Source organism: Tachyglossus aculeatus, chromosome 14 (assembly GCF_015852505.1).
Source record: "Tachyglossus aculeatus isolate mTacAcu1 chromosome 14, mTacAcu1.pri, whole genome shotgun sequence".
NCBI lineage: Eukaryota > Metazoa > Chordata > Mammalia > Monotremata > Tachyglossidae > Tachyglossus > Tachyglossus aculeatus.
This window is the reverse complement of record NC_052079.1, coordinates 20,048,671-20,312,276: the sequence shown is the minus strand read 5'-3', so window position 1 is coordinate 20,312,276 and position 263,606 is coordinate 20,048,671. Positions and strand designations below refer to the sequence as shown.

The 263,606-nt window shown below is 43.2% G+C and overlaps 1 protein-coding gene and 1 non-coding gene across 8 annotated transcripts; one reads left to right on the top strand and one right to left on the bottom strand.

Moving 5' to 3' along the window:
• The first annotated feature begins 41,138 nt into the window (after positions 1-41,138).
• TSPAN8 (tetraspanin 8) lies at positions 41,139-260,570 on the top strand. 7 transcript variants are annotated; one of them, XM_038756600.1, is made up of 10 exons: positions 173,517-173,606; positions 178,760-179,053; positions 186,862-187,025; positions 200,999-201,061; positions 203,675-203,812; positions 205,937-206,011; positions 206,095-206,202; positions 208,292-208,429; positions 212,321-212,404; positions 220,088-220,368. In XM_038756600.1, the coding sequence occupies exons 2-10, from the start codon at positions 179,050-179,052 to the stop codon at positions 220,139-220,141; spliced, it is 828 nt and encodes a 275-aa protein (XP_038612528.1). In that variant the 5' UTR covers positions 173,517-173,606; positions 178,760-179,049; the 3' UTR covers positions 220,142-220,368. The 7 variants fall into 7 exon arrangements, with proteins under 7 accessions (XP_038612527.1, XP_038612526.1, XP_038612532.1 ...); XM_038756599.1 differs by lacking the exons at positions 173,517-173,606; positions 178,760-179,053; positions 220,088-220,368 and adding exons at positions 41,139-41,323; positions 260,176-260,570; XM_038756598.1 differs by lacking the exons at positions 173,517-173,606; positions 178,760-179,053 and adding an exon at positions 41,139-41,323.
• On the bottom strand, positions 82,343-82,479 carry LOC119937355. Its single transcript, XR_005454031.1, has one exon. It is a non-coding gene; the product is annotated as a small nucleolar RNA SNORA7 (small nucleolar RNA).
• Positions 260,571-263,606: the final 3,036 nt, after the last annotated feature.

The following is a 263,606-nucleotide window of genomic DNA, read 5'->3' as shown; positions in this document are numbered from 1 at the left end:
TTCTACAAATGTCGGTAAGCCTTTCATTGTGACTGGTGTTCTTCAGGTAACCTGGTTAAGAGCTTCTGAATGGCTCCTATAACCTCAATGTTCTGGTGATGTCTGTCTTTGCCGAGTGTTTTGCCTTCATATATTAAATCCCTCTTCCTGCGTCCATGGCCAAATTCCCTGACCCCTTTATGATCGCAACACCTCTGTGGACCAGGGACCATATCTCACATTAACAATAATGATGGCATTTGTTAAGCGCTTACTATGTGCAAAGCACTGTTCTAATCGCTGGGCGGGGGGATACAAGGTGATCAGGTTGTCCCACGTGGGGCTCACGGTCTTAATCCCCATTTTCCAGATGAGGTAACTGAGGCTCAGAGAAGTTAAAGTGACTTGCCCAAGGTCACACGGCAGACATGTGGTGGAGCCGGGATTATTCGTCTCCAACACTTCATAAAGGGCTTGGCACACAGTCAGTGCTCAATAAATTCCATCGAATAAATGAACGTAGGTGAAAAGTTAAAAGAAAGAAAATAGAAGCAATCTGTGGCTAGAAGAAATATCTGCAATTAATGAAAGAAGCGTAGGAAAGAAGAGAAGCTGGAGATCTGACCTCTGACGTAGTCCTTTATTCATCTACATCTTTTCTTTCTGATAAAGCCAAGGCATTGCATAGGCTCTTGACTCAATACCAAGAGGTGTAAGAGTCCTTCTGGGGTCAGCAACAGTCCAAGCGACCTAAGGAAAAATAGCAAGGCCTTTAAAAGCCAAGAGTATCGATTTCTTTTTCAAATTCTTTTGCCTATGTGGTGTTCTAGTCACACCTACATACTTTCAAAGTCTAATAGGATATGGCCAGCTTCCGTTTAAAGAGCAGAAAATAACTTCGGGGACCAGGAACTTTCTGTAAACTGATATACAAGATAACATGAACAAGGGGGAAAAGAAACCCCAAATTCATTAAACAGCAGGAAAGTTGTACTTGTAGTTTTGGGCATAACAGCTAACAAAAGAAAGTGATACTAGGAACCAATGTTATAGAAACAAAAAAAAGGTAACAACACAAATACTTCCCTGGTGTAACAAAATCTCTAGTTCTGCTCTTATCTCTCAACTACACGTGTTTGAATATTTAAGGTGGAAGGGGGGCGGGGGGAAGGGAAACTACTGAAACTAGTACAAGTAGCAAGAATATTAATAATAATAGTAATAATAATTGTGGTATTTGTTAAGTGCTTACTCTGTCAAGTACTATACTAAGTGCTGGGGTAAATAGGAGATAATCAGGTCCCACATGGGGCTCACAGTCTAAGTAGGAGGGAGAACAGGGTTTGAGTCCCCATTTTTCCATTGAGGGAACTGAGGCACAGAGAAGTCAAGTGACTTGGCCAAGGTCATACAGTAATCAAGTGGGGGAGCTGGGCTTAGAACCCAGTTCTGTGCTCTTTCCACTAGGCCAGGCTGCTCCACTAGTATCATTCATTCATTCAATCACATTTATTGAGCGCTTACTGTGTGCAGAGCACTGTACTAAGCGCTTGGGAAGTAAAAGTTGGCAACCTATAGAGACAGTCCCTACCCAACAACGGGCTCACAGCCTAGAAATAGGAGTAGTATTTACTAAGCATGTACAGTGTGCAAAGCACTGTACTAAGCCCTGAGAAAGAGCACATGGGTTGAGAGTTGTCATGGTTCCTTGGCCCTTAAGTGGCTTGCAATCTGAGAACAAAAGTGGGGGAGGTGATACACAACAACAACAACAACAGCCTAAGAAAGGACAAATACACACGAAGTAAAAGCAAAATAAAAGCAGAAGGGAATTATGGCCAGAGTATTTAACTGGCGTGCCGGAGTGGATCTTAGGGTCTTTTGAGAGCACAAACTTACACAGCGTGTTCCTTTTGGGCCTCCAGCCCGACTTACATTGTTCACATTTACCCATATGATAGGCTGTGGAAAGGCTGGCCCCAGATTCCTGGATGGATGAATAGCTCTTGGTTCAAATGCCCACTAAAAGCTAATGGAAGGGGCTGAACTTCAGAAAAAATGGCACATGGCCTGAAAATGTACTGTTTCCACACAAAGTTAATGCTTTATCCTCTCAAAAGAGCAATCCTGGGGGACCCTGAAACCAATTCTCCAATTGCCCTTTGGTGATTTTGTTTTGATTACACAGCCTCGCAGTTCATGATTTCTAGGCTGTGAGCCCGCTGTTGGGTAGGGACCGTCTCTATATGTTGCCAACTTGTACTTCCCAAGCGCTTAGTACAGTGCTCTGCACACAGTAAGCGCTCAATAAATATGATTGAATGCATGAATGATCCTCCAATGGTAACCCAGCCCATGAACTACCGTGAGCAGAATCTCACTTCTACGTCAGCTCCCTATTTTTTTTGGATTAACAGTGCTCTCAGATGAGTCCAAGAGATGTACGCAGATCCCACCATTACCATTCCTGCTTTCTCTTTCATTACCCTTTACAAATAACATGAAAGCATTGGATTGCTAATTACTTTTATCCAACACATAGGAAAATTAGTTTATCTTCCTGATCAAAGGAAATGAGACAGATCATGACTGATTAGAACGCAACAGTAAAATCTCTGTACTTTCCTTTCCACCCCCTTTTCTCTCTTAAACGGGGTCTGTGTCAAAACTGTAGGTGTTTCCCACGGCCAGACTCCACTCCGTTTCCAACAGGGGCTGCGACTGGGACAATGGTTCTCACATAGACACTAGAGTTCTTTAGTTCAGTCATTGTGCAAGAAAACAACTGGTAACCCCTTAGCTAGCATTTGATGAAACATCTAGATTTACATATTTTCTTAATTGCATTTTTTGAATGTGAGTGAGATTTATCTGACTAGAGTTAAATAAATGCCTCCTTTATTCCGCTACCCAAGGCAAAATACAACCCTACACTCTGAGGGGGAAAAAAAGAGAAAGAAACAAAGAAAGAACAGAGTGTAGAACATCTTCTTCTAGTTTTGATCCAAGCCAATTTTAAGTTTTGAATAAAGTGGAAGGAGGGTCCTCTTCCTGGTGTATATATACCTTTACCTTTCAAAGTGTAAATGGTCATTTCTAAAGAAGGACTGGCCTAATTGTTTCAATGGGGTCAGTTTTTAAGAAATCATGAATGCCTTCCCTTATGGCTAAAACTCTTTCATCAGCAGTTTGGGTGACAAACAAAAAACCTGCAAAAATGACTTGTTTTTATCATTAAGGTTTCCCTTAAAATGTGTGTCCTGTGGCTCTGAAAGAGTTGAAAGCTCAGCTCTTATTCTTTATTTATAATCAACTACTCTAAATTAACAGTAAATCTTACATTTAGCTCCATTTAAACATCACTATGCAGCTGCCCATTTGAAAATAAAATGGTTGCCTTCTTTCAGTTCAATGGGCACAATACAAAACATTCATTGAGTTTTCCTTTATCGCAGCTGCCAATACCCAGCCGACTTTAACAAACCAACCAAGCGGAATAACAATGCAGCTGCAACATTTTATGGTATTTCTGTTAGTTCTCTTGTGAGACCGAAGGCGTTAATTAGGAATCAAAGAACCCAACCCTGCCAGCTTTCTTTCTTAAACTATACACAGCCCGCTGCAGTTTTCAGAAGAAAAATAAATCTAATAAAGGGATCAAAATGTTGTTTGTCACACCAGCAAAGTGTATTTAAAAGTCTTTGATCAAGAGCTGTTGTCAGACAGGCTGGAAATATTTTTATTTTCTTCCTTCTCTTCTTTTCCTGAATGCCGAATCTAAGGATCTCCTAAAAGGCATAAAGAAGTAGAATCGTTGAAAACTGGTCAGTGTGTTTTGGTTAAGTATGAAAGTGTTAATGAAGAGCTTTGTACATTAAGTCTCTAAAATGATAATGCTCTCCAGGAGTTTCGACCGGGTAATAGTATTCCAATTCAGAGGTTTACATTCATTCATTAAATTGTATTTATTGAGCGCTTATTGTGTGCAGAGCACTGCACTAAGCACTTGTTTACATGCTCTCTATGCCTTTTTTATGCGGTCAGTGTACAAAGAGCAAGCTTGTTTAGCGTTTTGTGAGATTATTTTTCCAATCAACTGAACAAACCAGGCTCCTGAATACATATATGAAAACCTCTATGCATAAAGAAATACACTAGGGGATATTCATCAGACATATGCATCGGTATACCCCGATATACACTTTTGAAGAAAATGTCAGTTATTCATGTTTATCTTTTGGTGTAGCTTTTAATATGGTTAGGAAGCATAACAATTGGAGGGATTTCATGGAGTCGTTAATTCTGACCTTCGGTTTAAGTTATAAGCTTAAAGTCCGTTTATGAAGTTGGCATTGATGGGAATTAGTTAAGCTTGCTAGCTTTCTCAGCAAGAGACCTTGCTGCTAGATGCAGGAATCAAGCCAAAATCCATTAATCCTCCCAGACAGAGGCAAAAAGAAGCTCTGGTTGTTGATTTAATGTTGATGAATTGAATGGGTTCCAGAGGTTATCTACAAAGTCTTCTCAACTATAAAACAAAGCCACTTTAGGATACAAAGCAAGGAAAGTCAGCAATAATACTCATTTTGCTATCCTTTAAGTGGGGCAAATTCCACACTTTCTATAATCCTTTACGTCGACATTATACAGTTACCTCATGGACATATGACAACCGTGCTTATTAAGATGACAGCTAATTAATTGATTGGAAGAGTAGATCCTTTAGGCATGGTCATTTCATAAACGGTGATTGTATTCAGTTCCCACAACAAAGATAATAATCATTATGGTATTTGTTATGTGCTTACTGTGTCCCAGGCACTAACTACTATTTAATTTTCATTACATGCCCAGGGAGCAAGAATGGCATGCTTATACATCATATTATATATTCTGTTAGTGCTCAAAAAGTCGACATAACAAAAAAAAGTATTATAATTTAGTGCTAGTAGACACATGAGTTTATTAGCCCTTTTAATTGTTACAAAACAGAGGAATGGAAGCGGCATGACCTAGTGGATGGAGCACGGGACTGGGTGTCAGAAGGACCTGGGTTCTCATCCCCCGCTCTGTCGTTTGTCTGCCGTGTGACCTTGGGAAAGTCGCTTAACTTCTCTGTGCCACAGTTACCTCATCTGTAAAATGGGGACTAAGACTGTGAGTTCCTTGTGGGACAGGGACTGTGTCCAACCTGATCAGCTTGTATCCGCCCCAGTGCTTAGAACACTGCCTGACACACAGTAAGCACTTAAAATCTTCTTTGCTCAAGGATGCAATGAGAAATCTGTAAAATGGAATCACAATATATTTTCAATCCACTGGGAAACCCTCCCAGCTCAGCAGGTTAAGAACATCAGGAGTCTTTAAGACTGTGGATCAGGACCTGCTATATGCAGATGAATGTGCTCTAGGGGCAAATACCAAGAACCCACAAATAGGACTTTTTTTAAAAAAAAATGTTACTGTGTGCCAGACACTGTACTAAAGCTGGTGTAGAAACAAGCTAATCAGGTTGGACAGAATTCATGTCCCACCTGGACTCCCAGTCTTAATCCCCATTTTACAGGTAACAGAGGCACTGAGAGTGAAGTGACTTGCCCAGGGTCACACAGCAGACAAGTGGTGATGGTGGGATTAGAACCCAAATCCTCGGACTCCTAGGTCTGTGCTCTATCCCCTGGGCGATGCTACTTCTCAGCTTTGGTCTTATAACAAACCTAAAGAAAACCATAGTCATGTACCAGCCTACATCTGGGATATCCAACACTCAACCAAGATTTCCATCAGCAACACAGAACTCAAAGCAGGCAAAACATTCTGCTACTTTGGCAGTACCCTAGCCCATGATCAAAAGATAGAAAAAAGTATAAAAAAGGACCACATGCCCTTTTGAGGATTGAAGATTTGGAAAACTCATAGATTGTGAGACTCTCAAGGAACAGGATCTGTGTCCAGTTCCCACCTGAATAGTACAGTGTTCTGTCCCCAGCAAGCACTTAATGCTGTGATGATAATGATTACTACGATTACTACTACTATTGGAAAACATATTGTGGCGGTAACAGAGCATCAGGCTTCTTACCAAGTTGAGGGTCTATAAGAATGTTGTCATATCTAACCTTCTTTCTATATGGCTAAGGTCAAGACTTACTACAGAATACACATCCAGTTCCTGGAACGCTTTCATTATCAACCGCGAACCATATTCAACATCAAACAGCAGGACAAGATTGCCAACAATGAGACCCCCTCTACCCAGCCAATTCACTAGGATCAAAGGAATGATCACAGCGACACCACTCCCCTTTGTGGCACATGTCAGTCAATCAATCATTTATTGAGTACTTACTGTGTGCAGGGCACTGTACTAAGTGCTTGGAAGAGTACAACACATCAATATAGCAGACACATTCCCTCCCCACGACGAGCTTACAGTCTAGATGGGAAGACGGACATTTAGATAAACAAGTATGGATGTGTACATAAGTGCTGTGGGGATGAAGGCAAGGGTGGTAATAAAGGGAGAAAGTCAGGGTGGTGCAGAAGGGAGTGGGAAAAGAGAAAATGAGGGCTTACATACGGAGAATGGATGATAGCAGGGTATCCAAACAGCTGAGGGCCCACACATGCCCACAGTGGAGATTCAACTTTATGGGCTTTTTAATAATTACATTGCTAATCACTTACTATCTACCCAGCATTGTGGTAAATGCCGGGCTAGATACAAAATAATCACACTGGCCACAGTCCCTGTCCCACAAGAGGCTCACAGTCTAAGTGGAAAGGAGAACAAGGTTTGAATCCCCATTTTACAGATGAGAGAACTGAGGTACTAGGTCGCACAGCAGAACAGTGGCAAACCCACGTTTAGAACCAAGGTCCTCTAACTTCCAGGCCTGTGCTCTTTCCCCTAGACATCATGTAAGCACCCTCTAGACTGTAAGCTTGTTGTGGGCCTGGAATGTTCCACCAACTCTTATAATGTAATCACCGAAGACACAGTAAGCACTCAGTAAAAACGACTGATTGGGTGAGGGAAGAAAAAACACTTTACAAACATGGTGAAGCAGACTCTCAAATAATGTGATATAGCATTATTCAACCACTACAGCAGACAGATAAGCCTGATGAGAGGAAATCAAGGGAGGACTGGCTCTTCTAGAGCAACTGGGACATCTGGAGGAGAATTCGAAAAGAGAGCCAGGCCAGACTCACAAGGGCAACAAGCACCTTTCTTTACATGTAAATAACAGGGGAAAGGTGTTGATTCTGCACAGACCAAATGCTTGGAACTGTGCTTTGCATGCAATCCGTCTCTATATGTTGCCGACTTGTACTTCCCAAGCGCTTAGTACAGTGCTCTGCACACAGTAAGTGCTCAATAAGTACAACTGAATGAATGAATGAATAAGCGCTCAGTAAATACCATTGATCGATAGGTCTTTCCAGATAAATTTGCACTCATGGGTACAGCCTCAACATCTTGGAATATGAATAGCTTTCGCTCTCCACACACATCTCAGCATGGGACAACTGAGGATTTTAAAAATTAATGCTCACCCAAAGCTCACTTGCTCACATGTGTGCTTTAAAAAAAGTCTCACACCTTGAAAGGTAGAAGATGTTTCTTTTCCCAAGTATAGAGCTAAAAAAATACAATTGAATTTTAGTTTCAGCAATTTAAGGCCAGACTTAAATAACAAGAAATTCCTAAGAGTCAAATTCTACTGTAAGGTGCTTGCTTTGGACTTTAAACTGATTTTAGTTGGAAGTCTCACACGTTTCCATAAAGGGGCAGAATTTGGCCTTAGTTTTGCACTCCGCGAAGGGTACAAACGAAAATCATGTTAAAAGCCTGGAAGAACACTGAAGGCATCGATTCATTTCCCAGCCTTCAGGCAGGCCCATACCTGACCATCACAAACAGATGCTAATTTATCCAGCTCCAGAAAAGCATATTCTATAACCAACTTCACATTTCACAGTCCTTCCTGGTGCTGATTTTTTTCTTTGTTTCTATCTTACTGCCTTCATACTGTGGCATAAAGTGATTTCCTCCAGAAGATAGACAAAGGCTACAGAACTGAGCTCATTTTTTCTTTTTTACTATGCTGGAAGAGGTTATTGCATTCTGAGGGGTCATTATCCTTATCATAATAGTGATAAAAGTATTTCACTGTAAAGATATGAGAACTTAGTGTGTCTGAAAGTTGGCAGGTGCTTTCTAGGTTATGCAACATACAAAGAGGGTAGTCTGTTTTCCATACGGCTTTAGGAAATAACATTAGTCAGAGGCATGTAGGAATGTAATAGGATTAGCCATTACACAGGTTTTTACTGCAGTTAAGAAAATCAAAGAGTTAGATAGTTATCTCATTTGGGATACGGGCTGTTTGCACCAGGATTCATTCATTCTTTCTATCATATTTATTGAGCGCTTACCGTGTGCAGAGTACTGTACTCAGTGTCTACCCTGGTTCTTATTACAGTGCTTGGCACATAGTATGCACTTAACGCATACCATGATTACTATTATCATTTAGTTAGGCCTGAATTTATTTTGCTTCACTGCCAAATATTGTTATTGAAATGCCTCAAGATACAATCACGCATTTTAAGACCAATGTCATAGGTTAGTTTTTGAGGAAGAATGACCTTAGGGAATTATGGACAGTTTAAAATTATTCCTTTTCGAAACTGAATGATTTCATATTGTTAAAAACGAAAAGTGACTGTCAAAACACATTTATTGAGTTCCTAGAGGCACTCTTCTTTTAGTGATCATGCAGTTTCTTTCTTCAATCAGTTTTCTGTCTAATGAGAGGAAGGGAAGAAACGGGGGAATCAGTGTGGCCTGAGAGTCAGGGGACATGGGTTCTGATCCCGGCTCCGCCGCTTGCCCATCGTGTGACCTTGGGCAAGTCACTTCACTTCTCTGGGCCTCAGTTACCTCATCAGTAAAATGGGGATTAAGACTCTGAGCCTCATGTGGGACAGGGACTGTATCCGACCTGATTATCTCGTAACTACCCCAGCACTTAAAAAGTGCTTGGCATATATTAAGTGCTCAAAAAAAAATACCACAATTATTATTATTATTATTATTATTATTATTATTAGACTCTCTCATAAGTCTATTGGCTATTTTAAATGTGTTAGGAAATGTCTTTGGGAAGGTTTCCTGGAGAAGGTAGACCTTGATATGTGATTAATGGAAGGAGAAAGTTGTTGGATACACGCTGGAGAGCTTGGGAGGTGGGTATGAGTTTTGAATTGAGCAATATTAAAACACTATATTCTGAGGTATTTATAATGCTGTGGACTGTCAGTAAGTCTGAAAAACCCCCCTGAATTTCCAGCTTTTACCTGGTGAACCCTACAGCCTAAGTTTTCATCCTCTAAACAGTTTTATGCCGTTGTCGATTTCTGCTATGTAGGTAGCATGTGCACTAGCCAAAGATGCACTGATAGACAAAGAAACAGAAAATGGAATTTTAAAACCCAACGTGGCTTCTGGAAGATAAGGCAGACTACAGAACAATGGGGTATCAAGCAGCAGAGTTAGTTAAAGGGCTGTTAAAGGGGATGTGGTGTCCAACCTTCTCTAAAGGTGAGAGATCTGGATTTCCTACTGAAGACTCATTCAGTTCCTTGAACAGGTTCACCATCATCATTCATTCATTCATTCATTCATTCAATCGTATTTATTGAGTGCTTACTGTGTGCAGAGCACTGCACTAAGCGCTTGGGAAGTACAAGTTGGCAACATATAGAGACAGTCCCTACCCAACAAGGGGCTCACGGTCTAGAAGGGGGAGATGGACAACAAAACCAAACATGTGGACAGGTGTCAAGTTGTCAGAACAAATAGAATTAAAGCTAACTGCACATCATTAACAAAATAAATAGAATAGTAAATATGTACAAGTAAAATAAATAGAATAATAAATCTGTACAAACATATATACAGGTGCTGTGGGGAGGGGAAGGAAGTAGGGTGGGGGGGATGGGGAGGAGGAGAGGAAAAAGGGGGCATATATGAACACCACGACAACATCAGATAGTAGGAGCCCAGACAGCTCCCAGAATTCAAGCAACGTTCACAGCAACACAGCGCTGCTGGTTGGGACATACGAGGAGAATAGACAAAACCACTACATCCAAGCAGCTGATGAATGATGAGCTGAAATGGGATGTAATAATAATAATAATGATGGTATTTGCTAAGCGTTTATTATGTGCCAAGCACTGTTGTAGATACAAGATAATCAGGTTGTCACGGGTTTGGGAGTCAGAGGTCATGGGTTCAAATCCCAGCTCCGCCAATTGTCAGCTGTGTGACTTTGGACAAATCACCTAACTTCTCAGTGCCTCAGTTACCTCATCTGTAACATGGGGATTAAGACTGTGAACACCACGTGGGGCAACCTGATAACCTTGTATCCTCCCCAGAGCTTAGAACAGTGCTTTGCACATAGTAAGCGCTTAACAAATGCCATTATTATTATTATTATTATTTTTATTATTATTGTCCCACAAGGGGCTCACAGTCTTAATCCTCATTTTACAGATGAGATCACTGAGCCACAGAGAAGTCATAAACCCAAAGTCACACGGCTGAGAAGTAGCGGAGCCGGGATTAGAACCCACGGCCTCTGGCTCGCCTCTTCTCTGTACCTAACATAAAGTAAGTCCTTAGCACATGCTATTATTATTGTCATCATTAAAAAAAGAATTTAATGACCTAGTACAACAGTGGCTCAAACACTGCAACCTGATTATCTTGTATTTATCCCAGTGTTCAGTTCAGTGCTTGGCCCATAGTAAGCGCTTAACAAATACCACAATTATTACTATCATCAGCAGCAGCATCATAGTAGTAGATTCTTGAGAAACCTGCCTGACTGAATGAAACCAAGCTGGTATTATTAGTATTATGGTATTTGTTAAGCGCTAACTATGTGCCAAGCACTGTTCTAAGCACTGGGGTAGATACAAGGTAATCAGGTTGTCCCACTTGGGGCTCACAGTTTTAATCCCCATTTTACAGATGAGGGAACTGAGGCACAGAGAAGTGAAATGACTTGCCCAAAGTCACACAGAAGACAAATGACAGTGCCTTCTGAGACCTGTGCTTTGTCCACTAGGCTATTATGCTACTTGCACTTACTGTGTGCAGAGCACTGTGCTAAATGCTTGGGAGAGTACAACATAACAATAAAGCAGACACATTCCCTTCCCCCAGTGAGATTACAGGCTATCAACCGTAATGGGAGGATGGGTGGGTGGATGGGTGTTGGTGGGGGGGTAGGGGGGTAAAGAGATATTTGTCATTTACTCTGCTTTAATATGAAGAACCACTCCAATTGTTAGGAGCCTAGCCCTTAGATCCAGGGACTAAATTTCTGTTTGATTATCTGACCACTGATAATCCAAAGGATCTGACAATTGATTGAAGAATTAGACAGCTGAGTTAATCAGACTGTTTTCATGGTAACATCTCCTGGGGTTTGGGGGAGCTACCCATCATTGGAACAGAATTAAGGTTGGAGGGGGCTTGTAAGCTGCTTGAGGGCAGGAGTCAAATATTCTCCCAAGCACTTACAATAATGCTCTGCACACAGTAATCGCTCCATAAATGTATTGTTTGGAGCAGTGGTGGACAATGACAGACATTATTAGCTAAAGAGAGTGTCTCAGTCCTTGAGTCATTTAACTGTACAGATAAAACTACATATTTATCATCCATCCCTCGGAGCCACTTGTCATATGAAGTTTCTACTACACACAAATGACAGACAACATCAGCTCTGGCCTTTTCCCTAGACTCCCCCCCCCTCCCCACAGCATGAGGCATGCCGCTGTGTGGATCGTCGTCTTCTCCCTCCATCCACACCTCTCCTGTTTGCTGGCTGATTCTCAGGCTCTTCACATGAAGCAAAAACTTCTCACAATCGGCTTCAAGGTTTTCTGCCATTTGATCCCACCTAACCTATCCGCTTTCTTCACTTGCATCCCCCAACTCGCTGTTCCAGTTCTTCCAAAGGCAACCATCTGGCTGTGCTTCCCTTGACTCTCCCAGTTCCATCCCCAGAAGGGGACAAGTAATGAATACACGACACACACAGGGGATGGTTGTATAGGAACTGCTAATCGGAAAGTAATACAAGGTAGAGCGCTCCTTTGGCTTGGTATTCCCTCCCTCCCCCCATCCGACAGACCCAAGCACTCTCCACATTCAATGCTCTTCTAAAATTCCACTTTCTCCAACAAACTTTCCCCAGTTCATTTCCCAGCCCCCTGAGCCATATCATCCCTTAAGTCAACTTTAGCACCTATGAGCTTGTCCACACTCTCTTGTAACATTCATGTACAGATATCTGCTTCATTTATTTATCTGGACCACTTGAGTTGCGTATCTTTTTAGGTTGGCGCTCTTGTTAGCATATAAGGTCCTGTGGGCAGGAAGTGGGCCATTTTGTTATTCTGTACTTCTCAAGTGTCTAGCATAGCACTCTTCACCAAGTGGGCACTCAATACATGCTACCAGCACTGCAGAGAAGTGGACTCATTCTATTATGGGATTGCCAAATGGCCACTCCCTCCTCCCTATTTTTCCCCCTGCCTTGTAGGACAAATCCAACAGTCCTTTCTGCTTATTAAAACAGATGGTTCAAGCACTTTTAGAGCTTCAATTTTAACGTGCTCATGCCCTCGAAGTAGCTGATGTGACAAGCTAGAGAAGCAGCGTGGCTCAGGGGAAAGAGCCCGGGCTTGGGAGTCAGAGGTCATGGGTTCGAATCCCTGCTCCGCCACTTGTCAGCTGTGTGACCTTGGGCAAGCCACTTAAGTTCTCTGTGCCTCAGTTACCTCAGATTTAAAATGGGGATTAAGACTGTGAGCCCCACGTGGGACAACCTGATCACCTTTTACCCTCCCCAGCGCTTAGAACAGTGCTTGGCACATAGTAAGCGCTTAACAAATGCCATCATTATTATTACTATTATTACAAGCAAATTGGTTTCAACACAATCCCTATCCCGCATGGGGCTCATAGCCTCAATCCCCATTTTACAGATGAGGTAACTGAGGCACAGAGAAGTAAAGTGACTTGCCCAAGGTCACATTGTAGACAAGTGGTGGAGCAAGGATTAGAACCCATGACCCTCTGATTTCCAGGCCCATGCTCTACCCACTAAGCCATGCTGCTTAGCACATTGCTTCTAGACTGTACGCTCCTTGTGAGCGGGGAACGTGCCTACCAAACTTTATTATATTGTACTCTCTGAAGCACTGATATTGTAAACTTTTTGAGGGCAAAGATCATGTCTTCTAACTCTAATGAACCCTCACAGCACTTACTCTTGGGTGTTCCACATAACAGGCACTCAATAAATACTAGTGATTATTTGATATCAGTTATCTTATTTGCCCACTTCTGCCTATACCTTCTCAAGAGCAGGGATTATGTTTTATCTCTTTTGTACATTACCCAAGTATCACACATAATGCTCTGCATACTGTAACGATCAGTTAATACTGATTGTTTATGTAGGACAATATTTTTTTTTAAACATTCTCACCCAACGTGCCCTTATTCCTGCTACCTGGAGTGAACCCCGGGAATTGTGAGGGAAGGAGAGAGAGAGAGAGACCAGCCTCTACTACCGCTCAGGTAGTAGGATATGAGGGTTGGGAGAAGGACAGACAATGAGAAAAGGAGACCTTGAGGAGATTGACTGCTAAAAGGATCCTTCTTCTCATCCTTCCCCACATCCTTGGTGTTACCCATTTTTGCTCCCTTGGTGTAGACAGATACAATGGGAATGCAGTTCTTACCCATCCTTTCTTCATTCCCCTGGCTGCCCCTTCACTCTCTCAATCATGGAACTGGGAATGACCCTTCTTTGTGGCACTAGAATGTACGTGGAAAATAGGGGAATACGTGATCATTTTAACTTCTCCCACACGGTTATAGTCTCACAAGAGTTCCCGATTCTATCTTAATGTGCTTGGCAGGGATATTGACCCACATACTTGGCTTCCAAACAGATCAATTGATACAGAAGATTAGAAAATAGAATCTGGGTTGTCGTTGCGTTTTTTGGCTGGGAGATGTGGAGTCAGGCAAAAATAAACATTTCAGAGTAACTATATATAGAGCTACTACCTTCAATGGAAACTACTGCTCCTATGAAAATATAAGCCTTTACAAATTACCAAGTGTTTCCCTGCTTAAACACTGAAACAACTCCTTCCAATCAGAGCAAAATCCTACCAAAAAAGGCTTTCAGAAATGCATCCATATCCTGAAGAGACTAAACACTATTTAGTGTTTGGTTCAATGAACCAATAAGCTAATTAAAATAGTCTATAAACCTGCCCACAACCTAAAGATTCAATTTAGCCCTCTTTAACCAAGTCGCTTTAAAATAATATCTGCACTATGCACTAAGGTTATGAATTCAGCACATTTTTTGTGTGTTTTTCCATTTGAGGTCAAGTGTGGTTTTTCATTTTCTTGAGAAGGAGAGGTAGACTTCTGTGGCTTTCAGTTCAAAAGGCTACTGGCAAACAGAAACCAACTTCTTTTGTAGAGGTCTCTGCCCTATCTTATCTACAGTCATAAACAGTGTGTGGAAAGAGCATTGATTTGATAGTCAAATATCATAAAAACGCTTAAGCTTTATATTAAGTGTAGAAGTTGGAAAAGGAAGGCAGGAATCCAAAGAAAGTTTTCAAAAGCCAAAAAAAAAAAAAAAGGAATTTGGCTCCAGCATGAGATGATCATTTGAAGTGCTGAGCTCTCACTTGTGAAAGATGAGCAGTCCGGAGGAGAAAAAAAAGTTGTATTAACAAGAGAGAGCTGAAAGAAAGCTTAATTTCAACTGGCGTGTTCACTGAGAGGTCAGCTCAGTGGACTTATTCCCCGCTGGATTGAGAGGGACTCCTTCTGTCAGGAAGCTTGCCTTCTCCTCTTCAACTACTAAACCAAACTGGAGGTCTCTGCAGTCTGTCAAATCCTTAAAATCTCTCAGCTAAGGAGTTGGCTCCTCTGCCCTGACAAGGATTAGTTCAATTTACACTGCAAGTGCCCCGAATAAAGCCTTTGGTATGTGGAAGCTCCATCTTTTTGTCCTGACTAAAATGTGAAAATAAAGTACAGGTATACGATTTGACATTGCCTTAGGTGGCGGGAAGGATGAGGACAGGAGTCATTATTTACCTTTAGGCTTTTGGGCACAGTAACTAGAAAAAGTTGCTGAGTAGCAGGTATTTCAGAAGAAAGCTTTCCTCCATCTGAGTTATCTGGCTAATTGGTTTATTTCTCTGTTTCTCCTTGGTGGAAGTGAAGAGCTGGTATAACGCATGCCAAATGTGTTGCATGATATTTACACAGAAGGAATTGTGAATATCTGAAATGTTGTTTTGTAAATGCTCATTTAATGTGGGACAATAATGCCACTGAAGCATGAAATCAGAACAGGCAAGACAGTTCTCCAGTTATTCTTCACAAGAATATCTCAAAATTCAAGTTTTCAAGAAGGTCAGCTGAGAAAAATCTTTGTACCCTTAAACTCTGTGATGATGACAAAAAGCTAGATACTTTGCTAGATCCATGCCCACTCATAGGTCTGGATATCCTAAAAAAGAAAGCTTGGTTTTTGTCCACAAAATTACAGGGCTACTGATCACTCCCCATGACAATCCCACAGTTCTAACCATTTATCTTCAAGTGAGATTAAAATCTTTACATGATGCAACAGATAGAAAAAGAGGAGACACATGTACCACCTCAACCTCAAATCTTGGAAAAATATGCATTCATCCTAGAATTCACAAAACCAACGTTTCTGGAGAGTGATTCAATTCAGTCTGATCAATCGGTTTCCTGAAATGTTACTTTTCATTCATTCATTCAATTGTATTTATTGAGCGTTTACTGTGTGCAGAGCACTGTACTAAGCGCTTGGGAAGTACCAATCGCCAACATATAGAGACGGTCCCTACCCAACAACGGAGCCATCAGATGTGGCTGCAGCATTATGTCACAAAGCAACAACTTTAGAAACCATGATCTCACACTGGAAAATATTGTGAATAACTGTAGTATTTGTTAAGCGCTTACTATGGGTCAAGCGCTATTCTAAGAGCTGGGGGACATGCCAGATAAACAGGTCAGACTGCTTCAGTCTCACACAGGGCTCACAGCCTAAGGAACCAAGGAGAACAGGTATTGCATCTCCATTTTAAAGATAAGGTATATATGTTTGTACATATTTTTTACTCTATTTATTTTATTTGTACATATCTATTCTATTTATTTTATTTTGTTAGTATGTTTGGTTTTTGTTCTCTGTCTCCCCCTTTTAGACTGTGAGCCCACTGTTGGGTAGGGACTGTCTCTATATGTTGCCAATTTGTACTTCCCAAGCGCTTAGTACAGTGCTCCGCACATAGTAAGCGCTCAATAAATACGATTGATGATGATGATGATGATGTACGTGAGGCACAAAGAATAATAATACTAACAATAATGGCATTTATTAAGCGCTTACTATGTGCAAAGCACTGTTGAGGTTACAAGGTGATCAGGTTGTCCCACAGGGGGCTCACAGTCTTAGTCTCCATTTTACAGATGAGGTAACTGAGGCCCAGAGAAGTTAAGTGACTTGCCCAAAGTCACACAGCTGACAATTGGCGGAGCTGGGATTTGAACCAACGACCTCTGACGCCAAAGCCCATGCTCTTTCCATCGAGCCACACTGCTTTTTGCCCAAGATCACACAGCAGGAACGTGGCAGAGATGGGATTAGCACCCAAGTCCTCTAACTACCAGGAGTGTGCTCTTTCCACTAGGCCCCGCTGCTGCTACTGACAGCATGTTTCAATCTGAAATTTCACCAGTTTTATATCTCCGAGGCCTACCTCCATTCACCTCTCCACCCCCAACTCAAGCTATTTTTAGCTTCATGAATTTCAGCAGTCAAGTCAGACCAAATTCGAAGGCAGCAGTCAGACACTGTATTGTTCGAGCTCACTAGAATGTTGATTCCCCTTTCTGACAGTTGAGAAAGTGGGTATTCATTCTGGCCTGACCCAGAAAAGGGGGCTCCAGGGGAAACAGGGGCTTCAGGGGAAATTATCACATGAAAAATGACATATCCTAGTGGACTGAGCACGGGTTTGGGAGTCAGAAGGATCTGGGTTCTAATCCCAGGTCTGCCACTTAATAATAATAATGTTGGTATTTGTTAAGTGCTTCCCTCCTTAAACACTGAAACAACTCCTTCCAATCAGAGCAAAATCCTACCAAAAAAGGCTTTCAGAAATGCATCCATATCGTGAAGAGACTAAACACTATTCAGTGTTTGGTTCAATGAACCAATAAGCTAATTAAAATAGCAGTCTATAAACCTGCCCACAACCTAAAGATTCAATTTAGCCCTCTTTAACCAAGTCGCTTTAAAATAATATCTGCACTATGCACTAAGGTTATGAATTCAGCACATTTTTTGTGCTGAACAGTGCTTGGCACATAGTAAGCACTGAGGTAGATACAAGGTAATTAGGTTGTCCCACATAGGGCTCACAGTCTTCACCCCCATTTTACAGATGAGGTACCTGAGGCACAGAGGAGTTAAGTGACTTGCCCAAAATCACACAGCTGACAGGAGGCAGAGCCGGGATTAGAACCCATGACCTCTGACACCCAAGCCTGGGCTCTTTCCACTGAGCCACACTGCTGTCACTTGTCTGCTGTGTGACCTTGGGCAAGTCTTAACTTCTCTGTGCCTCGGTTATCTCATCTGTAAAACAGGGATTGTAAGCCCCATGTGGGACCTGATCTCTGCCCAACCTGATTAGCTATCTACCCCAGTGCTTAGTACAGTGCCTGGCGCACAGTAAGTGCTTAACAAATACCATTAAAACACATACACACACACACCAAAAAACAAAAAAACCCCATCCAAAACCAAAAACAAGCCAATTTCAAATTTTTGGCTCAGCTTTTCTAGGCAAATGTGTCATTCCCCCCATCAACAAATTAGGCCAAAAAAGAATTGCTTTCAATGAATGTGTCAGACATTAATTTAATGTCTGAGAAAGCCCAGTCCACCGGTTTTTTCCCCTTCTTAATGTAAGATTTCCTGAAGATGAAACCATTCTTTAGAGAATATTACTTAAAGTGACTAAAGTTAATCCTTAGTAGTCATTAAGGCATTTGGGAAGGTGCATTAACTCTTCCGGTTCACTAAAGGTTTAGTTCAATGCTGCAGCTTCACTCTATGTCGTTTCTATACCTATGGAGACCATGTAAGATTTTTTTTCCCCAGCTACAATTACACCTGGGGATAAACTTCAGACAATAGCAGCATGGTCTTCAGCTATGTAAAATATATATTTTAGTGTAGACACAGTAATACACTAAATGGTTTCTCACGTCACCTGAAAGAGCTGGGACGGCAGCATGGTCTGGTGGAAAGAACGTGGGATTGGGAATCGGAAGATTTCGATTTGAATCCTAGCTCCTCCACTGGTCTGCTGAGCAAGACACTTGAACCTCATTGGTTTCCTCATGGATAAAATGGGGATAAAATAGATTGTGAATCCCCTAGGGGATAGGGACCGTATCGATTCTCATCCACTTGTATCTGCCCCGGCACACAGTAAGCACTTAATAATTTCCCTTTAAGAACAAAAAGGAGTTAGTCTTCCTCCTACATGCCTATCAAGGAGAAACTTTAGAGACTACAGGAAGCATTAGCTCTTTCAGCTTGGAATTAGAGCTCTAGGTCAGGTTGTATAAGTTTAATTTAATGAAATGATATTAACGTGAACTGCCTTCTAATATTCCATTTACAATCTTAGCATTCCATAAAATGACAGGCACAAGAGACCCTCAAAGTCAGAATAATTTCCAAATGAATTCTAGAATGGCTTAATTGTCCCTCTAGAAATATATTCAATCTCTTAAATGAACAAAGAAATAATAATAATAAAAAAACCCCCATAAATCACACTCCTGGAAAAATTCAGGTTAGATATGAACCCAAATATTTTTAAAGCCACTCTGCTATTTGACAAATCTTAGAGCTAGATTTCAAGGGTATTGGTTTTAGAAGTTAAACCATATATATATCATTGATTACTTAAATTGCTTTCTAAACTTTCAATCAGTCAATCAATCAATTGTATTTATTGAGCGCTTACTGTGTGCAGAGCACTGTACTAAGCGCTTGGGAAGTGTAACCTCCCCAGTGCTTAGAACAGTGCTTTGCACATAGTAAGCACTTAATAAATGCCATAAAAAAAGATGACCAAGAAAATATATCTTTAAAAGTATACTAAAGTAAACCTTTTAAAGAAGATATTGCTTTCTGGTCTTGAAATTGTAATCTAGATGCCACAAAACCCTGCATGTGGTTTGTATTTTCTTCTACAGCATGAAGGAATTATTTCTTACATCAGGAAGAATTTCTAACATTTATTTTATGTATTCAGAATACACCCTTAGTACAAAAAATGGAGAGAAGCAGTGGGGCTTGGAAGGAGCATGGGCTTGGGAGTCAGGTGATGTGAGTTCTAATTCCAACTCTGCCACTTGTCTCCTGTGTGACCTTGGGCAAGTCACTTAGCTTCTCTGTGCCTCAGTTACCTCATCTGTAAAATGGAGATTAAAAGTGTGAACCCCATGTAGGACAACATGATTACCTTGTATCTACACCAGCACTTTGAACAGTGCTTGGCACATAGTAAGCGCTTAACAAAAACCACAATTATTATTACTATTATTTTGAAAATTTGCAAAAAGGAAATAATAACAGAGGTATAAAACAATTTAAATGGATGCATAAACATGTTTAAATAATTTACAATGAGTTTTATAAGGTCTAAGTAAAAAAAAAAATTTTTGCCACAAAAGAATGAAAAAAGAGCACCTTGCTGTTTTCAAAGTCTTATCCCTGTCCTACGGTGTTTTCTGAGTACTTCCTATTGAAGGTGAAAGTTTTCTTTGTGAATACAGGATTTGAATACTTTAGAGCAGAAAAAAGGCTATGATTATTTTTATATATGAAGTATATGTTAAGAGAGAAAACAGAAAACCTTTTTTCCACAATCTCCTTAACTGGCTTATCTGAACAGAATCCACTAGCTCAACAATCTCTAAAGTACAGCCTCAAAAATTTAAGTCAAATACACTTCATTTTTTGATCTCACAGACCTTTGCTTCTGCTTTCCCACAAAGTTTTTCTCTCTATATATAAGTATATATATATATATATATTATACACATACACACACACACCAGTGGCGGAGAATAGTCCTTTAGTTCAAAGGCAAAACAGCTGATGGGGAGATTTTATCCATGGTTGTGAGTGTCTTCAACAATCTTACACGGTGCTCATGAAATTACAGGTGTACATCCTTTCTGACTCCTTGCTGTTTGGGGTGAGTCTTGTTCAGACACCAGTGATTGAATGGAAAGATGTGTTTTCATTCATTCAATCATATTTATTGAGCGCTTACTGTATGCAGAGCACTGTACTAAGCGCTTGGGAAGTACAAGTCGGCAACATATAGAGACAGTCCCTACCCAACAACGGGCTCACAATCTAGAAGGGGGAGACAGACAACAAAACAAAACATGTAAATTAGGTGTCAAAATCGTCAGAACAAATGGAATTAAAGCCATGTGCACATCATTAACAAAATAAATAGAATAGTAAACATGTATAAGTAAAATAGAGTAATAAACTATATGTACAAGTGCTGTGGGAAGGGGAAGGAGGTAGGGCGGGGGGGGGGGGATAGGGAGGAGGAGAGGAAAAAGGTGTTTTATGGCCAAACTTATCTCTTGGTGGTAGACAGTAAGAGTGGAAAAAAATGTTCAGCATTTTAATCAATAATGCAGTCAGTGGAACTACTTAGACTTGAAATTCAATGGGAAGGAAATTCACTAGGAACATGGGATTGTATTGAGGATTTACTTTTATTCTAAGAAGAGCTAATCTCAAATATATGTAAATACATGATATATGTATTCATGTACATATATCACATAAATAATGCTCTCTGCTTGTGAAATTATTTTGGGTGTTGTAATTAAACTATAGCTTAACTGACCGGCTACAGACATAGGTAAATATATCTTACAAAGATGCACTTCTGGGAACTTGACACTGTTTTAACCACATGCAGAAAACACCATGCAGGTTCTTTTCAGAAAACCTAAGACATACAGTGCTTAATCAAATAAATGGTGGCAATCTAATGCAAAAAATAAAAGATAGTAATGCTGGCCATACACTCACACGCATCTTCGCACACTTCTTACCTTACAACGAATAGTAAAGCAATGCAGTGCTAGATCATGGAAAATTGCTTATGATATTCTTTTTCATAAGGGAGGTTATGCCGCTCATTTTTTTCCTCACGTTCATCAGTTTTTTGTTTTTTAAATCTGATTTATTTGGGGGGCCTTTAGCAGAATACGACATAAACCCTGGAAAAAATCAAAGCAATACTAGGTGGAACCAGAAGAGGGCATATTCTTCGCTTCATCTCTGAAACAGAAAAAACACGTGGGAAAAGGGCGATTCGTGATCACAGTAAGTATCTTTTCTCCAAGGGGACCAGGTATTTCCATGATGTATCATTTAATCAATTAGTCATTATTATTTTTAGAAGCAACAGTGTCCTAAAGCAGACTTCCTTACTTAACTTGTGGACCAGGGCAAAGTTCCGGGGGGTTTTGGCCTGGTTTTTAAATAGTCACCCATTCCCACAGGAAAAAAATCTATCTATCTATCTATCTATCTATCTATCTATCTATCTATCATCTATCTACATATCAGTTAACTTTGAAAATTGTCAGCACAATAAGTAAAGGTAGAAAAGGAGTCACAAAATGACCATTTAATTTAAAGAAGTCTTTAGTACTGCAATGAGAAAAAGTCACACCCCAGTCGACACGTCTTGTCTGTAAATTCACTCATATTACAGTGAGAAAAAATTAAACTCTAGCTAGCAAAATGATGATTCACAAAGCTTTTTGATATTTACTTTTAAGGGAGAATTTTATACAGACACAGGACCAATGATAATCAGCTACAATTGATTTTTTTTCTTTCAAGCAGAATGAAATAACTACCTTTGTCATTTTTATCAACATTCAGTCACTAATTTTTCCGTGTGGCATATTTAGTCCCTTTTAACTTCTTTGTTTTATAATCAGATTCATTATCTAATTAGATCTAGAACCTTGTTTGTATCGCAAATTTCAACTACAGCTTTGGAGTTGGTCAGTTTTAAATTCTCAAAAACCCAATTTAACTTATCTGGGGAGATGGAGAAGATGACCTAGGTTTATTTAGCAGTGAAGTGGGGTGTTTTTTTGGAGCGGGGTGGGAGGGGAGGAGACGGTTTTTAAATATTTGAGTTTATGTGGCTCTCATTAGGAAGCTGGCTAAATGAGTGAAAATGTTTCATTTTTGTAGTTGGGAGTTATTCAAGCCAATTGTAGCTTTTACCTACCCCAGTTCTTAGAACACTGCTTGACACGGAGTAAGCACCAAACGAATAAAAAATACTACTACTACTAATAACAATAATAATAATGAAATAATCGTAAAGGAAAGATCAGATTCGATACTGAAAAAATGCTATGCTCACTTGCAATAAGGTACATGGGAAGATTAGATAATAATAATGATAGCATTTGTTAAGCGCTTACTATGTGCAAAGCACTGTTCTAAGCACTGGGGAGGTTACAAGGTGATCAGGTTGTCCCACGTGGGGCTCACAGTCTTCATCCCCATTTTAAAGATGAGGGAAGTGAGGCCCAGAGAAGTTAAGTGACTTGCCCAAAGTCACACAGCTGACAATTGGCGGAGTCAGGATTTGAACCCATGACCTCTGACTCCAAAGCCCGGGCTCTTTTCCACTGAGCCACGCTGCTTCTCATAGTTTCTTAAGCACATGGGGGATGAAAACATCCAGTTATTATCTGAATTTGTAGGGGCCACGTCCATGGGGTTATGAGGGTATCGGCCCCCACTGGTTTTCAGCTGGGAGGGAATCGAAGCCTTTGCTTTCACTTCCACACCTGCAGGCCCGGTCTAGTACAGTGGGCCCATCTAGTACAGTGCTTTGCACGCACCAAGCGCTCAATAAATACTGTCGATGGATCGATTGACCCGGCAGCTTCTGAGCCGGCCCGGAGAGTCCTAAATTAGTTCTTTCTGCAATTTCTCCTTGGAAACCTGCTCGCCTCCCACTCCCAAGCCTAGCCCCCCGTCTACCCTTTGGGGGTTGAAGAGGAGGCATCTCTTGAGGAGCTCAAAAGGCCTCGCACCTGCCGTCCCGACTCCAAAACCAAGCGGTCCATGGAGCTCCACCTTCTGATCCTTCTGCAGCAGGGGACCTGGGAAGCTCAGGTCCGGGGTCCAGCCGGCCCCTCCATCAGGGATTGAGTTGGGGGGCGGGGAGAGGGAGCAGAGGAGCGGGGGAGCCCTGGTCCAGGGCCCAGCAGGTTGCTCCATCACAGACTAGGAGTTGGGGAGGGAAGCAAGGGACCAGGGGAGCTGAGGTCCAGGGCCCTATGGGTCCCTCGATCACGGACTGGGTTGGGGGGTCGGGAAGAAGGATCAGAGGGCTGGGGGAGCTCTGGTCCAGGGTCTGGCGGGCCCCTCCATCAGGGATTGGGTTGCGGAGCGGGGAGAGGGAGCAGAGGAGCAGGGGAGCTCAGGCCCAGGGTCCGGCAGGTTTCTCCATCACAGATTTGGAGTTGAGGGAAGCAAGGGAGCAGGGGAGCTCAGGTTCAGGGCCCCGTGGGTCCCTCCATCACAGACTGGGTTTATGGGTCGGGAAGAAGGATCAGAGGACTGGGCGAGCTCAGGCCCAAGGTCCAGCCGGTCCCTCCATCAGGGATTAGGTTGGGGGGCAGAGAGAGGGAGCAGAGGAGCGGGGGAGCTGTGGTCCAGGGTCCGGCAGGTTCCTCCATCACAGATTTGGAGTTGGGAGTTGGGGGAGAGAAGCAAGGGAGCAGGGGAGCTCAGATCCAGGGCCCGGTGGGTTCCTCTATCAGGGACTGGGTTGGGGGGTCGGGAAGAAGGATCAGAGGACTGGGCGAGCTCAGGCCCAAGGTCCAGCCAGTCCCTCCATCAGGGATTGGGTTGGGGGGCAGAGAGAGGGAGCAGAGGAGCGGGGGGGGCTCTGGTCCAGGGTCCGGCAGGTTCCTCCATCACAGATTTGGAGTTGGGGAGGGAAGCAAGGGAGCAGGGGAGCTCAGGTCCAGGGCCCGGTGGGTTCCTCTATCTGGGACTGGGTTGGGGGGTCGGGAAGAAGGATCAGAGGACTGGGCGAGCTCAGGCCCAAGGTCCAGCCGGCCCCTCCATCAGGGATTGGGTTGGGGGGCGGAGAGAGGGAGCAGAGGAGCTGGGGAGCTCTGGTCCAGGGCCCGGCAGATCCCTCCATCATAGACCCAGGAGTTGGGAGTTGGGGGAGAGAAGCAAGGGAGCAGGGGAGCTCAGATCCAGGGCCCGGTGGGTTCCTCTATCAGGGACTGGGTTGGGGGGTCGGGAAGAAGGATCAGAGGACTGGGGGAGCTCAGGCCCAGGGTCCGGCGGGCCCCTCCGTCTGGGATTGGGTTGGGGGTTGGAGAGAGGGGGCAGAGGAGCGGGGGAGCTCTGGTCCAGGGCCCGGCAGGTTCCTCCATCAAAGACTTGGAGTTGGGGAGGGAAGCAAGGGAGAAGGGGAGCTCAGGTCCAGGGCCCGGTGGGTCCCTCCATCGAGGACTGGGTTGGAGGGTCGGGAAGAGGGATCAGAGGACTGGGGGAGCTCTGGTCCAGGGTCCGGCGGGCCCCGCCATCAGGATCTGGGATTTGGGGGCCCGGGGGATGGGGGCAGAGTCCCAAGGGCACTGGTTTTCATCCATTCATTCATTCAATCGTATTTATTGAGCGCTTACTGTGTGCAGAGTACTGTACTAAGCGCTTGGGAAGTACAAGTTGGCAACATATAGAGACGGGCCCTACCCAACAGTGGGCTCACAGTCTATCCCTCTGCACCCAATGCTGCAGTTCGGGCCGGCAGCCTCGGGGACAGGCGGGTGGCCCCTCCGCCGCCAAGGAGGCCGGGTGCGGGCTGCGGCAGGGGACTGCCCCAATTGGCGCTTGGGTCCCACCAATAAGAGTACAGGCATTTGTTAAGCGCTTACTATGTGCCGAGCACTGTTCTAAGCGCTGGAGTAGACACAAGGTAATCAAGTTGTCCCATGTGGGGCTCACGGTCTTCATCTCTGAGAAGCAGCGTGGCTGAGTGGCAACAGCCCGGGCTTGGGAGTCAGAGGTCGTGGGTTCGAATCCAGACTCCACCCCTGTCAGCTGTGTGACTTTGGGCAAGTCACTTGACTTCTCTGGGCCTTAGGGCCCTCATCCGTAAAATGGGGATGAAGACTGGGGGGCCCCACGTGGACAACCTGATTTGTAGAACGGTGCTTGGCACATAGTAAGCGCCTAACAAATACCAGCACCATCATTATTATTGTTATTATTGATCCCCATTTTACAGATGGGGTAACTGAGGCCCAGAGAAGCAAAGTCACACGGCTGACAAGTGGCGGAGGCGGGATTCGATTTTGACACCTGTCTCCCCCCTTCTAGACCGTGAGCCCGTTGTGGGGTAGGGACCGTCTCTAGATGTTGCCAACTTGTAATAATAATAAAAATAATGATGGCATTTATTAAGCGCTTACTATGTGCAAAGTACTGTTCTAAGCGCTGGGGAGGTTACAAGGTGATCAGGTTGTCTCACGGGGGTCTCATCGTCTTCATCCCCATTTGACAGATGAGGTAACTGAGGCCCAGAGAAGAAGTGTGGCTCAGTGGAAAGAGCAAGGGCTTGGGAGTCAGAGGTCATGGGTTCGAATCCCAGCTCCGCCAATTAACTTCTCTGTGCCTCAGTTACTTCACCTTATATCCTCCCCAGCGCTTAGAACAGTGCTTTGAACATAGTAAGCACTAAACAAATGCCATCATGGAGAAGCAGCATGGCTCGGGCTTGGGAGTCAGAGGTCATGGGTTCTAATCCCGACCCTGCCACTTATCGGCTGTGTGACTTTGGGCGAGTCATTTCACTTCTCTGTGCCTCAGTTCCCTCATCTGTAAAATGGGGACTAAGACTGTGAGCCCCACGTGGGGCAACCTGATCATCTTATATCCTCCCCAGCGCTTAGAACAGTGCTTTGAACATAGCAAGCGCTTAACAAATGCCATCATAGAGAAGCAGCATGGCTCAGTGAAAAGAGCCCGGGCTTGGGAGTTAGAACAGTGCTTGGCACATAGTAAGCGCGTAATAAATACCATCATTATTAAGTGACTTGTCCAAAGTCACCCATATGACAAGTGGCCTGCTGTTGGGTAGGGACCGTCTCTATATGTTGCAAACTTGTACTTCCCAAGCGCTCTGCACACAGTAAGCGCTCAATAAATACGATTGAATGAATGAATGAAGATTGTAGCCTCCCCAGCGCTTAGAACGGTGCTTTGCACATAGTAAGCGCTTAACAAATGCCATTATTATTATTAATAATAATAATAAATACGAATAAATGAATGAAGCTTGTAGCTGCCCCAGCGCTTAGAACGGTGCTTTGCACATAGTAAGCACGACAACCTGATCACCTTGTAGCCTCCCCAGCGCTTAGAACAGTGCTTTGCACATTGTAAGCGCTTAACAAATGCCATCATCATCAGTATTGTCATTATTATTAATAAGTACGACTGAATGAATGAATGAACCTTGTAGCCTCCCCAGTGCTTAGAACGGTGCTTTGTACATAGTAAGCGCGACAACCTGATCACCTTGTAGCCTCCCCAGCGCTTAAAACAGTGCTCTGCACATAGTAAGCGCGACAACCTGATCACCTTGTAGCCTCCCCAGCGCTTACAACGGTCTTTTGCACATAGTAAGCGCTTAACAAATGCTATTATTATTATTATTATTATTATTAATAAATACGATTGAATGAATAAATGAACCTTGTAGCCTTCCCAGCGCTTAGAACGGTGCTTTGCACAGGAAGCTAACAAATGCCATCCTCGTTGTTATTATTATTATTAATAATAATAATAAATACGAATGAAAGAATGAACCTTGTAGCCTCCCCAGCGCTTAGAACGGAGCTTTGCACATAGTAAGCGCGACAACCTGATCGCCTTGTAGCCTCCCCAGCGCTTAGAACAGTGCTCTGCACATAGTAAGCGCTTAACAAATGCCATTATTATTATTATTATTATTATTATTATTATTATGAATAAATACGATTGAATGAATGAACCTTGTAGCCTCCCCAGCGCTTAGAACGGTGCTTTGCACATAGTAAGCGCGACAACCTGATCAATCAATCAATCAATCGTATTTATTGAGCGCTTACTGTGCGCAGAGCACTGTACTAAGCGCTTGGGAAGTACAAGTTGGCAACATATAGAGATAGTCTCTACCCAACAGTGGGCTCACAGTCTAAACCTTGTAGCCTCCCCAGCGCTTAGAATGGTGCTTTGCACATAGTAAGCGCTTAACAAATGCCATCCTCATCATTATTATCATCAATAAATACGATTGAATGAATAAATGAATGAACCCTGTAGCCTCCCCAGCTCTTAGAACGGTGCTTTGCACATAGTAAGCGCGACAACCTGATCACCTTGTAGCCTCCCCAGCGCTTAGAACGGTGCTTTGCACATAGTAAGCGCTTAACAAATGCCATCCTCATCATTACTATTATTAATAAATACGATTGAATGAATAAATGAACCTTGTAGCCTCCCCAGCGCTTAGAACGGTGCTTTGCACATAGTAAGCGCGACAACCTGATCCCCTTGTAGCCTCCCCAGACCTTAGAACGGTTGCTTTGCACATAGTAAGCGCTTAACAAATGCCATCCTCATCATTATTATTATTAATAATAAATACGAATGAATGAATGAACCTTGTAGCCTCCCCAGCTTAGAACGGTGCTTTGCACATAGTAAGCGTGACAACCTGATCACCTTGTAGCCTCCCCAGCGCTTAGAACAGTGCTCTGCACATAGTAAGCGCTTAACAAATGCCATCCTCCTCCTCATTATTATTATTATTATTAATAATACGAATGAATGAATGAATCTTGTAGCCTCCCCAGCGCTTAGAACAGTGACCTGCACACAGTAAGCGCGACAACCTGATCACCTTGTAGCCTCCCCAGCGCTTAGAACGGTGCTCTGCACATAGTAAGCGCTTAACAAATGCCATCCTCCTCCTCCTCATTATTATTATTAATAAATACGAATGAATGAATGAACCTTGTAGCCTCCCCAGCGCTTAGGACGGTGCTTTGCACATAGTAAGCGCAACAACCTGATCACCTTGTAGCCTCCCCAGCGCTTAGAACGGTGCTTTGCACACAGTAAGCGCTTAACAAATGCCATCATCATCATCATTATTTTTATTATTATGAATAAATACGATTGAATGAGTGAATGAACCTTGTAGCCTCCCCAGCGCTTAGAACGGTGCTTTGCACATAGTAAGCGCTTAACAAATGCCATCCTCATTATTATTATTATCATTATTATTATTATTAATAAATACGATTGAGTGAATGAATGAAGCTTGCAGCCTCCCCAGCGCTTAGAACGGTGCTTTGCACATAGTAAGCGCTTAACAAATGCCATCCTCATTATTATTATTATTATCATTATTAATAAATACGATTGAATGAATGAATGAATGAACCTTGTAGCCTCCCCAGCACTTAGAACGGTGCTCTGCGCATAGTAAGCGCTTAACAAATGCCATCATCGTTGTTATTATTCTTTTTATTATTATTAATAAGTACAATTGAATGAATAAATGAACCTTGTAGCCTCCCCAGCGCTTAGAACGGTGCTTTGCACATACTAAGCGCGACAACCTGATCACCTTGTAGCCTCCCCAGCGCTTAGAACGGTGCTCTGCACATAGTAAGCGCTTAACAAATGCCATCCTCATCATCACCATCATTATTATTATTGATAAATACGAATGAATGAATGAACCTTCATTCATTCATTCATTCAACCTTCATTCAACCCGATCACCTTGTAGCCTCCCCAGCGCTTAGAACGGTGCTCTGCACATAGTAAGCGCTTAACAAATGCCATCATCATCATCATCATCATCATCATATTATGATTATTATTATTAATGAATCCGGTTGAATGAATGAATGAACTTTGAAGCCTCCCCAGCGCTTAGGACGGTGCTTTGCACATAGTAAGCGCGACAACCTGATCACCTTGTAGCCTCCCCAGCGCTTAGAACGGTGCTCTGCACATAGTAAGTGCTTAACAAATGCCACCATCATCATCATCATCATTATTATTATTATTAATAAATATGATTGAATGAATGAATGAACTTTGTAGCCTCCCCAGCGCTTAGGACGGTGCTTTGCACATAGTAAGCATGACAACCTGATCACCTTGTAGCCTCCCCAGCGCTTAGAACGGTGCTTTGCATATAGTAAGCGCTTAACAAATGCCATCCTCATTATTATTAATTATTAATAAATACGATTGAATGAAAGAACCTTGTAGCCTCCCCAGCACTTAGGACGGTGCTTTGCACATAGTAAGCGCGACAACCTGATCACCTTGTAGCCTCCCCAGCGCTTAGAACGGTGCTCTGCACATAGTAAGCGCTTAACAAATGCTATTATTATTATTATTATTATTATTATTATTAATAAATACGATTGAATGAATGAAAGAACCTTGTAGCCTCCCCAGCACTTAGGACGGTGCTTTGCACATAGTAAGCGCGACAACCTGATCACCTTGTAGCCTCCCCAGCGCTTAGAACGGTGCTCTGCACATAGTAAGCGCTTAACAAATGCCATTATTATTATTATTATTATTATTAATAATAATAATAAATACGATTGAATGAATGAAAGAACCTTGTAGCCTCCCCAGCTCTTAGGACGGTGCTTTGCACATAGTAAGCGCGACAACCTGATCACCTTGTAGCCTCCCCAGCGCTTAGAACGGTCCTTTGCACATAGTAAGCGCTTAACAAATGCCATTGTTATTATTATTATTATTATTATTATTCTTAATAATAAATACGATTGAATGAATGAAAGAACCTTGTAGCCTCCCCAGCTCTTAGGATGATGCTTTGCACATAGTAAGCGCGACAACCTGATCACCTTGTAGCCTCCCCAGCGATTAGAACGGTCCTTTGCACATAGTAAGCGCTTAACAAATGCCATTATTATTATTATTATGATTATTATTAATAATAATAATAATAAATACGATTGAATGAATGAAAGAACCTTGTAGCCTCCCCAGCACTTAGAACGGTGCTCTGCGCATAGTAAGTGCTTAACAAATGCCATCATCCTCACTATTATTATTATTATTATTAATAAATACGATTGAATGAATGAATGAATGAAACTTGTAGCCTCCCCAGCGCTTAGAACAGTGCTCTGCGTATAGTAAGCGCTTAACAAATGCCATCCTCCTCCTCCTCCTCCTCATTATTATTATGAATAAATAAGAATGAATGAATGAACCTTGTAGCCTCCCCAGCGCTTAGAATGGTGCTTTGCACACAGTAAGTGCGACAACCTGATCAATCAATCAATCAATCGTATTTATTGAGCGCTTACTGTGTGCAGAGCACTGTACTAAGCGCTTGGGAAGTCCAAACTGGCAACATATAGAGACAGTCCCTACCCAACAGTGGGCTCACAGTCTAGAAGAACCTGATCACCTTGTAGCCATCACCATTGTTATCATTATTATTAATAAATACGAATGAATGGCAGCGTGGCTCAGTGGAAAGAGCCCGGGCTCTGGAGTCAGAGGTCATGGGTTCAAATCCCGGCTCCGCCAACTGTCAGCTGTGTGACTTTGGGCGAGGCACTTGACTTTTCTGGGCCTCCGTTCCCTCATCTGTCAAATGGGGATTAAGACTGTGAGCCCCCCGCCGTGGGCTCCCCCCTTGTAACCTCCCCGGCGCTTAGAACAGTGCTTCGCACATAGTAAGCGCTTAATAAATGCCATTATTATCATTATTATTATCCTTTTAGACTGTGAGCCCACCGTTGGGTAGGGACTGTCTCTATATGTTGCCAACTTGTGCATCCCAAGCGCTTAGTCCAGTGCTCTGCACACAGTAAGCGCTCAATAAACACGATTGATTGATTATTATTATCACTTCTATTATTACTATTATTATTATTATTACTCCTCCTCCAGGAGGCCTTCCCAGACTGAGCCCCTTCCTTCCTCTCCCCCTCGTCCCCCTCTCCATCCCCATCTTACCTCCTTCCCTTCCCCACAGCACCTGTATATATGTATATCAATCATCAATCGTATTTAATGAGCGCTTACTATGTGCAGAGCACTGTACTAAGCGCTTATATATGTCTCTATGTTTGTACATATTTATTACTCTATTATTTATTTCATTTGTACCTATCCTATTTATTTTATTTTGCCAGTCCATTCCCCCATCTTACCTCCTTCCCTTCCCCACAGCACCTGTAGATATGCATAGCATCAATCATCAATCGCATTTATTGAGCGCTCACTATGTGCAGAGCACTGTACTAAGCGCATATATATGTATATATGCTTGTACATATTTATTACTCCATTTATTTCACTTGTCCCTATCTATTCTATTTATTTTATTTTGTCAGTATGTTTCGTTTTCTGTCTCCCCCTCCTAGACCGTGAGCCCACTGTTGGGTAGGGACCGTCTCTATATGTTGCCAATTTGGACTTCCCAAGCGCTTAGTCCAGTGCTCTGCACACAGTAAGCGCTCAATAAATACGATCGATTGATTAATTATTATTATTACTTCTATTATTACTATTATTATTATTATTATTATTACAGGAGGCCTTCCCAGACTGAGCCCCTTCCTTCCTCTCCCCCTCGCCCCCCTCTGCATCCCCCCCATCGTACCTCCTTCCCTTCCCCACAGCACCTGTAGATATGCATAGCATCAATCATCAATCGCATTTATTGAGCGCTCACTATGTGCAGAGCACTGTACTAAGCGCTTATCTACGTATAGATGCTTGTACATATTTATCACTCTATTTATTTCACTTGTCCCTATCTATTCTATTTATTTTATTTTGTCGGTATGTTTGGTTCTCTGTCTCCCCCTCCCAGACTGTGAGCCCACTGTTGGATAGGGACCGTTGCCAATCTGGACTTCCCAAGCGCTCAGTACAGTGCAGGAAGCGCTCAATAAATGCGATTGCTGACGATGACTCGCCCAGCGCTTAGCCCAGCGCTCCGCGCGCGGTAAGCGCCGCAGAGAGACGACTGCGGGCAGGAATCGGGAGGACGGGAGGGGGCTCGGGGCCTCCCCCCCGGGACCCCCCCCCCCCCCAAGGACCCCCCCCCCCGGACTCACAGGTAGGCGGTGCGCGGGCTGAGCCGGTGGGGCGGCGCGCTGAGCCCCAGGTCGGAGCAGTCGAGCCGGACCCGCAGCCGCCCTTGGCGCTGGCCGCGGCACGACGCGGGCCCGGACCGCGGGAACAAACCCCCGACGCCGCTCCCCCCCGGGCTCGGGCCGCTCCCCCCCGGGCCCCCGCCGCGCACCGGCTGCAGCAGCAGCAGCAGGAGCAGGAGGAGGAGGAGGAGCGGCCGCATCGGCGGGGAGCCGCCGCCGTCCATGGGGCCGGGCCGCGGGGGGCTTCCCGTCCGGGCGGCGCGGCGGGCGCTGTGCGGGGGCACCCCCGCGCGCCCGCCGCTTTTCTACAGCGCTCCTCCAGCGCGAATCCCGCGCCCGCTGACGTCGGCGCCGCCAGGCTTCCCCCGCACCGCCCCCCGGACCCGCCCCTCTCCCTTTCCTCCCCCCTCTGCCTCCTTCCCCCATCATCTCCTCCTCCCCCTTCTGCCTCCTTCGCCCCTCTCCTCCTCCCCTTTCTGCCTTCTTTCCCTTCTAGACCGTGAGCCCGCTGTTGGGTGGGGACCGTCTCTATAGGTTGCCAACTTGGACTTCCCAAGCGCTTAGTACAGCGCCCCCCCGACCCGCCCCAACGCCCCCCTCCCGCCCCTCACCCTTTCCTCCCCCTTCTGCCTCCTTCGCCCCTCTCCTCCTCCCCCTTCTGCCTTCTTTCCCTTCTAGACTGTGAGCCCGCTGTTGGGTAGGGACTGTCTCTATAGGTTGCCAACCTGGACTTCCCAAGCGCTTAGTACAGCGCCCCCCGCCCCGCCCCAACGCCCCCCTCCCGCCCCTCACCCTTTCCTCCCCCCTCTGCCTCCTTCCCCCATCATCTCCTCCTCCTCTTTCTGCCTCCTTCGCCCCTCTCCTCCTCCCCTTTCTTCTGCCTTCTCCCTCTTCTAGCCTGTGAGCCCTCTGTTGGGTAGGGACAGTCTCTCTAGGTTGCCAACTTGGACTTCCCAAGCGCTTAGTCCAGTGCTCTGCACACAGTAAGCGCTCAATAAATGCGATTGATTGATTGATTTCCCTCCCTTTCTGCCTCCTTCCCCCATCATCTCCCCACCCCCCCTTCTGCCTCCTTCCCCCTCTCCTCCTCCCCCTTCTGCCTCCTTCCCCCATCATCTCCTCCTCCCCTTTCCGCCTTCTTTCCCTTCTAGCCTGTGAGCCCGCTGTTGGGCAGGGACCATCTCTATAGGTTGCCAACTTGGACTTCCCAAGCGCATAGTCCAGTGCTCTGCACACAGTAAGCGCTCAATAAATACGATTGATTGATTGATTGATTCCCCCATCATCTCCCCACCGCCCCCCCTTCTGCCTCCTTCCCCCTCTCCTCCTCCCCTTTCTACCTCCTTCGCCCCTCTCCTCCTCCCCTTTCTGCCTTCTTTCCCTTCTAGACCGTGAGCCCGCTGTTGGGTGGGGACCGTCTCTATAGGTTGCCAACTTGGACTTCCCAAGCGCTTAGTACAGCGCCCCCCGACCCGCCCCAACGCCCCCCTCCCGCCCCTCACCCTTTCCTCCCCCTTCTGCCTCCTTCGCCCCTCTCCTCCTCCCCCTTCTGCCTTCTTTCCCTTCTAGACTGTGAGCCCGCTGTTGGGTAGGGACTGTCTCTATAGGTTGCCAACCTGGACTTCCCAAGCGCTTAGTACAGCGCCCCCCGCCCCGCCCCAACGCCCCCCTCCCGCCCCTCACCCTTTCCTCCCCCCTCTGCCTCCTTCCCCCATCATCTCCTCCTCCTCTTTCTGCCTCCTTCGCCCCTCTCCTCCTCCCCTTTCTTCTGCCTTCTCCCCCTTCTAGCCTGTGAGCCCGCTGTTGGGTAGGGACCGTCTCTCTAGGTTGCCAACTTGGACTTCCCAAGCGCTTAGTCCAGTGCTCTGCACACAGTAAGCGCTCAATAAATGCGATTGATTGATTGATTGATTCCCCTCCCTTTCTGCCTCCTTCCCCCATCATCTCCCCACCCCCCCTTCTGCCTCCTTTCCCCTCTCCTTCTCCCCCTTCTGCCCCCTTCGCCCCTCTCCTCCTCCCCTTTCTGCCTTCTTTCCCTTTTAGACTGTGAGCCCGCTGTTGGGTGGGGACCGTCTCTATAGGTTGCCAACTTGAACTTACCAAGCGCTTAGTCCAGTGCTCTGCACACAGTAAGCGCTCAATAAATACGATTGATTGATTCCCCCATCATCTCCCCACCCCCCTTCTGCCTCCTTCCCCCTCTCCCCCTCCCCTTTCTGCCCCCTTCCCCCCATCATCTCCCCCTCCCCTTTCTGCCTTCTTTCCCTTCTAGACTGTGAGCCCGCTGCTGGGTAGGGACCGTCTCTATAGGTTGCCAACTTGGACTTCCCAAGCGCTTAGTCCAGTGCTCTGCACACAGTAAGCGCTCAATTAATACGATTGATTGATTCCCCCATCATGTCCCCACCCCGCCTTCTGCCTCCTTCCCCCTCTCCTCCCCCCCTTCTGCCTCCTTCGCCCATCTCCCCCTCCCCTTTCTGCCTTCTTTCCCATTTAGACTGTGAGCCCACTGTTGGGTAGGGACTGTCTCTATATGTTGCCAACTTGTACTTCCCAAGCGCTTAGTACAGTGCTCTGCACACAGTAAGCGCTCAATAAATGCGATTGATTGATTGATTTTCCTCTCCCCCTCCCTTTCTGCCTCCTTCCCCCATCATCTCCCCACCCCCCTTCTGCCTCCTTCCCCCTCTCCCCCTCCCCTTTCTGCCCCCTTCCCCCCATCATCTCCCCCTCCCCTTTCTGCCTTCTTTCCCTTCTAGACTGTGAGCCCGCTGTTGGGTAGGGCCTGTCTCTATATGCTGCCAACTTGTACTTCCCAAGCACTTAGTACAGTGCTCTGCACACAGTAAGCGCTCAATAAATACGATTGATTGATTGATTTCCCTGTCCCCCTCCCTTTCTGCCTCCTTCCCCCATCATCTCCCCCTCCCCTTTCTGCCTTCTTATAATAATAATAATAATGATGGCATTTATTAAGCGCTTACTATGTGCCAAGCACTGTTCTAAGCGCTGGTGGATGGGGCTACAAGGTGATCGAAGTTGTCCCATGGGGGGCTCACAGTCTTCATCCGCATTTTACAGACAGGGAACTGAAGCCCAGAGAAGTGAAGTGACTTGTCCAAGGTCACACAGCTGATATCTCCCCCTGCCCTTTCTGCCTCCTTCCCCCATCATCTCCCCCTGCCCTTTCTGCCTCTCTTTCCCCCATCTCCTCCTCCCCTTTCTGCCTCCTTCTCCCCGTCCCCCTCCCCTTTCTTCCTCTTTCTTCCTCTCTCCCCCTCCCCTCACTTTCTCCTTCCCCCTTCTTCCTCCTTCCCTCCTCTCCCCTTCCCCTTCTGCCTCATTCCTTCCTTCCTTCATTCAGTTGTATTTATTGAGCGCCTACTGTGTGCAGAGCGCTTGGAAAGCCCAATACAGCAATAAAGAGACAGTCCCTGCCCCTCCAGGCCTCACGATCTAGAGGAGGGGGGAGACGGACATCAATACAGGTAAACACCCATCGATATAAAGAAGTGGAATTACAGGTCTAGACATAAGTGCCGTGGGACGGGGAGAGGGGGGAGAAGAGCAAAGGGAGCGAGTGGAGGTGACAGGGAAGGGAGGGGAGCTAAGGAAATAATAATAATAATAATAATAATAATAATAATAATAATAATGTTGGTTTATTGTTAAGCACTTATTATGTGCCAAGCGCTGGAAAGGGCGGGGGGCTTAGTCTGGGAAGGCCTCTTGGAGGAGGTGCGTCTTCAGGAGGCTCCTTCATCCCTCTCCCCCTTTCCCCTTTCTGCCTCCTACCCTCTCAGCTCGGGGTCCACTCCGGGCACCTCCCAGGGATGATGGGCGACGGCCAATCCATCCATCAATCAATCAATCAATCATATTTATTGAGCGCTTACTGTGTGCTGAGCACTGTACTAAGCGCTTGGGAAATACAAGTTGGCAACATATAGAGACAGTCCCTACCCAACAGTGGACTCACAGTCTAGAAGAGAGGAGAGGGCAGTGCCAGGCGCCAGAATCCGTGCCCTGCAGGGACCCGAACTCGCCCTCCCTCCCGTAGACCGCATCTCACCCTGCCTCTCTAAGGGTCCGCCTCCCTCCGACCACCGAGGGAGCCCCTTCACCCCAAAATAAAACCCGGCTCCGTGGAGATGGCCACCAATCAATCAATCAATCGTATTTATTGAGCGCTTACTGTGTGCAGAGCACTGTGCTAAGCCCTTGAGAAGTACAAGTTGGCAACATATAGAGACAGTCCCTACCCAACAGGGGGCTCACAGTCTAGAAGGGGGAACTCCAGCTCTGGGGGAAGTGGGGCCCGATTGCTCCTTTATAAAATGCCTTGAGATCCCCCTAGAATCATCCTTTAGACTGGGAGCCCATTGTGGGCAGGCTCTATTTGTTGCCGAAGTCTACTTTCCAAGCGCTTAGTGCAGTGCTCTGCACACAGTGTGCGCTCAGTAAATACGATTGAGTGGATGACTCCTCTGGCCAAGGCAGGCCCATCGCTGTTTTCGGGGTGGCTGAAAGGCCCAGCCCGATTCCCCTTGGCCCCTTGATTCCTATTCAAATAGGAATACCGCTGAGCTTTCCATGCATGGTCCTTGAGGATGTGGAGAAGCTGCCTTTAGTCCCCGACTGAGCAGCACAAGATCAGGATAACCTTAGCACAACTGCAATAGGTTTCAATCTGCTTGCAGTCTTCAAAATGAGGCTGGAAATCAGCTTGGACTGATAAACAGAGTGATCCATTCAGTTCCTTTTTTTTTTAATTTTCCTTTCTCTGTCATGCCCTTCACCTCACTGGTTAATCATTTGTGCAACAACAATGGCCAGTGCATATAGACAAAATAATAGCACACCTAGGAACACTGGTAGTGCACATAACAACTTCAAAAGGTGCCTTCCAGGTTGGCAATGTTCCTGCAGAGTGAGGGGAAAAAAAAAAAACCCAACAATCTCAGGATTTAAGCTTTCATCTGAAAAGCAGCTCCCAGCCAAGTCGTGGACCTCCAGGTGCCTGTTTTCCATGAAGGAAGTGTTCCAGTGGCGCTTTCTAGATCTGGAATCATTTTAGAAGGGAGGGCGAGGAAGGAAGTGTTCAAATAGCCCTTTCTAGATCTGGAATCGTTTTAGAAGGGAGGGCAAATGAGCGTCCGTCCATCCACGCGGTCTTCTTTCCCAAACCGCTGGGGTAACTCTTCGAAGGTTTCCGCACTGCTCCGGATTTTGGCCAAAATTAAAGAGAAAAAGTATCTGTGGGAAAGAAGCATAATCCAATTTAATAATAATTATTAAGAATTATGGTATTTGTTAAGGGCTTACCATGTGCCACAGAAACATAATCCAATTTAATAATAATTATTAAAAATTATGGTCTTTGTTAAGGGCTTACCATGTGCCAAGCACCGTTCTAAGCGCTGGGATGGGTACAAGGAAATCAGGTTGTCCCCCGTGGGGCTCACACTCTTCATCCCCGTTTTACAGATGAGGTAACTGAGGCACAGAGAAGCTAAGTGGCTCGCCCAAGGTCACACAGCCGACAAGTGGCGGAGTCAGGATTAGACTCCCAAGCCCGTGCTCCTGCCACTAAGCCACGCTGCTTTGGAGACAGCCATTTGAATCGGAGATATTCTATCGGGGAAGGGGAGGGAATGAATCCAACCCCTGAAACAAGTCCTGTATCCTAAGTGAGTATAGAAAAAGACACAGAAAGGAAATACGTTTTGGTCCGGGGCGAAAGAAGCTCCCCAGTGGAGTGTAAGTTCCTTGTGGGCAGGGAACATGTCTACCAACTCTGTTATGTTGTACTCTCCCAAATGTTCAGCACGGTGCTCTGCACATGATAAGTGCTCAATAAATACCATTGACTGATTGATTGATTGACTGAATGACTGACAGCATTCAATCTCAGTTTCCAAATAGAGGAATCCACAGTCCTCTGAAGTCTGGGAAAACAAAAGAACAGGCCCTTCCCAATCATTGCTCTTCACATGGTAAGTGCTCAATAAATACCATTGACTGATTGATTGATTGATTGAATGACTGACAGCATTCAATCTCAGGTTCCAAATAGAGGAATCCACAGTCCTCTGAAGTCTGGGAAAACAAAAGAACAGGCCCTTCCCAGTCATTGCTCTTCACTGGGGGGCATAGCTTTTCCCACTAGAAGCACAGGTTCTCTAGTGTGCTACTGAAAACATTTGTTTTCATATATTATTCATATGTGCCCCAAACACTATTGAGCTCTCAAGTGGTCTCGTGTCAACGTCCTCTAGGAATGATGATGATGATGATGGCATTTGTTAAGCGCTTACTACGTGCCAAGCACTGTTCTAAGTGCTGGGGGAGATACAAGGTGATCAGGTTGTCCCACGTGGGGCTCACAGTCTTAATCTCCTTTTTACAGATGAGGTCACCGAGGCACAGAGAAGTGAAGTGACTTGCCCAAAGTCACACAGCTAAGTGGCGGAGTCAGGATTAGAACCCACGACCTCTGATTCCCAAGCCCGGGCTTTTGCCACTGAGCAAACTGGAGGTGCTGGGGAGGGGGACCTGACAAGCCCTCAGGTCTTTTTAAACAAAGCGTGAAGAGATGGTAACAGGACCACCAGAGATGATTTGCAGAGGGAGGTGGGGATGGAGGCAAGAGGGAAAGTAAACCCCTGGGAAGCGGCGTGGCCTAGTGGAAAGGGCACGAGCTTGGGAGTCAGAGGACCTGGGTTCCAATCCTGCCTCTGCCACCTGCCTGCTTGGGTAAGTCACTTACCCTTTCTGTGCCTCAGTTACTTCATCTGTAAAATGGAGATTACATATCTGTTTTTCCTCCTACTTGGTCTCTGAGTCCCAGTGGGGGACTATGTCCATCCTAATTATCTTGTTCAGTGCTCGGGCAAATAGACCGTTCTTAGCAAATACCATCACTATTGTCAGGGAACTGGATATGGACCCCGTTTCTGCTTTCGGCACCTTGTCCACACCTCAGAATATTTTTGAGGAGGAGGCGAGGAGAAGCAGCGTGGCTCAGTGGAAAGAGCCCAGGCTTGGAGGTCAGAGGTCATGAGTTCTAATCCAGGCTCCGCCACTTGTCAGCTGTGTGACTTTGGGCAAGTCAGTTAACTTCTCTGTGCCTCAGTTACCTCGACTTTAAAAATGGGGATTAAGACGGTGAGCTCCATGTGGGACAACCTGATTACCTTGTATCCCCCCAGTGCTTAGAACAGTGCTTTGCACATAGTAAGCGCTTAACAAATGCCATTATTATTATTATTCATTCATTCATTCATTCAATTGTATTTCTTGAGCACTTACTGTGTGCAGAGCACTGTACTAAGCGCTTGGAAAGTACAAGTCGGCAACATATAGAGACGGTCCCTACCCAACAACGGGCTCACAGTCTAGAAGGGGGAGACAGACAACAAAACAAAACATGGAGACAGGTGTCAAAATCGTCAGAACAAATAGAATTATAGCTATATGCACATCATTAACAAAATAAATAGAATAGTAAATATGTACAAGTAAAAAATAGAGTAATAAATCTGTACAGATATATACAAGTGCTGTGGGGAGGGGAAGGAGGTAGGGCGGGGGGAATGGGAAGGAGGAGAGGAAAAAAGTGGGGGGCTCAGTCTGGGAAGGCCTCCTGGAGGAGGTGAACTCTCAGTAGGGCTTTGAAGTGAGAAAGAGAGGTAGCTTGGCAGATGTGTGGAGGGAGGGCATTCCAGGACAGGGGAAGGACGTGTGCCGGGGATCGACGGCGAGATGGGTGAGAACGAGGCACGGTGAGGACGTTAGCTACTGAGGAGCGGAGGGTGCGGGCTGGGCTGGAAAAGGAGAAAAGGGAGACAGGGATCGTGTCTATCAACACCAAAAATAATAACAACAATAATGATAATAAACCATGATAAGAACTGATAATAAGGCACAGGGAAGCATCATGGCCTAATGGAAAGAGCACAGGCCTGGGGGTCAGAAAGATCTGAGCTCTCATCAATCAATCAATCATGTTCCTTGAGTGTTTACTGTGTGCAGAGCACTGTACTAAGCGGTTGGGAAATACGACACAACAATTAACCCAGCTCCACCACTTGTCTGCTGTGTGACCTTGGACAAGTCACTTAACTCCTTTGTGCCTCAGTTTCCTCATCTGTAAAATAAGGGTTAAGACTGTGCACCTTTAACAGGACATGGACTATGTCCAACCTGATTAGCTAGGACCTACTCCAGAGCTTAGTACAGTGCTCTGCACGCAGTGTGCATTTAAGAAATATCATTAAAAAAACACCATAGTACTCTCCAAAGCATTTAATACAGAGCTCTGCACATAATAAGCGTTACATAAATATTACTGATCAAGTGATCAGCGCCTCGGAGATAGAAATGGAGAGAAGCGTTCATTCATTCGTTCATTCAATTGTATTTATTGAGCGCATACTGTGTGCAGAGCACTGTACTAAGCGCTTGGAAAGTACGATTCAGCAACAAATAGAGAGAATCCCTACCCAAGCTTTCACTGAGGGAGGTCGTACGTCCCAGGCAGAGTCACCGAATATAAGCAGGGCTCTTTTCCAGTCTTCACGAGTGCCAGAGGAATGACAGCTCCCGGACAGCATAACAGCTGGAGTACAAAATTGCACGCACATGGTATCTCTCTCCTCTCAGGTCCATGTGTCCCGGCATCACAAGGAGACTGTCACGGCATGGAAGCCGAATGCGCCTGTTGGACTCCGATACACCATTTCTCAGGAGAGGGCCGACACTCCTGGATTTACACTGGGAATTTTGGCTCAAGACAAAGAGAAGTCACAGAGATTCAACTAGTCTTGAAGCTGGGTGAGAAAAATTCTTACTTATCCTTTTGGAAACAGTTCAGTGGAGGTGAGGAAAGGTCCGGTGGAAGGTATCATGAGGTGAAAGAAGACTGAAATGTAGAATTTGACTACACATTAGCCTAATTTCTACAATGATCCTATTAGAGTGGAATCAAATCCTTTCTGCACTACTTTCCCGATTTGAGAAATTGATATTTCCCTAATTTTAAAATCTGTGGTGAAAGTGTGCTACGAAAAACCCATATGAGTTTCTCATGCACGATTAAGGTGCTCAGCTGAAGAGTGCCAGGATCACTTTGGTTAACAGGTAAGCAAGTATTCTTTTACAGGTAGAGTGAAACGGTGTTTACTCAACTGGCGGGCTTATTCAGCTTGCTTGGAAGAGTTCATTGTTTACCCTGATCATTTTACATTCATGATATAATCAGTCTGATGCTAAATTTCTTAACTTCCTGAAGATAAACCAGATTTAATTGAGGAAGGAAGAAAGAGAATTTAGGAATAAAGCCCTATTTTATTTTCTATTTTTTGTGAGGAAAACAGCAATTCATTTAATTTATTACACTGAAATCATTTACTCTGAAAAATCAATTAAATCTGCATTTGATCCTAATCACTGTAATAATGTGAACTTACAAATAGATCCAGATGTTTATAATTGCCTAAATAGGCATGAAAGTGAACAGTATGTATCTGTCCTTTCACTTGGGCAATTTCACCAGCTCATTTTCAAATATAGTGAATATGAGTCTCATTCTTCTTATGCAGATAACTTGCTGGCCGAAGAATATATTCAAGGACTGAACAGTAATTGTTCTGGCTGCAAATAAAATTAAATGTATAATTTCTAAACTATCAGAATGCCTTATTTCTAAGTCTAAAATGATATGAGAAAAGAAAACTGAGGAAATGAATAATAAAATGCCCTAAATGAATGCTTTCCCAGCTTTTCAACAAACTTAATTCTTTCTTGCTAAACAGTGGCTGAGACCCAGAATCCAGATACCTGGAGCCACTGTTTTTTTGTTTTCTTCAGCCTCGTTTTATTTTTCCTTTAGATCAGCAATTCAAGCTCAAATTCCCGAAATTCATAGATATAGGAGGCTCACTTGGGCTCAGAAGGGAGCTGAGGGTGAGTAAAGAGAGTGATGCGTAGGGAGTGAGACTGATTTTAGGGAGTGCACAAGATCGAATCAGAGTGAAAGGATCCTGTCCTTTAATATTCCTTGTTTGGAGCACAATTAGTAGAGGAAGTAGTAGTAATTGTTGGTATTGTAGTTGTAGTGGTAGTAGCAATAATAGAAGTAATAGTAGAAGTAATAATAATAATAGTAATGATGGCATTTGTTAAGCATTTACTACATGCAAAGCACTGTTCTAAGCACTGGGAAGGATACAGGGTGATCAGGTTGTCCCAGGTGGGGCTCACAGTCTTAATCCCCATTTTACAGGTGAGGTAATTGAGGCACAGAGAAGTTAAATGACTTGCCCAAAGTCACACAGCTGACAATCAGTGGAGCCAGAGTTTGAACCCATGACCTCTGACTTCCAAGCCCCTGCTTTTTCCACTGAGCCACGCTGAAGTAGTGGTAATAGTTGTCATAGAAACAACTATGCCGAGCCCACAGCTAGCTGCCTTATTAGTGACTGTTTGTGATCCTGTGAACAAGAGAGAGACTTTGCTGAGGCACTGATCTACCTGAGACAGGTGATTGCAGGCCTATGGGAGTGAAGCGTGGAGGGAGGTGGGCTTTTCTCTCCCTGTTCTACCTGAACCAGTCAGTGACTGCTATGTAGAGGCACAGCTGCTTGTGTAAGGAAGATAAAAGGCACTCATTTTGAATAGCATCGGGGCATCTGTGAGTATACACAGAGAAACAAGCATGCTAACAGCAGTACTTGGAAGCAGAAAGAAGAAGCATTGGTAGGATGGGCCCCTTTGACCACAGACTGCTGTTGGACTCTTGGTGGAGTGAGTGAGTGTGTATATGTGTCACTCTTGCATGCTGATAAAACTAAGTAAAAAACTTTCCACATTAACCTTAGTGAGGAGAGGTGTGGTCTCTCTTCTAGAGAGCAAGTCAGGGTGATGCAGGAGGGAGAAGAGAAAAGGGGGGCTTAGTCTGTGCCTCTTGGAGAAGATACACCCTCAGTAAGGTTTTGAAGGAGGGGAGAGTAATTGTCTGTCAGATTTGAGGAAGGAGGGCATTCCAGGCCAGAAGCAGGACGTGTGCTAGGGGTCTGAGGAAACATAGGTAAGATCAAGGTACAGTGAGAAGGTTAGCATTCATTAGGCACTCAGCCAAATGCATACCCACAAAACACTTTTTTGTTTCTTCCTTGCAAACAAATCTCTTTTTTAAAGTGTTTAATAATGATGGTATTTATTAAGCACTTACTATTTGCCAAGCACTGTTCCAAGTGCTGGGGTAAGTATGAGGTAATCAGGTTGTCCCATGTGGGGCTCACAGTCTTAATCCCCATTTTGCAGATGAGGTATCTGAGGCACAGAGAAGTGAAGTGACTTGCTCGAGGTTACACAGCGGACTAGTTGCAGAGGTGGGTTTAGAACCCACGACCTCTGACTCCCAAGCCTGGGCTCTTTCCACTAAACCACGCTGCCCAATCACCTAGCAAATGACACACCCACCCACCCTTCAAATGTGAAGAAAATGCATTGACAGTGTAATTCACCTATGAATTTATATGTGATTGAAAAGGTCAGCAGTGGGACCCCAAATCCCAGACACAATATGTTCATAAAAAGATTGTCTGTTATTTTAGTTCCACTTTAGAGGTTTGCAGAGCCTGATGTTTTATCTTTAGCCTCCTTATCTCTTGGTCTTATGAAGCTTCTGTTAAAAAAGAGCACTCCCTTTTTGGAATTTATTCCAAGTTTTCCTGAATGCAGCCCTGTCTGAGACTTTGTTCAAATGTTGGAAATTTAGTTTCAGCTCATCCTATGGCAGATGGTCGGACATCTTGAGGTCATTCATTTTCTTAGTAAATCTATGTTGAGGTGAGTATAGTTTCAGTGCTAGTAGACTAAACTAGTTGCTCTAGACTGTAAGCTTCGCGAGCACTTAGAACAGTGCTCTGAATATGGCAAACACTCATTAAATGACATTGATCAAGTGATTTCATTCCCAAGCTTCATTGCTTGTGATGTTGTCTTGTCAGCTGATGCTGAGTATAGCCAGAAAACGATGCAGATGAGTTGCTTACAGGGCTGGATGTGGGGATTGTGTTGGATCCATGTCGCACAGACAGAGAGAGAGTTCAGCAGCACTAAAACTATGAAGACCTTTAGTTTTATCAGGAGCTTTGATGATGATGATGGCGTTTATTAAGCGCTTACTATGTGCAAAGCACTGTTCTAAGCGCTGGGGAGGTTACAAGGGGATCAGGTTGTCCCACGGGGGGCTCACAGTCTTAATCCCCATTTTACAGATGAGGTAACTGAGGCCCAGAGAAGTAAAGTGACTTGCCCAAGGTCACACAGCAGACATGTGGTGGAGTCGGGATTCGAACCCCTGACCTCTGGCTCCAAAGCCCGGGCTCTTTCCACTGAGCCACGCTGCTTTGATACCATGCTGCCACCACAGTCTGTTTGACAGTTTCTCAGAGGATGTGCTGGTCTTCTTGAGATTGCTTTCTACTTGTCTATTGTTGAATCAGTGGCCAAGGTGCTGCCTAGGTAACAGAATTCTGTGACAATATAGACTTTTAGACAATATAGACTCTGTGTTGCCAATATAGACTTTTGGCTGAGTATGATTTCCCTGGTACAGGTTGATACATCTCCTTCGTTTTCTTTAGATTTATTGTCAGCCCATAATACTGGCCTATTTGGTGGAATACTGGCCTTTTTGTTGCATCTTCCAGCATGACTGCATGGAATAAATTGAACAGGATCGGGTCACTAGGCATCCCTCTCTTGCTCCCTTGACAATGGGGAATGGATCAGACAGAACTCCTTTTTTTTCTCTGACCCTACCAGCCATGCTGTCATGAAATAATCTCAGAACCATGATCAGCTTTTCTGGGCAACCCAAATCACTAAGTCATTTCCAGAGCCCAGAATTTTTGGTGGTAGCAAATGCTTTCCAATGCTACTAGGGTATTTCAATTAAGGTACTTAATGCTGTTCCCTGAACTTTTCTTGCCTCTGATGCACAATATTACTGCAAACAATGAAGATATCTCAGCAGCCTATCATCTGTTATGGGAGTCATATATTAGTAAACAGTGGACATATTGTTTCTCCCCGTTTCTTGGAAAGGATCATTTAATAGAAAAGTTTTTTTAAAATAAAACAAAACATAAAACAAGTGAATTAAGTAGGAGCAGTGGAAAATAAATTAAAGAGTAAGGAATTGCAAATTATCTGGAGAAAAGATGGATTTTTTTTAAGACCTGTAAGAATTAAAAGAACTTCAGCAAAATATACTGAAAACATTATTTCATGACCTTTTTATTAAGAATTGTATCTTAGTCATTTAGTATAACATTTCAGTACAATCACAATTACATAGAGTGCACCAAAATATAACATATTAGCAGAGTAAGTGCATAATTGATCCATTAAGATTCATTTAATTGTGCTATAATAATGATGGTACTTTTTTAATGATGGCATTTATCTTTACTCCAGTTCTTTGTCATTAAATTTTCCAGAAACCTTTTACAGTTATTTGTTTGATTTGTGGACAGTAAAAAAATGAGACTTTTTTGTTTTAATCTTTTTTTTTTTTACATGTTGTAAAATCTTGTAGACTTGGTTCCTTATTCATGTAATTTCTGGGCCTGCAATTATTTACAGGAGAAAATCAGAGTAAAGATTTTGGTGCTTCATAAGGCCCCATGCTTTCATTTGCTTATTCCGAGCTCTCTCTCCAATGGATGCCTCCTTGTTACCTGCATTTCAACAGAGGGTGTGGGAAACAGGATGGATAGAAGAGATGATAAAGTATAGTACGAACTTTTAAAACTCCCCTTGTTGACTTTTCCCCTGAAATAAACGAGGGCAAACTTCACCGGAGTGGTATTTACCCATCTCTTTTTTTAATGGTATTTAAGTGCTTACTATATGCCAGACTCTGTACTAAACACTGGGGATAACCCAAGCTAATCAGGTTGGACACAGTCCATGTCTCACATGGGGCTCACAGTCTTAATCCCCATTTTGCAAATGAGGTAACTGAGGCACAGAGAAGTTAAGTAACTTGCCCAAGGTCACACAGCACACACGTGGCAGAGCTGGGATTAGAACGCAGGTCCTTTTGGCGCCAAGGCTCTATCAGGCCAGGCTACTTAGGCCAGCCCCCCCCCCCCACACACACACACGTACGCACCAAGGGTCACCTCCTATTTCTGTCCCAGAGAAGGTGGTTTGCCCCCGGTGCTTGCCCCCACTATCTCTGCATTTTGGGTCCCTTTAGGCCTCTGGAGTTAAAAACTACAATTCCAAGAATGGACAGTTTGTGTGAGGGGACAGGGAGCATGAAGAGGGCCATGTGTATTTTTGAGTATAGACAAAATATGAATTATTCATAGATATTTTAATAGAAACAATTAGGGCCTTTTTGAAGGAAGGGATTTAAAATGATGATATATGGGATTGGCAGAGTTTCCTTCTGCATTTCCTCTTGCTTTCAAGACATGCCTACTTGGAATTTCTCCTGTCACCACAAACTTAATATGTCTAAAGCATAACTCCTTATCTTCCCACCCAAACCCCTTTCTGTCATCCTTTCTCCCTTTATTCATCCCCCCCAAACCCAGCCCCACAGCATTTTTGTAAATATCTGTAATTTATTTATTTACATTAATGTCTTCCTCCCCCTCTACACTGTAAATCACTGTGGTCAGGAAATGTATCTGTTATATTGTACTCTCCCAAGTGCTTAGTACAGAGCTCTGCCCACAGTAAGCACTCAATGGATACGATTCACTGGCTGACTGACAAGCCCGTAATCTTGGTGTTTTCCTTGACTTCTCTGTCTCATTCAACCCACCATAATCTATCACTAAATCCTGTCAGTTCAACCTCCACAATATTGCTAAAATCCTCGCTTTCCTCTCCATCCAAACAGCTACCATGTTAATTCGAGTACTTATCCCATCCCACCGTGATTACTGCATCAATCACCTTGCTGACCTTCCCTCATCCTGCCTCTCGCCACTCCAATCCATACTTCACTTGCCTGCCCGGATCATTTTTCTACAGAAAGGTTCATAATTTTTCCCACTCTCCCAAGTGCTTAGCGCAGTAAGGATTGATTGATTCTGAGAAGCTCAGGATGTTTCACATGTATTCTCCTTTTACTCTTCTAGATTCTATATTGGAAAATATTTCTGCAAAAGAATGCAAATACATAAAACCACTTAAAATATATCCTTCCACCTATCTGTCTGTCTATATAGATCTTTAGCTTCTTCAGACCAAGGATTTTGTCTATTGACTATTGTATACTCTCAAGTACTTCAGTGCTCTGCACAGGAGGGCTTAAAATATACCACTGACTGATATAGATATGTCTTTGCATAAGTGGAATAAATAAATGGCAGCAGGACAGACAGAAGCAAACTGCAATAATAATAATAATTGTGGCATTTATTTAGCACTTACTATATGCCAAGCACAGTTCTAAGCTCTGGGGAAGATAGAAGGTCATCAGGTTGGACACAGTCCCTGTCCCATATGGAGTTCGCAGTCTTGATCCCTGTTTTACAGAAAAGGTAACTGAGGCACAGAGAATTGAAGTGGCTTGCCCAAGGTCACACAGCAGACACATGGCAGAGCTGGGATTAGAACCCTGAGCATTCGTGACCTCCCTCCCTGCCTGCCACAGATGGGAGAAGTCTGGCCTCTCCCAGATGTAAGTGGGGATAAAGGAATTGAACTGCGAAAAACCAACGACAGCACCTACAATGTGGGGAACGTTTGGACTTTTGGGACAGTCCCCGTGGCTTGTGGAAAGCTAAACATCTGCTATTTTAACACTGTTGTAATGATAACACTGTAAAAATCAGGGTATTTGTTAAGCACTCACTATGTGATAAGCACTTTGCCAAGAGCCAGCGTGGATTACAAAGTATCAGTGGCATTCATTGGGTACTTACTATGGAGAGCTCTGTGCTAAACGCTTGGGAGGGTACAATACAAGAGGGTAGGTAGACATGATTCTTGTCATTCATTCATTCAGTCGTATTTATTGAGCACTTACTGTGTGCAGAGCACTGTACTAAGCACTTGGGAAGTACAAGTTGTCTTCAAGAAGCCTATAGACAAAATAAATAGATCAGATGCAATCCCTGTCTTCTATGGGGCTTCTGGGCTAAAATAGTCGGAGTCTTTTGTTCTTATTGTTGCTGTTAATGTTGAGTTTATTGTTTTTGATTTAATATGTTTTTTCTTTCCTTCTGTGTCCAACTCCAGTCTCCACCTTGGCCCCTCTAAGACTTTGAGCCAGCTGTGGGCCAGGGCCCTGTCTGAATGGGCCTCTGGATTTTTCCCAAGTGCTTAGTGCTCTACTGTGCAAACAGTGCAAAGGCAATAAATAATAATTTCATATTTCATTTCATACTTCGATTCCATTGATCTAGATTTCTAAAAACATATCAAACTTCAAACAGGAATGACAAGGAAGAGAGGTTTCCCTAGGATTCTGTTTTTCCTGCCCCCAACTTTTTTTTCCTCCCACTGCTCGATGGTTTGAGACGTGTTTTGGTCTTAATAATAATAATAATGACGGCATTTATTAAGCGCTTACTATGTGCAGAGCACTCTTCTAAGCGCTGGAGAGGTTACAAGGTAATCAGGTTGTCCCACGGGGGGCTCACAGTCAATCTCCATTTTACAGATGAGGTAACTGAGGCGCAGAAGTTAAGTGACTTGCCCAAAGTCACACAGCTGACAATTGGCGGAGCCAGGATTTGAGCCCATAACCACTGACTCCAAAGCCCGGGCTCTTTCCACTGAGCCACACTGCTTCCCTATCTTGCCATTTCCCTCAACTTCTATGTTGAACAAAGTCATCCATGTTTGTCTCTGGTAATTTCATTATCTCTAAATTGTAAGCTCATCTCTAGACTGTAAATGTATCCCTAGACAGTAGCTCACTGTGGGCAGGGAATGTGTCTACCAACTCTTGTATTCTACTCTCCAAAGTGGTCAGTACAGTGCTCTGCACACAGTAAGTGTTCAATAAATGCCACTGATTAAAGTGTCAAATACCTCATTTACTCTGCTTCCTTCATGTCCTTCAGACTTGGAATTTTTTTCCTGGGATTCATCTGCATATAGTTTTTAGGTCTGGGCACCTAAAATGTTCTCTCTTCCCTCTGTGTATGAAAGCTTTTTTGCTGTTACCTCTTCTTGGGCATGGCCACTTCCCAAATACATATTCTTTTCTTTTTCAGTATTGGGAAAATGATGCTTTTAACGCCCCCCCACCCCCACCCCGCCCGCCACAAGCTGGACTCACTATCTAATGTGCTGTGAACACATTGGCCTAATTAGCCAAAAGGCAATGAAACCCAGCCCTAACAAAAATACACCTATGCATTTTGGCAGTAGTTGGAAATAATATGAGAGCTGAATTAAAAATTGATTTCTAAGCCATCCTCTGATACACAGTAGCCTCTGCATGGCACAAGGCTTTTAGTTCTAGTTTTCTTCTTCAGTTTCTTTTTCCATCTGCGCTCTTCACCTTCCCTCTGATAATATTCTTATGATTTTTTTTGGTTATTCTACCACTTTCACTCTTTTCAAGCTCCATCTTTTCCTTCCTCACTCTAGTTCCTCCCCACTGATTTTCTTTTTTTTTTATGTGACTTGCTCCCAATAGCTCTGCATGTTTATCAGAGATTTGGAATCAGTTCTTTCTTTTTTATATGCAAACCTGAGGCCTGGGTGGTCCTACTTGCCCCTCATATTTCTGATTTTTACAATCCTCATTTGTTGTATTAGCATGTTTGGTGTGCCAGAACCTGTCTCAATGAGATTGGTCAAAACTGTTCAGGTTGTGGCAGATTTTCTCTTTAAGCTATAGTCCTTTTTTCTTATTCCTCTTGGAATACTAATTGTTGTATTTGAGTGCTTACTATGTCAAGCACTGTACTAAGTGTTAGGGTAGATACAAGATAATCAGGTCCCATATAAGGCTCAGTAACTGAGTAGGAGGAATAGCAGGTATTGAATCCCCATTTTGCAGATGAGGGAACTGAGACCCCGAAAAGTTAAGTGACTTGCCCAAGATCACATAGCTGACAACTGGTGGAGCCAGGATTTGAACCCAGGTCCTCTGAATCCCAAGCCTGTGTTCTTTCCACTAGGCCATGCTGCAGCTTCTCCTGTAGCCTTAATCTCCCCTCTATATTATTATTCTCTGTTCATTATTAGAATGCTAAACACATTTGCACGAAACATTCTGAAATATATTGCACCAACTTGGATTGCATCATTTAAAACACAAAATCATGCCTTACCTTGACTCCGGCTTTTTGGGTAGGCCAGTCATTTACCCCACGTTCCCTGTTTCTTCAAGGTGAGTCCTTTCTAGAATACAACTTTGCTCTACATCTATCCTTCTTTTACCTCCTATTGCTAGTGTTTGCGATACAATTCCTGTGAGTCCTTTAGTCACAGTTTCTATCAATCAGTAATATTTGTTGAGTTCTGACTGTGCAAAACCCTGAACTAACCCCTTGGGAGAGTGGAGTACAGTAAAGTTGGTAGGCACGATGGCAATATTATTAAGGGCTTTAAATACCCAATGTTCTCATCCTATTTCTTAAGTCAGTCAGTAGACCAAGGGTCTTTGAAAACCACTGCCGAATGTTTCCTTAAGCAGTTGGTGAATTCTTTCAGAACTTCCCAGCGGAGCAAGTTTCTTCCAGAAGCATTCCTACTTCACAAGGATTTTCCTGTTTACCTTCCTTTCAAGCCTTCAAATTTTTCCCTCTAAATTCTCACTTTCTCATCTTCCCAGAGATTCGAAGGGGAACCCGCCAAATCACCACATCTCTTGTCAAATGAATGGGAGAGTTTTCTTGAAGTTTTTGCAGAGAAGGGCAGTGCTCTGAACCTCAATAATGCTGTAGATGATGGATTAAGTAACTTTTCTCTTTGTCTAACCTGGATGTACTCATTCTAATTTTTCAGAACCACAGCGAATTTTTCTGCCCTTCTAGACTGTTCCCCTCTCTTCCCCTCTAGACTGTAAACTCGTTGTAGGCAGGGAATGTGTCCGCTTATTATGTTGTATTCTCGCAAGTGCCAAGTACAGTGCTCTGCACAAAGTAAGTGCTCAGTAAATGCAATTGAATAAATAAATTCCCTTGGCTTTGAACACTTTAGTACATACCCAGGCAAAACTTTATGTGCCTATTTTTCCCCTTCCTCCCACATAATCTCTTCTCTTTTCATAGTGTAAATACTTTCCTCATTTCTGTTTTACTCATGCTGCTTGTGTGTTTTTCCCCTTCTCCCTTGTTCATCTGCCAATATTTTCTTGAAAATACCTATTTTGTTTCTGAAGAAAGCAATGAAGAGGAGGAACAATATAAGGTGATTTAGAGAATACAATCCTAATCATTCATATCTTATATCTTAACTGGATATCTCCCAACCTTCCGATGAATTCTGAAGAGAGACCAGAAAAACACACTGGTTTTACTGTTATCTGTTTTAGCAATACCTTTGTCTCTTCTTGTTCTAAATGAAATTTCTTCAGGCTCCATATCCCTTCCCTGAACTACCTTTCCAAAGGAATGGTCCAAAGTACAGACTTCCATCTCATTTTATTGCAGGACACATGCTGTTAGAAGATTTTATGTATTCTGCTTGACTTCTCTCCCTTAAAAGTTCATTCAGTTATTAGGAGGCTGTTGTGAGATTGATGTTCTTCATTCCTGTCTCCTTATATAAAATATCCAAATGCATTACTTCATATTTCTTTTTTTTTAATTGCCCTGCCCTTGTTTATTGCACAATTACAGCCTCCTCCAACACTGCTCTAATTGTAATGTGTAGGAAAGAAGCTAACTCTTCAACGATTTTTTTTTTCTTCTGTTTGGCGTAGCTTAAGTATTATTATCTTCCACTGTGGTTGATCATGGTACCCCTGTTTCTCTTCAGCCAACTGGTGACCCACCTCTGGGCAGAACAACTGGCCATCGAAACAAGGGCTAAATCACATTGAATTTTGTCTCTCCCCTTTGCTCCCCCCTCTAGACTGTAAGCTTCTTATAGGTAGGGAACATTTCTACCAACTCTGTTGTATTTTATTCTCCCAAGCAATTAGTACAGTACTGTGCATTACAAAATCACTCAATAAATACCAATTGGTTGAAGGAACAAAACCTGCCAGTCATCGAGGTCCCATTGTCTCAATTCAATGTCACATTTTCTTTTCTCACCCGGAAATGAAATAGCTTTCTTGGTTATGTTATGATGGGGCATGCTATAGTACTTTTGAATATCCTCCGTCACTCCTTTTTCATTCCAAAGTATAATAAAATATATTGAGACTTTATCTTAGGCACAACAGTATCTTTGAAAATTCCATGAAGCAAATCTCTGTTCCCTTTTTTGTGTACTTATAGCAAAATCCATCATTGTCCTATCCCTGAAACAGACATTACATTGTTTTATGTCTGGGATTTGGCAGCAAAGACATTCCTGGTCATCATTCCCATTATGTTTCCACACATAATCCCGGGATTGACATTTTCTTTTTTGCATCTGTGCTCAGGAGATTGTCCCAGATTTCAATGATGAATCGCCTTTTCAATGGTTCAGTGATGCTTGTCTTTTCTCTGAGACCTTGCAATCCTTACTATCTCTTGTTCCCGTCTTCCTCTTCTCTTACATTAGCCTTTAAAAAGGAAGCAACAAGAGCATTACATTGGTACCAGAAATATCTCCTCCCGGAGTCTTTTCTTCCTCTTTGTTGTGGCACATTCCTTCTTTCTCTTTTCTGCAGCATTTTCTCCATCTCCTCAGGGGAGGAGTCCATTTGTTTTGTTTCCTTTGCTAGATTGTTTAATTTTGGGAAAGGTATCAAGTTCCAAGCTCATTTCCTCTTTCATTCTTTTATATGAATATGCATGTACATCTTGTATCTACCCTAGTGCTTAGTACAATACTTGGCATATAGTAAGCACTTAACAAACCCCCAGTTGTTTATTTTTAGTATTAGTCATATAAAAACATGGATGGAGGATACCATTGTAAATGTTGGATCACGCATGGCCCAGGCATAAAGGTTTAGAACTAAATGCTTGTGTTAAGGAATTGCAGCATAGCCTAATGGAAGAAGCACAAATGGGTGACCTTGGCCAAGTTATTTCATTTCTCTGATGAAGTTTTTTCACCTGTAAAATGGGGATTCAATACCTGTTCTCCCTCCTACCAAGACTGTGAGTCCCATGTGGGAGAGGGACTGTGTGTCCGACCTGATTAATTTAGAAGAGTGTAGGACACATGGAAAGGGCTTAACAAAGACTGTGAGTAATAAAATAAAACTAAGTTTCTTACTGAGAGAACTGCCTCTCCAGGAAAAATTGAGTAAAACTGTATATTTCAACTTTAGAAAACTGGGTAACTTTTCATAGAAAGTTTGGGTAATTATCCACTAATTTGGATAAGTCTAGATAACCAATCCAGATATTCAGGCAAAGACAGTTTGTTTTTTGTCCTACATTTTTGTTTTTCATTTTCATTTGTCTTGGTCCATTTTATTTGAGGTTAATCAGTCAAGGATATTTATTGAGTGTTTACTGTTTGAAAAGCACTGTAATAATAATAATAATGATGGCATTTATTAAGCACTTACTACATGCAAAGCACTGTTCTAAGCTCTGGGGAGGTTACAAGGGGATCACAGGTTGTCCCATGGGGGACTCACAGTCTTAATCCCCATTTTACAGATGAGGTAACTGAGGCCCAGAGAAGTTAAGTGACTTGCCCGAAGTCACACAGCTGGCAATTGGCGGAGCTGGGATTTGAACCCATGACCTCTAACTCCAAAGCCCGTGCTCTTTCCACTGAGCCATGCTACTTTTCTGCGCTTGGGCGAGTACAATAGGACTGTTTCCTTGGAGAAAATCTTCATTCATTTGGTGGATTGAGATTTTAATTTTGTACTTCTACTATCTCCTTCTGTCCCTTTTTGTCTGTCCTACCCACCACTGCATTTCCAAAGTTCCAATTTCTACATACCTACACAAAAGAAGCATACATCATCATCATCATCACCTTCATTGATGGTATTTTCTGAGCGCTTACTATGTACACTAAGCATTTGGGAGAATACATTCCAACAGAGTTAGCAGACATGTTCCCCGCCCACAGTGAACTTAGTCTAGAGGGGGAGAAAAACATGTAAATAGGATAGTATGGAGCATTTAATCTTCAAGGAAATGGGTCTCAAATTAACAGCCATTATTTATTTTTCATTGTAGACCAAAACTTGCCATTATTTGGATGTTTTCTTTCATATTTCTCGAACCCTGTTCATTTATTACCAGATTCTGGTGACAAACGATTGCCTATTGCAGATGGCCCTTTCAGAAATTAAATACTTCAAAACCTAAGAACAGAATCAGGCCCCCAAAGCAATTCCCCAAATTAAAAAGGTTACCCTAGCCTTATGAATCACTTTGGTGGCATTACATATTTGATTCTTCTCCAAAAATGATAACAACACTGGAAATATTTTATTGGATGCCCTAAGGAGTTTTTGCCTATGAGATCAGACTTCAAAATAATTGGCTAAGAAACAAGCTTAAAGCAATTTGAGTCTTGAAAAATATTTACTGTGTTTTTATAGGCAGCGTATTTGGCACACCAGTTGCTTCAAATAACAAGGACAAAAAGATTTTCAGTGAAGCTGTTGAATTTTTCACCAACATACACTCAGGAGAAGTTGAGCAGATATTTTTATCCATCGAACTACTTATCTATCAATCTATTATGAGAAGGAGCATGACCTAGTGGATAGAACACTGCTCTGGGAGTCAGAAGGACGTGGGTGATAATCCTGGCTCGGCCACTTTATTCCTTTGGTTGTATTTATTGAGCACTTACTTTGTGCAGAGAACTGTACTAAGTACTTGGGAAAGTGCAATGCAACAAAGAAAGTGACATTCCCTGCCCCTAGCGAGCTCCCAGCCTAGAGTGTGAGCTCTAGACTGTGTGCTGTGTATTCACTTGTGTCTATGCTGTGTCCACTTGTGTGCTGTGTGACCTTGGGCAAGTCACTTCACTTCTCTGGGCCTCAGTTACCTCATCTGTGAAATGGGGATTAAGATTGTGAGCCCCATGTGGAACAGGGATTATGTCCAACCCGGTTTGCTTGTATCCACCCAAGCTCTTAGTACAGTGCCTGGCACATAGCAAGTGCTTAACATAACATAATTATTATAATCTCCCTATCTTCATTCTCAAGGATAAAAGTAAGACCTGTGATTTTTAAGAAGTTGAAAAAATGGGTGATTAATTATGGTATTTGTTAAGCGCCTGCTATGCTCCAGGCACCATTCTAAGTGCTGACTGTATATCCATGAATCTCTTCCATACATAAAGGATAGATAAAGAAGAAACAGCTCCAGAGAGCATGTTTGTAGCTTACAGTTGAGTTTCCTCCTCCAGAAGTTCATTCATTCATTGAGCGCTTACTGTGTGCAGAGCACTGTACTAAGCACTTGGGCAAGTACGATACAGAATTAGAGAGACATTCCCTGCCCAAGTAGAGAGTCAACAGCAGCTTTAAGGAATTATTTGGGATCAGCCTCACCAATTAATGATCTATGTGCCCTCAATAAACTGACCTAGCATGACAATTCAGCATGGCCCTGAGGAAAGAGCACAGGATTAGCAATCAGGAGACCTAAATTCTCATCGCAGCTCCGCCACTTGTCTGCTGTGTGACAATGTATTTGCTCCTCAGTTTTCTCAACCGTAGATGAGGATTAAATGCTGTGAGCCCCATGGGGTGCAGGGGCTGTGTCTGACCTGATTATATTGCATCTACCCAGCGTTTAACACAGTGCTAGTGCAGAGTAAGAGCTCAATAAATAGCGCAATTAGCATTATAATGACTTTCCCGATTGCTGGGCTGGGGGGTTTCTTTTTTCAAACACGCTCTTAGAGCAGGTCAGCCATCGTATCTCACTGAGTTTTCTACTCCTGATCACTCCATGTCTCCACTTTGATGCTCAGCTTCATTGCCTCCATGTTTCAGACTGTGCTTTGGTGCCTCTAAAGGATTCCCATGGCCGCCTAGTAGCTGATTGTCTTCCCTCTCTTTGCCTTGTGGAACATTTGGGCGTATTCAGTCTCACACCAAATCCTGTTCATTCTTCCTCCACAACATTTCCAGATTGTGTCCCTCCCTCTATATCCTAACCTACTAAGCAGGTCCAGGATTTTGTCACTCCCTATTTGACTACTGGATCCACCTTCTTCACTGATCTCCTGGTTTTCAGGCTCTCCACTCAGGAGCTTGTACTTCACAGCAATGCCTGCATCATTTTTAATAAGACAGCATTCTGTGTAAACACTCCTCAGAAACCTCTAAATGCTTGTACAATCCTTTCTGTATTAAACAGAATGTCCTGATCATGTTTATTAAAGCATTCTATCGGCCTCTCCTTCCTACTTATCCATTCTCTTCTCCCACTCTACCCCAGGTGATAGTCTTCGTTCTTCTCAAGGTAACCTGTTCATTGTACCCCGTTCTCACCTCTTCCAACATTGAACATTTACCTGTACCCTGCCCCCCTCTAAATCTGCAGCCATCTCCCATTCTCAAATTTGACAGATTACACTTCTCCTCATTAGGAAGCCCTTCTGAAATTGCGCATCCTCCAACAGAACTGACCTGATTAATCTCTAATCTCTGCTGTTTATATTCCTTTCTTCTTCCCGTCCAGCACTTCTGCTTCACGGAAGCACTAAAGTAATCAAAACCTCCTGTGACCTATTTACAAACCTTATTACTCAAACACTAACTGAGAATACATATCCTTCCTTCTATTTGAAATTTATTTTAGTGTCTGCTTCTCTCACTTGATTCTAAGTTCCTTGAGGGAAGGGATCATTTTAACTAATTCTACTGGACTCTCTCAAGGGCTACTACTGTGTTCTGAACACATTGGGTGTCCAATAAATACAACTGTTCATTGACAGATGAACAATGGTTCTGTGGCTTGAATGTTCACAAAGTGATTTTAGACCAATGCTTTAGTCCTGGAAAATTCTGAATCTATAAGTGTAAGAGTACAGATTTTAGGTGATATCAGAAAATGTAAAATTAGCAAAAATAAAATATATATGCAGATATATTTGTATGTATCATATATAGAACACACTTTTAAAACATGGCATTTGGTAAGTGCTTACTATGTGCCAAGCATTGTCCTAAGCACTGGGATAGATACGAGCTAATCAGGTTGGACAAACCCCATGTCCCACATGGGGCTCACAGTCCCATTCCATTCTACAGATGAGGTAACTGAAGTATAAAGAAGTTAAATGATTTGCCCTAGGTCACACAGCGACAGCAGACATGTGGCAGAGCTGGGATTAGAACCTAGGTTCTTTAATTCCCAGGCCCATGCGGCTTCTCGTGTGTGTGTGTGTGTGTGTGTGTACTTGTATATATTAGCAAAAATAGAATATATGTATATATGTAATACAAGTAAATTTGTGTAGATATAATATATAAGTATATATACAACTATATCTATGCACATGTGGGGAAGCAGTGTGGCTTAGCGGAAAGAAAGCAGGCTTGGGACTCAAAGGTCGTGGGTTCTATTCCTGGCTCTGCCACTTGCCAGCTGTGTGACTTTGGGCAAGTCATTTCTCTTCTCTGTGCCTCAGTTATCTCATCTGTAAAATGGGAATTAAGACTGTGAGCCCCACGTGGGACAACCTGATTAGCTTGTATCTACCCCAGTGCTTAGAACAGTGCTTGACACGTAGTAAACACTTAACAAATACCATTAATATTATATATACTTTTTTTTTACTAATTCTCTATCTCACTGTCTCTCTGAAAATAGCTAGAGGGTTGGTACTGATGGTGATATTTTAGTTTAATCCAGGCATGTAAGTGAGGCTGAAAATACCGATGCATGATTGATCATTTCTTCCCCATCATGAGCATTTAAAGAATGCTCTTTGCTTCATCTCCCTCTTGGTGTCCTGATTTTCCAAAAGCTTCTATTTTAAGACTGTCATGTCATTTCTAATCACTGTGTGAGGGCTGATTTGTCTTCTGCTGCTGGCACCCAACTGTTAACAGCTACTTCACATTATCTGAGGGTTTTACTTCATTGTGTCTTTAGTAATAGGAGTAATAGTAGTAATGACACTTATTAAGTGCTTACAATGTGTTTAAGCACTATACTAAGTGCTGGAGAAATCACAGTCACTGTGGGGCTCACAATCTTGACTGAGTTAAGGACAAGCATACAGAAAAAAATAGCAATAGCTTTTTTAAATCAAAGACAACAATTACACAAAAGCAAGAGAAGAGCAGTCCATCACTGCTGAGGAAAAAAATATAGTCTTCAGTTTCCTCATGATCTCAGAAAGGCTGTTTCTCGACTGCTTTCATCACTGTGGATCTCCAGCTTCTCTTTGGACGGCTATCAGATCTTATGTTTGCCACCTTGGAGCTCTCTTCATTCGCCTCTTGCCTCTCAGACTGCTTCTTTCTCTGTCTCTCTCACTAGTTATCTTGTCATCACTCACCCTACAGTCACAGGAGTCTTGCACATCTCTGGGTTGCATCCTTTGCATTTGTACCCCTCTCTTGAGGAACTCTTGTGCTTGCATGACTCAAAAATCCTCCTCTCTAGGTTTGACCTCTCTGAATTTGAATCCTGTATCTTTGCTTTCAGGATATCTCCACTTTTGGTTTTTGTTCTGTATTCACTAAATGTTTATTATAGGCCAGGCACTGTACTAAACTCTGGCGTAGATGCTAGCTAATAAAATTAGACATAATCCAAGCAGGCGTGTCCCTGATTGCCAAACCAGGACTAAGTAGACACTCTATAAATACCTTGGGTTGATTGATTCACTAACAAGAACATTTAAGGGTGACCCTCTTCAGGTTTGTAAATTTAGCTTTGTAGTTCTGGAGTTTTTGTTTTATTGTTAGTAAGGCTGAAGAGATTGAACTGGGATGGTAAGAAATGATCTCACATGCAGTATTCATTTTTCCGTGGTCAGTAGAGTTTAATCCCCTCTTACTTGGTCAAAGGAAACTACGTCAGCCCTATACAATAGAATAAGCCCTGGCCATTCTCATCTACTTTTTCATTAATTATAGCTTTCTTGTTCATTGCTGAAAATCGTCTTCCTCAAACTTGTTTTTCCTGTTGCAACAGTACACAGGAGTAATTAATGTTATTTTATTGAAAACCTCTGGGAGAGAAAAATAGGTGTCTTGATTTCTACTTTAAATTCTCATAATTGTAGTTCCAAATAACTGGTTGGGAAAGATCTGTTATTTTACTGCAGTTCAAAATAAGGCAGGGGAAAGGCAGTGTAGAGGAAACATTAAACAGTCGTTAGCTATATACGGCAATTTTATGGGGATTCATTCCAAGGAGTTCTTATCTCGGTGGGTTTTACTTGTAACTCTAATAACTAATTATCGGGGGCTCTAATTGTCTATGTAATAATAATAATAATGGCATTTTTTAAGTGCTTAGTATGTGCAAAGCACTGTTCTAAGTGCTGGGGAGGTTACAGAGCGATCAGGTTGTCCCACAGGGGGCTCAAAATCTTAATCCCCATTTTCCAGATGAGAGAACTGAGGCACAGAGAAGTCAAGTGCCTGCAAAGGGACTAGAAAACAGATTTAGTTGAGCACAGTTTAAAATTTGAAGTAACTCCTCATACTTTTCCAATAAATGTATTGTTTGATATTTGAAGTCTTTAAAACTTAGGAGCCCCTGGACAAGCTATAATAAGCTTAATAAAAAATAAACTTATAATAAGCTTAATAAACAATTTGTTAAGGGCTTACTATGTGCCAAGCACTGTTCTAAGCGCTGGGGGGATACAAGGTAATCAGGTTGTCACAGGTCGGGCTCACAGTCTTCATCCCCATTTTACAGATGAGGGGACTGAGGCACAGAGAAATCAAGTGACTTGCCCAAAGTCACACAGCTGACAAGTGGCGGAGTAGGGATTAGAACCCAGGACCTCGGAATCCCAAGCCCGGGCTCTTGCCACTGAGCCATGCTGCTTCTCTTCATTTAATCCATTTAGAACTGAATTCAAGTGAATTTCAAACACCCAAACAATATGCTTAAATACTGCTCCATATTGTCCTTTCGACATTGAGTAATGTTCTATCAACTTTTTGAATTTGAAGTCTTTCTAAATGCTACTAGAGGCATAACCGGGGATCAAGCCATGTTGTTATAATAATAATAATGGTAAGTGCTTACTATGTGTCAAGCCCTGTTCTAAGCACAAGGTAATCAGGTTGTCCCACGTGGGGCTCACAGTCTTAATCCCATTTGACAGATGAGGTCACTGAGGCACAGAGTAGTCAAGTGACTTGCCCAAAGTCACATAGCTGACGATGATGATGATGGCTTTAGTTAGGTGCTTACTAAGTGCCGAACACTGTACTAAGCGCTTGGGAAGTACAAGTTGGCAACTTATAGAGACGGTCCCTACCCAACAGTGGGCTCACAGTCTAGAAGTGGGAGACAGAGAACAAAACAAAACATATTAACAAAATAAAATACATAGAATAAATATGCACAAATAAAATCAATCAATCAATGATATTTGTTTTGCACTTACTGTGTGCAGATCATTGTGCTAAGCTCTTGGGAGAAGTACAGTAAAAGCTGGTGGACATGTTCCCTGGGTGAGGCAGACAATAATAATAATGATAATAATAATAATAATATTTGGTAGGCACTTATAGGGCCAGCCCAGTATTATGCACTAGGTAGATACAGGATAATTAGGTGGGACCCAGTTTCTACTCCATGTGGGGAAGGGAGAAAGTATTTCATCTCAATCAATCAGTGACTGGTATTTATTGAGCACTTAATGTGTGCAAAGCACTGTACTAAGCACTCAAGGAAGTACGATGCAACAGAGTTGGTTGACACCTTCCCTGCCCATTTAATGTTCTTACATTAAAAGCCTCTATTTTTCAGCACTTGATTTTAAATCTCACATTACCCCTTGGATTCTAGGAAAGGAATAGGAAAGACCAGCAACTGGGGGAATTATGCAGTAGTGATCTGTTTAAACAGGGTGAAAGGGCAGATAGAAAAGGCATTTATTCTCCTGTTCTGTTTCTTTGAATGCTGAGAAGAGAAGAGAAGCCATAAGGAAGAGAGGAAATGTGTCGAACCAAAGGTTTCCAGGCTATTTTGCTGAACTTTTGAAATAAATCTCTATCTTAATGGAATAGGTTGGGGCTGAGGTGGTTAAAAATCATCATTTTAGCTCCATCTATTGGCAGCACATACTGCTTTAAGCATACCTCAGATGAATTCCGAACGGCTTGGAAAGTAATGCAGTTTTGAAAGGTAGAGTTTAGGAAATGGCAAAAGGAGGAAAAATAATCAGTGCTGTTACCCTACTAGGGAAGAGAAGGTTGTGCCCTTCTGGACGATCATAAGCACTTAGTACAGTGCTTTGCACACAGTAAGCGCTCAATAAGTACGATTGAATGAACATGTTTCAGAGAACAATGGAAAATCCCAAAGTCCCTCTTAATAGTTTGCCACATTCTGTAAATTCTTTCTCCTTAGTCTTTGTAGAATGAGCTTTTTCAGTGTCATTCCTATAGCTGCTTCTTTGTTTCGTTTATGAAATGGTTTTCTCTTTCTAGCTACCCTCTGGGCCTTTCTCCCTATCAGCCAGTGCTGAGAAAATGATCTTTCACATTAGTCATTGTGACCACATTGTCAAACTCATTCAGTGCACTTTCTGTTTACTAGCCCCAGGATCACTCGCAAATAAGAGAGAAAAATAATTTCCTTGACAATCTTTTAGTGGATTATTTAGCCAACTCCGGATCCTTCAGAGTCTGATTATTCAAGGCCTTTTGATTTCTCACTTTTGCTTTCTGCATTCAGGCATTTTACTGCTTTTTCAGCTTACTCATTGAAAGGTAGTCAGGACACATAGGGAATTGCCAATCCTATCCCCTTTGGTTACTGAATCAGCCTTCTCCCTGGCCTCTCCACCATCAGCTTCTCCCTGCTCCAGTCCAATTGTTACCGTGCTGCCCAAATCGTTTTCATAAGCAATGTTCTACGCATCTCCCCACTTCTCCTCCAAATCCTTCAAATGTGATTCATTCCTGTCGGTATCAAGAAGAATCTTCAACTCATTTGCTTCAAGGCACTCCTCCAGCTCCCTCCTCCTTCTTTACCCACTCTCCTCTTCCATTTTATTTTATTTCACAGACTTTGTTCCTTCAAACCTAGCCTTCTCATTGTGCCTTAACCTTGATTCCCCAACTGCCGATGGCTTGCTCCATGCTTTTTTCTCCCATCTAATAGGCCCTCTTCCTTCAAATACACCTGACCATGGCTCTCCCCATCTTCAAAGCCCTCCTGAATCACCACTTCCTCCAGGAGGCTTTCCTGATTAATTTTTTTTCTCCTTAGGTTATTCCTCACTGCTACCACATCACAACACCTCTAGAATCCACCTCCAATGATTGCCCATCCATAACCACATCAAGCAGAAACTCCTTAGTGTTGGCTTTAAGGCACTCAATCAACTCTCTCCTATTTTACCTTACTGACTTCCTAATAACAATATTAATTGTGGTATTTCATTCATTCAATTGTATTAAACACTTAATGTGTGCACAGCACTGTACTAAGTGCTTGGAAAGTACACTTCAGCAACAGAGACAATCCCTACCTGACAATGGGCTCACGGTCTAGAAACGGGCTCACACTAGGTGCTTACTAATGTGCCAAAAACTCTCCTAAATACTGGGGTAGATACAAGGTAATCAGTTTGGACACGGTCCCAGTCCCACATGGGGCTCACAGTCTTCATTCTCATTTTACATAAGAGGTAACTGAGGCCCAGAGAAGTTGAGCGACTTGCCCAAGGTCACACAGCAGACATGTAGCAGGGCCGGGATTAGAATCCACATCTTCTGATTCGTAGGCCCGTGCTCTTTCCACTAGGCCACACCGCTTCACTGCAACCTAGCCCCCACACTTTGCTTTTCTAATGCCAACCTACTCACTGTTCCTCACTTTTGTCGTTCTCACTGCCAACCCCTTCCGACATCCTCCCTCTGGCCTGGAACTGTCTTCCTTCATATCGGACAGACTACCACTCACCCCACTTTCAAAGCTCTCCCCAGATCACATTTTCCCCAAGAGGATCTTCCCAAATCAACCCTCATTTCTGCCACTCACTTTCCCTTCTGCATTGCCTGTGCACTTAAGTCTGTACCCTTTAAGCACTTTGCTACTTAACCTATCCCCAGCCCGACAGCATGTATGTATATATCCTAAAATTCTGTAATTTTCCTATTTTAGTACACAACTCCCTGTCTAGCCTGTAATCTCCTCGTGGACAGGGATCATGCCTACTAATTCTATTGTATTGTACTCTATCAAATGCTTAGAACAGTAATCTTTGTTCAGAAAGCTCTCAATAAATTCTATTATTGTACTGATTGATGGATGCTACCTCATCACTTAAGTACCCAGCCACCTATATCATTTCTTCTTAGGTCAACTTTCATACTGGATTATTTAAGCTCTTATTCATTGACTAATCCATCTTTATATTTTGTTCTTCCTTCTTTCTATAAACCTTTGAGTCTGTCTCCTCACAGTTGATTGTAAAGTTAGTTTGGGGGCATGGATCATTTCTTGTCTTGTCTTATGCCACTGAGTCGTCTCCAACCCATAGCGACGCCGTGGCCACATCTCTCCCAGGACGCCCCACCTCCATCTGCAATCATTCTGGTAGTGGATCTTTAGAGTTTTCTTGGTCAAAATACGGAAGTGGCTCACCATTGCCTTTTTCCACGCAGTAAACTAGAGTCTCCACCCTCGACTCTCTCCCGTACTGCTGCTGCTGCCCAGCGTGGGTGAGTTTTCACTTGTAACTGTACCGTGCTGCCCAAATTGTTTTCATAGAACAATATTCTACGCGTCTCCCCACTTCTCCTCCAAATCCCTCAAATGTGATTCATTCTTGTCTGTATCAAGAAGAATCTTCAACTCATTTGCTTTCCTTCCTTCCTTGCCTTCCACTCGCTAGCCACTGCCCAAGCTTGGGATGGAATGGGTAGGCCTCTGCTTGACTCTCCCTCCCGTAGTCGGGACTGGTAGAGTACTGGAAACTCTTCAGGTGTGACCCTGAGAGGAGGATGGATCATTTCTGTCTCTGTTTTATTCTCCCAAGAATAGGTACAGAGAAGCAGTGTGGCTCAGTGGAAAGAGCCCGGGCTTGGGAGTCAGAGGTCATGGGTTCTAATCCCAGCTCCGCCACATGTCTGCTGTGTGATCTTGGGCAAGTCACAACTTCTCTGAGCCTCAGTTACCTCATCTGTAAAATAGGGATTAAAACTGTGAGCCCCACGTGGACAACCTGATCACCTTGTATCCCCCCAGCATTTAGAACAGTGCTTTGCACATAGTAAACACTTAATAAATGCCATTATTATTATTATTACTTAATACAGTTGGCTGATTGAATGATTGATACTATTTGCTATTTCTAGCTGCTCTAGGAAAATGTTTATTCAAAGAGATTCAGATTCAGTGGCTTTCTCTACACCGTATGCTCACTGTGGGCTTGCAACATGCCTACTAACTCAGTTGCATTGTAATAATAATAGCATTTGTTAAGCACTTAATATATGCCAAGCACTAAGTACTGTACTCTCCCAAAAGCTTAATACAGTGGTATGCACACAGTAAGTGCTCAATGAATGCCATTGCTTAACTGATTTTATTCTCCCTCTCTCATTATCTCAGAAAATCAAGAGGTAGTAATAATTGGGCAATGGTTTTCTTCTGATAATAATAATGATAATAATGGTAATGTGATAACAGTAATAATGATAATATATGTTAAATGCTTACTTTGTGCCAAGAACTGTATTAAAGCACTGGGGTAGATAAAAGCTGATCAGATGCAGTCCATTCATTCATTCATTCAATCGTATTTATTTAGCGCTTACTGTGTGCAGAGCACTGTACTAAGTGCTTGGGAAGTACAAGTTGGCAACATATAGAGACGGTCCCTACCCAACAGTGGGCTCACAGTCTAGAAGTGGGCTCACAGTCTAGAAATGTCCCACGTGGTGTTCACAGTCTGAGAGGAAGAACAGGCATTGAATCCCCATTTTACAGATGAGGAAACTGAGGCAAGGATTAGTTAAGTGACTTGCCTGAGGTCACACAGCAGGCAAGTAGCGAAGCTGGAATTAGACCCCAGATCCTCTGACTCCGAGGCCTGTGTTCTTTCCACTAGGCTATGCTGCTCTTCAAGTCCTGAAGGCTTTTCCTTCAGGGCATGACTCACTGATCACTTCAATTTATAGATGAAACTTCAATACCCTGAACCCTTTTTTTATTCTCCCGAGGATTGGTCCACCGATCCTTGAGAACACAGCTTCCGCTGGCATTTTTCAGAGCTTCCAGGTGGTCTGCCACTTCTCCAAATCCAGAAATCAGAGGGAGGCAATGTTGACTGTCACAGGCGACCTACCAGTCAAGGAGGAATCCAGGAGGGCCGCAGTCATCATCATCAATCGTATTTATTGAGCGCTTACTATGTGCAGAGCACTGTACTAAGTGCTTGGGAAGTACAAATTGGCAACATATAGAGACAGTCCCTACCCACGCAGTCATGTGATCAAGGAGTCACATTTCCTCGTCTCAAACCCCATTCCTGCTCTGAAATACATCTCTGAATTATATGTCCTAAGCACAAAAATGGAATAAGGGAAATCTAACTGAAAAAGTTATGTGGTCCCTTAGAAACTGTAACATCTTTAGAGCTAAGTCAATTAAATTCACTCTTGGGAAACTGGAAGCTATGAAATAATTCCAACCTTCTAATGTGAACAGGATGGTAATCAAATAGTCTATATATATATATATATATCTTTATTTTCTTTTTTTTTACACACAAGCTATTTGGAATCCAAACACAAGAGGCCAGATCAAGCTTGGTTCTCTTCATTAAAGAAAATGCCAAGAATGCTATGGTTTGCAGCTTGTTGGTAACTCAGAAAAACCAATTCCTGTTAGAAATGCCACAGTCCAGCTTTGTGGCTAGGTCTGTAGGGGACCATTTGCTCGTTTGGAGTATCTTTTGTCTTTTGCAAAGCTTTTCTCTGAGAAACACAGGTGAACGCCACAACCCAAGTGGGATGTATTATTTAAAAATGTGGTTGTATTGTGACTAGCTGGCATCATGGGCTACTTTTTTCCACAGACTTATGTGCTATTTGGTAGACTCCATCCCAGAACCAGCTCCGTTCAGTTTGATTGGCAGTGGTTTGACAGGAACACTGATAGACTCTGTGCAAAATAAGGATTATGAATTTCTGAGTTTAGCCTTCTGAATCCTTTTCTACCACCAAAAAAATTTGAAAATCCACCCCCACCAAAAATAAAACCAGCTCAAATCAAAGCTCATGCATCTATCAAGTGGATTAAGTCCTTACTAGTGAAAATTAATTACAAGCACTTAGAGGAAGTGTTACTTTGAGGGCAATCCCATATTTCTTTTCTTTTGATTGAACCAGTTGATTGCTATGAGGTAGTCTAGAGAGAAGAGGAAGAGGAGTTTGATAGACACCTAGGATCAGAGTGTGTTTCAAAAGTAGCTAGGGGCTGGCTATCTTTGAACAAGATAGGAAAAGGTTGAGGATCATGTTTATATAAGATCCCTTATACTATCTTTTTATGGTATTGGTTAAGTGCTTACTGTGTCAAGTACTGTTTTGTGCTCTGGGGTAAATACAAGCTAATCAAGCCAGATACAGTCCCTGTCCCACATGGAACTCACAAGCCAAGTAGGAGGAAGTACAGGTATTGAATCCCCATTTTGCATTTGAGGGAACTGAAGCATGGAAAAGTTAAGTGACTTGTCCAAGTTCACAAGGAGGCAGGATTAGAACCCAGGTCTTCTGACTCCCAGGGTTGTGCTTTATCCGTTATGTCCCATTGCTTCCTGGGAAGAAACTTAAATTGTGGCTTAGGTGATGGATGGACTATCCACCCAGAAAATTGAAACTATCAGGTGTGATCTCCCTAAAATATCTCTTGCTCCTCTCCAGTCCCTCCCTCCCTCCTGTCCCTTCTTCAACTCTCCCAACTTTCCCAACAGTATCTCTAGAGGAGATCTTCTTTAAAAAACCACCCCCTCCATTTGTGCATCCAACCCCATCCCTTCACACCTTATCAAAGCACTTCCCCCTCCCTTCTTTCCTCACTGACTGCCATCTTCAACTGTTGACTTGCCATTGGCTTCTACCCCACTGCTTTCAAACATACTCATGTCTCCTCTGTCCTAAAAAAAAAACGCTCCCTTGATCCCACAGCTCCCTTCAGTTATCACCCCTTCTCCCTCCTACCATTACTCTCCAAACACCTTGAGCAAGTTGTCTACACCTGCTATTTCAAGTTCCCCTCCTCAGATTCTCTCCTTGATCCCTCCAATCTGGCTTCCGTCCCCTTCACTCAACTGAAACCACTTTCTCAAGGGTTACAAATGATCTCCTTCTTGCCAAATCCAATGATATGATGATGGTATTTGTTAAGCACTTACTACATGCCAGGCAGTATACTGAGCGGTGGGGTGGATACAAGCAAATCGGGTTGGACGCAGTCCCTGCCGTATGTTGGGCTCACAGTCTCAATCCCCATTTTACAGATGAGGTAGCTGAGGCACAGAGATGTGAAGTGACTTGCCCAAGGTCTCACAGCAGATAAGTGATGGAGCCAGGATTAGAACCCATGATCTTCTGACTTTCAGTCCCATGGTCTATCCACTATGCCATGCTGCTTCTCTATGCTTCTCCTTATCTTCCCACCCATCTTCCCACCCAAACCCTGCCCTCCCTCTGACTTTCCCATCCTTCCTCTCTCCCCATCTCCATATTTATTCTGTATTCAAACCTGTTGATTCTTCCTCCAAAACACTTCCAGAATCTGCCTCTTCCTCTCCATCCGCACTTGACATAGTAGCCAAGCTAGGGTATTACAACATCCTCACTGAACTCCCTGCCTCCAGACTCTTCCCTCCAATCCATACTTCCCTTTGCTTCTTAAATCATTTTTTCGAAATTGTCACTCTGTACACCTTCTCCCACTCTTAAACCTCAAATGTTTGCCCATTCTGCTCCACATCCAGTAGAAATTCCTGACCATTGGCTTTAAGGCACTCAACCCCTCTCTTTTTCCACTACATCAATCAATCAGTCTGTGGTATTTATTGAACACATGGTGTGTCGAACACTACATAAAGTACAATGTAATATAATTTGTAGACATGATCGCCACATCTGAGGCTTCATTCTTCTCAGGATAAACTGCTCAGGATGCCTTGTTCTTGTGTCTTCCACTGCCATTCTGCCCCCTGCTCTCATTCACTCATTGTCATATTTATCGAGCACTCTACTAAGCGCTTGGGAGAGTGCAATATAAAAATAGACACATTCCTGCCCACAACAGACTTAGAGGCTACAGGGAGACAGATATTAATATAAATAAATCAATTACAGCTCTGTACATAAGTTCTGTGGGGCCTGGAAGGGGGACGAACAAAGGGAACAATTCGGGACGACAGAGAAAGGAGAGGGGGGAGAGAAAAGGGGGGCTTAGTCAGGGAAGGCTTCCTGGAGGAGATGTGCCTTCAATAAGGCTTCGAAGTCACCACTCCCCGCCACACTGCTTAGTTTCCTCCCCCCTCATACCCGATAGACTGCTTTTCTTTCCATCTTCAAAGCCCTTCTGAAATCACATCTCCTCCAGGAGGCCTCCTCTGATTAATTTCCAATATCCTCATTTTATATTCCTCCAATTGCCCCTTCAGCACTTCTGCATCACTAAAGCATTTAAGAGCTCCAAACCTCCCAGCTCCCAGCACTTATGGGCATATCTTACACTCTTTATCACTTCCTCCTATCTATAATAAACATTTTGTGGAGAGGGATAACGTCTACTAAGTCTACCGAACTCTTCCAAGTGTTTAATACAGTGCACTGCATAAGAGTAGGCACTCATTAAACACTATAGATCGATTGAGTGATAATGTGAAGTTAGAATGAGTAAAATGAATAAGGTGAGCACAATTTTTTCTTCAAAATTTAAAGAAATGAAATGTTATAAAAATCCCAGGCACAGGAATTTCTAGCATGCTTACTGTTTAAATGTCTGCAAAGAGATTAGTGAAGGAATATGTACACTTGAATGTGTATATCTAAAGTCTATTTACATTTATTTAAATTTTCTAAAGGGTAAATTATTGAAATTTAGTTTGAAGTACCCGGACGACTCTGGCAACGGTTCAGTAAAAAGTTTGTGGAATTTCTTAAGTAGAAAATTTATATTGAAAATAAAGAGAAACACACTAGTTTTGAGTTATTCATAAAGTACTTGGTTCTTTTTTTCTTTTATACTAACGTTGTTAAAATCCCACCTGGTGTTTGTGAAGTCGTTTAGTATCCCCTTCTGGGCCAGGAAGACATTGCTTTGCATGCCTGTGGATTCCCAACATGATTTTAAAAACATCTAATAGATCGGTACTAACTGTAGCAGACTACAGATCACGTTTTCATTTCAATGCCTTCAGAAATGGAGACCGTGTCATGGGGTCACAAAAGATCCATCACTTTCACACCGTGTGACATTTTTGGGATGACAGCAAATGATTTGTGTTTCCAAATGCTGCTTAGAGTTCAATGTTATGTTATGTTATGTTAAAGGGTACTTATGAATTTGGATTTAGCTGATCGCCCTTGGTTTTTCCATGGCATTCATTTTAGGACCTGTTAAGCAGTCTTGGAGGGATGGGAGTTGCAGTGAACCGGTGATTTACCCATTTCTCTTTTCTGACATCTACCTGCTAATCATGATCCTTTGCTTCACTTTCCCTTAATGTGCGCTCTACTCAGATTTGTTTTTCTTGGATCCATTTTTATACAGTGCTCTTTATATCTTTAGTTAAATCGGCTTGGCTTTTTAGTTATGCATTGAAGTCTTTTGATTTGGTTGTAGTCCGTCCGCGTAGCTTTAGATTGTTTCAGTTTGGTGCCTCTGTCTCTGTCTCTGTCTCTCTCTCTCTCTGTCTCTCCCTCTCTCCTGTTTGTCACATATGTCACTCAATTAGATTTCCACATCACAATCTAGGCTTCTATAGGACTTTCCTATGTTCAGAACATGAAAGATCAAAGGATTGTTGGTACTTTTTTATGATGTTTGTTAAGTCCTCACTATGTCCTTTCCTCCTCATATCAGGCAGATAATTACTCTCCCCCACTTCAAAGCCTTTTTGAAGGCACATCTCCTCCAAGAAGCCTCCCCTGAGCCCTCCTCTACTCTTCTCCCATTCCCTTTTACTTGCTCCTTCATTCATCCTCCCTCCCATCCCTACAGCATATACATATATATCTGTAATTTATTTATTTATATTAGTGTCTGCCTCCCCCTCTAAACTTAGCTCCTCTTGAGTGGGAACGTGTCTGTTATTGGATTGTACTCTCCCAGGCACTTAATACAGTGCTTTGCACACAGTAAGCACTCAATAAACACAGTTGAATGAATGAATATGTACTAAGAGCTGGGGTAAATCCAAGTTAATCAGGTTGGAAACAGTCCCTGTCCCACAAAGGGCTCACAGTCTTAATCCCCATTTTACAGATGAGGTGAATGAGAAGTCAAGTGACTTGGTCAAGGTCACAAAGCAGACAAGTGGCGGTGTGGGGATTTGAACCCAGGTCCTTCTGACTTCCAGGATCACGCTCTATCCACTAGGCCATGATTTTTTTTCTTTTTTGCTTTTCTCCAAGTAGTCATTCAATCTCCTAGTCATTTTCCTTGATCCAGTCACCATAGCACTGACTAGCCATGACTAATGGTATTCAATTGAGATAGAATTTATTGAGAGCTTACTGAGTATACAACACCATGCTAAGCACTTGGAAGAGTAGAATAGAGTTAGCACACAGGAACCCCAACCCCAAGGACCCCAATCTACTACAAGAGACAGACACTCATTAGAGGTAGGGAGAAGTAACAGAGTTTAAAGATAGGAGCATCAGTGCTATTGGGGGAAAAGGAAAGGTGAAAACTCAAGTGCATAGGTAATACAGAACCTTTAAAGTGGGAGTAGGGGGAAAATAGAGTGAAACACTTAGAGATTTGACAGAGAAGAACTCCTGGAGGAGATGTGACTTAGAAGGGCTTTGAAGATGGGCTGCCAGAAATAGAAGGGGAGGGAATTCCATTCGGAAACTCCTCCACACCTGATTCAAAGCACTCAATCAGCATTTTACCCCTTCTTTATCCTTGCTCTTCTCCCACCACACACTTTGCTCCTTTTATACCAGCCTACTCACCATTCCTTGCTCTCCTTCCCCCCCCGCCTCCCCCTAAACGCTTTAGTCCCCCCCTCATCCTCACCCCCACCTCCATAAATTTAGGTACAAAACCTTATATTTAGTCACTTCCCCTAACTACAATTTTTTTAAATGTCTGTCTCTCTCATTAGAGTGCAAGCTTCCTGTGGGCTCTGCACACAGTAAGTGCTCAATAAATACCACTGGTTGATTGATTGGCCTGAGAAAGAGGTCGATGGTAAGAGGATGAACACAAAGCATAGTAAGGTGGTGTTAGAAGAGCAAAATGTGCAGGCTGTTAGTTTCTTTGTTTTATTCAATTTAACCACATACTATGTGTCTAACTTCTTTGAGCAGAAATGCCCTGGGTACGTTACTCCCCTCCTCAAAAATCTCCAGTGGCTACCAATCAACCTACGCATCAGGCAAAAACTCCTCACCCTCGGCTTCAAGGCTGTCCATCACCTCGCCCCCTCCTACCTCACCTCCCTTCTCTCCTTCTACAGCCCAGCCCAGACCCTCCACTCCTCTGCCACTAATCTCCTCACTGTGCCTCATTCTCGCCTGTCCCACCGTCGACCCCCAGCCCACGTCATCCCGCTGGCCCAGAATGCCTTCCCTCCACACATCTGCCAAGCTAGCTCTCTTCCTCCCTTCAAAGCCCTACTGAGAGCTCACCTCTTCCAGGAGGCCTTCCCAGACTGAGCCCCCTCCTTCCTTTCCCCCTCCCAACAGCACCTGTATGTATGTATATATGTTTGTACGTATTTATTACTCTATTTTATTTGTACATATTTATTCTATTTTATGTTGTTAATATGTTTTGTTGTCTGTCTCCCCCTTCTAGACTGAGAGCCCGCTGTTGGGTAGGGACCGTCTGTATATGTTGCCAACTTGTACTTCCCAAGCGCTTAGTACAGTGCTGTGCACACAGTAAGCGCTCAGTAAATACGATTGAATGAATGAATCCCCATTTTACAGATGAGGGAACTGAGGCCCAGAGAAGTGAAGTGACTTGCCCAAAGTCACACAGCTGACAATTGGTGGAGGCGGGACTTGAACCCATGACCTCTGACTCTAAAGCCCGTGCTTTTTCCACTGAGCCATGTAATGTCTAACTCCCCTCCTAGGCTGTAAACTCCTTGCGAACAGGGAATGTCACTACCAACCCTGTTGTATTGTTCTCTCTCAGCATTTAGGACAGTGCTCAGCACACAGTAAGTGCTCAGTAAGTACTATTGATATCTGGTTGCATTCAGGTTATCTTTCATTTGTGGGTGGAATATAGTCTTAGTGATCATGAGAATCTTTGTCCACAGTCATTACTGCTTAGTTGCTCAGTCTGTTATGGATAAATGACTTTTTCTATGATTGTCCCTGTCACCAACCCAAGCATTGAAATTTCCCCCGCATAGGTTTCTTTAATGACAAGTAAATAACTCTGTGATGGTTGACCCTGGCAGCATTTTTCCATCACTGGTAATGCTGTTCTGAGATTCCTTATAATTCTAGTAGACGAAGATTGACATTTTTGTGCAGTACTATCTTTTGGAGGAACATCTGTTCCGTATATGGTTAGGATGAAAGGTTCTTTTTTTAATGGTATTTGCTAAGTGCAAACTATACTAAGCACTGGGGTAGATACAGAGTTAATCAGTTTGGATGCAGTCCGTGTCCCACATGGGCTCACGGTTTTAATCGCTATATTACAGATGAGATAAATGAAGCACAGAGAAGTTAAGTGATTTGCCCAAGGTCACACAGCAGACAATCGTCGAAGCTGGGATTACAGCCCAGGTCCTTCTAACTCCCTGGACTGTGCTCTATCCACTATGTAATGCTGCTTCCCCAGTAAGTGCTTAATACATTTTATTATTATTATTATTATTGTCTAAAAAAAAGGTTCTTTAGTGTTATTAGATTTTTCAATTTTTCACTTCAGGTTGGAGCTGAGGAATTTCCTGGGTGACATATTGTAGAGAAAAGTGGGCAGGTATTCTTCTTCATTGGAAATTTTAGCAGACTTTCGATCAGATCCAATCAATCCAACACTCAGTGGTACTCATGGAGTGTTTTATTGTTTGCAGAGCATTGTACATATGCGCTTGGGAAAGTGCAATACAACAGAGGTGGTAGACCCAATCCCTGCCCACAAGGAACTTGCAATCTACAGTGTTTTGACCATTTCCTTTCACTACTCTGACTGAATCACTGATTTGTTGGAAATTTGGGGAGTGAAATCATTTCACAGCAAGTCACTGAACTTTCTACATTATATAGATAATCATCTATGGTAGTGGAAAGTAGTGAAGGAAATTATTGAAGTATTGCAACAGTCTCTATAGATTTCTCTGTCATTATTTTATAACAGGAAAGATTCAGGAGGAGAACAGGGAGTTACATAAATACCTCTACAATGAATCTGTCGATATTTTTAAAAGATACTATTACATGGCTTGGGACTCTGGCAGCTACAAAATGCCTTTGGTTGCCAATAGAAGATTATTAAGATTACATAAAAACACACAGACACAGGGAAAACAAACTCTTGTTCATTCAGATACCACTAAAATGGAATTTGAGATCATTTATATATCTCCCTATACACCTCTATTGCTGCCAAAGGAATAATATAGGGTTGTGGTCTAAATTAAGAAACTTCTGATCTTCAGTTGGGTTTACAAAGCCTCAATTAGCCTTCCTTAGGCAAGAAAATATGCAGAGGCAGCAAGATCTGGGTGGGGATGAAACAAAGAACACTTTCTGTGATCCCATCTCTGCTCCAGACAGATTCAAAGAAACTGCCAGGAAAAGAAACAAATCAAGAAAGACACCTGTGCAAACAGGCAAGCCTCCTAAAGATGATTAGTGAAACTGAGATGAAATATTAACCAAATCGGCTCAACAAGAAAGACTCACCTACGTTATACAGGAAAAGAAATATGAAGGCAGGCAGCTTTGTTTGCCAGCAAAGGAAGCCTTTACTCAGTCTCACTATCAGTCAATCAGTCAGTCAATCAGTGGCATAGACTAAAGGCCCAGTGAATTTGTGAAAACGCCGGAGTCCGTATTGGGCATGATGTCACTACATCATGAAGTGTATGATGTCATAGAGCAGTGACAGCAGAATGAGAAAGGAGGGAGAGAGATAGAGACTGAAAGAGGGTGAGTAATAATAATAATAATGATAATTGTGGTATTTGTGAAGCACTTACTATGTGCCAGGCACTGTTCTAAATGTTAGGGTGGATACAAACTAATTGGGTTGGATATAGTCCCTGTCCCACATGAGGCTCACAGTCTTAATCCCCATTTTACAGATGAGGTAACTGAGGCCCAGAGAAGTGAAGTGACTTATACAAGGTGACACAGCTGTCATGTGGCTGAGGCGGGATTAGAACCCAGATCCTTCTGACTCCCAAGCCTGTGCTCTATCCACTATGCCTTGGATAGGAGCAGCCAATGTGAGAGCATGCTTGTCTCTTTTCCCCAAGTATGCCATTCCTTCCTCATCCCATCACCTGAACCTATCCATCCACCCTCTCCTTCCCATCCAACCCTATTAGCTTGTACCCATCCCAGCACTTAGAACAGTGCCTGACACATAGTCAGTGCTTTCCCTGCCCCCATCTTCTCACCGAAGCAGGGGCTACTCTCTCTGCCAATCACGTCCTGGAGTTGTCCCTGTCAACAAGCCAGAGCTGGAGGAAGGAGAGAGAGGGAATATTCCTCAGCACAGGCAGAAACTGAGGAGGAAACCCACGTCATCCTAAAATTTCCCCTGTTCCTCTCCAGTCCCTTCCTCCTCCTTACTCTTAATAATAGTAACAGTAATAATAATGGCATTTATTAAGCGCTTACTGTGTGCAAAGCACTGTTCTAAGCGCTGGGGAGGTTACAAGGCAATCAGGTTGTCCCACAGGGGGCTCACAGTCTTCATCCCCATTTTACGGATGAGGGAACTGAGGCCCAGAGAAGTGAAGTGACTTGCTCAAAGTCACACAGCTGACAATTGGCAGAGCCGGGATTTGAACCCATGACCTCTGACTCCAAAGCCCGTGCTCTTTCCACTGAGCCATGCTGCTTCTCTTCTTTGACTGCCCTTCCTTTACCAGCAGTATTTCAATCAATTAATCAATCCTATTTATTGAACACTTGCTGTGTGCAGAGCACGGTAGTAAGTGCTTTGGAAAATATAACAGACTGGGTAGACACATTCCCTGCCCACAGCGAGCTTCAGTCTCAAAAGGAGATCTATCTCCTCTCTAAATTTACCCTCTCTACCTGTGCCTCTGATCCCAAACCTTCTGCACCTTCTCAAAACACTCCCCACTCCTCGAGAACCTCCAGTGGTAACTCATCTATCTGCTCCTGGAAAAGAAACCCTTTGCCATCTGCTTTAAAGCATTCAATAATCTCACCTCCTTTTACCTTCCGTCACTGATTCCCTACTTCAATCCGGACCACACGTTTCACTCCTCTAACACCAATGTACTCACTGTGCCTCAATCTCATCTGTCTCACCACCAAACCCTTGCCAGTGTTCTCACTCTGGCTTGGAACTCCCTCCCGCCTTCATATACGTCACACGACCATTCTCCCCATATTCAAAGCCTTAATAAAAACACATCTCTTCCAAGAGGTCTTCCCCAGCTAACCCGTCATTTTCCCCTACTCGCTTTCCCTTCTTGTATCACCCTTGCAGTTGGATCTGTACCCTTTAAGCACTAGCTATTCACCCCATCCTCAGCTCCACAACACTTATGTACGTTGTAGTAATTTATTCATTCAATTGTATTTATTGAGTGCTTACTGTGGGCAGAGCGCTGTACTAAGCACTTGGAAAGTACAATTCGGGCAACAGATAGAGACAATCCCTACCCCACAACGGGCTCACAGTCTAGAAGGGGGAAACAGGCACCACGACAAGTAGATGGGCATCAGTAGCATCATTATAGATAAATAGAATTGTCGATATATACACATATTTAATAAAGTAGAGTAATAAATATGTACAAATATACACAAGTGCTGTGGGGCGGGGAAGGGGGTAGAGCAGAGCGAGGGAGTAGGGGTGATGGGGAGGAGGAGCAGAGGAAAAGGGGGGCTCAGGCTGGGAAGGCCTCCTGGAAGAGGTGAGCTCTCAGAAGGGCTTTGAAGGGAGGAAGAGAGCTAGTTTGACAGATGTGAGGAGGGAGGGCATTCCAGATCAGAGATAGGACGTGGGCCAGGGGTCGATGGCGGGACAGGCGAGAACAAGGCCAATGAAGACGTTAGCGGCAGAGGAGCAGAGTGTACGGCCTGGGCTGAAGAAGGAGAGATGGGAGGTGAGGTAGGAGGGGGCGAGGTGATGGAGAGCTTTGAAGCCAAACCACTTTATTTTACTGTTTGCCTTCCCCTCTAGACTGTATGCTCCTTGTGGACAGGAACCATGTCTACCAATGATGTTATATTTTACTCTCCCAAGTGCTTAATTCCATGCTCTGCACACAGCAAGCACTCAGTAAATACCATTGATTGATTGAAACAATCATCCGGCTGCGCTTGAGGGCAGCTTTGTGGGGGACAGGGGCTACAGTAGAAGTGAATACTTGGTCAGCTTGGGATGCTCACTGTGTAGTATTTGGGGTCCCTGGGCCCCCAGCCCTGTAAACCCTTTGAGGGATTGCCACAGTCAAAGGATGGGTGGTAGAGGAAGAGCCAACAATTAGTGTTGGATTTTCTTCATCAATATTGCCTGCCTCTATTATAAATCTTCAGTGGACTTATGCTGTTAGGCACTTAATAAGTGTTACTTGACATTGATAATAATTATGGCTATGCTGACTATTGGATAGTGACCTTATCCTGCTGAATTCCATTCTAAATCCTGATATTACATAGTGACCAGCATGGCCTAGTAGAAAGAACAGGAATCTGGGATTTAGAGGACCTGGGTTCTAATTCCAGCTCTGCCATGTGGGAACTTCTCTATGCCTCATTGAACTCACTTGTAAAATAAGGATTAAATCCTACTCCCTTCTACTTGGGATGGGGATTGTGTCAACCTGATGAATTTCTATCTACTCCAGAGCTTAGAACAGTGTTTGGTGCATAGTAAGCACTTAACAAGTACCATAATTATTAGTTGCTTGCATGATGCATAGGCAGAGAAGGAAAAGTATGAGTTATGGGATTAGATTGATGTGAGACAGATATATTATTATTATTATGTCTATTAGCTATTTGTGGTTTAAACTTCACCACCACAAAACTAGGGCTATGGATTGTGGCTAGAGAAGTGAATATGAAACTTATCCAAGTGATTTGTGATTTGGGCAACTCAAAAGACAATGGAATGTAGCTGTTCACAAGGCAAGTGGGGCATTTTAGGATTATGGCCGAACACATGTTGTTTAAAAACTGTAGCCTCCAGCTATTATTTAGTAAAGTCCATTCTTCATCCCATTTTTTCATCTTTGCCTTTTTTGTCTTTTTGTCTTGGCTCCTCTAGTTTGGTGCACGTCCCTTGAAATTATCTCTAAGCTGTAGCAATTTCAGTACACAATAGGTTGACTCATAAACAATGAGGGACAGAGTTAAATGTAGTGGCTACGGCCCTTTAGATAATGTTTACTGGGCAAAGGACCAACAAGCTATATTAGGAGCAACAATGGTTCCTTAATTTTTGACTATTTTATAGTGAAGGGCCCCTTTACACAGACATACCAACTCTGCTACGGAACAATTTTAAACATATTTGGTCTTGTAACAAAATTAAGCCCATTATGTATTTTTTTTTTTTTTTTACATCTTTTAGTCAAAAAGCTTAAAGAAACACTCGATCTGGAGACAGGATTCTTGCATTCTCGTCTCAGTTCTGTCATCATATAACCAGAGACTAGTCACTTAACTGTACTTTGATACAATTCCCTATCCATTCATTCATTCAGTCATATTTATTGAGCGCTTACGTGTGCAGAGCACTGTGTTAAGCGCTTGGGAAGTACGAAATGGAGATAAAAATACCATCCCCTTCCTACTTACTGGAGATACAAAAATGAGATAATGGATGTGATTGTGCTTCGAGTTGATAAGAAAGATGTTATTATTATTATCAAATGCCGTCGAGTTGTTTCCGATTCACAGCAACTCTATGGATATAGTTTCTCGAGAACGTCATATCTTTTTCCATAATCTATAGCCTTGCTAAAGGTTCTCTGTTACCATTGTTATGGTTTCTATCCATCTAGCTTCTGGTCTGCCTCTTTCACATTTTCCCTGGACTTTTCCTAGCACTGGTGTCTTCTCCAGAGAATTAGCCCTCCTGATGATGTGTCCAAAATATGCTAATCTAAGTCGAGTCGTTTGGCCTTCCAAAGACACATTGGCTTAATTTGCTCCAAAACCAACAGTCTTCTCCAGCACCACATTTCAAAAGAAATGATGCTCTTTCTATCCTGTTTTTTTACTATCCAGCTTTCAGATCCGCACGTTGTTACTGGAAACACCATAGACTTGACAATTTGTATTTTTGCGGTAGTTTTTACATCAGCACACTTCATGATTTTTTCCAGGCTCTTCGTAGCAAGTCTTCCTAACATTAATCTTCAGTAGATGGAAAGAAGGTTGAATTAGCTGGCAATTTTTCTCTACTGGGAACAGTAAAGGAAGATAAGCAGTAATATAGTTATCTTTAATATTTTCAGTAATTTTCCATTTGTTTTCATCCTTTAGAATTTCTGGGTCATGTTCTTTTCCCCAAAATATTTTCTGCCAATAATAATTGGAAGAGAGATATATGAAAATTTAATGTTTTATATTGAATTAAATATGATCTCTGACCTTGATAAATTGCTGTTTACAGAATCCCTGAATATCGTAGCTCCAACATCTTAGCAACATTCACAAAGCATCTGAGTACTATTATTATAGTATTAATCATGTTGCATTCAACTGTGTCCAAAAACGTGGCTTTTATTCTTACCGTATTCTCCGAAGCACATAGTAAAGAACATTCAGTCAATACTACTGAATAAATAAATTTGACATCTTTTCTGATTTTGGAAGTTTCCATTTATCCCCATTTTAGAAAAAATATTCTGAAAATAATTTTTAAATTTTTGGGTAGAAGATCAGTTGACTCTCCCTACTTCAGTAAATGAATTGGGCCTTGAGAAAATATTGTTTCATGCTTAAAACTACTTCAGTGCTGTGGACTATCTGCACAAAATAAGCACCCGATAAATACCATTGATTTAAAAAGGCAGCTTGGCCTGTGGCATGTTTCTAATGCCCATTAAGCCAATCAAAATACTTACTACAAGAGATTTAATAGACATGATCCCTCAGTCTTCTTCCTCAATAATCAGTTAATGAATCACACTTAGGCAGAACACTGTACTACTAAGGGTGCTAAAATCTGCCCTTTCCTCTCCATTCAAACTGCTACCACGTTAATACAAACACTCATCCCATCCCCCCCCCACCCGGATTACTGCATTAGCCGCCTTGCTGGCCTCCCGCCTCTCCCCCCACTCCAGTCCAAACTTCACTCCGCTGCCTAGATAATTTTTGTACAAAAAAGTTCAGGATGTGTTTCCTGACTCCTCAAGAAACTCTAGTGGTTGCCCACCCACCTCCGCATCAAACAAAAACTCCTCAACGTTGGTTTTATAGCATTCAGTCAATCACCTTGCCCATTCCTACCTAATCTCGCTACTCTCCTACTATGCCAGCACACTTCTCTAAATGCCATCATTATTAATGCTAACCTTCTCACCATACTTCGATCTCACCTATGTCGCCACCGACCACTCGCCCATGTCCAGCCTCTGGCCTGGAATGCCCTCCCTCCTCAAATCCGACAGACAATTACTCTTCCCCTCTTCAAACCGTATTGAAAGCACATCTGTTCCAAGAGGCCCACTCCCTTCTGCATCACCCTGACTTGCTCCCTTTGTTCATCCCCCACCTCCCAGCCCCACAGCACTTATGTACGTATCTGTAATTTCTTTGATAATGTATTTGTTAAGCACTTACTATGTGCCAAGCACTGTTCTAAGTGCTGGGGGGGATATAAGGTAATTGGGTTGTCCTACGTGGGGCTCACAGTCTTAATCCCCATTTTACAGTTGAGATAACTGAGGTACAGAGAAGTTAAGTGGCCTGCCCAAAGTCACACAGCTGACAAGTGGCAGAGCCGGGATTAGAACCCATGACCTCTGACTCCCAAGCCTGGGCTCTTTCCACTGAACCAAGCTGCTTCTCTATATTGTCTGCCTCCCCCTCTCTAGACTGTAAGCTCGTTATGGACAGGGAATGTGTCTGTTTATTATTGCATTGTACTCTCCCAAGTGCTTTGTACAGTGCTCTGCACTAAGGAAGTGCTCAATAAATACGATTGACTAAATGAATGAATGCTTGGGAGAGTACAGAGTTTGTAGAAAAGTTCCCTGCCCACAGTGAGCTTTGAGTCTACATAGGGAGACAGACATTAATATAAATAAATTACAGAGAAGTACGTAAGTGCTGCGGGGCTGAGGGAAGGGTGAATAATAGAAGCAAATCCAAGTGCAAGTGATGCAGAAGTGAGTGGGGAAAAGAGGAAATGAGGGCTTATTCAGGGAAGGCCTCTTGAAGGAGAGGTTTTGAGGCGGGAAGAATGGTCTGTCAGATATGAAGAAGAGGGGAGTTCTGGAGGCAGGACGTAAATGAGAGATTGGCAGCTTTAAAGATGAGGACAAAGTGCAGTGAGTAGGTTGGTGTTAGAAGAGTCAAGTGTGCAGGCTAAGTTGCAGTAAGAGAGCAGAGAGGTAAGGTAGGAGGGGGCAACGTGACCTAATGAGTGCTTAAAGCCAATGGTAAGGCATTTCCATTTAATGCAGAGGTAGATAGGCAACCACTGGAGTTTCTTGAAGATTGGCTCAAAACAAGAGCATACAAAAACTCAATATTCTTTAAGGTCCTTCCATTAAATTACCTTTTGTCTTCATCTTGTCCAGAAAGTATGATATAAAAGAGGGAGAAAAATATAGTCATGTTTTTAGTTTGATCCCTGAGAAGACACTGAAGATAGAGCAGAGAGATGAGCAACAGTTTTAGCCCGGAGGAAACTGACTTCATTTTTTAATTATCTGAAGAAGAAGATGCTCTTTCGGACTGTAGCTGCATCTGGCTCACCCTCACCTTGACTTGTCTTAGGCTGTTGAGTCACCTCTGACCCATAGCAAAGCCATGGACACATCTCTCCCAGAACGTCCCACCTCCATCTGCAATCGTTCTGGTAGGGTGTCCATAGAGTTTTCCTGGTAAAAATACAGAAGCGGTTTTTCCATCGCCTCTTTCCACGCAGTAAACTTGAGTCTCCGCCCTCAACTCTCTCCATTGCTACTGCTGCCCAGCACAGGTGATTTTTGACTTGTAGCAGATGGCCTTCCACCCACTAGCCACTGTCCAAACTAGGAATGGAATGGGTAGGCCTCTGCTTGACTCTCCCTCTCATCGTCAAGACTGGTAGACTACTGGAAACTCTCAGGTGCGACCCTGAGAGGTGTACCTCACCTTTAGAGTTCTTTTAAACTCAATTCATTCTTCGCAAAACTGAATTACAATGAGAGGGAACTCCTAAATGTCACTGAGCTAAAGCCTAATTAAAATGTCTGTCATTTTTCTAACATAACTAGTATAAACTTTCTAATATAGCGTAGCGCACATTTTCAAGATAACATGTGTTCATCTGTATTTTGTTTGTCCGTTAAGGGATAACAACCAGTTAGTCATTTAGAGACAAAAGAGAAATAACTGAATAGTAATCGTATTAGTAATAGCATGCCAATCATGTTGTTCATCTCCAAGGCATTTTGTACCCCTGGGTTAAGTAATGAATATTAACAGTTGAGCAAGGTTTTCCTTAGTTTTCCACAAGGTTATCCAAAGTGTGAGGAGTTTTCAAAACACCGTTTAAAATATCAGCCAGGCTGGGTTTAGGCTGTTAGATCAAGACAACACCACACGGAATCTATCTTCTGTCATGATTACAGGTGAACTTTGTAACATCTATAAATCTGAGACTCTGAAAATCTTATTTGGAGACCTCATTGAATGACTAAAATGTCTCACGTCTTGTCCTCTAGAGGTCACAAATGCAACAGAATCTGGTTCTTCTGAAGCATGACTTTTAGACAGACCACTAAACCTCTCTGGTTCTGATGAATGTGTGTGCATTGTAATTCTTGGGATCACAGGTTCAGACCAAAGGACTGCATTGAAAAACTGGTTTGCTGAAAATTCCAAGTCTTGAATTTAACAAACAAACATTAGCAGGGTGCTCATGGTCACTAAGTAATTCCTTAGAGAATGGGAAGAAGCAATAGAAAGATAATCCTTGCAATCCATGCAAATCGTTGGTTAAAGAGAAAGTGATCCCTCATTTTTCTGGTCTGGTGTTCATTATCAAATTTGAACTAGACATTAATATACTCTGTCTCACAATTTTCCCATGCATCCAAGCTGTCTTTAAATTTGTATGCAGAAGTTGATTTGGAAAAAGACACGTAACTTACACACATACAACCAAGTCTGTTTATTTTCTATGATAAAGAGCGATTGAAGGCTGTAAGGAATTTTTAAATGCCACATATTGATTTTCGCTTAATAAGGGATTTAACTGGGGTGTTTAGGATCCTCTGTCAAATTCAGTTTTTTCCTCACTCATTCCTGAAAATGAAGAGTAAGAATTTGAAGAATTCCTCTCCATGCAGACGTTCACTACAGATAATTTCTCCTCTCCTCTCCTTGGCTATCAAACCTCAAATCACCTCTGATTTTCATGCCTCCCCCTCTCCATTTTCCTACTCTGATTTTACAGTACAAGACTTCTGAGACCACTTTTCCCAGCACCTCTTTGACTCCAATATCTGCCCTCTGCTTGGGGCATATTAAATACCTTATATTTTAGAATCGACTATTCCCATGATATCTGCCCCCCTAGGTGTGAGTGATGAAGGGAGAGGGCTTGAAGCATGGCTCTGAGGTAGAAACCAATGTTTCTCAAAATGTTTTAGTATACAAGAAAGATGAGAAATTACAAAAAATTGCTAAGAATGGCAAGGTGAGTAGTTTCAATTTTGTCCACTAAGTTGAATTAGTTAAGTCTTAAGTTTACCTATAGTTGAATATGTAAGAAATATCAGTACTGAGTGGTTAGTAATAGGAGGAGTAATATAATTTATTGAGCTACCATTTTTTAATAGCATTTATTAAGCACTTACTATGTGCAAAGCACTGTTCTAAGCTCTGGGAAGGTTACAAGGTGATCAGGTTGTCCCACGGGGGGCTCACAGTCTTCATCCCCATTTGACAGATGAGGTAACTGAGGCCCAGAGAAGTTAAGTGCCTTGCCCAAAGTCACACAGCTGGCAATTGGTGGAGCCGGGGTTTGAACCCATAACCTCTGACTCCAAAGCCCGGGCTCTTTCCACTGAGCCACACTGCTTCCCATTGAATTCAGTGCTCTCTGCTAAGTGTTCGGGAAAGTTAAAACAGAGCACAAGATATGTTCCCTGTCTAGAAGAAGCCTCCATACTAATGAGGAAGGTGGACAAAAAATATTTACAAATAATGGAATCAATCAGAGAAGCAGCATGGCCTAGGGGATAACGCGCCAGCCTGGGAGTCAGAAGGATCTGGGTTCTAATCCTGGCTCTGCTACATGTCTCTTATGTGACCTTGGGCAAGTTACTTCACTTCTCTATGCCTCAGTTACCTCATCTGTAAAATGAGGAAAAAGACTGTGAGCTCAATGTGAGATGTTCAGTGCTTAGTACAGTGCCTGGCACATAGTAAGAGCTTAACAAATACCATCATTATCAAAATGAGTAATTGAATAATTAATCGAATATACATCGAAGAAGCAGTGCTTTGGGTATAAGAGAAATAATGGAATTGGGTAGCAGGGAAGAGGTAACAACATAGAGGTGTTTTTTGTAGAGACAGCAACATTTAAATGACTCTTGAAGATATATATATATAATAATGATAATAATTAGGGTATTTAGGTGCTCACTATGTGAAAGTGACAGAGATATACAGTTGTCTTTTATATTTAAAGGAGACATCATTTATTCCTTCAGTCTTATTTATTGAGTGCTTACTGTGTGCAGATCACTGTACTAAGTGCTTATAATTATAATAGTATTTGTTAAGCGCTTACTATGAGCCAGGCACTGTTCTAAGCACTGGGGTCGATACAAGATAATTGGATTTGACACAGTCCCTGTCCCACATAATAATAATAATAATGATGGCATTTAAGCGCTTACTATGTGCCAAGGGCTGTTCTAAGTGCTGGTAGAGCTCACAGTCTTAATCCCCATTTTACAGATGAGGGAACTGAGGCACAGAGAAGTTAAGTGAATTGCCCAAGGTCACATAGCAGGCAAGTGGTGGAACTGGGATTACGGTTTATGACCTTCAAACTCCCAGCCTCGTGTTCTGTCCACTAGGCCATGCTGCTTTTAAGTTCACCTAATGAGTCAGTATGTGACAGTACCCTCATTGGGCATACGAAAAGATCGTCTTCTTGTGTTGTAATAGTTGATGCTCTTAATGCCTGGGTCAGTTTTCTCTCTTTTCTCCTTGCTTCTCATTCAATATGAACCTTATGATCGAAGAGAGCCATTCCCTGTTGATAGCAATGTGTCCTGTAGAACTTTACTCAGCGACTGACTCCCACTTTTTGGCTGATTTGCAGCATTTTCTGTGGCTTGGTTTTACCATGTCCTTCAAATGCTTCCTCTTCCCTCCTTACTTTCAGTATCCCTGTTTCAGCTCTCCTCACAGCAGCTGTTTGGGGATCTTGCGGTCGCTCATTCTCTTCAAATGTTCCACCCTGCGTAGCTGTGTGGAAGTGAGTTGTTTCGATGCAAAGAGATGCTGGGAAAGAGCAAGGGCCTGGAGATCAGAGGACCTGGAGTCTAATATCAGTTCTGCCATTTGCATGCTGTGTGACCTTAGGTGAATCACTTAACTTCTCTGTGCCTAAACTTCCTTATGTGTATAGTAGGATTCAATGCTCATCCTACTAACTTAGATTGTGAGCCCACTGTGGGACAGGGACTGTGTCCAACCTGATTAATTTTTATCTACCCCTTCACTTAGAACAGTGCTTGTCACATAGTTAGAGTTTAACAAATATAATAATGAAGCTGCAGGGCCTAGTGGATAGAGCACTGACCTGGAGTCAGAAGAACCTGTATTCTAATCCCAGCTCTGCCACTTGTCTGCTGTGTGGCCTGGGGCGAGTTACTTAACTGCTCTGTGCTTGTTACCTCATCTGTAAAATCAGGATTGAGTCTGTGGGCCTCAACTGGGATAGGGACTGCATCCAACCAGATTAAGTTGTATCTTAGTCTCAGCGCTTAGTACAGTGCCTGGCACATAGTAAGCATTTAACAAATACCAAATAATATTAATATTAATAATAATAATAAGAGATTTATTATGTTCCAGAACTTCCTTGTTCATGTTCATTTGCTATTGGACACAGTGGATAGAGCACAGACATCAGAAGGTCTTGAGTTCTAATCCACCACACTTCAATAGTATTTATTGAGCATTTACTGTGTGCAGAGCACTGTACTAAGCGTTTGGGAAAGTAAGTACTAAGTGATTTGGACAGTACAGAATAAGTGTTGGTAGACACATTACCTGCCCATAGTGGTAGAAGTTTGGGTAGAGAAAAGAGGACATATTTTAGAGGTGTTACAAACATAGACTCAACAGGATTTGATGACATCTTGAAAATGTGGATTGAATGAGGGAGATGAGTTGAGGATAATGCCCAGGTGACCGATTTGTGAGACAGGGAGGATAGTGGTATTGTGTATAGTGATAGGAAAGTCTTGGGGAGGACAGGATTTCAGTGGGAAAATGTGGAGTTCTGTTTTGGACATGTTAAGTTTGAGGTATCAGTGGGACAGACGAGGAAAGATGTTCAAAGGGCCGGAGGAAATATGAGATTGCAGAGAAGGGTCAGCCAGAGAGATAGGAGGAGAAACAGGAGTGGACAGGTCACTGAAGCCAAGGTTAGACAATGTTTCCAGGAGAAGGGGGTGGTCCACAGTGTCCAAGACAGCTCAGAGGTAGAGGAGGTTTAGGGTGGAATAGAGGCCATGGGATTTAGCAATCTTAGAGAACGTGGTTTCCGTGGACTGTAGTGGGATGGAAGCTGGGTTGCAGAGAGTGGAGGACAGAAGCAGGCAAGAAGTGGAGACAGTGGGTGAGACAACTCATTCAAGTGGTTTGAAGAAGAATGTAAGGAAGGAGATGGAATGGTATTGGAAGGAGCTAAGCGCTCAAGGGTGGGTTTTTTTTAGGAAAAGGGAATTCATGGACACGTTTGAAAGTAGTAGGGAAGGAGCCATTGGAAAGTGAACAGTTGAAGATTGTCAGAGAGAGAGGGCAAGTGATTTTATAAGTTATGAAGGGGATGGGTAGGAGGCCCAGGCAAGATTTTCCCCATGAGACTGTTGGGAAAGATGGGAGAGTCAACAGTGAGCAGGAGCAAGGTGAGGCTGGAGAGGACTAGGGAGATTTTAACTATATCATGTCTGATGGTTTCACTTTTCTAAATGAAGTATGTGGCCAGGTCACTAGGGGCAAGATGGGGAAGGGGTAATGCAGGTGATTTGAGGAGGGAGTTAAACATCTGAAACAGCTGTTGCAAACAGAGACCACGGGAGTCATTATGGATGGAGAAGTATTGTTGTCAGGCGGAGAAAAGGGGAGGGTTAAAGAGGTAGAGATGAGCTAGAGGTGGTGAAGTTTGATAGGATGTTTTGATTTCCACCCTGTAGTTGGTGCACAGGTGTGGAGGAAACATACTGTGGAGTTTGCCGGCTAGTGGTATGATATCAACAGAAGGACAGTGGAAAGAAGGAGTTGAGCTTAGGGGAAAGAACAATGCTGAGGCGTCAAGAGAAGGAAAATTGGGTATTGGGACCAAATGGGGCATGATCACTTTGGCCAACTGGAGGGGGTCAAGAGATTGGAAGTCTCTTTGAGGGAACCGGACTGAATTTTGGGGAGGGGGGGTGTTTGGGAGAGAAGATAAGTGAGAATGTGGTAGAGAGTGGAATTTCAGAGTTGGTGAGGGTAGAAATTGTACAGTGACTAGAGGTAATGAGATTGAGCGTGTGTCGAACTGGTGAATGGGTGAGGTGCAGTGGAGCAGGAGGTCGATGGAGTTGAGGCGTGAGAGGAAGGAGGTAGGGGAAAGGTCATCGGAGACATCCATTTGGCTATTGACTCCACATCTTTGTCGAAAAAGCATGGGTCTGGGTGTCGGAGGAACTGGGTTCTAAACCTGACTCTGACAAATGCTTGCTGAGTGTTTGCAAGTCACTTCACTTCTCTGCCTCCGTTTTCTCCACTGAAAAATGGCAATTAAATACTTGTTCACTTATTTCATTTTTTAGAAGTGTTTGTTGAGCTCTTACTATGTAAGAGGCACCATACTCAGTGTTGGGTAGATACAAGCTAGTGAGCTTGGACACGGGGTTCACAGTCTTAACTCCCTTTTTAAACACTGCTACTTAGATTGTAAGCCCCAGGTGGAACAGGGACTGTAACTTGTATCTACCCCAGTACGTAGAACATTTCTTGATACATACTAAACACTTTACAGATATCCTGTCTTCTCACCCAAAACTTGCCTTCCCTCTGAATTTCCCATCACTGTAGACAACACCACTCACCCTCCCTGTCTCATAAGCCCCAAACCTTGGCATTATCCCCTACTCATCTTTCTCATTCAACGCACACATTCAATCTGTCACCAAATCCCGTCGGTTCCACCTTAACATTACTAAAATTCCCTTCCCTCTCCATCTGAACTGCTCCTACACCGATCCAAGCACTTATCCTATCCCACCTTGACTACTGCATTTGTCTCCCTGCTGACCTCTCTGCCATCTTTCTCTCCCCGCTCCACTGGATACTTCGCTTGGCTCTTGGATCATTTTTCTAAAAAAAAAAAAAAACACTCAGGCCACATCTTCCAACTCCTCAGGAACCTCCAGAGGTTGTCCATGCACCTCCACATCAAACAGAAACTCTTTTCCATTGGCCTTAAAGAACTCAAGCAGCTTGCCCCCTCCCACATTACCTCATTACTTACCTAATCTAATACTACAGTCCAATCCTTACACTTGGCTCCTCTCTCTCTAACTCTCCATTGAAGACTTTCCCACGTCCTCCCTCTGGTCTGGCATATATGGAGGGGGAGGAAGTTCCAGAACACCACTCTCCTCAGTTTCAAAGCCTTACTTAATTCATAGCTCCTCCAAGAGGCTGTGTCCAATTAAGCCTTCTTTTCCTCAACTTTCTCTCCCTTCTGCATCATCTATGCACTTGAATCTGTACCCTTGGATGCTTGATATTCACCCCCTCCCTCACAGCAATTTTGTACTTATCTGTAACATCTATTTACATTAATGTCCATCTCCTCCTCTGTGTCCCTCTCTAGACTGTAAGTTTGCTGTGGGTAAGGAACGTATTTTCCAAATCTGTTGGGTTGTCCTCTCCCAAGTGCTTTGTACAGTGCTCTGAAAACAGTAAGCACTCAATAAATACCGTTGATTTCTTGATTATTAATAATTGCCCCTAATTTGGTGGCAAGAGTGTGGCCTAGTGGAAAGAACACAGGCCCAGGATTCAGAGGACCTGGATTCCAATCTGGACTCTGCCACTTGTCTGCTGTGTGACCTTGGGCAAGTTACGCTTCTCTGTACCTCAATGACCTCATCTATAAAATTGGAATTAAAGCTGTGAGCCCCTTGTGAGACAAGGACTGTGCCCAATCTGATTATCTTGTATCTACCCCAGCGCTTAGTGGAGTATCTGGCAGATAGTAAGCACTTAAATACCATGAAAACCCCCCAAACAAACAAAAAAAACCCTCTCTCTTTAGCAGTAGACCTTCTCTTAACTTTGAGTCCTAGACCAGTTCCTCAAATGGCAACTGTATGCCATACTTAACATCAAATGACAAAATAGAATAACAAATAATAAAGTCCTGGGCCACACACAATCCATCAGCATCACAGCAATACTTCGAAGATCACATCTTCGCTGGGAGAGGCAAGTGAGGAGATGGGCTCACAACAGGATACCCGAACAGCTGCTCTTTGTGGCATTCAGATGGGGAAACCAGAAACAGATTGAACAGAAGAAATATTTTAAAGATCTTTTGAAGAGAAATTTTAAATAATGTAGCAGAGCCAAGGATAGTTGGAAGGCAGAAGCAAAGAACTTCTCAGCTGGCATTCAGGCATTAGAAAAGGGGTAGCTCTCAGAACAGTGGCTTTGAGAAGATGGGACCACACAAAAATGGTGAAACTACAATGGCGTCAAGCACTGTGGGAAGCAGAGCGTCAATTCAGAAAGGAAGCTTAATACAGTGCTTAATACAGATACCACCCCCAAAATACCAATTATTGGTAGGACATGGGTTTAATCAGTCATACATGCCCTCCTTGACAATTTCAGTCAGCAGCCCCACCTTTAAATCCAAAGGACTCAAAATGTGTACACATACACTTTCCCAAAACACCCACACTAATACACACATCAAATTAAGTAAGACTTTATAGAGAGCTCTTCTGTAGCTATTTATATTTTAAGAAGTTCTTTTTTCTGTGATAGGTTCCTCTCCGCAGCCTAAGAAAGTTTGGACAATTTTCCCTCCTTTTTTTTTTTTTCCCTCACAATAAGACATTGAGGAAGGTTACTAACCGACACTTCAAATCTGGCTAATTCTTTGAGTCATAAAAAGAATTATTGTTGAAATTTAGTATTGTTGGGGAAAAAATTTTCTATTAATGCTTGCCACTTTTTTCTTCCTTGTCTTTCTTCATTCTAAACATAAACAATTTTTCATCCTCATATTCTCACTGCATTATGCAAGTAGTAGTTTTGTTTGCCAAACTAATTATTTATAGTGCATCAAAATCTAATAGTCAAGCCAAATTCATTAGAGCATTTCCATTGCCAAACTTTTGCTTTTTATTTTTTCCACACGACTGAAGAATTCATATAAACTGTTTAATGACCTGGAACCACTTAGTTGGCCATATGCAGTATATCCCACTGGTCTTATTTACTGTTTCAAAGGCAAGAAAAAGCCAAATACTCCAATGGGGAAGATAATGATTACTTACACTTTGGGCAAGATTTACTTTAAGATTTATAAGCCTACGCCTAACACCTAGAAGGATAAAATACGGCTAAAAGAAATGAGTGGGATTAGAGTGTTTGTTATAAGTGGCAAGAAAACTTTCAGTGCCCCTGTCCTTGACTCGAACAATCATGCTAATCAGATCTCATCAGTAATAGAACAAAAATGGGAAAACAATAGCTATCAACCGAAATGAAGATTTTTTTAGTTCGTGCATGGGATTACCAAACTATTACATAATTTTACTTAATATAGAAGTGATAAGATGGAGTTTCTATTTTATTCATTTGTTTCATTTATCTGGTGGGCACCAAGCCTAACTGATATCTGATAATAAGTTCATTCATTTCTTTTTAGCTTTTAAATACACTGTATTTAACGATAAGCAGTTATCGTTCTGTTTTTCCCATGCTGGAAGCAAAAAAGATAGAGAAATATGCTGTATACAGAAGTTTCTAATTTGCACGTCTCCCGAAAAAAGAGATTTTTCTATATAAAGGCAGCGTAAAGAAGAAAGGAGGAAGGGAAAGGGCAGAGATAAGGATAAGGAGAGGAAGGGAAAGAGAAGGAAGAAAAGAGGGAAAATGAGAGGAGGAAAAGGATCACTGTTGGAGAATCTTTTATTTATTCATTCAGTCAGTCATATTTATTGAACACTTACTATGTGCAGAGCATTGTACTAAGTGCTTGGGAAAGTACAATACAACAATAAACAGGCACATTTCCTGCCCACAGTGAACGTAGAGGGGTAGACAGACATTAATATAAATAAATAAATTACAGATATGTACATAAGTGCTGTGGGGCTGGAAGGGGGCATGAATGAAGGGAGAAAGGGTGATGCAGAAGGGAAAGGGAGAAGAGGAAAGATGTGCTTTGTTAGGGAAGGCCTCTTGGAGGAGATTGTTCCTTCAGTAAGGTTTTGAAGGAGGGGAAAGTAATCGTCCATTGGATTTGAAGAGGGAAGGCATTCCAGGACAGAGGTAGGATGTGGGTGAGAGGTCAGCGGCGATGTAGACGAGATCTAGGTAGGAGAGGAGAAGAGAATCTGCCCATCTCTGCCTGCCATCACTATTCCCTGCTATTCTTTAACCACCCTCTTCCTCCCCAGCTCCAGACACTCCCCAATATAAGCCAAGTGTCAATGACCTGTGGTGACAGTCAGGCATCTCCCAGGATGGGAATAGTTACTCCAACTGAACAATGATATTTTTCCAGTTGAACTGGAAACTCGGCTGAATGAAAATTGCATCATAAAAGACAGTTCAGCCTGGGGGCAATGGTGCTGATCCTATTATCATAACTGTACCATTGTAATAAAAACTGCTGCAGCGTGCTTTTGGATCCCTTCACCATGGCTGAGCAAAACATCCGCCATAACTGCCACTTTCCCTTCTGCCACCAAAGTCTGGGCTGCCAGCATTCATTCAGTCGTATTTATTGAGCGCTTACTGTGTGCAGAGCACTGTACTAAGCGCTTGGGAAGTACAAGTTGGCAATATATAGAGACGGTCCCTGCCCAACAACAGGCTCACAGTCTGGAAGGGGGAGACAGACAACAAAACAAAACATGTGGAGAGGTGTCAGGTCATCAGAATAAATAGAAATAATGCTAGATGCACATCATTAACAAAATAAATAGAATAGTAAATATGTACAAGTAAAATAGAGTACTAAATCTGTACAAACATATATACAGGTGCTGTGGGGAGGGGAAGGAGGTAGGGTGGGGGGGATGGGGAGGAGGAGAGAAAAAAGGGGGCTCAGTCTGGGCCTGCGGGGACAGGGATAAGACAGCTTCTGTGTGCTCTTAGACCCCTCCATCATCACTGAGAAAAGCACTGTGCTGTCTTTTTTTTTTTTTTCCTCCATGTTGAATGCTCATGGGCTGGGCTGGGGAGAAAAGCTACTGCTACTCACTGTAGGCAGCCCCCACACCAGATAGCCAGTCCCATTTCTCCCTGGGAACAGACACTAGCTCTCCCCTGCACTATCGAGGAGATGACTCCATCCTGTCTTGCCTTCCACCACCTTGAAGGAAAAGCAAAAAATATCCACAGCATAAGACCTCCAAAAAACTTGGGGGAATCTGCCACCGCAGCTGTGGCTGGGCCTTGAACTCTGAGACAAGGAGTCTGATATTCCCTTTCTCTAGCCACTGTACCCTGCTGGTTTTTGGGTTTTTTTCCATGTATTTGTCTTTTAGGTTTTAATATTTCATCATTCCTGTTATGTCTGTTTCTGGTCCTTTCTCCCCAATTATATTCTTAGATTATACTCTCCTGCCCAAAAGGAGCTTACAGCCTATAAGGATCATTTTCTTGCAGTCTCACTTGGCGTATTTCTCTCCATTCCTCAAACACTTCCAATAACCATCCATCTCCCTCCATATCAATCCTTACCCTTGGCGTTGAGGCTCTTCACCCTTTCTCGGTATTTTAATATTGGCTGTCTTTATGTGGTATGTCCAGTTTACTGTCTTCACTCCTCCAAAGTTCACCTTCTGTCTCACTCTCAACTCTCTGTATCCTCACTCGAGTTATTCCCCCAGCCTGAAACTCCCTTCTCTCCTCAAATTCACTAGATGCCAACTCTCTCCATATTCAAAACCCTCCTAAAATCCCATTTCCTCCAAGAAATTTCCAAGTTTAAATCGCAACACCCCAGTCATATCAACCCCACACTTGCCCTTTACACCTAAGTTATTTCTATTCTCAGCACTCTTGTACATATGCGTATGATGATTATTATGGTATTTAAGTGCCCAATACTTGCTAAGCACTGTACTAAGCATTGGGGAAGAGTCAAGCTAATCAGTTCAGACCTTGTCCCACATGGGGATCAAGGTCTAAGTAGGAGGGAGAAAGAGAACTGAATTACCATTTTACAGATGAGAAACTGAGGCACTGAGAAGTTGTGACTTGACCAAGGTCACGCAGCAAGCAAGCAGTGGGTCTCATATTAGAACCCAGGGCCTCTGATGCCCAGCCCCGTACACTTTCCACTGGCAACCTTGCTTATGTTTTTATTTTATTTACATATTTATACATTCAATTATTCTTCCAGCTGTTTTGTCCTGATGTGTTTCTGTGTTTCTTGATATATTCTTGTTCTTCCTCCTGGTTTCACTATCTGCAAATCTCTTTTTTTGTTATTTTTGTCTCTTTTCCCCATTAACTCATAAGTTTCTTGAAGGGACTGCACACCTTTCTACTGTTGTATTCTCCAAGTGCTTAGTACAGTGCATAGCACTTAGGCACAACAAATACCATGAATTGATTGAATAAAATTTATTACAGTTTACTGTTTCCTTTGTAATGAAGGTATATAGGTAAAGTTTTGCTTACACCAGTCTATAAACATTTAGTTGTCTTTTTATATTGTCCCCTAGGCTGAATATTGAAACTAGTATTCATCCAATCATATTTATTAAGCTCCTACTATATGCAAATAACTGAACTGAAGTCTTGGGGGAAAATACAAAGATGAAAATTATACATGGTGCCTGGATGCCAAGAGGTTCACAGTCTTAAGAATAAGGTAGGAAAGAGGAGATTTAGGGCCTGCACATAAGGAAAGATGAAACAATAAAAAGAAAAAAATAACATAAACAATAGGAATAGAAATAAATACAATAAGAGCAATAGAGTGTTGTGGCCTCAGGAGCAGAGTTTCAGGCCCCTCGTGGCTCAGACTCCAAAACAAACAATAGCCACAATTCATTCATTAGAGAAGCAGCATGGCTCAGTGGAAAGAGCATGGGCTTTGGAGTCAGAGGTCATGGGTTCAAATCCCGGCTCTGGCAATTGTCAGCTGTGTGATTTTGGACAAGTCACTTAACTTCTTTGTGCTTGTTACCTCATCTGTAAAATGGGGATTAAGACTGTGAGCTCCCCATGGGACAACCTTACCACCTTGTAACTTCCCCAGCGCTTAGAACAGTGCTTTGCATAGTAAGCGCTTAATAAAGGCCATTATTATTATTATTATTATTATTCATTCAGTTGTATTTATTGAGCACTTACTGTGTGCAGAGCACTGTACTAAGCGCTTGGAAAGTACAATTCGGCAACAGATAGAGACAATCCCTACCCAACAACGGGCTCACAGTCTAGAAGGAGGAGACAGACACGAAAACAAAACACCAGAGTCATAGCCAGCCCAACACTCTAAAGTTAAGAAGGCCTCTGGCTGCTGCTCTCTTGTCACCGTTGTGGGCTGGAGGAGACGTTGATGGTAGTTTTGATGGCCTTGAGACTGTGCAGCCTGGCTCCTGGGCAAAATAGTGTCAAGCTGTCCAGTTGTAAAGGATCTGCCCGAGGCCTCAATACTGCAATTGTCTCTTCACTCTGGCTGGAGAAGGGGCTGAGGGGAGGTGACACTATTTCTGATGATTAAATGTCTTGGTAGTAATGATCATCTAACACAACCTTGGAGATAGCACTTGCTTATATTAAAGACAGTAACTGTGGTATTTGTTAAGTGCTTACTATGTGCCATTCATTCATTCAATCGTATTTATTGGGAGCTTACTGTGTGCAGAGCACTGTACTAAGCACTTGAGAAGTACAAGTCGGCAACATATAGAGACGGTCCCTACCCAACAACGGGCTCACAGTCTAGAAGGGGGAGGCAGACAACAAAACAAAACATGGAGACAGGTGCCAAAATCGTCAGAACAAATAGAATTATAGCTAGGTGCACATTATTAACAAAATAAATAGAATAGTAAATATGTACAAGTAAAATAGAGTTATAAATCTGTACAAATATAGATACAGGTGCTGTGGGGAGAGGAAGGAGGTAGGGCGGGGGGATGGGGAGGAGGAGAGGAAAAAGGGGTCTCAGTCTGGGAAGACCTCCTGGAGGAGGTGAGCTCTCAGTGGGGCTGTGAAGGGAGGAAGAGAGCTAGCTTGGTGGACGTGCGGAGGGAGTGCATTCATCATCATCATCATCAATTGTATTTATTGAGCGCTTACTATGTGCAGAGCACTACTAAGCGCTTGGGAAGTACAACTTGGCAACATATAGAGACAGTCCCTACCCAACAGTGGGCTCACAGTCTAAAAGGGGCCAGGGGAAGGACGTGGGCCAGGCGTCAACGGCGGGACAGGTGAGAACGACGTAACAGTGAGGAGGTTAGCGGCAGAGGAGCGGAGGGTGCGGGCTGGGCTGGAGAAGGAGAGAAGTGCCAAGTACTGTACTAAGCTTCCTAATCTTTCTAAAGTCTCTCCCACTTGCTGCTCACTAGCGTGGTTGCCTCCCTCCTACAGTTTTACCCTGGAAGCCACTACTATATCATTTAAGGCCTTATCTTGTTTGAGATCCTTGTTTCACACTGCCTTCAAAATGTTTGTTCTGTCCTCCATACGTGTTTGTGCCCATTTCAATTAATTTACTGCATAGCAGATGTTTAGGTGTGCTGTTATCATCAACCAAATAATCATTCAACAGCACTGTTGGAGTATCTGCAGTGAGCAGAGAACTCTTCTATGCACTTAGGAGTGTACACACATTAATAGAATTTATTGAGGGTTTACTATGTGCAGAACACTTTACTGAGCTCAGGGAATTAGGCACCAACTCTATCTCTCGAAAGGGTCACAGTCTATACTGTCAGCTGTGTGACTTTGGGCAAGTCACTTAACTTCTCTGTGCCTCAGTTACCTCATCTGTAAAATAGGGATTAAAACTGTGAGCCCCCCGTGGGACAACTTGATCACTTTGTAATCTCCCCAGTGCTTAGAACAGTGTTTTGCACTTAGCAAATACCATTATTATTGTGAATAGTATTAGTCCACATAATGTGTATATTAGGCAGCATTAGTAGACACAATCCCTGTACTGAAAGAACTTACAGTCTTGGGAGCAGATACTTTAGTGTATTACAGATAAGAGGGAGTGAATAAGTGCTTAGGTGAGGACGAAGTACTGAAGTGGAGCAGTGTGGCTCAGTAGAAAGAGCACCGGCTTTGGAGTCAGAGGTCATGGGTTTAAATCCCGACTCCGCCAATTGTCAGCTGTGTGACTTTGGACAAGTCACGTAACTTCTCTGCACCTCAGTTACCTCATCTGTAAAATGGGCATTGACTGTGAGGCCCCCCGCGGGACAACCTGATCACCTTGTAACCTCCCCAGTGCTTAGAACAGTGCTTTGCACATAGTAAGCACTTAATAAATGCCCTCATTATTATTCTTATTATTAAGTAGCAGCTGGGGACTTTTCCCCCTACACTGCATCTTCATACAATCCAATTTTAGAAGGCTTTCATGGTTTCAGTTATTTCATCCACTATTCTTTTTCATTCTGGTTTAGAACTAGTATTCCTTGCTGAGTATATTGTTGGCAAAAAAAAAATTCCACCACCGCCTCAAAGAAGAGAATGTGTTTTTGGTCTCTGACCACTTTGCTCAACAAAATTTAAAGCACAAAGGAGAATTTCCTTGGGTAAAAAGCAAGTAGAACAGTGCCAGTGTGTACTTAGTTATATATGGAAGACAATACTAAAGTTAATAAGGTGACCATATGGGATAGTTTGATTCAACCCATAAATTCAAATGATCTTTCAAAACACAAAATATATTTAGTCTTGCCAAGGACAAATGGTTGGCACTAAAATTCCTTTGTTCACTTAAGTCACTGATATGTTAAAAAGAAAAAAAAGGAAAATTCTCTGGCAGAAAATGGGGAAAGTTCCAGATGGTTTCTATCTGTTTTCTCATTGATTGTGTAATTAAAGTTCCCCTTTGTCATTAGAAAATTGAAATAGACTATGGTTAACAAAGAATATTTTTAAAACTGCTTCACTTAGTAGAAGATTTATTAATAGTGGAAAGTTGGCAATTATTTGGTGAATTCAAATTGTGAAGGCAGCAACCCATTGCTCCAGTTCACCAGATAAAAATTGCTCAACTTTCAGTATTACTTTGGCTTTGTAGGGCTGGCATAATCAAACCTATTTGAAATTAGCCTGAACTTCCAGCTTCCCCTTTCCAAAATGAATCAGCTTTCCCAAAGTCTGAACAAAACTGACAAATTTGTACATATGAGGGCTAGTTATTAAGGAAAATATCAATAACCCAACAGCATATTATTACTGTACTTCCTGGCTTGGGTAAAGTGGTGAATGGAAAGATTGAATCTGGGGATCCTGTTTGAATTATAATGTAAATCATTCTGTAAAAATGATTTACTACTTAACATGTCCTATTTGAATTATGTCCATGTGTTTTCCTCCTCATTTCTGACAGTACCCAGCAACCATTAGAGCACTGTACTAAGGGCTTGGGAGAATACAATAGAGTTGGTGGACACATTCCCTGCCCACAACAATCTTACAGTCTAAAGGTTAAGATAAGGCCAGGAGAGAACTCCACATTTTTGGAATAAGTCAGCGGGTCGGAGTTCATCAGGACTGTGGACTTTGCTTTTTTGTGTTGCTGGCTGTTTCTCAGATCACTCAGCCAAGTTCATTTTCTCACATTATGACACATATTAATAATGGATGGTTTGCCACGATCACTGAGGTGTTATCTTTGATAAACCTCTCTCCTGATAGCAATGAGAATGATAACTCTGATTTATAATAATAATAATAATAATAATGGTATTTGTTAAGTGCTTACTGTATGCCAGGCACTGTTCTAAGCACTGGGCTGGGTACAAGCAAATCAGGTTGGACACAGTCCCTGTCCCACATTGGGCTAACAGTCTTAATTCCCATTTACAGATGAGATAACTGAGGCACAGAGAAGTTCATTCATTCATTCAATCGTGTTTATTGAGCGCTTACTGTGTGCTAAGTGCTTGGGAAGTACAAGTTGGCAACATATAGAGACGGTCCCTACCCAACAGCGGGCTCACAGTCTAGAAAGTGAAGTGAAGTGACATGCCCAAGGTCATCCATCAGACAAGTGGCCAAGTAGGGATTAGAACCCATGACCTTCTGACATCCAAGCCCATGTTCTCTCTACTATGCCATGCTGCTTCCTCTATTGTAAGTGCTTACTATAATAATAATAATAATAATAATAATAATAATAATAATAATATAATGCATTTATTAAGCGCTTATTATGTGCAAAGCACTGGGGAGGTTACAAGGTGATCAGCTTGTACCACGGGGGGCTCACAGTCTTAATCCTCATTTTACAGATGAGGGAACTGAGGCACAGAGAAGTGAAGTGACTTGCCCAAAGTCACACAGCTGACAATTGGCAGGGCCGGGATTTGAACCCCTGACCTCTGACTCCAAAGCCCTGTATTAAGCTCCAGGGTAAATACAGCACAATCGGATCAGATGCTGGCTCACTGTCGAAAACAAATAGAGAGTAAGTATCTTATCCCCATTTTAACAGAAGAGGACACTGAGGCACAGAGAAGTTAGGTGGTTTATCCAAGGTCTCACAGCAGACAAGTGGCAGAGCGGAATTAGAACCCAGGTCTCCTGACTTCCAATTTTGTGCTCTTTCCACTAGTCCTTGCTGCTTCTCAATTAATGGATTTCTCCTCATTCTTCAATAATCTTGAAGGGCTGTTTCTCAGCCCTTTTCAATCACTTTTCAATCAAAGTCTTCAGCCTAACGGGGAGATTAGGCTGAGTATCAAAGGGCCCAGATATTGGAGGCTTATCAGGGAATGTGTCTACCAACTCTGTTACATTGTTCTCCTCCAAGTGCTTAGAACAGTGCTATGCACACGGTAAGTGCTCAATAAACATGATTGATTGATTCTGAGTTCCCTCCCAAATAATGCTGTGTACATTACCAGGAAATGAGCAATACAATAATCCAGTACCTTCACATATCAACTCAAGAGAAGCAGTGTGATGTAATGCAGCGTGGTTCAGTGGAAAGAGCCCAGGCTTTGGAGTCAGAGGTCAGGGGTTCAAGTCCCGGCTCCGCCAGCTGTCACTTGGGTGACTTTGGGCAAGTCACTTCACTTCTCTGGGCTTCAGTTCCCTCATCTGTAAAATGGGGATTAAGACTGTGAGCCCCACGTGGGATAACCTGATTACCTTGTAGCCTCCCCAGCGCTTAGAACGGTGCTTTGCACATAGTAAGCACTTAATAAATGCCATTATTATTATTGTTATTATTACTATTATTATTATTATTATTATTCTCTGGGCCTCAGTTCCCTCATCTGTAAAATGGGGATGAAGACTGTGAGCCTCCCCTGAGGGACAACCTGATCACCTTGTAACCTCCCCAGCGCTTAGAACAGTGCTTTGCACATAGTAAGCGCTTAACAAATCCCATCATTATCATTATTATCATTATTATTAATGGAAAGCCCATGAGCCTGGGAGTCAGAGGACTTGGGTTCCAACCTCAGCTCCACCATGAACCAGCTGTGTGACCTTGGGCAAGTCACAATTTCTCTGCACCTCGGTTCCCTCATCTGCAAAACAGATTCAGTGGCTGTTCTGTTATTAGCTCCTGTTGCCCGCATATTCTCCTTTTTATGTTTGACTTGAGTTGACAGTAAATGCATTATTTAGGACACTATCTATGTAGAAGCGGTCAAATGATCTTCAGTTGCTTTCTTTTGAGAATTTATCTCTCATAACTCGATGAAATATATCACTGCTGCTGGCAGGCTCCCATGTATGGTATTTCCAAGCATACTCTACAGTAATGGAGCATAGGCAAGAAATCAAGAAATCAAGAAAATCAAATCAAGAAATCAATCACTTTTAGTAATGCCCTGAATGGTCAAGGGACTCCTTACTCCTTTTCCCAGAAAACCATTTCAGAAACAAAATATTTTCTCCTGGGTTGAAATGAAAAACAGATACAACGAAGGCTTTAAATTGAGAAATAATAGATTCACTGGCAACAGGTTCTAAAGGAATTGCACATTATTTAGACTTTACAAAAATTGGCTATATTTATTTGTTATGGTCCAGTGTTTCTCTGGAAATTATTGTTCCATTAAATGATAAAACTACTAAGCAGTTTATTATTGTCAAACTCGGTCAAAATGGATATCCTTGATCGGAGGGTAACTCTCTTTTGGGAGTTATCTGTGGCAAAAGTGCATTGGAGAGTCTCACTGTTGATCATCTCAATAAATCAAGTTTACACTGGAAACTGAGGTTCCCATGGAATTTTCCATTAATTTCTGCTTCCTTAAGCTTTTTTTTCAGAGTGCTAGTAACACTTTTAGTTCTGATGCTAAGTGCTTTATATTTATGCATATTTACAGTGCTCTGCACACAGTAAGTACTCAATAAATACAATTGAATGAATAAATTAATTTACATTTAGAAAATTCATTTCTAGAGAATTATTAAAGATCTCTTACCTGATAAAATCTGTTTTCCTTCTAGATGAATTATCTTGGTATTCTGCCAATTGATAGTGCTCTTATGATAGTTTTAGATCTAGGTGCGTTTTCCTCTTCATCTGTGATGAGAAAATTCTGTCCACTCTGTAGCGGTGCCATGGTGGTGAGAGAACAATCTTAGTTAGCTGAATCTCTTATTTGGTGCTTAGGATCTCTGAATCCCATTCCAAGTGTTTGCAGTTTGCGATCTATTTTGTTATGATCAAAAATGGTAAAACAAGACTGGTGGCAATCAGGAATTTAGGGTGGGCGACACAGGAGGGACTGTTGCTTCTGAAACTGCTTGTTTCAGTGTATCGGCTGCACAACGTTTTTCTTTTTTTATGGTACTTATTGCATGCTAGGCATCGTACTGGGCGGGCACAAGGTAATCAGGTTGAACACAGTCCCCGTCCCACATGGGGCTCAGGGTCTAAATCATAGGAAGGAGGATTTAATCCCTGTCTTACAGATGAAGTGACTGAGGTACCGAGAAGTGAAGTGGCTCGCCCAAGGCTGCAGACGAGTGCCAGAACCAGGATTAGAACCCAGGTCCTATGATTCCCAGGCCCATGTTCTTTCCATTGGGCAATACTGCGCCCCCTTCTCTGACGAAGGAGCCTGTTGGCTTTAAAGGCATTTTCACAGACAGAGATTCTTCCTAGGATTTTAGGGTTTGAGCTCTCCCAGAGCTTTAGCCTATCTGGTCATCTCAGAATAATTTATGTCTTGAGATTAATGACACGTAGCATCTGAGTCTTCGAGATTTACAAACAGGGTTGGATTCTGGAGGTTTCCGGTCAGGAGAGTGACAAAAGGAAAAAGTCACTTCCATTCTTAGGCATCTCTGCTGATGACAGGGAGGTTGTATAATCCTATTCAGGAGAGCTCAGAGAAAGGAAAGGCCATCATCTGTCCTGCATGAGTAAGGCAGTGATCTATTTGCAGGGAAGAAGACTGGGCTATATGACTTTTCCAGATCTCTCTGAAATATCTGATTCCCAAGCCTGTAAACGAGCCATGAACAGTATTGTGAAATAAGAGCGAAACTTTGATTTGACCATAGTGACATACTGCAGACCCTGGCAATGCAGCAGATGAAACATTTTTGAAAAACAAACACCCGATAATTGAATTTAGGATGACGACGGCACCATTTAAGTGGCATACCCAAACGGCCAGCCAGAGATCATTTTGTGAGTCTCTGAACACAGCTTACCTAAAGCAATGCATTAGGCAGCAGATCTCTTCCAATGCAAGCCTCCTGAACTTGTCCTGGGGAAAGATCTTATAGATAAGGTACTGAAAGGGGCAGGAAGGGAATGAGGCTTGTATAGCAAAGAAAGCAGAAGAGATGACACTGATAAATTGTTAGAATAAAGCATTGGCGATGGAAAATAGTTTCCTAAGGCCTCAGGTTTTTTTAAACCTATCTGGAAGGCTGAGTGAATGAAATCTTTCACCGGAGAGTTAGGAGGAGAACCAGGAAAGGACAGTCACTGAAGCCGAGGTTGGATAGTGTTTCCAGGAGAAGGGGGATGGTCTACAGTTTCGAAGGCAGCTGAGAGATTGAGGAGGATTAGGATGGAGTAGAAGCTGTTGAATCTGGCAAGGAGATCATCTGTGACCTTTGAAAGGGCGGTTTCTGAGGAGTGAAGGGGACAGAAACAAGATTGGAGGGTGTCAAGGAGAAAACTGGAGGACAGGAACTTTAGACAGCAGTATAGACACTTTGCTCAAGGAGTTTGGAGAGGAATGGTAGGAGGGAGATAGAGTGGTAGCTGGAGGATGCATTGGGGTCAAGGGAGGGTTTCTTTAAAATGGGGAAACATGAGCATGTTTGAAATCAGTGGGGAAAAAGCCAATGGAGAGTGAATTGGAGAGGAGCAGGAGAGATTTCTCTCTCTCTCTCTCTCTCTCTCTCTCTCTGTTTCTCTCTCCCTCCCTGTCTTCCCAGCCCTTTTATCCCTTACCCTCCAATTCTGAAGCGCCCCAGGAAAGACTGGAAGTTTGTGGCCAGAATTCACCGATGTGTTCACAGATTCCTGAACTCTTGAAACACGCTAAGAACCTCTGACTGTGCTACTACTTGATAGCTTTCATCAGACCCTGCTTCATCTAAATTCCACCTTGTCCTGTTTCTGGGCACAAAGATTCTGAGCGCTGCATGGAAGGCAGTGTTGGAGTAACAGGGCTAAGGAATCAAATACATCTTCGTTGGTTGGAGAGTTACCATCAGGACAGCAATTTGGTGGTCCTCCTTTCCTTTTGAGCTAGCTCAACTTTCTCCCATGTACATAAACCCAAGCCTCACCCCCTTTCCCACTTCATGTCATCTGGGGCAGGAAGTCCTAGTACATACTCTCAGGAAGTCCTGCTGGGCTTCTATGATTTATACACTACTCACAGCTGGAAATTGAAATTGGGGTTGGTAAATCTGGAGTGCAACCCATCTCAGAGAATCAGCCTTCATAAGCCGTTGGGCTTAATTTCCCTCCGGCAGCTTCTGGGACAACTGAGTCACCGATGAACACTTACAAATAAAATCTGCAGATTGGTCAGGAAACATTATTATTTAGCATTTAGAGAAGGCCAAGATGCTTACAGGAGACTAAAAAAAGAGCAGAGCAAATGTTACATTTCACCGATCTCAGCAATAGCTTGCAGACCTCAGACTTGTATTCACACCCAAAGATCGCTCCAGCAGACAAAGGAAAAACCAGTTTGAAAAGAAACTCCTGGAAGACGTTATTTGTAAAAACAGTTTTCACTTGAATGCACTGTACAGCTCTCAGCGGGCAAAGGAAAGACAGCAAGTCAACCCATGAGCCTTTCAGCATTGGGGGTCTGGATTCGTGACTTAGTCTTATTTTTTCTCTGAGGAAAATTAATTGAGTCTTTCAGAATTTATCTCATTTAGCCTCATTGGAAAACTTCCATATAGTTTATCAGGGTCTAGTATCACAGGCAGGGCCTGTTAAAAAGAAGTCCAGAGGGGTATTGAAGTGTCTTTGAAGATTCTCACCAGCCACTTGCTTCTACTATAGAGGGTCTGGGCTGCAATTACACCTCCCAATCAATCGATCAATCAGTGGTATTTATTGAACACTCCCAGCCTGAAATTGCTTTGGGTTATTTGGTCAATCAATCATATTTATTAAGCATTTATTGTGTCCAGAGTACTGTACTAAGTGCTTGGGTTAGTACACTGGAACAGAGTTGGTAGATATGCTCCCTGCCACAGTGAACTTAAGGTCTAGAGGGAGCTTACATGGATTTCATTATCACATATCTACCCCAGAACTTAGTTCAGTGCTCGGCACGTAGTAAGCGCTTAACGAATACCATCATTGTTATAAAACCCATAAAGTTAACGCTCCCTGATTTGAAATCCATGAAGGAATAAAAAAAAAAACATAGTTTAATGAAACCATTGGAACCCATAAACAAATCCAGTTGCCTCCAAACGGAAAGGAAACCCATTCTGGATTTCCACTGTTAGGATCTGCAGAAGACCAGAGGATTGGTTTAGTCTTAAATTTATCCTGATTTCAGGAGTTTCCCAGAGAGGAAGCAGAAATGAGAACTAGTAGAGTTGATGTTTGTAAATAATTATAATAATTGGGGTATTCAGTAAGCAGTAACTATTTGCCATGGACTGCACTGAACACTGTGGTAGATATAAGACAGTCAGTCTAGACCCAATCTCTGGCTGATGTAGGGTCTAGGGTGTCTAGGGTGGAGGGAACATGTTAGTGAACCATTCCACAAAGGGCACATTGCAAACTGTCCCCTGCAGAAACCATTCTATTTAATGCCATGTAGCCAAGAGAACTTGGGCTTGAGAAATGAAGAGACAGCTCAAAAACCTCTTGGGCAATACAAAACAGTTTAATTGGAAGTGCGCAATCTACAGAACAATTTGAAACTCATTCAAGTGAAAAGTTGTCTATGACCATTTCTCACTTTTTACTGAAAAATAGAGAGGAAAAGTTGTTTTGAGTTGGTAACTTTGAATGTGAGGGCAAATTTGGGCCATTCTTTCTCTTGGTTACTGGGGGGCAGTTCCGGGGCAGGGGGTGGTGAAGGAAAAATCCACCTGTGTGAGCACACCCAGGAATAGCATCCAGTTATATGGGGAGGGCTGTACTAACGTCTTGGGAGAGTATAAAATAATTAGTAGATATAATGATTACCCTTAAGGAACTTACAATCTAAAATGCTAATAATAATTATGGTATTTGTTGAGCACTTACTATGTGCCAGGCACTCTACTAAGCACTGGGGTGGATATCAAGTTGGACACAGTCCCTGTCCCACATGGGGCCCACAGTCTCAATCCCCATTTTACAGATGAGGTAACTGAGGCACAGAAAAGCGAGGTGACTTGCCCAATGTCACACAGCAGACAAGTGGTGGAGGTAGGATTAGAAGACAAGACCCGTGCTCTAACCACTACACCGGGCTGCTTCTCCTTTTTATCACTGAAACATAGCACAAACCTATGTAGTGTCAATTAATAAAGTTATGAGTATTGCTAATCAAAGCAAACATAAATTATAGCTGGCACACTATAAGCTTTTTTACAGTGGCTGCATGGTATGACCATATTGGACTTCTAATATACTAGTTCTGTAATTAGCACAAGGGGTTCAATAGTTTACCCTGATGAGAAACCTTAATTATTCAGGCCAACGGTCCCTGAAATCCATTACTTTCCTAAAATTCCTATGCCTGAATGATTCGTTGTTCGTATATTCTTTCCACTGCCATTATCCATAAAGCCAACATCCTGTGTAAGAATGGAAGGTATCGATCGGGGAGAACTTTAAGAATGAGGAATTTTTCTCTCCATTTTTCTAACAGAGAAACTTCAGCTGACAGAGGTTATCTCTTGCTAAGGGTCAGGTGAGTCGGAAACAGAATTGAGAACGGAACCAAGGACCCCAGAACTCCAGTTCAAAGAATATCTCCATGAATGTAGATGCCTAAATTCAGATTAGTTCTTAACAAATGCAAACAGCATTTTGCTGGCAAAAAAATGACCATTGCCCGATAAGGCTGCATTTGTTGCTTGATTAAAAATACCTAAAGATTGTTTTACTAATCATCAGGTTGCCTTTCAGTTTGCCTTTTCCCAAATATGAAATGACTAGATTAGCGAAGATTTAAATCTAGCAAATATCCTGTTCCTGTTTTTTCCTGAATTGAAGTTTTACAGGAGACATGGCCAGAGAAAACAAAAATGCAGTATAAATAACAATGTGGATTCTTATCAGTCCACCGTAAATAGATCCAGTTAACTCATTTAGAATTGGTACGTGAGTTTAAAACAAAACATTTTTTCAGGGGGTCATGCTACTGCATGAGTCCTTATGGTGAGTCCAGCGATTCTTTTTAACCCTTGAGCTTAGGTTTGTGTGGACAAAGAGTCCCTGTTGGGTCGTGGGGTGAGGTGCACTAGATGAACTAAAATCTAGTCAATTAAGAAATTAGGTAAGAGTACAAATCAACCAATTATTTATCAGTGCCTCCCCTACATGCAGGTATTTTGTATCACTATCATCTTCAATGATCTTTATTGAGCGCTTACCGTGTGCAGAGCACTGGACTAAGTGCTTGGGAGAGTACAGTACAATAGAGTTGTATTGCACCATCCCAGAGACCAAGCCAGAATTCTCTGAGTGGGTGGTCTTTTGATTGAAGATGTGGAAATTGGCTGCATCCACAGGTAGCCACTGGAGCTCTGAGATCATGGGTCATAGGTCATGGACAGGGTCAAAGATCTTCTTCTTCCTCCCGCCATCACTTCAGAGAAAACTGGTCCCATTTCCAACTCTTTGACGAGTGGGAAAGTTCAGGCTGTTTGGATCTTACGTGGGACAGTGAGAAGCCTGAGGACTGTGAATTGAGGCATTGAGGTGCTCAATATCCTGTCTTCCCACCTACCTATTCTTGCTCCTCTCCCGCTGAAACTCCTGCAGCTGTCCCTCCTGCTCCGTATCCTATAGACCAGCACTCTCCCCATATCCAAAGCTTTACTAAAATCACATCTTCTCCATGAAGCCTTCCCGGACTTACCTCTCATCATCATCAATCGTATTGAGATCATCAATCTCATCTCTCTCCCTTCTGTGTTCCCCATACACTTAGATCTGTACCCCTGAAGGACTTGATATTTACCCCCACCCTCAGCCCCACAGCACTTATTTACATATCCATAAACTCTGCCACTTTTTCTACCTGTGATGTATTTTAATGTCTGTCTCTCCGGCTACATCCTAAGCTCTCTGGGTGCAGAGATCACATCTACTTACTCTATCGTACTCTTCCAAGCACTTAATACCATTCTCTGGACATCATACATGCCCAATAAATACCATGGATTTATTCGCTTGTTGCTTTTTGGTGTATTTGCCCATTTATGTCTTAGTCTGTGGTGTTTATTGAGTCCTTACTTTATGTGGAGCACCGTACTAAGCTCTTGGGAGAGAAAAATCCAGTCGCCCAGTTGGGCTCCCTCGAACCCCTGTCTGAATGATCACCTCCTTGCTCTTTTACCCAGCCTTTAGGACAGCTGTTGGCATGCAGTATGTACTGTACGTAAGAAATGACAGAACTAATGACGATGACGTTGAAGACGGTAATGGCGTTCTGTTGGCTGGAGATGATCAGCGGTTCTCCTCCGGCTAGTCCCTCTTTCTTCTCCCCTAGCTCATATCACCCCAATTCTGCACTTCTAAGTCTCAGGGCTCGCAGATGTTTCCATTTCCAATTAGTCATGCCTGCGTGTTTGCTTTGAAACGTTAAGGACCACAGTGTCCACACCCTGCCCTCCTGTTTAGCCAGAGTCAGTTTAGAACAGTTCCAATTGGGTTCCCCACACAAAACAAAATAATTGGAGCAATGGTTAGAATATTGCTCTCCACCCCCTAGAGATCGGCCACGCCAAAACCGGCTTCAAAATTCCATGGAAAAATATTACATAAGCCAGTCCAGAATTAGTTTGTAAATTGCACATCCTTTTTACCCTAAACTGAAGTGGGTGTGAAACTGAGAGTACCATCCCGAAGGGGAAATTTTCCTCCCTTAATACCCATATCAAGTTGGCTATCGACATTCATACTGATGGATCCAAAATATAATTGTGCTCATTCACAAGTCTGGATGCCTCCATTAGGGCAGAAGCCAAGTGAATATGGATTTAATCCCAGCCTCCAAGGTAACAAATGTCATCTGACTTCAGGAATTCCCTTTAAGTTTAAATGCAGTTCTTGCTTTTCATATTACTTTGGTGCCTAATAAATACTGTCAGATAGTGACGACAGTGAAACCACTAAGCTTCTTTCAACTCCATTTCAAATGTTTTGTACTTTTCAGTGCAAACTAATGAACAAATACCTCCAGGATTTGAACTTCTCTTCATTTTGGCTATGAGTCCGGTGGTTTTATCTGCAGTACTATTGCCATGGAGGAGGAAGAGCAGGATAGTTTATCTCCGGTCTAGTTTTTCTTTTCTTTGAGTTTTTTGTTAACTGATTTGGTTCCAGTGGGAGAGGAACCATGAGGGAAAAGCATAGGCCATTTTGGAATGGGTACAACCCTGAAGCAAACAGTAATGGATAGTTCTGGGACTGTAGATTCATTTTTCACTAACTCATCGATGGAGTATTGAGAAATCAGGACTCAGGCAGTAGGAAAGGAAAAATAATCACCATCAACAAGCGTTTATTGAGTGTTCTTTATTTTCTAAGAAGAATAACATAAGACAGAAAAGGCTCATTTTTTTTCATTAACCCAGCTCTTTAAAGGGATGGGACTTGGGGAGATCTAGGCTTTTGAGTCCCTTTAAACTCTCCCCGTTCATTCCTGCTCTGGCCCCCAGCTGTCCTTGCAATGTAAATATGAACTCACCCAATAGCTTGATGACATTTTGTTGGACCAGAAAGAAATTGTTGCTCGCAGATTTGTGATCTGCAGGTTTTCCATCTGTGCCAGTTATTGGAGATTAGGCCATTAGTTAGGATTCAAAATGGCCAGCTCATTCTATTTATTTACCTGCTTCAGTAAGAACAAAAGAATCTGAAACGACAGTTTGGGTAAAGATTTATGAAGTCTTGACAGCTGATTATTCACCCCAGTGGCATGTGTGGAGCAACAAGATTCTTGGTTTTGCAAACATTCGGACTAGAGGTCCATTACTACATTCACCTTTGATGCTTTTTTTTTTCTTAAATCGAGCAGTGGTATTTATTGAGTGCTTACTGTGTGCAAAGCACTTGGGAGACTACAATATAACAGCACTGGTACACACATTCCCTGGATGTTGACTCACAGATATTATGGGACAGTGCTTGGCACATAGTAAGCGCTTAACAAATCTTATTATTATTATCGGAATCTAGTACTAACAGGATCTGTGATGTGGCTAATTTGAGTTATATGGACTGGAATACATTTAAAGCAATTCCCTTCTGGTCAAAACCCACAACACAAAGCCCGCAAACCCCCTGTAGTAAAGTATTACACACTGCCCTGAGTTGATACTTAACGTTTTTATAAATGCAGCGGCACCAGGGGAAGGAATGGGGGCCACGGGGAGAGGTGAAACACATGTTGTTGGTTTAATCTTGGGAAACCAGTTACGAATATGGAGTTGGCCGCTGTTGTCATGTCCACTTATGTGTCAAAGCTTTTGACATTCTTTTTCATACACTGACCCTACGTTGAAACCATTGCTTTACTTTTCTGGCAGCCTTCCTAACCTAATTAGGAACTAACGCAGACTGGTGCATTTCTTGTAAACACATCAGTGGAGGACGATGGTCTGGCTAGGGAGAAAGCATGATTGCGTCTTGATTGAGGGGTTTATCTCTTCTCCTCCTCTTTCCTGCAGCGCACTTATGGATCTGGATTACATTCGACGGAATTCACCCACCCCACCCCCTCTTTAGTTCAGCTCAACTGCTTTAAATTGATTGTGACGTATTTATGCTTTTCTCTTTTAACTCCTGTTCTTGTCCCCTCTTTCCCTTTTGACAGTTCTGACTTTCTTTCCGGTTCCAGCATTTTCAGAGGGCCTGTATGCTGGTTTGTGGAGGAACCCCGGGATGCTGCAGAAAACAGTTCAATTACTCTCTCGGAATTAAATCATCTTTCTTTATTAGCTACATTGATTCCCCTTCTGGTACTACTAATGATAATTATGGTATTTGTTAAGTGTTTACTTTGTGCCAGGCACTGTATTAAGTGCCAGGGTACGAATGAGCAAATTGGGTTGGACACAGTCCCAGTTGGGGCTCACAGTCTCAACTCCACTTTACGGTTGAGGTCACCGAGGCACAGGGAAGTGAAGTGACTTGCCCAGGGTCACACAGCAGTCAAGTGGCAGAGCCATGCCATTTTTCAGTGGCCCCTCTGGTCTTCCCAAATGATTCCTTTTGCCTCTTTCTACAGAAGAGCCCAAATTGCATTAGCAGACCTCAGTGGCCACAACAAATTGTGGTATCTGTTATGCTCTTGACTCTATACCAAGCACTGTACTGAGCCATCTGGTAGATACAAGATAATCAGGTTGGACACAGTCCCAATCCCACACGAGGCTCACATCAAAGTGGGAGAGAGAACAGACGCTCAAACCCCATTTTAAAGAAGGGAAAACTGAAACACCGCGAAGTTAGGGGACTTGTTCAAAGTCACACAGCAGGCAAGCGACAGGTTCCTGAATAGCAGGGGGAGAGGAGAGCCTTCAGTAGTGTTTTCCCTGCCCCTAACTTGACAGACATTTTCTGCTGCCACTCCCACGAATGCCATCACGCCCGGGGGACCAGCTTCTCTCTTGGGGTCAGTTACAGGACAAGGGAGCTGCATTCCCTGTTTTAAATCTGCCAATCTAATCCACCATTAGATTTTTCAACTCTGAGGTTATGGTTCATGCTGATCACTCAGGTTCTTTCTTCCACATCGCTCACCCCGAGTTCACAAATTCGACCTGCCCAATTGTCAGCGGTGAGTAAAATATGTCGGCGAGAAGTCTTCTCTTCTGCAGCTCTTGATCCTGACTTTGACTGCTGGAAAGAAACAAGTTAGTGATAGAGCTGGGATTAAAAAAGACAGGCCCTGAGCATGTAGTCTTGCAGCTGGAGAACTAACACATTTTCAGGCCTTGCAGCAGAAGGACATGTGCAGAGAAGTTGGACTGAAGCAGTCCGTGGTGTAGAGTTGTAAATAGGCTTTTTAAAGTTTAGGAATCTCTAGTATCCCGTAAGTCCTGGGAGAAATTCAGACATCAGTGGGGAGGAGTCATTTTTAAATTCTCTTTGCTCTTCTCTTCCTTTGTTCAGAAGAAGAAAGGAAAAAAGAAGAATAGAAAACTTAATTCCCAGAAATTCAGAGTACAGCCAGTGCGTTCACGAGTTGGAGTGGTTAGTAGTTAAACAGATGGAACAGGCTTCAAAACGCCAGAGACGAAGCAAACTTGAATTATAAAAGAAGGAACGGGACCTAGTTTCCCCCAGTTTTCCCAATTCTGGGGCGAATTTGTAAAGGTTTAAGACAGTATGGCCCAGGCTAGAGAATATTACAGCAACCTTTCTCCAAAGGGCAACTGGGTCAAATAATCTGTTATATGTTTCTGGCTCTTTATGGTGTAATGGATTTTGTTTCATAAGTGTCCCAAGCCTGGAATTTTCTTGCAATGTTATTAGTCTGGTGAATTAAACCTAGGCATATATTTTAACCCCATCTGAGAAGTACAGCTGGTAGTATCATAAATTACCTTCAGGAAACTCGTAATATTAAAATGCTTTGACGTTTGAGCCTAAACCTCTGGTCAGCTCTTGAGTATTTAAGGGTAACAGGAGGGTTGAATAACCAGGTAAGACAAAACCATAGATAATGCAGAGCACATGAAAAACAGGACATTTGAACTTCTATTAATACATATCTGCCTTAGGAGACCCCAGAATATTTACAGGTTTCTAAGGTTCTTCGTCTGAGAGCAAAGGGGAAGAAGGAATTTCAGAACTGGTTAGTTTTCCACCACATGATGCATTTATTTGAAATCTGACATTTGATTGTATTTTGAGGAATTCCAAATTATGTCATTTCTGGGTTTGGGAAGAGCCCATTGAGCTTGATTTGTGCGGATGTAAATTTCTTTTTACTTGTAATTTATTTTAGTACCTGTCTCCTCTTTTAAATTGTTAAGTTCCTGTAGGTTCGAAATAGGGTTGGTTAATAGTACTGTCCTCTCCTAAGAGTTCAGTACAGTGATCTGAACAGAGTATACACTTGATAAATATAATAACAATAATAATAATAATAATAATAATAATAATAATAATAATACTGCCAAGAACTGTACTAAGCACTGGGTTAGATGTATGATAGTCAGGTTGGGCATAGTTCTTGTCCCACATAGGCCTCACAGTCTAAGTAAGAGGGAGAATAGGTATTGAATCTCCAGATGAGGAAACTGAGGCTCAGAAAACTTAAGTGATTTGCCCAAGCTCTCACAGCAGGTAAATGGCAGGATCAGGATTAGAACCCAGAGCCTCTGACTCATGACCTGTCCTCTTTCCACTGGTCCCGCTGGTAGATTTCAGTCAACTTCTGGACATTGCAGCTGGTGAGATTTCATTCTCTGAGATCCCACAAAGCAGTACTATTTCCCTACGGATGATTTAGGTAAAGTCTGGTTGGCAAATGACCTCTTAAGAGCCCGTTGAGTCCTAGATTCTGTAGCTCTGTGCCATTAGTCATCTGCTATCACATTAATGCAATCACTCATCCTATCCTGTCTGGATTACTGCATCAGCCTCCTTGCTGACCTCCCAGCCTCATGTCTCACCCCACTCCAGTCCATATTTCACACTGCTGCCCAGATCTACAAATACGTTCAGAACATGTCCCCTCACTCCTCAAAAAACTCCAGTGGTTGCCTACCCACCACTGCAACAGAGAAAAACTCCTCACCATTGGCTTTAAAGTAGTGAATCACCTTGCCCCCTCCTACCTCGCCTCTCCACTCTCCCACTAAAACCCATCCAGAATATTTTGTTTCTCTAATGCTAACCTCACTGTGAGTTGATCTCACCTGCCTCACCTCTGACCTCTGCCCATGTTCTGCCTCTGGCCTGAAATGCCCTCCCTCCTCACCCCTAACAACAATTACTCTCTGCTCCTTCAAAGCCTTATTGAAGACTCATCTTCCCCAGGAGGTGTTCCCTGACTAAGCATCCTTACCCCCCGCCACCAGAAAAACCCCTCTTTCCTCTTCTCCCACTCCCTTCTGCCTCACCTTGACTTGCTCCCTTTGTTCTTCCTCCCTCTCAGCCCCATAATGCATATGTACATATCTGTAATTTATTTATTTATATTAATGTCTGTCTCCCCCCAACCAAGACTGTAGGCTCATTATGGTCAGGGAATGTGTCTGTTCATGGTTGAACTCTCCCAGTCGTTTAGTACAGTGCTCTGCACACAGTGAGCATTCAATAAGTATGACTGAATAAATGAATGAGTGAATAATCACGATCGCATTTTTCATGGATAATATTTCTCTTCCACATAATGGAGCCATCTGGGCCAGACCTGGGATATTTCTCTATGTGATCTTGATCTATAAGGAACAATTTCCACATCAAGCACAGATTGAACAGTTGAGAATTGAACCTACTCAGGTCCCTTGGGTCAGAATGTTAGTGCTTAGTACAGTATTCTGCACACAGTAAATGCTTAATAAATACGATTGAATGAATGAATGTTAGTTTACCCATTGGTTGGTGTCAGTATAAATCAACTCCAACTTTCTCTCTCCCCCTTTGGCTGTCTTTCTCACATTCTCTATCGCTTCCCTCTCCTTCTGAAACTATTCAATCAAGCAATCAATTCAATCAATGAGTTTTTTGAGCACTTATAAGCAGCGTGGCTCAGTGGAAAGAGCCCGGGCTTTGGAGTCAGAGGTCATGGGTTCAAATCCCGGCTCCGCCACTTGTCAGCTGTGTGACTTTGGGCAAGTCACTTCACTTCTCTGTGCCTCAGTTACCTCATCTGTAAAATAGGGATTAAGACTGTGAGCCCCCCGTGGGGCAACCTGATCACCTTGTAACCTCCCCAGCGCTTAGAACAGTGCTTTGCACATAGTAAGTGCTTAATAAATGCCATTATTATTATTATTCAGAGCACTGTACTAAGTGCTCAGGAAAGTACAGTATAAGAGAGTCAGTAGACACATTCCCTGCCAACAATAAGCATACAGTTTAGAAAGGGAGACAAACATTAAAATAAATCATGGATATGTACCTAAGTGTTGGGCAGAGGAGAGTGGGGTGAATATCAAGCGCTTAAAGGGTACAGACCTAATTGCGTATTCCTCTTTTTTTTTTCCTTTATCCATATTTCTCTTTGTCTTTCTTTAGTACTGGTAATGATAGTGTTTATTGAGGGTCCGATGGGGGCATGTTCTATAATTTATTTATTTATATTAATGTCTGTCTCCCCCTGTAGACTGTAAGCTCATTGTGGGCAGGAAAGGTGTCTGCCAACTCTATTAAACTGTTCTCTCCCAGACACTTAATACAGTGCTTTGCACACAGTACACACTCAATAAATATGATTGATTAATTGAGTGTAAAAATACAACAGAACCACAAGATATGTTCCCATCCCACAAAGAGCTTATATTCTCTAACAGGGGAGGCATGCCTAAAAATCAAAAGGTAGATTCAGAATAGATAGTTGAATATACGATTGAATATACAGATACCCATGGTGTATCTGTATAGTAATATTCCAGGCAAAAAGGCGGGGAAGCTCAATGCCATTAAATTGGAAAAAAAAAGAGGAGGATGAGGCTGATAATGGCTCACTTGGGGCCAGAGGGAAGCAGATGGAAGGGAGGATAAGTTAGAGAAGCTAAGGTGAATTTTCTTGGGACTAGACTGTGCGGAAAATTAAAGCGAAACATGGAGAATATAAAACTCACCTAAGCAGCAGCATCTGAGGAAAGAAGATGGCTCGTACTGGGGAGCCATCTTACTATGTTCCAGTACTCTAGATTTGGGTGGGCAGACAGGAAAATAAGATCAGTTCTGTTTATTTTAGAATATTTTTGCCTCTAGTCTCCGTCATAAGATACGAAGCTCTTCCAGAGAAGGGCTCACATCTTTTATTTCTTCAGTCCGTCCTCCAAATAGCTGGTGTCATATTAAAGTCTCAATCTCCTGTCTCTCCTCACTCCAGGTCATACTGCACTCTGCTGCACGAATCATTTTTCTATGAAAACGTTCAGTCCATGATTCCCCACTGCTCAAGAACCTTCGGTGGTTGCCCATCCACCTCTGCGTCAAACAGAAACTCCTTAGCATCGGTTTTAAAGCACTCAATCACCTTGTCCCCTCCTACCTCACCTCGCTGCTCTCCTGCTAAAATCCAGCTTGCACAGCTCACAATAATAATAATAATAATGATGGCATTTATTAAGCGCTTACTATGTGCAAAGCACTGTTCTAAGCGCTGGGGTAGTTACAAGGAGATCAGATTGTCCCACGTGGGGCTCACAGTCTTAATCCCCATTTTACAGGTGAGGGAACTGAGGCACAGAGAAGTTAAGTGACAGGAAAATAAGATCAATTCTGTATATATTAGAATATTTTTGCCTCTAGTCTCTCATAAATCATCTAGTCTCTCACTGTATCTCATCTATCTCACTTGCCAACCTCTCGCCCACATCCTGCCTCTGGCCTGGTACATTCTCCTTCTTCCTATCCAATAGACAGTTACTCTTCTCACCTTCAGATCCTTATTGAAGACACATCTCCTTCAAAAGACCTTCCCTGATTATGCCCTCATTTCCTCTTTTCCCACTCCCTTCTGTGTCACCCTGATTTGCTCCCTTTATTCACCCCTCCCGCAGCCCCACTTGTACATATCTGTAATTTATTTGTTTATACTAATGTCTACCTTGCCCTCTGGACTGTGAGTGAGTTGTCAGCAGGGAATGTGTCTGTCATATTGTTGTATTGTATCAATCAATCAATCAATCGTATTTATTGAGCGCTTACTATGTGCAGAGCACTGTACTAAGCGCTTGGGAAGTACAAGTTGGCATCACATAGAGACAGTCCCTACCCAACAGTGGGCTCACAGTCTAAAAGGGGGGTACTCTCCCCAAGTGTTTAGTACAGTGCTCTGCATGCAGTAAGCACTCAGTAAATATGATAGATTGACTGATGAACAGGGAACAGGAATAAACAGCCAGGAAAAATGACAGAAAAATCTATTCTATTTATTTTATTTTGTTAGTATGTTTGGTTTTGTTCTGTCTCCCCCTTTTAGACTGTGAGCCCAATGTTGGGTAGGGACTGTCTCTATATGTTGCCAATTTGTACTTCCCAAGCACTTAGTACAGTGCTCTGCACATAGTAAGTGCTCAATAAATGCGATTGATTGATGATGACAGAGTGCTGCCTGAAAAGAGAAGGATAATCCCTTATGCAGGCTGAAGTAAAAGAGAAGTGGAAAGTGGTCCAGGAAGCTGTAGATAAGGAGCCATCTTGGCTCCATCGTCTACTCCCCACACCTTGGACTCCCAAATCGTCAGTACCATATTGGCCGCTGCAAGTTGATCACTGAGTGAGTACAGAATCCAGGAAGGGTGAAACTCTGTGATGTTTTCCCTTCCTCTTTTCCTTCTTCCTCCTTGCCTTCCACCTTCCCAAATGCAGCCCTGGGTTTTGAGTCAGTTGGTGAGCCACTAGGACTTTGGTTGCCTGTTTTTTTTTGCTGGAGAAGCAGCATGGCTTATCGGTAGACCATGGGCCTGGGAATCAGAAGGACCTGGGTTCTAGTCCTGGCTCTGCCACGTGTCTGTTGTATGACCTTGGGCAAGTCATTTCACTTCTCTGGGCCTCAGTTACCTCATCTGTAAAATGGGGATTAAGAGGGTGAGTCCCATGTGGGACAGGGCTATGTCCAACCTGATTAACTTGTAGGTAGTCCAGCACTTAGTGCTTGGTACATAGTAAGTGCTTAACAAGTACTATTATTATTATATTATTATTTTCTATTTGGTGAGCTGAGACCAAGTCCCGGGAGCTAGTTGTAGATTTAAGACCTGATTGTTCCTGGGTCTCAGGAATGTAGGGAAACTAAAAAAAACTAAAAAAAGAGGGAAATGGGGAAGCATCAGTCAATCAATCAATAGTACTAGAGAAGCGGGGAAGCTAAATGGAAAGAGCAGAACACCTGGGTTTTAATTCCAACTCTGCCACTTCTCCCCCTTCTAGACTGTGAGCCCGCTGTTGGGTAGGGACCGTCTCTATATATTGCCAACTTGTACTTCTCAAGCGCTTAGTACAGTGCTCTGCACACAGTAAGCACTCAATAAATACGATTGAACGAATGAATGAATGAATGCCACTTGCCTGCTGTGTGTCACCTTGGGCAAGTCATTAACTTCTCCTTGCTTTGGCTTCCTTATCTGTAAAGTAGGGATTAAATACCTGCTCTCCCTCCCTCTTAGACTACTCTAAGGACAGGGACTGTGTGACCTGATTATCAGTGCTCAGCATACAGTAAGCACTTAACAAATACCACAATTATTATCATCATCATCTATTTACCGAGTGTCTATTGTGTGAATAAGACTGAATGATAGAATTAATATATGTGATTCCTCTCCTCAAGGAGCTTACACTCTAGTAAGCAAATGGTAAAGATAAATTAAAAAAAAAGCAAGAAATGTAGCAAAAGAATAAATTCAGACAGCACTGGGCAAGGGAAAAAAAATAAACAAAATTGAAAGAGAAATTCCTGCAAGAAATGCTGGAAAAGAGGAAAGGGGCTTGTGTTGAGAAAAAGGAGGCCCTATATTACTCATTTAAAATGATTCTTTTTGCCAGTGTCACATCAAAATGGCCAAGCATTTCAAACCAGGAAGGGCTGAGCAGAATCACCAGGGGCCCAGCCGAAATGCCCGACTATTATCCCCCCAGTCTGCTGTAAGCTCCTTGTGGACTGGGATCAAGCGCTTAGTACAGTGTCAAGCGCTTAGTACAGTGCTCTGCACACAGTAAGCGCTCAATAAATACGATTGATTGATTGATTGATCACATATATTATATTGTGTTTCAATCAATCAATCAATCGCATTTATTGAGCGCTTACTGTGTGCAGAGCACTGTACTAAGCGCTTGGGAAGTACAAGTTGGCAACATATAGAGACAGTCCCTACCCAACAGTGGGCTCACAGTCTAAAAGGGAAAGAAGGCAGAAAGGGGAGGAGGAGAGGGGGAAGGAGGCAGAAGTGGGGGAGGAGAGGGGGAAGGAGGCAGAAGGGGGGGTGGGGAGATGATGGGGGAATCAATCAATCGTATTTATTGAGCGCTTACTGTGTGCAGAGCACTGGACTAAGCGCTTGGGAAGTCCACGTTGGCAACCTACAGTACTCAGCACACAGTAAGTGCCCAGTAAATTCCATTTATTAATTGATTTGTAGAAAATTCCTGGTGGGAGGGATTGCCATCAGGGATTATCCTGAGTTTCCCAAGCCAAATAATTCCATGTCCTTTCCTTTCCCAGCTGCGAACCCAAGCTCCTTGCTACTATCTGTTCACCTTCAGACCACAGGATGGCGCTCTCTCTATCTGCAATGAATCTGCTTGTGCCAAATCCGGGGAAGACCCAGCCTTTTTCGAGATTCCTTCTGTCTCTAGATTTGGGTGCATTTGTCCGCTGTGTGACTTCGGCCAAGTCACTTAACTTCTCTGTGCCTCAGTGACCTCAACTGTAAAATGGGGATAAAGACTGTGAGCCCCCACTGGGACAACCTGATCACCTTGTAACCTCCTCAGCGCTTAGAACAGTGCTTTGCACATAGTAAGCGCGTAATAAATGCCATTATTATTATCATCATCATCGTCTGTACTTCCCAAGCACTTAGTACAGCGCTCTGCACACAGTAAGCGCTCAATAAATACAATTGAATGAATGAATCATCTAGAATATGAAGGGGTCAGGGGTCAGGAACATAGCTTGGAGGCAGAAATTGCAAGTCCTACTGGGCTTGATTGTTGGGGATTGTGAAGTGAGGGTTGTGATTTGCGCGAGAGGTGTTCGGGTGGCTGACAAATTGGTCTACATGGCCTATCAGTGCTACTAATTATTGTAAAAAAGGGTCGAACTACAATCGGATGCGGCGGCATCCGCCATCTACCAATCCGACGCCGGCCTGGATCCCACCCCCCGGCACACATCCACGCAGCCACGGTGGACCTGAGACCTGGGTTCTAATCCTGACTCTACCACTCTTCTGCTGTGTGACCCTGGGTGAGTTGTTTAACATCTCTGTGCCTCAGTTACCTCATCTGTAAAACGGGGCTTAAGACTACGGGCCCTATGTCGGACAGGGACTGTGTCCAACCCGATGAACTTTTATCTACCCCAGTGCTTAGTACAGTGCCTGACACGTAGTAATCTCTTAACAAACACCATATAAATACATAAATAAAATGGACTCACGGGTATGGGCTCAGGGCAGACATCAGGCTGGGTGCCAGTAATAATAATAATGATGGTATTTGTTAAGCGCTTACTATGTGTGAAGCACTGTTCTAAGCTCTGGGGGGGGATACAAGGTGGTCAGGTTGTCCCACGTGGGGCTCACAGTCTTAATCCCTGTTTTACAGATGAGGTAACTGAGGCACAGAGAAGTTAAGTGGCTTGCCCAAGGTCACACAGCTAACAAGTGGCGGAGCAGGGATTCGAACCCATGACCTCTGACTCCCAAGCCTGTGCTCTTTCCACTGAGCCGCGCTGCTTCTCTACCAGTGGGCCTTGGTACTCTGCACATGGTAATGATAATAAGTAATAATAATTATGGTACTTGTTAAGCGCTTACTATGTGCCAAGCGCTGTTCTAAGTACTGGGGTAGATAGACGTTAATCAGGTTGGACACAGTCCCTGTCCCACATGGGGCTCACCCTCTTATCCCCATTTCTACAGATGAGGGAACTGAGGCCCGGAGAAGTGAAGTGACTTACCCAAGGTCACACAGCAAACGAGTGGCAGAGCCGGCATTAGAACTCAGGTCCTTCTTACTCCCAGGCCAGTGGTCTGTCCACTAAGCCACGCTGCAGGAATAATAATAATAATAATAACAATGGCATTTATTAAGTGCTTACTATGTGCAAAGCACTGTTCTAAGCACTGGGGAGGTTACAAAGTGATCAGATTGTCCCAAGGGGAGCTCACAGTCTTAATCCCCATTTTACAGATGAGATAACTGAGGCACGGAGAAGTTAAGTGACTTGCCCAAAGACACACGGCTGGCAATTGGCAGAGCTGGGATATGAACCCATGACCTCTGACTCCAAAGCCCGGTCTCCAATTGAGAGTCAGTGTAGATCGAACACTCTATCAAGCACTGGGAAGCAGCGTGGCTTAGTGGAAAGAGACCGGGCTTGGGAGTCAGAGGACGTGGTTTCTAATCCCGGCTCCTCCACTTGTCTGCTGCGTGACCTTGGGCAAGCCACTTGACTTCTCTGGGCCTTAATAACCTCATCCGTAAAATGGGGATGAAGACTGTGAGCCCCACGTGAGACAACCAGATTACCTTGTATCCCCCCCAGTGCTTAGAACAGTGCTTGGCACTTAGTAAGTGCTTCACAAATACCATTATGATTATTATTATTATTATTGAGAGAGGTAGATGATACAGAACAAATTCTTTCAGCATGCCCACAGTCAGAGGGTGACACTTCCACTGAGTGGAACTGAGGTAGGAGAACCAGATTTGCACAGATCCCAGCTCTCCTCCTTTATATCCCTCTATTTTAGGGTGTGAGAAAGGAGCATGCCACTTTGTTTTGTGGACTTTAAGCTCGTTGTGGGCAGGGAATGTGTCTGCTGTACAGTTATATGGTACTGTCCTAAGAGCTTAGTACAGTGCTCTGCACACGGTAAGCGCTCAATAAATACAATTGACGACTGACCTTCTAGTCTGTGAGCCCACTGTTGGCTAGGGACCGTCCGTATATGTTGCCAACTTGGACTTCCCAAGCGCTTAGCGCGGTGCTCTGCACACAGTAAGCGCTCAATAAATACGATTGAATGAATGAATGAATGACGTGGGTGCATGGTAGAATGCGATGAATCCAGTTACTGCTCAATAAATACTTCTACTATTTATTGATTGATCTCTCCTGCAAAAGTGCAAAGCAGTTGGGGATAGAATTAGGCTGATCACTGTCACCTTGAATGCAGAGCAGAAAATTTCTACCTGGACCTAAAAAAGGCATGACTAAGTAATGTATTAATAATGATGATGATAATAATAATAAAAAAGTTCTTACTATGTGCCAAGCACTGTACTATATATTGGAGTAGTTGCAAGATGATCAAGTTGGACACAATCCCTGTTCCATATGAAGCTTAAACGCCAAGTAGGAGGGAGAACAAATATTGAATCCCCATTTGACGAATGAGGAAACTGAGGCCCAGAGAAGCTAAGTGACTAGGCCAAGATCTACTAACCCAAGATCTCACAGCAGGAAAATGGCAGAGCAGGGATTAGAACCCAGGTCTTTTGACTCTCAGGCTCATGCTCTCTTCATTAGGCCAACCTCCAATTCTACCTAAAGCTGATAGAGGAGGAAAATGGTTACTGTACTGAAGATTGTGTAGAAGAGAGAAGAATAAACGAACAATAACTTGGAAAAACATCAATTGCAGTTGTGCTTGGTGAAGGCCCGGGAGGTGGGCCTGATGTTGGGGGAAAAAAGGTATTATTCTGAGGTTTCATGGTTAAGGGGTAAAGTGAAAGTTCCAGGAGAGGCACCGAGCTGCGGAGGAAGGAGGTCTAAAACCAGACTAATATGTTTACTACGCACTGGCCTGATCTTGGGAAAAACAGTATCATTCTGAGGTTTCATAATTGCGGGGTGAATTCAAAGAAGGTGCCAGGAGAGGCACTGAGATGGGGAAGAAGGAAGTCTCCAGCCAGGTTAATAGATTCACCACTAACAAGTTTTAGTTATAGACTCTCAGAAACCCCTGGGCTGCCGAGAAGCAGTGTAGCCTAGTGGATAGAGCACGGGCCTGGGAATCAGATGGGCCTGGGTTCTAATCCCAGCTCCGCCACTTGTCTGGTGTGTGACCTTGGGTAAGTCATTCCACTTCTCTGTGCCTGTTACCTCATCTGTAAAATGGGGATGAAGACTGTGAACCCCATGAGGGATAGGAACTGTGTCCAATCTGATTTGCTTGTATCCACCCCAGAGCTTAGTACAGTGCCTAGTACATAGTAAACTCTACCCACAGCAAGCACCCAATAAATAAGATTGGTTTAAGCACTTAATAAATGCCGCAATGATTATTTTTTTCCCATTGGGCTTAGTGTCCCCTTTTTTGGGCTGAGCTCTCTGATCCACTTGACTGATTGCTCTACTGAATAATTCTTACCAACTTTATTGTACTGTATCCTCTCAAGTGCTTAGTACAGTGTTTTTCCCCTAGAAAGCACTCAGTAAATATCATTGATTGATTGGTTTCTGACCCTCTAAGTTTCAAGTTTGGGCTTGTCAACGTCTTGGGAGGTGCTTCGGTGCCTGGGAATGATACAACTTGGAATTGTTTTCTGGGTGATGGCCAGGAGATTAGCCAATTAAATTTCAGGGTGGGAAAGAGCGGGAGAGGGAAAGTAGGAGACGGAGGATCTGGGAGAAAAAAGAATTGATGTTTGAGAAAGAGGAAGAAAGGAAATGGAATCATAAAGCAGAGGAGAAAAAAACCCTGTTCCCAGTTTTAACATCTGTGAGTTGCTCTAGGGTCCAAAGAGGAGAAAAGGAAGTCAAGCAAATGGAAAACATGACTCAGACAGAATGGTTGGAAGCAAACAGACAGATCCCTGAATCAATCAATTCTATTTATATATCTATAATTCTATTTTTTAATATTGTTGCTAGTGATGCCTGTTTACTTGTTTTGATGTCTGTCTCCCCCGTTCTCGACTGTGAGCCCGTTACTGGGCAGGGATTGTCTCTATTTGTTGTTGAATTGTACTTTCCAAGCACTTAGTACGGTGCTCTGCACACTGTAAGTGCTTAATAAATACAACTGAATGAGTGAATGAATGAATCAGTCGTATTTATTGAGGACTTAACTATGTGCAGAACATTGTACTAAGCCCTTGGAAGAAACCAATGCAATAGAGTTGGTAGACACATTCCCTGTCTGCCAGGAGCGTGTGGTCTGAGCTACTTCTTGTTTTCTTAAGCTGCAGGAGGAGGTCAGAAAACACCTGAGAAGTTGATGGCAATATAGACAGAGTACCCATTCTGAAAGCGACTGGGAAATGATGCTTCTGTAGATGCCAGGATGGTATGATAGGATATAAGCTTCATGAAAGCTGCAACACCTGAGGAAATAGCTAGAAAAAAAAATGAAAATTTCTGGCTTGATTTTGCTGCAACACGGCAAACACAGGCTCAGGATAAAAGCAATGAAAGTGTCCTTCAGAACTGAAGTAGGCTGTGTCTATTCAAGGAACAGAGTAGCAGAAATATATATATAATTTCAGAAGCAGTGTGTCCTAATTATAAGAACACAGGACTGAGAATCAGAAGACCTGGTCTCTGATTCCAGCTCCGCCACTTACCTGTTGTGGGATATTGGGCAACTCAGTTAACTTTTCTGTGCCTCAGTGTCCTCCTCTGAAAATGGGGATAAAATACCTGTTCTCCTCCCACTGAATTGAGGGCCATGTCCAACAGCTCTTTGATAGTCTTCCAAGGGGTGCATAAAGTAACTGCTCAGTAAATACCATTGGTTGACAGGAAACAGCAGATTGACAGTAAATACCAGTGTGGAACAGGGACTCAACAGGTCTGATAGTAATAATAATATTTGTTAAGCACTTACTATGTACCAAATGCTGTACTAAGTGATGCAATCCCTGTCCCACATGGAGCTCACAGAGTTAAGGGGAAGAAAACAGGTATTTCATCCCCATTTCACAGGTAGCAAAACCGAGGCATAGAGAACTTAAGTGACTTGCCCAGTGTCACACCGCAGGCCTGTGGCAGAACGGGGATTAGAATCCAAGTCCTTTGACTTCCAGACTCACGCTGGACTCCAGACTCCAGACATGGGAGAAAAATACACAGATGAAAATTGACTATTGCCCCTGAACTGCCTAACACCACTAAACGGAGAGAGATTTCCAGGTCATCCATTTAGATTACTCACATGAAAATGATTAAAACTGGAAGGGATTTGGACCGATATGCCTTTGGTTAGGGTTGAGGCCCCTGAATTTCCCAACCCCTGAGTCGCTGAGCTGATGATGTGCTAATTGGGAAACCAAAGGGACTCCCCTGCATTTCTAACACTCCCTTCTGGCTCTCAGCAGAGCAGGGAGTTAGAAGAATAAATGGCAAAGGTCAGCCACCCAACCTGGTCTCTATCTATTATTTCAATTCTCAGAAGGGCTAGGAAATCGTGAGAACAGCCTGGGCTGTTCTTTCCAAGGAAGTTCTGGTATGAGAGGAAGGTGGCATCCGGCAGAGGGGACAGGAAGGGAACAAGAGATGAAAGCACTCCGGAGCCGGGAGAGGGGACCGATAGAGGGAAAGCATATTCCAAAGAAGTAGTGAAAGAAAGCAATGGGGAACTCTCAGAATGAGGATGTGGTTCTTCAAAGGATGGAAGGAATGAGATGGGGAAAATGAAGCCAAGTAGGAAAAAGAAATGATGGAAGGGTGGAGAAATGAGAAGATGAGACGCTGAGAAGGTGCAGATTTAATTAGAGGACCTTCTGTTCGCGTTTTTAATGGGTGTGTTTTCAGTGGTCATGTTGAAATTGATCCCCACTCTCCAGCTTTTGTAATAAAAAAAATATGATTTAAGGAATTAGACATGAGGAATGGAAAAAAAAAATGTCCAAGTTTCCAAGCCAAACCCAAACCAACCTCTTTCACTTCTAGGTTTTCTGTTGTTGGCTACCACTCACTTTATTTTTCACCAGCTGCTAGTGCCCCGACAACTATCAAACTTCAGGTAAATAACTGCGGGGGAACGGTTCTAACAGAGGAAGGTCGAGAGTGGATTGCAGAATTTGTCACCGATTAATCGTGTAGCTATAACCTTCCTTAATTTTATAATCTGCACTCTTATTCTCCCAACTCAAGACAGTCTTTATATTTTTGTAGGGCTCAATGTTTCAGCCATAGGAAAATTTAAAACAACTAAAATGTATAAGGAAAAAAAAGAGAAAATAAGTCCATCCCCTCAAGTCTTTGGAAAAACAGTCATAACTTTCACATAGGGATTTTTTTTCATACATATTTGGCTGGTTAGAAGGCACACAGGTTCTTACCCTCTTTCAAACTCTACTTTCCATTCTTTCTCTAGGAGCTTGTAAACAACAGAAATATTCAGAAAGCAACCTTCGTATTCAAGTTCCCTATAACTTAGTCACAAAAAATTTATTTCCACTCAAGCATTTGGGGAATTAGAAAGTAAATGCTATCCATTTCCATATATTTAAAGTTCTCAGCCAAAATCTTTAAATAATTTAACTTTAGAACTCACAAGAAAAATATACTTGAAAATGAAAAATGCATTTCACAATGAATCTGCCCCTGATACAAGCGTATAGTTAAATGGGCCATGCAAGGGAGGAAGAAAGATTTGCTCCTGGGATGATGCCAGTGATATCCTCTGACGCGTCCAGAGTCTCATGTGTTACTGATCAAACAGGCCAGAGTGTTAGAAATCCCAAGCCAGAAAGGTGGAAAACAGAATAGATCTTACTTTCAATTAGGAAAAAAAATAGAGCAATCCAATATTTGGGTTTCAAATGTTGCACACCAAATTACAGCATAAAATTGCATTCCTTCCAAAGAAATCACTTCTGCCCATTTGATGATATGGAACTTCCTAATGGCATTTCAAATTTGAACCTGGAGGGGTTTTGTTTCCATATAGGAAAGGGAACTCAGAATTTTACCTTTTTAAATGTTCCCCAGAATATTTCTTGACCGAAATGACATTTAAATTTTGTTACATGTTGTTTCTGCCAAATCAGATGCTTATATTTTTGTCATCTCTTAAGGCAGAATTGCATTTAGGGGACTACATCCTGAGCATGGAGATTATGCATTTTGCCTGGTTCTGATAAATCCTATATAACACAGAACTCTTCCAAGCTTCTATTGCAGCCAACCAAAGATCGGGCCCAATAAATCAAGCTATTTTTTATTTGGTTAGAAAGATCACTCAAAAACGATTGATTGAAAACAAAGTTATATTGGAGTAGGTAAAAATACAAAGTGTTCCCTTTCTTCGGATGAATTCTCTGCTGTTCCCCTATTCCTCTTTTCAATGCTCCATTACCATCCTCAGATATGCCTATACAACCTGCATTCCTGTCTTCCCATAAAATGTTAATCCCAAGAGCAAGTTTTAACTGCAGGTCACAGTTGATGGTTCTTGGTTTTAAAAGCATCATGTAGTCTTTATGTATTCAAAATTCCATCTTTGAGCCACCCCACTCTGTGTATACCTACCCAAAGTCTTTCTTATGTGGCAGACTGATATAAATACTTGTGTTTCTTCCCAGTTGTTTCTTGGGAAATCATTCCCGGGATTGACCGACCTCCACTGTCCACCCTGTTACACTGTAAACTCCTTGAGGGCAGGGATCATGTCTACTAACTTTATTAGATTTAATCTTCCAAGTGCTTAACATAGTGCTTGGCACAGAGTTTCCAACCAATTTTTCAGGCCTCTGTTTCTCACTCAAATGGGATTTATTCAGATGCGAAATGTTTCTTTGGTTCCTCAACGGAGTGGCCTTTCCAACTGGATCTGATATCTCTTGGAGAATGAAACACAAAGCTCAGCAAAGTGATGAGCATTCAACTGTGGCCCAAACAGTTAGTCTGAATAGGGAACAACGGATCATGTGCAATTTTCAAGCCCAGAAACACTGTCCCCTGATGCCTGAAGTCTAAAATGTGTTTTTTTCAGGTCAGCTTTGCCCCGAATTTCTGATGCACCATTAAACCTGACCTGTGGCTACATTGTTCCCAAGCTGTTGTTCTGGAAAAATAAAAGGACCTCCATGCTTTAAGGACAGGGAAGTGAGCAGCCTCTTTGGACCCTAAACTTATTTTCTTAAGAACCTGCTTGGTGGGAATCTTGCCTAGATGAAGACTATTAAAATAATCCAATGTTTTGGAAATATCCAGCTGCAGTATGAAGTTGAAAGACATGATTTATTCATGATGAACCAGAAAAAAAATCTGGATGCTTGGAAATAGTGGTTTTTGGCATTTAAAAAATGTCTTTCCAGTCTATTTGTTCATTAATCCTTATCGTACCACTGAGTGCTAGCAACGTTCGTATAATTATTTAATTAATTTTGGCATTTGTGAAGTGCTTACTGTGTGCCAAGCACTTTTCTAAGCACTGGGGAAGATGCAAGTTAATCTAGTGGGGCAGAGTCATTGCCCCACTTGGGTCTCACGGTCTAAGTAGGAGGGAGAACAGGTATTGAATCCCCATTTTACAGATGAGGAAACTGAGGCATGGAGAATCGCAGGATGTTACTGTGGGGAAGGACTTCAAGAGATCTCTTTAATCAGTCCTCTGCCCAGCAGAGTCTAATGGGCTGAGGAAAAAAAAACCCACGACTTAGTTTCTGTCTCATTTTTGCCACTGGCCTGCTGTGTGACTTTGGGCAAGTCGCTTAATCAATCAATCAATCATATTTATTGAGTGCTTACTGTGTGCAGAGCACTGTACTAGGTGCTTGGGAAGTACAGGTTGACTACATATAGAGACAGTCCCTACCCAACAGCTTAACCACTCTGTGCCTTAATTCCCTCATCCTTTAAATGGGCATAAAATACCAGCTTCCTTTATTTATTAGATTGTGAGCCCCATATGGAACAGGGATTGTATCTAACCTGCTTATTTTCTGTGTTCCCCAACACTTAGCATAATACTAGAAGGTCTTAGAAACACCATAGTTATGTATTGTTTTCTTGAAAATCTCCAGGGTCAGAAACTCAACAACTTCCCTTGGGAGTTTTTTTTTGCGTTCCATCATTGATAAATCAGAGTTCTCTCCTTGTGGCCAAGTGAAATTTTTCCTTTTTCAATTTAAGTCCATTTCTTGCTCAGTTCTCAGCAGCACTCAGGGATCACCTGGCCAGAATCTTCTCCTCATCTGTGTTTCATAAACTCGAAGAGACCTATCACATTACCCTTCATCCCCCGCCATCCAGGCTAAACTTCCCAAGCCCTTTAACCTTTCTTCATCCGACTTCATTCTGTTATTATTGCTGTTATCATTGTTCTTCTTGCTATTACTGTTCATAATAATAACTATGATGATGATGGTGATGGTTAAACATTTAGAGACAATCACTATGCTGAGGTCAAATAAAATCAGCTAATCCATTTGGACACAGTCTTATGATCCAAGGGTCTCACAGACCAAAATGTGAGGAGAACAGGTATTGTATCTGTATTTTACAGATGAAGAAACTGAGGCACAGAGTGGTTAAGTGACTTTCTCCACGCCCCACAGCAAGTGAGTAGACACCCGGCATTCAATCACAGATCTCTTGGCTCCCAGTTCTGTGCTCTATCCACGATTGTTTTATTGCTATTATATTTGCTATTATTATTATTTTTGTTATTTTTACCACATTCCCAGGGGATCATCTGAAATGCACGGCATAAGTCAGTAGAGAAGAGGGAATAGAATATAGAAGGGGAGTAGAAGGGATAGAAACTCAAATGGAATCTCCATTTCAGTCCAGGATTCATCCAGTGGAGGGGCAGACCTATAAAATACATTCGCTAATTCCCCAGGAAGGCATGCTCAGTAATAATGATTGTGGTATTTGTTGAGTGCTTCCTATGTTCCACGTGTCCAAGCACTGTACTGAACATTTTCTCAACATTTTCCTCAGCTCATCATGCCCCGCTTAACCTCCATACCCAAACCACTCTCCCTTGATGACCAAATAGACGCTCTCAATCCCACCCCCTCTTCTGAACTCAACTCACTCGCTCCCCTATCCCTTCACCAAACTTGTCCCTCTAGCCCACAGCCCTAGCTCTCCTGCATATTCCTCCTCTTTCACTCTTCTGCTTGAGTCGTAGAACACTTCTGGCCAAATCTAAATATCAGGCTGACTTTGTCCACTTCAAGTTTGTCCTTGCATGCTTAAACTCTGCCCTCTCCTCTGCCTGGCAAAATTACTTCTCCACACTTACTGACACCCTTGCCCATCATCCTCGCCGGTTGTTCCAGACATTTAACTCCTTCCTCAGTCCCACTATCCCCCTGCCTTCCCCATTCCTTGCCCTCAGTGAGCTGGTCACCTATTTTAAGAAAATTGACACTATCAGAGGTGAGCTCCCTAAAATTGCCCCTGCCCCTCTTCAGTTCCTCTCCCTTCCGGCCTCCTCTTCAACTCTCCCATCCTTCCCAGCAGTATCTCTAGAGGAGATCTCCTGCCCTCTCTCAAAATCCACTCCCTCCACCTTTGCATCCGACCCCATTCCTTCGCACCTTATCAAAACTCTTGCCCCCTCCTCTCCTCCCTAACAGTCATCTTCCACAGTTTGCTCTCCAATGGCTTCTTACCCACGGCTTTCAATCATGCCTATCTTAAAAAAGCCTTCCCTTGAACCCTCCAATTATCACCCATCTCCTTCCTACCATTACTCTCTAAACTCCTTGAGCAAGTTGTCTACATCTGCTGTTTCAAGTTCCTCTCCTCAAATTCTCTCTTTGACCCCTTCCAGTTGGCTTCTGTCCCTTTCACTCAACTGAAATCACCTTCTCAAGGGTCACAAATGGTCTCCTTCTTGCCAAATCCAATGGCCTCTACTCCATCTTAATCCTCCATCAACCACCCCCTTCTTCTGGAAATATCATCTATCCTCGGCTTCACTGACATTGTCCTCTCCAGGTTCTCCTACTATCTCTTTAGCCATTCATTCTCAATCCCCTTTATGGACTTCTTCTCTACCTCCAACTCCCTTACTGTGGGAGTCCCTCTAGGTTCAGTTCTGGGTTCCCTTCTATTCTCCATCTACACCCCCTCTCTTGGAGAACTCATTTGCTCCCGTGGCTTCAACTATCACCTCTATGCAGATGGTTTTCAAATCTACAACTCCAGCCCTGATTTCTCTCCCTCTCTGCAGTCTCATATTTCCTCCTGCCTTTAAGGCATCTCTACTTGGATGGACAGCCATCACCTCAAACTTAACATGTCCAAAACTTAACATGTCAAACCCTGTCCTCCGCTGGACTGTCCCTTCACTGTAGACAGCACTACCATCACCTCAAACACTCCTCACCTTTGGCTTTAAAGCACTCCATCGCCTTGCCCTCTCCTACCTTACCTCAGAGCCAGCATTAGAACCCAAGTCCTCTGACTCCAGGCCTCTTCTCTTTCCACTAGGCCATGTTGCCTCTCTGTGATTGATTGACTGACTGATTAAAAACTGTCATTGGCATACAAAAAAATCTCAGCCTGTGTCCATTCCCACACGGGTCCAGAGTACTTTCTTTTATTCTCTCGGGACAAACAGGATTCTGCCAGGAGCAGAGAAGAAACCAAACGGGAAATGAGCACAATAAGCACAGAGTCAGCAGAGATAGGAACAGGCAGGCAGCTGACATGTTCTTACACTCTCAGCTGACTGGTGGGGGTGAAATTTCCAAACTGCCAATGACCTCAGAGACCCTCAGCACCAGTTAGACTTACTCCATCCTCCCCAATCACCACCTGGAGCCCACTGCGGTTTAGAAAAGAAAAATCCTTCTCAATAAAATTCTTCACCGAATGATTGATGTGTGGGGTTTGTCAGTTGCTGCTGACACACCCCCTGTATATCTTGGAACTGTTATCTTAGGATTTGATATTGGAAGTTTCCATTTCTGACACTATCTACTTCTCATGGGAACAGAAATGACTCCTTCAGGATAAAGTGGACCGAGTTTTTTGCCAGTAGCATTTTTAAACCAAATCTGGCAGAACTTGTTCCCTTAAGGAATGCATCTTTGTTTGTTTTTTAAATGGTGTTTGTTACGAGCTTATATGTGCCAGGCACTGTACTAAGCGCTGGGGTAGATACAAGCTAATCAGTTTGGACACGGTTCATGTCCTATGTGGGATTCGTGACCTTAATCCCTATTTTACAGGTGGGGTAACTGAGGCACAGAGAAGCAAAATTACTTGCCCAAGGTGACCCAGCAGACAAGCTGTGAAGCTGGGATTATAACCCAGGTCCTCTGACTCCCAAGCCCTTACTCTTTCCACTTTCCAAAACTGTCCAACTGTCTTCCCAGGATAAAATAGTAAAACTCAGACTATATTTTCCATTGTTCTTTTTTCTGTAGGGCTGATTTTTCCCACTGGAAAAACAATAATAAAAGAAAGGGAATTGGAAACTATCTCCATGCATTTGTAGTAAAGAGAATAATAATAATAACAATTGTGGTATTTATTAAGCACTTACTATATATCAGGCAACAAACCAATCAGGCTGAACACAGTCCCTGACCCACATAATAATGATAATAATGATGGTATTTGTTAAGCACTTACTATGTGCAAGGCACTGTTCTAAGCGCTGGGGGGATACAGGGTGATCAGGTTGTCCCATGTGGGGCTCACAGTCTTAATCCCCATTTTACAGATGAGGGAACTGAGGCCCAGAGAAGTGAAGTGACTTGCCCAAAGTCACCCAGCTGACAATTGGCAGAGCTGGGATTTGAACCCCTGACCTCTGACTCCAAAGCCTGGGCTCTTTCCATTGAGCCACGCTGCTTCTCTTGGAGCTCACAGTCTAAATCTCCATTTTTCAGATGAGGTAACTGAGGCCCAGAGAGGTGAAGTGACTTGCCCAGGGTCACACAGTAGACAAGTGGTGGAGCTGGGGTTGGAACCCATGACCTTCTGACTTCAAAGCCCATGCTCTTTCCACTAGGCCATGCTGCTTCTCATAATAATAATAAGAATCATGGCATTTGTTAAGTTCTTACTATGTGCTAAGCACTGGGATAGATAGTAGGTAATTAGGGTGGACACAGCTCACAAGGGGCTCACAGTCTTAATTCCCATTTTACAGATGAGGTAACTGAGGCACAGAGAATAATAATATCAATAATAATAATAATGGCATTTATTAAACACTTACTATGTGCAAAGCACTGTTCTAAGTGCTGGGGTGGTTACCAGGTGATCAGGTTGTCCCACAGGGGGCTCACAGTCTTAATCCCCGTTTTACAGGTGAGGGAACTGAGGCCCAGAGAAGTTAAGTGACTTGCCCAAAGTCACACAGCTGACAATTGGCAAAATGACTTGTCCAAGGTCACACAGCAGACAAGTGGCGGAGCCAGGATTAGAACCCAGGTCCTCTGATTCCCAAGCCCGTGCTCTTGTCACTAGGCCATGCTGCTGTTTTACAAGCCAACATTCCCCTTAAGGTAAAGGATTATGTGATTACCTGATTAGGAAAAAAAAACCCTTTGCTAGAATTATTCAAATAATCATGATCATTTATGGAACGCACTTTTTCACATATTTAAAATGGAATTTAAGTTATAATGGAGTCTATCAGTCTGATTTCTTTGCAGGCATCGTTTTTGAATGCTAATTGAAGTGGATTTAAGGGACATGCATGTGTTCTTTCTCTGGAGTGGATGTCGGTCTTGTTTATTGAGCACATATTGTGTGCAGAGCCCTATACTAAGCACTTGGGAGAGTACAATACAACAATAAACAATGAGCCCCTTCCTTCCTCTCCCCCTCGTCCCCTTCTCCATCCCCCCATCTTACCTCCTTCCCTTCCCCACAGCACCTGTATTTATGTGTATATGTTTGTACATATTTATTACTCTATTTATTTATTTTACTTGTACATATCTATTCTATTTATTTTATTTTGTTAGTATGTTTGGTTTTGTCTTCCCCTTTTAGACTGTGAGCCCATTGTTGGGTAGGGACTGTCTCTATATGTTGCCAATTTGTACTTCCCAAGCGCTTAGTACAGTGCTCTGCACACAGTAAGCGCTCAATAAATACGATTGATGATAAACAGACACTTTCCCTGCCCATATGAGCTTACAGTCTAGAGCGAGAGACAGACATTAATATAAAGAAATAAATTACAGATATGTACATAAGTGCTGTGGGGCTGGGAGGGGGGATGAATGCAGGGAGCGAGTCGGGGCGACACAGAAAGGAGAGGGAGAAGAGGAAAAGAGAGCTTAGTCAGGGAAAGCCTCTTGGAAGAGATGTGCCTTCAATAAGACTTTGAAGCGGGGAGAGTCATTGTCTCTCAGATATGAAAAGGGAGGGTATTCCAGGCCAGAGGCAGGATGTGGGCGAGAGATCAGTGGCAAGGTAGATGAAATCGAGATACAGTGAGAAGGTTAATATTAGAGGAGTGATGTGTACATGCTGGGAAAGTAGCGAGGTGAGGTAGGAGAGGGCAAAGTGATTGTTTTAAAGCCAATGGTGAGGAGTTTATTTTTAATGTGGAAGTGGATGGCAACGACTGGAGTTTCTTGAGTGGGGAAACATGGTCTGAAAGTTTTTCTGGACGAACGATCTGCGCTTCAGAGTGAAGTATAGACTGGAGTGGGGAGAGGCAGGAGGTCAGCAAGGAGGCTGATAGGGTAATCAATCAAGTGATTGGATTAATGTGGTGGCAGTTTGGACGGAGAGGAAAGGGCAGATTTTTGCAATGTTGTGAAGATCTAACCGACAGGATTTAGCGATGAATTGAATATGCGGGTTGAATAAGAGAGAGGAGTCACGGATAAAGCCAAGATTCTGGACAGGTAAAACAGGAAGAATGGTGGTGCCACCTACAATGATGGGAATGTCAAGGTGAGGATGTGGATCTGTGGGATGCCTCTCAGTATCCGGAAGGAGTTGTGCACCAGAAAGCGGACTGTGATGGGGGCATGTTCTGTATCTTGGAGGGGCTGTGTGCCAGGAAGCAGACTATCCTCTAGGGATAGGCACATGTGGTTCCCTCCGCCCGCCCCCGGGGTGGGCACAAACCGAAGCGGCTCTGTGTCAGATCCTCAGAAGGGGTCGGGCCCACCTGGGACATTTCCCTCTATCCCCTGGCTGCTACAGGGAACAGAGAAACTGTTCCAGCAGGAGCAGGGGAAAGTAGTCCCTGGCATGACTAGGGACAGGACTGTCCTCTGGGGATGTTGGCAGGAGGTGGGCACCAGGCTGGACTCAGATGTGTCATATGATTGGCAGATGTCAATCATGCCATATCGGGTCGTAGTTCAACCTCTTCTACTAGGGATAGGTAGATCTGATAGGAAGCCCGGACACATTCAGAATCCAAACAAACACCTCTTATACAATTTGGATGCCTATTGCCTCCCTGAGAGAAGGGAACGGGAGTGAAGGGGACAAGAAGAGAGGGAAGGGGGGATGGGAGAAGAGAGGAAAGTGGGGTGGGGAGTGGAGGGGAGGGAAATGGAGGGGAGAAAGGAGAGTTGTCCTTCTGGAATGACTTGATTTTCAAAGGTCAATCCCATCCACAGTCTGGGCCTGTAAGAATTACTTCTCCCTCTCCTATTCTCACATTGCCTGACATAGCTTTCTTTAGCATTCCTTTCTCTTTGTGATGGGAGCTGTCACATTGGGCCTTTTCATCTCTCTCATCCACCTCTTCCATCTCTCCATCTCAGCCCTGCCCATGGCTCGGTCCCAGCAGTCTCTGCTCCCACTTGGGTTTTTAGGTCCAGAAGGTGGGAGAATCAGTCTGTTCCACAGCAGCAGTAGCAGCAGCAGCAGTGAGGTTCCTGGTGGAATCCAGTAGCAGATGTGAAAAATATAAATCAGATAAAAGGATAGAAATAGAATAGAGTGAGAGATACTGAGGGGGAGGTGGAGACAGGGAGGAGAGTTCAGGGTGTATAGAGGGGGCTAGGAAATTTGCAAGCTAGGCACTGGAGAGGACAGGGATAGGAAGTTGGGGCAGAGTTATTTATTATTATAATTATTATTCAGAATAGCAACAATATTAGTAATAATAATAGTGGAGTTTGTAGCTGCCAAATTCACAAAAGCAGAATTCTGAGGGTCAACCACTTTGAGAAGTGATTTCTACTAGGCTGATGTGATGGGATGAACTTATTTTCTCTCTGGCAAATAACTTGGCCAGTCAGTATTTCTTTTTGAGTGTTTATAGTAGGCAGAGCACTGTACTAAGTGCTTGGGAGAGTGCAATATAACAGAGTTGGTAGACACATTCCCTGTGCACAGAGTTTACAGACTAAAAAGGTAGGCAGGCACTAAAATTCATTGCATGTGTATATAAGTGCTGTGGAGCTGGGGGAGGAGTGAATATCAAAAGTGCTTAATAATAATAATGATGATGATGGCATTTGTTAAGTGCTATGTGCCGAGCACTGTTCTAAGCACTGGAGGAGAACAGACCCAAACGCATAGGTGATGCAGAAGGGAAGGCTTAGTCGGGGAAGGCCTCTTGGAGGAGATGAAATTTTAGTAGGGTGAAAGGGCTTTTGAAGCAGTTAGGCGTGAGCTCTGCAGACAGTCCTCCTGTTGTCAGACACCCTCCTTCTGAAGTGGCTTCGCTTACTGATCCAGGGCAGCTGGAAACAAAACTCTCCATGGGCTGCCGTCTGAATGAGAGCTTTCTTGAAAGTAAGCTGGGCATGCTCTTTGAGGCAAGGCTTGCTGCCAGGCTGGCGGACAGAGGAAATGGTCTGTTATACTGTATACAATTTACATTTCCTTGAGAGCCAACGTCTCGATCTAATGAGGCCACTTATTTCCTTGGATGAATGACCAAGTGTTTGAAAAAGGTTGCCCCTACCCCCCTCAACCACCACCTCTTCCCATCCCTTTGGTATGTCTCTGAAGCTTGTAGGTCAAGTAGGGTGCTTTAGTGGAACAGAGCTTTGGCCTGGGAGTCAGAGGAACTGAGTTCTAATCCTGCCTCAGTAATCTCGGGCAAGACATTTCATTTCTCTGGGTTTCAGTTTTCTCATTTGTAAAATAGGGATAAAATATTTGTTCTCCTTCCTTCTTAAACTGCAAGTCTCAGGTGGTGTGGGCCAGGGACTGTTACCCATCTGATTGTGGTGTATCTATCCTGTTCTTGGCGTGTAGTAAATAGTTATTAAACATCCTTGTCCTGCTTCCTACTACCTGTTTTCTCCCTGCCAGATCCCTCCTGTCCTAGCCTCCCTCCCCGACATTCTCCCATCGCATGTATGACATCGTTCCAATGAGAGAGAACATAAAGAGCATTCATTAAACCTGGGAGATGCTGTCTTACCGTTAAACCAGCTCTCAAAGCCCCCAGTCATCTGCCAAATCTCAACATCACTTTCAATTACTTGTGAGGCAAGGAAAGCCTTGGCTTAATTCAAGTGGTTATCAAAACCGTAGAAAGATTCTGGAAGGAAATGAAAGTGATATAAATAAAAAGGAAAACCTTTAGGTTCATTTTGTTTTTCAAAACTTTGAGCAACCTTATTTGATGTGTCAAATTTCCCTTTGACCTGCTGACATTCAACATAGATACACAAACTAGATTAGTCAAAATCCAGAAAAGATTTATTTCGTTTAAATGATCTAGATTGGAGATTTCCGTTGCCTGTCCACATCAGGTGCATGCATACGTCTTTCATGGGTCTGGCAAGAATTCCTAAAACATTTCATAATTGTAGCATTCATAAAGAGTTGTAAGATAAAGATGATTTTTCTTAGTAGTATTAGTATTAATAACTTTAATAACAATAATAATTGTGATGTTTGTTAAGGGCTTACTATTTGCAAAGCACTGTAGTAATAATCAGGTTGCATCAATTCCTTTCTCACGTGGGGCTCACAGTCTAAGTAAGGTGGAGAACAGGCATTGAAGCAGTCATTTTTATTGAGCACTTTGTGCAGAGCACTGTACTAAGTGCTTGGGAGAGTAAAATACAAGATAATTAGCAAACACCTTCCTTGCCCATAGTGAGCTTACAGTCTAGAGGGGGAGACAGACATTAATATAAATAAATAAATTACCGACAAGTAAATCAGGGATTTATAATACAAAATGATTTGCTGTATAAATATATACATATAATTTTATGTATAATATTATGTAATCCCCACTCTACAGATGAGGAAACAGAGGACCAGAGGCGTTTAAGTGACTCGCCCAAAATCACAAAGCAGGCTAGTAATAGCTGGGATTAGAACCCAAATCCTTGATCTTCCAGACTTGCACTTTTTACACAAGGCTACTCTCCTCCCTCTGCTTAGTCTGTGAGCCCCTGTGAGACAGGGACTGTATCCAACCTGATTATCTTGTATCCGCCCCATTGTTTAGCATAGTGCTTGGCGCCTAGCAAATGTTTAACACATACCCACAATTGTTAAATCTCCTACTCTGACTCATAGAGAAATTCTATCAACCGCACCTATATTCCATTCTTAACACTTGTGGACTCTAGCAACAGAATAGATGCCAACTGGGTACTCCAACAGCTCTTGAGTGGTGAACTGAAATAGAGATACTCTAAACAACAAGGACAGAAAACACATTTTCAATCACAACACGTTGGAGCTGTGGACATCCGGGGGACAGTTAGGGAACCCAGATTTGGGTGGGGAGGATACCACAATTAAATCAGGGTGACCCGCTTAGAGCAGAAGGCCACCAGATCAAGAGATGGAAACGCAAACACGCCGGACATTGTTGATAACAAATGCCTCAGGCTAGGCAGGGAGAGACTTTTACACGCAGGAAGGGACTGTTGATCACACACTGCAGACATATTTAAAGGCCACCATCAGTAGCAACCCTTCTGAATCTGAGGTTAGCTATATACTTTATTTACAGCTCCTATAAAACTTTCTCTTCTCGAGAAAGGAATAGCTGGTAATGGTTATCTTGCATTCCGGGTTGACACGAATTTCAAACCCAATTTTGTCCTCCTCTTTAATGGCCCAGATGAGATGGCGACCGATCTTCGTAACTGCGGCTCTTCTGTGAAACAGCAGCGGATCTAACGAAGAGCAGGGCCCAATAAGCGCTCATTGTAGAACCACATGGCTTTTTCTGTATTTCAGTTACACTGGGCGGGTCAGTGGATTTCCGAATTAGCAGCAGCTGCATTGTTTCTCATCCCCTCTGGCTGTCGGCATCTGTTCTCTCTGTCCCAGCACACAACCAGCAACAAACAGCTGCTCTACTTTCCGACCCTACTGCCCTTTGGTCCCAACATATGAACACATGTAATTGCAGAAATCTACGTTAAGCGCGGAGGCAGGGGTTGTGGGGTAGGGAAACACGATTGAGGCGGAGTTACTGGGAAAAAGGCGAGGGGCTAGCAAGTGTGAAGATGATCTCTTTTTGAGGTACCAATCCAAGACAATGAATAATAATAAGGATAATTGTGGTGCTTAAGTGTTCACTATGTGCCAAGCACAAGGATGGATACAAGGTAATCGGGTTGGACACAGTCCCTGTCCCACATGGGGCTCACAGTCTTAATCCCCGTTTTAAAATGAGGTAACTGTAACTTTGTGCAAGTCACTTCACTTCTCTCTGCCTCAGTTACCTCATCTGGAAAATGGGGATTAAGGCTGTGAGCCCCCCGTGGGACAACCTGATCACCTTGTAACCTCCTCAGCGCTTATAACAGTGCTTTGCACATAGTAAGCGCTTAATAAATGCCGTAATGATTATTATTATTACTAAATGACCGGCCCAGGGCCCCACAGCAGACATGTGGCAGAGACAAATTAGAACCCACGTTCTCTGTCTCCCAGGCCCGAGCTCTGAATGCAGTTGTCATAATAAAAGTGATATTTAGGAAGTGCTATGTGCCAAGTAGACAATGAGATTATTATTATTATTACTAGAGTATTTGTTAAGTGCTTACTATATTCATTCATTCAATCATATTTATTGAGCGCTTACTGTGTGAAGAGCACTGTACTAAGTGCTTGGGAAGTACAAGTCGGCACCATATAGAGACGGCCCCTACCCAACAATGGGCTCAAGTACTGCTGTAACCACTGGGGTTGATACAAATTAATCAGACGGGTTACAGTATTTGTTCTACGCTGGGCTCACAGTCTAAGAAGGAGGGAGATCCGGCATCTCATCCTCATTTTACAGGTGGGGAAACTGAGGTACAAAAAAGTTAAATAACTTGGCTAAGGTCATACAGCAGGCCGGTGGCTGAGCCGGGATTAGAACCCAGGCTTTCTGACTCCCAGGACTGCACTTTTCCACTAGGCTTCGCTTCTTCTCGGTGCACCCTTTCCAACTGAGCCGCACCTGTGTTAGAATGAGGGTGTAATCCCAGGGCGGCTTTTGGCAAGAGCTAAATCTGTAGGTTTGCCACCTGTCCTGGTTGAGGCCTAGTGATGGTGTCAGGTTCTTTTGTGGGGCCGATGAACACAAGTCTTCACAAGTCCAGGAAGTCTTCAGTTGTGGATGTTTCAAGCTAAGACAGATGGCCTTTATAACATTTCTAAACTACCTCCTCATTGTTGGCTTTAAAGCACTCCATCACCTTTCCCCTCACCTACCTCACCTCACGACTCTCCTACTTCAACTGAGCGCCCACATTTTCCTCTTCTAATGCTAACCTTCTCACTGTCCCTCAATCTCATCTATCTCACCGCCGATCTCTCGCCCACATCCTGCCTCTGGCCTGGAATTACCTCCCTCCTCATATCTGACAATTACTCTCCCTAACTTCAAAGTGTTATTGGAAGAACATCTCCTCTAAGAGGCCTTCCCTGACTAGCCCTCATTTTCCTCTTCTCCCACTCCTTTCTGCATTACCCCAGCTTGCTCCCTTTATTCTCCCCCCTCCCAGCCCACAGCACTTATGTACGAATTTGTAATTTATTTATTTATATTAATGTCTGTCTCCCACTCTAGACTGTAAGCTCATTGTGGACAGGGAATGGGTCTGTTTCTTATTCTATTGTACTCTCCCAAGCACTTAGTTTTGCACAGAGTAAGCGCTCAATAAATACAATTGAGAGAATGAATAACTACAATTGCTTGACTGGTGTAAATTGGTTTGTACTTGAAGCAAACTATCCTTCTTAATGGCTGGCATAACTGAAAATGCAGGTGATGGGAAGTTTGCATGGGAGCTGTGGGGAAATGGGCAAACCAGTTGGGAAATGAAATAGGCTTGTGGGAGAGAAGAAAGTTTAAAGGGTGGAAGGAAGGAGGCATATTGACAATGATGGTAATGCGTAGTAACGGCTTAGGTTTGGGGTGGTTCAGTGGTGGTGGCCAGTTCAGCCACCACCTATCACAAACCCCAGTGATCCATTCATTTCTCAAATCATTTTGATGGGAGTTGGTACAATTTTTTCGACTGTGGATGTGTCCCCGGTGTCTTTCTCTTATTTAGGAGATGAGAGATAATGTTAGTCATTACAAGTTGATCTTTCTAGACTGTAAGCCCGTTGTTGGGTAGGGATTGTCACTATCTGTTGCCGAATTGTACTTTCTAAGCTCTTAGTACAGTGCTCTGCATACAGTAAGTGCTCAATAAATACGATTGAATGAATGAAAGGTTAAACCCATTCACTGAACGGAATTAATAGTAATAATGATAGTAATTGTGGAATTTGTTAATTGCTTACTATGTACCAGGTATTGAGTGGAATATAAGCAAAAATGGGGTTGGACATAGTCCCTGTCTCACATGGGACTCGCAGTCTTAATCCCTATTTTACAGATGAAGTAAGTGAGGCATAGAGAAGTGAAGTGACTTACCCAAAGTCACCCAGCCAAGTGGCGAAGCTAGGATTAGAACCCAGGTCCTTCGAACTCCCAGGCCTTTGCTCTATCCAGTAGGCTAAGCTTTAGCGTTCCCAGTCCACTGAGGTTCAGTAGCTTTTTTTCCATAATAATAATAATAATATTGGTATTTGTCAAACACTTACTATGTGCCAAGCACTGTTCTAAGCACTGAAGTAGATACAAGGGAATCAGGTTGTCCCACGTGGGGCTCACAGTCTTCATCCCCATTTTACAGATGAGGGAACTGAAGCCCAGAGAAGTGAATTGACTTGCCCAAAGTCACACAGCTGACAAGTGGCGGAGCCGGGATTCGAACCCATGACCTCTGACTCCAAAGCCCGTGCTCTTTCCACTGAGCCATGCTGCTTCTTTGTTTACCACCTCTGTGTTCAGTGTCTGAGTGAAGCAGGACTATGTGGTAAAGGCGCGCCTGTACAACTTAGTCTCTGCCTCTACGTTGGAGGATACAATGAAGTTATCCCAGATCTTGATCAATAACAAAGAAATGAAATGCTGTCACCGAATTCTGCCCCCTAGGCATCCCTACTTCCAAGGACCGAAGACGTAGAAAATCGAATAAAAAAGACCAACATACCTTTTAGCAGATTGACTGACAGCATTTGACCAAAATGGGACACCCAGCTACAGAGCCTACTGAATGTCTATGGAACTGTTATGACTCCCACTTTTTATATGGCTGTGAGACCTGAACTGATTACAAAGATAATAATAATGATGGTATTTGTTAAGGGCTTACTATCATCATCATCATCAATCGTATTTATTGAGTGCTTACTATGTGCAGAGCACTGTACTAAGCGCTTGGAAAGTACAAATTGGCAACATATAGAGACAGTCCCTACCCAACAGTGGGCTCACAGTCTAAAAGGGGGAGACAGAGAACAAAACCAAACATACTAACAAAATAAAATAAATAGAATAGATATGTACAAATAAAATAAATAAATAAATAAATAAATAAATAGAGTAAAAAAAAATGTACAAACATATATACATATATACAACATATATACATATTACTATGTGTCAAGCACTGTTCTAAGCTCACTCAGCTCCTTGAAACGGCTTCGGAAGTATCCAAAGATATACAACCTGACTGGCCCAAACCTACTATCAGAGCAAGAAACTACCTTCATGTTCCACACAATATAGAAGGGAGTGTCATGTTTCTTTTTTTTCAGCCACTCCACCAGTAACATCACCTTGAAAACAACAGGCAGATATATGAACATCTGTCAGCTTGAATGTGTATGTGAGCATGAATATATCAAGGACATCAGGTTCAAAAATATTCTTAAATGGACTCTATATCCAAGGCCATTCTGCTTTTCAGAACACTTGGTGTGGCAATCAATGGCTCTTCCCATTGTATATATCTTATAGCTATGATAATAATAATATTCCCTTTTACTCTCTGGCCTCTCTTTCTCACTTCCTTCTTGGAAAGTCACGTTTGAGAGCTATTTTGAGCCTGAATCTGTGACATGGTATCTTCGTCCAGTGGAAATGTCACTTTCCTTTAGGAATTGAAGTTTGTATAACAAAGAAGAGAGAGTAAGCTGCAATTTCATTCCTTAGTAGATGAGAGTTGAAGGCCTTCAGCTGGAGTGGAGGTGACAAATGATTTGGATGCTGGCGCTAAGAAGAAACCACCAATCCCCTTCTGCTAAGAGCAATGTGTTTGAAAGAGAATTTGGGTGTTACCTCAGGGAGACAGGAGGGTTAGCATGACTCCATGTTTCCCTGTGACCTGGCTCCTCCGCTCATCAGAAATATGCCAGTTGTTACCCTTTTGGAAGTCCAAGGAAAGAAAAAAAAATAGCTGGCTCCAGGAACGTTTCTTACACCGAGAGTTTGATTTTTGGAATTCCGAAGACGTAGCGCCTTGCTCTTGTCATTGGTCAATTCCGCAGGTCCAAGAGTCAGCCTTACAAAGAGGCCTGCCAAAGTGAGTCTCAACAGTTCATTTGGCTCAGTAGACAAAGAAATGAGAAACAACTGACATTTGTATACTTGAAATTATGAGCTGTTTCTATAACAAAGAGACCAAACACTTTCAGCTTGTTTTACAGTAAACACTCCCATGGAGCGATCTGGTTGGTAACAGCTGGGGAGGGCACATGTAGAGCATATGGGATCCCATATGGATGCATAAAACTCACATAAGTCCACTTAAAAGGGCAGTCAAGTCATTTTATAGCTGTTTTTGTTCTCTGTGCAACATTGTTTATAAACCCTTCTTAGAAGCTTAAAAATACAATTTCGTTCCCTACTGATATTTGTTCTTTTCCATTTGGTCTTTTCCCTCCCCCGAGCCCCCCGCCTCCCCGCCCTGTATTTTGAATGGAGCTCAAATGAACGGGATTGGTTTTGTTTAATATCAAAATCCACTTGAACTTGTATAGCATAGCGAGCCAGAATCCTGATGGAAGGATGGGGAAGCTGATTAAGAATGAATGCAACAAGCTCCATTCCATGCTCCGAAGCGAACGTCTCAGGCTGGCACCCCTAGCTGGGAGGCCAGCTTTTAATGATGGTATTTGTTAAGCGCTTACTGTGTGCCAGGCGTTGTACTAAGTGCCTGGGTGGATACCAGCAAATGGAGCTGGACACAGTCCCTGTCCCATGTGGGGCTCACAGTCTCAATCTCCATTTTACAGATGAGGTAACTGAGGCCCAGAGAAGTGAAGTGACTTGCCCAGCAGACAAATGGCAGAGCCGGGATTAGAACCCATGACCTTTGGACACCCAGGCCTGTGCTCTACCCACTGTGCCATGTTGGTTTTCATCCTGGGAGCCAAGGATAGGAAAGACAGATATAGTTGCTTCACAATTCCTGTAGGAAGGCTTGAAGAATCCATGGATGGCTTAATCCTGCTCTCTAGTTTCCCCTCCCGAATTGAAGCATCCTTCAAGAGTTTGGCCCTTGATTTCCAAGGCTGCGTTAATAATAATAATAATAATAATATTGGCATTTATTAAGCGCTTACTATGTGCAAAGCACTGTTCAAGGTTACAAGGTGATCAGCTTGCCCCACGGAGGGCTCCCAGTCTTCATCCCCATTTTACAGATGAGGGAACTGAGGCCCAGAGAAGTGAAGTGACTTGCCCAAAGTCACACAGCGGACAGTTAGCAGAGCCGGGATTCGAACCCATGACCTCCGACTCCAAAGCCTGGGCTCTTTCCACTGAGCTACGCTGCTTCTGCATTAGGGCTGGAGAGCTGTGTATCAGGGTATATAGTGTGGGAACATAGTAATAGTAGCTCCAGAGGGGCTTTCAGTTAGCCTGGAGTAAAAAGCGCTTTTTTGAGACTTGAGTAGGAAGAGTTAGAGAAGCAGCATGGGGTAGTGGCTACAGCATGGGCCTGGGAATCAGAAGGACTTGGGTTCTAATCCTGGCTCCACCACTTGTGTTACTTCTCTTCTCTGTGCCTCAGTTACATCATCTGTAAAATGGGGCTTAAGACGGAGCCCCATGTGGGACATGAACTGTGTCCACCCTGATTAGGCTGGCATCAACCCTAGCTCTTAGGACAGTGCCTGGCACATAGTAAGTGCTTCACAAATAATATAGATATAAAAAAAGAGTTTATTTGATCATTTAGAAGTCAACCCTCCTGCATGACTCTCAGAAGTATGAAAAGCAGCATGGCCTAGTGGAAAGAGCATGGGCCTGATTTCAAAGTCTGGCTCTGCTACCTATCTGCTGTGTGACCTCGGGCAAGCCACTTAACTTCTCTGTGCCTCAGTTCCCTCATCTGTAAAATGAGGATTGACGACCTGTTCCCCCCTTCTTCTTAGACTGTGAACCCTTTGTGGGACAGCCAGGACTGAGTTCCACCTGATTTTCTTGAAACTATCCCAGTGCTTAGTCCAGTGCTTGGCACATAGTAAGCGTTTAACAAATACCACAGTTATTGTAATGTATTTTCCCCTTGGGAATGATGCAATCTTCCAGCTCCCTTCCAATGTGATTCTACTTCTGTGATTTCTTATTCACCCTTCCTGTCAGGTGGGAGATCAAGTTGGATGAAGAGCTCATTTGTTTTGGCTATTAACCCCAAATTTCTTCCGTGTTAGACAACAGAGTTCGTGATCTCATCTGTGTTATGAAAAGATCATGGCCATTTTCCTCAGAGAAGTACATTTCAGAGGTAGCGGCTAAACAAGGAACGGACCCCGAGAAAAGGTTCATGACCGTATGGGACAAATCTAGTCTGTTTTTGCAGGGTTCAATCAATCATTCAGTCAATCAGTGGTTTTTTTGAGTGCCTACTGTGTGAGGAGCACTTTAAGTGCTTGGAAGAGTAAAAGTAGCAAGAAGCAGCATGGCTCAATGGAAAGAGCATGAGTTTTGGATTCAGAGGTCATGAGTTCAAATCCCGGCTCCGCCACTTGTCAGCTGTGTGACTTTGGGCCAGTCACTTAACTTCTCTGCGCCTCAGTTACCTCATCTGTAAAATGGGGATGAAGACTGTGAGCCCCCCGTGGGACAACCTGATCACCCTGTAACCTCCCCAGTGCTTAGAACAGTGCTTTGCACATAGTAAGCACTTAATAAATACCATCATTATTATTATTATTAAAATATAGTAGAATTAGCAGATACATTCCCTGCTCATTGAACATGCTTCTCAATGCCCTTTATGTTGCCAACTTCCCAAGCGCTTAGTACAGTGCTTTGCACACAGTAAGCGCTCAATAAATACGATTGAATGAATGAATCTTCTAGACATTAAAGCTCCTTCTGGGCGGGGAACATGTCTGCCAACTCTACTGTATTGAACTCTTCCAAGCGCTTAGTAGTACAGTGCCCTGCACACATTAGGCACTCAATAAATAAATAAAATACCACTGATTGAGTGATTATGAAGTCTGCATTGTTAGCCAGCTAATGAGAGTTGGATTTGCTATTATAGGCGCTGTCCTTTGTTTTTAAAAATGATGCTATTGATGGTGAGGTCGAATCCATGCAGGTTAGTGTGGCTGAAAGGATCAAGATGCGAGTAAGTTTTCTGCATTAAAGGCACATAAAACGATCAATCAATCAGTGGTATTTATTTAATGCTTACAGTGTACAGAACGCTGTACTAAGTGCTTGGGAGAGTACAATATAATGGAGTTGGGAGACACATTACCTGCCCACAATGTGCTTTTAGTCTAGAGTACATAGCAATACCTCCTTACCGTCCTCATCCACTGGTTCTAAACAAGGCCTATCTCTGTTTTTGAGCTTTGCTAGTATGTTTGGTTTTGTTCTCTGTCTCCCCCTTTTAAACTGTGAGCCCACTGTTGGGTAGGGACTGTCTCTATATGTTGCCAACTTGTACTTCCCAAGTGCTTAGTACAGTGCTCTGCACACAGTAAGCACTCAATAAATACGATTGATTGATTGATTGATTGATAGATCTCCTCACTCCAGTCCATACTTCATTCTGCTGCCCAGATCATTTTTCTACAAACCGTTCAGGACATGTCACCCCCCTCCTCAAAATAATAATAATAATAATAATAATGATGGCATTGACCAATCGCTTACTATGTGCAAAGCACTGTTCTAAGCGCTGAGGAGGTTACGAGGTGATCGGGTTGTCCCATGGGGGGCTCACAGTCTTCATTACTACCATCTTATCCTCTATTTTGTAAGGTTGCTGCGGGCAGGGAACATGTCCACCAACTCTGTTACATCGTACTCTCCCAAGCATACAGTTCAGTTTGAATGAAATAAATTGTATTTATTGAGCGCTTACTGTGTACAGAGTACTGTGCTAAGCTTGATTATGTGGTAGATACTCCATCAATACCATTGAATGAAGGAATACTGTATGAAAAATGGTTAGCAGACACAGATAAGGGTTTCCCTGAATTTTTGGAGTGCCATGGAGGGAATGTCCTTACCAAACAATTGGAAGAAGACCCGCTATCTAATCTGGGCCTGAAAAGGATTTCAGAGGATTTTTCTATTCACGCCCATCAGAGAATCATTTGTAGGTCACTGATGCATTTATGAGCATGACTCCCCATCAGTCAGTCTGAATCAACCTCTGTCTTAGGGCTTATGCTTACCACCTTGTGAATCTCCTAATAGTGGGATTTGCCCTCAGAATCATATCCCAAGGCGGAGCAGGAAAGCAGTAGACTGAGATCATGGAAGCAGGTAAAGTGCTACCAGATTGTATCCTCGGTCGGCTGTTTCCTAATTGACCCAGGAGTTTCGTCAATTAGCATGATTTCTCAGGAATCCTGGTGATTCTGGGCCCTTCTGCCATTGCATCCAGTCAACCTGAACTCTAGAGTCTGCCTTGGGACACCCCTAGCTGCTGATGGATGTGGAAGAAGCGCTTAGTACAGTGCTCTGCACACAGTAAGTGCTCAATAAATACCATTGATTGAATAGAACAGACTGAAAAGTCTGCCATAGGCAGGAAAGGCTGATTCCAGGGTGCCTAAAATGGCCCAACGTGGAAAATATGAAAAGCAAGCATAGCCTAGTGGAAAAAATACGGGCCTAGGAATCAGAAGGACTGAGGTTCTAATCCCAGCTCTGCCTCTTTTCTGCTGTGTGACCCCGGGCAAATCGCTTCATTTCTCTGTGTCTCAGTTAACCTCATTTGTAAAATGGGGATTAAGACTGTGAGCCCCATGTGGGACATGGACTGTGTCCGACCTGATTATTTTGCATCTAGCTTGTTTGCTGATTAGTTTGTATAGAGAGGCAGTGTGGTCTAGTGGATAGAGCATGTGCCTGAGAGTCAGAGGGACTTGAATTCTAATTCCTGTTCTGCCACCTGTCTGCTGTGTGACCCTTAACTTCTCTGTGCCTCAGTTCCCTCATCTGTGAAATGGGGATTAAGACCGTGAGCCCTATGTGGGACAGATTATTCATTCATTCAATCGTATTTATTGAGCCCTTACTGTGTGCAGAGCACTGTACTAAGCGCTTGGGAAATACAAGTTGATAACATATAGAGATGGTCCCTACCCAACAGCGGGCTCACAGTCTAGAATATGTCCAACCTGATTATCTTGTGTCTGAGGCTCAGTAGAAAGAGCACGGGCTTTGGAGCCAGAGGTCATGGGTTCTAATTCCAGCTCCGCCACATGTCTGCTGTGTGACCTTGGGCAAGTCACTTAACTTCTCTGAGCCTCAGTTACCTCATCTGTAAAATGGGGATTAAGACTGTGAGCCCCACGTGAGACAACTTGATCACCTTGTATCTCCCCCAGTGCTTAGAACAGTGCTCTGCACACAGTAAGCACTTAACAAATGCTATCATTATTATTATTATTATTATTATTCCCCAGCACTTAGAACTATGACTGGGACCTAGAAAGCACTTAACAAATACCCTAAAAAACCTGGACTCTTAGGATCTGCCTTTAGTCACCTCTAGTTACCTTCAGATGTGGAGCAGATAAGATTGAAAAGTCACCAGTTGGCATGAAAGGCTGATGCCAGAGTTCCTGAAATGGCCCACCTTGGGAACTATGTACCCAATACTTATCTCGCCTCCTAGATTCGGGGTGATTTTAGCAATCGGATTCACATTTGGACCCCAAATTAGAAAAATTGTCTTTAGCAATTCTTACCCACTCAATTCTAAACAATACAATTGAAGTTTGTGGAATGGTTTCCTTTCCTTTGTAGTGTTATAAGTAGAATGAGTATTACGCCTAACACTGTACTGCAAAATAACTATGCTCGTTGGTTTAGGAAATAGTCACATTTTCAGAACCAATTCGCTGTAATTATTCAGTTTAAAATCGTTGAATTCAGTCTCGCGTGAGGCTTAGGAAGGGTGTGGGTTAGTTGAATGAAGCGCGAGCTGGCTACCCAGTGGAAAAGGAGGGCACCCACCTCCCCGGAAACGGCAAGAGTCAAGGAATCGATCGGAAGAACCAGGAACAGGTCCCGGACTGATCGAAAGGGCTGATTGGTCTGAAGGGGAAGACCTGAGTGGTCATTGCCAATAGATAGAATCTATCTATTTATTCTGACGGTTTTGACACCTGTCTCCATGTTTTGTTTTGTTGTCTGTCTCCCCCTCCTACACTGTGAGCCCCTTGTTGGGTAGGGACCGTCTCTATATGTTGCCAACTTGTACTTCCCAAGCGCTAAGTACAGTGCTCTGCACACAGTAAGTGCTCAATAAGTACTATTGAATTACTATTCAATTACTATTACTAGTACTTACTAGTAATTAGTAATTACTATTGAATAGTAATGAATTACTATTGAATGAATGAATGAATGAATGAAAGCCAACTAGGTAGGTAGAGCTGAATGAGGGCTTGTAGAATAGGTGGGACACCCAAAGAACTTCACTAGATTGTCTGTGGCGCCACTGTGAATTGTTCATGAGCAAATAAGGACCCAGAGGGAAGAGAATAGATCTGGATTTGCTGAGGGAGAGAAGAGGATGAATTACTTTCATACTTAATAAATTCTGCTTTTGTGTATGGAAATTTGGTTTCAGTATTCTCTACTGCCACCTTCTGTGTGCCTGTGGTATCACAGATCGATTTTATGGCCCTGCAATCTTTTTGATCAATCAGTCAATCAATCGTATTTATTGAGCGCTTACTGTGTGCAGAGCACTGGACTAAGTGCTTGGGAAGTACAAGTTGGCAACATAGAGAGACGGTCCCTACCCAACAGTGGGCTCACAGTCTAGGAGGGGCATTCTAGATTCTATTCTATTATTCTATTCTATTCTATTCTATTCTATTCTATTCTATTCTATTCTATTCTATTCTTCATTCATTCAATCGTATTTATTGACCACTTACTGTGTGCAGAGCACTGTACTAAGCGCTTGGGAAGTACAAGTTGGCAACATGGAGAGACGGTCCCTAACCAACAGTGGGCTCACAATCTAGAAAGGGGATTCTAGATTCTATTCTATTATTCTATTCTATTCTATTCTATTCTATTCTATTCTATTCTATTCTATTATTATTCATTCATTCAATCGTATTTATTGAGCACTTACTGTGTGCAGAGCACTGTACTAAGCGCTTGGGAAGTACAAGTTGGCAACATAGAGAGACGGTCCCTAACCAACAGTGGGCTCACAATCTAGAAAGGGGATTCTAGATTCTATTCTATTATTCTATTCTATTCTATTCTATTCTATTCTATTCTATTCTATTCTATTCTATTATTCATTCATTCAATCGTATTTATTGAGCGCTTACTGTGTGCAGAGCACTGTACTGAGCACTTGGGAAGTATAAGTTGGCAACACAGAGAGATGGTCCCTACCCAACAGTGGGCTCACAGTCTAGAAAGGGGATTCTAGATTCTATTCTATTATTCTATTCTATTCTATTCTATTCTATTCTATTATTCATTCATTCAATCGTATTTATTGAGCGCTTACTGTGTGCAGAGCACTGTACTGAGCGCTTGGGAAGTATAAGTTGGCAACATAGAGAGACGGTCCCTACCCAACAGTGGGCTCACAGTCTAGAAAGGGGATTCTAGATTCTATTCTATTATTCTATTCTATTCTATTCTATTCTATTCTATTCTATTCTATTCTATTCTTCATTCATTCAATCGTATTTATTGAGCACTTACTGTGTGCAGAGCACTGTACTGAGCGCTTGGGAAGTACAAGTTGGCAACATATATTCCCAAGCGCTTAGTACAGTGCTCTGCACACAGTAAGCGCTCAATAAATACGATTGAATGATTGAATGAATATAGAGACGGTCCCTACCCAACAGCGGGCTATTATTCTATTCTATTCTATTCCATTCCATTCCATTCTATTCATTCATTCAATCGTATTTATTGAGCGCTTACTGTGTGCAGAGCACTGCACTAAGCGCTTGAAAAGTACAAGTTGGCCATATATATATACAACATATATATATATACAACATATATATATATACATATATATATAACATATATATACATATATATATACAACATATACATACATATATATAATAATAATAATGGCATTTATTAAGCGCTTACTATGTGCAAAGCACTGTTCTAAGCGCTGGGAAGGTTACAAGGTTACAAGGTGATCAGGTTGTCCCACGGGGGGCTCACAGTCTCAATCCCCATTTTACAGATGAGATAACTGAGGCCCAGAGAAGTTAAATGACTTGCCCAAAGTCACACAGCCGACAGTTGGGCAGAGCCGGAATTTGAACCCATGGCCTCTGACTCCAAAGCCCTGGCTCTTTCCGTTGAGCTACGCTGCTTCTCCATATATATATATATATATATCGATATATCTGTATATATCGATATATATATATCGATATATATAGATACCTATATATATCGATGTATATATATATACATGTACATGTACTCTCTCTCTCTCTATATATATATCGATATATATATATATATACATGTACATGTACTCTCTCTCTCTCTATATATATATATGTATATATTCAACAATTTTATTCGACCCAGCCATTAGCTGCTGACGTTCAAGAGCTGGATTTGAACCCATCTGATTTCCAGAAAGTTAGATTTTGCCTTCAACCACCTGTTGATAGCGTACAGGCAGTTGCTAATCCTTCAGGTTATTTTGCGTCGTCCATGCTGAAGAAGGAAAAGCAGATTACCTTCTTTGGACTTCTCAAATTCATTGGTTCCATTTCCCTGATATCCACAGAAGCAGTGGAATGACAGTGAGATGGGCGTGTGATAACCACAGAAGCAATGGAATAGCAATAGAATGGGCATGGGTTATAATATTAATGATAATGGCATTTATTAAGCACTTACTATGTGCAAAGCACTTGTTCTAAGTGATCAGGTTGTCCCACGGGGGGCTTACAGTCTTAATCCTCATTTTACAGATGAGGTAGCTGAGAAACAGAGAAGTTAAGTGACTTGCCCAGAGTCACACAGCTGACAATTGGCGGAGCCGGAATTTGAACCCATGACCTCTGACTCCAAAGCCCGGGCTCTTTCGACTGAGCCATGCCTCAGACCCTCTGCATCCAGGACTTCCTTTGTCTTTCCCCAGTGTGAGTGGTTTTCCATCTAATTTTGATTGTAAGCCCAGGAATTTTGCCATTGCGTTCTGAATAATGCTTAGTATCAATCAACCCATCAATCAGTGTTATTTATTGACTGCTTACTGTGTGCAGTACACTGTATTAAATGCTTGGGAGAGTTGGTATACACATTTCCTGCCAACAAGGAGCTTACAGTCTAGAAGGAGTTGTATATTCCTTCACACTTACTGTGTGCAGAGCACTTGATATAGCATCAAGGTAGCAGACCGACTCTTTAATAATAATAATAATAATGGTATTTGTTAAGCGCTTACTATGTGCGAAGCACCGTATACTCTTCTAGAGAAGCAGTGTTGGCTCAGTGGAAAGCTCCTGGGCTTTGGAGTCAGAGGTCATGGGTTCAAATCCTGGCTCCGCCAATTGTCGGCTGTGTGACTTTGGGCAAGTCACTTCACATCTCTGTGCCTCAGTTCGCTCATCTGTGAAATGGGGATTTAGACTGTGAGCCCCAGGTGGGACAACCTGATCACCTTGTATCCTCCCGAGCGCTTAGAACAGTGCTTTGCACATAGTAAGTGCTTAAAAAATACCATCATCATTAGTAATAGTAGTAGTAGTCATAGTAATGCTATTTATTGAGCACCTCCTGAGTGTAATGCAGTCTCCTAAGTGTTGGGGAAAGTACAGCAGAAACCCAAGACACGTCCCCTGTGCTCTGTTTATATTCTAAATGTGAAAAATAGACCTGAAAATATTTACCAACCATGGAATCAGACACAGCCTAACTTCTGAGGGCAGGGATTATGTCAACTTGCACTATTACACACTCCCCAAAATGTAGACTCAATAAATACTATTGTTTGACTGCTGGGTTAGCAATGTAACTTAAAAAAATCATTAACTTTTCTTTCTAACACATCCAGCCACCATCCCAGCGGTTAGAATAGTGCTTGGCCCCTAATAAGCGCTTAACAAATACCATCACTATTATTCAGGTTTCAAGATGATAGTACCCACAGTCAGGTTTTAATCTTGGTTATAAATCCGTGTATGTAGGGACCGTCTCTATATGTTGCCGACTTGTACTTCCCAAGCGCTTAGTACAGTGCTCTGCACACAGTAAGCGCTCAATAAGTACGATTGAATGAATGAATGGGTAACCAGAAGCAGCGTGGCCTAGTGGATAGAACATGAGCCTGACAGTCAGAAGGAGCTGGGTTCTAATCCTGGCATCTGCCACTTGTCTGCTGTGTGACTTTGTTACCTCATCTCGGTCACCTCACCCGTAAAACGGGGACTCAGACCTGGCTCGAGGGGCGGAAACTGTCTCCCCGGGTGGATGGGGAGAGGAGCAGCGTGGCTCAGTGGAAAGAGCATGGGCTTTGGAGTCAGTGGTCATGGGTTCAAATCCCGGCTCTGCCAATTGTCAGCTGTGTGACTTTGGGCAAGTCTATGCCTCAGTTACCTCATCTGCAAAACAGGGATTAAGACTGTGAGCCCCCAGTGGGACAACCTGATCACCTTGTAACTTCCTCAGCACTTAGAACAGTGCTTTGCACATAGAGAAGCAGTGTGGCTCAGTGGAAAGAGCCGGGCTTGGGAGTCAGAGGTCATGGGTTCAAATCCCGCCTCCGCCACTTGTCGGCTGTGTGACCTTGGGCAAGTCACTTCACTTCTCTATGCCTCAGTTACCTCATCTGCAAAATGGGGATTAAGACTGTGAGCCCCCAGTGGGACAACCTGATCACCTTGTAACTTCCTCAGCACTTAGAACAGTGCTTTCCACATAGAGAAGCAGCGTGGCTCAATGGAAAGAGCACGGGCTTTGGAGTCAGTGGTCATGGGTTCAAATCCCGGCTCTGCCAATTGTCAGCTGTGTGACTTTGGGCAAGTCACTTCACTTCTCTATGCCTCAGTTACCTCATCTGCAAAATGGGGATTAAGACTGTGAGCCCCCAGTGGGACAACCTGATCACCTTGTAACTTCCTCAGAGCTTAGAACAGTGCTTTGCACATAGAGAAGCAGCGTGGCTCAATGGAAAGAGCCCGGGCTTGGGAGTCAGAGGTCATGGGTTCAAATCCCGCCTCTGCCACTTGTCGGCTGTGTGACCTTGGGCAAGTCACTTCACTTCTCTGTGCCTCAGTTACTTCATGTGTCAAATGGGGATTAAGACTGTGAGCCCCACGAGGGACAACCTGATCACCTTGTATCCTCCCCAGCGCTTAGAACAGTGCTTTGCACATAGTAAGCACTTAACAAATGCCATTATCATTAGTAGTAGTAAGTGCTTAATAAATGCTATTATTATTATTATTATTATTATTATTATTATTATTTTTATTATGGGGTGAGGATTCTCTAAACAGAGTGGCATGAGTCCTTGAAGGTGGGATCATGGGGCCTTGCCCTTTTCGGTGTCAGTGCCACACGCGTGGTCTGGTGAAGTCCCCAGGTGTCTTGCTTCTTCCTGGCAGGTCTTCCGGTGAGGCAGATTTCCTTAGGGGCTCCCAGGGCTGAAACCCAGGAGCTCTGGGATAAAGGGAGGGTTTCCAAACGCTCCACAGTATCTTTCCAGCTCCTGTCCCCCACCACAAACCCATACTCCAGCGCACACCCCAATCACCCCCATCCCATGGCTCCCGGGGCCAGCACACGGGAAGTTTTTGGGGAATTGCAGTCCAGCCAGCTCAGTTTTGGGAAGTCAGGAAAGGGAGGGAAAGCCTCTGAACTGTCTGGAGAGGAACAGGGCAGAGGATCACTCCCTCTGCCCTCTCCCCTTCTCTCAAAACTTTTTGTTGCGGCTGAGAATGCCTAGATGAGAAATGCTAATCGCCTCAATTTGCAATAACTAACACCCCTATCAGGGAGAAACTGCTAATTCAAGGGAGATTCATCATCATCATCATCATCAATCGTATTTATTGAGCACTTACTGTGTGCAGAGCCCTGTACTAAGCGCTTGGGAAGTAAAAGTTGGCAACATGCAGAGACAGTCCCTACCCAATAGTGGGCTCACAGTCTAAAAGGGGGAGACAGAGAACAAAACCAAACATACTGACAAAATAAAATAAATAGAATAGATATGTACAAGTAAAATAAATAGATAAATAAATAGAGTAATAAATATGTACAAACATATATACATATACACAGGTGCTGTGGGGAAGGGAAGAAGGTAAGATGGGGGGGATGGAGAGGGGGACGGATTCCTGATTGTTAATGAAGTGGCCCTCCTTTCCTTCCCCACAGCACCTGTATATATGTATATATGTTTGTACATATTTATTACTCTATTTATTTTACTTGTACATATCTATTCTATTTATTTTATTTTGTTAGTATGTTTGGTTTTGTTCTCTGTCTCCCCCTTTTAGACTAGAGCCCGCTGTTGGGTAGGGACCGTCTCTATATGTTGCCAACTTGTACTTCCCAAGCGCTTAGTACAGTGCTCTGCACACAGTAAGTGCTCAATAAATACGATTGATGATGATGATGATGATGACACAAAGATTATTTTGTATGATCAATATCTGCTGGGTTAGGAGAGCTGAGCTGGGGGAGTCAACAGGGGGATAGGAGAGAATCCTAGCCAGGCTGTGGAAGTATTCAGAACGGAATATTTGGTTCTCCTGCCTTCATATGCAGTGTGATGTAAATATGTCACAGGTCCCGTGGGGAGCATAAATTGGATGGTGCTCTTTGCATACCAACTCTTCTAAGGTTTCCTTTTTTGGGGATCGTCTACAAAAAGTGGTGGCGAACCACAGATCTGTCTAGCGCAGACAGTAGAGCTAATCAATCAATCAATCAATCAATCATATTTATTGAGTGCTTACTGTGTGCAGAGCACTGTACTAAACGCTTGGGAAGTACCAGTTGGCAACATATAGAGACAGTCCCTACCCAACAGTGGGCTCACAGTCTAGAAGGGGGAGACAGAGAACAAAGCCAAACATATTAACAAAATAAAATAAATACAATAGATATGTACAAGTAAAATAGAGTAATAAATATGTACAAACATATATAGTAGAATCTCTGTTATGCCATGATCCTTCAAAGAGGGTGACCCTGAGATGAAAATTTCCCTTAGACGCTTGCTCGACTTTTACTGACATTACAGCGAGGATGTTGCTGTGATCACTGGTTTCACTGATTTGCCTGACTTCTCGTCTCATCGTTTTTAGAGCAGTGATAGTCCAGTCAATGAAGCGATGATATTTATTAAGCATTTACTATGTGCAGAGCACTGTGCTGAGCGCTTGGTAGAGTACGATGTGTAAAATGGTAGGAAAATTTTAACTAGAAAAAAGCAACAGTTTGTTTTGTTCTCGTCCCCCTCTCCATCCCCCCCATCTTACCTCCTTCCCTTCCCCACAGCACCTGTATATATGTATATATGTTTGTACATATTTATTACTCTATGTATTTATTTATTTTACCTGTACATATCTATTCTATTTATTTTATTTTGTTAGTATGTTTGGTTTTGTTCTCTGTCTCCCCCTTTTAGACTGTGAGCCCACTGTTGGGTAGGGACTGTCTCTATATGTTGCCAACTTGTACTTCCCAAGCACTTAGTACAGTGCTCTGCACACAGTAAGCACTCAATAAATACGATTGATTGATTGATTGTTCTTAGAGTACTTATTTCAAAAATGTACCCAACTGCTTAGCCATCGAAACACTATTTTTAAAGCCCTTGCTCTGAGCCTACTGTTGGGTAGGGACTGTCTCTATATGTTGCCAACTTGTACTTCCCAAGCACTTAGTACAGTCCTCTGCACACAGTAATCGCTCAATAAATACGATTGATTGATTGATTTTACAAAATGTTCACTGCAAACAGCTGAAGAACAGTAACCAATTCGTTCATTCAATTGTATTTATTGTTCACTGTGTGCAGAGCACTGCACTAAGTACTTGGGAAAGTACAATACAACAACAAACAGTGACAGTAACAATAAACAGTGACAATGAGAAGCAGCGTGGCTCATTGGAAAGAGCACGGGCTTTGGAGTCAGCGGTCATGGGTTCAAATCCCGGCTCCGCCAATTGTCAGCTGTGTGACTTTGGGCAAGTCACTTCACTTCTCTGGGCCTCAGTTACCTCATCTGTAAAATGGGGATTAAGACTGTGAGCCCCAAGTGGGACAACCTGATCACCTTGTATCCTCCCCACCGCTTAGAACAGTGCTTTGCACATAGTAAGCGCTTAACAAATGCCATTATTATTATTATTAATGAGCTGTAGCTAATACTGGGTAGATGAAAGGACCTCCAAATATTTAAGGCTGGCCATAATCTATTCATTTTTTGTTTAAATAACTGTTTTTCATTTTTCCCCTGGGTAGAGGCTCCAGTGGAGCATTGACTAACAGCTCAAGCTCATTTAATCTCCCAAAATACTAAAGCTTTTCATTGAGATCAGCAACCTCATGGGGGACAGAGACAGTGTCTGAGCTGTTTATTTACCCCATTGCTTAGCACAATGCTTGTCATATGGTTCATACTTCATATGTACCATAGCTTCCTAATAGTATTTATCACGCATCCTTTTACTGAGCACCCAGGACTATAAGGTAGTAGAAAGGACACAAGATCTGACTGGTTATAGCAAGAAGCAAAAAAGATGGGGGATGTTAGTAATGTCTCAGATGAGGGCGTGGTGTCCCAAGGTACTAGACCCCCTTCTCCACTGGACCCCCAAGCAAAGCCCAGCCCTGTCCCTACTGCCCCCTCCCCACTCTGAGCCATCCTGGGGTTCTGCTCCCAATTTGCCTTATTATGGCGGAGTCACGAGGGTCTTCAGCACTGACAGAGCGAGGCCTCCCCACATTTGAGCACTTTAAGAAGCAGTGTAGTCTAGTGGATAGAGCATGGGCTTTGAAGGAGTCCCTAGGTTCCAATCCCGGCTCTTCCACTTGTTTACTGTGTGACCTTGGGTAAGTCACTTCACTTCTCCGTGCCTCAGTTACTTCATCTGTTAGAATGGGGATTAAGACCGTGAGCCCCATGTGGGACACAGACTAGGCGTGTATTTACCCCATTGCTCATAATAGTGCTTGGCACATAGTAAGTGCCTAATACCATTATTATTATTGGTATATTATTGGTATATTATTGGTATACCATTGGCATATTACCAATATATATTTTCATATATTCATTCATATATATTTCATATTTTCATATATATATATAACCAATGTATATATTGGTATATTATTATTATTATTATAATGGTATAATAATGCCATTATTATTATTGGGAAGGTTTTAGTTATGGCTGGATTCTGGGCCACCTGAGCAGAAGCTCCAGGAGGACTTCCCTTTACTATGGACGCTGTTGGACTCTGAGCCTCGTCTTTCATGATGTTTCTGTGCTGTCTTTGCTTTCATTTCTTCCTGGGTGCCTGTTACCAATCTCTGACCCATTTCTTTTATTAGACTGTCAGCTTCTTGAAGGCCAGGTATCATGTAAAATTCTCACCCTTATGTAGTTTTCTAGTGCTTAGTATAGTGATTTCCAAAGAGTAGGCACTTCATAAATGTTAGGCTATTATTTTTACAACTACTCTGCGCTAGGTGCTTTTCCCTAGATAGCTGTTGTAAGTCTTCCCCTTGGGTATCATTTGATCTCAGGCTAAAATACTATAATTAAAAAAAATCATTTCTAATTATCCCAAATTTCCAAAATGATTGGTGGCTCTTCCAACGTTTTTTATGCACTAAGGAGAGTTTTAACATCTCAGTGTCTCCAAGAGAATTCCTTGAATCTTTCCCTTAACCACAAACCTCTAATTAAACCAATAACTAGCAATGTTGCCAATTCAAATCAGCTTGACTTCTTTCACGTGCAGTAGGCTCCCACAACACAGCTGTGATGCATTCTTCGAAAGTGTGAATATATTGAGAATGGCTGGAGGGTGGGGTAACTTTCCCCGTAAGCCTCCGGGCCGTGGTTTTAGGTTCTGTTCCAGAGGCAGTTCTTACGCACTGACCAGGATCTTTGGGTGTGTAAAATTTTCACTGTAAATTCCTCCCCACCATCCCTTTCCACTTATCCATTCTGCTCCATTGTTCCCAGAGGATTTCTTCCTTCCTGCCCCCCCCCCCAAACCTACCCATTCTCTTCCCCTGATTTTCTACTCCCTGGCTCCAATTTTATTTGGTTTTAATAATGTCACCTTATCCTCCCCCATCTCCTGATCTTCTCAGCTAGGGAGATGGGGAGTGAATGGGAAAAAGAGAAGGGGAATAACATCCCCAGTAGCCGTGCCTGCAAAAACAGCTTTGTGACGACCCTATTTCCATTCCCATACCTAGGGCTGGTGTCCCTCAAGATGGGCACCTGGTGAAAGGGGAATGGAGGTAAATCTGGGGCAAAACTGAGAGAAGTCTTGGTCTATCCAGCCATGCTTGGGGACCATTGCTGTGATTTCAGCGGGAATAGCTGGCGGTGAGGGTCGAGGCTGGGGCTACTGGTTGAGTTGGGGGGCCACCTGGAGCCTAGGCAAGAGTGACTCATAACCCCATGCTCTCAATGCTGCATTATCGGTTGATTTCTTTCTCACAGCGATTGAACGTTTATGTAAGGACTGGATTTGGAATAGATCAGCCACTGGAACCTATATTGCACAGCTCCTAATTTTACATATTATGGGGATTTGGCCTGATGGCTCTGCCCGAACTGTTATTTACCGGGTGGAATGCTATTGTCATGGCAATTCTACTTAGGTCCTGAAGCTGGAAATCTGACCAGCAAAAGCAGCTGATATCATTCCCGAGATGATCCTGGAGTGCATTTTAACTAGAAAGATTTCACTCTGCAGGTTATCTCATGTAGGTCCATTTCCTTCATCCAATCGTGTTTATTGAGCGCTTACTGTGTGCAGAGCACTGTGCTAAACGCTTGGAAAGTACAATTTGGCAACAGAAACAGTCCCTACCCAACAATGGGCTCACAGTCTAGAGGGGGGAGACAGACAACAAAATAAAGAAGCAGCGTGGCTTAGTGGAAAGAGCCCAGGCTTGGGAGCCATATATGTTACCAACTTGTACTTCCCAAGCGCTTAGTACAGTGCTCTGCACACAGTAAGTGCTCAATAAATACGATTGATTGATTGAGTCAGAGGTCATGGGTTCTAATCCCGGCTCTGCCACTTGTCAGCTGTGTGATTTGGGCAAGTCACTGCACTTCTCTGTGCCTGTTACCTCATCTGCAAAATATGGATGAAGACTGTGAGCCCCATGTGGGACAACCTGATAACGTTGTATCTACCTCAATGCTTAGAATAGTGCTTGGCACAGAGTAAGTGCTAAACAAATACCATCATTATTATTAACAAAACAAGTAAACAAGTGTCAATACCATAAAAATAAATAGAATTATAGATATATGCACATCATTAATAAAATAGAGTAATATGTACAGATATACACATTGCTTCCCTACTTTTGCTTCCATTTGCTTCCCTGCCAGAGAACACAAATGACCTTATGTCAAATACCCAATGTCTTTCCCAGAAAGACTTCTATCATTTCATGTTTCGTTTACTCACTGCTTTCCGACGTGACTGTAATGCACTACAATTTCTACGTAACATGTGACTTATTTAGATGAATGATTTCAATAGCAATTTTACTACATCTCAGATTAATCACTATCTTTCTTCAAAACACACTGTTACTCAGGGGCAAATCCATGAGCAAAAAATGAGTTTGCCCATCTAGACACTGCACTTAATAAAACGCTTAGTACAGTGCTCTGCCTACAATAAGTGCTCAATAAATATGACTGATTGAGTAGACTCAGTTTAACTCTTTGCACGTAGTAAGCGCTTAACATGCCATTATTATGATTATTCCCAATGTGGCCTTGTGGGATTGCTATCCAGAGGCAGTTTCAATTATCCCCATTCTGGGTCAAAGTTCCTGGATTCCAGTTATTCCCTGGGAAGGTTACTCAGTGCTACGGAATTGTGCTGATCCCATATTCTCAAAACAAAATATAAACCCTCTGAAAACCTCCAGTGTTAACTTGGAGAAACAAGGAAGCTGGCTTGAAGTATTTAGTAAGGCGGTAATAGTAGGAATAATAATTGTAATACTTGCTCGTTCATTCAATCGTATTTATGGAGTACTTACTATGTGCAGAGCACTGTACTGAGCATTTGGGAGAGTACAATACAACAATGAACAGACACCTTCCCTGGACACAGTGAGCTTACGGACTAGAGGGGGGAGACAGACTTCAATAAAAAATAAATATAATTACAGATAATAATGATGACATTTATTAAGCGCTTACTATATGCAAAGCACTGTTCTAAACACTGGATCCTATCTGATATAAGCTCACAGTCTAAGGAAGAGGGAGGACTGGTTTTGAATCCCTGCTTTATAGGTGAGGAAACTGAGGCCCAGAGAAGTTGGGACCTGCTCAAGGACACAAGCAGGCAAGTGGCCATTTGCTGATTCCCAGGGCCATGCTCTTTCTACTAGGCTGTACTTCTTTTCCCATGCCTTTAACGCATTTTCCTGAAAAACAAGGGACTGTTGTTTAATTACCACAGAGTATATCCTATTATCAATGTCTTTGTGTGTTTTGGCAGAATTAATTACATTGGGAGTTAACAGTGGGTGGCATTTCTCCCCCTTCTAGACTGTGAGCCCGTTGTTGGGTAGGGACCGTCTCTATATGTTGCCAATTTGTACTTCCCAAGCGCTTAGTACAGTGCTCTGCGCACAGTGAGCACTCAATAAATATGATTGAATGAATTAAGGTAAAAATACCAAAATGAAAATGCTGGGAGAGATAACATCACTCTAACAAAGGCCAAGGCTAATGATAATGCTTATCTCTGCTAGGTATCTTTCTCCCCACCCTATTCCCTGTTGACATTATCACTGACCTATTGCCCCGTACAAAGCAAATTAATCAGCAGGGCCCCAGTCTCCAGACATTAACAGTCCCAAATAAACCATAATGGGAGGGCTGACACAGAAAGGATCATACCACCTGTCGGGTCAGTTCATTCATTCATTCATTCAATCGTATTTATTGAGCGCTTACTGTGTGCAGAGCACTGTACTAAGCGCTTGGGAAGTCCAAGTTGACAACATCTAGAGACGGTCCCTACCCAACAGCGGGCTCACAGTCTAGAAGGGGGAGACAGACAACAAAACAAAACATATTAACAAAATAAAATAAATAGAATAAATGCGTACAAATAAAATAGAGTAATAAATATGTACAAACATATGTACATATATACAGGTATTCATTCAATCGTATTTATTGAGCGCTTACTGTGTGCAGAGCACTGTACTAAGCGCTTGGGAAGTCCAAGTTGGCGACATCTAGAGACGGTCCCTACCCAACAGTGGGCTCACAGTCGAGAAGAGGGAGACAGACAACAAAACAAAACATTTTAACAAAATAAAATCAATAGAATAAATATGTACAAATAAAATAGAGTAATAAATATGTACAAATAAAATAGAGTAATAAGTATGTACAAACATATATACATATATACAGGTATTCATTCAATCGTATTTATTGAGTGCTTACTGTATGCAGAGCACTGTACTAAGCGCTTGGGAAGTACAAGTTGGCAACATCTAGAGACGGTCCCTACCCAACAGTGGGCTCACAGTCTAGAAGGGGAAGACAAGACAACAAAACAAAATGTATTAACAAAATAAAATCAATAGAATAAATACGTACAAATAAAATAAATAAATAGAGCTGTAGCAATGATACTGTAAAATTGTAAAGAAGATCCTTAAACCCCAGAAAGCATTCATTATTTTGAAATAGCACCAGTCTATGGCCAAAAATCACACCCAGACACTCATTCTTATCCACCTGCAGTGCACCCTCCTCAGCTTTTGTGAGCTTCTGATCTGAGAAGTCCTAAGGGTCCTCATCCCAGTCCATCCACTTGCTTGATGTGAGACCTTGGGCACGTCACTTAACTTCTCTGTGCCTCAGTTTCTTCATCTGTAAAATAAGGATTCAGTCTCTGTTCTCCCTCCTCCTTAGACTGTAAGGCCCATGTTGGGCAGGCACTGTTTTTGACCTATTGCTTCTCAACCCAGAGCTTAGTACAGTGCTTGGCCTGTAGTAATTGCTTAGTCAATATTTTTATTATTATTATCATGTACCTCTAATGTTCAGATCCCACTCCAGCTGGAGTGTAGAGAGTGGACCTATAAGAGCCTTAAGGCAATCCCATCACCAGTATGGGCATTCAGGTCAGGAGGGAAGATAGGGCATCCAGTGATTGCTTACCAAGGAAAGGGTAACAGGAGAGAGAGAAGGGCATATCCATGATGGAAAGAAATTAATAGGTATAGGGATACTTCTGGTCAATGGCTTCAGAAAGGAGGACTTTGAACTTCCCTAGCAGAGCAAGAGGAGGGAGATTTCAGGATTCCTGCTCTGCAGACATTCATGCTGCAAATATGACCGGATGTTTGATGCCACTGAGTAACTTTACACTCAAGTGAGATTTTTAAAGGGAGGAGTGAAACAGATTGAGGCTTTTTCTTCAATCTGAAGTATTTGGATCTTTTTTCAAAGGATCCAATCCTCAAAGACTAGAGACGCCTCTTCCCAGGAATATAGCAGTGACTGGCCATGACTTGGGGAATGCAGTAATTAACAAATGGCTGATGAATATCCGGCAATCTTAGTTCCTGGCTGATAGGGGTTCTCTTCTTTGTTTGGAATTTGAAGGATCTGAGAAAGTTTTAGGATAGAAGAATTAATCGATGGAATTTACTAAGGACTTGCTCTCTACCGAGCACTGTTATAAAATATTAATAAAAGTAGGATTTGTTAAATGCTTACCTCAAGCCAAACACTGTATTGGGATAAATGCAAGATAATCAGGTTGGGCACAGTCCCAGTCCCATTCAGGGTTCGCAGTATAAGTAGGAGGGAGATACTAAGCACTGTACTAAATGCTTGGGCTGACCCTGAGTTGAGATAAAACCGGTCAGCCTTCCAGCATGATCCCGCTGGGGTGAGATTTCAGCTATATAATCTGGACGATCTAATGCTTTACTTGGGGATTGGCCATCTGTGATAGTTTAGATCATGGATTGTATCAACATCCACTGAAAGTTTTGCACTATTTTTCATCTCTCTAGAGCACCTGGGATTTTTGTTCTTATAGTTCATTGCTATTTTATTGTACCCCGGTTGTAGTTATTAAAAGTTTCACAGTTAGTGATTACTGTACATATTGTCTCCTGGAATATTTTTGAGTATTACCTCATCACAGTTTGTATGTGCAACAGTAGTATTGAGCAAAGTTTTTAACTGACAAAGAAACTGCTCATTGATTGGCTTTAATCACTTCCTCTATCCTAAATCCACTTTAATGTCTGTCTCCCCCTGTAGAGTGTAAGCTTCTTGTGGGTAGGAATCACATAATAATAATAACAATAATAATTTTGGTATTTGTTAAGCACTTACTATGTGCCAATCACTGTTCTAAGCGCTGGGGAGATACAAGGTAATCAGGTTGTCCCACATGGGGCTCACAGTCTTAATCCCCATTTTCCAGATGAGGTAGCTGAGGCACAGAGAAGTTAAGTGACTTGCCCAAAGGCACACAGCTGACAAGTGGTGGAGCTGGGATTAGAACCCATGACCTCTGACTCCCAAGCCCGGGCTCTTTCCATTGAGCCATGCTGCTTCTCCACCAACTGCGATCTACCAACTCGGTTGTATTGCATTTTCTCAAACCCTTAGTACAGTGCTCTGCACACAGTAAGGGTTCAGTAAATACCATTGATTTATTGATTGAATAATTCACCCTGATAGCTTCTTTTCCTCTGCTTTTGAACCTCAAATCAAGTCTGCTCCATGCTAAAAAAAAAGTCTTATTTAAAATACTGCATCGTCATTATTAAGATTGGAGAAGAACAGAGTTTCAGGCTTGTAATGGCTCAGAGTCTGAAATTCACGATAGTTACAGCTGGATCCAAAGTTTTCTATTTCAGTCTGTTGCTAAATTTTACTTGTACATATTTACTATTCTATTTCTTTTATTTTGTTAATATGTTTTGTTTTGTTGTCTGTCTCCCCCTTCTAGACTGTGAGCCCGCTGTTGGGTAGTGACCGTCTCTATATGTTGCCAACGTTTACTTCCCAAGCGCTTAGTACAGTGCTCTACACACAGTAAGCGCTCAATAAATACGATTGGATGAATGAATGAATAAATTCTGGCAGTTTTTCCTCCATATTATTTCCTGAATCTGCCTCAATTTCTCCATCCAAAGTCTCATCATCCTGGTCCGGGTGTTTATTATATCCCAACTTAGGTATTTTATCAGCCTCCTCAGTGACCTCCCTGCCTCCAGCCTCCCCCTTCTCCAGTCTATCCTATTTGCTGCTGTTGGAATCATCATTGTAAAACATGGTTCTGCACAGGTTTTGCCACTCCTCAGAAACCTCTAATAATTACCCAGTCATCTCCAAATCAAACAGAAATCTCTGATGGATATCTTTGTGCTCTCTCTTTTTAAAAAAATAGCATTGGTTAAGCACTTACTATGTGCCAGGTAATGGAAAAAGCTATGGGAAGCAATGGGTAGATAATAAGCTAATTAGTTTGGACACAGTCCCTGTCCCACATGGGGCTCACAGTCTTAATCCCCATTTTACAGTTGAGGTAACTGAGGCCCAGAGTAGTGAAATGACTTGCTTAAGGTCACACAGCAGACAAGTGGTGGAGCCTGGATTAGAATTCAGGTCCTTCAGACTCCCAGGCCCGTGATCTATAATAATAATAATGGCATTTATTAAGCACTTACTATGTGCAAAGCACTGTTCTAAGCGCTGAGGAGGTTACAAGGTGATCAGGTTCTCCCACGGGGGCTCACAGTCTTAATCCCCATTTTACAGATGAGGTAACTGAGGCCCAGAGAAGTTAAGTGACTTGCCCAAAGTCACACAGCTGACAATTGGCGGAGCTGGGATTTGAACCCATGACCTCTGACTCCAAAGCCCATGCTCTTTCCACTGAGTCACGCTGCTTCTCATCTATCCATTAGGCCACGCTGCTTCTCCTATTGCACGCCCCCCGCTTCTCCCAAGATTACCTCCCCACTGTGCCTCATTCTTAACTTTCCCATCTGCAACCCCCGATTCACACCCTTTCTCCTGACAGGAAATCCCTCTCCCTTCAAAATCCACCAGACCACAGATGTCCCCATCTTTAAGGCACTCAATCATTTCTGCCTCCTTACCCCATCTTACCCCACAGATATCCCCATCTTTAAGGCACTCAATCACAGTCCGCCCCCCCGCCCCACCTTGCCTCTCCGGTTTCCACTGCCACCTAGCACGCACACTTTGGTTGTCTAATTCATTCATTCAGTTCATTCAATCATATTTATTGAGCGCTTACTGTGTGCAGAGCACTACTAAGCACTTGTCTAATGCCAACCTATTCCATGGACCTCAATCTCAGTTCTCTTGCTGACGACTGCTCGCCCATATCCTGCCTCTGGCCTGGAATAGCCTCCCTCACCCTATCCGACAGATGATCACTTTTCCCAACCTTCAGAGTCTTAATAAAAGCACATCTCCTCCAGGAGGCCATCCCTGACCAAGGCCTCATTTCTTCTTCTCCCACTCACTCCTGCATCACCCTTGCAGTTAGATTTGCACACTTTATTCAAACTCACATACATATCTGTAATGTATTTCTGCCTGTCTCCCCCCATTAGAGAGCTCCTTGTGGGTAGGGAACGTATCTACTCACTCTGATATAGTGTACTCTCCCAAGTGCTTCGCAAAGTGCTCTGCACACTGTAGACACTCAATGAATACGAATGACTGAGTGAAACTCCTTCTGAAATCCTTTGAGCATAAAGAGGCTTTAATCAGTGAGAAGCAGTGTGGCCTAATGGAAGGAGTAGGGACCTGGAAATCAGAGGACCTAGTTGTAATCCCAGGTCTGCCGCTTCCCCATCACCACGTCCTGCCTCCGACCTCGAATGCCCTCCCTCCTCAAATCCGACAGATAATTAATTACTCTACCCTCCTTCAAAGCCTATTTGAAGGTACATTGCCTACTTATTGAAGGTACTTTTCTTCATCTTCCACTCCTTTCTGCGTCACCCTGACTTACTCCCTTTGTTTTTCCTCTCTCCCAGCCCTATAGCACTAATTTAGATATCTGTAATTTTATTTTATTTATTTGTATTGATGTCTGTCTCCCTCCTTTAGACTGTAAGCTCATTTGGGTCAAGGAAGGTAACTGCTTATTATTGTAATGTACTCTTCCAAGCCTTAGTACAGTGCTTTGCACACAGTAAGTACTCAATAAATATCATTGAATGAATCCTATTATGCAGATGAGAAAACCGAGGCACAGAGAAGTCACATAGCAGGCAAGGACCTTCAACTCCCACACTTTCTACTAGGTCACATTTAAGTTTGAAATTTTTGAATCAAATAATTGTTGTTACCAAACTTGAAGGGCAGTATTTATAAACAATAAAGTAATCTCTCCGAATTTTCACATCTCCTTAAAAATGGTCAGAATGAAAAGAACTTCTGCAAGGCCCAGGACTCACTGGGATTTGGAAAAATGGCAAGTCATTATTTAAGAAAATGAAAATTTCCCAGGGTTTCCCAGGGAGGATGAAAGAGAGCATACATGGTTTCATTTTTCTTTCAAGGACTGAATGATACTGTTAGGGCTTGGGAATAGAAAAATCCCTTGTTCACAGTGACATAATAGTGTTTTCTGGACACAATAGAAAGGCTCAACATCAAATCAGCATTTCTGCAGAAAATAAAAGGGGATATGCAGGAAAGCCTTTTTCTTATAAAAGGACTCCTCACATCTGGTGAGGAATTCATGTGGAATCGTTCAACCTTGGGTCAAGATATACAGAGTGTGTTTTGTGATGGAACACTTGTTACTTAATCTTATGTATGTACAGTGTACATCCCTTGTCTGTGACTTTGCCATAAAAAATAATGAGTTTGTGTTTCACCTTTCACTTGCTGGGTTTAACCCAAGGGAGCTAGGGTGTTCTCTGTGTGGGTGAGGGGGGTATGTATTGCTTTTGTTTGGGGAGGAGTTTTGATTAAAATTTTTTTTTGCCATTTATTTCTTTTTTAGCTGATCAAAATGTGCATATTCGCTTCCTCTCTGAGCACAGGAACTTAGTGAGAACAGTTAAGACAAAGATAGACTACAGATGCATTCAGTATAATCTCCAGAGCAATCAGACCAAAGATGACTGTAAAACCGGACCGTGAAGTCTGAGAACCGACTATCCTTGAATCGTAAATGAAAGGAACTTTCAAGATGAAGGGTGTTTGGAAGTTTTCCAGCCGATATCAACCACTCACTCTTTATGTCCTTGCTGATACTCTTGTCTTCTCTGCCTCTCTCTCTGCTCACAGTCTCTCCAGATCTTGAACTCCCTTCTCCACCAATTTAACCAGAACTCAAACTTCCCCACCTCCAAAGCCCTCCTAAAATGTCACCTCCTCTAACAAGGCTTAAATCAATCAATAGTATTTTTTGAACACATAACTCTGTGCAGAGCATGGTGCTAAGCATTTGGAAGAGTACAGTAGAGTTAGCAGACATGATCGCTGCCCTCAAGAAGCTCACAACCTAGAAGGGGAGTCAGACACTAAAAGAAATTGTAGGTAGGAGGAACAACTGCGTAGAAAGATATGTATTTAAGGGCTGAGAGGAAGAGTGAGTGGATACAGACTCAATAATAATAATAATAATGATGGCATTTATTAGGCGCTTACTATGTGCAAAGCACTGTTCTAAGTGCTGGGGAGGTTACAAGGTGATCAGGTTGTACCCTGGGGGGGCTCACAATCATAATCCCCATTTTATATATGTATATATGTTTGTACATATTCATTGCTCTACTTATTTTACTTCTACACATTCATTCTATTTATTTTATTTTGTTAATATGTTTTGTTTTGTTGTCTGTCTCCCCCTTCTAGACTGTGAGCCCCCTGTTGGGTAGGGGCCGTCTCTATATGTTGCCAACGTGTACTTCCCAAGCGCTTAGTACAGTGCTCTGCACACAGTAAGCGCTCAATAAATATGATTGAATGAATGAATGAATAAATTATACAGCTGAGGGAACTGAGACCCAGAGAAGTGAAGTGACTTGTCCCAAGTCACACAGCTGACAATTGGTGGAGCCGGGATTTGAACCCATGACCTCTGGCTCCACAGCCCGTGCTCTTTCCATTGAGCCACGCTGCTACTCAAATGCCTAGATGACTCAATAATGGGGAACATAAGGTGGGGTCACGAGTGAGTAGACAGGGAAGACTTCCTGGAGGAGATACGATTTTACTAGGGCTTTGAAGAAGGGGAGATTGGTGATCTGCTGGATGGGAAGGGGAGGGAACTCCAGAAAGGAGGGAGGGTCTGAGCAAGAGATAGTGAGAAGGAGGTGAGTTCGAGGTACAGTGACTAGGTTTGGTATTCGAGGAGCCAAGTGCCTTCCCCAACAAATTTCACCAAACGTTATTAGCCCTTCAGCCTTCCTCTTGCACTTGTGTGTTTATTTGTGACCAACCACGGCAACTGTGTAAATCTGTACATTAGACTGATTGCTCAATTTTATTTTATTTTTCCTGATTCCACTGCTTCCAAATAGTTCTATCTGTCTTCCCTACTGAGCCCCTTCCTTCCTCTCCCCCTCGTCCCCCTCTCCATCCCCCCCATCTTACCTCCTTCCCTTCCCCACAGCACCTGTATATATGTATATATGTTTGTACATATTTATTACTCTATTTTATTTGTACATATCTATTCTATTTATTTTATTTTGTTAGTATGTTTGGTTTTGTTCTCTGTCTCCCCCTTTTAGACTGTGAGCCCACTGTTGGGTAGGAATTGTCTCTGTATGTTGCCAATTTGTACTTCCCAAGCGCTTAGTACAGTGGTCTGCACATAGTAAGCGCTCAATAAATACGATTGATGATGATGATGGAGGGTAAGCTTTCTGTTGGCAGATAACATGTCTTATGCTTCTGTTGTGCTTAGTACAGTATATACTAAGAAGCAGCATGGCTTAGTGGAAAGAGCGTGGGCTTTGGAGTCAGAGGATATGGCTTCTAATCCCAGCTCCGCCAATTGTCAGCTGTGTGACTTTGGGCAAGTCACTTAACTTCTCCGTGCCTCGGTTACCTCATCTGTAAAATGGGGATTAAGACTGTGAGCCCCCCGTGGGACAACCTGATCACCTTGTAACCATCCCAGTGCTTAGAACAGTGCTTTGCACATAGTAAGCACTTAACAAATACCAATATTATTATTATTGCATTTGTTAGTACAGTGATCTGCACACAGTAAGTGCTCAATGAATACGATTGAATGAATGAATAGATGCTCAGTAAATATCATTATGATGACTGCTACAATTACTACCACTACTGTTACTACTCTTATTAATAATAATAATTATGGTATTTAAGCGCTTACAGTGTGCAAGGCACTTAGCAGTGTTACTGCTGCTACTCTTACTACTACTATTACTGAGGAGATAATTTTCCCAGCTGCAAGATCCCAGACTCCTCTGCATTTGGGTGAAAGAAGAGTGGAATCCTACTATCAATGAGTAGGGGCTTTGGATCATTATGTCTGAGGGTCTGGGCGCAGTGACTCATCTGGGAAGTGTGCAAATGTCTGGGAAAAAATACATCTGTGGTATATTCGTGGGACGCTAGTCTGGAAACATAAGTCCTGGCCAGCTGATAGAGGGCTGGATACTGCAGGAATCTCTGAGCGAAGGCAACTTTTGAGTCTGGCTTCAGGTTCCTGTTCCAAAACGCTAGCCCAGACCTTCCACCTAAAGGGCAGAACAAAGATGCTTTTGTCTTTCGGTATCCAAGACTCATCTGGGGACCTTATGGGGATGTGGAAATGGTGTCGAGGGTCTGGAGGAGCCGTCGAAGCACAAATCACATACTTACCCTCCATTCAATCTTTATCAAATGTTGATTTTTTCCAATCTCACTTTGCCTTTGGAAAGATCACCCGTGATTCATCACTCTGAGAAATAAGGGGGAATAATAAATCCTCAAGAGCTGCAAGGGGCGGAGCAGTCAACTCAGTGTTGACAGGCCCACGGTGGTTTCTCTGGGATATGATCAAGAGAAAGGAAAAAGGGGGAAGGGACTATCCCTAAATACGTTCCCCCATGCTATGGGACTCTTAGATCATGTCCTTAAACAAGTGATCGGGGCTGCTGATTTTGCTTTCCACGTACCCTTGAGTGTCTGTAAAGATAAATCTGTGCCCGTCCTAGGTTCACAGCTGTGGATCTACCTTTTACAAAACTCCTGGCTGCACATGATAGTGTCTCTTGTATGCCCCATGTCGGACCATGGACTCTGTCCAACCTGATTAGTTTGTGTCCTCCCTAGTGCTTAGTTCAGTACCTGGCACACAGTAAGTGCTCAACACATACCAGTAACAAACAAATAGATAAATACTATTGACAAATACCATCGATTTGAAAGTCGATTATGGCTGGCTTGTCCCATAGGCCCTAACTGACAGTGGCAGTTTCCTGATCCTCAGACTCCAGCAGAACTCCTTGGGATCGCCACCTGGAAAGGACCCATTTTCCTGGGGCCAGGTGGCAGTGAGGAAGGAAGTGCCACAGTGGTAGCAGAGAAGATGGTGGATTTTCCCGCAGAAAACAATGGTTAAGCCTCAGGCCTGGGACCTTTGGGACACTCGCATTCTCTCTTCAGTCATGTTCATGCTGGGACCTGTAGTACAAGGGGAAGGAGAAGGCCAGTGGCTGAATGGTGACTTAGTAAGTCTCCCGCCTTCCTCTTAATGATGGTGATGATAATAATAATAAAATAATAAATGTGATATTAGTTAAGATAAGCATGGTAATAAACGCTAAGGTAGATACAAGATCATCCGGTCCCACTTGGGGGGCTCAGTCTAAATAGGAGGGACAACAAGGAGAGAGGGAGAGACACATGAAGGGGAAGGAAGGGAAGAAACAGAAGACCAGAATGGCCTAGTGGAAGGAAAATGGGTCTGGGAGTAAAAGAAACTGGGTTCTAATCCCAATTCCCCCACTTCTCTTGTTGGATCTTGGGCAAGTCACTTAACTTTTCTGTGCTTCAGTTCCCTCATCGGCAAAATGAGGATTCATTACCTGTTCTCCCCTTTTGTCTCCAGCAGAAACTGGTCCCCACTCTTCAGAGCACAGAATAATGAAGGGTGTGGGGTTTGTTAAACTCTTACTATGGGCCAAGCACTGTGCTAAGTGTCTATGCAGTACAAGCAGATGAGACACAGTCCCTGTACCACTTGGGGCTCAGAGTCTAAAGGGAAGGGAGGACAGATATTTAATCTCATGAGGAAAGCCAGGCATAAAGAAGTGAAGAGATTTGCCTAAGGACACACAGCAGGCAAGTGGCAGAGGCTGGATTAGAACTCAAACGCCAGATTCCTTCCACTAAGCCTCGTTCCTCCTAAACTTCCCAGGAACTCATCTGTTATTTTTCTGTCTGGCTAAGGGCAATCTTTTATAGCTAAAAGAAAGTTCCTTTAGCGGGGGTGAAAAGGACTTTGAAAGCGAGCGTATTTCCCTTTCCTGCTCAAGGGATCAGGCAGCTGCATAGCGCTGTCCTAGGCTGGGCTGAACTCCATTTGCACCTGACGATCTGGGAAACGTTTGGCTATGATGTTGCCATTGTACACCGTCTGAGGCAAAAGTCTGCCAATGCTTTGGTGTGCAATTCAGACCCTGGGAGAAGAATCGAAGAGAAGTTTTGAAATTTAAACCGAGACCATTGGGACTGACCTTACGTGTTCGGTTCCAGAATGAGAACTTTCTTATATTTTACCGTGGCTCGGTCACTGAATGACTGACCCCTGTTTGAATTATTTCTGGTCATGACCCCGCTCCATGAATGATTGTGTTTATTAGCAGCGTTTCCTGAGATTTGGGCGCTTTGGTACCGTGGGCAGATCAATGGTTGTGAAAACTTTCTAAATACAAAATTGTTGAGACCCTAGCAGAGCATAATGAGAACAGTCTCCCCGTTAACTTTTGTGAATCATTCTCTTCATAGAGGACAAAGAATCAATTCAGAGAGCCCTCAGCCTGGAGCAGAGTCGGGCTTAGACTTCGAATGGATAAAAACAAAAAAAGGATCAACATGGTAGGTGCCTTAAAAATAGTCATTTGACAGCAGTAAGTTATCATTTAATTTTAATAATTCAGGACAATGCATTTCAGGTTTTTCCCTCTCATTGAACCAGAAATGAGGATTTGAAAGTACTGTTCTGTTTTGATTCTGCTATTTCTTCACAAAGCTTTCCAGGGAAGACATTCCCTAGCATCTACAGATTAAGACACTGCAGCTCCATTGAAATGGCATGCTCTAGTCTAAAGAGCATCGATCTGGGAGTCAAGGGATTTAAATTATATTTCCAGCTCTGCCATATGCCTGCTGTGTGTTCTTGGGCAACTCAACACACCTTCCTGGGCCACGGTTTTCTCATCGGTAAAATGGGGTTTAATATTCTCCCTGCCTCTAAGACAGTGAGCCCCATGTGGGTCAGAGACTGTGTCTGAGCTGATTATTACATAACTAACCCCAGAGCCTGACACATTGTAAGCACTTAACAAATACCCAGTTATTGTTGAGAGTAGACTAGGAAATCAGGGCCAAATTGCAGGAGGAAGAAAATACCTCTGACCCCACCAGTGCTTGGAAGTTTTCATTCCTGTTACCCTCCTGCATTTAAGTGAAATGTTAATTATACAGAGGGAATTGAGGGTTTCTAAAACTCTTCCCAGGCACCTTAGCAATGGTGCCTGGGGCCAGGTTATTCTGGGAGTACCCTGGAGGCCATTGCCTTGGAAACAGGGTTGCCCATCACAGCTCACTGCAGTCTGTAGAAATTGTTTCCACATCTGCCCCAATTGAGGGAGTGCGTCTAAGTGTGCTTGGGTGCGTGTGTGACTCATTCAGCGAGTATTTATGAGAAAAGCATTATCCCCACGAAGGGCAGGATATGCGGAGTACCACTGAACCCACAAAAATGACCTCAGGGCAGGGCACGTTGGAAAGTGCTCAAAATGTCAAGGGGGTGTCACAGCTCTGCTGTCTTGTAAAGTGCCGTAACATTTGGAACACCTGTGAGTCATTAGGACTTCATCCTCATCAAGTACCGAAAGTGTCTTACTCAGTGTGAACGTGACCTTTCAGGGAAAAACAGGATTCCTTCCTTCCCACTGCACCTTGGATCTTCTTTGACAGGCCAGTCTCACCCACCCAACCCACCCATCTGGGAGCAATGATAATAATGATTATGGTATTAAGCGCTTACTATGTGCCAGGCACTGTACTAAACACTGGGGTGGATACAGGCCAGTCAGGGAGGACACAGTCCCTGTCTCACATCAGGCTCATGGTTTCAATCCCCATTTTGCGGATGAGGTAATGAGCCACAGAGAAGTGAAGTGACTTGCCCGAGGTCACACAGCAGACAGTGGCGGAGTCAGGATTAGAACCCCTGACCTTCTGACACTGAGGCCAGTGCTCTACCACTGGGCCACATTGTTTCTCAGGGTGTAGTGGATAAGAATGAGAAACTCAGTAAGAAAGAGGAACTCAATTTGCCCCGAAGTCTTTGGTGATGTAATTTCTGCATTCAAAGACCAGAGAGTTCAGAAAATATGAGGGCTGTAAGCTCGTTGTGTGTCTACAAACACTGTTGTTTTGTACTTTCCCAATCAATAAAGCCATTTTATTGAGTACTTACTGTGTGTACACTTTCCCCAATCAGTAAAGCCTTTGAGTTCTTACAGTGCGCACAGCACTCTCCTAAACACTTGGGACAGTACAATAAACACAGTTGGTAGTAATAATAATAATAATAATACTGATGACACTTGTTAAGTGCTTACTATGTGCCAAGCACTGTTCTCACAGTCTTCATCCCCATTTTACAGATGAAGTAACGGAGGCATAGAGAAGATAAGTGACTTGCCCAAAGTCACACGGCTGACAACTGGCCGAGGCGGGACTAGAACCCACACCCTCTGACTCCGAAGCCCACGCTCTTTCCACTGAGCCACGCTGGTAGATACGTCCCTTCTCCACAACGAGCTTACAAGGGGAGAAATTCACTGATATAAATGCTGCGGGGCAGCACTCCCAAGCGCTTAGTACAGTGCTGTGCACATTGTAAGCACTCAGTAAATACCACCGATTGCTTCAAATGCTCAAAGTTAACCATCCTTGCCTCCTGTGTCGGGGTGGCAGTAAAATACCAGCCTGTAGATGTTATTCTCTGAGGGAAGAAAGTATCAGTTGCCCTCTACACACTTACAGATTTCTAGCAGAAGGCTGATAGGGACATGGCAGGAGTGGGGTAGTAGACACCCCCCTGTTGCAGTTTCTTGGATGCCCCGCCCTTTCGTGCCTCCTAAATTTAACGACACTCAGGACGGTGTTTTCAACAGCCACAGTTGCAAGAGTGGAAAAACCTTCAGCGATCCTGCCAGGAATTTGGCCGACCTCATGGCTCTTATTCCCTCACGCTGCTGGGAAGCAGCATGGCTCCGTGGAAAGAGCACGGGCTTGGGAGTCAGAAATCATGGGTTCAAATCACAGCTTTGCCAATTGTCAGCTGTGTGACTTTGGGCAAGTCACTTCACTTCTCTGTGCGTCAGTTACCTCATCTGTAAAATGGGAATTAAGACTGTGAGCCCCCCGTGGGACAACCTGATCACCTTGTTACCTCCCCAGCGCTTAGAATAGTGCTTTGCACATAGTAAGCGCTTAACAAATGCTGTCATTATTATTATTCCAGCGCTTAGAACAGTGCTTTGCACATAGTAAGCGCTTAATAAATGCCATCATTATTATCATTATTATTATTAATTTTGGCTCAGCTGCTTGTCAGCTGTGTGACTTTGGGCAAGTCACTTAACTTCTCTGGGCCTCAATTCCCTCATCTGTAAAATGGGGATTGAGACTGTGAGCCCCACGGGGGACAACCTGATCACCTTGTATCCTCCCCAGCGCTTAGAACAGTGCTTTGCACGTGGTAAGCGCTTAACAAATGCCATTATTATTATTATTATAAGCTGCAGCATCTCCAGGGAAATCTGGGCTGGAACGGCCCTTGATGATGACCCCCGGGGGTTGCTTGTGACCCAGGATTCCCCCCCTGCACCGTGAAACTTGCGATCTCATCAGTCGAGCCCTAATCAGTCAATTGATGCTATTTATTGGGTGCTTACTCCAAGACTGTAGACTGTAAGCTCACTGTGGATCAAGAATGTGTCCGTTTCCCAAGCTTTTAATACAGTTCTCTGCACACAGTAAGAGCTCAATAAAAACAACTGAATGAGGTGTGCCGAGCAGTGTCCTTAGTGCTTGGGAAAGTACAATATAGCAGAGATGATAGACACTTTCCTTACCCACCAAGTGCTTTCAGCTTAGAGCAGGAGGCAGAAATTAATAGAAATTATGGATGTTTATATAAGTGCTGTGGGGCTGAAGGTGGGGTGAATATCAAGATTTAAAGGGTAAAGATTCAAGTACATGTTGGATATAGAAGGGAGCGAGCAGGGGAAATGAGCTTTTAGTCAGGGGAAACATCTTGTGTGATTTTAATCACTTCAGTCAATCACTGAGCGTGGCTCAGTGGAAAGAGCCATCTGTAAAATGGGGATGAAGACTGTGAGATTGATGTGATTTTAATTCATTCACTAATTCAAATGTATATATTGAGTGATTACTGTGTGCAGAGCACTGTACTAAGCGCTTGGAAAGTCCAATTCAGCAACAGAGACAATCTCTACCCAACAGTGGGCTCACAGCCTAGAAGCGGGAGACAGACAGCAAAACAAAGCAAGTGAGCAGGTATCAGTAGCATCAATATAAGACTTTGAAGGTGGAGAAAGTGTTTTTTTTATGGTATTTGTTAAGTGCTAGTTGTGGGCAGGGAATTTGTCTTTTTATTGTTGAACTCTCCCAAGAGCTTAGTACAGTAGGAGAAGCTTAGTAAGTAGGAGTAGTTTAGTAGGAGAAGCAGCGTGGCTCAGTGGAAAGAGCCCGGGCTTTGGAGTCAGAGGTCATGGGTTCAAACCCCGGCTCCGCCACTTGTCAGCTGTGTGACTTTGGGCAAGTCACTTCACTTCTCTGTGCCTCGGTTACCTCATCTGTAAAATGGAGATTAAGACTGTGAGCCCCCCGTGGGACCACCTGATCACCTTGTAACCTCCCCAGCGCTTAGCACAGTGCTTTGCACATAGTAAGCGCTTAATAAATGCCATTATTATTATCATTATTGCAGTGCTCCACAGATAGTAAGCACTCAATAAATACCAATGAATAAATGAAGTGCCAGACACTGTACTCATTGCTGGGGTAGATAAATGATTATCAGATTGGATATAGTCCCTGTCCCATGTAAGGCTCCCATTCTTAATCCCCATTTTACACATAAGGGAACTGAGACACAGAGAAGTTGTGACATGCCTAAGGTCACGCAGTAATAATAATAATAATGATGGCATTTATTAGGCATTTACTACGTGCAAAGCACTGTTCTAAGTGCTGGGGAGGTTACAAGGTGATCAGGTTGTCCCACGGGGGACTCACAGTCTTCACCCCCATTTTACAGATGAGGTAACTGAGGCCCAGAGAAGTGAAGTGACTTGCCCAAAGTCACACAGCTGACAAGTGGCGGATTTGAACCCATGACCTCTGACTCCAAAGCCCGGGCTCTTTCCACTGAGCCCCGCTGCTTCTCTAGACAGTAGACTGTGAGCCCATTGTTGGGTAGGGACCATCTCTCTATGTTGCTGACTTGTACTTCCCAAGCGCTTAGTACAGTGCTCTGCACACAGTAAGCGCTCAATACGATTGAATGAATGAAAGTGGAGGAAGTGGAATTCGAACCCAGGTCCTCTGACTCTCACTCCCGTGCTCTTTCTACTAGGCCATGCTGCTTCTCTGGTGTATGTGGTGTTTATGAAGGAGGAGGGAGTTCCAGACTAGAGGGAGGATAGACGAGATTGAGATACAGCGAGTAGGTTGGCATGAGAGGCATAAAGTGTGCGAGCTGGGTTGTACTAGAAATCAGCGGGGTAAAATAGGAACGGGATAGCCGATTGTCAACTCGCTGCCTTGTCGTGAGGGCTCTGGGCAACTGGAGAAAGCACGCGCAGAAATAGAAACGTACGCAGAGGAGCTGCCACAGAAGGAGAAGTGGAAAATAGAAGCAGGATCCTGCTTCCATCAGCAGCTCAGGGAGGGAAAGAAGGAGCTTTCTTTTCCTTCTTCTACAACAGGAGCTTGTGGGCATCTCTCCAGGGATAAATCACGTCACCTTGTGCTGGAGGATGAAGAGGAGATCCTTCACCTGATCAAAGACGGCTATGTTCTTCTCCCCAGAACACACCCTATCTTCAAATTCTAATAATTCTAAATACCTGTGTCTCGGCGGCTAATACTTCACATCCTTTTATGACATTTGGAAAATTTAGGGAGTGACTTCAAAGTGTTCTTTTGGAGAAAAACTACAGACGCTCATTTTCCTTATAAGAAGAGGATATGAAGAACTCACCATTGTGGCTTATATATGGGTAATTTTCTTCTTGATTCATTCATTCGATTCATTCAATCGTATTTATTGAGCGCTTACTGCATGCACAGCACTGTATTAAGCGCTTGGGAAGTCTGAAAGTCCAATCATAACCCTCGCCGTGGTAATGTAGGTTATCCTTCAGGGTGCCTGTCTACTGTACTTAAGTTCCCGTTTCAGCCCTTTACACTTCAAACTGGTGGGAGATTCAGCAGCAAAGGAGCCATTTATCTGTGAATCTACTCAATCAACTGATCAGTCAATCAGTGGAAATCCTTTTCTCTGTGAAGACACTCCAGAGAAATGTTTGCTTTAGGACGTAAGGTCAGGCCAAGCTAATTGGCTCCTCTTATTTTCTCTTCCAAAGCACCGCATCCTGCCAAGTCCTTTAGATTGGGAATCTCTAGGAGACGGGCACCCTAAAGCAGTTTTCCTGGGCACTTAGGAGGTTCAGTGTCACAATGCCTCATAGTCTTGGAACTTGAAATGGAAACGGATGCCCTGTGTCTGCTCTACTCATTTACTCAATCAATCAATCGTATTTATTGATCGCTTACTGTGTGCAGAGCACTGTACTAAGCGCTTGGGAAGTACAATCAATCGTATTTATTGAGCTGAGCGCTTACTGTGTGCAGAGCACTGTACTAAGTGCTTGGAAAGTACAATTTGGCAACGGATAGAGACAATTCCTACCCAACAACGGGCTCACAGTCTAGAAGGGGGGCACCCAGGAGGCCTTCCCAGACCGAGCCCCCCTTTTCCTTTGCTCTTCCTCCCCTCCGCCCCTGCTCCCTCCCTCTGCTCTACCCCCTTCCCCTCCCCACAGCAGTTGTGTGTATTTGTACATATTTATTATTATGGAGAAGCAGCATGGCTCAGTGGAAAGAGCACAGGCTTTGGAGTCAGAGGTCATGAGTTCAAATTCCAACCCCACCAATTAATAATAATAATAATAATAATAATAATAATGGTGGTATTTGTTAAGCACTTACTATGTGCAAAGCACTGTTCTAAGCGCTGGGGGGATACAAGGTGATCAGGTTGTCCCACATGGGGCTCACAGTCTTAGTCCCCATTTTACAGATGAGGGAACTGAGGCCCAGAGAAGTTAAGTGACTTGCCCAATGTCACACAGCTGACAAGTGGCAGAGCTGGGATTCAAACCCATGACCTCTGACTCCAAAGCCCATGATCTTTCCACTAAGCCACAGCTGCTTCTCTGTGTGACCAATTGTCAGCTGTGTGACTTTGGCCAAGTCACTTCACTTCTCCGTGCCTCAGTCACCTCATCTGGAAAATGGGGATGAAGACTGTGACCCCCCGTGGGACAACCTGATCACCTTGTAACCTCCCCAGTGCTTAGAACAGTGCTTTGCATATAGTAAGCGCTTAATAAATGCCATTATTATTATTATTCTATTTATGTTATTAATGATATGTATATATCTATAATTCTGTTTATTTTGATGCTATTGATGCCTGTCTACTTGGTTTTTGTTCATTCATTTAATCGTGTGCAGAGCACTGTGCTAAACGCTTAATAATAATAATGGCATTTGTTAAGAGCTTACTATGTGCCAAGCACTGTTCTAAGCACTGGGGGAGATACAGGGCAATCGGGTTGTCCCCTGTGGGGCTCACAGTCTTAAGCCCGTTGTTGGCTTAAGCCCGTCTCTATATGTTGCCGACTTGTACTTCCCAAGTGCTTAGTACAGTGCTCTGCACACAGTAAGCGCTCAATAAATATGATTGAATGAATGAAGGAATCCCCATTTTACAGATGAAGGAACTGAGGCCCAGAGAAGTTAAGTGACTTGCCCAAAGTCACACAGCTGACAAGTGGCGGAGCCGGGATTAGAACCCATGACCTCTGCCTCTCAAGCCCTGTGTCGTTTCCTCTGAGCCACGCTTTGTCTGTCTCCCTCTTCTAGACTGTGAGCCCGTTGTTGGGTAGGAATTGTCTCTGTTGCCGAATTGTACTTTCCAAGCGCTTAGTACAGTGCTCTGCACACAGGAATCGCTGAATAAATACGATTAAATGAATGAATAAATAGAATTATAGAAATATATTCTGTTATGCACTCTGCCAAAAGCCACTCTGGCCTTGTTGATTCTCTTTTCTAGCTCTCTGTCTATCAGAGCATCATTGGACAGGTCGCAGAATTTGATGACAGCTTTAAGTTCAGCGTTGTCAATGAAAATCAATCAATCAATCAATCGTATTTATTGAGCGCTTACTGTGTGCAGAGCACTGTACTAAGCGCTTGGGAAGTACAAGTTGGCAACATATTCAAACCCTATGAATAATAATAATAATAATAATGATGATGGTATTTGTTAAGTGCTTACTATGTGCAAAGCACTGTTCTAAGCACTGGGAGGATACAAGGTGATCAGGTTGTCCCACCGGGGGCTCACAATCTTAATACCCATTTTCCAGATGAGGTCACTGAGGCACAGAGAAGTTAAGTGACTTGCCCAAAGTCCCACTGCTGACAAGCGGCGGAGCCGGAATTAGAACCCATGACCTCTGACTCCCAAGTCTGGGCTCTTTCCACTGAGCCACGCTGCTTCATTTGCAGCGTTTTCAGATGTGGGCTTCTATACAACTTTGCAGATTTAGCCTAGTGCTAATGGATTGACACTAAAATACATTGGATCGACACATTTTCCAGCTTTAGTAAAAAGCCGAAGTTCCGTACAAACCTACAACCCATGGAGGGGTTTTCCTCAACAACAATTATGAAGGGATTTGCAGATTTAGCAACGTGCTGTTTGGACGCTAAAGCTGGAGAAAACCAAAGCAATTCCAAATTATTTTCATGTCTACTTGAGCAAATGTCTCCGGAACGTGGTCCGTTCCTGATTTACTGCTTCAAAGGCTTTTGAAGATGTTTGCGGCCTACTGAGCTGAGTTTCCCAGCAGGGCCTAGTGGAAAGAGCATTGATTTTGAAGTCAGAGGACCTAGATATCGCTCTGCCATCTTGCCTGCTGTGGGATTTTGGGCAAGGCACTTAACTTCCCTGTGCCTCAGTTCCCTCATCTGTTAAATGGGAATCAAGTACCTGTTCTCCTTTCTACTTAGGCGGCGTGCCCCATGTGGGACAGGGATTGTAACCGATCACCGTCAATCGTATTTATTGAGTGCTTACTGTGCGCAGAGCACTGTTCTAAGCGCTTGATAATGATAGCATTTATTAAGCGCTTACTATGTGCAAAGCACTGTTCTTAGCGCTGGGGAGGTTACAAGATGATCAGGTTGTCCCACGGGGGGCTCCCAGTCTTAATCCCCATTTTACAGATGAGGGAACTGAGGCACAGAGAAGTGACTTGCCCGAAGTCACACAGCTGACAAGTGGCGGAGCCGGGATTTGAACCCCTGACCTCTGACTCCAAAGCCCGGGCTCTTTCCAGCACTTAGCACAGTGGTTGGCACATAGTAAGTGCTTAATAAATGTATTATTATTACTGTTATTATTATTATATAATAATATTAATAATAATAATAATAATAATTAATTATTGCGCCTGTCCCGCCATCGACCCCCGGCCCACGTCATCCCCCGGGCCTGAAATGCCCTCCCTCTGCCCATCCGCCAAGCTAGCTCTCTTCCTCCCTTCAAGGCCCTACTGAGAGCTCACCTCCTCCAGGAGGCCTTCCCAGACTGAGCCCCTTCCTTCCTCTCCCCCTCGTCCCCCTCTCCATCCCCCCCATCTTACCTCCTTCCCTTCCCCACAGCACCTGTATATATGTATATATGTTTGTACATATTTATCACTCTATTTATTTTACTTGTACATATCTATTCTATTTATTTTGCTAGTATGTTTGATTTTGTCACCCCATTTTAGACTGTGAGCCCACTGTTGGGTGGGGACTGTCTCTCTATGTTGCCAACTTGTACTTCCCAAGCGCTTAGTCCAGTGCTCTGCACACAGTAAGCGCTCAATAAATACGATTGATTGATTGATTATATACCACAGTGGGATTGGAAGAGTTGCTAGCTGAATCTTGAAGCGTGGTAGGGCAGGGTAAATTGAACAGGACCAGACCTACTTAGACCTGTTTTATTTTTACAGTGAAGTGGAGAGCGTCTGATATGTGAACTTCAGCTCTCACTCTGCCAACATTTCTATTTGCAGTAGCCTGAGAATCCCTTGTAATCCCAAGCCGGGTGACCTAGCGGCAGGAGCCCGGGCTTGAGAGTCAGAGGACGTGGGTTCTATTCCCGGCTCCGCCACTTATCTGCAGTGGGACCTTGGGGAAGTCGCTTAACGTCCCTGGGCCTCAGTTACCTCATCTGTAAAATGGGGATTCAGACTGTGAGCCCCAAGTGGGATACCACTTGAAGCAGCGTGGCTCAGTGGAAAGAGCCCGGGCTTTGGAGTCAGAGGTCATGGGTTCAAATCCCGGCTCCGCCACTTGTCAGCTGTGTGACTTTGGGCACTCACTTCTCTGGGCCTCAGTTCCCTCATCTGGAAAATGGGGATTAAATGTGAGCCCCCAGTGGGACAACCTGATCACCTTGTAACCTCCCAAGTGCTTAGAACAGTGCTTTGCACATAGTAAGCACTTAATAAATGCCATTATTATTATTATTATTATACCCTGATTACCTTGTATCTACCCCAGTGCTTAGCACATAGTAAGAGCTTAACAAATGCTATTATTATCTATTCTATTTATTTTACTATCTATTCTATTTATTTTATTATCTATTCTATTTATTTTATTTTGTTAGTATGTTTGGTTTTGTTCTCTGTCTCCCCCTTTTAGACTGTGAGCCCACTGTTGGGTAGGGACTGTCTCTATATGTTGCCAATTTGTACTTCCCAAGCGCTTAGTACAGTGCTCTGCACACAGTAAGCACTCAGTAAATACGATTGATGATGATGATGATAATAATAGCAAATACCACAATTATAATTAGTTATTATCATTACTACTTACCTGTTGTCCGCCAGCGGACTTGGCATGACTGACTCCATTTTGTGCATACCGACAGTAACCCTCCATTTTGTGCAGGCCGAGAGCAACTCCTTTTTGTATTTTATGCAAGGCTCAACAACAGGGTGTCTTCAAGGCCAGTAACAAGTAATACCTGTCTGTGCAAGGTCGTAGGGCAGATAACGACATCCTGTACAAGGCAGTGAGAACAGAGGTTAATGAGAATTTATAACATCATTTTGGTCCTAATTGGTTCCCTGAGGTTCCCATTGCTCGCTCCCGCTTTGCTGTAACTCAATAAAAGACACAGTGGGAATGGGATTGGGGCTGCTTGCCGCTCGTCCCTCTCAACCTTCCTCCTTTACTGCTCTTTCTGAACTCATGTCTCCGAGTCATTTTTGGGAGAGCTTAGTACAGTGCTCTGCACACAGTAAGCGCTCAATAAATACGATTGATTGATTGATTGGAGAGAAGCAGTGTGGCTCAGTGGAAAGAGCCTGGGCTTTGGAGTCAGAGGTCATGGGTTCAAATCCCGACTCCGCCAATTGTCAGCTGTGTGACTTGGGGCAAGTCACTTAACTTCTCTGTGCCTCAGTTACCTCACCTATAAAATGGGGATTAAGACTGTGAGCCGCCCGTGGGACAACTTGATCTCCTTGTAACCTCCCCAGCACTTAGAACAGTGCTTTGCACATAGTAAGCGCTTAATAAATGCCATTATTATTATTATTATTATTATTATTATTATTATTTTTCCTATCTGCATCACCACCTTGGGTTCTCGAACCCTGCGGCCTATTTACACCGGTTAAACTATTTTGCACCCTGCTTTTGACAACACTTTTTGTACTCCCCAAAGGGCTCAGGGCAGTAGATGATCACTGAATCCTATTGACTGATTGATTGATTGATTCCCTTAGCAAATTCAGAGCCCTGTTCTGTTGATATCGCTTAATGTTTTCTTTAAGGCCAGTGAGCACAGTATATAAGTTCGGTATTGAAGCTGACTCATTCATTCATTCATTCATTCAATCGTATTTATTGAGCGCTTACTGTGTGCAGAGCACTGTACTAAGCACTTGGGAAGTACAAGTCGGTAACATATAGAGGTGGTCTCTACCTAACAACGGGCTCACAGTCTAGAAGGGGGAGACAGACAACCAAACAAAACATGTAGACAGGTGAATAATGAGGGCACTTATTAAGCGCTTACTATGTGCAGAGCACTAAGTGCTGGGGAGGTTACAAGGTGATCAGGTTGCCCTACAAGGCGCTCACAGCCCTCATCCCCATTTTACAGATGAGGCCACCGAGGCACAGAGAAGTTAAGTGACTTGCCCAGAGTCACACAGCTGACAATTGGCAGAGCCGGAATTTGAACTCGTGACTCCAAAGACTCACCAGTCTGGAAGGCAGCATTTGGGACAGAAATCGCTCACCTCAAGAAAAAGGTTTTCCAAAGACAACTGGACCTGTCGCTATCAATTTCAGTGAATTGAAAAATAAATTCCCTCTGTCCTTTTATATTTAAAAGCAAGAAACAGATTCTCATGCAATGCCGTTTTTTCTCCTTCACAGCGTTTATGACTATATCCCTTTATTCTACTATTTCCCCCCATCTATAATTAATTTTAACATTTCTCCATCTATAGACTGTAAGCTTCTTATGGGCAGGTATCATGTGCTTAGCACAGTGCTCTGCGCACAGTAAGGGCTCAATAAATACCGTTGATTGACGGACTGGCTTTCCTAGATGAAAATAAAGAAAATCTTCCTTTGTAGAGAAAAACCAGTTTTGATGTAGCAGGGCAAATTTTCAGTTAGTACAATGCTTGGAAAACGGTAAGCGCTCAATAAATGCCACCGATTGATTGACTGATTTATATATATCACCTGTATATATGTATATATGTTTGTACATATTTATTACTCTATTTTACCTGTACATATCTATTCTATTTATTGTATTTTGTTAGTATGTTTGGTTTTGTTCTCTGTCTCCCCTTTCTAGACTGTGAGCCCACTGTTGGGTAGGGACTGTCTCTATATGTTGCCAACTTGGACTTCCCAAGCGCTTAGTACAGTGCTCTGCACATAGTAAGCGCTCAATAAATATGATTGATGATGATGATTTTACCTGTACATATCTATTCTATTTATTTTATTTTGTTAATATGTTTAGTTTTGTGTTCTTGTCTCCCCCTTTTAGACTGTGAGCCCACTGTTGGGTAGGGACTGTATAGGTTGCCAACTTGTACTTCCCAAGCGCTTAGTACAGTGCTCTGCACACAGTAAGCGCTCAATAAATACGATTGATGATGATGATGATTTTACCTGTACATATCTATTCTATTTATTTTATTTTGTTAATATGTTTAGTTTTGTTCTCTTGTCTCCCCCTTTTAGACTGTGAGCCCACTGTTGGGTAGGGACTGTATAGGTTGCCAACTTGTACTTCCCAAGCGCTTAGTACAGTGCTCTGCACACAGTAAGCGCTCAATAAATACGATTGATTGATTGATTTTCCTAGAAAGAAAAGTCAATCACTTTCTTCCTTTGTGGAAAAAAACACAACCCTCTGCTGTTGGAAAGGCAAATATTCATGCCACAGAACAAGCCAACGCTTAGTACAGTGCCCTCAGGGAATCAACTGACCAATAAAGTTTCGTTGTTCAAATTCGACGTCCATGTCGTTTTATTTCTGAGGAAGGAGCCAGAAATCCCTGGCCCAGCCTCCAACCGTGAGATAGCACCCCGCCTTATTTGATTTCCTGTTTATTTTTTTATCCACTGGAGGAAGAGGAGCTGTCCTTTTTTTTTCTTTATCTCTCTTTCCTGTTTGTCTTTTTTTTTTTTACAGTGCAGGCAGTAGGAGGCAACTTGATCCAGAACATATTTCTGCTCAGAAGGAGAGGGACACCTGAAAAGAACAGCTCCATTCAAAGAATTTGGCCCATTTTAAAAATGGCAGGCGTGAGTGGCTGTATAAAATACTCAATGTTTATCTTCAACTTCTTTTTCTGGGTAAGTAGTCTTTTTCTTAATGACGGCTCTCGAGGAAAGGAAGCCACGTTGAAATAATCTTCATAAATTCAATTAGACCCGAAATGAGAAAAGAAAATGTATTTCCCATTTGTAAATTTTGATGGGCTTGCTCGTTCTTCTACAGCGTCTTTTCAACTCTTTTATGTCGTTATAGCGTACTGTCCCAAGAATTTAGTACGGTACCCTGCACACAGCGAGCTCTCAATACGGTCGGTTAATTTGGGTTTCTTAAGTGCAGTTGTGAGAGACGAATTTTTATAAATATTTCAGTATTGTTGGCAAAAAAATCAGAGGAAAATTACTCTTGTTTCCCCTGTCTCCAGTTCTCTCTCCCTATGCTGAACTGTTTCTCCTTGGTTTGAAATAAAATGGCTGTTGGGTGGTGGAATAGCACCGGGGTGAGGAGTTGCATGAGAAAGGGCACGTTTTCGGAGTCTTAAAAGCAATGGCTGAGGACTGATCCAAGAGAAAAAGAACCACGGTAGTGTATTAACTACGCACACTTTCTGAGCATCAGTGGTCCTGTTTGAAGGGCTGGACGCGGGCCTGACTCGCTTGGCTAGGGTTTTGAATGAGAGCAATTTGGACAGAAATGTTAGTATTTCAAGGCAGCCCTTCTTAAACTTATTTTTTGAGCACTTACTGTGTGCAAAGCACTGTACTAAGCCATGCGTTTGGTCGCTTGGCCCTGGAGAGGGAGATACCTGGAAGGCTAGAGATAAGCGGCCCATGACACATTCATCTTTGCTGGGATTTGGAAGGAAGACCGTGTGTAATTTGGGGGAATATGTGAAAGTCATAGATATATAAAGAAAAAGAAATAGATAAGAACTTTCCACCGATTAAAGTGGTGGGAAGAAATACAGTTGGCACGTGGCAATGTGGAATATGAATCGGAGACCGTGACAGTATGATGATGATGGTACTTGTTAAGCTCTTACTATGTGCCAGGCACCGTTCTGGGGTAGATATAAGCTAATCAGGTTGGACACAGTCCGTGTTCCACATAGGGCTCACAAAATTAATCCCCATTTTATAGATGAGGTAAGTGAGACACAGAGAAGCAGCGTGGCTCAGTGGAAAGAGCCCGGGCTTTGGAGTCAGAGGTCATCGGTTCAAATCCCGGCTCCGCCAATTGTCAGCTGTGTGACTTTGGGCAAGTCACTTCACTTCTCTGGGCCTCAGTTACCTCATCTGGAAAATGGGGATTAAGACTGTGAGCCCCACGTGGGACAACCTGATCACCTTATATCCTCCCCAGCGCTTAGAACAGTGCTTTGCACATAGTAAGTGCTTAACAAATGCCATTATTATTATTAGAGAAGCAGCATGGCTCAATGGAAAGAGCATGGGCTTTGGAGTCAGAGGTCATGGGTTCAAATCCCAGCTCCGCCAATTGTCAGCTGTGTGACTTTGGGCAAGTCACTTCACTTCTCTGGGCCTCAGTTGCCTCATCTGGAAAATGGGGATGAAGACTGTGAGCCCCCCAAGGGACAACCTGATCACCTTGTAACCCCCCCAGCGCTTAGAACAGTGCTTTGCACATAGTAAGCACTTAATAAATGCTATTTTTTAAAAAAGTGACTTGCCCAAGGTCACACAGCTGACAAGTGGCAAAACCAGTATTAGAACCCGTGTCCTTCTGACTGCCAGGGCTGTGCTTATCCATTGTCACGCTGGCATGAATCAGAGCCCACAGTACTGGGATAATGATAACAATGATGGTATTTGTTAAGCGCTGGGGCTCACAGTCTTAATCCCCATTTGACAGATGAGGTAACTGAGGCACAGAGAAGTTAAGTGGCTTGCCCAAGGTCACACAGCAGGCCAGTGACGGAGCAGGGATTAGAACCCACATCCACAGACTCCCAAGCCCTTGCTCTTTCCACTGAGCCTCGCTACTATCTATTGGAAATCTCAACAGAATGGAAAATGTAATAATAATTGTGGACTATATTAAGCACTTATTATGTGCCAAGCACTGTGCTAAGCACCAGGGTAGATACAAGATAATCAGGCCTGAGACAATCCCAAGGTGTAGCAGATTGTTTGTAGAACCCCTTGAAGGCAAGGAAGTCCACTAGTTTGCAGCTTCCTTGAGGGCAGAAATTGGGTCTGCTAACTCGAGTGTACCCTCCCGAGTATTTAGTACGGTGTTCTGCAAAGAGTAAACCCTCAATAAATACCAAGAAGCAGAGTGGCTTAGTAGAAAGAGTCAGAGGTCGTGGGTTCGAATCCTGGCTCCGCCACCTGTCAGCTGTGTGACTTTGGGCAAGTCGCTTAAGCATCAAAGTTGTATTAAGTCAACTTAAGCAATAAAGTTGTATTTATTGAGTGCTTACTGTGCATCATCATCAATCATCATCAATCATATTTATTGAGCGCTTACTATGTGCAGAGCACTGTACTAAGTGCTTGGGAAGTACAAATTGGCAACATATAGAGACAGTCCCTACCCAACAGTGGGCTTACAGTCTAAAAGGGGGAGACAGAGAACGAAACCAAACATACTAACAAGTTAAAATAAATAGAATAGATATGTACAAGTAAAATAAACAAATAGAGTAATAAATATGTACAAACATATATACATATATACAGAGCACTGTATATACTGTGCAGAGCACTGTACTAAGTGCTTGGGCCTCAGTTACCTCATCTGTAAAATGGAGACTGACTGTGACAACCTGATACCTTGTATCTCCCCCAGCGCTTTGAACAGTGCTTGGCACATAGGAAGCGCTTAACAAATACCATCATTGTTATTATTATTATTATTATTACTAATGGTTTATAGATTGAAGCCCTGGCATGCTCCATGACAGTGAAGGTTTGGATCACCAGAATCAGAATATTGAGGATCTGGAAAAAAAAACACTGACAGAGACCAATTTCATGGTTTAATAGCCAGGAGAGGTGCAGTTTGGAATTGTGCAGTGGGGAGAAATCCTCTAGACTGTGAGCTCGTTGTGGGCAGAGAGTGTCTCTCTTTATTACTGTAGTGTTCTTTCCCAAGCGCTTAGTACAGTGCTCTGCACGCAGGAAGTGCTCAATAAAAACCAACGAATGGATGAACATCACTGATCTCAGTTCTTGCTGGGACTGCCATCACCGAAATCAGTCCATCGCATTTCCTGAGCACTTATTGCGTGTGGCGCACTCTACTTTAGAGAGTACAATATAACATTTTTGGTAGACCCGTTCTCTTCCCACAGCGAGCTTACAGTTCAGAGGGGATATGGGCATTTATTTAAATAAGTGAAATACGGACGTGCATATAGGTGCTGTGAGCTGAGGGAATGGGCGTGAAGAAAGGGAGCAAATCCAAGTTCAAGGTTGACACCGAAGGGAGTGGGCGGGAGGAAACGAGGGCGCTCAGAAAAGGCATCATAATAATAATAATAATAATGGCATTTGTTAAACGCTTACTATGTGCAGAGCACTGTTCTAAGCGCTGGGGGGTTTACAAGGTGATCAAGTTGTCCCATGTGGGGCTCACAGTCAACCCCCATTTTACAGATGAGGTAACTGAGGCTCAGAGAAGTGAAGTGACTTGCCCAAGGTCACACAGCAGACATGTGGGGGAGTCAGGATTCGAACCCATGCCCTCTGACTCCAAAGCCCGCGCTCTTTCCACTGAGCCACGCTACCATGGAAGAGATGTGCTTTTAATGAGGCGGTGGGGCAGAGTTGAATGTCTGTTGACCAGAGGTGGGACATGGGCGAGAGGTTGCCAGTGAGATAGACGTCTCTGCGCTTGCCCCCTCATTTGTAAAATGGCTATTCAACATCTGCCCTTCCTCCTACTTAGACTCTGAGCCCCATGTGGGAAACACGTTATATCCAACCTGCTTGTCGTCTATCTACCCCAGCGCTTAGTACAGCGCCTGGCACATGGTGCTTAACAAATGCTATTTTGAAAATCAATCAATCGTATTTATTGAGCGCTTACTGGGTGCAGAGCACTGTACTAAGCGCTTGAGAAGTACAAGTTGGCAACCTATAGAGACAGTCCCTACCCAACAGTGGGCTCACAGTCTAGAAGGGGGAGACAGAGAACAAAACAAAACATATTAACAAAATAAAATAAATAGAATAGATACGTACAAGTATTTTGAAAAGAAATTGTGTGGCAGGAATGTGTGTACTAACTCTGTTATATATTCTACTCTCCCAAGCACTTAGTACAGTGCGCTGCACAAAGTAAGTAATGATGATGATGATGGTATTTGTTAAGCACTTACTATGTGCAAGGCGCTGTTCTAAGCGCTGGGGAGGTTACAAGGGGATCAAGTTGTCCCACGGGGGGCTCCCAGTCTTAATCCCCATTTTACAGATGAGGTAAGTGAGGCCCAGAGAAGTTAAGTGACTTGCCCAAGGTCACACAGCATTAACAAAATAAAATAAATAGAATAGATACGTACAAGTATTTTGAAAAGAAATTGTGTGGCAGGAACGTGTGTACTAACTCTGTTATATATTCTACTCTCCCAAGCACTTAGTACAGTGCGCTGCACAAAGTAAGTAATGATGATGATGGTATTTGTTAAGCGCTTACTATATGCACAATCTTCTAGACTGTGAGCCGACTATTGGGTAGGGACTGTCTCTATATGTTGCCAACTTGTACTTCCCAAGCGCTTAGTACAGTGCTCTGCACACAGTAACCGCTCAATAAATACAATTGATGATGATGCAAGGCACTGTTCTAAGCACTGGGGGGGATACAAGGTGATCAGATTGTCCCTCATGGGGCTCACAGTCTTAATCCTCATTTTACAGATGAGGTAACTGAGGCACAGAGAAGTTAAGTGACTTGCCCAGAGTCACACAGCTGACAATTGGCGGAGCTGGGATTTGAACCCGTGACCTCTGACTCCAAAGCCCGGGCTCTTTCCACTGAGCCATGCTGCTTCTCAATAAATACTCAATAAATACCAGTCAGTCAATCATTGGTATTTGTTGAGTGCTTCTAATGGGCAGAGTACTGTATTAAGTGCTTGGGAGGGTACAATGTAACATGTAGCAGAAATCTTCAGAGGGATTGATTTATTAATAGGGAAGGCCTTCTGAGATATGAATTTGAAATAGGCATTAGTAAAGTGATGTGAGCAATACTAAAGCTCTCAGGAAGGATTGTCTGCTTGCAGATAATAATAATTATGGATAACCTGATTACCTCGCATCTACTCCAGCGCTTAGAACAGTGCTTGGCACATAGTAAGTGCTTAACAAATACCAGAATTATTATTGTTAAGTGCTTGCCATATGCCAAGCACTGTTCTAAATGCAGAGGTAGCTTCATTCACTCATTCAGTTGTATTTATTGAGTGCATCATCATGTCATCATCAATCATATTTATTGAGCGCTTACTATGTGCAGAGCACTGTACTAAGCGCTTGGGAAGTACAAATTGGCAACATATAGAGACAGTCCCTACCCAACAGTGGGCTTACAGTCTAAAAGGGGGAGACAGAGAACAAAACCAAACATACTAACAAGTTAAAATAAATAGAATAGATATGTACAAGTAAAATAAATAAATAAATAAATACAGTAATAAATATGTCCAAACATATATACATATATACAGAGCACTGTATATACTGTGCAGAGCACTGTACTAAGTGCTTGGAAAGTACAATTCAGCGACAAATAGAGACAACCCCTACCCAACAATGGGCTAGATTCAAGTTAATCAATGAGGGACGAGGGAACTGAGGCCCAGAGAAGTTAAATGACTTCACCAAGGTCATGTGGCAGATTAGAACCCAGCTCCTTCTGATTCCCAGGCCCATGCTCTAGCCACTAAGCCGCTCTGCTTCTCATAATAATAATGGCATTTATTAAGCACTTACTATGTGCAAAGCACTGTTCTAAGCGCTGGGGAGGTTACAAGGTGATCAGGTTGTCCCACGGGGGGCTCACAGTCTTAATCCCCATTTTACAGATGAGGGAACTGAGGCCCAGAGAAGTTAAGTGACGTGCCCAAAGTCACACAGCTGGCAGTTGGCAGAGCCGGGATTTGAACCCATGACCTCTGGCTTCAAAGCCCATTACCCTTTCTACTGAGCCACTCTGCTTCTCGTAGTGAAATGGAGCAAAGTGATTATTATTGTTATTATTGCTAGTATCATTGTGGTCATTATTGTAATTACTACTGGGTTTGTTAAGCATTCATTCAGTCATATTTATTGAGTGCTTACTGTGTGCAGAGCACTGTACTAAGCACTTGGGAAGTACAATGCACTTACTGTGTGTCAAGCTCTGTTCTTAGCACTGGAATAGATACAAGTTAATCAGGTCAGATACAGTCCCTGTCCCACATGGGGCTCACAGCCTTTGTATTCGTAGGTGAAATATTCAGAAACTCGGCTATCAACGTTTATTATTATTATTATTAATTTTATTTTATTAATATAATTTTCTTCCAGTAGACCGAAGACAAGAAATGTTCTAATTAAGTTTTTCATTACATTTTTGAATGACTTGGTGACTGAAAGTGCTGTCAGCTTTCCTAATTAAAATGAAAATGGTCACAAGTCAGAAAGGTGCCAAAGGTCTGTTCTTTTCAAATCAGTAATTGAATTTTTTCCCCTGGGAGTTGGACAGATAATATAAAGTGAGTGAGAGCATTTTATGGGCAGGGATCATGTCTTCTAATTGTTTTATTGTACTTTCTCAAGTGCTCAGTACAGTATTCTCCCTAGAGTAAGTGCCCAATAAATACCATTGACTGAGAGTTAATTCTCTTAAAGGAATAGCAAAACCTTCCCCCCCCAAAATAAATACGACTGAATGAGTGAATGATTTCTCCGTGCCACAGTTTTCTCATCTGTAAAATGGGGATTCATTATCTGTTCTCTGTCTCCCCTCGGCTGTAAGCACCACGTAGGTTAGAGACTGTGTCCAAACGGATGATCTTGTATCTATCCCAGCATGTAGTATAGTGCTTGGCACATAGTATGTGCTTAATAATAATAATGATGATGGCATTATTCAATGATGCCATAATTAATAATGAATAATTGAAGAATAATTGAATATGCCACAATTATTCAGTTATTCAATAATGATTGATTGATTCAATCAATCAATCAATCGTATTTATTGAGCGCTTACTGTGTGCAGAGCACTGTACTAAGCGCTTGGGAAGTACAAGTTGGCAACATATAGAGACAGTCCCTACCCAACAGTGGGCTCACAATCTAAAAAGTGCTTACTATGTGCAAAGAACTGCCCTAAGCGCTGGCGTGGATACAAGTTGATCAGGTTGTCCCGCATGGGGCTCACAGTCTTAATCCCCATTGTCCAGATGAGGTAACTGAGGCCCAGAGAAGTTAAGTGACTTGCCCAAAGTCACACAGCTGGCAAGTGGCGGAGCCAGGATTAGAACCCATGACCTCTGGCTCCCCAGCCCGTGCTCTTTCCACTGTGCCAAGCTGCTTAACAAATATAAGTAGGATTATTATGGTTTAAAAGGGCTTTGAAAATCTGTGGTCTAGCAGATTTTGTGGGGAAGTGAGTTTCAGGCATTGGGAGCAGTGTGAATGAAGGACTGTAGAATTGAGTGGGCTTAAGAGGAGCAAATTATGGGAGCTGAGGAACATCTGGTGATAAGAGGCACTTCATATGATGAAAAAAAGGTGGAGGAGTACCTTGAAGCCAATATTAAGGAACTTCTTGAGGTAGAGGGAGCTGAATAACCATTGGAGGCTGTTGAAGAGGAGAGAAATGTATGTCACTGCTAGCCTCAGTTTACTCTCAGTGGATTCCTTCCATTTTGCTTTCCAACATGGCAATTCGCCCTTCTCTTCAAAAGGTCTCTTTCAATTCCACAACCCCCTCCCGCTCTCATCCCCTTTCATCATCATCATCATCAATCGTATTTATTGAGCGCTTACTGTGTGCACAGCACCGTACTAAGCGCTTGGGAAGTACAAGTTGGCAACATATAGAGACAATCCCTACCCAACAGTGGGCTCACAGGCTAAAAGGGGGAGACAGAGAACAAAACAAACATACCAACAAAATAAAATAAATAGAATAGATATGTACAAGTAAAATAGAGTAACAAATATGTACAAACGTATTCAGAGAAGTACTATTTATAAAATGAATAGAATAGATATGTACAAGTAAAATAAATAGAGTAACAAATATGTACAAACGTACTTTCCAGAGAAAGACCCTGAAGCCCAGAGAGGGTGCTACTTCCCAAGGTCACCCAGTCAGTCCATGCAGGGGGGAGGACCGTGTTTTCTTCCCCCCTTCCACTAAAGGGCCATTGGGTCTGGTCACTTGGGGCAAAAGGAGGAACTGTCTTTGTCCCTGAATCACCTGCTTTCCTGTGAACCCCTTTCACGAGACCGTGCTTCTCGGCATCAGGCGTGTTTTTCTTAGGACAGACTCCACTTAGCCACTGAAAGGGAAGGAGGCGTGCATCTGTCGACAGCCCCCCACCACACACACACACACTGTTTTTCCCCTTTTAGACTGTGAGCCCACTGTTGGGTAGGGACTGTCTCTATATGTTGCCAATTTGTACTTCCCAAGCGCTTAGTACAGTGCTCTGCACACAGTAAGCTCTCAATAAATACGACTGATGATGATGATGATGATCCCATCTCCCTGCTCCCATTCTTGGTCAGGCTCCTGGAAAGCGGAATTTACCCCCTCCGTCTTCGCTTTCTGTCCACGAACTCCATCCTTGACCCACTGCAGTCAGGGGCTAGATCCCTGAGAGAAGCGGCGGGGCTCAGTGGAAAGAGCCTGGGCTTTGGAGTCAGAGGTCGTGGGTTCAAATCCCGGCTCCGCCAGTTGTCAGCTGTATGACTTTGGGCAAGTCACTTCACTTCTCTGTGCCTCAGTTCCCTCATCTGTAAAATGGGGATTAAGACTGGGAGCCCCGCGTGGGACAACCTGATCACCTTGTAACCTCCCCAATGCTTAGAACAGTGCTTTGCACACAGTAAGCACTCAATAAATATGACAACGGTGAATGATTGATGATCTTAAAGAGTGCTGTGTCAGTGGGATGAAGGGATAATAATATAATAATAATGGCATTTATTAAGCGCTTACTATGTGCAGAGCACTGTACTAAGCGCTTGGGAAGTACAAATTGGCAACATCTAGAGACGGTCCCTACCCAACAGTGGGCTCCCAGTCTAGCGGGGAGATAAACATTATTAGGAATAAATAAATTAGAGACAGATGGGCTGGGCTTTAATCCACCATATCTCTGACATTGTAGACCACTCCGTCCACCTTGAAACACTCTTAGACCTAGGATTTGCTTACCACCCCTAGTCCTACCTCCTTCCCCTCCCCACAGCACCTGTATATATGTTTGTACAGATTTATTACTCCATTTATTTTACTTGTACATATTTACTATTCTATTTATTTGGTAAATGATGTGCCTCTAGCTTTAATTCTGTTTGTTCTGACGACTTTGACACCTGCCCCCATGTTTTGTTTTGTGTCTGTCTGCCCCTTCTAGACTGTGAGCCCATTGTTGGGTAGGGACCGTCTCTCTGTGTTGCCAAGCGCTTAGTACAGTGCTCTGCACACAGTAAGCGCTCAATAAATATGGTTGAATGGATGAATGAATGGTACTAACTGGCTATCCTTTTGCCTCTCCGAGTTCTCTTACTAAGTTTTGTTGAGTGGCTCGTCTGCCACTTTCATTCCCTAACCGTTGGGAAGTCCTGAAAGACAGCCAGTAGTATAAATAAATAATTAACAGATGTGTACTTAAGTGCTGTAGGCCTGAGGGTGGGGCGAACATCAAATACCCAAAGGGTACAGATCCAAACGCATAGATGATGCAGAATGGAGAGGGAGTGGGGAAAAAGAAGGCTTAATCGGGGAACGCCTCTTGGAGGAGATTTGACCTTAATAAGGTTTTGAATAATGATAATAATAGTAACAATGGTAGTATTAGTTCAGCTTATCAAGCATTGAACTAAGCACTGGTTTAGAGAGTGGTGGGCTGGCGTATATGAAGGGGGAGGAATTTCCAGGCAATAGGGGGGGCGTGGGAAAGGGGTCAGTGGCAAGCTAGATGATATTGGGGCACAGTGAGAAATCCGGCGCTAGAAGATGGGCTGGGCTGTGCGTGGGCTTTAGTAGGAGATTAGTAAGGTAAGAGAGGAGGTTGAAAGCTGACTGAGTGCTTTAAAGCTGATGGTAAGGATTTTCTTTTTGATGCAGAGGTAGACAGACAACTACTGGATCATCTTGAGTAAGAAGATGTGGATTAAATGTTTTTTTGGTTGTTTTTTTTAATGAAAAATGATCCAGGCAGCAGGAGGAAGTAAGGACTAGAGTGGGCAGAGACAGGAGGTAGGGAGCTAAGAGAGGAGGGAGAAACAGTAGTCAAGGCAGGATAGGGTAATAATAATAATAATAATAATGATGGCATTTATTAAGCGCTTACTGTGTGCAAAGCACTGTTCTAAGCGCTGGGGTGATACATGGTGATCACATTGTCCCACGTAGGGCTAACAGTCTCAATCCCCATTTTAGAGACGAGGTAACAGAGGCTCAGAGAAGTTAAGTGACTTGCCCAAGGTCACACAGCAGACATGTGGGGGATCCGGGATTAGCACCCATGACCTCTGACTCCCAAGCCCAGGCTCTTTCCACTGAGCCACACCGCTTCTCTAAGTGCTTGGACCAGTGGAGAAGCAGTTTGGATGGAGCGGAAAGGGGGGATTTTAGTAGTGTCGGGAAGGTAGAACTGACAGGATTTATTTGAGAATTGAGGGCAACAAAAGGTCACAGGCTTGTGAGATGGAATTGTATCCGTAGGCAATCACGGTATTGCCTACAGTGGTGCGAAAAATGGGGACGACGGGGTTTGGGTGGAAAGTCTTCTAGACTGTGAGCCTTCTAGATTGTGAGCCCGTTGTTGGGTAGGTACCATCTATATATGTGGCCAACTTTAGTACAGTGCTCTGCATGCCGTAAGCACTCAATAAATACGATTGAGTGAATGAATGAAAGCTAAGGATTTCTATTTTGGATGTGTTTTAGTTTGTGGTGATGACAGAACATCCAAGTAGAGGTGTCCTGAAGGCAGGAGGAAATGTGGGACTGCAGGGAAGGAGCGAGATCAGGGCTGGCGATGGAGATTTGGGAATCATCCACGTAGTGATGGTCGTTGAATCCATGAGTGAGTGAGTTCTCCAAGGGAGATGGACTGAGAACAGAGCCTTGAAGGGTTGCCAGTGTTGGAGGGGCAGAGGAGAAGCATGCAAAGAGACTGAAAAGGAGCACTCAGAGAGAGAGGAGGAGAACCAGGAGAAGACGGTGTCACTTGAACCAGGTCATAATTCCGTATAAACTCATTTTGGGCAGGGAAAGTGTCCACCAACTGCATTGTAGTGTACTCTTTCAAGTGTTTAATACAATGCTCTGTACACTGTAAGTCTTCAATAAATATCATTGATTGACTGATATTGTGTGGAGAATAAGGGTCAGATCTGGCAAATATAGAGAAAACTGAGGATTTAGTGGTTAGAATGTGTGAACAACAATCAATCAATGGTATTTATTGAGCATTTATTCGTGCAGAGTAGTGAATTAGGAGAATAAGGGTTGGATCTGGCAAATATAGAGAAAACTGTGAAGATTTAGTGGTTAGAATGTGTGACAAACAATCAATGGTATTTATTGAGCATTTACTCGTGCAGAGTAGTGTATTAGGAGGATAAGGGTTGGATCTGGCAAATATAGAGAAAACTGTGAGGATTTAGTGGTTAGAATGTGTGAAAAACAATCAATCAATGGTATTTATTGAGCACTTATTCGTGCAGAGTAGTGTATTAGGCACCTAAGACAGTGAGGAGTTGAGTTTGGTGCCCATATTGATGGCTTGTAAGACGGGGAGGATGTTGGTATTATCAGTTGGAGATACAAAAGGTGGTTTGGTTTTTTTTAATGGTATTTACTGTGTGTCAAGCACTATTCTTAGAGAAGCAACCTGGCTCAGTGAAAAGAGCCCGGGCTTGGGAGTCAGAGGTCATGGGTTCTAATCCTGACTCCACCACATTTCTGCTGTGTGACCTTGGGAAAGTCACTTAACTTCTCTGGGCCTCAGTACCTCATGTGTAAAATGAGGATTAAGACTGTAAGCCCCACGTGGGACAATCTGATCACCTTGTATCCCCCCCAGCACTTAGAACAGTGCTTTGCACATAGTAAGTGCTTAACAAATGCCATCATTATTATTGATGGTATTTGTTGAGCTCTTACTGTATGTCAATCACTGTTTTAAGCGCTGGGGTAGATCAGGTTTATCAGGTTGCATCCCATGTGGGGCTCACTGTCTAAATTAAAGGGGGGGGGGGAGGATTTAATCCCCATTTTGCAGATGAGGTAACTGAGGCCCAGGGAAGTTTAATGATTTGCCCAAGGTCGCAAGGCAATTATTAGGACAGGGAATAGAACCCACGTCTTCTGGTTCGCAGACCCATGCTCTTTTCACTAGTCAACACTGCCTGAGACTATTACTGTTGATAGTTACTTTTGTAGCCTTCCATATCCTTAGTACAGTGTCCACAACTCACTAGGCACTCAGTAAATTCTGTCGATGGATTGTTTGAGTGGGTCACCTTATTGTTATATTCACAATAATTGTAATAATCGGGTTCACAAGTTTACGGACAATGAAGGGCCTAAGAAAATGCTTATTTCTTTTGAGAATTGAATGTAGATTTTCACAGTTATGGCAGTTCTAAAGAGTTTCTGCTGTGTAACTGCAACAATTGTTCTTTGTTCTGGTTTATATTTAAGGGTAACTGTAGCAAAATGGTATGCCGTAATTGTGATAGACAAATCTAATTGGTTTTGAGAAGCAGCGTGGCTCAGTGGAAAGAGCACAGGCTTGGGAGTCAGAGGTCAGGGGTTCTAATCCCGGCTCTGCTGCTTGTCAGCTGTGTGACTTTGGGCAAGTCACTTAACTTCTCTGGGCCTCAGTTACCTCATTTGTCAAATGGGGATTAAGACTGTGAGCCCCACCTGGGACAACCTGATCACCTTGTATCCCCCCCAGCGCTTAGAACACTGCTTTGCTCATAGTAAGTGCTTAACAAATGCCACTATTATTATTATTATTTTGTAAAGAAGTTTAAATGGTGTACTCCAGTACTGAGTATGAGCCCTTGGTTCATTCGTTGCTTGTGGTCACAATCTATATCCAAAAACCCTGAAAGGCCAGGGTTTTATTTAGATGAAGAAAAATGTGTTTCTCGCATTATGAGTTTGCTGGCAGTTGCCCAAATTAAATAACCTGGTAGAGTCATTATGATGGTTAAAGATTTACTAGGGGAGGGGAGGCAGGAAGGGGACATGCAAGCGGGAAGGGTTGGTATGAAGAATATTGGAGCGGGGTTAGAACTAAACAAACACGTGAAAAACATATGAGGAAACTTCTCTGTTCACAAACTATTAGTTGAGACATAGTTATATATCAACCCCATTTTGTCCATGTCCTGATGTCTTCTTACTTCTTCTACTACTTGCATCTTGACTGAATAATTTGCAGATTGTTAGCCGTTCCATCGTTTGGTTGTTTGAAGATAACTTTTAGAGGTGGACCCCTGGTACTGGTAAAGATATTTGTCTTTAAGCCAATGGGACTGATCACCGGCTTATTGCGGTCTACTGAAAACCTCATATTTGGAATGGAAAGATTGGGAAACTGGTCTGTACCAGGGGAGATACTTTTGCTTACCAATACATAAATAGGTTGTGCTTGGAACCTAGAAACCTGCAAAAAAAGACATGGACAATGACGTTTTTGTAGTTAATTTAAATAAGCCACACCAATAATCTGAATGAGTATTGACTTGAAAGAGATATATTTACAAGCATTTGGATGTGTGGTTGGGAATTGTGAGTTTGCTCTGGTTGTGTTCTAATAGAATCCTTTTTCTTCCAGTTATGTGGTTCTCTTATCCTGGGAGTGTCAGTATGGCTTCGTGTAAGCAACAGTGGTCAAGAGGTAAGTTAAATTCTTTTGGGGGACAAAAGGAATTTGTATCCTACAACATAGGGATCCAAAATTCCCGTCTCTTCAGACTAGAAAATCTGTGTTGGTACTTTTCGCTATTCCTCTGGAGTACCGATGCCTGGATGGAGGGAAAGCCCAAACTGATTTGTTACACATAAGCTTAGTGCAACCAGGGAAACTTCATTGCTTGAGCCAAAAACCTATCAGCCGTCAGTCGGAACTCTCTCACTGGGTCACCGATCTGGGCCCTGAATTGCTGAGCATCGGTAACTATATCCGTATATTAATGCCGTGCTTCGGTCCACTAAAGATTCGCCTCACTGGTCTCTCCAGCATTTCCTCTCATTTACTCTTTTGTGAAGTTATGTCTCAGTTATTGTAACCGTAACCCTGTGTAATTCTGCAACGTGGAAACCTGTGAGTTCGGCTAGTGCGTGTCTTGCATTATGAAACACTGCGACGTAGAAGTTAGGGGGAGGCATCTACTACAGGTATCGGACGAGAGTCTGACCCTCCCCATTGGCTGTGCACCTGGGCTTTGTTCTTTTTGCACTATAGAAACTACTTTTGGTGTTTAAAAAAGAGGGATATCTCCTCTTAACTAACACCATTAAAAAGAAACACACAACCCCCTGGCCATAAACAAGGGTGGCAGGGCAGGTGAGTGGAGGAGAGGTAATTTGTATGAGATTGAATGTAACTCCAGCATTAGTAGAAAGATAAGATAACCCATCTATTCCTGCCCCACCCAATAGTTCTGCAGGCAACTAGCTAGCCTATTTCAGCAATCACTTTCTCCTCAGCGACCAGAACCAATTGCCATGAAAATCTAACTGAGGCAGTTTCCTGCCTGGGGCAGGACATGGTGTGTTGGTGGGGTGAGGGATTGTCTCCTGACTTCCCCTCCTTCCAGAGTGTGATGGACAGCTAGTGCTCTCCTGTCTGTCTTTTATCGCCTGGGGTAATAGTGGAGCTCATTTGTCTATTAGTGCTCATGAAAATTACATTTTCAGTTTCCAGTAGGTTTAAGTAGGTGGGTAGACGGAATCCAGAGAGGTCAGATCAGGTCCTTTTTGGATGCTAAGGCAACTGACTCCGTATGCAGAATTTTGGCCCATTTAAGATGTGAGTAGGCTGCATTATTTGGCTGGCACGGTGATTTCGTTTTCCCTGATGGTGGCTTACTGGTCACAGACCAAACCCCAAACTTTACTTAAGAAATTACACACACTGGACGGATTAAAGGAGAATTTCTATCCCTTTGAGAGTGCATTACTTCTCAGCAGGGAATAAGTGAATTAGGCATCAGACAACCTGCCCCAGTTAAGAGACTTGAGGCTACGTATCCTGTCTGTGTTTAGTCTTTATCGGAGGACATATTAGTGTTGGCGAAATAGATTTCCCGTGAGCTGTATCAACTATCTGCAAAGGTAGGCACAAAGGAACGACGCGTGGGCAGAAGGCTGAGGGCCAAAGAGGGAAAGCAGGGGTCAAGATGGTGAGTAGGGGCAGTGATTCCACTTGGGATTGACAAACTGGAAAAGCAGAAGAAAGATAAAAGGGGGAAGAGGATTCTTTCCCATAGCGTACAGCCACGCCCAGTCGTATTTTAGACTGTGAGCCCACTGTTGGGTAGGGACTGTCTCTATATGTTGCCAACTTGTACTTCCCAAGCGCTTAGTACAGTGCTCTGCACACAGTAAGCGCTCAATAAATATGATTGATTGACTGACCAGTTGGCTCCACCGATTGATGGCCCTTTTCTTTTGAAGAAAGTTTAGTCTTCCTTGAATTCTACAGATAGTCACTGATCCAAATCAAGACAGCCCTACTGTGAATTATCCCAAGATACAGACCTAGACTAGACTGAGAAGCAGCGTGGCTCAGTGGAAAGAGCTTGGGAGCTAGAGGTCAGGGGTTCTAATCCTGGCTCCGCCACTTGTCAGCTGTGTGACTTTGGGCAAGTCGCTTTACTTCTCTGTGCCTCAGTTACCTCATCTGTAAAATGGGGATTAATACTGTGAGCCTCACGTAGGACAACCTGATTAGCTTGTATCTACCCCAGCTCTTAGAATAGTGTTTGGCACATAGTAAGCACTTAGCAAATGCCGTTATTATTATTATTATTAACTCACAGAGAAGACTCACAATCCTTTGCTCATGTCATGATCCTTCCTCTTCGCTGATCCACCTCCGACTTTAAAATTCCTTGGGATATTTTTTTTAATGGTACTTGTTAAGCGCTTACTTAAGCAGTTACTGTGTGCCAGGCACTGTACTAAGTGCTGGGGTTCACAGCCCACATGGGTTTCATAGCTTGTCCCTATTGTACAGATGAGGTAACTGAGGTAAAAAGAACTTAAGTAACTTGCCGAACTTCACACAGCAAATAAGTAGAAGAGCTAGGGTTAGAACCCAAGTTCTCTGAGTCCGAGGCCTGTACTTTTCCCACTAGGACACACTGCTTCTCTGTTCAATTTAGCCCTTAAAACTTGCTTAGCAAGTATGTCTTGCATTTCGCACCTCCACATTCTGTAGCAAATAACTGCTAATAAAAATGAGAGATGATTTGGAATCTTTGACCAAACTGCTTCTTGCTTTCAGTTTCTGAAATCAGATGTGTCCAAAGCGGATCTGTATCCTTTGATTGACCTACTGATTGCAGTGGGCACCACTATCATGATACTGGGCTTCCTCGGCTGCTGTGGAGCAGTGAGAGAAAGCAAGTGTATGCTTGCCCTGGTAAGTTTAAAGATCAAACAGCGCACCGTATTGCTCCTCTTGTTTCCTTCCCAGAATCAATAGGGCTTACAAAATGCACTGAACACCAGTCCTGTTTCTCGTTTCAAGGAGTGAATAATCAAACAAAGGAGTGTGAGAGGGAGGGCAGTGTAAACTTGATCGTCCTGGGGTGTAAGTCGGGGGGCAGTGGGCTACCCATTTTTGCCGACAGAACCATGGGGATCGCGGTGTTGGTTCGGATGCATTCATTCAGTCGTATTTATTGAGCGCTTACTGCATGGTGACTTACGTCTCTCCCCACTGAGCAGCCACCTATCTCTAATAGGGTCTGGAGACACTTCACTAGCCTAGGGGTCCGGAGTCCTTGTCTCAGAAGGACAAGCAGTGAAGTAGCGAGGCTTAATGGAAAGAGCCCGGGCTTGGGAGTCAGAGGTCGTGGGTTTGAAGCCCGGCTCTGCCGCTTGTCAGCTGCGTGACCTTGGGCAAGTCACTTAACTTCTCTGTGCCTCAGTGACCTCATCTGCAAAAAGAGGATGAAGACCGTGAGCCCCATGTGGGACAACCTAATTACCTTGTATCTACCCCAGTGCTTAGAACAGTGCTTGGCACATAGTAAGTGCTTAACAAATACCATTATTATTATTATTAGAACAACTCCCTCCTTTCCAAATAGTACATAGTAAGTGCTTAACAAATGCCATTATTATTATTATAAACTTAATCCTGATCTTCGAGGAGCTTGCAGTCTAGTGGGGGAGGCCACCACTAAGATAAAATAATAATAATGATGGCATTTGTTAAGTGCTTACTACGTGCAAAGCACTGTTCTAAGCGCTGGGGTTGATACAAGGTAATGAGGTTGTCCCACGTAGGGCTCACAGTCTTAATCCCCATTTTACAGATGAGGTAACTGAGGCACAGAGAAGTTAAGTGACTTGCCCGAAGTCACACAGCTGACAAGCGGCTGAGCCAGGATTTGAGGGAAGTGATAGAGTATAAAGCGCACAAAAGTGCCGTGGGAGTTTGTGTACTTAGGAGTTTACTCAAGTACTCAAGAGTTGAAAATTTCGAGGTGGCAGAAAGGGAAGAAATAGGTGGAGAGATGAGACATTAAGTAGGAAAGACTTCTTGGAGGAGTCTAATATAGGAAGGGTCTTGAAGATGGAAGAGAAGTGGTCTGCTGGATGTAAAGAGAGAGCGAGTTCCAGGCCAAAGGGAGAGTGTGAGTGAAAGTTTGGCCCCAAAGGAGACAAGAACAAGGCACAGTGAGTAAAGTTGGCATGAGAGGAGCTGAAGTATAGTGGCCGAGGAGCAAAGTCGGTCAGTCGGTCGGTGTCCTGAGGGAGGGGCGGGCAGGAGGGCGGACGTCAGTTGTGCGGGGGTGTCGGCGGCGGCGGGACTACAGTCCCACCGAATTATGGCTCCAGTTTAGTTTCAAGCGAAGTGACAGACACCACACAACAAGCTTTCTGGTGCTACCAAAATGTTTACAACCAACCCCTCTGTAAGGTCTGGAATTTCCAGGCTCCTCCGAAAGAGGAAAAAACGCCTTTTCCCGGAGTCCTTCCGTTCTCGCCTGTCCCGCCGTCGACCTCTGGCCCACGTCATCCCCCTGGCCTGGAATGCCCTCCTTTCACACATCCGCCAAGCTAGCTCTCTTCCTCCCTTCAAAGCCCTACTGAGAGCTCACCTCCTCCAAGAGGCCTTCCTAGACTGAGCCCCTTTTTTCCTCTCCTCCTCCCCATCCGCCCCACCCTACCTCCTTCCCCTCCCCACAGCACCTCTATATGTGTTTGTACAGATTTATTACTCTATTTTACTTGTACATATTTACTATTCTATTTATTTTGTTAATGATGTACATCTAGCTTTATTTCTGTTTATTCTGATGACACCTGTCCACATGTTTTGTTTTGCTGTCTGTCTCCCCTTTCTAGACTGTGAGCCCGTTGCTGGGTAGGGACCATCTCTATATGTTGCCAACTTGTACTTCCCAAGCTCTTAGTACGGTGCTCTGCACATAGCGCTCAATAAATATGATTGAATGATTTAATGAATAACTAGTAGGGAGGGAGGGATTGAATGAGAGGAGGTCACATTCCATTTTTTCTTTTTCCATTCTAGTTTTTCGCCGGGTTGCTTCTGATCCTGATTCTCCAGGTAGTGGCGGGAGCCTTAGCTGTCACAAAAAGACCTGAGGTGCGTACCTCGATGCTGTTCGAACACCTAGACTATCTGAAATATCACTTCAAGGTTGACGTTCTTTCTACATTCATTTACAGATTGAACAGGCTTTTAACAAGACCGTCGAAGAAAAACTACCGCTTCTGCTAATTGTGGGGGCTGAGTCTGAAAAATTTCAGGGTCATTTAAAAGAATTTCAGAAGAAGGTAAGCAAAACCTTCTGAAAGATTCAGGGAGGTCCTCGCCTCCCATCTCTGTTCACCTAGTGTTAGAAAGAACTTAAGCTCGGAGTAGCCTGAACTGTCCTGGACCTTTATAGGCTGACCAGGCCAGTTCATTCATTCAATTCATTCAATCGTATTTATTGAGCGCTTACTAAGTGCAGAGCACTGTACTAAGTGGTCAAGAGCCCGTTCCATATCCTGTAAATGGGATGCCATGACTATCTGGTGAGCCTGCCGTAAATCAGTCAGTCCTGAGCTGTTTCCTAACTAGACTGTAAGCCTGTTGTTGGGTCGGGACCGTCTCTATATGTTGCCAACTTGTACTTCCCAAGTGCTTAGTACAGTGCTCTGCACGCAGTGAGCACTCACTAAATACGGCTGACTGAATCAGTGTTCTAGACCATAAATCCCAGAATACTTGAGGGACTCAGTTTCCCTTACCCTTGTTCTCACAGTGTTGGCGACTTTTGCTTATAGAGGCAGCCTAGCCAGTGATCCCACATGCTCTAAGCCGGCTGACTACTGGGACCAAAGTGGTTGTCTCTGGAGAAATCCTCCAAAACTTGCTCTCCTCGTTCGGTCAAGGCCCCTGCCTCTTCTGCTCATCAGCTGTGGCTGACTTATGTACATTGCCAAATTTCTGAAGTGTTTGGCTACAGAATTGACTCCACCAGTTGTCAGCTGTGTGACTTTGGGCAAGTCACTTAATTTCTCTGTGCCTCAGTTCCCTCATCTGTAAAATAGGGATTAAGACTGTGAGCCCCACGTGGGACAACCTGATCACGTTGTATCCCCTTTGCACCTAGTGAGCGCTTAACAAATACCATCATTATTATTGTTATTATTTGGGAAGGCGAAGTTTGAAATTTACCTGGAATGTATTGAGTGGCCTGTCAGAACTGAATTTCTCACTTTCTCTTTTTATAAATGAAATTTTTGTCCACCCTATAACTGTTCTGTTTTTTGTGAATGAGTGGTTCTGAAAGCCAGAAGAAATTGATAGATCGATAGTATTGACTGATTCACTGTGCACAGAGCATTATATTAAGCACTTGAGACACATTGGTGGATATGTTCTCTGCCCATAATGAGCTTATAGTCTATAGGGGGAGGTGGTGAATGAATATGGTTGCAGATAAAAAGATTGAACGCTCCTGAGTGGAAGTGGAAGTGAAACTGTGGAAGTGGAATCTATGGAAGTGAAACTTCACCGGCTGAATGCTGTTGGCTTGATTGCTAGGTCCCTGAGGTTTACCTGGATCTGGCCCAACCCATGGGGACTGGGTGAATGTCAGATTCACGAGGGGCCATCTCCTATTCATTGTAATCTCCCCCGCTGGTATCCCTGGGCCTATCAAACAGTGACTTGGACATTTCAGGAGGTCAGTGGGAATGTAGCAAGCCCAAATGGTGCCTCAGTTTCCAGTATTTATTGCTCTCTGAAGCTTCCTGTGCTGGAGAGGCAATACACAGTTGGGAAGTGTGCTTGAATGACTCTGGGCCCGATGCCTCCATGGACTATTCCCAAAGGCCAAAGGTCGTCCTGTCAGTCCGGAGACCTGGCCAGGTATTCATGTCCAGTTATATTCTGTGATCATGAGGAAACTGACCTCAAATGGATTTCGTAACCGTCTCTCGATTATGTTCTGCTAACATTAACTTCTACTGGATTCTAACATTTGCTAGAAGAGGGATATCAATGAATGTCAATTCACGGACATTGCCCTCTCTTTATTCTCCTCTTATCTCAGTCTATTTTGTGGGGGTTCTCCTAAGCAAAAACTCCTCACTATTGGCTTCAAAGTCCTCCAGCACCTTGCCCCCTCTTACCTCCCTTCTCTCCTTCTATAGCCCAGCCCACACATTTTATTATTTATATTAATGTCTGTCTCCTCCTCTAGACTGTAAGCTCCTTGTGGGCAGGAAATGTATCTATCAGCTCTGTTATGTTGTATTCTCCTAAGTGTTCTGTACACAGTAAACACCCAATAAATTTGATAGATCGATTGACATCACTAAATACATTTTCTACTTTTAACAGTTCTTCTCAAAAACTCTTTTTTTCTAACAGTATAAATGCTGTGGCTTAGTCAGAGGATACGAAGATTGGGGAGATAACTTTAAAAACAATTATGAAACCTGTAAATGTCCCCTGGAGAGTAAAGACACATGCTTCCAGTGGAAGGAAGACATCTATATTTACAAACAGGTGAGCCCTGATTTGGATTAGATACAGTTACGGACTTTTATTATTTCAAGAGTGGTTGCCACCAGAATGATGGGTGAAAATGAAGTAGTGTATTGATAATGGAAATTTTTTTTAGTAAGCTTATTTTTCCTGGAGTGACAGTCTCCAGACTAAGGGCTCTACATTACATTGTGGAAAGCAGTTGTGGATATAAGAAAAATGCATGGCACTAAAGGTCTAATTCATAGTTTTTAGTGACAAAAATATGTCCATTTGATGTTGAGGATTTTTATTAAACTGTATCTACGGAGAGAATGTAAAAATCTTGAATGGGTAAGTAATGCTGATGTATTAGCCTAAAATTATGTATTAAATCGCATTCAATTTTCTTGAGGGTGATTTAATCCAGAATGTTATTTCATTTGGTTTTGACTTTTATTAATGAGATTCTGCAAGGTCTATAGAATAAGAGTACTTACTGGGAAAATCTTCATAAGCCAGTTGCTTTCTGTGGGCTGGTTTAGTTTCCTTGTTAATCATGCAATGGAAGTAGTGTTCATTGATCTATTTTTGAAATGGTAAAAGTATTTGATAATACTCTGCTGTCATGGATAGGTCACAGCCCTGGGAGTCAGAAGGTCATGGGTTCTAATCCCAGCTCCACAGCTTGTCTGCTTTGTGACCGTGGGCAAGTCACTTAAAGTTCTCTGTGCCTCAGTTACCTCATATGCCAAAAAAATGGGGATGAAGAGTGTGAGCCTAATGGGGGACAGGGACTGTGTCCAACCTGATTAACTTAGAACAGTGCTTGGAACATAGTAAGAGCTTAACAAGTACCATTATTACTATTAGTAGGAGTTGGAATTGTTAGCCTAAAAGTCAATGCAGTAGAAGTTCTCTTTGGTAATTTATTTTCTAAAATCTTTTGCCTAAGAGGGCAGTAATTCATGTTATTCAGAATCCAGAGGGAAGGAGGACTTTTTTTAATTTTTGGTCCAAAACTCTGGAGATTAGCTATCAGTTCTGTAATGCAGTAGGGAAAGAAAACAGATTTAATCTTCTTCCTCAATCAGTATTTGTACTATAAAAGGCTTAGAACCGTCAACATGCAGGCAAACAGGATTTTTGCGTGTGTGAGTGTTTATGCTGAAACATAAGTTTAAATGAATGCTTTCCAAAGTAAGAGGCTGATAGCCTGTTGATTTTTTTTATGATATTTTTAAGTGCTTACTCTGCCCGAGGTAGATAGAAGCTAATCAGGTTGACACAGTCCCTGTCCCTCATGGTGCTCACCATCTTAATCCTCATTTTACAGATAAGGGAACTGAGGCACAGAGAAATGAAATGACTTGTCCAAGTTCACGCAGCAGGCCCGGGCTCTATCCACTAAGGCACTATGCTTCTCTACCCCTGAGACCTCCAGTTGAGGAACACTTTTTCTAAAAAAGCAAAGGGACATATTTCTTTGAGGGATAGTGCCTTAGTAGGAAATCTAGATTTAAGGGGGTGCCATATCGGAACTAGAGCCCAGTCTCATAAGATTACTCTGAAAATAGATCAATCAGCCATCTTGAATCATATTGTTTTTCTTCAGAATTGCTACCTTGATTAAACTGTGTTATTCTAGCTGGCTTCTAAAAACCATAATAGATAAAACAGATACTCCACACTTATAAATATGAATCAAGAGGGGCAAAAATTTAGGCAAGCACCAAAATCCCAAATAAGAATAAAATAACGTGGAAATGAAAGTTGGTATTAAAGCAGGACTAAAAAAAAAACCCAACAATGAAGCACTCAATTCCTCCAGAAACTGAATTTTGTATAGCTAATTATTTTTAGCAAGGAAGTGCAGTTTTCCAGCTCCAGTGGGAGAAATTGACCTCCAGAAAAAGGAGAAATTAACCGAGAAAACAACACGGCCACCTCTTTAAATCAATCAATCAATCAATCAATCAATCATATTTATTGAGCGCTTACTGTGTGCAGAGCACTGTACTAAGCGCTTGGGAAGTACAAGCTGGCAACATATAGAGACGGTCCTTACCCAACAGTGGGCTCACAGTCTAGAAGGTCTTTAAAGTGTTCTTTATTGCCATCCTCCAAACTATGGACTTTTCATTAAAACTCTGTTCTTTCTGGGATCCAAATTTCATCCATGTATCCAGTTAAAACCTGCATCTTACTCCAACTTTTCAATCTCCAGCATTTCTTGTCAAACTGAGAAGCTGAAAAATGTCCAGAATTGTTCTCAACCAAATTTTAAAAGAAATAGTCTTCCACATCCACCCGATTCAGCTGGATATAGGCTCTGGGCTGCCCCAGTCTCCCAAAGGCAGGTCATAAATCCATAAAATATTTCCATCTGCCTTGTGTCATTCGAGAAAAGTCTGGAAAAATAAGAAGATCGGAATGACCATAATTCAAATTCCCTTTTTTCCTCTTGCAAAGATAATCCATTTATCTGAAAAACCTCAAAATAAAAAATGGAACTTATTAGATACCATTAATCTCTCAGTTAAATTTTGAAAGACTTCAATACTTCCTCGTGTTATTTGTTGAAATGTATGGAGAAACACATTACGATGCAGGGCGAAGACTCCGCAGCCTTGAAAAATTTTGATCATCTTCGCCAGCTTCAAGTTGTCACACGGAGGATGTATGTCTTGGCAACTTGGGCGGAATCTCTTCCATGCTGTGAAATGTGCTTTCAGATGCTATTAACAACTGGCAGAGGATTTGAGCTATTTAAAAAGAAATAAATGATTCCAAGCTTAATATGCAAGCCAGGATGCCGAGAGTGAAAGACTGCGGAAGCGGAATGGCCTAGGGGATTGAAGGGAGTCAGAGCACCTTGGCTCTAATTCTGCCTCCGCCACTTGCCTTGCTGTGTGATATTGGGCAGTGCTCTGCACATAGTAAGCGCTCAATAAATACGATTGATTGATTGGGCAAGTCACTTCACTTCTCGGCACCCACCTATTCTGTCTCCCCCTTAGACTGTGAACCCCTGTAGGACAGGGACTGTGTCTGACTTGACCGTCTTTTATCTTTCCCAGCACTTAATACAGTGCTTGGCACATAGAAAGCACTTAACAAATAACACTTTTATGACCATTTTCCTCAGACCTTATTTGGTTAGGTTAAAGCAGTGAATTACAGTATAGTTGTGTCTCTGGTTCTCCAACTCTTCTTCGAGTAAATGATATTTTAAAAATAACATAAATAAGAACCATGTGTGCAAAGATAGGAGTATTATTATTGTTGTTGTATTTATGGAGTAGTTACTATACCAAGCACCATACTAAATATTGGGTAAACAGAAAATCATTAGTTCAGGAAAGGTCCCTGTCCTGAGTTTTGGGACCTCAATTCACTCATTCATTCAGTCGTATTTACTGAGCACTTACTATGTGCAGAGCACTGTACTAAGCGCTTTTAATTCTCACCCCAACAACAGGCATGACAAACAGTATTCTAAAAGCCGGCAATTGACTGCTCTCAGCATACGCTCTTTCTGGCATGTAACCAAAGTAGATGCCTTCCTACTTTTAGGTTGTTAATCGATCAATCAATCATATTTAGTGACTACTTACCGTATGAAGAGCACTGTACTAATCACTAGACAAGTTCCCTGCCTACAGGAATTTATTGTCTATAGGGAGCTTACGAAGATAGGATCCTGACTGTCTCTTCTACATTTTGAAAATCAGGGCACTATACTAAATAATTGGGTAGGTTAAAACAGAATTTCTTCCCAAAGTACTCATCTGAGGTGGAATAATCCGCAGCACATCCGAACTGCCCCTTTAGAAGGATTTTGTTTGTGTTTCGTGAGATTCTAGATAACCATTTAAAACATCCAGCATCCTAACAAGTGGTGATTGCAACTAGTGTGTGTTTCTCTTGTAGTCGTGCAGAGCTGCGATAATGAATTACTTCCAGAACAACCTGATTATAGTTGCTGGCATTGCATTTGGATTGGCCGTTGTGGAGGTACTGTACATTTCTGATTGATCCCATAAGTGGAATTCAGGTGCCCCACCTGAATTACTTTACTACCAGAAACAATGAATCAAAATAAACTCCCAGATAATAGGATGGGTTCCTGTGAGTTAGATTAGTTACTTGAAACCTATTTCCTCACTTGGTTTGGGACAGGAAGTATACATTGAACTGAAACCGTTTGAGAAGCTATTATTTCATTTCCACCCCTTAATATCTTTGCTTCTCATTTTCTCAGCTTGGGATTCATCTGGGCCGGCTGCTAAATAAGTCCGTTGGACCACTTTAAGTTCATTTTATCATCATCAATCGTATTTATTGAGCGCTTACTATGTGCAGAGCACTGTTTTCTTCATTTTCAGGGGTATTTGTCAAGCGCTTAATATGTGCTAAGTGGTTAGATAATCCTCCTCCTCTCCTGATGTATTAAGGGATGCGGTCCTGGATGGGACTGACCCAAAAATGCTTTTCCTTCGTATGGGAAAAGGCAAGTTCCAGATCCACTCACCTTCAGTTCCCTTCCTCCCTTCACCCTTCTTTCTTCAGTGACAAAACAACATTGAGAAGCAACGTGGCGTAGAGGAAATAGCACTGCTAGGTCAGGGGACCTGGCTCCACTGCTTGACCTTGGCAAGTCTCTTAGCTTCTCTATGCCTCAGTTGCCTCATCTGTAAAGTGGGGATTAAGACTGAGCCTACATTTGACAGGGACTGTGTCCAACCTAATTATCTTGACCCTACCCCAGTTCTTACTACAGTACAGATACCGTGTACCAAAAAACCCCCCAAAATGTCCCAGGGAAGCAATTCCTGTCCCAGAATTCAAAACATTCTCTACCCCGGAAGCCTCCAGAAGTCATGTCTGCTCTCAGCAGCCACAAAGTAGCCCCCTTTCTGAATGATTTCATCTTTCTGCACCGGTTGGCTTCGCCTTGTGTAGTCTTGGAGTCTTCCGGAGTTGTTCACCTCTAAATCCTCACCAGGCTCAGAGTCAGGGAGCCAGGGGTACAATCCCTTATAATGTTGATTTTGATCCTAGAATCTGAAATGTTGAATCTGCCTATAAAATATGGAGTTGGGGGACCTTGCTTAATGTAGAAACCATGGAGATAATCTTTCACAATCCCTTTCAAGGTTATCAGAGGAATCAAACCGTCAAAGTTATTTGCTGATTGATTAATGTGTGAAGAGCACTAGACTTAACATTTGAGAAAGTACAGTACAAGAGATTTGTGACCTTGAGCAAGTTACTTAACTTCTCCGCGCCCATCTGTAAAATGAGATTAAGTCTGTGAACCTCATTGTGGGACGTGAACTGTGTCCAAACTGATGCTTGGCACATAGTGAGCACTTAACAGATACCATTAAAAAAATGGTGTATGCGATCCACTGCCCACAAAGAGCTTACAGTGGGGGACAGGCATTAAAAATAGATTAGGGATAGGGGAAATAGAAGAGTATACGAATATTTACAAGAGAATTGTGGTGCTGGGAGGAGTGTCAAGGTGCTGTTTTCCTGACATCCCCTTCAGAATTTGCTATTCGTATGAAAGGCTATAGTCCCTAATCAGGGGTCCTCATAGAGGACTCCTTCTCTTTGGTTCATATGGTATAGGAGGGGAGACTTGAGCAAAGACTGTGGCATCCCTGGCTGCAATAATGGGGTTCCCAGTCAAATCTCCAGGAAAGGGCAATAGGTTAGAGATACCCAGGAATGACTAGTGGGACATCACATCCCCATGGATTAGGGGACTACCTGGACTCAAATTGCCATAGTTGTCAGTAGTCTTTTTTGATTTCTGATAAATGAACAAAATAGAAGATAGTGCACTTTCCTCCCTTGGCTTCTCGTCCCATGCCCCCATCTTGTCTAAACCCTGTTGATGCTTTCCTGCTCACTATGTGCATGTCTGACTACTTTCACCTCACTTAAAAAGAAGGGAGAGCTAACTGTTACAGGCAAGGCCTGAGAGGGGTTCACAGTTGAATTACTGCTAGCTTGAGCAAACCTCTCCATCCTGAGGGACTCATTCCTTGCCTATAAATTGGGATTAGTTTGCATTTATAAGGCACACTTCAGGAGCAGTGAAAATGTAAACTTCTCCATCATCCTCCCGTGCAGACAGATTATCACATACCCCGTTAAAATTCAAAAAATGGAAAGTAAAACTTGCTGACTTCTGGACGTGAATGCCTCTCATATTATAGTCAAAGACATTGCCAATAAGCTACACATACATTATTCAGGTACAGTGGGAAATCAAATTGCAAGAGAAGCAGGATGACAGTTCTTTATTCATTAGGCAGTTTATCTGTGGGGCATTTGGGGCATCTGTTATACATTTAGGTATTTTAGTGGTTACCTTAAATATACTAATGGATGTAAACCTCTGATTATAAACCTCACAGAAAAAGGGGAAATGGGGGCTCTGCATTTATGCCAGAGTGGGGATGAGATGCAAGCAACTTATGAGTCATGGTTTCTAAATCAAGTGGATGGCCAGCACTTTCTTTTCGAATTGTAGCATTTGCTAAGCAATTACTATATGCTAAGTATCAGGTCTGACACAGTTCTGTCCCACATTGGGCTGACAGTCTACAAGTGAAAGAGAAAAGGCCTTTAGTCCCCATTTTACAGTTGAAGAAACTGTGGCATGGAGAAATTAGGGGACTTGCCCAAGGTAACACAGCAGAAAATTGGCAGAGATGGTTTTCTTACTCCCAGGCCCGTGCGCTTTCCACTATTCCAAACAGCTTCTCTCTAGTTTTTAGCTCTAATGATAATAGTAATAATAATAATATTGGTATTTGTTAAGTGCTTATTATGTGCCAAGTATTATACTAAGTATTGGGGTTGGTACAAGATAATCAAGTCCCACATGGGGCTCCCAGTCACAGTAGGAGGGAGAACAGGTATTGAAGCCCATTTTGGAAGATGGGGGAACTGAGGAACAGAGAAGTTGTGTTTTTCCCAAGGTCACACAGCAGGTAAGTGGTGGAGCTGGATTCAAATGGTATATTCCTTAAAGGCATGGAGCATGTCTGCCAAATCTATTGCTTTATACAGTGTATTTGTTAAGTGCCGTGCTGGGCACACCATAAAAGCTCAATAAATACTACGGATGCTTTCATTCAGAATCAAGCAGATCACTGATGGTTTAGAGCAAATCATATAAAGCTTTGCACAAAGCCTTAGACTTGAGCCTGTTTTTCTGAAAGACAAATCAGTCATATTTATTGAACACTTAAGTGTGTGCAGAGCACTGTACTAAGTGGTTGCTAGGGTACAGTAAAACAGATTTGGTAGACATGTTCCCTGCCCACAAGGAGTTTACAATCCAGCATTATAATCGTTATAACAATCTAGTTATAATATAGAGTAATGTAGAGTATTATACTTCAGGCATTTTTCCTGTTGTGTTTAGGACAACTGTGCAAATATTTTTCAAAAATCTGTGGGATTCACTGGCCTCAAAATTCTCTTCATCCTCCTCCACCCCACTGCCAGTTAGCAGTTGGCCTTCTCTTTTTAAGGGGCACCTATTCCTTCCTTCTTCCCCCAGACAATCTCCACCACCTTTATCTGCTCCAAAATAATAACAGTAATTGTGGTATTTGTTCAGTGTTTACTATGTGCCAGGCACTGTACTAAGCACTGGGGAGATACAAGGAAATCGGGTTGGACACACGTCCTGTCCCACATCGGGCTTATAGTCTTCATCCCCATTTTACAGATGAGGTAACTGAGGCCCAGAGAAGTGTAGCGACTTGCCCGAGGTCACACAGCAGACGAGTGGTGGAGCCGGAATTAGGACTTGTGTCCTTCTAACCCCCAGGCCAGTGCTCTATCCACTCGGCCAGACTTTCAGTGTCTCCTTGAGATTCCTCCAAATCTTCAGGCTCCCAATAGATCCAATAATAAAGGCAATGAAATCCAGCTAAGAGTTGTTAGAAAAGAAGGAAAGTAGCAAGGAAAGCTGCACGATCCTCAGTTTGAAGGGATCCCAAGAAAATAATAATAATAGCATTTGTTAAGCGCCTTCTCTGGGTCCAGCACTGTTATAAGCGCTGGGGTAGATAATAATAATAATGGCATTTATTAAGTGCTTACTATGTGCAAAGCACTGTTCTAAGCGCTGGGGAGGTTACAGGGTAATCAAGTTGTCCCATGGGGGGCTCACAGTCTTAATCCCCCATTTTACAGATGAGATAACTGATGCATAGAGAAGTGAAGTGACAATTGGCATTTATTAAGCGCTTACATTGTGCAAAGCACTGTTCTAAGCGCCGGGGAGGTTACAGGGTGATCAAGTTGTCCCATGGAGGGCTCACAGTCTTCATCTCCCGTTTTACAGATGAGGTAACTGAGGCCTAGAGAAGTGAAGTGACTTGCCCAAAGTCACACAGCTGACAATTGGCAGAGCCGGGATTTGAACCCATGACCTCTGACTCCAAAGCCCGGCCTCTTTCCACTGAGCCACGCTGCTGCTCATTAGATTAGCTAATTAACTAGATCATTATGTATTATTATTATTAATATTAGTTAGATAATGAATCAGATTATTCTTAGATAAAAGCTAAACAGGTTTGATACAGTCCCTATCTCACATGGGGCTCAGTCTTAATCCCCATTTTACAGAGGAGATAACTGAAGCATAGAGAAGTGAAGTGATTTGCCCAAAATCACACAGCAGACAAATGGCGGAGTCGGGTTTAGAATCCAGGTCCTTTTCACTCCCAGGCCTGAGCTCTGTCATTAGACCATGCTTCTTCCTTGATCTCGTCAGTCATCTCATCCAGTTCCCTGCCTGTTATGGGCCTGAGAAAGAATATAGAGAAAGAGCACAAGCCTGAGAGTCAAAAAGAGCTGGTTTCTAATCCCAGCTCCACCACTTAATAATGATGATGGCATTTATTAAGCGCTAACTATGTGCAAAGCACTGTTCTAAGCACCGGGGAGGTTACAAAGTGATCAGGTTGTCCCACGGGGGGCTCACAGTCTTAATCCCCAGTTTCCAGATGAGGTAACTGAGGCCCAGAGAAGTGAAGTGACTTGCCCAAAGTCACACAGCTGACAAGTGGCAGAGCCGTGCTTCGAATCCATGACCTCTGACTCCAAAGCCTGGGCTCTTTCCACTGAGCCATGCTGCTTTTCATTAGATTAGCTAATTAATTATTTATTATTTAATATTAATGTTAATTAGATCATTAGGTTATTATTAGATAAAAGGTTTGATACAGTCCCTAGCTCACATGGGGCTCAGTCTTAATCCCCATTTTACAGATGAGATAACAGGCATAGAGAAGTGAAGTGACAATTGGCATTTGTTAAGCGCTTACACTGTGCAAAGCACTGTTCTAAGCACTGGGGAGGTTACAAGGTGATCAGGTTGTCCCACGGGGGGCTCACAGTCTTAATCCCCATTTTCCAGATGAGGTAGCTGAGGCCCAGAGAAATGAAGTGACTTGCCCAAAGTGACAATTGTCTGCTGACAATTGGCGGAGCTGCGATTTGAACCCATGACCTCCGACTCCAAAGCCCGGGCTCTTTTCCACTGAGCCACGCTGACTTGCCTGCTGTGTGTCCTTGGGCAAGTTCTCTGAGCCTCAGTTTCCTCACTTGTAAAATTGGGGTTAAGACTAAGATCCCCCTGTGGGACATGGACTGTGTCCAACCTATCTACCTGAGCGTTGAGTATAGTGCCTAGCACATAGTAAGTGCTTAACAAATGCCTTTTAAAAAAACCCAAAAAGCAAAACAACTCTTCCTCTGAGCAAGAGAAATCCACAGAGCAGGAAAGGTTTCAGAGAAGTTCCCTTGGGTTTGGTCAGTCCGTTCTCCTGGAATTACAATGACTTTCAAGTATTCCAATATGATGAAACAATTTTTCCTCCTCTTTTCACCTGGACTGTAACAAAGAGGTCCTGACTTTAGTAGCGGCGGCCTCGACGGGAGTAGAAGCGTTGCAATTAGTCCCAGAAATTCAGTCACCAAGCAGTGGATGAAAAATCACCTTAAGCCATTGTTCCAAAGAGCACTTTGTTCCAGAGAGAGCATTTCTTTTGGGGTAGGGCAGGCATTTTCGCAAGTTTATCATGAAGCTTAGCATTTGTATGCTCAGGCTGGGCTGTTTTAATTGTTTCCTCATTTCCCGAGCAAGGATAGATTATCTTTGTGTGACAGGACAATATAGGAGAACGTGATATTTAGCTGTCTAGTCAACTGATTGAATGCCCACTTTGCATTTCAAGAATGTGGCAGCAGAACAAGTGAATTTTGTCACACTGCCTTATCTCATCATGCTGCCTATTTATATAATCCATCGACGGTATTTTTCCAGAAAACCAGAAAGTTGGGGTCAGGACAATGACAAATTTTCAGAGTTATTTTTTTTCCCGAGTGAGACTGAAAATCATAACTTTATTCTGGCAGAGTACTAGTATTCGTGACCTAAGGGGAAAAAAAGAGAACTGCTGAAGTTCCAACTAAAATACATTTCCAGGGAAGTATAGACCAGTACTCTCCCTAACTTCAAAGCCCTACTAAAATCATTTCTCCTCCAGGAGGCCTTCCATGCCTAGCAAGCCCATTATTTCTCAACCTTATTAGTCTCCCTTTCTGTTTTTCATGCACATTTGGGTCTGTACCCCTTATATTCTTTCAAACACACCCCACTCCCAGCTCCACAGCACTTATATCTTATCGTACACGCTGCCACTTCCCCAATCGGTAATTTATTTTAATGTCCGTCCGGGTCTGTAATGTAAGTTCCCTGAGGAGAGAGAGTGTGTTTCCCAACTCTATTTTATTGTATTCTCCCAAACAATAAGTACAGGGCTCCGCATACAGTAAACACTCAATAAATACCATTGACTGATTGATTAGAAAACCTCAGTACATTAGGACCACTTGCAGTGATGGCCTAAGTGACAGTTGATCCAAACAACTGTCTATGGGGAAGAGAGAGGGAATTTGAAAGATGTCATGTCATTATTGGGGCAGCTTTCCCCAACTCAGAAATTGCAGTGCAAAACGTGAGTCTACCCAAATTGAAGCATTAAAAACGGTCGTGGTGAAAATCATGGACCCTTTAGCTTTTGAAGAGTGAAAATTACACAGAGATTTTGGTCCCTCAAGCTTGACCTGACTGATATTCATATTAAAATATGCCCTTAACTTGATGTATAAGCAACGGACTATCTACATTTTTTTTTTTAGACCTGTGACACTTTGAAAAATTTGATCTTTATTTTATGCGCTTGCATTGACTTTAAAGTGTGTGTGTGTGTAGGTGTGTGGCCTATTACCATGGCTAGAAATTCATTTCTTAACAAACATCTCTTGACTTTTGACCTTCTTCAAATGCTCAATATTGTTAAAAACCATTATAATTCTACGTCAGGAAGCAAATGAGTCCATCTTCCTGTCTTAAATCGGAATGTACTCAGCCATTCCAAACAAAATGTGAATCTTGCAACCATAGTTTATCCTCATAAATTTCTTTGAGTCTTTAGGAAGAAAAGGGACTACAAGATTCTTAAGGTAGGAATGCACAGTCGTAAGCGGGATTGGGAATTGTAAAATTTAGCACTTAATTGAGCAAATGTTCCAGCTCTGTCTTCGTTGCTTAGAGATTCTATGACTGTCATATAATTCTATAACTTTATGTTCTAGGTCCTTGGTTTGGTGTTTTCTCTGGTTTTGCTCCTCCAGATTGGGAAGAGTTGAAAATGCAGATCTGTTGAAGATTCACCAGTCAAACGTTTGTCTCTTTCTCACTTGTTTTCGGCTTTCACTGTTGAGATAGACATCAGAAGCAGCTGTTTTGCTAAATTATATCATAGAGCCAGATACATGAATATCTTCCAGAATTAAACATAGTTAAGACCTGTGAGACAGAGTTGATGCTTTGAATATCAGTTTTCCTTGCAATAAAACCTTTGTTTATACGGCGAGTTTTTTGTCTGGCTAGAGTATTCAGATGCTGATTACCTTTGAAGGCTCCTTCCCATCCGAAGTCCCAATTATAGCTCACTGAGGTGAGGAAGTGCCATTAGAGAAGAAGGGGAATATGCATTGCAGCTCTAATAATAATAATAATAATAATGATAATAATAATGCTGGTATTTGTTAAGCACTTACTATGTGTCAAGCACAGTGGTAGATCCAAGCATATTAGGTTGGATACTATCCCTGTCCCACATGGGGCTCACAGTCTTCATCCCTATTTTACAGATGTGGTAACTGAGGCAGAGGGAAGTTAGATGACTTACCCAAGGTCACACAGCAGACAAGTGGCAGAGCCGGGATTAGAACCCAGGTCCTTCTGATTCCCCGGCCCATGTTCTGTCCACTTGGTTGCTTTACCATTAGGGCTGGGTATTTTTAAGTGCTAAAACCAAATAGGGCTTCTCACATGGTGGATAGGCTCGGCAGGAATCCTGAAAAGTAGCTGCCCAGTGTGGATGGCGAAGATGGAAACAGCTGATGGCCCGTGACCCTGGCACATACGATTGAATGAATGGTAATAATCGTTATAGAGATGGTCATTGAAACCATGGGAGCAAATGAGTTCTCCAAAGTTGAGCCCACTTTTATACTGTGAGCCCACTGTTGGGTAGGAACTGTCTCTATATGTTGCCAACTTGTACTTCCCAAGTGCTTAGTACAGTGCTCTGCACACAGTAAGCGCTCAATAAATGCGATTGATGATGATGATGATGATGAAGCATAGAAGGGGACCCAGAAAAGAGCCTTGAAGGACTCCCCACAGCTAGGGGGTGGGAGGCGGAGCCCCCAAAAGAGACTGAGAAGTATCAGCCAGACAGATAGGAGGAGAACCAGGTGAGGACAGTGTCGGTGAAGCCAAAGTTGGATGACATTTCCAGGAGAAGTTGGTGGTTGAAGGCAGCTGAGAGGTTGAGGAGGATTAGGATGGAGTAGAGGCCGTTGGGTTTGGCAAGAAGGAGATCATTGGTGATTTTTGAGAGGGCAGTTTCGGTAGAGTGAAGGGGGTGGAAGCTAGATTGGAGGGTATCAAGGAAAGAACTGGAGCAGTCAGTTGAGGCAGTGAGCGTGGACAACTTGCTCAAGACGTTTGGACAGGAATGGCAGGAAAGAGTTGGGGAAATAACCGGAGAGAGTCGTGGGGTCATGGGTGTTTTTTTTTTTTTTTTTTTTTTTTTTTTTTTTAGGATAGGGGAGACATGAGTATGTTTGAAAGCAGTGAGAAAGCCGCCGTTGGAAAGTGAAGCATTGAAGATGGTGGTTAGGGAGGGAAGAAGGGAAGAATATTTTGATAAGGTGTGAAGGGATGGATGGAGTGGGAGGGGCTTCAGCCACTGAGCCTGGGGCTAAAGTAGGGGGGGCCCAGACTGCCCCCCCAGAGACAGCGCTTAGAACAGTGCTTTGCACATAGTAAGCGCTTAACAAATGCCATTATTATTATTATTATTATATGCAACTCGAACTGTTGCTGCTTCAGATGTCCATTGCTTCCCTCCTGACCCTCCCAACATGGATGTCATTTAGGTCTTTATGAAGACAACACCCCAGGATGGAGCCCCATGTGGGATCCGATTAACTGGAATCTATCCCAGTGCTTAGAACAGTGCCTGAAACATAGTAAGTGCATAACAAATATGACAGTAATAATAATGATAGTAATAAGGATTCAGCGCCTACTTTTCCTCCCCCTTTGGTTGTGAGACACATGTGGGACAAAGACTGTCCCCGATTTTCTTATATTGCATCTACCTCAACGCTAACCTGGCACAAATACCGCCATTGTTTAATTGTTATTTAATTACGGAGAAGCAAGGGAAGGAGAGGAAAAGTCAGACTCTCAAGGCTAGTTGAGAGGCAGTGGGGCTTTTACTCAAAAATGGTATGAGGCAGAAAAGGAGCTTTCCTTTTTTATGTGTGAATCTCGCATTTCTGACATATGAAATACTTGTTTAAAAATAATCTCTGTTCTTCTCAAATGTCTGAAATGTCTCAAATGTCTTCTGTAGGCCCATCCTGGCTTAGAAAGTGATTTTGAAATTCTTAGTTGCCCAAGATTTGGGTTTCTGTCTCTGTTTTAAAGCCCATATTTAACGAGGCTATTTTCCCCCATTTAGATGCCTGCCATAGGTTCCTGTTTTAGTGTGCCAAGTAGTCCATATGGTGTGGAAGAAGATGATTTGTAGTTCAGCAGTTTCCTTCTGCTGCCACTCTAGGTATCAAATCTGTGTTTGCTTGTTGTCCCCTCAGATTGTAAACCCTTGAAGAGCAGGACCATACTTTCATTTATGCTCCCAAGTTCAATACTCTCTCTACACCCAGGAGATGCTTAGTAAATAATAAATAAATGCAATCCTGCGTCAATGGAAAGCTGGGAGACTTCTGCGTCACACAGACCAGCAGGGTGACTGCAATCAATACATTGTATTTAATGAGTGCACACTGTATGCAGAGCACTGTACTAAACGCTTGGGAGAGCCCAGTATAATCAAGAAAGGAGGGGCTGTTTTTGAGCAGGAGTTTTGACCGGATTATGAAACCAAGGAGCTAAAAACAACAGTCGTTGCCACCCACAGAGCAAGAGTACAGCAAAGGACAATCTTTGTGTGTGTGTGTGTAGAGTGTGTAAGGGGAATACCGTGGAAGAATAATGAGGAGGACTTTTAGTGGGAGAATTTCCTGGTGCCAACCTGAGAACTGTGGGGCCCTCCGTTCATATTCCGTGGAGGAAAGCCCCTGATAAAGAATAGCCGCACCCCTGCACCTGGTGCAGAATGGCCTAACTCCAGGAATGTGGACTTTATCTCATAAAGCAAGGACAAACACAAAGGGCCGCGCTGTGGGGAGAATGCCGGACTTCTTTGGGAGGATTCTTCCCAGGGCGATAACGCACCCATGGCCTCCCACCCGCTACTGTTGTGCATTCATTCATTCATTCATTCATTCAATCGTATTTATTGAGCGCTTACTGTGTGCAGAGCACTGTACTAAGCGTTTGGGAAGTACAAGTTGGCAACGTATAGAGACGGTCCCCATGAAACCAGCACAGCTTATAAAAAAGCGCTGCTTCCCCCTTACTCTTGAGACCCGCGATGGCCAGTGGGGCAGACGGTCCTTTGGGTTCTCCGTGAATCTAGGTGTACCAGAGTGACTCCGGGGAAATATTGCTGACCCCTGGAAATCTTTAGAGTTGTCAGTCTAGCGTGCTCACTATACCTCGCTCTCACATCTACCAATGACCACCTCTGCCCAACACCTTTCCCCCGCCTGGAACTCTCTCCCTTCAATCCAATGACCACATCTTCCAAGTCCTCCACATCTTCAAAACCCTCCTTAAAATCACATCTCCTCCAGGAGGCTTTCCCCAAATTCTATCCTCAGGCTATAGCCCTATCAAATGCCATTTCAGCACTTCTGTGCCTCCTGAGCACTTGTGTATTCACAAACTCACATAGCAATTACATGTATTGCTCACACAAGAATTCTCATGTGTACATTCCCCTTTCCTCCTCCTTATTTTATTTTAGTGTCTATCTCTTCCAGTAGATTGTGTGTTCCTTTAGGGCAGGGATCACGCCTACAGTGCTTAGAAAGGTGCTTGGCACATAGTAAGCGCTTAACGAATACCATTCTTATTTACTGTACTCAAGTGCTTAGTACAGTGCACTTCACAAAGTAAGGGTTCAATAAATGCCATTGATTGATTGATATCTGGAGCACCTGGATGATGATGATGGTATCTGTTCCCAGACTGAGCCCCCTCCTTCCTCTCCCCCTCGTCCCCCTCCCCATCCCCTGCCTTACCTCCTTCCCCTATATACACAGCACCTGTATATATGTTTGTACAGATTTATTACTCTATTTTACTTGTACATATTTATTCTACTTATTTTATTTTGTTAATATGTTTTGTTGTCTGTCTCCCCCTTCTAGACTGTGAGCTTGCTGTTGGGTAGGGACCGTCTCTATATGTTGCCAACTTGTACTTCCCAAGCGCTTAGTACAGTGCTCTGCACACAGTAAGCGCTAAATAAATATGATTGAATGAATGTTAGGCACTTACTGTGTACCAGGCACTGTACTAAGCGCTGGGGTGTATAGAAGCAAATCGGGTTGGACACAGTACCTGCCCCCACAGTCTCAAATCCTCATTTTGCAGGTGAGGTAACTGAGGCCCAGAGAAGTGAAGTGACCTGCCCAAGGTCATACAGCAGACACATGGTGGAGCCGGGATTAGAACCCAGGACCTTCTGTCTCACAGGCCTGTCCTCTATCCACTTATGATGATGATGGCATTTATTAAGCACTTACTATGTGCAAAGCACTGTTCTAAGCGCTGGGGAGGTTACAAGGTGATCAGTTTGTCTCACGGGGGGCTCACAGTCTTAATCCCCATTTTACAGATGAGGTAACTGAAGCACAGAGAAGGTAAGTGACTTGCCCAAAGTCACACAGCTAATTGGTGGAGTCAGGATTTGAATCCATGACCTCTGACTCCAAAGCCCCGTGCTCTTTCCACTGAGCCACGCTGCTTCACTTGTACTTCCCAAGCGCTTAGTACAGTGCTCTGCACACAGTAAGCGCTCAATAAATACGATTGAATGAATGAATGAATGAATGCTGCTTCTCTGTTGCCCATGTTGCCCAAACCAAAGTTATCCAAATAGGAGATGTGGGAAAATGCCTTGCAATATGGATGAAAACTTTGCTCGCAAGAAGATTTAAAATGTTACTAATTGCACTGTACATTTTTATGCCTCAAATTTCTTCAGCTCCTCCCCTATCGTAGTATCCTCTGCCATCTTTGTGGTGATCATCTGATTTGGCTTCAAATCCTGATGTCCTTATGGTGTATCTACCCCAGCACAACATAGTAAGAATTGAAGGAATATCACAATTACGAAAGGGATCACTTTAGTTTCAAGCGTGACGTAAGGAATAGAGCACGGGCCTAGGAGTTAGAAAGTCATGGGTTGTAATGCTGGCTCTGCCACATCTGTTGTGTGACCTTGGGTAAGTCACTTCACTTCTCTGTGCCTCAGCTGCAAAATGATTGAGACTGTTAGTCCCACTTGGGACAGGGACTGTGTCCAACCCTATTTGCTTGTATCCATCCCAGTGCTTGGCACGTTGTAAGCACTTAACAAATACCACAATTATTATTATTATTATGGTTATTATCGACCCACATTTCTCAGGAAAATCCACTGGGGTTCTAAGCAATATTACTGACGTGCCACATGATGCATACAACCTTTTAAAACTAATTTTGTGGGATGTGATTTAGGTCACAATCACAAAATGGTATCATTCATACAGTTGTTCACTAGTTTATGATCTTCTAAGGAATCCAAAATGCATTGTACAATAAAAAGAGCAGAACAAATTGGATGAGCAAAATCTATCCTGCCTCATGAACATGAAAAGCATAAGTGATACAGCTGCAGAGAGCCATCATCATCATCAGAGAAATCCTGGAAGGGTGCTTATAATTTGGGGTAAAGTTTCCCCTTCTGTCCTCACTCTATTTATTTATTTATTTTACTTGTACATATCTATTCTATTTATTTTATTTTGTTAGTATATTTGGTTTTGTTCTCTGTCTCCCCCTTTTAGACTGTGAGCCCACTGTTGGGTAGGGACTGTCTCTATATGTTGCCAATTTGGACTTCCCAAGCGCTTAGTACCGTGCTCTGCACATAGTAAGTGCTCAATAAATACGATTGATGATGATGATGCTTATAATTTGGGATAAAGTTCCCCCTTCTGTCCTCGGACTAGTTTTTTTAAAAAAATCCTGCTCAGAAAAGGGATCGTGGTGGAAGCTCAGCAAACCCAGGTTTTTACTGGGAGCGACTTCAGTCTTTAAAGGCCTAAGCCTCCAACCACATCCACTCCTTCATCTTTTATGGTCTGGAACTCTGGAAATGGAATTTGACATCAAATCCTCCTCAGGACGATAAATCTTTGTGTTTTCGGCCTGGCGGTTTTATTAAAGGCTCTGTTGGGCTGTCCAGTGAACCGGTGGAATCAAGCAGACAAAGATAGCAGGCCAGGAGCCTAACCCTGTGGAACAACAGAACAATGGGAAAGGAACGCAAATGCGGATTATTGTGACGCTAAGCAGCACGTATAATAAGGAGAAAAGCCCAATCAACCTTTCCAGGCAAGGTGAGCAAAACAATGACTAGTCATAGCGAAGCCAAATGGGATAACTAACTGAAGCAAATATGACATTGCACCTGGATCAGAATTTCTCCAAGAGCAATACGTGTCTCTATTGCAAGTGATGCCAATAGAACACGCTGTTCTGTGGAGGGATTCAAATCTTGGAAAATAGGTTAGAGTTCGTGGCAATGCTGGTGAAGGGAATTGTCAGGAATGTTCAAAACAAGCAAGAAATCTTTAAATTCAAACTAGAAACTAGAATTATTTTCTCAACCACTTAAAGCAGCTTTATTCTAGAATGAGAGAAGGCAATTTAAACTCAGAGATTTCTCATTAACAAGGAAAGGGATGACTGTTTTGCAATGTGACCATTGAATGGTCTCTGGAAGGAATTTGATTATCACTCAATTAATGCTACTTAATGGATTAATTGCTTGGATTTCAGAATGCTCACAGGGTGGCCGTTCTCTAGGTTCTTGGATATGTCATAATTCAAGACTTTTCTCAAGATTAACCGTCATACTGATAGTTAATAATGACCTAAGCTACATTTAGAAGATTAGATGTAACCAGAAGTTTATTTTCTCCACACTAAGAAAAGTCTGAATTAAATTTTTGTACCTAAATTTTGTTCAAGCCATTGTACTGTACAACTGTATCTTTTTATGAAGAATCACAGATGTCAGTTTTACCTGAGAGTAGTAGCATGGACTAGTGGAAAAAAGAATGGGATCAGGACAGAGCCCTTATGTAACCCCACGACATTTATTAAATATCTGCAATTTATTTATATTAATGCGTCTCCTCCTCTAGACTGTAAGCTTGTTGTGTGCAGGGGACACGTCTACTAACGCTATTATATTGTACTCTCCCGAGCACTTAGTACAATGTTCTGCGCACAGTGAGCCCTCAATAAATAAGAGTGATTGATTGATTGATTGAGAATCAGGATGCCTGTTTTCTAATACTCACTCTGCCACTTGGCTGCTGTGTGACCTTGGGGAAGTCACTTAACTTCTCTGTGTCTCGATTTCCTCATCTGTTAAATAGGGTTTCAATATCCTTTTCCCCACCCCCGTCTAGACTGTGAGCCCTAAGTGGGACAGAGACTGTGTCAAATCTGGTTAACTTGTATAATAATAATGATAATGGCATTTATTAAGTGCTTACTATGTGCAAAGCACTGTTCTAAGCACTGGGAGGTTACAAGGTGATCAGGTTGTCCCACGGGGGGCTCACAGTCTTCATCCCCATTTTACAGATGAGGTCACTGAGGCCCAGAGAAGTGAAGTGACTTGCCCAAAGTCACACAGCTGACAAGTGGCGGAGCTGGGATTTGAACCCATGACCTCTGACTCCAAAGCCCTTGCTCTTTCCACTGAGCCACGCTGCTTCCCCTACCTGAGGTATCTACCTCAGCGCATAGTAAGCACTTAACAAATACCATTATTGAGAAGCAGCATGGCCTAATGGGTAGAGCACGGGCCTGGGAATCAGGAGGTCGTGGGTTCCAATCCTGGCTCTGCCACTTGTCTGCTGTGTGACCTTGGGCAAGTCCCTTCACTTCTCTGGGCCTCTATTTCTTCATCTGTAAAATGGGGATTAAGACTGTGAACCCTATGTGGGGAAAGACTGTGTTCAACCCGACTATCTCGTATCTACCCCAGCCCTTAGAACAGTGTCTGACACATAATAATAATAATAATAATAATAATAATAATGATCATGGTATTTGTTAAGTGCTTACTATGTGCAAAGCACTGTTCTAAGCGCTGGAGGGGGGCATGCAAGGCGATCAGGTTGTCCCACATGGGGCTCACAGTCTTAATCCCCATTTTACAGATGAGGTAACTGAGGCACAGAGAATTTAAGTGGCTTGCCCAAGATCACCCAGCTGACAAGCGGCGGAGCAGGGATGCGAACCCATGATGACATAGAAAGCACTTAACAAATACTATAGTTATTATTACTATTACTATGAAGAAATTGGAACTGCTATCTATTCATCGCTCAGACCTAGCAGCGTGGCTCAGTGGAAAGAGCACGGGTTTGGGCGTCAGAGGTCATGGGTTCAAATCCTAGCTCCACCGCTTGTCAGCTGTGTGACTTTGGGCAAGTCACTTAACTTCTCTGTGCCTCAGTTACCTCATCTGTAAAACGGGGATTTAGATTGTGAGCCCCACATGGGACAACCTGATCGCCTTGTATCCTCCCCAGCGCTTAGAACAGTGCTTTGCAGCGCTTAACAAATACCAAAATTATTATTATTATCTAGGTTCATAAGTTGTGAGGTTGCATCGTCAACGATGAGGGAAATGCCACTTTCAAAAAACAGGCACACCATGGGGTTTCGGGCATAACCAAAAAGCGAAATTTGCCAACAAAACTACCCAGTGTGAATCTTCGGTTTATGGCAGCAGAGAATAATCCCAGGAATGGCTTCTACTGAAAGCCTCTATCCATAACTGTATTGATTAGAAGAACTCTATTCAAACCCATCTCTGGTTGCCATGACAGGCTGGCACTTAGGTCACCTAATGGATGATCTATATTTCCAGCCGCTCAAGCTGAATTTGGCCCCGGGAGGGTGATAAATCACACAGTAACATGGTTTAGCATTTATTATGAGTAATTATTTAACAGCTTCCATTTATTCCAGATCAATTCCTTCCTGAAGATTGGATTGTTTCAGGCCTCTTATGGCAGGAGAGATGAGAATGAGAAGTAGCAATGTACAACACTACTTAGAGAAGCCATGTGGCCTAGCGGAATAATAATAATAATAATAATGGCATTTGTTAAGCATTTACTATGTGCCAAGCACTGTTCTAAGCACTGGGGGGATACAAGGTAATCAAGTTGTCCCACGTGGGGCTCACAATCTTAATCCCCATTTTACAAATGAGGTAACTGAGGCACAGAGAAGTGAGGTGACTTGCCCAAAGTCACACACCTGACAAGTGGCGAAGCTGGGATTCGAACCCATGACCTCTGACTCCCAAGCCCAGGCTCTTTCCACTGAGCCGCACAGCTTCTCTGGAGACTGGGCCTGGGAATCAGAGGACCTGGGTTCTAATCCTGGCACTACCACTTGCCTGTTTTACACCCTTAACTTCTCTGTGCCTCAGTTTCCTCATCTGTAAAATGTGGATTTGATACCCCGTTCTCCCTCCTACTTAGACTGTGAGCCTCCTGTGGGACAGAGACTGTGTCCGACCTAATTAATTGTATCTACCCCAGTGTATATCCATGTGCCAAATATTTGAAAGTAGACACAAATGATAAAAACATAGAAATCAACCAAACAAATAAAACAGATATATAGATATATATGAGAGTTTCCAACTTGCTGATATAGGACTATGACCAGAGCGGTAGATTCAGGAAATGCTTCCTAGAAGGCATAACTTTTTTAGGAGATCTTTGATGGGTAGAGGAACATGGTTTGATGTTTCGAGCTTTGTGGGTTCCAAAATGTTTGAAGAGTCACAGCAAGGTATACTCGGGACAAACAGTGTGGTCTAGTGGAAAGAGCACCAGCCTTGGAGTCAGACGACCTGGGTTCTAATCCTGGCTCTGCCCATGGCTTGCTGTGTGACCTTGGACAAGTCACAACTTCTCTGTGCCTCACTTTTCTCAGCTGTAAAACGGGGATTAAATACTTGTTTTCCCTGCTACTTAGACCGTGAGCCCCATGTGGGACAGGGACTGTGTCCCACCTAGTTAACCTGTACCTTTCCTGCGTTTAGAACAGTGTCTGACACAAGCACTTACCTCCTCCTTGCTTCCTTCCCGGCCGCCGTCTTCAAACGCTCATTCCTCAAAGATTTCTTCCCCACTCTTTGCAAACATGCTCACGTCTCACCTAGTTCTTTTTAAAAAAAATAAGCCTTGTCCCACCTTCCAGCTGTCACCTCGTCGTTCTCCTAAATTTCCTATCCAAACTCCTTGAGGAAGCTGTTTACACCCTCTCCTCCAATTCTCTCCTCATTGACCCCCTCCAATCCGGCGTCCCCTTCACTCCACTGAAACGGCCCACTCAAAGGACACCCATGACCAATGGCTTCTACTCCATCCTAATCCTCCTCGACCTCTCAGCTGCCTTTGATACCGTGGCCCACCCCCTTCTCCTGGAAACATTATCCAACCTTGGCTTCACTGACACTGTCCTCCCTTGGTTCTCCTCCTAGTTATCTGGCTGGTCCTTCTCCGTCTCTTTCACAGCCTCCTCCTGTGCTTCCCTTAACTGGGGGAATCCCTGAAGCCTCAGTTCTAGATCCCCTTCTATTATTCTTTATCTATTTATTATTATTATATTATTATTATAGATTATTATTTATCTATTTATTCTACTTGTACATATCTATTCTATTTTATTTTGTTAGTATGTTTGGTTTTGTTCTCTGTCTCCCCCTTTGAGACTGTGAGCCCACTGTTGGCTAGGGACTGTCTCTATATGTTGCCAAATTGTACTTCCCAAGCGCTTAGTACAGTGCTCGGCACACAGTAAGCGCTCAATAAATACGATTGATGATGATGATGATGATAATTCTTCACCTCCCTTGGAGAGCTCATTCACTTCCACGACTTCAACTATCGTCTCTATGCAGATTATTCCCTAATATGCTTCTCCAGCCCTGATCTTTCTCCTCCTCTGCCATCTTGAATTTTCCCCTGCCTTCAGGATGGCTGTACTTGGGGGTCCCATTGACACTTTTTATGGAATTTGCTAAGCGCCTACTATGTGCCAGGCACTGAGATAGATACAATCAGATTGGATGTAGTCCGTGTCTCACATGAGGCTCCCAATCTTAAACCTGATTTTACAGATGAGGTAACTGAGGCAAAAAGAAGTTACCCAAGGTCACACAGCAGACCAGCAGCAGAGCTCGGATTAGAACCCAGGTCTTCCTGATTCCCAGGCCCGTGCTTTATCCATTGTCACACTGCTTTTAATAATAATGTTGGTATTTGTTAAGTGCTTACTATGTGCAAAGCACTGTTCTAAGCACTGGGGTAGGTCAGGTTGTCCCACAAGGGGCTCACAGTCTTCATCCCCATTTTACAGATGAGGGAACTGAGGCCCAGAGAAGTGAAGTGACTTGCCCACAGTCACACAGCTGACAAGTGGCAGAGCCGGAATTTGAACCCATGGCCTCTGACTCCAAAGCCCATGCTCTTTCCACTGAGCCACACTGCTTTTCTAAGTTGAAACTTAACACGTCCAAAAAAGAACTCATCTTCCCAGTCAAACCCTGTCCACTTCCAACTTTCCTATCACTGTAGACAACATCATCCTCCTCCTTGTCTCACTAGCTCATAACCTTGGTGTTATCCTTGCCTCATCTCTCTCATTTAACCTGAATATTCAGTCTGTCACCAAATCCTGTCAGTTCTTAACAATCTGGAATCTTCTTCTTTCTCTCCATCCCAAAATGTTATCATGCTGATCCAAGCACTTATCATAATTTCCCTTGATTACTGTGTCAGCCTCTTTGCTGACCTCCCTGCCTCCTATCTCTCTCCTCTTCAGTCCACACCTCACTTTGCTGCCTGGATCATTTAAAAAAAAAAAATTCAGTCCACATTTCTCCACTCTTCAAAAATGTCCATTGGAGATTATTGTTAATCACCCAAGTGCTCAGTACCGTATTCTGCACAAAGGAAGCACTCAATAAATGCCAATTATTGATTGATTATATTCCCATGGTGGTTGTGCTGTGGCGTGCTGATCAGAAGCAGCGTGGCTCAGTGGAAAGGGGTCGTGGGTTCAAATCCCGGCTCTGCCACTTGTCAACTATGTGACTTTGGGCAAGTCACTTTACTTCTCTGGGCCTCAATTCCCTCACCTGTAAAATGGGGATTAAGACTGTGAGTCCCCCCGTGGGACAACCTCATTACCTTGTAACCTCCCCAGCGCTTAGAACAGTGCTTTGCTCATAGTAAGCGCTTAATAAATGCTATTATTATTATTATTATTATCCCTCAGTAATTAGGGTATGCCTGTACATAATTTATTATTGTCCTAACACTATAGGGTTATTGGTGTACTATGAATTTTGATCAAACAAATTTGTACATTGATAAATTTATAAGGAACATAGCATCTGATTTCTACATCCAGAATTTGTATTCCTGCTTGCACTGAGAAAATTACTTTTCGCATTTTCTAAATTAAGGCAAATGGCTACTTCTCTCTCTTCTTCTCTCTCACCTTCCTTCCCCGTCTTCCCACCCTCCATCCCATTTTATCCTGGCTCTGCCACTTGTGGCCTTGGGCAAGTCACTTCTCTGTGCCTCAGTTACCTCATCTGTAAAACAGGGATTGAGACTGTGAGCCCCACGTGGGACAGGGACTCTGTCAAACCTGATATGTTTGTATCTCCACCCCTGCTCCTTGTACAGTGCTTGGCACCTACTAAGTGCTTAACAAATGCTATTATTATTATTATTATTATTATTATTATTATTATTATTATTATTGTTATTATCATTAGAGAAGCAGCAGGGCTTAGTGAAAAGACTCCAGGCTTGGGAGTCAGAGGTCGTGGATTCTAATCCAGGCTCTGCCACTTATCAGCCATGTGACTTTGGGCAAGTCACTTAACTTCCCTGTGCCTCAGTTACCTCATCTGTAAAATGGGGATTAAGACTGTGAACCCCGCGTGGGACAACCGGATCACCTTATATCTACCTCAGCACTTAAAACAGTGCTTGGCACATAGTAAGCACTTTGTAAATACTATTATTATTATTATTATTATTATCTCCTCTCTGCTGGGAGTGCACTAGAAGAAGCTTCAACCCTTCACAGCGCATTTTAGAAATGCATATCATGATCTGAAAATCTATTCCTGAAATAGTAGAGGAAGCCAACCCAGGCCCATTAAAGCTCACAATGTTTCTTTTCAGAACAGAGCCAAAGTCATTTATCCAAATGCAGCCCAAAGGCATAACAGTCAAGAAATTACTTGGTTGCTCTGTAGAGAAGGCAATAATAGATGCAACAATCCCGTCATTCCTGTTGTCCCTTTTTCCTTTCCCCCTCCCATCTTCTCCATTGGTTCAGAATGCCATCAGATAACGAACACCTGCCCACCACAGGATTTGAGAGGATTTAATGAGCATCCAAAAGAAAATGGATAGGATCGCATCTGTGTGTCTATACGGTACCGTTTACATTCTCTAGAAGAAAATCATTTCCCAGTTCGTTTTCGAATCGTGTATCGACCAGAACAAAAGACCTGCCTGTAATTGGGTCCAGAAGGCGTTTCAGGACCTCTGGCAGTGGTGATGGTCTCTCTCGGAGAAGGGAAGAGCCTCCAGAATGGTCCATGCTCCATGGCTTCTCTGATTAAAATGCCTTGGGCTAGTACCAGGACAATCATCCTGCTGGCTCTGTGCCAGTTCCAAGCAAATCCTTGTGCTGGATGGATCTGGAAATCCAAAGCTTATTTAGACTGGAGACCCCCACAGTAAAGCAAGCAGCAAGGATGCTCCAAATCACGACCTGTAACCTTGCCAGCACAATTTTTCCTTTAATAGGGCCTCAAAATAAAGCCTAAAAAAGAAATCTGGGTGTTCCCAGCCATCTGCTCTGCAGGTATTGCCCTGATTCGTGCAGGGAGGGGTGCGTGGAGAAAAAGTCCGAGCCTTTAAAAGCCCGATAAATTTCCCCTATGGGTCCTTGTGAAATGGTTGAAGGCCAAAGATAAAGTTTGGGATTTTGGTTGGTCTATTTTTGAAAGGGGGATAAGTGGATTCAGGTGGGGATATTTATTCGGCACCTGCCTGGTTTTTCATTCTGAATCTGTGAACCCTGCGCGGATACACGTTGGAAATCGGAAACAATTTCTCAGCCCAAGTTAAAAGCTCTTCACTGGATGATTCACTTGCAGTGATTGTTTTGAAGGTGAGATGTAGATGTCTCAATCAAGGCAGATTTGATACTAATGATAATGATATTAACTATGATATTTAAGCGCTTACTCTGTGCGAAGCACTGTTCTAAGTGCTGGGGGGATACAAGGCGATCAGGTTGTCCCACGTGGGGCTCACAGTCTTAATCCCCATTTTACAGATGAGGTAACTGAGGCACAGAGAAGTTAAGTGACTTGCCCAAAGTCACACAGCTGACAAGCGGCAGAGCTGAGATTAGAACCCATGATCGTGCCCGTTCTGCTAAGCCACGCTGCTGCTCACTTCATCTTACTTCTTATTTCATCACTCTCACCCCACCTCCCTTCAGTATAAGTGAGGTTGTAATAATGATAACTTAGGTCTTTGTTAGACACTGATTATGTGCCAATCAAAAGTGCTGGGATAAATATAATGTCCTGTGGTCAGGGAACAGTTGTTCTATCCCAAGAATTTGTACAGTGCTCTGCACACAATTAAAAGTGTTCAATAAATACCGTTGGTTGAATAGAAGCAGTCCCTGTTCACATAAGATGCCTGTCTATTTGTTTTGTTTTGTTGGCTGTCTCCCCCCTTCAAAACTGTGAGCCCATTGTTGGATAGGGATTGTCTCTATTTGTTGCCAAATTGTACTTTCCAAGTGCTCTGCACACAGTAAGTGCTCAATAAATCCGATTGAATAAATGACTAAGATTCGCAGTCCAGTGAGGAGGGAGATTAAGGATCTTAACTCCATTTCTTGTTTTATGCTGTCGTCATCTCCGAGCTGCAACGATTCCGTGGACACATCTCTCCCAGAACGTCCACCTCCACTTCCATTTGTTCTGGTAGTGTATCAGTAGAGTTTTCTTGGTAAAAATACGGTTTACCGTTGCCCATTTCCACACGTAAACTTGAGTCTCTGCCCTCGACTCTCTCCCACGTTGCTGGTCCCCAGCATAAATGAGTTTTGATTTGTAGCAGATTGCCTTCCACTTGCTAGCCACTGCCCAAGCTAGGAATGGAATGGATATAATAATAATAATGATGGTATTTGTTAAGCACTTACTATGTGCCGAGCCCTGTTGTAAGTGCTGGGATTTACCTCTGCTTGACTCTCCCTCCCATAGCCGAGATTGGTAGGGTACTGGAAACTCTCCAGGTGTGACCCTGAGAGGGGGTCCCATTGCTACAGGTTAGGAAATTGAGGCACAGGGAAGTTAAGTGACTTATCCAAAGTCACAAAGGTCTCATAACTCCCAGGCTCGTGTTCTTTCTACTAGACTTGGTTGCTTCTCTAAACAGCAGTTTATGTCAATCAATCAATCATAGTATTTATTGAGTGCTTACAAGTGTGCACTTGGGAGACTACAAGACTACTACAAGACTACTTGAGAAGTAGCGTGGCTCAGTGGAAAGAGCCCGGGCTTTGGAGTCAGAGGTCATGGGTTCAAATTCCAGCTCCGCCACTTGTCAGCTGTGTGACTTTGGGCAAGTCACTTCACTTCTCTGTGCCTCAGTTACCTCATCTGTAAAATAGGGATTAAGCCTGTGAGCCCCCCGTGGGACAATCTGATCACCTTGTAACCTCCCCAGTGCTTAGAACAGTGCTTTGCACATAGTAAGTGCTTAATAAATGCCATTATTATTATTATTATTATTATTACAATTCAACAGAGTTGGAAGACACATTCCCTACCCTCAAGAAGTTTACAGTCTACAGGGGAGACAGACATTAAAATAAATTATGGACGTATACTTAAGTGCTGTGGGACAAATAAAGAGTACACATCCATGTGTGAGTTTATATATATATATATATATATATGTGTGTGTGTGTGTGTGTATGTGTGTGTATATATTCATGTATACATATATATCTATATATTTCAAAATCTACATCCCTTGAGATATTAGGGTACTTAAGAAAAATGATGCTGTCCTCTCACTCTTCCTTCTTCCCTTTCTGAAATGTTATTTTTGCATCACATTTGTCGCATGTTTTAAAGTTAACAACTTGGGTGCTGGGGTGGGATGCTAGGTCACAACACATCATAAAGGCCCGCTGATCCTATCAAATAATTACTATTCCACTCATGACAAAGTGCTTCCCTAACCATTAAGACCCAACACAAGCCAAGGCACCCTGTGGAAGCGTTTCATTTAGGAGAAAGAAGAAAGGAAAAGGGGTAGGAGAATGCAGGGTATCCCAGTAGATAGAATACAGGCCTGCGAGTCTCAGGACCTTGGTTCTGATCCCGGCTCCGCCACTTGTCTGCTGTGTGACCTTGGACAAGTCACCTAAATTCTCCGTGGCTCAGTTCCCTCATCTTCAAAATGAAAATTTAGTACCTGTTCTGCCTCCTACTTAGAGTGGGAGCCTCCCAAATTGCCCCAATATTTCTAGGTTTATTCAGTTCATTGTATGTAGTGGCCTATTGGTACTTTGTAATTATTCATTTTAAAAACATAAATTGATGAAATTCACTGAGGTATAACTACTTCCTATTATGAATGCAGTTTGAAGCTTTGTAGATCTTTTTATTCTTTCTTTCATTTTCCTGATTTACTTTTTATGACAAGATCATTCTGTCTCCCCCTTTCAGACTGTGAGCCCACTGTTGGGTAGGGACTGTGTCTATATATTCCCAATTTGTACTTCCCAAGCACTTAGTACAGTGCTCTGCACACAGTAAGTGCTCAATAAATATGATTGATTGATGATGATTGTCAGGTAGCTACCCCAATGCTCGGCAATGAACACTATTATTATTATTATTATTATTATTAAGAAGGAAGAGGGAAGATATGGCAGAAGAGGAGGACAGAAGGACAGGGCATTTTTGCCAAGTAACCAAGGACAGTATCTTCTCTTCTCCCAAAGACTGTTAAAGTCTTTGACATGTAAAGAAAACACCTTTGATTTGCAAGGCTTTATCTGTGTATATATATCTATGCCGTTATTGGGTAGGGACTGTCTCTATATGTTGCCAACTTGTACTTCCCAAGTGCTTAGTACAGTGTTCTGCACACAGTAAGTGCTCAATAAATATGATTGAATGACTTAATGAATCTATAATTCTATTTATCTATTTTGGTGCTATTGATGTCTATCTACTTGTTTTGTTTTGTTGTCTGTCTCCCCCTTCTAGACTGTGAGCCCGTTGTTGAGTAGGGATTGTCTCTATCTGATGCCGAATTGTACTTTCCAAGCGCTTAGTACAGTGCTCTGCACTCAGTAAGCGCTCAATAAATACAGTTGAATGAATGAATGAATGAATGAACAAAAACAAGGTGGCAAATTCCTCTCAATTCGGCCTTAAAAAACAAAGCACTAACCAAACATGATTTGATCAGATCTGTGACCTTGGGCCAGTCACTTAACTTCATTCATTCGTTTATTCAATTGCATTTATTGAGCACTCACTGTGTGCACAGCACTGTACTAAGCGCTTGGGAAGTACAAGTTGGCAACGTATAGAGACAGTCCCTACCCAACAACGGGCTCACAGTCTAGAAGGGGGAGACAGACAACAAAACATGTGGACAGGTGTCGAGTCATCAGAATAAATAGAATTAAAGCTAAATGCGTGTTATTAACAAAATAAATAGAATAGTAAATATGTACAAGTAAAATAAATAGAGTAATAAATCTGTACAAACATATATTCAGGTGCTGTGGGGAGGGGAAGGAGGTAGGGCGCTTAGTACAGTGCTCTGCACACAGTAAGCGCTCAATAAATACGATTGATGATAGGGCGGGGGGATGGGGAGGAGGAGAGGAAAAAGGGGGCTCAGTCTGGGAAGGCCTCAGTTACCTCATCTGTAAAATGGGGATTAGGCTGTGAGTCCCATGTGAGACAGGGACTGTATCCAACCTGGTCAGATGGGAAGCAGCATGGCGTAGTAGATAGAGCATGGGGCTGGGAATTAGAAGGTCATGGCTTCAGCGCTTAGAACAGTGCTTTGTACATAGTAAGTGCTTAACAAATACCATTATTATTATTATTATTCTAATCCTACATGTCTGCTGCATGACCTTGGCTCCTGACTCCATGCAGGCAGAGCAGGCATCTCACGCTCCGGGCAGTGGTGACCCGCAGCCGGCTGCTGCAAGCCTCGATCTGCTGCACGGAAGGTCAGAGGCCGTAGGTATTTATCACCTGTGTTCCTAGGCCATTCCTGCTTCCAGCCTCAGTTTATCCAATCTCCCCTCTCCCTCCTCTTCCATACCTAATTTGATTGGCACCAGAGTGAAGGACACGTTCTGTATTCCCGGATTGGGCTCCGCGTTAATGGCTCTGGCAGTCAGGAGATAACATTTGACCTTGAGAAGATGGGTATCCCAGCGTCACGTTGGACACCAGTTCTCCTGGTTTTCCCGGTATTAGGAAGCTAGGAAGCTAGAGGATGTAGTCTGCTTACCCCGTAAGGCATTGGGGAGGGTAATGCCAGTCTCTTCTTTCCCTAGGTTGTCGGCTAGCATAATGTGACTTCTCAGGTGTAATATTTCTCAGGATGGAACTCGCTGATAGCAGGGACCATGTCGACCAACTCTTTTACCTCGTGCTCTCTCAAGTGCTTAGTACAGTGCTCTGCGCACAGTGAGTGCTCAATACGTACCACTGATGGATTGATTGAGACTTGTTAGTCACATGGGAACGCGGGGAAAAAACCCACATGGAAATGAAGCACGGCATGGTCGTTACCGGATCCGCCACTGCCTAAATATACGGTCGCTATCAGCTGTTGCCTCTCTGCCCCTTCAATTCTCCATCAGAGTTTGGAAGGAGCGTCTTTGATGAATTGAGACAGTGAGTTTTAGAGGGCATGTGCAGCATATGTTCAAAGTGATGAGACAGTCAGTGTCCACACTTTGCCGAATTGATCTGGACCAAGAGAAGAATCAGATCCCTGGCTATAGACTACGATGAGGAAAGAGGCTTAGTGTGAGAGTGAAGTAGGCTTAGCTGAACACAAATATAACCCCACTTCATTTTTAGCAAATGGAACCACTTCTGAGGCTCTGGAAAATGTTTATTTTTTCATTTTCCCGCTGGTCCTGCCTTTCTAAATTAAGACTTGAACAGAATCAAGGCAAAAATGAAATGCGGTGAGGAGAACTTGCTCAGAAAGGCTTTTTCAGTCCAATTATGCCAGCCCACGATGTTTCTATCATTCCAACATGCTTCGAATAAGTATCTAAATTAAACCAGTATTCTAAACTCTTTGAAGTTCCTCAGTCACTAAATTTAACCTATATTTTCCGTCATGAATCCTGAGCTGCCTTTTGGCTTTACTAGATATTTAAATAAATCTAACTCAGAGAGCTGTCCTTGCCAAATAATTATAGTAATAGAGCTTTGAGGGAGAGATCCTGAATTTGCTACATTTATGCACTTCTGTACGTCTCCAAACCAGATCATACATTAATCCATTTGTGTTTATTGAGCGCTTCATAGGGACAGAGTGTAGCACTGTACTAAGGGGTGGGAAAGGGTGTGAGGTTGAAAACTCAGACAAGGTCTCTGCTCTCTTGGGGGCTCCCAGTCTATGAATAAATTGTCGGACGGGGACATAGAGACTAAGTTGAAATGATAAATACAGCAAAATCAGGGCAGTGATAAAAAGTTTAAGGGGTACGGGGAGATAACATTCTCCTCCTTCTAATAATAATAATAATAATGATGGCATTTATTAAGCACTTACTATGTGCAAAGCACTGTTCTAAGCGCTGAGGAGGTTACAAGGTGATCAGGTTGTCCCACGGGGGGCTCACAGTCTTAATCCCCATTTTCCAGATGCGGTAACTGAGGCACAGAGAAGTTAAGTGGCTTGCCCAAAGTCACACAGCTGACAATTGGCAGAGCCGGGATTTGAACCCATGACCTCTGACTCCAAAGCCCGGGCTCTTTTCCACTGAGCCACGCTGCTTCTAGACTGTGAGCCTATTGTTGGGTAGGGACCGTCTCTATATGTTGCCGATTTGTACTTTCCAAGCGCTTAGTCCAGTGCTCTGCACACAGTAAGCGCTCAATAAATACGATTGAATGAATGAATGAATAACACAAGAGATAAGGAAAGCGACGTGGCCTAATGGAAAAAGCACGGGCCTGGACGTAAGAGGGCTCGGGTCCTAATTCCAGTTCCACTCCTTATCTGCTGTGTGACCTTGAGCAAGTCGTTTACTTCTCTGTGCCTCAATTTCCTCATCTGTAAAGTGGGGATTTAAGACTGTGAGTGCTGTATGGGGAAAGTTCAGTGTCCAACCTGATTATCTTGTATCTACCCCGGTGCTTAGGACATATAGTAAGTACTTAACAAGTACCACTATAATCGCTATGATTTGCTGTGGTACTTTACAGTTTAAGGAGGTGAAATCAGTAGCTCTGGAAAGGGAGGAGAGGGAAGGGGAGCAGACAAGCTTTGGAAAGCTCTATGGTCACAATTGGGCTGGCTGGAATTTGGTCACTCTTCGGCTGGAGCGCAGGAAAATTAGTGCTATAGGGTTGATCCATGGCTTCCCTCTGGGGCAAGGGAGAGCCAAAGGGCAGCCTTACTTGGCAGGTAGCACATTTCAAAACCCCCCAAAATTCCTTAAATATGCCCCAGGGAGGCAGGTCACCTTGAGAAGCGGACTCTGCCAAAAGTCCGAGGAAGCCCAGCTTGATTCTCCCCTTCATGGCCAGGAAGAGGCTCTCTTCACGACCCCTCCGACCGCGTTTCTTTTCTTACGTTTCAGCCCGCCTGGCTCCAAGCTCGAAGGGGGATTTTGATTTCGTTGTTCCCTCTGGGCGGGTGGTCAAATCCGGTTTTCTCGCTGGAGAATTGCGGTACGGCGTTAGCCAGTCGAAGAGCCCTCACCCTGAAGGAGAGGTGGAAGAGGTGACGGTTTCTGCCTGCTTCGCAGAGAACAGGTTGAGATGGTTTGGGAGGTGCATGGAGGAGGTCCTTGCGTGCATGTGCTGACCACTTTCTCCACCCTCGGTGGTCCCTCTATGTGGTGGGCGGGGAAGCGGAGAGGCACATGAGACAGCTCATGTATGTTGAATTCTCCATGTCATCACCCCCCTCAGAGGAGTCTGGTTGTGTGTGTTTGAATGAAAATACCCAGCTTGCGATTCTGTGGCAGCCAGTCAGTCAGGTGTATTTATTCAATCAGTCAATCGATCAATCAATCGTATTTATTGAGCGCTTACTTTGTGCAGAGCACTGTACTAAGTGCTTGGGAAGTATAAGTTGGCAACATATAGAGACAGTCCCTACCCAACAGTGGGCTCGCAGTCTTAAAGGGGGAGACAGAGAACAAAACCAAACATACTAACAAAATAAAATAAATAGAATAGATATGTACAAGTAAAATAAATAGAGTAATAAATATGTACAAACATATATACATATATACAGGTGCTGTGGGGAAGGGAAGGAGGTAAGATGGGGGATGGAGAGGGGGGTGGGGGGAGAGGAAGGAAGGGGCTCAGTCTGGGAAGGCCTCCTGGAGGAGGTGAGCTCTCAGTAGGGCCTTGAAGGGAGGAAGAGAGCTAGCTTGGCAGATGGGCAGAGGGAGGGCATTCCAGGCCCGGGGGATGACGTGGGCTGGGGGTCGACGGTGGGACAGGCGAGAACGAGGCCTAACGGTGAGGAGATTAGCGGCAGAGGAGCGGAGGGTGCGGGCTGGGCTGGAGAAGGAGAGAAGGGAGGTGAGGTAGGAGGGGGCGAGGGGATGGACAGCCTTGAAGCCCAGGGTGAGGAGTTTCTGCCTGATTGAGCTCTTACTGTGGGCAGAACACTGTACTAACCACTTGGGAAAGTACAATATAATCTCTAAGACTGTCCGGACAGTCTTCTGATGGACAGGTAGGACCTGGTCAGGTCCAATGTTGACCTTCTAAATTTTGGACAAGGAGTTGCATGTGAGATGTCACCAAGCAGGGCTTTTTTCTTTTTGTTTTTAAAGTATTTGTTAAATCCTACTATGTTCCAGACACCGTGCTAAGTGCTGGAATAGATACAAGCTAACCAAGTTGGACACAGCCATGTCCCACAGAGGACTCATAGTCTTAATCCCCAATTTACAGATGAGGTAACTGAGGCACAGAGAAGCTTAAGTGACTTGCCCAAAGTCACACAGCAGACAAGTGATGGAGGCTAGATTAGAACCCAGGTCCTTCTGACTCCCATGCCCATCTTCTATCCACCTATCATGTGGGACAGGGTCTGCGTTTGACCTGATGATCTTGTATAATAATGATGGCATTTGTAAAGCGCTTACTATGTGCAAAGCACTGTTCTAAGCGCTGGGGAAGTTACAAGGTGATTAGGTTGTCCCACAGGGGGCTCACAGTCTTAATCCCTATTTTACAGATGAGGTAACTGAGGCACAGAGAAGTATGTTTGGTTCTGTTCTCTGTCTCCCTCTTTTAGACTGTGAGCCCACTGTTGGGTAGGGACTGTCTCTATATGTTGCCAATTTGTACTTCCCAAGCGCTTAGTACAGTGCTCTGCACATAGTAAGCGCTCAATAAATATGATTGATTGATTGATTGATTGATTAAGTGACTTGTCCAAAGTCACACAGCTGACAATTGGCAGAGCCGGGATTTGAACCCCTGACCTCTGACTCCAAAGCCCGGGCTCTTTCCACTGAGCCTGTATGGGGGCAAACCTGTGAAGATCCGTCTTCACCTGTAAACGGCTTGAAAAGAAGAGTGGGTCATAATAATAATAATAATAATTGTATTTGTCAAGCACTTACTATGTGCCAGGCACTCTACTAAGTGCTGGGATGGATACAAGCAAATTGAGTTGGACACGGTCCCTGTCCCATGAGGGGCTCACAGTCTCAATCCCCATTTTATAGATGAGGTAACTGAGGCACAGAGAAGTGAAGTGGCTTGCCCAGGGTCACACAGCAGCCAAGTGGCAGAGCTGGGATTAGAATCTACAGCCTTCTGACTTCCAAGCCTGTGCTCTATCCACTAAGCCATGCTGCGTCTATCAGTCATATCAATCTTTCATATCATATCTTTCAGGCTGTGAGCCCACTGTTGGGTAGGGACTGTCTCTATATGTTGCCAATTTGTACTTCCCAAGCGCTTAGTACAGTGCTCTGCACATAGTAAGCGCTCAATAAATACGATTGATGATGATGATGATCAATCAGTATTAAGTTTTAGGTACCTACTGCAGGTAGCCCCTCTCAGGGTCACAGCTGGAGACTTTCCAGTGCTCTACCAGTCTCGACTATGGGAGGGAGAGTCAAGCAGAGGCCGACCCGTTCCATCCCGAGCTTGGACAGTGGCTAATCAATCAATCAATCGTATTTATTGAGCGCTTACTGTGTGCAGAGCACTGTAATAAGCGCTTGGCTAGCGCGTGGAAGGCAATCCGCTACAAGTCAACACGCACCAGCGCTGGGTACCAGCGACATGGGAGAGGGTTGAGGGAGGAGATTCAAGTTGACTGCGTGGAAGGAGGCAATGGTAAATTCATTCATTTCATTCATTCAATCGTATTTATTGAGCGCTTACTTTGTGCAGAGCACTGTACTAAGCGCTTGGGAAGTCCAAGTTGGCAACATCTAGAGACGGTCCCGACCCAACAGCGGGCTCACAGTCTAGAAGGGGGAGACAGACAATAAAACAAAGCATATTAACAAAATAAATAGAATAGTAAATATGTACAAGTAAAATCACTTCCATATTTTGACCAAGAAAACTCTATGGATCCACAACCACAACGATTGCAGATGGAGGTGGGGCGTTCTGGGAGAGATGCGTCCATGCCGTCGCTATGGGTCGGAGATGACTCGACAGCATAAGACAAGACAAGACTGCCTGTAGAACATCATCATCATCATCATCAATCATATTTATTGAGCGCTTACTATGTGCAGAGCAGTGCACTAAGCGCTTGGGAAGTACAAATTGGCAACATATAGAGACAGTCCCTACCCAACAGTGGGCTCACAGTCTAAAAGGGGGAGACAGGGACAAAACCAAACATACTAACAAAATAAAATAAATAGAATAGATATGTACAAATAACACTATACTAAGCAGGTAAAACAATTAACCCTACTCACCCATTGAAAAGATCTGAGCAGTAGTATCATCTTTGAAAAATCAGGCCGTTTCTCTCCGTATTTGAGAAAAAGAGAAAGAAAGGGCGTGAGAGTTGAATTTCATATTTGAAGATGCTTCTTCTTTCTCTTCCTCTGCTTCTTCTTTGTCTTCTTCATCTCCTTTTGGTTCAGCGTTTACAATATGTCAAGGTTTGTTCCAAGTGTTGGGTTAGATATAAATTGATCAGGTTGGAAACAGTACCTGTCCCGTATAGGGCTTAAACTTTATGTAGGAGGGAGAACAGGGATTTCATACCATTTTATAATTGGGGAAACTGAGGCATAGGGCCGTTGTGACTTGCCCAAAGTTGCATAGCAGGCAATTAACAGAGCAGGGATTAGAGCCAGGTTTGCTTTCTCCCACTCCTACGCTCTTTCCACTATGTATACTGCTTCTTCTTAAAATATATTCATTCTATCATATTTATTGAGCACTTACTGTGTGCAGAGCACTTTACAGAGCACTGTACTAAGCGCTTGAAGTATATATAGGTGTGTGTTTGTACATATATGTGTGTGTATATATCTACTTATACATATATACATATATGCGTGTGTATACTTATATGTCTCTGTGTGTGTACATATATGTGTGTATATATCTACTTATATATATATATATATATATATATATATATATATATACATATATGCGTGTGGTATATGTATAGGTCCAGGAGGCCTTCCCAGACTGAGCCCCTTCCTTCCTCTCCCCCTCGTCCCCCTCTCCATCCCCCCATCTTACCTCCTTCCCTTCCCCACAGCACCTGTATATATGTATATATGGTTGTACATATTTATTACTCTATTTATTTATTTATTTATTTATTTTACTTGTACATTTCTATCCTATTTATTTTATTTTGTTGGTATGTTTGGTTCTGTTCTCTGTCTCCCCCTTTTAGACTGTGAGCCCACTGTTGGGTAGGGACTGTCTCTATGTGTTGCCAATTTGTACTTCCCAAGCGCTTAGTACAGTGCTCTGCACATAGTAAGCGCTCAATAAATACGATTGATTGATTGATTGATGTGTATGTGTACATATATGTGTGTATATATCTACTTATATATATATGTCTATGTGTGTGTGTGTGTGTGTTTATGTGTGTGTGTATGATATTTGTTAAGTGTGTACTATGGGCCAGACACTGTACACTGCTGGGGTGGATAATAATAATGATGGCATTTATTAAGCGCTTACTATGTGCAAAGCACTGTTCTAAGCACTGGGGAGGTTACAAGGTGATCAGGTTGTCCCCTGGGGGGGCTCACAGTCTTCATCCCCATTTTACAGATGAGGTACCTGAGGCACAGAGAAGTTAAGTGGCTTGCCCAAAGTCATACAGCTGACAACTGGCGGAGCGGAGATTTGAACCCCTGACCACTGACTCCAAAGCCCGGGGACTTTCCACTGAGCCAGGTCGGACACAGTCCATGTCCCACTTAGGGCTCACAGTTTTAAACTCCATTTTACAGTTGAGGTAACTGAGGCACAGAGAAGTGAAGTCACTTGCCCAAGGTCACAGAGCAGAAAAGTGGTGAAGCTGGGATTAGAACCCTATCCAACTATCCAACAGGTTGTTGCCAACTTGTACTTCCCAAGTGCTTAGTACAGTGCTCTGCACACAGTCAGCGCTCAATAAATACGATTGATTGATTGATCCATATGTAATGTAACAATGGCATTTGTTAAGCGCTTACTATGTGCAAAGTACTGTTCTAAGCGCTGGGGGGGGGATACAAGGTGATCGGGTTGTCCCACATGGGGCTCACATCTTAATCCCCTTTTTTTTTACAGATGAGGGAACTGAGGCTCAGAGAAGTTAAGTGACTTGCCCAAGGTCACACAGCAGACATGTGGCAGAGCCGGGATTCGAACCCATGACCTCTGACTCCCAAGCCCGGGCTCTTAGCACTGAGCCACGCTGCTTCTCCATATGTTCCAGAGGTGCTCACCAATTCCCTAATTCCACCCTTTGGCTGATAAATGTGGTCCTTTTTTTGTTCTGATTGATTTGTTACCCGCTGCTCCCTTGGCTGTTTTTAAATCTGCCTCTACTACCCCATCTTCCTGAAACGTCTTATCCCAGAGAGCCACACCTCTCCCGACTGCCTCGTTGCCAATCTGCTCCGACACCACTATCATTATCAATTTATCTGCTCACAGGAGGCCCGGGTCACTTGGCAAAGACCTTTTTTGTCCCTTCAGAGACTTCCTGATTCCAAGTTTTGTAGTAACTGTATCAAAGTTCTCTCATACAACAGGTTTTTTCTCTTCTTCACCTTCCTTCAGAACAACGGACCTTATGATCTCTTAGAGTTATCGAACCATCATTTATTTTACTCCCTTCTAGACAAATAGAGATGAATCCCTGAGGAACCCTAGACATTCCTTTGATCAATCAATCAATCAATCAATCGTATTTATTGAGCGCTTACTGTGTGCAGAGCACTGGACTAAGCGCTTGGGAAGTACAAGCTGGCAACATATAGAGACAGACATCATCATCATCAATCGTATTTATTGAGCGCTTACTGTGTGCAGAGCACTGGACTAAGCGCTTGGGAAGTACAAGCTGGCAACATATAGAGACAGACATCATCATCATCAATCGTATTTATTGAGCGCTTACTGTGTGCAGAGCACTGTGCTAAGCGCTTGGGAAGTCCAAGCTGGCAACATATAGAGACAGTCCCTCCCCAACAGTGGGCTCACAGTCTAGAAGGGGGAGACAGAGAACAAAACCAAACATACTAGCAAAATAAAATAAATAGGATAGGTACAAGTAAAATAAATGAATAAATAGAGTAATAATAAATAAATAGAGTAATAATAAATAGAGTAATAATAAATAGAGTAATATGATCAATCAATCATTCATATTTATTTAGCACTTACTGTGTGCAGATCACTGTACTAAGCGCTTGGGAAGTACAAGTTGGCAACATATAGAGACAGTCCCTACCCAACAGTGGGCTCACAGTCTAGAAGGGGGAGACAGATAACAAAACCAAACATATTAACAAAATAAAATAAATAGAATAGATATGTATAAGTAAATAAATCATCATCATCATCATCATCAATCATATTTATTGAGCGCTTACTGTGTGCATATCACTGTACTAAGTGCTTGGGAAGTACAAGTTGGCAACATATAGAGACAGTCCCTACCCAACAGCGGGCTCACAGTCTAGAAGGGAGAGACAGAGAACAAACCCAAGCATATTAACAAAATAAAATAAAGAGAATAGATATGTACAAGTAAAGTAAATAAATCATCATATCATCATCATCATCAATCGTATTTATTGAGCGCTTACTGTGTGCAGAACACTGTACTAAGCGCATGGGAAGTACAAGTTGGCAACAGATAGAGACAGTCCCTACCCAACAGTGAGCTCACTGTTTGATGTGTTTAATGTGTTTTTCTCCGTGTTTCTTTTACCAGTTACCTCTTCTTGTGTCACCGCTAAATTCGAACAAATTAGCAAATTAACAAGGAGGGGAGTTTTACAAAAAAAAAAAAAAAAACCCGGGCCTCAGTTTTCACAGTGAATCAGCTCCGTCGGCAAACGAGACAGGTTGTTCCGTCGGAGCTCTTGGAGGAAAAAGTCCGAGTTTGGGGTTCCTGACTTTCCAAATAACCTGTTGCGGTGAGCTCACAACGAGCTGCCTTGTTAGTGACTGTATGTGATCCCACAAACAACACAACCAGGGAGAGACTTTGCTAAGGCCCTGATGGGCTCTATCTGAGGCAGGTGATTGCAGGCCCATGGGGACGGAGCATGGAGAGCAGCACTTGGAAGCAGACAGAAGAAGCATTGGCAGAATGGGCTCCTTTTACCACAAATTGGTATTGGACCCTTGGTGGAGTGGAGAGAGTGAGTGTGTGGATGTGTCACTCCCTTGAACGCTGGTAAAACTAAGAAAAAGCTTTCCACATTAACCTCGGTGATCAGAGGTGTGGTTTGTCTTCCACTGTGTGTCACCGAGGCTCCAGGAAGGTCTGGTTGGTACGAAGTGGGCGCTCGTGACAGCTATGACGTGGTCTAGTGGCAGTGACCGATGCCATCGTATTTGGCTTGGTTGTGGTTTGCGGTGGGGCCCGTTTCAGAAGAGAGATTGTGAGGTGGCTGCCTCAGTGGCCACCATTGTGGAGCCTGGAGTCCCTACCATTTAATAACCATTGCGGTATTTGCTAAGCACCTGCTAAGTGCCAAGGCTGGAGGAGATACAATGCAATTAGATCAATCAGTGGTGTTTATTATAATAATGATGATAATAATGGTGTTTGTTTAGTGCTTACTATGTTCTAAGCACTGGGGTAGATCCAAGGTAATCAGGTTATAATCAGGAGGTAATCAGATCAGCCTTCTCTCTGATCTCCCATCCTCGTGTCTCTCCCCACTTCAATCCATACTTCATGCTGCTGCCCAGATTATCTTTGTCCAGAAACGCTCTGGGCATATCACTCCCCTCCTCAAAAATCTCCAGTGGCTACCAATCAATCTGCGCAGCAGGCAGATTGGTACGAAGTGGGGGCTCGTGACACGTGGGACGTGGTCTAGTGGCAGTGACCGATGCCATCGTATTTGGCTTGGTTGTGGTTTGAGGTGGGGCCCGTTTCAGAAGAGAGATTGTGAGGTGGCTGCCTCAGTGTCCCCCATTGTGGAGCCTGGAGTCCCTAGCATTTCAGCAGGGGCCATTTAATAACCATTGCGGTATTTGCTAAGCGCTTGCTAAGTGCCAAGGCTGGAGTAGATACAATGCAATTAGATCAATCAGTGGTGTTTATTATAATAATGATGATAATAACGGTGTTTGTTTAGTGCTTACTATGTTCTAAGCACTGGGGTAGATCCAAGGCAATCAGGTTGTCCCATGGGACAGCTGGGTAATATTAATAATGGCATTTGTTAAGCACTTACTATGTGCCAAGCACTGTTCTGAGCGCTGGTGGGATACAAGATAATTAGGTTGTCCCACATGGGGCTCATGGTCTTAATCCCCCTTTTACAGATGAGGGAACTGAGGCACAGAGAGCTGAAAAGTGGCAGAGGCGGAGTTTGAACCCATGACCTCTGACTCCAAAGCCCGGGCTCTTTCCACTGAGTCACACTGCTTCTCTGCTTCTTATTTATTGAGCACTTATCATCAATCATATTTATTGAGCGCTTACTATGTGCAGAGCACTGTACTAAGCGCTTGGGAAGTACAAATTGGCAACATATAGAGACAGTCCCTACCCAACAGTGGGCTCACAGTCTAAAAAAACTTACTGCTTGCAGAGCACTTGGTAGAGAACAATAAAACAGAGTTGGTGGACACATTCCTTGCCCATAATGAGTTTACAGCCTAGAGGATCAGACACAGTCCCTGTCCCACGTGGAGCTCATGGTCTAAGGAAGAGGGAGAACAGGAATTAAATCCCCATTTTATAGATGTGGAAACCGAGGCATGGGGATGTTAAATGACTTGCCCAAGGTTATCCAAGAAAAGCGGCGTGGCTGAGTGGAAAGAGCCCGGGTTTGGAAGTCAGAGGTCATGGCTCCGCCGCTTGTCTGCTGTGTGACTTTGGGCAAGTCACTTCAGTTTTCTGTGCCTCAGTTATCTCATCTGTAAAATGGGGATTAAGACTGTGAGCCTCGTGTGGGACGACCTGATTATCTTGTATCCCTCCAGTACTTAGAACAGTGCTTGGCACATAGTAAGCACTTAACAAAAGACATCATCATATATATATAATGTTATATTATGTATAATATAATAGAATGATATCATTAAAATATATTATATAAAATATATATTATATATATTATATTATATATACTAATATCATTAAATATATATATATATTTTAGAGAGGCAGCATGGCTCAGTGGAAAGAGCATGGGCCTGAGAGTCAGAGGTCATGGGTTCTAATCCCGGCTCCGCCGCTTGTCTGCTGTGTGACTTTGGGCAAGTCACTTCACTTCTCTGTGCCTCAGTTACCTCATCTGTAAAATGGGGATTAAGACTGTGAGCCTCATGTGGCACAACCTGATTATCTTGTATTCCCCCCAGCGCTCAGAACAGTGCTTGGCACATAGTAAGCACTTAACAAAAGCCATCATTATATATAATATTATATTATAGTAATACTATATATAGTATAATATAATTATATAATTTATATATATTATATAAATATATATTATATATAATATAATAATGCCATTAACATATATATATATATATATATATATATATATATATATATATATATTAGAGAAGCAGCATGGCTCAGTGGAAAGAGCACGGGCCTGAGAGTCAGAGGTCATGGGTTCTAATCCCAGCTCCGCCGCTTGTCTGCTGTGTGACTTTGGGCAAGTCACTTCACTTCTCTGTGCCTCAGTTACCTCATCTGTAAAATGGGGATTAAGACTGTGAGCCTCATGTGGCACAATCTGATTATCTTGTATTCCCCCCAGAGCTCAGAACAGTGCTTGGCACATAGTAAGCACTTAACAAAAGCCATCATTATATATAATAATATTATATTATAGTAATACTATATATAGTATAATATAATTATATAATTTATATATTATATAAATATATATGTTATATATATTATATATAATATAATAATGTCATTAACATATGTATATATATATATATATATATTAGAGAAGCAGCATGGCTCAGTGGAAAGGGCACGGGCCTGAGAGTCAGAGGTCATGGGTTCTAATCCCAGCTCCGCCGCTTGTCTGCTGTGTGACTTTGGGCAAGTCACTTCACTTCTCTGTGCCTCAGTTACCTCATCTGTAAAATGGGGATGAAGACCGTGAGCCTCATGTGACACAACCTGATTATCTTGTATTCCCCCCAGCGCTCAGAACAGTGCTTGGCATATAGTAAGTGCTTAACAAATGCCGTTATTATTATTATTATCCAGCTGTCTTGTGTGCTTTCCAGGGGACTGCACTGCTTCTCCGGGGGGCAAACTGGCACAGGGAGATGATGGTGGCGGTTAGATCCCCTCAGAAAGATAGTAGAGGCAAGGGTCATTCATTCATTCATTCAATCGTATTTATTGAGTGCTTACTATGTGCAGAGCACTGTACTAAGTGCTTGGGAAATACAAGTTGGCAACCTATAGAGATGGTTCCTGCCCAACAGCGGGCTCACAGTCTAGAAGGGGGAGACGGACAACCAAACAAAACATATTAACAAAATAAAGTAAAAGGAATAAATATGTACAAGTAAAATAGCATAATAAATATGTATTCATTGATTAATTCATTCAGTCGTATTTATTGAGCACTTACTGTGTGCAGAGCACTGGACTAAGTGCTTGGGAAGTACAAGTTGGCAACATCTAGAGATGGTCCCTGCCCAACAGCGGGCTCACAGTCTGGAAGAGGGAGACGGATGACAAAACAAAACATATTAACAAAATAAAGTAAATGGAATAAATATGTACAAGTAAAATAGTGTAATAAATATGTATTCATTGATTAATTCATTCAATCGTATTTATTGAGTGCTTACCATGTGCAGAGCACTGTACTAAGCGCTTGGGAAGTACAAGTTGGCAACCTATAGAGATGGTCCCTGCCCAACAGCGGGCTCACAGTCTGGAAGAGGGAGACGGACGACAAAACAAAACATATTAACAAAATAAATAGAATGAATGTGTACAAGTAAAATAAATCAATGAATAGAGTAATAAATATTTACAAACATATATATATATATATATATATATATATATATATATATATATATATATATACAGGTGCTGTGGGGAGGGGAAGAGGAGGAGGGAAACGTTCCCTTGGGCGTCCGCTGACGGGGCGCGAGCCTCTCCTGCCAAAACCTCGTCCGTCCCCCCCGCCCTGCCCCTTTCTAAAATGGCAACACCCACAACGGGTGTTGCATCAGCCTTCTCTCTGATCTCCCATCCTCGTGTCTCTCTCCACTTCAATCCATACTTCATGCCGCTGCCCGGATTGTCTTTGTCCAGAAACGCTATGGGCATATCACTCCCCTCCTCAAAAATCTCCAGTGGCTACCAATCAACCTACGCATCAGGCAAAAACTCCTCACTCTCGGCTTCAAGGCTGTCCATCCCCTCGCCCCCTCTTACCTCACCTCCCTTCTCTCCTTCTCCAGCCCAGCCCGCACCCTCCGCTCCTCTGCCACTAATCTCCTCACCGTACCTCGTTCTCACCTGTCCTGCCATCGACCCCCGGCCCACGTCCTCCCCCGGGCCTGGAATGCCCTCCCTCTGCCCACCCGCCAAGCTAGCTCTCTTCCTCCCTTCAAGGCCCTACTGAGAGCTCACCTCCTCCAGGAGGCCTTCCCACACTGAGCCCCTTCCTTCCTCTTCCCCTCGTCCCCCTCTCCATCCCCCCATCTTACCTCCTTCCCTTCCCCACAGCACCTGTATATATGTATATATGTTTGTACATATTTATTACTCTATTTATTTATTTATTTATTTTACTTGTACATATCTATTCTATTTTATTTCGTTAGTATGTTTGGTTTTGTTCTCTGTCTCCCCCTTTTAGACTGTGAGCCCACTGTTGGGTAGGGACTGTCTCTATACGTTGCCAATTTGTACTTCCCAGGCGCTTAGTACAGTGCTCTGCACACTGTAAGCGCTCAATAAATACGATTGATGATGATGATGATGATGAAGGGAAGAAGTGACCTTTTGTGGGGTGGAAGTTGCGGTTTTGTTGTCCAGATGCTCAGGGCACTGGGTTAAGGGGCTCTGGCCGGCTGACTTCAAGGGAGCCATCGGGGTGGGGGTGGGACGAACGTGGATGCGGACAAGAGGGGGGAGTCCAAGCTTTTTGGGCATTGGCGGAGGACCACCCTTAGGATACCCCTCTGCAGAGCATCGCACACGGCGTCTTTACATCAAGCTGTGCGTCATATGGAAGGGAAGGGGGAGGCAAACCGTCCTGTTCGTCGGGACAGACAAGTATCTGTAGCTGGTCCTGGCTGGAACAGGGCCCTCTTGACTTCTCTCGACGCCACTGTCTTGTCTGCAAGCATGGATGCCGCTCCTCTTCCTTGCCTCTCCCTTCAGGAACCCTGCGATCGCTCAAGGTGGGCGAGAGGAATAGACAGAGCTACAGGCGAGTTGGATGGGACTTGCCCTGGCCGCTTCAATCGTTCATTCATTCAATTGTAATTGAATGAATTACATTCATTCATTCATTCATCATTCATTCATTCAATTGTAATTGCTGAGTGCTTCCTTTATGCAGAACACCGTACTAAGCACTTGGGAGAGTACCCTATTCATTCATTCAGATGAGGTAACTGAGATATTCATTCATATTTATTGAGCACTTACTATGTGCAGAGCTCTGTACTAAGTGCTTGGAAGGGTACATCATCAATCGTATTTATTGAGCGCTTACTATGTGCAGAGCACTGTACTAAGCGCTTGGGAAGTACAAATTGGCAACATATACATTGGTACAGTATAATAATAGACACATTCTATTTATTTTATTTTGTTAATATGTTTTGTTTTGTTCTCTGTCTCCCCCTTCTAGACCGTGAGCCCACTGTTGGGTGGGGACCGTCTCTAGATGTTGCCAACTTGGACTTCCCAAGCGCTCAGTACAGTGCTCTGCACACAGTAAGCGCTCAATAAATACGATTGATTGATTCCTTGTCCGCAACAAGCTTACAGTCTAGAGGGGGACACAGACATTGATATAAATAAATAAACTGCTGATCTGTACATAGGTGCTGTGGGGCTGAGAGGGGGTGACAAATAAAGGGAGAAAGCAAGGGTGACGCAGAAAGGAGTGGGAGAAAAGGAAAGGAGGGCTTAGTTGGGGGGTCAGGGAAGGTCTCTTGGAGGAGATGTGCCTTCAGTAAGGGTTTGAAGTAGGGGAGAGTACTTGTCTGTCAGATTTGAGGAGGGTGGGCGAGGGGTCGGCAAGGCCCTACTGAGAGCTCACCTCCTCCAGGAGGCCTTCCCTCCTGGAGTAATAGAATGAATAGAGTAATAAATATGTACAAATATATATATATATATATATATACAGGTGCTGTGGGGAGGGGAAGGGGAGGAGGGAAACGTTGATGAAACTGTTTACAGTGAGGGAAAATCAAGGGGAGGGCAGTGTTTGGATTGGAAGATAAAGAGTACTATTTTGGACATGCTAAGTTTGAGATGTTAGCGGGACATCCAAGTAGAACTATCTTGAGGGCTGGAGGAAACGGGAAACCGCAGAAAGGGAGAGAGATCAGAGCTGGAGACGTAGATCTGGGAATCATCTGCGTAGAAATGGGATTTGACGCGATAGCGGTGAATGAATCCTCCAAAGGATTTGGAGTAGGTGGAGAATAGAAAGGGACCCTGCGGCTTAAAGGAAAGAGCACGGGCTTGGGCGTCAGAGGTCATGGGTTCTAATCCCAGCTCTGCCGCTTGTCAGCTGTGTGCCCTTGGGCAAGTCACTTCACTTCTCTGGGCCTCAGTTACCTCATCCGTAAAATGGGGATGAAGACTGTGAGCCCCATGTCGGACAACCTGATAATCTTGTATCCCCCCAACTCTCAGAGCAGTGCTTGGCATATAGTAAGCTTTTAACAAATACCAACATTATTATTATTATTATTATTATTATCATCCAAGCCTTTGGGGTCTTCCACAGTGGGGAGGGGGTGGACAGAGGAGGAGACCCTGAAAGAGATTGAGAGGGAGCTGCCAGAGAAATAGGAGGAGAACCAGGAGAAGAATGTGTCAATGAAGCTGCGGTTGGATAATGTTTCCAGGAGAAGGGAGTTGTCCACAGTCCTTTTGGGGTTCCTCCCTGTGGCCTCTCCCCCCTACCTCCACCCCCTCCAATTCATCCCCCTGTTGCCCTTAGATTCCACTTCCACTACAGTTCTTCCCGTAATATTTCTCCCTTATCAAAATACTACAATTGCTTCTAAATAGTGCCCAACTCAACCTGAAACTCTAAATCCTGGGTTTTATTGCCTTTTCTCCATATCTAACCTGGATCTTCTGTCATTCTCTTGCTTGTTCTCTGGCTCCAGGCAGTGAGACCTGCTCACCATCTTCTGTACACTCACAACTCCTGAGCCCCCCTTTCTTGAAGAGTCCTTTCATTTCCTCTTCCACAGCATATCTCTTCTATTTATTTTATCAGTGATGTGTATGTATCTATATTTCTGTCTATTTATACTGATGCTATTGATGCCTGTCTACTTGTTGGGTTTTTTTTTTTTGATGGCATTACTTAACGTCTCTGTGCCTTATTTTCTTCACCTGTAAAATGGGTATTAAATACCTGTCCTCCCTCTGACATAATAATAATAATGATGATGGTATTTGTTAAGCGCTTGCTATGTGAAAAGCACTGTTCTAAGCGCGGCGGGGGGGGATGTTGCCTGTCTTTCGCCTTCTAGACAGTGAGCTCATTATTAGGTAGGAATTGTCTCTATTTGTTGCCAAATTGTACTTTTCAAGCGCTTAGTATGGTGTGCTGCATAAGTAAGTGCTCAATAAATATGATTGAATGAATGAATATTCAATTCCATGATCTCCTGGCCCACTGAGCACCATCTGGAGGAAGCCAGCATATCTCTCCACCTCTTCCAGAGAGCATTCCCAGATTAACCCCAGTTATTTTCAGCCTTTAAACTGCCATAATAGTCAATATGCGTGTGTGTGTCTAGCTTTTCCTTCATTCATTCAGGAGTATTTTCGATCATCTACTGTGTGCAGAATACTGTTACACGTTTTATACCTGGCTCTGTCATTTTTCTTCTCGTGGATTCACGCGTTTGCTTAGGGCTTGCTGTCACTCGGGCTGTAGGCATCTGAGTGAATTTATCTTAACCATTAGATTGTATGCTTCTTGAGAACAGGGATGGGGTGTTTTAGCTCTTTCGTAACCCTCTCATCATCCAGTAGAGAGCTATGTCAGTGTCATGGCTCAAAAGATCCTACTGACATTGCTTTCTCACAACCTTGAAGTTTGTTCATCTGCAAAACAGAAATCGTGCTCAATTCCTCTACATTTCAGTCATTCTCTCCCCTTGTTTTTTAAGTCGCCAAAAATAAAATGTGGTTTAAATCTGATGCAAAAATTCCAGACTATACAGGAGTGGCCCCCAGTACACGATGAAAAGTCGAAGGGAGCAGGAAGAAAGATAGTATAAACCATGAAATGAAATATGAAACGACAAGAGAGAACATCAGGCTGGGTTGGAGGGGGGGCGTCTAATATCAGAAGGCTGAAATATGTGCTGGCAGAAAAACAGAGAATGGAGAAGGGGCAATATTAAATGCAGATAGATGAGTGAAAAATCCGTAAAGAGACCCACATGGACAGAAAGAAGGGAAATAGAGGTAACCTAGGAATGACAGGAGGATGGTTTAGGGAGAGCAGAAGAAAGCTAACGGAAAAATGGACAAAAGGGATTGATCTGATGTGGAGATTAAGCAAGAATGAAAGGAGAAAATAAAGAAAAATAAAAAGCAAGAGAAGGCAAGTCTGTTCAGCGCATTTCATTTTAATGGTGTTTTGAACTTCTACCAAGCTTTATGTGTATAAAATGGATTTCAAGAATCAAGTCAGCATAGCTGTCAATCGTGGGAGGATAAGAGGGTTTACCATCCCTGCTGGATTTGCCACTGTGGGGATAAAGCCCTTACCTCCATTTCTACAGTTGTGGAGTAGAGCAGACCTGCATAATAATAATGGTATTTGGCAAGCACTCTAGCCCTTACCTACTTACCAACTTAATTACTTGCTTACTTATTTACTTACTAGCCCTGGGATATATACAATACAACCAGAACAGACACAGTCTTTGTCCCACACGAGACTCCCAGCCTAGGAGAAAGAGCGTGGCTCAGTGGAAAGAGTACGGGCTTGGGAGTCAGAGGTCATGGGTTCGAATGCCGGCTCGGCCACTTGTCAGCTGTGTGACCACGGGCAAGGCACTTAACTTCTCTGTGCCTCAGTTACCTCTTCTGGAAAACGGGGCTTAAGACTGTGAGCCCCACATGGGACAAACTGATCGCCTTGTATCCCCCCAAGCGCTTAGAACATGCTTTGCGTGTAGTAAGCGCTCAACGAATACCATTATTATTATTATTTCAGAGGGAGGACGGGTATCATCATCATCATCATCAATCGTATTTATTGAGCACTTACTATGTGTAGAGAACTGTACTAAGCACTTGGGAAGTACAAATTGACAACATTTAATCCCCATTTTACAGGTGAGGAAAATAAGGCACAGAGGTGTTAAGTAACTTGTTCAAAATCACCCAGCGGGCAAGTGGTGAATCCAGAATTAGAACCCAGGTCCTCTGACCCCCCTCAGGCCTGCGCTCCTTCCAATAGGCCACACTCCTTTTCGAGAGCTAGCCCACCCTGTCCTTAGGAGCCAGATAGAGGCAAGGTCAAAGGAGAGTTGGGTCAGTGATGGATGCTTAAATTGGGAATCCACGCCAGCCACATCTCCGGGCACGATCCGGGCACTCCTGTAGCCCTCGCTGTATGAGAAGGCAGGCTATAAGTTCCCCTCACCTCTGTTGGACTCTACTGCTGAACTGAGTCTTTTTATCTCTTGGCTAGTCTTCCTCGTTCTCCAACCTTGTCTCTCCTTACCTCTCTCCCCACTCCCATGAGGCGCCTTCCCAAGTTTTCCCTGGAAGCAAAAAAGTTGGCATCTTTGAAACCCAATCATACCCATCAACAGGCATCCAAGCCTGTAAGAAATTCCCTGTACTGGTGTCTGAATATTTGATTTTGTATTCACTTCAGCATTTAGTCTACTGCTTACCATATAGTAAGCGCTCGAGAGGCAGCATAACTAACTAAATAAATCCCTTGCCACTCTGTCATCCCGGGCTTCGCCTCAAGACCCAATCTTTGCAAGCAGGGCACGGAGGGATTTAAGCAGCGGTAACCTGAGGCCTCCACAAAATGTAAACTTTAGGAAGACTTTGATTGCGGCTGGACCCTGGATGTCCTGGGTTGGAACACCCCACAGCCTCAAGTCTGGCCCCTTTTGAACTCTGAGATGCCACTCTCATGATGTTTTTGTGATTTTGTTGGTCCATAAAAATTTTGGAATCTGTTAAGCACTTACTATGTGCCAAGCACTGTATTGAGCACTGGGGTAGATTCACGCTAACCAGGTTGGATGCAGGCCATGTCCCACAGGGGACTCACCCTCTTAATCCCCATTTTCCTAATGAGGTAACTGAGGCATAGTGAAGTGACTACAGACATGTAGAGCTGGGAGTAATAATAATAATGGCATTTATTAAGCACTTACTATGTGCAAAGCACTGTTCCAAGCCCTGGGGAGGTTTCAAGGTGATTAGGTTGTCCCACGGGGGGCTCACAGTCTTAATCCTCATTTTACAGATGAGGTAACTGAGGCACAGAGAAGTTAAGTGACTTGACCAAAGTCACACAGCTGACAATTGGCAGAGTCGGGATTTGAACGCAAGACCACTGACTCCAAAGCCCGGGCTCTTTCCGCTGAGCCACACTGCTTCTGCTCTCTCCACTAGACCACACAGCTAATCATTCTATAAATCCTGTGGTATTTGTTAAGCACTTACTATGTGCCAAGCACTGTATTAAGCCCTGGGGTAGATTCAAAATAAGCAGGCCCTGCTCCACAAGGGGCTCACAGTCTAAGTAGCTTGGAGAACAAGGATCGAGTTCCCATTTTACAAATGAGGAAACAAAGGCCCAGATCATTTGTTTAGGTAAACCAATGATTTCCAAAATTTCTTGCAGTTTGCATTAACTAATAAAATCTCACTTCTCTCCTCAAGAGGAAAAGAAATGAAAGCGGCAGAGAAGCAGCATTGCCTAGTGGACTGAGCCCAGTCCTGGGAATCATAATATACCTGAGTTCTAGTCTTGGTTCCACCACTTGTCTAGTGCGTGATCTTGGGCAAGTCATTTAACTTCTCTGTGTTTTGGTTTCCTCATAATAATAATAATGATGGCATTTATTAAGCGCTTACTATGTGCAAAGCACTGTTCTAAGCGCTGGGGAGGTTACAAGGTGATCAGGTTGTCCCACGGGGGGCTCACAGTCTTAATCCCCATTTTACAGATGAGGTAACTGAGGCACAGAGAAGTTAAGTGATTTGCCCAAAGCCACACAGCTGACAATTGGCGGAACCGGGATTTGAACCCCTGACGTCTGACTCCAAAGCCTGGGCTCTTTCCACTGAGCCACGCTGCTTCATCTGTAAAATGGGGATTCAATACCCGTTCTCCCTCCGCATTAGACCATGAGTCCCAGGTGAGACACAAGGACTGTCTGATCTTCTCCTATTGTACCTACCCCAGCGCTTAATATAGTACGTGGAATATAGTAAGCGCTTAAATACCACAGTTACTTATTTGTTCGGTTACCTGATAGGAGCTTTTTTCAGCTTCTCACTGGATGAAGGCGAATTCACATAGTCTCAGCCATTCCTCGTTGGGCTATGAAAGGAAAAGCTGTATCACTGGACAGCAAGAAAGTGACTTTCTTTCATTTTTGTCCCATTATCTCTAGAACGCTCTGGCTGACCACGGGACCGGATAGATGACGGCCAACGGGATGGTCCCCAAGGAACTGACTACAGAACTCAGATGGTCATGGCATATAAGCAGATATCAATAACTCCTCACAGGGGAGAACACGGAGGGTGAGCAGTGAGATCAGCTTTGGAAAGTTCTGCGCCAGCAAGGATTTGGAAGGGAAAGAAGGGGGAAGGCCGTCTGGCACAGAAGAACCAGGATATCATTCCAAGTGTGGGGAGTAGCATGAAAGCAAGCTAGAAAGAGACCGGCGAGGTGGGAGGCTGATGAAGAGCTCGGGGAAACGAGGCCAAGATCAAATCAGTCATGCACATCGACGCTTGTATAGACAAATTCCTGACCGAAAGGGGCTGTAGTTTAAGGGCACGTGTTTTCCCTTTGGACTTTGCGCTGAGAGAATGCTTCAGGCTTTTGTAGAGGGAAATGGTTTAACGTTATCCCAAGACCGGCTTGGGAAGTCTACAAGTGTAAAGTTATGTCACATCTGCACATGGCTTGTAATCTTCTGTTGGTTTTGTTTGCTCGAGTTAATGAAAATGATGTGCTATTGTTAGCTAATGCCAAAAAAACCCCCAGTTTCAACAGAGACTTCAGAAATATTTTGGTGCTTTTCCCAGTTTCATGTGGTTTCATTTTCCTCCCCCTTCTCTCTCTTCTTTTCTTCACCAGCCCTTAAAATCCCTCTGCTGATACCGATATATTAGTATCACATGGATAGAGGGGAAATTGGCAGACTGCAGTCAAACAGACCAAACGCCCTTGAAAATGATACTTTAAATGTTGGAGGTCCCAGAGAACCCAGGGGATGTGAGGAATTGGTGAGTCACCTCTGCTCACCTAGTTCTTTTAGCTCATCACCTGGATTGTCTTTGATCTTCCAAGTTAACGTCTCCTCGCATTTGTCGTATACCTTTATTAGGCCAGATGTTCCGGTATAAAGCTACATACACTGTTGAAGAAGCGTCCGTTAACTTGCACGTGAGGAGGAGTGTGGCCCACTAGAAAGGGCACAGGCCTGGGAGTAAGAAGACCAGTGGTCTAATCACGGCTCTGCCAGTTGCCCGTTGTGTGACCTTGGACAAGTCACTTAACTTCTCTGTGCTTCAATTTTATCATTGGTGAAATGGATAGTCAACACCTCTTCTCTTTCCCATGTATATATTTTATTTATTTTGATGTACCTATTTTATTTCTATATTTATCTGTACCTTCAATTATTTGTTCTTGGCGTGTTTGCATTACCTCCTACTTGATCTTTGTTTTTCCTCTGGCTTTCACTATATATTTTGCACCTGTATATATTACTCTATTTATTTATTTGTTTATTTTACTTGTACCTATCTATTCTATTTTTTTTATTTTGTTAGTATGTTTGGTTTCGTTCTCTGTCTCCCCCTTCTAGACTGTGAGCCCACTGTTGGGTAGGGACTGTCTCTATATGTTGCCAGCTTGGACTTCCCAAGCGCTTAGTACAGTGCTCTGCACACAGTAAGCGCTCAATAAATACGATTGATTGATTGATTGATTTCACTATCTATAAATGGTTGCCTGTTTTCCCCACCAAACTGTAAGTTCCTTGAGGGCAGACGGACATATTTATAGATAGCCTATTGTACTCTCTCAGTGCTTAGAACAGTGCTCTGCATATAGTAAGCACTCAATTAATACCATTCATTCATTAAGTACTTGATATTCACCCCTTCCCCAGCCAACAGCACTTACGTACATAGCTATAGTTTACTTATATTAATGCCTGTCTCCCCCGTTTAGACTATAAGCTCCTTGTGGGCGGGGAATCTGCCAATGAAATCTATTGTATTGTTCTCTCCCAAGCCCTTAGTCCAGTGCTTTGCGCATGATAAATGCTCAATAACTACCATTGATTGATTGATTGTTGCAGTCTCCACTTCAAGAGCAGCGACTTTGTATCAAGAGGCAACTCTATTGTATCATTCTGCTCCCAAGACCCAGGATCATGGCCTAGAAATAGTGATGAAAATGTGGCTAGAATCCTAATCTCCTAAATCTGTGCTCCTTATCTCAGTGGGGCTCACACTTTAAACCCCCAGTTTACAGACGAGGTAACTGAGGCACAGAGAAGTGAAGTGACTTGCCCATGGCCACACAGCAGACACGCGGTTGGGCTGGGATTTGAACCTTCGTCCTTCCGACCCCGAGGCCCGAGATCTATCCACCAAGCCACGCTGCTTCCAAGGTAAAAACGGTAGAAATTAAGTACATAATTTTCTACACACGGTTGAACCACATCCCTCTAATGGACACCAGTGACGAAAGCCTCTCGTTGCGTAGGACTCGGAATTCAAAATAAATTTTGCTGTTTCCCCTTTAAGCAAAACAGAACCTTTGTTCTAAAATACTTTCCAAAGGGGTTACAGGAGCTTTATTGCTCTTTCAACTCATTTTGAAGAATGAGTACCTTGCTTTGAGCAGTTGACCAGAACCCGATCACAGTGTAGCTGAGAAGAGTAATTTTAAAATAACTTAGGTTTGATAACCGTGTTTTACCTCAGTCACAGTACTGAAGACCATGATTACCTCAGTGACCTCCCGCGGCTCCAAGCTGAATATAGCTGAAATCCAAGTTTCAACCGAAAGAGGGATTCGAACCCCTCTGATTCCATTTATAAAAAGTGTCAAGCCTATAAGAAAATACTTCACTCTGTTGCCCGCATCATTTTTCTACAAAAAGCTTCAGGACCTGTCATCCTGCTCCTTAAAACTCTCCAGTGGTTGTCCGTCCACCTCCGCATCAAACAAAAACTCCTCATTATTGGCTTTAAAGACCACCTTGCCCCCTCCTACCTCACCTTACTTCTCTCCTACAACCTAAAGTCAGCCGTGTGACTTTGGGCAAGTCACTTCACTTCTCTGGGCCTCAGTTCCCTCATCTGTAAAATGGGGATTAAGACTGTGAGCCCCACGTGGGACAACCTGATCACCTTGTTTCCTCCCCAGCGCTTAGAACAGTGCTTTGCACATAGTAAGCGCTTAACAAATACCAAAATTATTATTATTATTATTATTATTAAAAAACCCATTTTGCTCCTCTAATGCTAACCTTCTCACTGTGCCTCAATCTCGCCTGCCTCACCGCCGACCCTCCTCGAATGTGAAAATGGGGATTAAGAGTGTGAGCCCCATGTGGGACAGGGACTTTGTCCAACCTAATCTGAATCTACCCCAGCGCTTAGAACAGTGCTCGCCACATAGTGCTTAACAAGTACCATAATTATTATTATTACTAAATAACAGGGTACTTAAATAGCAGGACTAAATTCCAAGCATGAAGCAGGATTTCCTAATTTCCCTTTGAGTTGAGTGCAGGGATTTACGTTCAAAACCCATTTACTAAGCGACCGCAGCATTGTGCCGATGCTGTGTCAC

Coding starts and splice junctions, on each gene's coding strand:
- TSPAN8 (XM_038756598.1), top strand. CDS start 41,191: ATGGAAGCCGAATGCGCCTGTTGGACTCCGATACACCATTTCTCAGGA. Junction 203,813..205,936: donor GCAAGTGTATGCTTGCCCTG/GTAAGTTTAAAG, acceptor TTTCCATTCTAG/TTTTTCGCCGGGTTGCTTCT. Junction 206,203..208,291: donor TAAAAGAATTTCAGAAGAAG/GTAAGCAAAACC, acceptor TTTTTCTAACAG/TATAAATGCTGTGGCTTAGT.